We start from the raw sequence: 288,358 nt of genomic DNA on the forward strand, positions 1-288,358 counted from the left end.
GACATTTGATTATATGGTTGTATCCGTAGGAATACCCAATCACCTACATCAAAACTTCTTTCACTGCGATGTTGATATGCCTGTTGTTTCATTCTATTTTGTGCCAACACGAGGTTATCCTTTAAGAGTTGGAGGACTTGTTGTTGATGTTCGATGTGATGTTCCACTACCTGAACCTTAGAATTTTCTCTTAAATATGATGTGATGGATGGTGGTTGATACCCATAAAGTGCCATAAGTTGGGTCATTTTTGTTGTTGTATGGAAGGAAGTGTTATACCACCATTCAGCCAGAGGCAACCATTTGACCCATTGCGTCTGTTTATCAGATACAAAGCAACGAAGATATCCTTCCAAACATTTGTTTACTATCTCAGTTTTCCCATCATATTGAGGATGATAAGATGAGCTATGAGCTAACTGAGTACCAAGACAAGAAAATAATTTTGTCCACAAATTTCCAGTGAAAATGGGATCTCTGTCACTTACAATAATCTTTGGGTTTCCATGTAGCTTTTGAACTGTTTCCATAAATGCAGTAGAAACTGTATTGGCTTTAAATGGATGTGATAATGCACAAAAGTATGCATACTTGGTAAGTCTGTCAACTACCACCATGATGACACTCTTTCCCTCAGACTTGGGTAAACCTGTGATAAAATCCATTGAAACCTCCTCCCAACGTTGGCTTGGAATGGATAAAGGTTGTAATAGACCTGCTGTCTTAATTGTTTCAACTTTATTTTGCTGGCAAACCAAACATTCCGCCACAAACTTTTGAATATCTGATTTAAGGCCATCCCAAAAAAATTCCTTCTTAACCCTGTGGTAAGTTTTTAAAAATCCTGAGTGCCCTCCTAAGGGAGAAGTGTGCAATTCCATAAGAATCTTTTGTTTTAGCTGGGAATTCTTACAGAGGTATAAGCGATCTTTGTACCATAATGAATCATTTTGCCAGCTAAATGTATCAGAAGTACTGGAATCTTTTTGTAGCTTTCGAATAAGTGCCCACACTTCTTCGTCATTCTTCCATTCCTCCCTTGCTTCGTTTATCCAATCTGGTTGGATAATAGAAATGGCACACAACAATGCTTCCACATCCTCATCCTTTCTTGAGAGTGCATCTGCCACCACATTTTGCTTCCCTTTTTTGTAGATGATTTCAAAGTCATAAACCAACATCTTTGTGACCCACTTTTGTTTCTCTTTAGAGGATAATCTTTGTTCTAAAAAGTATTTAAGGCTATCATGATCCGTTTTTACCTTGAAGTGTCTTCCCATTAGGTAGGGTCGCCATTTCTTAAGTGCATGGAGTATTGCCAACATTTCCTTCTCATAAATAGCTTTGCTTAAAAACTTTCCCTTGATTGGACAACTTTCAAAAGCAATGGGTCTTTCATCTTGCATTAGAACAGCACCAATTCCATTTCCTGAAGCATCACATTCCACAATAAAGGTTTTTGTGAAGTCCAGTGTAGCTAAGACCGGTGCTTGGCACATTGCCTCTTTAAGATGTTCAAAGGCCTTTTTTGCTTCCGGAGTCCATGAAAATGAATCTTTCTTCAATAATGTTGTTAGAGGTGCTGCTATTCTCCCATAATTCTTAACAAACTTGCGATAATACCCTGTCAACCCAAGAAATCCTCGCAGATGCTTTATGGATGTGGGAATTTTCCATTCCTTAATGGCTTTAATTTTGCTAGGGTCTACCTTAACTCCTTCATGAGATACAATATGACCCAAATATTCCACCTCCTGGACTCCAAAGAAACATTTGGATCTTTTTGCATATAATTGTTTCTCCTCCAATAGTTGTAGCACCCTGTCAACATGTTCAACATGATCCTTCCAAGACTTGCTGTAGATTAGTATATCATCAAAAAATACTAACACAAATTTTCTAAGGAATGGTTTGAAAATTGAATTCATCAAACCTTGAAATGTTGAAGGTGCATTGGTAATAAATGTCGTTTTCGGAATGTCTTCAATCTTCATTCTAATTTGATGATATCCCGAACGAAGATCCAACTTGGTGAAGTAAATTGATCCATGCAATTCATCCAGTAATTCATCAATAACAGGAATGGGGAACTTATCTTTAATAGTGAGCTTGTTGAGCTCCCTATAATCCGGACACATGCGCCATGATCCATCCTTCTTGTGCACCAATACTACTGGAGCTGAGAAAGAACTTTGACTTGGTTGAATTATACCAGCCTCTAGCATTTCTGCAACCATACGTTCAATTTCACTCTTTTGGGCATAGGGATATCTGTACGGCCTGATGTTTGGAGGAACACTTCCTGGAATCAGATGAATAGCATGATCATGATCACGCATAGGTGGGAGACCTTTTGGAGTCTCAAATACCTTGGAATGATTGTCCAAGACTTTTTGGAGATCTGGAGAAATAGATGATTCCAATGTGGAAACATCTAGCGAACATAATTGTGCAATTACACCTCTTTGCTCCTTTTTTAGAAGCTTTGTCATGCCATTAGAGCTGATTATCTTTCCTGGTTTCCCTGCAATACCCCTTAATTCAACTTCCTTTCCTTCCTTAGAAAATTTGATGAAAAGTTCTTGAAAATTAAAAGCTATTGTACCCAAGGATTGTAGCCATTGGACTCCTAGTACAACATCAGCACCTCCCATTGGAATGGAAAGCATTGGGCTAGTCAATACATATTCTCCCATGGATAGCTTGATATTATGGCACTTTCCAGAGCAATTTATTGTTCCTCCATTTGCAATCATCACTTGACACTCTGGTGCTGGATATAGGAAGCAATTCAATTCTTTTGCTACCCTACAATGAATAAAATTGTGGGTGCTTCCTGAATCAATCAACACTATTACCTTTTTCTTCTTGATTTGTCCTTCTATCTTGATGGTTTGAGGAGTGGTAATTCCCGCCAATGCATTACAAGATATGGTCGGATTTATTTGTTCTTCATCTAGGCTTTGTTCCTGGAGTATATCTTCTTCTTTTGACCTTTCTTGCTCCTTTTCTTCTTCCTCTTCACAATCTATGTAGAATAATTTCTTCTCAGCACACTTATGACCTTTAGTGTATTTGCTATCACAACTGTAACAAAGCCCTTTTGCTCTTTTTTCTTCCAATTGTTGTGGTGTCAACCTTATAGGTTGTGGAAGACTAGGGGCAACAACACTTTCGTCTTTATAGTTGTGAGTGGTATGCTTCCTGGTTGCCATAATTTTGCTTTCCATTTTTCTTGCTAACCTGAATGCCTTCTCTAATGAATCAGGTTCCCAAAGGCGAACATCATGTTGGATATTATCCTTTAAAGACCCTATGAACACATCAATCTATGCTCCTCTGGAATATCTTTTACCCTTATGTTCAATTTTTGGAACTCCTCAATGTGCTCCATTACTGAACCCTTTTGTTTGAGACTTATCAATTGGCTAAAAAAAGTGTTGCTTTTTGTATCTTCATAATGTGCTATCAATTCTTCCGTAAAAATTGCCCAAGTGATAAATTGTTTACGAGAGAAAAGCCATTGATACCATACAAACTGATTTGGTTCCAAATATATAGTTGCCATACGTACCTTTTGTGTGTTTTGCACATTATTGAGATCGAAGAATTGCTCCATCTGTAATATCCATGTGGCGGGATCCTTGCCATCAAACTTCCTCATATCGATTTTTGGAATATGGTGATTCTTCGATCCAACATTAGCATCTATGGAATCATGATTAACATTTCTTTTGTTCTCATCATGAGTTTCATTTACTACCTTTTCACCATTAGTGACCCTTTCTTGTAGCAACTTCTTCAATTCTTCCATGTCTGTCTTCAAATCTGCCATGTCTCTCTTCAAATCTGTCTTCGAATCATCCATCTTAGCTTCCATGCCCTTTATCTTAGATTCCACGCCACTTATCTTAGCTTCTGTTAGCTTTTGTGAGTGTGACATTTGTTGCACTTGTTCTTGTAATTTTGATATATCATGTAGCATTTCTTCCTCTTCTTCATGAGTCATGCTAGAGCTTTCAGGTTCCTTACTAGGTGCTTGCATTTTCTTTCTTTCGGGCATCAGTTACCGATAATAATTCTTTACTATGCCCTTTGAATTCCGTTAAACCAAGCTTACACAAAAATTTAAAAAAAAACTACACAACTTTTTTCACTTTATAGAAGCCTGATATTGAATCTGATGTATCTCTATAATTTTGGATCATCCAATACTGAAATTGCTAGCTGTAGTAGCCTTCTGCGTCCTCTTTCCAATGCCACAAGTCTGGGCCAAATTGGATTCTCCAAGGAAGAGTTATGTGAAATCTCCCACAGTGACTCGCTTTTAGACTGGTTCAGTAGAGCAAACTTGTACGACGTACCACGTGTCGTTGTTTCAACCTTTGAATTTGAAACACACACACAAGAAACTACAGTCCGTCCTCTTTCTGTACCTTCTTACGAAATTTCAATCCAATCCCCAGAGAGAAAGTTATGATGATTTTCCCCAGGTCACCTGTTTTGAATGTAATTCAGGAGTTTGCAAAAAGACCAACTTCCTCAGATCATATCTCCGCAAATATCGCGCGAAAAGCTCTGAATTTGGACCCAAGGTTCAGCACAATTTCTTCTCAAATGGGTTTTTTTTGCTACTTCTGAAACGTCACAGAAAAAAATTTATAGCGAAAAATCCATGATGACCTGTTTGGAACAGCGAAACCCTACAATCCAAAGCTCTAATACCAAATGTTATGAAACCAGCTCAAGAAAAGATAGAAAAGATAGATCAACGCCTTAGAATTCAGACTCTTCGAGGGAGCAACCTCCTTTACATTACATAAATGAACAATTCTTGGATGATACAAATGACAAAACCTCCTTTCTATATATAAGAGTCTAAGGAGTCACAATATAATCCAGCCAACCTAACAATAATAATATAAAGCCACAAAAATAACAATAGAGGGATTCTATGGGGCACAGAAATAACAATATGGGGGTAATAGGGGCACAACAATATAAATAAGGGGTATAACTACAATAGTAATGGGGTAATCACTAGTATTATAGGGACCCAACATGGCGCCTCTCCTATCATCATCAACTGAATAATTCCTTCGTCTGTAGAATGTACATGTGACCAAGGATCTGAAGAGGTGCCATATTCCTTTGACCTATCTACCCAGACACTCGACGAGCGTTGATTTGGGTTTGCCGCCCAGGTTGAGAAAATTGATTGCTACAAAATCTCTATTGGGCTTGGAGGCAAAACCTGTTGATGATCCATGCTAATAAAATGTTCGGAAATCTTTTGAATGGAAGATATCATATTGCAGGTTCCTACTGTTGCCACTTCTACCAGATCACTAGGAGGTGGTAGGGAAAAATTCACCATTAAGGTAGGGTCTTTCAGTAGGCCTACTCCGGCATTTTGAAGCGAATGAGAGCTTCCATGGATCATTGGAATGCTTCCTGTAACTTGTGAACTGTTGGGGAGAAAGGTTTGTTGATCAACGATTGTAATTCCTCCTTGGAAAAGAAATGAAATCTTTCTAAAGTAGGTTGATACAATAGCAGCCATGGCATAAATCTAGGGCCTTCCTAGTAAGATATTGTAATTGAGGTTTCCATCGCTAACTCTGACGTCAATTTCTATTGTCTTGCCCCCCAGTTCAACTTGTAAGTCACTTAAAATCCCGTACAGGGTGTATGTTCATCCATCGAATGCTTTTAATGTCATTGATGATCTTGACAAGGGTGGTGATCCTAAATTTTTCCCAGCAACTCATTGAAATAATGTAGGTATATGCCCCCTCATCAATAATTGTTCGATGAACATTTTTGTTGAGGGCTTTCACTTGGATGAGGAAAGCGAGTTGATCTGGTAACTAAGGTTCAAATCCTTTATGGTTAAAGGCCGCCAGATTGGAATCCGCTAGGTCAATCCCACCTATTACTGATAATAGAGCTTTCTTTTGGGAGGAGAAATTTTGCAGTACTTCAAGTGTCGACATAGCGGACTGTGATTGGGCCAAATCCTTTACTATATTATAATTTTGTGTTGCTCTGGCATCAGGATTAAATGTCGATTTGTGTACTACTCCCTTTGGTGGCTTTATTGTTAGCTCAGGAATGATGAGTGGCACAACTTCAGTTGAAGTTGTTGTCGAACTACTAGGTTGATCTGTAGCCTTGTTGTTTGACAGCTATGGATTCCTGTAATCTTTATTCCTTGTCGATATCAAAGCATCATTTTGTTGCTTTGAAATGGACAACATAAGCACTTGGGAAGGGGAAGCATTGTCACTAGCAACCAGATCGGTTTCTGGGTTTGGAAACGGATCAGTCAATACCGCTGAGGTTTTGGAACTCTTAAAGAACTTCTTAATCTCAGCTTTATACGAACAATCTTTCATCCAATGGTCCTCATCACATATGTGACATGGCCCAGGAGGTTTCCTTTACCCAGAAGGGTTTGCAGAAGATTTTTTAGGAGATGAATCATCCTGTTTCTTCTTTTTGCTTTTCCCTTTCTTCTTGCCCCCTAGTTGCTTCGGTTCTTTGCCTTTGTCTATCGACACGGCATTAACCTCCGAGGCAAGATGTTCTTCATTTGCATTTTGACCAGAAACCGTGCGGGCTTTTTTAGATGTAGCCTTTGCGGTTTTCATGCTGGTTGTACCTATCACGCCATCGCCAACATGAGAGTCTTTGTTTGATTTAGGAGGAGGAGGAACGGAAAACTCTGGTCTAGGAGCATCAGGGATTTTGTTGTAGAGCGTGCCAGACTGAGTATAAACCAAGTCTAGATATTGCGCACGAGCAATGACTTGCTCTTTAGTGACAACCCAACCTTTAGCAACATCTTCTATAATAGAAGGTAATAATGACTTAATAAACCATTCATTTAGCAGCTGATCAGGAACATATGTTTTACCATTCGACGATGATGTCGCCACTCATGAATATGATTAGATATGTGAGTGGTTGTTGTCTACTTAAAATTGATAAGAAGTTTCGTTCCTATTTCGTACCTTATAGGTAACTGAAAATGGGTTAAAAAGGTTGTGGCAAGGGCGTTGAAGTTATCGAATGAAGCTCTAGGCAATTCGATGTACCATTTTGCTGCCAAACTAGTTAACGTTCACTAAAAAAGGCGAAGCCTAATCGAATCATCATTGAGAGTGTTGGACGAACACCACAGATGAAAGGTCTGTTAGCCTCCTAATGCAACAGGTGTTCATCTTTCATGATTGACAGTTTACATGCCAAATATGTCATACTTTGCATCCTGCAATGCTCCCTATTTCCAGAAAAAGGCCAAAGAAGAGGCCATGAAAATGTGCCAGTCTAAAGGCCACTGTTGTATTCCAATTTTGATGACTTAACCATTTTTGAAGAATGTTCTGTAAAAGGGAAGTCCAAACAGCTTAATCTTGGCTTCCTTAGGTTTCTATTTCTTGTTTTAGAATGTAGAGAATTGATATCTGTCCAAACAGTTTAATCTTGGAAGATTTAGAGATAGGTAGAGAATCAAAGGAGCCCAACTAATTAATCTGGGCCCTTGGCAGAAATAAGTGTAGATTTAGATAAGAGGGCAGTCAAAAGAAAAATTGTAAAGTAGGTTCTGCAAGTCTAAGTGCACCCAAAACAAAAATAAGAAAAAATGCTAGGTAAGTAGGCTGGGTAGGTAGTTTTTGAGGTTGCAGAATGTTGATATGTGATCAGTTTTTGTGTTTTAAAGTGATATTGTACTTCAGATCACAGGTACAAGGCAGTTTTCATTTGGAGGGGCTCAAACTGGACATCTCTAACCTCCCCTTCTTCCTCTTCCCCAAAATCACTCACTAATTTCCCTGAAGGGGTCAAGATCTGCTTCATTCCTCTTAGTTTCATCATTTTCCATATCATTTGCCTGGTGAAGATCTGCTTCACTCAAAGATTTCCATTCTTCCTCTATGAGTCACTTTTCCCCCTTTGATAGCCTAAGATCCACATACTTAGCCCTTTCTTGTCATTTCCATATTAACTACTGACTCTATTATGTAAATCCCTATCTGTGTTCCCCTTCCCCTACTAAAATTATGTTAATAGCTCCCCTATATACTTATCCCCTCCCCCTGGTTGAAACATAACCATAAGTTTATCTGAAACTCAGCAAGAACCCTCATCTCCACCCTCAAACTATCTCTTCATGCAGATTACTCCACCACACAGTATAAAATTCCTTTCATGTGTATAAAAACCATCTTATTTGACTTATTTTCACCCTCCCAAGGCATAAACCCCTCGTTTTGCCTTAAAACCCTTCTCAAACTGCACAAATCCACCGTTCTAGGCTTTCGAACCTCTTTCGATGCCTTAAAAACCTGTTAAAAACCCCCCAAACTCCGCAAACCCAAGGTTTTAGACCCTCGCGGCGCTGTATTAAGATTCGAATATTCGTGGGCCCCGTCCTTAAACCTCTGCCGCCTCATCTTTGCCGCCAACCGTTAGATATGGCGCGCCACAGATCAACGGTGGGCAGGTCCTTTCCCCAGCGAAGCCGCCGAGGGTTAACACCCGGGAGATCAGCGGTTTTACCATCGTACTCCCGCCACGCATCACCCTCTCGGCTGTGGAGGAGCCCCCTCTGCCCATACCACTTTTTCCCAAAGGCGGTGCGCCTAAAACCGAAAACCGCCTCCGCCCAGTGACGTCATCTTGCTACGTCATCAACCTGCGTCAGGCCTCCTGCCACCGTACTGCCAAGTCGTCACTGCCACATCACTGCCACTGTGTACCATCACCTCCTCGGCCGTACTGCTAACGTCATCTACTGATGTCACCCTGCCACGTCACCTCCATACTGGGACCCACATGCTGACGTCAGCATGACGTGAGGACTCAAAAAGGCGCGAAAGGCGAAAATCGTACTTAGGAAGCCCAGATTCAAAATCCGAGGCAGTTTTTCATGCGCAATTAGCGCCTAGCGTTAAACGTGCATGGCTACGGGAAATGGGCCAAAATGGAAAGCCCCTCATCACGCGGCCCCCAGCAAGCCCGAAAGGCGCAAAATGACCCGATTTTCTTCGCAAAGCATTCATAAAGGGGCAAACACAGTTTTAAAAGCAACAGAGGGCCGAAAAACTACCATGAAGGATCGATGGGGCAGTCTAAACCCTTCAGAAGATATTAAAGACTCCAGGATCAGCGCCAAAGAGTATCAGGAAGTGACAAAGAGTGTCAGTTCAGCAACATCAAATCAAGTGAAAATTAAAAACCTTCATCAAGGTCAGCAAAGCAGTTAAGGCCATTTAAAAGCCTATCTGGTCGGGATTAGTGCACATTAATGCCACCAAAACAGCAGCAAAACCAAGTTAGAGGTGGAGATAAAGGACAAATCACAGTTATTACAGGAGAACTGCACCTAGCCACCCAGGACAGACATTAACTTAGTTTTGATACAGCTGCCCTCAGCGCAGCTCAAAGATATTTTCATGCATTTATTTCTGGATAAGATTAGGTTAAAGTAATCATTTTCTTTCATACCTGTTTAGGTCAGCTGTAATAGATTAGTTTTTGGATAATTTTCCCTATATATACCGACCCTCTGTATTGTTTAAGGGGTTGGTTGGTTGATAATCCTCATTAGAGACTTGCACTGGATATCTGAGATGTTTTACTTAATCAAAGATTGCTGAAAAGCTTTGGAGGAATAATTGTCTGCTCTGTGTCTAATGGTTTGAAGAATTGAATGCGGAATTCTTGTGCTGCTATATGAATCAATAAGTTTTTCTAACCTCTGTTATTTCGATTTCACATATGCTCAACTCACAGAACAAAGGATTGGTTTAGAATTTGCTTGGTTGCACTCTATGCTCAGTTTTTGTGGCTTCTTAATGTTTTCCTCTTGAATTAGGCATAAATATGAATTCTATTATGGCTCATGTTTGACCTATTTTCATATATGAATGACTGTTATCCAGGAATTCTTAACTGCTCCTAGATAGGGCTCATTTGTCTTCTTTCTGCTAATCTGAATGAGAGATTCTTAATTGCCCCTCATTCCTCAACCTTTAATCCATCTCTTTTACCTTGAATGATTGTTTCATATGCAGCTATCTTGCTCCATATTCCTTCTTGTGACCAAGAAAACGCACCAGCAGTCCTACTCCTTGACTCCACGCCCAATGGTTCTAAAACTTTCATGCTGTCCCTGCCTCTTTACTTGAAAGCATCATCCTTCCCACCAAAAAACAAAACCCCTTGAACTCAATAACTAGCCTAAAAACATTATCAACAAAGCTAAATTCGAAAGAGAGAGCCCTCTCTGATTGCAGGTGGGCTAGAACCTGCAGTCCAAAGATTGGTCTGTGGTTACCTCGGCCGTATCCTTTTGATGTCGACCAGAAGGAAAACCTGAGTGATAACATAATGGCGACTCCATTGGGGAAATCCTTAGTTATTTTCACAAATCAAGTTGGAAAACACCTGAGGAACAAAAATCAGTGTTGTCTGTTCCTTAAAACTACAGATGAAGTCTGAATGTCGGCCAGGAAGCCTTTGAAACTGTTCTTGCTTTGCAGTTACAGGAGTAAATAAATGTTGCTTCAGTCAATCTTCATGCTAGTTTTAAACTACAAATAACTGTCCCCGAAATTTAATTAGTTCCTTGCCAATTCTAAAAAAATTCGCAGAAAATACCAAAACAAATTTAGAATCTGGCTCCCAAAAATAATTCTCGTTATACTAGGTCAAATCCAGACCCAAATCCACCAACTGCTTTTCAAAATCTGAACTTAATCCCAAAAATCCTTAGGAAGCAAGAATAAAGAGAAGATTTTGCTGTTAATAGTCCTCAAGAAGTTCGCCCAAGCAGTGTTCCAACCCCTGTCAAAGTCTTATTTCGTTCAACCCCTACTTCCCCTTGTTCATCATCTACTTCCCAAAGCACTCCTTCCACACCTCCATTCACTGCACATACTACCATTACCACTACTGTTGTTCCAATTGTCCCAGTTGTTCCACTTATCCCTGTTGTTCCGGTCGTCCTTGTAAACATGGCTAATAGATATGCACCCCTGCAATTACCTGCAAACCCTGGGGATATGCCTCAGGATTATCAAACTAAAATCACATATTTTGATGGAACTGGTACTTGCACAACGCTTCAGCATACAAAGAAGATGCAAGACTACTTTGAGAACTACGAAATAGATGATGATAGTGTGAGAATGAAAATTTTTGTTCAAAGTTTAACAAGTGATGTAAGAACTTGGTTCAGATCACTTGCTGCAAATTCCATAACCACTCCGGATGAGCTTTACCAATCCTTTACCAACAGATGGGAGAAAAAGAAAGACCCCTTGCACATACTTGTTGAATACGATACAATAAAAAGAGGCCCTAAAGAGTCCGTCCTAGATTACTGTGCAAGATTCAATCATGTCTATAATGCAATACCACAGAACCTGAGACCTCCACTTGACCTTGCCTTGTATAAATTCCCTGATGGATTCGACCCAGATATGGCCTACCAGTTAAAAGAAAGAGCCCCTCAAACCCTGGCAGACATGAAAAATGTTGTTGTCAGCATAGAGGCAAACCTAATTGCCAAAAAAAATAGAGCTAGAATGGAGAGGAGAACCACTTTCAAAGAAGAACCCACAGCCTTAGATCAGAAACTTGATGCTATTATCAATGGCATGCAAAGGCTGGGAGACAGAGTAGAAAATGTTGAGAGGAAATCATCATGGGAAGGACAACAATCCAATACTATAAGGAACCCAAATTTTAAGAAAACGCATAACACAAATGCTAGTAGGTCTAGTCCAGACCATGATATAAGACCACCTTTTCATGAAAATTATGCGGAAGCATCTACATCTAGTGAACCCCCAGAGGACACTCACATGAACCTGGTGGATTCGAGGGTTGAGCAACAAATTTTCCTAACTCAACAAGACCAAGATGAGCATGACTTTAATCAATTTGAGACTAAGTCTGGTGAATCTTTTGATTTTAAACAAGGCTATGATACTGTTGTGTATGAGGTCCACAAACAATATAAGCTGAGAACTAGGACCATTGACATTCCTGAACCTAACAAACCAAAGGATGGAAAATAGCCCAACAAGATTAAAGGCAAGACTGTCATAACATAACCAGCTAATATACTTGTCCCAAACCCGCATCAACTGACTGTAGAGGACATAACACAAATGCAGCCTTCTATTCACCAACCTCTACCACTTTCTTCCTCGAAAGAAAATTTGAACAGCATTCCAAAAAGCCCTCCTAAAACACAAAAACCGCAATCAAACACTTCCCATAACACTGATAAACAAAACCAAGTTGCTGATACTCCAATGGAAAAAGGGAAACCTGCTTCTCACATTACTAAAACCCAATCTGAAAAATCATTTGACTTAGAGGCAGAAATAGGTAAATTGAAGATATCCATCCCCTTATCCGAACTGGCCAAACATGATGTGTATAGGCAACAAATTCAAAGGTCACTTCAAATTCCGGAGGTAAAGGATGATGTGAATGTTCTTGATGATCAACCTGAGTTGTTGTTTGGTCCAGAAGTTAATGGAAAATCAACATATGGATCTGTCTTGCCCTTTTATGTCAGTTTACATATACATGACAAAGTCCTGCACAATGCCATGTTTGACTCAGGTGCCTCACACAACCTTATGCCCAAAGCTGTAATGGAAAATCTGAACCTTGATGTTACAAGACCCTACAAAGATCTATTCTCCTTTGACTCAAGTCAAGTCAAATGTTTAGGCCTCATCAAAGACCTGTGTGTCTCCTTAGTCCAATTTCCTAACAAGACAATCCTCATGGATGTGGTGGTTTCTGACATTCCACCAAAGTATGGAATGTTATTGTCAAGATCTTGGGGAGCAAAAATCCAAGGATCCCTCCAATTAGACCTCTCTTATGCCACTATATCTGTCTTTGGGCAACCAAAGAGACTGTATAGAGAAACACTGATGAAATATGTGGTAACTAGTGAGAACAAGCCTGAAAATTTTCCCATTTACTCAATCCATTCTAATATGGATTCTTTTATTTTATTTAATGATGAAATAAGTCCTCCCATTGATGACAAGTCGTTGGCTTTAGAAATGAACACACACATCAATGAAGAATTGGTTGCCCATACTGATAAAACTGTCAAAACAATCAAGGAAACCAGCTTACAAGAAGAACCTCCCCAAACAGAAAATTCAAATCTGCCCGCTGCAAGAATGACTAAAACTCTTGACATTAACCACAAGCAAGAAATCATATGGTATTTAGAGTTTTATGGCTCTGTCAACAAGTTAGGAGCAGGGGCAGGTGTCTGGATTCACAATACATATAACAATCATGCAGAAGGCCATGCCTACAGACTAAACTTCAAATGCACTAATAACATGGCAGAGTATGAGGCTCTCCTCTTAGGCCTTAAACTGCTCAAAGCTCTAGGAGCCGCAAAAGTATCCATTTTAGGTGACTCTGATTTAATCATACAACAGATGAAAGGTAATTTTGTTACCAATGACAATAGAATGAGGGCCTATAGAACTGTTGCCACTAATATACTCAATACATTTACTGAATCCAAGCTTGCCAAAATTTCAAGAGAGCATAACATTCATGCACACAGCCTAGCCACTTTTTCTAGTACATGTAAGCTTCCCTTTGAGCCAAATCATCATTTTACTGCTGAAATAAAACACAGGCCCGCTGTCCCAAATAATGTTAAAGATTGGCAAGTGTTCGAGAATGATGTCCAAATTAACAATTTCCTCACCCTTGAGCATGAGTTTTCAAATATTAACATTGACATGGATGCTATGACGGATGAACAATAGCGAACGAATGAAAATCAGCAGGCTGTAATGCCTATAACGGCCAAACAAATGCTGAACCCAACTGTTTTTTATAATACAAATATAGAAGAGTTGAAACTGATGCATTTGGAGGAAATAGCCGAAACAGAGGCCGAAATCGTTGATCTGAAAGATAACTTACTCCCTGCTGGCCTCACTCCGTTGGAAGACATGTTTGATGCTAATGATGTTCCCAAAAAACCAAAAATGCAACCCCTAAACGATGCTATAGAAGAACATAACATTGGGACAACAGAGAAGCCCAAAATGATCAAATTATCTAAAAATTTTCCACCTGATCAGAAGCCCAAATATGTTGATTTGTTCAAAGAATTCCAAGATGTATTTACTTGGAGTTATGAGGATTTGAAATCCTATGACACCTCAGTAATCCAACACACTATTCCCTTAAAACCAAACCAAAAGCCCTTCAAACAGAAACTGAGGAGAATCAATCCTATGCTTCTCCCTTTGATTGAAAAGGAAGTGAAAAGAATGTTTGAAGCAGGTATCATAGCACCCATCAGATTTTATGAATGGGTATCCAATCTTGTTCCTACAAGAAAAAAGACAGGTGAGATTAGGCTATGCGTGGACCTAAGAAATTTAAACCAAGTCTCCCTAAAAGACCACTACCCATTGCCCAAAATGGACCATATTCTGCAGAGAGTAGTGGGATCATCTAGAATTTCTTTGCTAGATGGATTTTCAGGTTTCAATCAAATACTGGTTCACCCGGATGACCAAGACAAGACAGCCTTTACCACACCGTGGGGAACATTTAAGTATGTGAAGATGCCATTCGGACTTAAAAACGTTGGTGCCACCTTTCAAAGGGAAATGGATATTGCATTTGCCAAAGAAATACATGATTTCCTAGTTGTATATCTTGATGATCTAACCCCTTTCTCTAAATCTGATCAAGAGCACCTGAAACATTTGAGGCAAATATTCATGACATGTAGGAAATATGGCATTTCCTTGAACCCCAAAAAATCCCTCTTTGGCCTTGAAGAAGGCAAACTCCTTGGCCATATCATATCAAAGGACGGGATTAGAATTGATCCTGAAAGAATCCAAGCCATCCTCCAAATCCCATATTCGAGAAACATAAAAGAGTTGCAAGCATTCCTGGGAAAGATCAACTTCCTAAGGAGATTTATTCCAAATCTAGTTGGGCTGATAAGACTGTTAAGCAACATGTTAAAAAAGGATGCCAAGGTAAGATGGTCTCTTGAAACCAAACAAGCCTTTGAGGGCATAAAATCGGCCTTAACCCAAGCCCCTGTCCTTACAAGTCCACAATTTGATCGGGACTTTATCATATTTTCTTTTGCGTCTGATCACACCATAGCTGTTGTTCTTTTGCAAAAGGATGATCAGGGAGCTGAAAAGCTAATTGCATTTTTCAGCCGAGCCTTAAGAGATGCCCCTTTGAAATACCCAATCATGGAGAAGCAGGCCTATGCCCTGGTCAAAGCAATCAAAGATTTCCGAGTGTACATTTTATATTCACATGTAATTGCCTATGTCCCAGATGCTGTTATAAAAGACATATTAACCCAAGAGGGATTAGAGGGCAAAAGAGGCAAATGGATTGCAAACATCCTTAAGTATGACATAGAAATAAAACCAACCAAGCTCATAAAGGGGCAAGGTTTAGCCAAACTGATGTCCGAAACAAACTTTCAAGCCTTAGACATTAACCAATTGGACAATGAACAGGAGCTGGCGACTCCATAGATCAGTGAAACCTTTTTGCAATCCCCATGGTACGTTGATATATGCTTTGTTTTGTTAAACCTGAAGGCTTCAAAGTTTTGTGTCATAAATGGTGCATTATTTTGGAAAAATCATGAAGGTGTATTGCTTAATTATTTAATCATGAATGAAACTAACAATGTCATGAAAGAATTCCATGCAGGTGACTGTGGATGACATCTATATTAGAAATCCACTGCTGATAAAATTCTAAGGGCTGGTTTCTATTGGCCCTCTCTTTTTTCAGATGTAAAGAAGTTTGCCATTTCATGTCACAAATGCCAAATATTTGAGGGCAAAAGAAAGTTGTTGCCCCTGCCCCTTAAACCCATCTCAGCTGAAAATCCTTTTCAACAATGGGGTCTTGACTTCATTGGAGAAATCCATCCCTCTTCCTCAGGCCAGCACAAATGGATTTTAAAAGCCACCGACTATTTCACCAAGTGGGTTGAGGCCATCCCATGCAGACAAGCCAATGACACCATCATTATCCAATTCCTTGAGTGCAACAACCTTTCTAGATTTGGCTGCCCTGAGAAAATCATTACTGATAACGCCGCTGCTTTTAAATCCAAAAAAATGATCAATTTTTGTCACAAATTTCACATCACCTTGGGGCATTCCACAGCCTATTACCCCCAAGGTAATGGCTTAGCTGAGTCATCTAATAAGAGCCTGATTAATATCATAAAGAAAGTGCTAGAAGAAAACAAGAAGAACTGGCATAGAAAGCTCACAAATGCCCTATGGGCAGACAGACTTTCAACAAAGAAATTCATTTGGATGAGCCCTTATGAGCTAGTATATGGCATGGAAGCCAGGTTTCCTTCATCTTTGGGCATCCCTACTATCAAACGGTTACAGGAGATTCAGGCTGAACCAAATGACATTCAATGAAGAATCAACCAAACCATTCATCTTCAGCAAACCAGAGAGCAAGTTTATGACAGAGCTCAGATTTTGCAAGAAAAGCTCAAAAGGATGTTTGATAAGAGAGCTAAGGCTGAGGATTTCTATATTGGTGACAAAGTTCTAAGGTGGGATTCACGGAGAGAAGATAAGGGAAAACATGCAAAATTTGAATTTTTATGGAAAGGGCCATTTGTTATTTCTGTTGTTCAGGGAAATAACACATATTTTTTCAAATCTGTAGAGGGCAGCACAGCTGAAGAAGGCCCTATAAATGGCTGAATGCTGAAACATTACCATGATCCCTTCTAAAGGGATACAATCCAGCTCTGTACATATCTCTTTGTACATTGATATTTGTATATATCAGCGCTTTGTTTTTAGTTTTTGTGTAAGCAATCTGAGTGTTAGAGGAGCAGCAGCAATGTTTGTGAAGACACAGCCAATTGCCAGTATTCCATTCTTTAAAGCTCTGTCTCTACATTAATCTCGGTAAAACAGCAATAGTAGCACTGTCATATCACAGAAATTCATGGTAAAAGCAAACAGTGGGCAGCTTGCAGTCTTCAGTCAAACAGTATCAATAAGAGAGGAGCACTTTTTAATTTCACATCAGCAATTGTTTCTAGACCAGAGCTAAAGGAAACACATCAGTTTTGATCTATGTTTTTCAAAGGCACAATGCTCAAGCAATACTGTACATAACATCAAGCACGCAGAAGAAAGCAGGCGATGCTATACAGTTCACAATAATTCAGTTGAGGAAGGAGTTGTTCATATTTCAAAGTTTCACACTATAACAGCCAGCATAAAGAAGTTTTTCAACCTACAGCAACAATAGAAGATCAAGGCAGTCTGACCCGCTGTTCTTGGCTCTTTCACAAGGAAAAGCCATCCCCAAGTAGAGCCACTGTTAGCCTCCTGTTGCAACAGGTGTTCATCTTTCATGATTGATAGTTTTACATGCCAAATATGTCATACTTTGCATCCTGCAATGCTCCATATTTCCAGAAAAAGGCCAAAGAAGAGGCCATGAAAATGTGCCAGTCTAAAGGCCACTGCTGTATTCCAATTTTGATGACTTAACCATTTTTCAAGAATGTTCTGTAAAAGGGAAGTCCAAACAGCTTAATCTTGGCTTCCTTAGGTTTCAATTTCTTGTTTTAGAATGTAGAGAATTGATATCTGTCCAAAGAGTTTAATCTTGGCAGATTTATAGATAGGTAGAGAATCAAAGGAGCCCAACTGCTTAATCTGGGCCCTTGGCAGAAATAAGTGTAGATTTAGATAAGAGAGAAGTCAAAAGAAAAATTGTAAAGCAGGGTTTGCAAGTCTAAGTGCACCCAAAACAAAAAGAAGAAAAAATGCTAGGTAAGTAGGCTGGGTAGGTAGTTTTTGAGGTTGCAGAATGATGATATGTGATCAGTTTTTGTGTTTTAAAGTGATATTGTACTTTATATCACAGGTACAAGGCAATTTTCATTTGGAGGGGCTCAAACTGGACATCTCTAACCTCCCCTTCTTCCTCTTCCCCAAAATCACTCACTAATTTCCCTGATGGGGTCAAGATCTGCTTCACTCCTCTTAGTTTCATCATTTTCCATATCATTTGCCTGGTGAAGATCTGCTTCACTCAAAGATTTCCATTCTTCCTCTATGAGTCACTTTTCCCCCTTCGATAGCCTAAGATCCACATACTTAGCCCTTTCTTGTCATTTCCATATTAACTACTGACTCTATTATGTAAATCCCTATATGTGTTCCCCTTCCCCTACTAAAATTATGTTAATAGCTCCCCTATATACTTATCCCCTCCCCCTGGTTGAAACATAACCATAAGTTCATTGGGAATTGCTAAGTTTATCTGAAACTCAGCAAGAACCCTCATCTCCACCCTCAAACTATCTCTTCATGCATATTACTCCACCACACAGCATAAAATTCCTTTCATGTGTATAAAAACCATCTTATTTGACTTATTTTCACCCTCCCAAGGCATAAACCCCTCGTTTTGCCTTAAAACCCTTCTCAAACTGCACAAATCCACCGTTCTAGGCTTTCGGACCCCTTCCGATGCCTTAAAAACCTGTTAAAAACCCCCCAAACTCCGCAAACCCAAGGTTTTGGACCCCCGCGGCGCTGTATTAAGATTCGAATATTCGCGGGCCCCGTCCCTAAACCTCCGCCGCCTCATCTTTGCCGCCAACCGTTAGATCTGGCGCGCCGCAGATCAACGGTGGGCGGGTCCTTTCCCCAGCGAAGCCGCCGAGGGTTAACGCCCGGGAGATCGGCGGTTTTACCATCGTACTCCCGCCACGCGTCACCCTCTCGGCTGTGGCGGAGCCCCCTCTGCCAATACCACTTTTTCCCAAAGGCGGTGCGCCCAAAACCGAAAACCGCCTCCGCCCAGTGACGTCATCCTGCTACGTCATCAACCTGCGTCAGGCCTCCTGCCACCGTACTGCCAAGTCGTCACTACCACATCACTGCCACTGTGTACCGTCACCTCCTCGGTCATACTGCTGATGTCATCTACCGACGTCACCCTGTCACGTCACCTCCGTACTGGGACCCACATGCTGACGTAAGCATGACGTGAGCACTCAAAAAGGCGCGAAAGGCGAAAACCGTACTTAGGAAGCCCGGATTCAAAATCTGAGGCAGTTTTTCATGCGCGATTAGCACCTAGCGCTAAACGTGCATGGCTACGGGAAATGGGCCAAAATGGAAAGCCCCTCATCGTGCGGCCCCCAGCAAGCCCGAAAGGCGCAGAATGACCCAATTTTCTTCGCGAAGCATTCAGAAAGGGGCAAACACAGTTTTAAAAGCAACAGAGGGCCGAAAAACTGCCATGAAGGATCGATGGGGCAGTCTAAACCATTCAGAAGATATTAAAGTCTCCAGGATCAGCGCCAAAGAGTATCAAGAAGTGGCAAAGAGTGTCAGTTCAGCAACATCAAATCAGGTGAAAATTAAAAACCTTCATCAAGGTCAGCAAAGCAGTTAAGGCCATTTAAAAGCCTATCTGGTCGGGATTAGTGCACATTAATGCCAGCAAAACAGCAGCAAAACCAAGTTAGAGGTGGAGATAAAGGACAAATCACAGTTATTACAGGAGAACTACACCTAGCCACCCAGGACAGACATTAACTCAGTTTTGATACAACTGCCCTCAGCGCAGCTCAAAGATATTTTCATGCATTTATTTCTGGATAAGATTAGGTTAAAGTAGTCATTTTCTTTCAAACAGAGCCCCCTCTGCCAATACCACTTTTGCCTAAAGGCGGTGCGCCCAAAACCGAAAACTGCCTCCGCCCAGTGACGTCATCCTGCTACGTCATCAACCTGCGTCAGGCCTCCTGCCACTGTACTGCCAAGTCGTCACTGCCACATCACTGCCACCGTGTACCATCACCTCCTCGGCCGTACTACTGACGTCATCTGCTGACCTCACCCTGCCACGTCACCTTCGTACTATGACCCACATGCTGACGTCATCATGACGTCATCACCCAAAAAGGCACGAAAGGCGAAAATCGTACTTAGGAAGCCCGGATTCAAAATCTGAGGTAGTTTTTCTTGCGCGATTAGCCTAGTGCTAATCGCGCATGGCTATAGGAAATGGGCCAAAATGGAAAGCCCCTCATCACGCGGCCCCCAGCAAGCCCGAAAGGCGCAGAATGACCCGATTTTCTTTGCAAAGCATTCAGAAAGGGGCAAACACAGTTTTAAAAGCAATAGAGGGCCGAACAACTGCCATGAAGGATCGATGGGACAGTCTAAACCATTCAGAAGATATTAAAGACTCCAGGATCAGCGCCAAAGAGTATCAGGAAGCGGCAAAGAGTATCAGTTCAGCAACATCAAATTTGGTGAAAATTAAAAACCTTCATCAAGGTCAGCAAAGTAGTTAAGGCCATTTAAAAGCCTATCTGGTCGGGATTAGTGCACATTAATGCCACCAAAACAGCAGCAAAACCAAGTTAGAGGTGGAGATAAAGGACAAATCACAGTTATTACAGGAGGACTGCACCTAGCCACCCAGGACAGACATTAACTCAGTTTTGATACAGCTGCCATCAGCGCAGCTCAAAGATATTTTCATGCATTTATTTCTGGATAAGATTAGGTTAAAGTAATCATTTTCTTTCAGACCTGTTTAGGTCAGCTATAATAGATTAGTTTTTGGATAATTTTCCCTATATATACCGACCCTCTGTATTGTTTAAGGGGTTGGTTGGTTGATAATCCTCATTAGAGACTCGCACTGGATATCTGAGATGTTTTACTTAATCAAAGATTGTTGAAAAGCTTTGGAGGAATGACTGTCTGCTCTGTGTCTAATGGTTTGAAGAATTGAATGCGGAATTCTTGTGCTGCTATATGAATCAATAAGTTTTTCTAACCTCTGTTATTTCGATTTCACATATGCTCAACTCACTGGTCTACCATAAAAGGTCCCTACATCTGCCTTGGGATATGGAGATTCCTTTCTCCTTCAGCTGGTAGATCCCCTTGTCCTTGGCGCCACCAACCCTAATTTGAGGCGAGCTAGGAATTGAGAAATAAGAAGTACCCGTGGTTATTTCTCCTCCTCTTACCCCAACATCCCCTACCTACGGACCCATCCCCAGACGAATGTCGGTTGAGGAAAAGTCAGTCCTAGATGCTTATTGGGTGGGGGAGCAAAGGATTGGTTTAGAATTTTCTTGGTTGCACTCTATGCTCAGTTTCTGTGGCTTCTTAATGTTTTCCTCTTGAATTAGGCATAAATATGAATTTTGTTATGGCTCATGTTTGACCTATTTTCATATATGAATGACTGTTATCTAGGAATTCTTAACTGCTCCTAGATAGGGCTCATTTGTCTTCTTTCTGCTAATCTGAATGAGAGATTCTTAATTGCCCCTCATTCCTTAGCCTTTAATCCATCTCTTTTACCTTGAATGATTGTTTCATACGCAGCTAGCTTGCTCCATATTCCTTCTTGTGACCAAGAAAATGCACCAGCAGTCCTACTCCTTGACTCCACGCCCAATGGTTCTAAAACTTTCATGCTGTCCCTGCCTCTTTACTTGAAAGCATCATCCTTCCCACCAAAAAACAAAACAAAACCCCTTGAACTCAATAACTAGCCTAAAAACATTATCAACAAAGCTAAATCTGAAAGAGAGAGCCCTCTCTGATTGCAGGTGGGCTAGAACCTGCAGTCCAAAGATTGGTCTGTGGTTACCTCGGCCGTATCCTTTTGATGCCGACCAGAAGGACAACCTGAGTGATAACAAGGTCATCGCATGATTCAACAGATCTTCACCTGGATTTCCATTGAATTTAGGAATATCTGACGGAAGTTTATGAGAAATCGTCGGCCACCAAGGGGCGTAACCAATTGGATCATTTGTTAGCCGATTCAGATATGGTAATTCCAACGTCGTGACGAAAGGCAACTGTTGATTCAGGTTTGGCAAAGCATACCCAGGATAAGATGGGATCGCCTGAGTAGTGGGTCTTTGCATACCAGCATAATGTATTTGATGTTAATAACTTTGATAAGGTTGATGGGCATAACCATTATGATATGATTGATGGTGACCGTTTTGAATATATGGCTGCCCATTACCCACAAAGCTTTGTTGCTCAAGTCCTCAGTAAGCTTGTTGGAATTGCGGTTGTTGATATTGCACCAGCCATGGTTGTGAAGCCATTTTCTGTTGTCCAATACTGGATGTTTGACCAAGATGAAGGGTGATAGTACCCGTTTGAGCCTAAGTTGCTTCAGTTAAGGAGCCACTAATCGGCGATTGTGGTTGTGTCATGGAGACAAGAGGCTGTTGTATTACGACCTGAGAGACTTGAGGTTGACATACAACAGGTAGCGCTTGTACTTGTGACACCGTTACAATAGCCGGTGTAGTGGGAATATTCGACACAGGTAGATTTGGTTGCATTGAATATACAACTCTTGGCTGTTGAGGCAGTATTGGCACCCAACCACTGGATGCAATTCCAGCTTGACCTGAATTCTATTGTGAACTCTCATATGGTTGTTCTCCTGGAGGGAACAATGAAAAGGCATACTACCCCCCATATGGCGACAATCCAGTGTTCAAAGGAAAAATTGGTCCTTGTAGACTAGACTACCCAAATTGATACTATTGTGGAGGATCAATTTGCTGAGACTCAACATAAGAAATTCCAGATATTATTCCAGATGAACAAACGGGAACAGACCATACTATCGAAACAGTCCCTAGGTGGACTCCATCTAGCGGTTGAGAGCTAGTTGGGACAGATGGTATACCAGCGAACATTGTTGGAGTAGTGGCAGGAAGTTCTGCTACTGCTGTATCGGATGACACAGTCCTAGATGTCGATGGTTGTTCAGACATATTGAGTCTATCCAAAAGACTTCCTAGCGATTCTACAGGAACTTGCGATGAAGGTTGACTATCTTCTGAATTAGAAGGATATAGGTGGATCCCAGTTCCAAAATGTAATGGGGTACTAGATGGAAGATCCTCCACAATCTCTTCTATCGCAATCAGTCCAGGTGGAAGAGGCAAACCATCAGGTCTGTAAAATATTTCTGGTGCCGAAGAAGGTACACTCTCTGCAACGACAAATGTTGGGGGGTGACACCTTCCGAATCAATCCTAGATGGAGCTAGTTTAGGAATAGATGTGTTTACCATTACACTAGGATCAATTCTAGTGTCCTCTTGTAACTGTATAACTTCTTCTATAAAGGCAGGGATACGAGAAATAGTTGGAGTAACTAGAGTCTCTAAGGATGTTGAAACACAAGTTTCAAACAAACCAGGGGACTTTGACCCAGTTAAATGAGATCCCTTGGCCCGGAACGGTTTCGTTTCTGGATTCAAAGACGGTTGACTCGTTAGTCTCCGCGAATGACGGGGTTTTGATTGAATTTCTTCCACGATTGAGGATTACTTGATCAACTCAAAATAAAAACGGGAAAATGTTATTCTGAATTAAATGAATTTTATGACACTTTGACACAACTTGCTTTTTCAATTTTTAAGAGTCAAGAAAAAGCTAAAGATGACTCTAGTCGCCTTCAATTTTTAATGAGCCTGAAGTGACAAGTGCTTAGATGGACCTTTTCTTTCAAGGACTCTAAAAAGGAACAAAAGTGGCTACTCTAGAAATCCAGATAGAGGGATTACCAAACCAATCGCAAAACTGCAAACTACCTTTTACGATATGGCAGTCAATCTTCCTGAATGTTGTGTTCAGTGCATTGCGATCGATAGGGTGGCAAACACAGTTTCCTAAGGATAAAGGATGTAGCCTATTGTGGTCTCCCAATATATACTCGACGGTATGTGGGAGCATAAGTCCGTATTGGCACTTGTCGTCTCAAAGAAGAAGAATCACCCAACCTACGATAAAAGCGATAGTTACCAGGCTTTACGACGCCGGAATACGTCTCTAGCCTAGACTTCTAAATGTTGTGCATTAGGTTCCAAAGCATTTTTATGTTCATTGAAGTTTATTATACAGTTGATCTTTCTTAAGAAGTTTGCCTTTAAGGTTCACTGCGTGATGTAGATATACAATCCCTAAATGTGCAATCTAAGATGATAAACAGTCGTTTACTTTCTTATCACAATGAAAATCCTAGCTACTAAGGAAAGAGAAATGAAATTCTTTCAACATAGAGCAGAGAGCACACACTAGATGCACTTTTCCTAAATCAACTTCAGCATGCAGTCTTAATGCAAATGCACATGCATGTATTGTTTTTCAATTTCCTTAATGTGAGAATGACCAAAAGAAAACAAAGTATAGATCTGAAAAATCTTCTTTCAAAGCGACAGTACTAACAATTTCTTTTAAAAAAACGAAAGTAAATCCAAGACGACACTTTGCGATGTCGAATTTAAAATTGCTTTCGACACTTGAAATATTAATGATCCAAATCAAATACAATGGAAAAATTATAATCAACTATCTAAAAGAGGAATGCTTTGTGACACTCTTTTTCTTGATTGAAAACGACACTTGCAACACTTTCAAATCAAAAGACGACAGTTCGATTAATCTACTATTTTCAAAGGAGAACTGTAAATGATGAAAAATACATAAAAAAAAAAACATTCACAATTCCTTCTGATGGAGGCTGAATAATGCAAAGGAAGATGGTTTCAACAGGGATATACTGATCATAGACAGCAAAACTACTAAATAAAGTTGAAGACAATGAAGAAAAACCAAAATCTGGAGGCAGAAACACTCTCATTCAATCATCGCACCTGTAACATAGGGAAACAGGGATGCATCTCACCTGCGACACACAGGAGGTGTGATGCATCCAGGTTTCCAAGAAGAGATAGTGCGATGGTCTAGGGACGATATTGTGCTTGGTTTTCACTCACAGTTTGTAGCTAAGTTTAGGGGTTTAAGCTTAGCTAATGATAATCAGTAAACACAAAGTATAGGGGCTGATCTAATGAGGTTATTTGAGCTACCACCAGGGCACTTAGGATGTTTGCAAGCTAGATGTTCAATTCATAAACCAACCCAGAGCTTGACTGAATCAGCGTTGATCTACTTTGCAGTTGCATAGAAAAAGTAGTTCGAAGGCTAGCTGGCTTAACTTCAGGCTTCGTCTGTGGTTTATAAAGAAAACAACAGTAACAAAACAAACAAACTATTCGTTCCCCAGCGGAGTCGCCATTTTGTTATCGGGAAAACTAGTGTCCATTCAAAGCTGCTAGTTCCACTAAGACAGGTAGCTATCTTAGAAACAAACAGATTAAAGTTACTTTTGTTTTCCTTTATGAGAGATAGATGAGAGAGAAGTAGAGAGCACCAACCTCAGTCTTTCACTAGTCTCCTTGCTTGTTTCCTCTCTCCTTTGATAGAGCTTTCGCCACTCCTTTCTCACTTGTCCCGCTTCAAAGAACACCTGCAGAGTCAAGGTAACAAAATACTATCAAAGAATAGAGATCTATAACCATAAATAATGTAGGATCAGATGTACATTAACCATATTTCTATGGTTCCCTTTGCATGTCCCCAATGAGGTCAGGTTATAAGGAGTTAGGGCTCGAATTGGTTGAACCTTTGCAAGACTAGCCACGCCAACCCTAAAGACTCCCTCGAGCAATGATGGACAATTTTTCCCAGATCCTTCGGTGGCTACCCATAGACGACGCATCTTCATCCAACAACCACTATGAAGGTGCCACTCCCTTTAAGTTGGAAGTCAAATTTAACATCCCCATATTTCAAGGCTAGATATATGCGGATGTTGTAGATAAATGGTTAAGTCTATTTGAAGGATATTTTATGGTTCATGATTTTTATAATCGGGAAAATATTACTTTTACACTCCTCAAAGTCGCTCCCCACATCAAGAACTAGTGGGAAACCTATTGTGATAAGAGGGACGAGAGGGAACCCTCACTATTTTTAGCCGCACCCACTCGGAAATTTTCTAAGACACCATCAAGGAGCAGTATTACCCTATCACGAGCTATGAATATAAATACATAAAGTGGACCACGTTACAGCAGGGAAGGGACCAAGACGTGTCGAAATTCACAAATATTTTTCATACCATTCGCACGAAGTTGGGTATCAAGGATTCTGAGCGGCATTTGGTACTCAAGTATTGCGGTTGTCTACATAAGTACATCCAGGATGAGATGAAGTTCGTGGACATCTCCTCGCTTGGTGCCTCCTATTGATACGCTATCAAGATCGAGCAGAAATTTAAACAGAAGAAGCGAGACTTTGGATTTGTGAATCCGAAGCAAGGGAAAGGCACCCCAAAACTGCAGAACAAAGGACAAAGCCAAGGCAGGGCGACCCAAGACAACCCGTTGAAGCCACAAGCAAAGAACGATACCAAGAAGACAAAGAAGGACATGGGAAAATGGCATAAGTTCCATAAAAGCCCCACTCACAACACGAGTGAGTGTCGAACCAAGAAGTCACTAATGGTTGAGTTGAAGGCTTCTGAATCATATGCATGTTATGGCTCTGAGTCATAACCCGACAAGGGGAATGACAAAGGAAAGCATATCACTGATGTGGAGCCCAGTGCCACCATTTCCACCACCAAGACCCAGAAGATTGAGCTTGAAGATCCAGAAAAAGGGGAGCGCCTCTTCCACTCACAGATGTGGGTGAAGGGTTCTCCGTTGCAATGCATTTGTTATGAAACCAGCTCAAGAAAAGATAGAAAAGATAGATCAACGCCTTAGAATTCAGCCTCTTCGAGGGGGCAACCTCCTTTACATTACATAAATGAACAATTCTTGGATGATTCAAATGACAAAACCTCCTTTCTATATATAGGAGTCTAAGAAGTCACAATATAATCCAGCCGACCTAACAATAATAATATAAAGCCACAAACATAACAATAGAGGGATTATATGGGGCATAGTAATAACAATATGGGGGCAATAGGGGCACAACAATATTAATAAGGGGTATAACTATAATAGTAATGGGGTAATCACTAGTATTATAGGGACCCAAGATGCCCCTCTCCTTCAAAAAAGTGTTGTCCTCAACGCTTGAGTAGTTCTGAATACTTCTACATAAAATTCTCATCCTCCCATGTGGAATCTTCAGCGGATAAGTTCTTCCACTTGATAAGATACTCTGAAATTGATCGATTTCATAGCTGTCGAGTTCTTGTTTCTGTGGCTGCTTCCGGTTCCAATATAATTTTTCCTTCCTCGTCAAGTTCTGGCAATATTGTTTGAACTGGGAGCTTGTCGCCTATAACCTTCTTTAAACATGAAACATGGAAAACTGGGTGTAATCGAGAAGCTGCAGGAAGCTCCAATTTGTATGCCATAGTACCAATCTTTTGCAACACCTTGTACGGACCATAATACTTTGGTGATAATTTATTATCCTTCTTAGCTTGCTTGAGGGACATTTGCTTATATGGTTGTAGCCGTAGGAATACCCAATCACCTACATCAAAACTTCTTTCACTGTGATGTTGATCTGCCTGTTGTTTCATTCTATTCTGTGCCAACATGAGGTTATCCTTTAAGAGTTGGAGGACTTGTTGTTGATGTTCGATGTGATGTTCCACTGCCTGAACCTTAGAATTTTCTCTTAAATATGATGTGATGGATGGTGGTTGATACCCATAAAGTGCCATAAATGGGGTCATTTTTGTTTTTGTATGGAAGGAAGTGTTATACCACCATTCAGCCAGAGGCAACCATTTGACCCATTGTGTCTGTTTATCAGATACAAAGCAACAAAGATATCCTTCCAAACATTTGTTTACTATCTCAGTTTGCCCATCAGATTGAGGATGATAAGATGAGCTATGAGCTAACTGAGTACCAAGACAAGAAAATAATTATGTCCAAAAATTTCCAGTGAAAATGGGATCTCTGTCACTTACAATAATCTTTGGGTTTCCATGTAGCTTTTGAATTGTTTCCATAAATGCAGTAGAAACTGTACTGGCTTTAAATGGATGTGATAATGCACAAAAGTGTGCATACTTGGTAAGTCTGTCAACTACCACCATGATGACACTCTTTCCCTCAGACTTGGGTAAACCTGTGATAAAATCCATTGAAACCTCCTCCCAACGTTGGCTTGGAATGGATAAAGGTTGTAATAGACCCGGTGTCTTAATTGTTTCAACTTTATTTTGTTGGCAAACCAAACATTCCGCCACAAACTTTTGAATATCTGATTTAAGGCCATCCCAAAAAAATTCCTTCTTAACCCTGTGGTAAGTTTTTAAAAATCCTGAGTGCCCTCCTAAGGGAGAAGTGTGCAATTCCATAAGAATCTTTTGTTTAAGCTGGGAATTCTTACAGAGGTATAAGCGATCTTTGTACCATAACGAATCATTTTTCCAGCTAAATGTATCAAACGTACTGGAATCTTGTTGTAACTTTCGAATAAGTGCCCACACTTCTTCGTCATTCTTCCATTCCTCCCTTGCTTCATTTATCCAATCTGGTTGGATAATAGAAATGGTGCACAACAATGCTTCCACATCCTCATCCTTTCTTGAGAGTGCATCTGCCACCACATTTTGCTTCCCTTTTTTGTAGATGATTTCAAAGTCATAACCCAACATCTTTGTGACCCACTTTTGTTGCTCTTCAGAGGATAATCTTTGTTCTAAAAAGTATTTAAGGCTATCATGATCCGTTTTTACCTTGAAGTGTCTTCCCATTAGGTAGGGTCGCCATTTCTTAAGTGCATGGAGTATTGCCAACATTTCCTTCTCATAAATAGCTTTGCTTAAAAACTTTCCCTTGATTGGTCTTTCATCTTGCATTAGAACAGCACCAATTCCATTTCCTGAAGCATCACATTCCACAATAAAGGTTTTTGTGAAGTCCGGTGTAGCTAAGACCGGTGCTTGGCACATTGCCTCTTTAAGATGTTCAAAGGCCTTTGTTGCTTCCGGAGTCCATGAAAATGCATCTTTCTTCAATAATGTTGTTAGAGGTGCTGCTATTCTCCCATAATTCTTAACAAACTTGCGATAATACCCTGTCAACCCGAGAAATCCTCGCAGATGCTTTATGGATGTGGGGATTTTCCATTCCTTAATGGCTTTAATTTTGCTAGGGTCTACCTTAACTCCTTCATGAGATACAATATGACCCAGATATTCCACCTCCTGGACTCCAAAGAAACATTTGGATCTTTTTGCATATAATTGTTTCTCCTCCAATAGTTGTAGCACCCTGTCAACATGTTCAACATGATCCTTCCAAGACTTGCTGTAGATTAGTATATCATCAAAAAATACTAACACAAATTTTCTAAGGAATGGTTTGAAAATTGAATTCATCAAACCTTGAAATGTTGAAGGTGCATTTGTAAGGCCAAAAGGCATGACCAAAAATTCATAATGACCCTCATGAGTTCTAAATGTTGTTTTTAGAATGTCTTCAATCTTCATTCTGATTTGATGATATCCTGAACGAAGATCCAACTTGGTGAAGTAAATTGATCCATGCAATTCATCCAGTAATTCATCAATGACAGGAATGGGGAACTTATCTTTAATAGTGAGCTTGTTGAGCTCCCTATAATCCGGACACATGCGCCATGATCCATCCTTCTTGTGCACCAATACTACTGGAGCAGAGAAAGAACTTTGACTCGGTTGAATTATACCAGCCTCTAGCATTTCTGCAACCATACGTTCAATTTCACTCTTTTGGACATACGGATATCTGTATGGCCTGATGTTTGGAGGAACACTTCCTGGAATCAGATGAATAGCATGATCATGATCACGCATAGGTGGGAGACCTTTGGGAGTCTCAAATACCTTGGAATGATTGTCCAGGAATTTTTGGAGATCTGGAGAAATAGATGATTCTGATGTGGAAACATCTAGCGAACATAATTGTGCAATTACACCTCTTTGCTCCTTTTTTAGAAGCTTTGTCATACCATTAGAGCTGATTATCTTTCCTGGTTTCCCTGCAATACCCCTTAATTCAACTTCCTTTCCTTCCTTAGAAAATTTGATGAAAAGTTCTTGAAAATTAAAAGCTATTGTACCCAAGGATTGTAGCCATTGGACTCCTAGTACAACATCAGCACCTCCCATTGGAATGGAAAGCATTGGGCTAGTCAATACATATTCTCCCATGGATAGCTTGATATTATGGCACTTTCCAGAGCAATTTATTGTTCCTCCATTTGCAATCATCACTTGACACTCTGGTGCTGGATATAGGAAGCAATTCAATTCTTTTGCTACCTTACAATGAATAAAATTGTGGGTGCTTCCTGAATCAATCAACACTATTACCTTTTTCTTCTTGATTTGTCCTTATATCTTGATGGTTTGAGGAGTGGTAATTCCTGCCAATGCATTACAAGATATGGTCGGATTTATTTTTTCTTCATCTAGGCTTTGTTCCTGGAGTATATCCTTTTCTTTTGACCTTTCTTGCTCCTTTTCTTCTTCCTCTTCACAATCTATGTAGAATAATTTCTTCTCAGCACACTTATGACCTTTAGTGTATTTGCTATCACAACTGTAACAAAGCCCTTTTGCTCTTTTTTCTTCCAATTGTTGTGGTGTCAACCTTATAGGTTGTGGAAGACTAGGGGCAACAACACTTCCGTCTTTATAGTTGTGAGTGGTATGCTTCCTGGTTGCCATAATTTTGCTTTCCATTTTTCTTGCTAACCTGAATGCCTTCTCTAATGAATCAGGTTCCCAAAGGCGAACATCATGTTGGATATTATCCTTTAAAGACCCTATGAACACATCAATCCTATGCTCCTCTGGAATATCTTTTACCCTTATGTTCAATTTTTGGAACTCCTCAATGTGCTCCATTATTGAACCCTTTTGTTTGAGACTTATCAATTGGCTAAAAAAAGTGTTGCTTTTTGTATCCTCATAATGTGCTATCAATTCTTCCGTAAAAATTGCCCAAGTGATAATTTTTTTACGAGAGCAAAGCCATTGATACCATACAAACTGATTTGGTTCCAAATATAAAGTTTCCATACGTACCTTTTGTGTGTTTTGCACATTATTGAGATCGAAGAATTGCTCCATCTGTAATATCCAGGTGGCGGGATCCTTGCCATCAAACTTCCTCATATTGATTTTTGGAATATGGTGATTCTTTGATCCAACATTAGAGTCTATGGAATCATGATTAACATTTATTTTTTTCTCATCATGAGTTTCCTTTAGTACCCTTTCACCCTTAGCGACCATTTCTTGTAGCAACTTATTCATATTTATCTTCATTTTGTCCATGTCTGTCTTCAGATCTATCTTCAAATCGTCCATCGTAGCTTCTATGCCTTTCTTTAGACCATCCATCTTAGCTTCTACATCTTTCTTTAAACCATCCATCTTAGGTTATGTTCCTTTTTTGTGCAAGTGACAATTGTTGCACTTGGTCTCGTAATTTTGATATATCATGTTGCATTTCTTCCTCTTCTTCATGGGTCATGCCAGAGCTTTCAATTTGCCTACTAGGTGTTTGCATTTTCTTTCCTCGCGGCATCAATTACCAATAATAATGCTTTACTATGCCCTTTGAATTCCTTCAAACTAATTTTTCAAACCAATCTTATGCAAAAATTTTAAAAAACTACACACCTTTTTTCACTTTGTAGGAGCTCGATATTGCCTCTGATGTATCTCTGTCCTTTCTGATCATCTAGTTCTGAATTTGTGACCTGCAGTATCCCTTTGTGTCCTCTTTCCAATGCCACAAGTCTGACCCAAATTGGATTCTCCAAGGAAGAGTTATGCGAAATCTCCCACAGTGACTTGATTATAGACTAGTTCAGTAGAGCGAACTTGTACGACGTGCCTCGAGTCACTGTTTCAACCTTTGGATCTGAAAAATGTATACAAGAAACTATAGTTCGTCCTCTTTCTGTACCTTCTTACAAAATTTTAATCCGATCCCCAAAGAGAAAGTTATGACGATTTTCCCCAGGTCACCTGTTTGGAATGTAATTCAGGAGTCTGCAAAAAGACCAAATTCCTCATATCATATCTCTGTAAATATAGCACGAAAAGCCCTGAAATTCAGATCCGAGGTTCAGCGCGATTTCTTCTCAAATGGGTTTTTTTTCAACTTCTGAAACGTCGCAGAAAAAAACTTATAGCGAAAATGCCACGAAGACCTGTTTGGAGCAGCGAAACCCTAGAATTCAAAGCTTTGATACCAAATGTTATGAAACCAACTCAAGAAAAGATAGAAAAGATAGATCAACGCCTTAGAATTCAGCCTCTTCGAGGGGCAACCCCCTTTACATTACATAAATGAACAATTCTTGGACGATTCAAATGACAAAACCTCCTTTCTATATATAGGAGTCTAAGGAGTCACAATATAATCCAGCCGACCTAACAATAATAATATAAAGCCACAAAAATAACAATAGAGGGATTCTATGGGGCACAGTAATAACAATATGGGGGAAATAGGGGCAAAACAATATTAATAAGGGGTATAACTATAATAGTAATGGGGTAATCACTAGTACTATAGGGACCCAACAGCATTGTCGACAATGGGAGCCAAAAGAACCTCATTTCAGCAAATTTCATGAAGTGGTTGGACCTATCGACCAAACCACACCTACAGTGATACACCATCGGGTGGCTTCACCAAGGACGAGATCTTTGCGTCAACCAGTGGTGTTGCCTTCCCTACAACATTAAGCCCTTCACAAATGAGGTGTTGTGTGATATTGCTCCTCTTGAAGTTTGTGATGTATTATTAGGCCAACCATACTTGTGGAAGCGTCATGTTGTGTATGAGTCTAGGCCTCGTACTACTATTATTAATTTGGGCAATAAGTTATACAGGATACTGAAGGTAGCACCGCTTACCGCCATCTCTTTCATTTCTGCGAAGGAATGCAGTAAGATCATTTCCCAGAACGAGAAATTTGTCTTCTTTATGATTGGCCATCGAGGCAAGAAGAAGATTGTAGCTACCTCCACAACCTCTAGACAATTCTCTTTAGCACGGCAGCAACATATGGACAAGGTCGTGGAGGAATACAGCGACATATTCATCTCACCCACAGGGGTACCTATACAATGTCAAGTCAAGCACTCCATCGATCTGACCCAGGGTGCCCCGCTACCCAATGGACCAATCTACTGATGCTCTATTCTGGAGAATGATGAGATCAGGAGGCATATTTAGGAGTTGTTGCAGAAAGGGAACATCAAGCCAAGTTCATCACCCTGTGGGAGACTGATCGTGTTGGAACAGAAGAAGGATGGAATGTGGAGGATTTGTATTGACTATCAGGCACTGAATAAGATCATTGTCCAGAATAGGTATCCAATCCCACGGATTGATGACCTTCTGGACCAACTCAAGGGTGCCAAAGATTTTAGCAAGATTGACTTTAAGTCTGGTTATCACCAGGTAGCAATTGAACCCTTAGATGTGTCGAAGACTACCTTCAAATCCAAGGAGGGCATTTTTGAATGGTTGGTCATGCTTTTCGGGTTGACGAATGCCCCCGCAACCTTCATGCAACTGATGGATGACATCTTATGGCCCTTCACCAACTCGTTCGTGGTATTGTACTTGGAAGACATCCTGATCTTCAGCTGGAGTTGAGAAGAGAACATACACCATATTCGACAGGTCCTCCAAACCCTGCGACAGTACAACTTGTGTACCAATTTGGATAAATTCACTTTTGGCGTGACCTAGGTTCAATATCAGGGTACATCATTGATGAGTGAGGTGTGCATGTGGACCCAACCAAGATACAAGTGATTCAAGATTGGCCAGCCCCAACCACTCTAACAGAGCTCTGCAACTTTCTGGGTCTTACCAATTTCTATTGCAAGATTGTGTTGGGACTCTCTCATATCACTTGGCCTTTTATTCAAGACACCAAGGGCTGAGCGAAAGAAAATTTATTTTCGTCTGAATCCCAACATAAGGCATTTGTCGAGTTGAAGCATAGTCTCTTCTCTACACCAGTGCTCACATTACCAGACCTGCAACAACCATTTGAAATTGAGACAAACGCTTCTGACTATGCTATTGGTTAGTTCTTACACAACAAGGGCATCCAGTGGCATATCACAGTGAGACACGTTCAGATACAGTCCGAAAGAATTCCACTTATGGCGAAGAGATGTTTTCCATTGTGTCGGGCTATCGACAAGGAAACGTTCATGCACACAGACCACCGATCCCTACAGTTCATACACACATAAGGAAAGTTGCAGAATGATCTCCATCAGAAATGGTCCACATACCTAAAACAGTTTCATTTGAAAATCAAGTACAAAAAGGGCAACACCAATAATGTTGCAAACTGTCTTAGCCAAACACCGATTATGGTGCTGATCACTGTGCTCGAATCTTGTGGACACGAGACTTCGGGGTGGCTGCATCTTTACAAGAGTGATCCAGAATTTGGCAACACATACCAGATACTCTTGGAAGGAAAGAAAGTTCCATATTTTCACCTCCATGGTGCAGTGCTATGCCACCTGGGACACCTTTGTGTTCCTTCAAGCGAGCGTGCAAAGATGATTTCGGAGGCACACTATAGTTGGGTCGCTGGACATTTCGGAGTAGGGAAAATAGTGGCAGTGTTACAGAAGTATTTTTATCAACCGAACCTTCGACAAGATGTTGGGAAGTACATTAGATCATGCACTGCCTGTGTCATTTCCAAATAGAAAATCAAGAAGCAAGGCATGTATACTCCTCTTCCTACTCCTAATCGACCTTGGGAATCAATCTTCATGGATTACATGTCAGGCCTTCCTTCTACTAAGCATGGCAACGACTATGTTTTCGTGGTCCTTGACAAATTCTCTAAAATGGCCATTTTGGTGGCCTGGAAGAAGAGTATCACAACAGAAGTCAGAGCTAAGCTCTTCTTTGAATGGGTGTGGGTATACTTTGGGATCTCACGGTCCATTATCTCAGATTAGGATAGCAGTTTCCTGAGTATGTTTTGGTCAAGCCTTTGGTCGATGTTGGATATCAAGCTCACTAAGTCCACGGCATTCCATCGCCAAACTGATGGCCAAACAGAGGTCATCATGCACATTTTGCACATGTACAACTCGAATCATCCACGCATATGGGACGAAAGTATCCCCTATGTCTAACACAGCTACAACAGAGCTCTCCATAGCTCAACTGGTGATAGCCCCTTTTAGGTTGCATTGGGATTCCAAGCACTATGTCTGTTAGGCCCCTATACTACTAGTGTAACCCCTTATTGTTATTAGTATAACCCACTTATTATATTGATGTACCCATGTAGTTCCCATATTGTTATTATTGTGCCCCATAGAAACCCACTATTGTTATTATTGTGCCCTTACATTATTATTGTTATGTCGGCTCTGATTATGTTATGACCCCTTAGAATCCTATATATAGAAAGGAGGTCTTTTCATTTGTATCATCCAAGAATTGTTCATTTTTGTAATGTAAAGGAGGTTTCCCCCTCGAAGAGGCTGAATTCTAAGGCGTTGATCTATCTTTTCTATCTTTTCTTGAGCTGGTTTCATAACATTTGGTATCAGAGCTTTGGATTCTAGGGTTTCGCTGCTCCAAACAGGTCATCATGGAATTTTCGCTATAACTTTTTTTCTGCGATGTTTCAGAAGTTTCAAAAAAAACCCATTTGATAAGAAACCGCGCTGAACCTCAGGTCTGAATTTTAGAGCTTTTTGTACTATATTTGCGGAGATATGATCTGAGGAAGTTGGTCTTTTTGCAAACTCTTGAATTACATTCCAAATAGGTGACCTGGGGAAAATCGTCATAACTTTCTCTCTGGGGATCGGACTGAAATTTCATAAGAAGTTATAAAAAGAGGACGGACTGTAGTTTCTTGTATGCATTTTATAGATCCAAAGGTCGAAACAGTGACACGTGGAACTTCATACAAGTTCGCTCTTCTGGAAAGGTCTATAATCAGGTCATCTTGGGAGATTGTGCATAACTCTTTCTTAGAGAATCCAATTTGGATAAGACTGGTGGCATTGGAAAGAGGACACAGAGGGCTACTATAGGTCGCAATTTCATCACTTAAAGATCCAAAAGTACAGAGTTACAGTCATTTCAAGGTCGAGCTCCTAAAATCAAGAAAAAGAAAGATGAGGAAGTTTGATGGCAAGGATCCGGTAAATTGGATACTTCAGATGGAGCAATATTTTGATCTACATGGTGTACAACTGTTACAAAAGGTATGTATTTAATCTTCATATTTAGAACCAGATCAATTTTTATGGTACATAGGGCTTTGTTCTCGTAAACAACTAGTTACGTGGTCAATTTTCACGGAGGAAATGATAGCATATTATGAGGATACAAAGAGCAACACCTTCTTTAGAGCAACACCACAACAACTGGAAAGAGTAAAAGGGCTTTATGACATAGTGGAAAGCAAAATTATGGAAACCAAGAAGTGTACCCCTCACAACTATAAATATGGAAGTGTTATTTCTCCTAGCCTTCCACAACCTACAAGGGTTACACCACAACAATTGGAAGAAAAAAGAGAAAAATGGCTTTGTTACAATTGTGATAGCAAATGCACTAAAGGTCATAAGTGTGCCGAGAAGAAATTATTTTACATAGAATATGAAGAGGAGGAAGAAAAGGATCAAGAAACATCAAAAGAAGAAGATATAAGCCAGGACCCCACCCCAAAGAAAGAAGAAATGAATCAGACCATATCTTGTAAAGCATTGGCAAGAATTACCACTCCTAAAACTCTCAAGATAGAAGGATATATCAAGAAGAAAAAGGTGCAAGAAGCAAAATATCACATCGAGAAATAAGAAATGAATCCAACCATATCTTGTAATTCATTGTTCGAAATTACCACTCCTCAAACTATCAAGATAGAAGAACATATCAAGAAGAAAAATATTCAAGAAGTGAAAGATCACATCGAGCATCAAGAAATGAATCCGACCATATCTTGTAAAGGATTGGAAGAAATTACCACTCCTCAAACTTTAGAGATAGAAGGACATATCAAGAAGAAAAAGGTTCAAGTAGTGAAAGATCACATCGAGCATCAACAAAAAGTTCTCCAACTTTTAAAGGATAACGCCACTTCAGTGCAAAATCAAACGAAACAATAGGTAGATCAACACCATAGTGAAAAATGTTTTGATGTAGGTGATTGGGTATTTTTACTGCTACATCTCAAGCAAGCCATTTATGAGAAGGAAATGTTGGCAATACTACATGCACTTAAAAAATGGCAACCTTACCGAATGGGAAGACTCTTTAAGGACAAGGATGTGGAAGCATTGTTTTGTGCTATTTATATTATTCAACTAGATTGGATAAACGAAGCAAGGGATGAATGGAAGAAGGACGAATAAGTATGGCCACTTATTCAAAAGTTGCAAAAGATCCCAATTCAAACAATATTGCCAGAAATTGAAGAGGAAGGAAAAATCATATTAGAACCTGGAGCAGTCACAGAAACAAGAACCCGACAGCTACGAAATCGATCAATTTCATAGTATCTCATCAAGTGGAAGAACTTACCTGCTGAATATTCCACATGGGAGGACAAGACTTTTATACAGAAGCATCAAGAACTACTCAAGCGTTGAGGACAACGCTTTTTGAAGGAGAGGGGCATGTTAGGCCCCTATACTACTAGTGTAACCCCTTATTGTTATTAGTATAACCCACTTATTATATTGATGTACCCATGTAGTGCCCATATTGTTACTATTGTGCCCCATAGAAACCCACTATTGTTATTATTGTGCCCTTACATTATTATTGTTATGTCGGCTCTGATTATGTTATGACCCCTTAGACTCCTATATATAGAAAGGATGTCTTTTCATTTGTATCATCCAAGAATTGTTCATTTATGTAATGTAAAGGAGGTTTCCCCTCGAAGAGGCTGAATTCTAAGGCATTGATCTATATTTTCTATCTTTTCTTGAGCTGGTTTCATAACAATGTCCCATTGATGTGGCCATACCATTTGTAGCTACTCAAGCTGATTCAACACATGTCTAGTTCGAAGTTAACAAGGCTAATAGCTTCATTGAGTGCATTCAGCACATCTTCCAGCATGTCCATGACATATTGGACAAAGCCAATGCTAAGTACAAGCAGCGTCATGATCAGCATCGAGTGCCACACAAGTTTCAGGTGGACGACAAGGTTTGGTTACATTTGTAGAAAAAGCGCCTAGCTAGGCCCCACTGTAAGCTTCGCCTGCTTTGATATGTGTCGTACACCATCACCAAAGTTGTAGGGGGCAATGCCTTCGATCTCAACATTCCACCGTTCCTTGGCCCACACCCAGTATTCAATGTTGGACACATTCGACGTTGTTGAGCAGCTGACACCAATAGAGCTCAACCCAAGTTGCATCGAACATGCCACAACTGACAGGATCATGGACAGACAGATCAAGAACACTCACAAGCAGATGATCCATCTATATCAAGTTTTCAAAGCAAGCCAACTCCTTCACCAAGGCATGTGGTTCACCAAGGACCAGGTTCTACAGAAATTTCCTCACCTCATGGAGGCTCTGCACGTAATGGGGACTATTGCTTCCTAAGGCGGGAGGACTAATCCAGGTGGATATTGGTGGCCACCCGCCTATTCTAGCTAATTACCCCCAATCGGTTCCATCAATGTCCTTGATTATAGCAGCATTTACTATTTTTAGCAGTTTTTCGGGTCCTAAACTTCTGAAGTTGTTTTGACCCCTTAAACGGTGTTCTTTTAGGTTTGTGGCAGGCTCGTAGCCATAGGCACGGTCCTACCACAAATCTTGTAGTACTAAGAGAGATTTTTCCAACAAGGTATCGTATGCACCAAACGAAGATCATATGACCAAATTACGACCCCGAGAAGTGGGTAGCCAAACTATCCCCAATGAGGCCCACAAACTCTTTTTGTTCCATATCTTAGGGTTAGGGTTTTGGTTGTTTATGGTTTCTCTTTGTTTTTCAATAATAAAAAAACCCTTGAGTCTCATTATAACATAGTTCAGAGGCATATCGATGTCACTTCTCTTCTCAAAGATAAGCTACCATCGCTCGAGCTAGTTTATTTCCATTTTGTATGTAAGCATATTTCAGTTCTTTGATATTAATAAAATGAAGTTTTATTTTTTCTACACCTATGTGTTTATGTTTATATTTGTATTATGTTGCGTTCATGTATAACTTTGGATTGGCTTGTGAAAAACTCTCAACTGCCCACTATTGCTCCTCAGCTCTTTTGGGAGTTTCTCCCACTAGTGCCTTCCTGTGTTGCCCGATGAAGACACACTTAAGGTCAAAGGGCTTCCCACTATCACTGTCAAATTTCCTTCTCCAACAATGAACTTAGGGCATGGAGGAAAACCCCTCTTCTATTGTAGATGTCCTTCTCCACAAGGCAAGTCTAGGGCTACAAACCGCTCCTGGCTGATCAGATTTGTGAGCTTTTCTTATACCACTTCCAACAATCCCTTAGTCCTTCAAAAGACTTGTTCCTTAGGGCCTGAAGCAAGCCTCTACAACCCTCCACAAGTTGTTCTTTAGGTTGATCCAACCCTGCCACTCCTAGCAGGCCTAAAGTCCTTCTTAAGTCACTGCACTTAGGGCCAACTTCCTCCACTCTCACGCTTCCCTCTAACAGTCAACAAGTGTCCAAACAAACTAGTCCAGCCAAATTTTCCAGCCTGGACACTACATCTGCTAGCAAATCAACATCAACAAGAGACCATACAGTGCGCATTGTTGTCTTCCTCTTGCCTCAGAATCTGTGCATCCAAAGCTCTGGTTAGGGCACACAAGTACCTGTAAACCCTATTCTCAAACTCTGTGGTTCCCTTCTCCAACTATGTTGCCACCTTTATTGTCCTACTAGGCATTCAAAACACCTGTTGTAGTGCCTAAGGCTCCTCCTAAATGCACCCTATTGTAACCTGTCCACCAACAGCAAGATATGTGCCCTTTATCACATGAGAATACCCTTGTTCAGGATGCGGCTTACCCATGGCTAGGTTCCATTGTTCTTCCAAGAGGCTGCAACTTCAAGGAAAGACCCTTACTAAGCCTTACGATGCTCAAAACAGCCTCTACTACATGTTCCTATAGTACGTACTTGAGGCACATAACAGAGACTAACCACACATAAAACATAGCACAAAACACCCTAACATACCTCAAACATCTGCGACTAAGACCTGCAAAAAATATGCACCCAAAATAGAGAGACACCTCCCAAAAAATTGTGCCCTAACTCCTTGCTTTTCTACCTCAGATCTGTTTTCTTATTCAAAGGTATTTTTTGATGTGGATGCCCATTAGATATCTCCTTAAGCCTCCACAAAATCCTCAATTTATATCATTCATGGGTGGCACAACTAGCCCTCTTCTAGGGTTGTCCTAAATCAAGGTCGACTTGATTTTGTGCCACTTTTTCCACACATAATCTTCAAAAATTCATAACTTCATTTCTATAAGGCCTTTTTTAGGGTTTCAAGTTTCCCCAGGCTCCTTTGGGGGTGACCTACAACCTCCAAATGCCAAGTGACCATTTCTCATCATGGTTTCACACCCACATGCTTGTGTGAAAAGCCTACAGGCTTGGGCACTTAGGCCACAAGTCACTTTTGTGTGTTAAATCCTCCAAATCCCACTATTCTACAGTTTGGAGTACCTCCCAAGCTACAAATCTCAACACTCCCTCTTAGCGAGGGAGGTACTTCCAACATTAGGAAGTCTTCATCAACATCACCAGCAACACTAGCCCAATTGGCATCCATCACTGCAACATACTTTGTAGAATGAAAGTTGTAATCTCAGTAGTGACTTTGCCTCATCTCATCTAAACCTGAAGACCCAAACACTTCCATAGGGTTTCTCCCTTTGAAGAAAGACTCCCATTAATTCTACACTATCTCCATTGGCTAAACCTGTCACTAATCTCGTGTCCTACAAGGTCAATTTGATTTATGGTCGAACACATGAAATCATCACCGCAAACTAGTCCTGCAAGCAATCGTCCTCTTGGATTAAACACCACTTGTGAAAATCCCTCCAATCTCAAATATGCAACATCACGATTCAATGAAGAAACTAGCTTGTTAATCTGCAGTCCATTACATGAAACCATCTCGATCATCTCAATCTCGTCCATGCCAAAGCAATCCTCGAATTGTCCAAACGATCCATGGAAAATCATAGGAAGTGCATGATTAACAACTTTCCCTACAACAAACTATTGTTCACCAAGCTCACCACCAATCCACCAAAAATCCCATCCAATCTCACTTCCAAGATAATCCATACCACATCTCTATGTCTTCAATTGAACCCTCTACTCTACAATCTACACAATCTTTTCTCCCTCTGAGTTTCTTCGTTGTGCACACTCTGATTCACTGGCCCTTCAAAGTAGCTCTGATACCATGTTGTTTTTCCACGATACTGGAGTTTAGGATAAAATCTTAAATCACTGACGCTACCAATCCAAGTATCACAACAAGACTAATTTTCACAGCAGAATAATATACAGTAGTAAATCTACTAGTGCACAAAATATACACAACGTTTTATAAATTTATACAACCCAACTTCGTTATATTAATCAAACTAATAATACAATAGTCTATGGCTCTCGTACCAGGGATAATGGCCCTCATACATCCACTAATGCAAGACTACAACAACTAGGGCTTGGTTTCTATCATGATGACCACAAAACTACCCTGAACAAAGTACATTGATTGTTTAGTTGATGTAGAACTCCTCACAACTACCTTCGTCATACCCTATACACATATGCCCAGTCCTTCGTCTCTCGATCTACAGCAACACAACTCTAGCTCTGTCAACAAACCAACTCCATTAGTTCACTAAACTCAGCCCCACCTGCTCTCTCATTGACCTTTAGTCCTTCAACGTATCAACACATCGAGACTCTTGTCAAGTTGTTCACAACTCCATTTGTGAACAATTCTCAACAGCCCACTGATGCTCCTCGGTTTTTTTGGGACTTTCTTCCCACTAGTGCCTTCTTGTGTTGTCTAATGAAGAAACACATAGGGTGGGAGGACTTCCCACTATCACTGTCAAATTTCCTTCTCTAACAATGAACTTAGGGCATGGAGGACTACCCCTCTCATGTTGTAGATGTCCTTCTCCATAAGGAAAGTCTAGGGCTACAAATTTCTCTTGGTTTATCACACCTATGATCTCTTCCTCTTCCACTTCTACAATCCATTAGTCCTTCAAGAGACTTGTTCCTTAGGGCTTGAAGCACGCCTCTACAATTCTCCACAAGTTTTTCTATAGGCTGCTCCAACTCTGCCACTCCTAGCACGCCTAAAGTCCTTCAATCACTACACTTAGGGCCAACTTGGTCAACTCTCACATTGCCTTCCAACAGTGCACAAGTGTCCAAACCAACTATTCCAACAAACTATCCAACCTAGACACTACATCCATTAGCAAATCAACACCAACAATAGACCATTTGCAACACACTGCTACTGTCCTCTTACCTTGGGATCTGTGCATCTAGCTTTGGTTACGGTACACTAGCACCCCTAAACCCTACTCTCAAACATTGTGGTTTCCTTCTCCAACTATGTTGCCACCTTCGTTGTCCTACTAGACATTCAAAATGCTTGTTGTAGTGCCTAAGGCTCCTTCCTAATACACCTTATAGTGACCTATCCACCAACAGAAATATATGTGTCCTTTAGCACATGAGAATACACATGTTCAGGTTGCGGCTTACCCATGCTCTCCTGCATTGTTCTTCCTAGAGGTTGTGGCTTGAAGGAAAGACCCTTACTAGGCCTTACAACCCTCAAAACAACCTCCACTACACGTTGTTCCTACAACAGGTACCTACGGCCCATAACAAAGACTAACCACACATAATCATAGCATAGAACACCCCAACATACCTTAGACATTTGCGGCTAAGACCTGCAAGAAATCCACACCCAAAAATGGAGAGACTCCTCCCATAAACTCGTGACCTAACTCCTTGGGTTGCTACCTCAAATATGTTGTCTTCTTCAGAGGTATTTCTTTGATGTGGATGCTCATTGGATATCTCCTTAAGCCTCCATGATCTCCCCAATTTAAAGCATTCATATGTGGCATAACTAGTCCTCTTCTAGGCTATCCTAAACAAAGGTCAATCTGATTTTGCGCCACTTTACCCACAACTAATCTTCAAAAATTCATAGCTTCATTTCTACAAAGCATTTTTCGGTGCTTCAAGTTGTCTTAGGTTCCTCTAGGGGTGACCTACAACCTCCAAATGCCAAGTGACCAATTTTCATAATGTTTTCACATCCACTTGCTTGGGTGCAAAGCCCACAAGATTGGGTTCTTAGGCCACAAGTCACTTTTGTGTGTCAATTCCTCCAAAAACCCACTAGCCTAGGGCTTGGAATACCTCCAAAGCTACATATCTAAACACTCCCTCTTAGTGAGGGAGGTACTTCCAACACTCGAAGTCTCCATCAACATCACTATCGACACTAGCCCATCTAGCGTCCATCACTGCAACATACTCTGTAGAATAAACCCTGCAATCTCAAAAGTGCCTCTGCCTCATCTCATCTGAACCTGAAGACCTCAACACTTTCATAGGGTTGCTCCCTCTGAAGTTAGACTCCCTTTGCGTCAACATGATCTCCACTGGCTCAACCTGCTACTGATCTCGTGTCCTACAAGGTTAGTGAGGGATGTGGTCGAACACGAGCAATCATCACCGCAACCCAGTCCTGCAAGCACTCATCCTCTTCGATCAAACACCACTAGTGCAAATCCCTCCAATCTTGGATATGCAAAATCATGATCCAATTAAGAAACTAGCCTACCAGTCAGTTTTCCATCGCATGAAACCATCTCGATCATCCCGGTCTCATCCATGCCAAAGCAATCCTCAAGTTGTCCCAACGATCCATGGAAAATCATAGGAAGTCCATGATCAACAATCTGCCCTACAACAAACTATTTTTCACCAGGCTCACCACCAATCCACTAGAACTCTCATCTAATCTCGTTGCCAAGCTAGTCAAGAACACATCTCCATGTCTTCAGTTGAACCCTCTACTACATGATCTAAACAATCTATGGTCCCTCTGAGTTGATTCGTTGTGCACACTCTGATTCACTGGCCCTCAAAGTACCTATGATACCATGTTGGTTTTACACGATACTGGAGTCTAGGATAGAATCTTAAATCATTGATGTTACCAGTCCAAGTATCACAACAAGACTACTTTGCACAGCGGAATAATATATAGGGACAAATCTACGAGTGCACAAAATATACAAAACTTTTTACAAAATTATGCAACAACCAAACTTCATTATATTAATGAAATTCATAATACAACAGTCTAGGGCTCTCATACTAGGGATAATGGACCGCATACATACATTGATACAAGACTACAACAACTAGGGCTTGGTGTTTGTCATGATTGACTGTCTAGATGTGTAGAGCTCCTCACAACTACCTTGGTCGTACCTTGTACACATTTCCCCGACCCTTCGGCTCCCGATCCTAGCAACACAACTCTGCCTCTATCAATCAACCAAATCCATTAGGTCACTGAACTTGGATCCACCTACTCTCTCATTGACCATTAGTCCTTCAACGCATCAACACATTGAGACACTTGTCAAGTTGTTCATAACTCCGTTTGTGAACAACTTTGAACTGCCCACTATTTCTCCTCAACTATTTTGGGACTTTCTTCCCACTAGTTCCTTCTTGCGTTGCCCGATGAATACCGACTTAGGGTCAAAGGGCTTCCCACTATCACTGTCGAATGTCCTTCTCCAACAATGAACTTAGCGCATGGATGACAGCCTCTCTTCTATTGTAGATTTCCTTCTCCACAAGGCAAGCCTAAGGCTACAAACTGCTCCTCGATAATTAGACCTATGAGCTCTTCTTCTACCTCTTCTAACAATCCCTTAGTCCTTCAAGAGACTTGTTCCTTAGGGCTTGAAGCAAGCCTCTACAACCCTCTACAAGTTGTTCTTTTGGCTGCTCCAACTCTGTCACTCTTAGCAGGCCTAAAGTTCACCTTAATTCACTGCAATTAGGGCCAACTTTGTCCACTCTCACGCTGCCCTCCAAAAGTCCATAAGTGTCCAAACAAACTAGTCCATCAAAATTGTCCAACCTAGACACTACATCTGCTACCAAATCAACTTCAACAAGAGACCATCTGCAATTCACTGTTGTTTTCCTCTTGCCTCAAAATATGTGCATCCAAAGCTCTGGTTAGGGCACACAAGCACCCCTAAACCATATTCTCAAACTTTGTGGTTCCCTTCTCCAACCATGTTTCCACCTTCATTTTCCTACAAGGCATCCAAAACACTTGTTGTAGTGCTTAAGGCTCCTCCTCAACGTACCCTACAACAACTTGTCCACCAACAACAAGATATCTGGACTCTAGCACATGAGAATACCCTTGTTAAGGTTGTGACTTACCCTTGTTCTCCTATGTTGTTCTTCCTCGGGGCTACATCTTGAAGGAAAGTCACTTACTAGGCCTTATGATGCTCAAAACAATCTCCACTACACATTCCTACAATAGGTACTTGTGGCCCATAACATAGACTAACCACAGATAAAACATACCACAGAACACCCTAACATACCTCAAACATCTGCGGCTAAGACTTGCAATAAATCTGCACCGAAAAATAGAGACGCCTCCCAAAAACTCATGCCCTAACTCCTTGCTTCGTTTCCTCATATTCGTTGTCTTCTTCAGAGGTATTTCTTTGATGTGGATGCTCATTGGATATCTCCTTAAGCCTGCACAAGCTCCTCAATTTATATCATTCATGGGTGGCACAACTAGCCCTCTTCTAGGGTTGTCGTAAACCAAGGTCAACCTTATTTTGTGCCACTTTGCCCACACATAATCTTCAAAATTTCATAACTTCATTTCTACAAGGCCTTTTCTAGTGCTTCAATTTGCCCCAGGTTCCTCTAGAGGTGCCCTACAACCTCCAAATTCCAAGTGACCAATTTTCATCCAGGTTTGACATCCACATGCTTGGGTGCAAAGCCCATAGGTTTGGGTTCTTAGGCCAAAAGTCACTTTTTTGTGTCAATTCTTCCAAAACCCACTAGCCTAGGGTTTGGAGTACCTCCCAAGCTACAAATCTCAACACAACAACCACAAGAAGACCAAACAACATATACATTCTAGTCCAAACACAGCAAACAAAAATTGTAGGCAAGCAAAAAAGTCGTAAGAATGACAAAGAAGGAAAGGATAAGAAAACAAAAGTCATGTTGAGTGCCATATGTTCAGGGGGAGCAGTCACAAAGACATGAGTCACCCTTTTCCATTGATTTCAAAGGGGAAGATAAAAGGAAGTGTGGCATGAAGATGAAGCAAGTGAAGCATGAAAACAGGGAAAGCATGATGACAAGGGGAGCATGAGTGTTGATAACAATGTCAAAGGGGGATATTTTTGGAAGAATTTGTCATTGTTGTCAAAGGGTGAATGAGCACAGACTTTTTTTGGTAAATTGTGTGCACATGTTAAAATTTTGGATACAAGGACCTCCTAGAGTGATAGCCCTTGTCATGCCATTTTGTTCGATATGTGGCACATTTTTTGGGTCCTCTTGGTTGGAGAGATAATATTTTTTGAAGATTAATTTGTAATTGGGCCATTGTCCCTAGTACAGGAGCCCAAGAAGATCTTAGTTTATCTTTTATTCTATAGCATGGCAGGGTGGTGCTAGGGAAAGAAGTTATAGCTTCCTCTAGAAGGTTGTCGCCTTCTTCCAGTGGGAGCTAGTAAATCTTGGAGTTGTAACCCTTCCAGTTGTAGCTACTAAACCGCAATTTGTAGCTTCCTTTGTAATATAAAAAATATATATATAGAAAATCGACCTCATTTGAAGACACACATTTTCGGACAATAAATTCGATATGAATTCGGTCTAGAAAGAAGTGTGAAGAAAGGGTAACAAGAAGTGTGAAGGAGCAACAAAGGAAGTGTGAAAGTATCATTTGGGAGACTTTCTTCTGGGCCAACAAAAAGGACTTTCTTATGGGGCAGTGAAGTTTCTTCTGGGCAGTGCGAAGTTAGGGCAATGAAGTTTCTTCTAGGGTACCAAAGTTTCTTCTAGCCAAGCGAAGAAGAGAATTCTTCTAGGGCAGCAAGAGAAGTATTCTTATGGGAAGCTGAAGCAAATACCTAGAGACCGAGATTCTCTAGGGAAGTCGGGGAGGAGCAGTGAGAAGAATAGAGACCGAGTTTCTCTAAGTAGAAGCCAAGGAGAGAAGTTCAAGATCAAGAAGAAAGGTGAGGAAAGAAAGAGGCAGAGCATCAAGGTTAGTGACAAGGTTCTTGAAAGGATACTAGAGTCAAGGGTTTGTGTCATGGTCTTGGTACTTATCAATTGAAGATCTAGAAGAAGAATTTTGATCGGGTTTTCCTCTCAAGAGGTGAGAGGTTTTGGCCCTGGCTGAGAAGCCTACATACTGTGTCACTTATCTTTTATTGTGCATGTTGGTAATTATCTTGATGAAGAGAACACATTAATAAGCTAACAAAGAAAAGATCATAAGCTAAGAAGTAAAAGTACATCACAAGCAATTATCAAGCAGAGAAATTTTTCATTGTGAATGCCTTAGATTTCTCAACATGGTATCAGAGCTTAGATATTGAAGACAAGAAGGGGCAGTCAAAATCAAGCTGACACACAAGAATCAATATTCAAGGAAGGCATCAAAGCAAGTCGAAGGTTATCAATAAGATCAAGGTCTAAATCATAAAACCCTAGATCGAAGAAGGAAGCAGGAAGAAATACTGAAACCTTAGTAACACTTCAGATATCATCACCTCATCAAAGGAAGTGGAAGTGGAAGCTCTTCAAATCTAAGGAAGCTTGAATCAAAATTCAATCCTCTCTCTATTGAAGCAGAGATCTCATAGAATACATTCCTCCCTCACCGAAAGATTTGAAGTAGGAAGCGGAAAATTCATCATCAAGTTGAAGTAGTGGTACCTCTTATTATAATACAATCTCGTAAAAATGACTTCATGTTTTAAGGAAGACCAAAAGTTGGTTGGGATATCAAACTTCCTTGTTTGGAAAAGAAGGATAGACATTGTCCTCGAAGTAAATGAAGTCATTGATCATGTCCATGGGAATGTCTCCAAGGTATCCGAAGAACAAGTATTGTCGGAATACATGGAAAGGGATCTCAAGGCTCAAAAGATTCTCAAGAAGTCCATCAAAGATTCACTCATTTCCTATGTAGCCAAGATGGAGACATCTAAACAAATATATGATAAGCTAGGAGAACTTTTCTCTAGAAGCACGATAGAAAATATCTTATCACTTAGGTTTGATCTTCATAAATTGAAGGTGTCAAAAGATGAAGGGATATCATCATGTCTCTCTAAGGCATCTCAAATAAAAGGTCAATTGAAGGACCTAGGAGAGATGGTATCTAATAACGAAATAATCTTCCTTATCCTAAATGCATTAACTAATGAACAAGGTAACCTCATTGCCACTAGGGAAGAGGAAGCTATCACGTTCATCAGGTTATGGTCTCTCTGCAAGGCAGAGGAAGACAAGGTGAAGAATGAAAGTGAAGAAAGATCAGATAGAAGGCTACAAACAGTGTCAAGATAAAAGGAAAATTTTGGAAAGTTTAGTAATCGAAAGAAGAAAAAGAAGAGAATGGCTAAACAAAGATGTTATGGTTGTAATAATTTTGGGCACTACATAAAGGACTATCCTAATCGTAAGAGGGACAAGGAAGAAGATTATTCTAGTGATGAAGTAAAAGAACCAAAGACAAATAAGCATAAGAAGGAAGAAGCGAGAAGATGACTGAGTTGATCTTCTTCATTAGAAGGTTATTTTCACTTATAAGTTATAGATAGGAAGCAATGTAAATAAGATAGGATGCATCAAGTTAGAAAGAAGCATCGTGATAGAAGCATTAGAAGAACTCATGACATGGAATGCAGAAAGTATGTCTGGTACAAATTACAAAGAATAGGAAGCTCTTAAGGAAACCTCATTAATACTTATAGAAGCAGAGGTCATCATTAACTGGGATCATCATAGAAGAAAACATCTGCAAGATGAGGATATGAAACATCCTCGAGTTTCTCTATTCACCAATGAAGAAAGGAAGCAAAGGTTTTCATCAGGAATTTCAACTCGTGGGATTCAAGGAATGATGGTATGATGACATAACAGGAAAGCAGGTATGAAGGATAAAGTCCTTTCGAATGGAGTTTCTACAGGAAGTCTGGATGACCAAAAGAAAGATGAGGTATGTATGCTTGCATAGATTATTATAAAAGTCATGTCATATGATTGCAAATAATATGGATCACAATCTCCATCTTGGGAAATATGATCAAAAGAAGAAAGGATCTCCTCCTCCAAAATATTGCAACAAAGCATAAGTCACACTAGATGAAATCAACATAATATATATTCGCATATGAATCATGAGGAAGCTTACTACAATCAAGGAACTATGATTGGAAGCTCTTAGGAATAAAACGTGCGATAAAAGAAAGGAAGAGATTGGAATGATATGCAATGAAGGAAGAAAGAATTCAATATCCAAAGTCCAAGAAGATTCGACTAGAAGATCTCCCAGAAATATGTGAAGACTCTGATAGAAGTCAGAAAAAGATAGAGACCCTTGACAATGGATATTTGTGGGAGATGTGTCAATCTGCATGCAGAATGTTGATACTTACAGGAAGATGGCATGTTGAAATATCATCATAAACGTAATTTTGAGTTGAAGTGTTCATTGATTATTTTTTAACTAACATCTAGTTGGGCTTATGTAGGATTGTCGAAGGGAAGATCTATAAATGACTTCCAAGCAGATCATATAGAAGGATGTAATGTCCTTCTGAAATATGGCATGAAAGCAAAATGACATGAAGCAAAGCTAGATGGACAATCTAATGAATCACTTTCTGATGAGTTGAGGACATGACTAACTCATGAATAAAAGTGATGTATGATATATGCCCTATATATAGAAGTTCCCAAAGGATGAAGACTCCTTAGCAAAGAAGAGATTCATGACATCAAAGGAAGGAGCTCTTCATGCAACTGGTTGTTTTAGGATCTCCAGATGAAGAGTTGTGATACGTCCCTGGTTAAGAGGGAGCCTAAGAAGAAGTTTCGCTCTTGGAAGAAACTTGGAAATTCCTAACTTGGAAGCTTAGGTACATTCCTCTGTGATAGGAATGAGTACATTCCTTTAATGGAATAAAACCTCCTGGTATAAAAAGGAGTGATAGACATGTTGTTTTGATCTTCACTTGGGAAGACAGAATGGAGGATTGTGTAATCATTTGGCATCTGATGCTCTTAGGGGATGAGATAGGACATCCCATGAAAGAGTAGTCGTGGAGGACCGATATTCTTTTGGGACTGGGGAGTCCAAGAAAATAATAGTCCTTATGGAGCATATCCTGAGTGAACCCAGGTGGGGTATGTTCCTAGAGAGACAATGATGAGTATGTCTATAAATCATTGGTCTCACCAACATTGTGCTCTAATCTTGTGGAGAGATAGAGTTGTTAATCAAGGCCTTGCTATATAACAATGTTGGTTGGTATGATGCTATACAAATGAGTTACAAATATGAATTCTTCTTATGAGATATTTTTTAGATTGAGAAAGTCCAAGTACCATTATGAATACCTCCCTAGTTAAGAGGGAGTGTTGAAAAGTGTAACTAGGTTCTGTCTTCATAATAATATGTAAATATGATTTTATGTAATGAGATGTAAATAAAAAAATGAAATTATTTTATTGACTTTTTTCATGGGTTTCATGAGCAAGGATTTTGTTTTTGAGTCAAGACTCCCATTGAGAGTCTTTAGGATCTATTTGTCATCTAGTCATAAAATGTAAGAGTCATTGTCATGTAAATGAAGTCATGTTACACTTTGTAAGAGGTCAATATTGCCTATGTAAAGTATCCTCCAAGAACTTGTCACCAAACCTCTTCAAATTTTCCTATAATCGATGAAGAAGTTGCTAGATCAGGTCAGCCTAACTCCAACTGTCAATTCAACCTATAGACCTAGTGAAGAAGTGTATATATGGAGGAACTTGGCCTCATTTGTAGACACACATTTTCAAGCAAGAAATTCAGTCTAGAAAGAAGCGCAAAGAAAGGGTAACAAGAAGTGCGAAGGAGCAGCAAAGGAAGTGAAAAAGTATCATCTGGGAAACTTTCTTTTGGGCCAGCGAAAATGACTTTCTTTTGGGGCAGTGAAGTTTCTTCTGGGCAGTGCGAAGTTAGGAAAATGAAGTTTCTTCTAGGGTAGAGAAGTTTCTTCTGGCCAAGCGAAGGAGAGGATTCTTCTAGGGCAGCAAGAGAATGATTCTTCTGGGAAGCCGAAGCAAATACCTAGAGACCGAGATTCTCTAGGGAAGTCAAGGAGGAGCAATGAAAAGAATAGAGACTGAGTTTCTCTAAGTAGAAGCCAAGGAGAGAATTTCAAGATCAAGAAGAAAGGCAAGGAAAGGAAGAGGCAGAGTATCAAGGTTAGTGACAAGGTTCTTGAGAGGATACTAGAGTCAAGGGTCTATGTCATGATCTTGGTACTTATCAATTGAAGATCTAGAAGAAGAATTTTGATCGGATTTTCCTCTCAAGAGGTGAGAGGTTTTGGCCCTGGATGAGAAGCTTACATGCTATGTCACTTGTATTTTATTATGCATGTTGGTAATTGTCTTGATGAAGAGAACACATTAATAAGCTAACAAAGAAAAGATCATAAGCTAAGAAGTAAAAGTACATCACAAGAAATTATCAAGCAGAGAAATTATTAATTGTAAGTGCCCTAGATTTCTCAACAGATATAGTGTTGGTTGTTGATAAGAGTCTCCTTCGAACTCAAAAAGTGAATTGTTCTAAATAAGAACCAGTTCATAATGATGATTCTTTTGTTGTAGTTCTTCTCACTAGAGCTGAGATCCAAGCTGTAGAAACTCAATCTTGTCTTGTGCATTTTGAAAATAGGTTTGAATATCAAAGAGAGTGGCATTGCCCATTATGACTGTGATGTCCATAGTAGATTGTATCAGTGTATTCGGTAACTCTAATACATTAGTAATTTGAACCATAGAATAATTCAAGCTCAGAAAGTTAAGGGTGTCAGCTTGAACCAAAAAAGAACTCGCTTACAATGCAAAAGTATAAGTGAACTTACAGATATTAAGACACCATACACATGCAAATAAAACCACTCTTGAAAGGTAGTAATGTACTTAAACCTGTTGAATCCAAACATTTTCAGAGGATGCAGTTTAATGATATTTATTTCATGGGCATGATATACAACATCTTTCCTTGTTTTCAAAAAATAGAATGCACCATGCAACAAAATATGACCACACCAAATGGACTATAACTGCAATACCTGATATCAAATTTGAAATCTTCCCATGAAATTATAATTGTAAAAACAATTATCCAACCACTTTATGGCTAGGATTGAATCAAAAGGCCCACTACACAACAAACATATTCATCCCACTAAATGCAAAAAGATTTGACTGGCCCCTCTAGCTTCGAGGCCATGGTTGAGGCTGAGCTTGCCATTTATTTTTTCCAAATCCATTGATCCCTCATATTTGCAATACCTGTTGGCCGTAATCCACTTCAATTATGACGTTCTTGTTACACACACCGAGAATGTCTTCCTTGAAGGTAGTAAAAGAATCTCTTTCTATAACTCACGAAACACTAGGTTAAGATGCAAACCCTACTCCATTAAATTATGCAACATCCTTTTTGTGATAGTCCTCTAAACTGAAAGAAGTCAAGGGTTCAATTGGAAATTTTGGAGATAAGTCCTCTGCCACTTGTTAGTTACAAAGGGCATCAAGAGATAGAACTTTGAGCTCGTATAATGTAGGAGCTATGAAGGATAATACACAAAGCTTTGGGAAAACCAAGTCACTGGCAATGAACCCCTTGTAATAAGTGTTCTCTTTGATTTTCATATCTTGGTGGGAGGCAACGTTGCCTCTACATTCTTGAACACACCCTCCTTCTACTGCCATTTCTTAGTCAATGAATCCCACAACTCTTATACAAGGTGAGCTTTACATCAAACACATAGAAGCAAATAGTATTCAGCAATAGACTTTCTATCTAGGCTCAGCCCAGTAAAGCTCTATATAGAGATGAAAACGGACAGACCCACCAACGTTCGGTGACGAATTAGCAGAATCGTGTGACCATAAAAATAACCTGGAAACCATCGATTTATTCACAATATCCTTTAAATTCGAAGCTCCCTATAACCCATTTCAGGCAGAGTACTACAAGAAGAGGATCCATGGCATCCTGCTCTACCGTCTCTCTAATTGGTAATGTGAACCTCTTTGATTTGCAATACGGAGAACCTCTCTCAATCACTGGATTTCCTTATGGATTAACTACATCTACATCTGCATGCCACCCCCCTTGCACAAATCCCCATTTTGGTTATGATATTTTATAATACCCACTTAAATAATTGATTCCCAATCTGCAGCGCTAGAAATGAAATGTAACACAAGAAACATCACTCTTATGGAACATCTAATATCCCCTCAAATAATGATTATGCAGCACAAGAATACAAAAATGTATGCACACAAGAAACATCACTCTGCCCTAACCAAAGCACAGAGAGAGTGGATTATCCTTCTCATCCTATTGTGGATGATACTACCCACATAACGAAAAAATATAAACCAAGGCCTGGGATGTGGATTAGAAGGGAGATATTTAATTTATCGACCTTCAACAACCACAAAAGAGATCTCGCCAGTGCAAGAGTGACTAGAAGTAAGGCAACACGATGGAGCAATAATGACGTCTCACCCCCAACCAACTCCATGCCACTTTGATGGAAGCAATTGGTGTGCCAATTGTTGGCACACACATTTCCAAAGGCTAACTTAGGGACACAAATAACGAATCATGTAGACTTTGGGTGAGGGAAAGATGTCGACGAGCCTATGCTATCGGAAATAGAGCTCAAGATGGAAAAATAAATTTTGAGTGTTTCTAAGTGGCAAAGCTAAGAGTGGTGGCTCTCATTTAGGCCATCTAAATGACACAGGAGCCCCAGATGTTGCAGGAGATTTTCATTAAATTTTGATGATTGCACAGGTTGTTGACAAAGTCAAATAAACAAATGTGGATAGTGCAAGCACATAATATCAAGCACCAAGGATTGGGATTCTAAAGAGACAACAGGATAAACGTTGGAGACAACTCAAAAGTTTATAATGGTAGAGAAAAGAAACTAGCCTCGGGGATAGAAATGATAGAGGACAGGATTGAAGAAATTCCAAGGTTGAGCAAAGCGCAAATTTGATTGGCCAGCTCAAATACCATGTTGAACACACACAAAAGTAATAGGAAATTTTGAATAATGTGTGATTGCATATTACTCAAAAGATGTAATAAATATGTTTTTCATTGACCCTTGGTTTTCATATTCCAAAGGTCTCTTGGATTTCTATGATTGTTGACTTTCACTTGAGGCTTTTCACTTTCCATTCAAGTGAATGAGCCAAGTTTACATAAACCAAGAGGACTATGTTTCCAACAATATTAAAAGATTGCAGTTACATACAATTGCAATGAGACTAATGATTATATGTGAGTTGATTAGGACACTAATTTTCTATTTATGTTTAAGGTACAATAAATAGGGTGTTAGTGTTGAATCTGTGCACAATGACCACTCGTTTTGCTAACAGGTAATTAGATTGAATATAATGAACTTGTGCAGAATATGATGAATTGTAGCTTGTGTACTAATTATTTGACTATGTGCATGAATGGTCATTAATATCATTTCCATTAGTTTACTATAGAATGAGACCAATGTACTAGGAAATATCATTTTAATGGAATAATCCTACACATAGCTCTCCTCTAGGTAAGATGCTTTAAAATGCCTCAATTATACTAAATCTAATCATTGGATTTATGGTTTTAAAGGACCTAAGAGCTAAAGGTGAGATTCAAGATCAATAGATATAATACCAAGAAGAGTATGAAACCAATAAAATGGGAGCACTTCCATCACAATACGGTAGATAAAAATATACTTCCATCATTATTAAGAAATAGACCCCAATTCGATTTGTGTGTTAACTAATCTAGGGTAATAAGTGTTGATTTTGGATAGCATCGAATGTGCTCTAGCCATGAAATTTGGTGGAGATGCTAAGGCACATGAGATCTCCAAGACCCAAAAATTGTTTAGAGAAATTCCACCTAGATGAAGAGTTATTAAAATAATTAATATTTTTAATGAGTTCCTAAGTCTAAACTTAGAAAAATAAAAATATTAATGTGTATTAATAAAATATGGTGAAAAAGTTCTAAGTGACGAGGATCAAACTAGTTCTAATCTTAACCGTTGATTAGGGACTTAATCTTGGTCGTTGATTTGTCAATAGAAAAAGTATAAGAGGAGGCTTGAGGGTCAGTTGGAGATACACCAAGTGATCAAAGAATTCGTTTTTCTGGGGCAAGGTTCGCTGAAGAAATCAAGTTAGTGATCAAAGTTGCAGTGAGGGGCAGTTCAGCAAGGGATATTCATCCAAGGCTGAAGAATACATAGCAGAGAGGCAACGCAGTGCTGGAAGAGACAGCGCATACCCTAGAAGGGTTTACGCATAGGTCGAAGAGTTGGCGCAGAGGATGCAGAAGGCTGACACAAGTGACACAGAAGCCGTAGAAGCTGACGTTACGCCTCAGAGGCAGCGTTGGGGAGATTCTGTGGGGTAGACTGGGAGAAAATCAGCAGATTTTGAGTCGGGAGAGGGTGACGCAGATCCTGAAGGAGTGACGCAGTTCCAGATCAGTGCTCAGAGCAGCTTTCGTTGTCCAGCACAGGAAACAACTGGAGTCGTTGTGGGGTTTGATCATCTGGTAGCTAATTTGTCGAACTATCTGTCTCTGGATAGAGGTACTACTGTCCAGGATATTCTCTGTTGGGTGAGCCATTTCTGGCATCCTAGTTGTATTCACAAAATCTGCTTAATAATACAAACCCTCTATATGCTGCACCGGTTTTCCCGAATTGGGTTTTTCGAGGGACAATTGTCCAAAAATAATGGTGTCCCTTGTGTTATTGTCTCAGTTTATTTCAGTGCATGATTTGTATATTTGTGAAGGTTGCAATAGTGTTTACTTCGATGTTTATGCAATTAAATAACTTGTTAATGTAAAGAACAAGTAGGAGATTGTAAACCAGTAACTGTAGTAGGAGTTTTTGATGTGTTAGATTCAGGAATTTTCACATGGTATTAGAGCAATTGCAGATCATAGGCAACTGAAATCTGAGAATTTGCAGCAGAGAAGCAATTGTCCCGAGAGACGACATTGTTCCAGAGCTGAAGAGGCAAGAGGAGGAGTGACGCAGTGTAGAGAGTGTGACACAGAGGCTCACACAATGCCTGCGCCAGCATTCTGAATCGAGAGAGGAAGATGCAATAGCTAGGAGAAGTTCACACAGTAGCTGCGTCATCCGTCAAGGACAACACAGAGGCAGAGGAGGGCAGATCAGGCTCACATAGAGCCATGTCATCCTTCTTAGCCAGGAAGGATTGACGCAGTTGGCCGAGCGAAGAAGATTCAGCCCACGCAGAGATTGCGCAGAGCCTGAAGGGACCATATTCTTCGAGTTGTCAGGGCTAAGGGAGCTGAGCATATTTTGATTTGTGAGCTAGTGGGACGTTGTTTCTGTCAGTGCAGAATAGTGTCTAAGGAGACTGAACCAAGGTAGAGGGAATCACTGCCTCAACGGATTTCTAGCCAAGAAATCTAAATCTAGGTTGCAACAGCGAAGGAGGATTGGAAAGGAGCGATTCGATTGTTGGTCGGAGGATTTCCTAGAAGGAAATCAGAATTCAGAGGGAGTCTAGAGAAGAGGAGCAGAGATGGCAGTGAACAGATTGAGGGATCAGGACAAATTAGACAAGGCTTCCAATTTTGTCATCTAGAAGGCCAGGATCCTCGCAATCTTGGATAAACATCACATCAAGGACTATGCCTTGAAAACAGTAGTTGTCCCAATTAACCCTGATGCAAATGAGAAGTATGAGAAGGCCTAGGCGAAGGCGAAATGCATGATCCTAGACGGGGTCAAGGATCATATCATACCACATATTGTTGAGAAGAAAACAGCAGAGGAAATGTGAGACACCTTGACCACCTTATACCAGGGCTCTTCTGTGCAGCGAAGGATGTTATTGGAGAATCAGCTGAGGTCATAGAATATGCAAAAATGAAAGGAGATAGATCCATTCCTTCTCAGGTTGTAAGGGATTCAAGACCAGCTTACTTTCGTGCAATGTTCCACCAAGGTTCTGGGACGAGGAGGCGAGGGAGCTAGGATACGTGGGAGCGGCCTATGCAAAATCTCCCCACCAATTTTTAGGAAACATGGGGGAACACCAAGGTCTTAAAAACTTATAAATATAAAATATAATTTATAAATCAATGAATCATATCACTAAAACAAATTTAAAACGAAAACTTAAAAGCCGCAAAGCATGATCATTGATATGAATATCATTAGCATATAAATTTAAAATTCTAATTTATAATCATACATCATACATTATGATTAATTTATTAAACCATATTGATGTTCCACTTCCTACTATGAACATTGAATACTGAATCTTGACATAAAATTATAAAAGTAAAGTCTGAAACATCAAGAGTCAAAATTTTATAGAATTATAAAAGTCAAGTCTGATACATCAAGAGTCAAAAATTTATAGAGTCAAAATAACATAAGAACATCAACATATCAAAAGATAAACGAGCATAATTTTGCTCAAGCCTCAAGGTAATGCCCCGCTAGTCTCTGCGTCTAGCTGTTGCATGAATAAATCAGGATCAACCATATCACCATCTGAATCTGAATCACTAGCATTTTCAAACATGCTAAGTGGCACACCAACCAACCCCATTTGTCTCTCATCAAGTCTCTCTTCCATATTTACATGTGCATCATCCTCTGGATCAACATCCCATCGTGTTGTTGGTCCCTTCAAATACTCAGGTGTCTTCATATGCTCAAGACGTAGGGCACTATGCACAGCAACTAACTTCTCCGCTCTTTTAGAGGTAAGCTTGTTCCTCTTGATAGAGTGGATGAAGCTATATGTGGATCAATTCCTCTCTGCTGCAGAGGAACTAGCAATCTGAGACAATAAACGCATAGCTAAATCATTGAGCTGTTAGGATATTTCGACACATAGGAAATAGTTAAGTATAATTTGGTCTAGTGTAGAGTTAGGTAAAGTGTGTTTCTTTACTATGTACTTTTGTAACTTACAACCCGACAGTCACGATATGTTCTACACATTAAGTGATCTGACGATTCATTCTCTCCTCGATATTACCGATACTTGATCCGTGGCTTAACACTCGATTGGTTCATGATCTCTATTTAAAGAACATGGAGGGTCATTTGTAGGGTAACTGTTCATGAGAGAAGCTTATGTAAATTTTATTTATTTTATTAATAAATTCCCTCAAGTGGTCACGTTGGCTCAGGGGTGGACTCTTTCCCTCTTTGAGGGTTTTAACCACGTCAAGAATATTGGTGTATTGAACTGTGATCTGTTTGTGAGCGGTGTCATTTGGTCTTCTATCTGAGGAACTTACCCTGTAAATTCCTACATGGTATCAGAGCTATTTGAGGTCGCATCCATTGGTGATCCAAATCCGAAGCCGCTACAACTGCATCCGACTGTCGTTTCCTAGATCTATTGTTTCTGATTGCTTTCGGGCCGAGAGGACTGCTCTATTGTGTTAGGTGCATCTGTTCCAGTGAGAAACCCCTTTCATTTCATGCGAAAAGGTTTCTGGTAGCCCTAGCTACGTCATTTTTAAAATTTGGAAGTATACAGTCTTTATTTGCAGTTTTAGTTATTACCGGATCTATACCTTTCATTTTTATGTATGCTCTTTGCCCCGCAACTCTTTGCGATCTGAACAAATCAGAAACAGAAAGGAAGGATTTTTCTCATGCGTATGCTCTTTTCTGCCACGCATTAGTGTGATCTCGGAGAATCAAAAACATTGAGAAAAATATTTAGTTCCCGGCGAAAGCTAACTTCAAGCCAAAAGGTTTGGTTTTTTTTGCATCTCCGTGTTGGGTTGTATGGTTTTTTGTTTTGTAGACAAAAAGAGTTTTTTCGAGTAAGCACGCGCCCCAAAGCTTCAGTGACTAAAAAAAAAAACCCTTCTTTTCCAAAAATTACAAACCTTTTAAACTAGCTCACTTGGTGCAAAGTTACTTTATGAGAATAGAGGTCTTGAGTTCAAGTCTTTTTTTTGTTAAATTACATTTTCAAAAAACACATGTAACTTATGTTTTAAAGTTACTTTACATAAAAGTGTTCTCATCCATTATAAAAATTGAGTCACTTATAATTCTAAAGTCTCTTTATTTTTTATTTAAGTTACAATTTAGTGGGTAGCTCATAAAGTACCATTGTAAAAGTGACTTTCACTTATTTATAAAAGTGGGTCACATAAGTTTTTTTAAAGTGAGCTACTTAGATTAAGTTTGGAAAGGGAGGGGATTCTTTTTTAAAATATAACATTATCATTCACTTCCGCACATTCACGCACTTCGTCGGCATCTTCAACAACTTTTGTTCAAAAAGCTATAACTTCTTCCTTTGGAACTCGTTTTCAGAGCCGTTTTTTTTAATCGGCCTAATTTTTAGATATTTTTCCATTGAAATACTTAATTTCAACATCTACAGCTTCAATGTCTATTAAAATGAAAAGTCCATGCCAAATTATTATTGACAGCACCAACTACTTCCAATGGTGGTCCTACATTGTGGATTTACTTAGAAGTAAAGCTCTTTACAGAATAGCCTCAAGCCAAGAAACTAAACCTAAAGATGAAGATAAGGCAGTCAAATGAGAAAATAGGCAAGATTAAGCACATTGGGTTGATAGGGATGTCTATTTCTCCATACCTTCAATTCATATCACAAAACTTGATACCCTTAATGAAGCAATGAAACAACGCACTAAAGTTTTTGGAATTAAAAATGGAATTAGAGCCCATCAACTCGAAAATGAGTTGCTTACGTTGGACCCCAATAATTTTTCTTCCATTGAAGATTTTTTGTCCAAGTTCAAGACCCTTAGACTTCTCTTGGAAGGTGTTAAGGGTAAGAAAGAAGATGGTAGCCTTATCTATTCCATTCTTACTAAGTTGGGACCAGCCTACTCTGTGTTTGTTTCCACCTTCCATTCTACTAGAGAAGCCTTTATTTCTCAAGGACAAGACTACAAGTCTCCCTCTTCTGATGTCTTTTGTGATTCTTTAATAAGAGAAAAAGAAAAACTCTTACATCTAGGTCTTCTTAATTTTGGAAACTCTTCTAAGAAAGCCCTAGTCACCCAGCAACAACCAAATTCAAAGAATCCTAAGAAGCAATATCCTAAAAAGAATGGTCATAAACCAAACAAGGGTCCTAAGCAATTTCAATCTCAAAACGAAAAATCATTTCAAAAAAATGATAAGGCAAATGAAAACAAAGGGAAAAATGCTGATAGACATTGCAACTTTTGTAATCGAGATGGCCACTTAGAATCCAAATGCTCTAAGAAGATGGAAGCCCTTGAAGCAACAATGAAGAAGCATAACATCCATTTGGAGCACTCTTCAACTACAACTTCATCTTCAAGAATAGCACTTTTTGCATGTGGTTGTCAAGCATCTCGGTCTGATTATGCACTAAATGTATCTTCTTCTTCTCATTGTCATGAATGGCTCATTGATTCTGGAGCTTCTTATCACATGGTCAAAAACAAAGCCATGTTTTCTTCTTTAAATGATTGTAACACCAAAAATATATATGTTGGTGATGATAGATCTCTTAGTGTTGTAGGGACTGGAACTATAAATCTAGACAATGGTCAATTTAATGATGTATTATGTGTTCCAACTTTATCCTACAACCTTCTATCTGTATATAAGATAACTCATTCAGATGAAGGTAAAATCGTTGAATTTTCACCTCATGATGTTGTAATTAAGGACCTAGGAGATCCTAGACAGATTTTAGCTACTGGCATTGCTAATGATTCTACAAGGTTGTATAAATTTAACAACTTTGGGTCATCAACTCTTGCATCAGTATTTGTTGCTCATAATAATGAAGTGAGCAAACTTTGGCATGAGCGATTTGGTCACTTAAACTATCGCTCCCATCAAACTCTATGTAAATAAAATATGGTGACAGGTCTTCCTATGGTATCTTGCAGAGATGGTGTTTGTTCTGGATGTGTACTCAAAAAACATCATCGATATAGTTTTGAAAATCGTGCCTCTTGGCATGCCTCAACCCCTTTACAGCTTGTGCATAGTGATTTATGTGGTCCACTTCTAGTTGTTTCATTCTCTAGCTACAAGTATTTCTTAACTTTCATTGATGATTTCTCCAGACGCACTTGGGTATACTTCTTAAAACTCAAGAGTGAAGTATTTAACATGTTCTTGGCCTTTAAGGCCTTTGTTGAGAAATAATCTGGACATCAAATTCTTAAGCTAAGATCAAATAATGGCGGAGAATATGTTAACAACAAATTCATCAACTTTTGCAATAAGCATGGAATTCAAATGCAACATACTGTTCCATATACTCCACAACAAAATGGTGTAGTTGAAAGGAAGAATCACACCTTAAAGGAAATGGCTAATTGTATGCTTCAATCTAAAGGACTTAGTCTTATTTTTTTGACATAAGCAATTAATTGTGCAAATTACATAGTAAATCGCACTCCTACTAAGGTTTTAAAGAATATCACTCCAGAAGAAGCATGGAACTCAATTAAACCAGATGTCATTCACTTACGTGTTTTTGGAAGTGAAGCATGGGCCCATATTCTAGATGAAAAACATAAAGCTTTAGAACCTAAGAGTGAAAAATGTATTTTTATTAGATATTCTAAAGATGTCAAAGGATATAGACTTATTCCACTTAAGTCCAAAAATGTTATCATTAGAAGAGATGTAAAGTTTGCTGAAAATATATCGGCTTATGAGCCTAGTTCGGCGGATATGCCACCTCTCTCTATCCCTTCTACTTCTGAAAATATTTCTTCTTCAGATGATAACAGCGAGGATGACAATCCTCCCCCACCTTCTCAGGATCCTCCTTCAGCGCCTCAGCTTCCAAAAAGGGTTCGTGCTACTTGGGATGCAGCGGGTGCTCTTGCAGGTGATCCTATAGATCAGCGACGTACACATTCTCAGTTCGATAGAGCCTCTTCTTTACTAGCTCAAGCTTTAGCGAATTCTGATCCTGACACCTTCGCAAAAGCTTCAGGCCATCCAGATTGGGACACACGATGAATGAAGAATATCGTTCATTATTGGAAAATGATACATCGGATCTTGTTCCTCTTCCAAAGGGATGAAAACTTGTTAGATGCAAATAGGTTTATAGAACCAAGTTTAGACCAGATGGAAAAGTTGATAAACATAAAGCTCATTTTGTTGCTAAGGGTTTTTCACAAGTTGAAGGCATTGACTATACTGAAACCTTCTCCCTTGTTGCCAAAATGAACTCTATCTGCCTTGTTCTTTCCCTTGTTGCCTCTTCCAAATGGGAAGTCAGATGGATGTTAAGTCTGCCTTCTTACATGGGGACTTGCATGAAGAAATCTATATGGAACAACAACCTGGATTTATACAAACAGACTCCAACCTTGTATGTCGGCTTAAGAAATCCCTTTAATGGTCTCAAGCAAGCCCCTCAGGTTTGGTATGCCAAAATGGATATCTTTCTTTTAGCTATTGGCTTTTCTAGGTGTCATTCTGACAATACTGTCTACACCAAGAAAGTGGGAAAGTCTCTTATCATTCTTGTTCTTTATGTTGATGATCTTATCCTTACTAGTAGTGATCCCAACCTTATAAACCATGTGAAGTCCAACCTTAAAAAGCAGTTTGAAATGATAGACTTAGGACACTTGCATTATTTTCTTAGTCTTCAAGTCTTGCAATCCAAGGAAGGTATTTCCCTTTCCCAGTCCAAGTATGCCTATGATCTTCTACGCCACTTTCACATGGAAGACTGTAAGCCAACCCCTTCTCCTTTTCAGTCTAGAGTCAAACTTTTAGTCACTTGTACATCCCCTGACGTTGATGCTACCTTGTACCGTCAACTTGTAGGAAAAAATTTTATCTGACCCATACCCATCCTGACCTTTCCTTTGTTGTTGGCCTTATTGCTCGGTTTATGCAAAACCCACATGAAAGTCATTGGAAAGCAGCTAAAAGAATACTTCGTTATGTTCGAGGTACAATTTAGTTTGGGATTCATTACAGTGTAGAAGCATCTCTCTATTGGTTGGTTTCACTGATTCCGATTGGGTTGGTGACCCTGATGATCAGAAGTCTACTGCAGGTTATGTGTTCACTCTTGGTTCTGGACCTTTTACATGGGCTTGCAAGAAATAAAGTGCCATTTCTCTTTCTTCAACAGAAGCAGAGTATCGTGGCGTCGTAGAAGCTAGTAAGGAATTCCTGTGGCTTCGTCAAATCCTGTCAGAGTTTGGCTTTCAGCAGCAACATCTGACTACACTGTAGTGTGATAATCAAAGTGTCATTCAACTATGCAAAAATCCAGTCCAACATCAGCGCAGCAAACACATTGAACTACACATGCAATTCATTAGAAAGCTCATTCATGACCATGTTCTTGAACTGCAATATTGTTCAACCGATAATCATGTTGCAGACATCTTCATAAAGGCTCTCACAGAGGCAAAGTTTACTAAACTTTGATTTATGGTTGGGGTTTAGGAAGTTGTCACTAAGGGGGGATAGGCTCTAATGCCTCCTTCCTTCTCTTATTGTGTCATATTTGTACATCCTTCAATCCTATCCCAAGTTATTCTTAAGGGGGGATGTTAGGATATTCCAACACATAGGAAATAGTTAAGTATAACTTGGTCTAGTGTAGAGTTAGGTAAAGTGTGTTTCTTTACTATGTACTTTTGTAACTTACAATCCGATGGTCACGATATGTTTTAGACATTAAGTGATCCAACAGTTCATTCTCTCCTCGGTATTACCGACACTTGATCCGTGGCTTAACACCAGATTGGTCCATGATCTCTATTTAAAAAGCATGGAGGGTCATTCTCCATTTGTAAGGTGACCGTTCATGAGAGAAGCTTATGTAAATTTTATTTCGTTTATTAATAAATTGTCTGAAGTGGCTGCGTTGGCTCAAGTTGTGCATTGTTTCCTTCTTTGAGGGTTTTAACCACGTCAAGAATATTGGTGTATTGATCTGTGATCTATTTGTGAGAGGTGTCATTTGGTCTTCTATCTGAGGAACTTACCCTGTAATTTCCTACATGAGCTCTGGAGCACCATCCCCGTGCATCCTCCACCAACTAATCGGGTCATCTTGGGCTAGATCTATACAATCTGCCCGAGCACCACGTGTGTTGAAGGGGCCATTAAGAGATGCAAACTGAACAAACTGTCTTCGAAATATTGCCCCTCATTGTACATCTTTGCAATTGCATCTAGGAAGCCATTCTTTCCCTCAGGATCATCAATAGGAGGCACCCTCCCAGGTCTCTCAACATACCATTTTGGATTTAATGCATATGTTTCCATGTGCAAAGGTGTGTTCATGCGATCCCACCTACGTTGAATGATGGGTCAAATCTGGGATGTATAGAACTCTAATGAAGGCTCCCTCCACTGAATGGCTACATTCACACGACCCAACATGCTATCAAAGGTCTCACAGATTTCCCAAGACTAGGAGCATTTGAATCAGTGTAACAAATGACCTCGCAATAGGGTCCAAGAATGACACCAAATAAGAACAATCTGTCCACCAATCATTGTCCAACCCCTGAAGCCTGGCCTTCTTCCCCATGTCTGTCTTTGATTCTAACCACTTTCCCCACTCTGAACTCACAACCAAGGATTGTAGAGGTGTTTGTACCTCTAGCATCCTCTCCAATAAGAGAAAATAGCTAGCATATCTAGTATCAGTGCGCTTGAGGAATTCCTTCCTCGTGTGAGCCCCGTACATAGCCAAGGAGGTGTGGTGGTTGTAGATAAACATATGCACATCTCTTGCAGCGGTCGCCAAGTCTGATATCCACTGAATCTTGCCAATGTCCTTCAGTGCATTATTGAGTGCATGCACACAACAAGGAGTCCAAAAAATATGTTGATACATGTTTTGAATCAATAACCCAGCTAATCTACAATTTGTTATTGCATCTGTCACAACCTGCACCACACTATCAGGCCCAACATCCTCTATAGTTTCTCGAAGAAACTCAAATTGGAAAGATGCATCATTGCGCTTTCCATAACAGTCAACAGCTTTAAGAAAGAATGGACCTTCTGAAGATGTCACTATGATGTTGATTAGTGGGCGTTTACGGATGTCAATCCATCCATCCATAACAATAGAGCAACCAAACCTCAACCATGTTTGTCTCATTCTCTCTTTTTGCACACTAATTTTAAACACTTGTCTATCTAAAATTGTTATTTGTAGCTTGTGTTCTCCGGGTGGTACATATAAAAGCCATATTCTTGCAATTGCTTGGACCATTTCCTTGTAATAAGGAGAACGAACAACATGGAAGGGAATTCCATTGGCAAAAATAAATTTGTCAATTGCATCAGTTGTGTCATCTCGATCTAGAATGTTGTACATCCCAAACACTGTACCACCCATTGCACAAGAATGAGATGCACCAATAGAAACCTTTGTCTTTTTTTATAAAGCACTGGATGGAGGAATATTTGTGGATGGATTAACATGTCTACTAGAAAACAATCCTCTTCTAGTGGTTTCCCTTTCTAGCTTCCAAAGTTGCTCTCTTTGAGTTGAATTTCGGTTCTTTGAGGGACACATATTGATTCCTTTACCTGTAATAGCCAAAATGTGTTGCTTCACCCTGGTATAGCTGCCAACAAAGTGATTCCCACAAATATTTCAGACCCAATCATGTGAGCCACCACCAACTTTTGGATTCTTTTTCAACAATCTGGTTGCATAGATTAGAAGTGGTTTTAGAGGATTAAATGTCCCCTTTGCGAATTTTTCCAACTCTCTTGGTGGGCCTCCAGAATCTACACCATACTTATTCTGGTTTCTTGCCCCCTGTCACTGCGTTCAATTTCTTCTTGTGCATCATGTGGCTTACTACCACTGTCGTTGTTGTCATTATTCCCAATGTTCCCAGAAGAAGTCTGACTTTGAATCATAGTTGTAAGTTGAATGACAAATGTAGGTTGCACCCTGTAGTGAAATAAAAAAAATTTAAAAACATTACACAAGCTAACTAATACTAATAGCACACACATTGAACACTAATTTTTTTTTAATTTACACGAACAAAAAATTAAAATTAATACACAGTCAACACTAAAAAATATTAGCCCACGGGGCTTTGGATTGACGGTGAATGGGTGCACTGTTAAGGCACTCCTTGCGATAGGTCACTGGTTCAATTCCCCGTGGGTACTTAGTTTAGTCTTAACCTAGAAAAAAAAAAAAAAACACTAAAAAATATTAAAAAAAAATTATAAAAATGAAAATGAAAAAGACACGGTCAAGCTTTAAAAAAAATACAAAAACGCAGCCTACAGGCACACAGTAAACACAAAACTCGGAAAAAAAATTTAAAAATTACAATTTACAAAAAAAATGGAAAAAAAAACAAGCAATGGGAAAAAAACAGGGTACTTAGTAACTTACACGTTACAACTTGACTGTCGATGGGGGTTGTCGTGGTGTTGGAGTTTGATGGGGGCTACGGTGGTGTAGTACTTGAGTGAGCTCCAAGTCGCGGTGGTGTTGGAGTCTGAAGCGGTCAAGCAACATGGTGCAGTAGTGACGGTGTGTGTAGCAGTGACTAGGTATGTGTAGCAACAACCAGCGTCCATGTCCACCTCTGTGATGGCGTCCAGCAACAGAGTGACAGTCGTCCAGTAGCAGAGTTCAATGCTCAAACTTCATGTGTGTCGGTGGTGTCTAGCAACGCGTTGGTATCGGTGGCGTCCAGCAATGGGTTTCGAATGGAGTGAGGGCGTCGTGCAGCAAAACACAACTAAAAAACTATGACTTAAACCCTTGCCCGAATATAAATATATATGATTAAAAAAATCATTAAAAAAAAAACAAATTTGGGCAAAGGGAAACAACCCCCGACGACCCCCTTCGACCTCCCATGACCCCCTTTTTCAGAAACAACCTCTCAACGGGAGGAAACAACCCCCTCTCATCCCAAAGTCAACGGATCGCGAGGGAGCTAGCAAACTCGACCCTAGGGGGTGGACGTGTCCCCGTGGAACACTGCTTCCTTGGGGTCTACACACAGACCCAGGGTTCATGGTCAGGACTGACCTGAATGCAATCTTCGAGGAGTGGGAGACATTTATCCAAAGCATTTTGGGCAGAGCGACTCTCCCCAGTTGGGAGGAGATGTGGGCAGCTCTTTGATAGGAAGAGCTCAGGAGATTGACCAAGGCAAGGAGTAACGGTAAAGGAGTTTGAATCAAGGAGGAGGAGGATGCAACTCTCACATCAGCAAGATAGCAGGGGTTACAAAAGAGGAAGAAGAAAGACATCTCCAAGGTCAAGTGCTTCAACTGTGGGGAGTTGGGACATTATGCCTCTTAGTGCCACAAGAAAAAGGCAAGGGAGAAGCTTCCGACTCAAAGGCTACTCCAGCGAAGGCGGAGGAGGATGTCGACACTGATGACGATTGTGCCATGAGTGCTCATGCGCCTCTAGAGAAGAGGTGGGGAGACTTGGAGTTGTAGTCGAGAGGACTACAGAAGGGGGGCAGGATCATTGAGGTGCCCAAACTCTTGGATCACATCTGGCTACGGGAGCCCTTAAAGACAGTAGCATGATGACAGGTATCGGGTGGAGCAAGGTGTGATGGAGCGGCAACGCAATGCTAGAGTGCAGAAGTCTGTAGCAGTGCAGTGGAGGTTGCAGCAGTGCGAGAGGCATAGAAGAGGTTGCAACAGCACAGTGGCAGCAGAGGGAGCATAGGATAGCAACAGAGGTAGCTTCAGCATCACGAGGCTTCCATACTAACCAAGATGTCAGTGTTTGGGTGAAGTCAGTTACTTACTTCTCGGTAACTGAGTTGCAGTGCAACAGTTAGCAATGGAGGTGGTATGGGCAGCGTGAGGCAGCATTTTGAGGAGTTGCAGTACAGATTACATCAGCACAATGGATGTAGGGCAGCAGGCCAAGCATCAACACAGAGGACCGATGCGGAAGATCAATGTGATGCTTCTATGGTGAAGCATTGTTAGAGCACATTCCTCGCTAAGAGGGAGTGTTGATTTTGGATAGCATCGGATGTGCTCTAGCCATGAAATTTGGTGGAGAGGCTAAGGCACATGAGATATCCAAGGCCCAAAAATCGTTTGGAGAAATTCCACCAAGATGAAGAGTTATTAAAATAATTAATATTTTTAATGAGTTCCTAAGTCTAAACTTAGGAAAATAAAAATATTAATGGATTAATAAAATATGGGTGAGAAAGTTCTAAGTGACGAAGATAAAGCTAGTTCTAATCTTAGTCGTTGATTAAGGACTTAATCTCGGTTATTAATTCGTCAACATGAAAAATATAAGAGGAGGCCTAAGGGTCAATTGGAGATACACCAAGTGATCAAAGAATTCGATTTTCTGGGGTGAGGTTTGCTAAGAAAATCGAGTTAGTGATCAAAGTTGTAGTGAAGGGTAGTTCAGCAAGGGATTTTCATCCAAGGCTGAAGAATACATAGCAAAGAGGCAGCGCAGTACCCGAAGAGACAGTGTAGGCACTAGAAGGGCTAACGCAAATGTCAGAGAGCTAACGCAAAGGATGCAAAAGGCTAACGCAGGTGACGCAAAAGCCGTAAACACTGACGCTGGGCCTCAAAGGCAACACTAGGGAGATTCTGTGGGGCAGACTGGCAGATCAACAGATTCTGAGCCGAGAGAGGGTGATGCAGATCTTGAAGGAGTGACGCAGTTCTAGCGCAGTGCTTGGAGCAGCTTTCGCTGTCCAACATAGGGAACAACCAGAGTCGTTGTGGGGTTTGATCATCCGGTTGTTGGTTTGCCGAAATATCTGTCTCTGGATAGACGTACTACTACCGAGGATATTCTCTGTTGGGTGAGCCATTTCTAGCACCCTAGTTGTATTCACGAAATCTGTTTAATAATACAAACTCCCTATATGTTGCACTGGTTTTCCCGAATTGGGTTTTTTCGGGGACGATTGTCCAAAAATAATAGTGTCCCTTGTGTTATTGTCTCGGTTTATTTCAATGCATGATCTGTATATTTGTGAAGTTTCAATAGTGTTTATTTCGATGTTTATGCAACTAAATAACTTGTTAATGTAAAGAATAAGTCGGAGATTGTAAACCAGTAATTGCAGTAGGGGTTTCTGATGTGTTAGATTCAGGTATTTTCACACTAAGAGGAGATCTAATATGGTTATTTAAGGATAGGGTTTGTTGGCAAGCACTATCATACTGTCACTATAACTTTTCACCACCTAATGTGCAAATATTAAGGTATATCTATGAAGAGAAATCTTGCATTTATCTCCCAAATAAAGTTGGATTAAAATTTACCAATTCTTTGATATTATGAACTATCATAAGTGGCAAGTTGTAAAAGAAACTAAAGCTTGATGAAAAAAAATACCACTTCATAGATTTTATATTAAGAAATGGTATTCAAAAATATGTTGTGATTTAGTATAGGTGGAAATAGGAATAATAATACAATCAGTAAAATGAATGGTAGCGATGGTAAATTAGGTTTCACCATGTAATTATTGTTTGATTTTTTAAGTTGTCATCATAAGCATGGTTTGAAAGTCACGAACAATATTTTACTCCTTGACAAGGTGGGGATATGTAATAGAGGACCTAGCTCCAAGTGTTAAATTTTCTAAAACATGGTACGCAGAGTTTGCACTAAAAGAATTCCTAAAAACCTAGATACTTGAATTCCTAAATAAACTAGATAGCTAAAACCTTGAAGTCACAGAAAGCTACAACACTAATACCGCTAGAATCTACAAACACACTGCAAAAAAATATATAACAAAAACTCACTAAATAGACAGTCAAAAACCTGTTATTGCTTTCTCATTAATTCTAAAATGAAATTGCTACATGGAAAACTAGAGAATAATTTGTTGCTCTCCACCAAATTGAATGAATAAAAAGCATACCTATCCTCCTTATATCACAAAAGAAGGTTCCTTAAGGGTTATAAAATTATACTTGACTCCTAGATATACTGCAATATTGGGCTCTATGCCATCTCTCTGCATGATGGTATGCTACAATCTAGTAGTGCACTCCAAAGAGATGAGATCTCCTTGGGATATGCACCCTACCACTACATTGCGTGTTGTTGGAAATAATGAGAGGGAGGTGAGTCAATGATGCTCTTCAATTAGTTATTTTTTACTTTACAGAGCATTAATTAGCATTATCATTTGGTCATAACATGAATTAACACCATTCAACATTGCATAGAATCGAAGACAGTATACACCAGAGGTTTTTAGGTGGAAACCCTTCTGGAAGAAAAACCACCAAATGCTTCTTAATATTTGTCTTCAATAAATTTACATTGATAGGAAGCTCCAACATCCAAGTTTTCAGCAAATAACTGAAAGAGGCTCCGACCCTCCGGGTTTGCAGGCTCTAACCTAAAGGATGCTCCAACAACTTGTTTACAAATTGCAACTAAAAGGACGCTCCAACGTCCCAATTAACAGACTCCAACCTAAAGGAATTTCCAACTCCCCGATTTTCCAGCTTCAACTAAAAGGATGTTGCAACACCCTGCACAGACTCCAACCTGCCCTAGTACCACCTTGCCGCCCTGAAGTGTTCTCAGAATCTGACCTAAAAGAGACTCCACTCTCCTGCCTTGCACCACCTTGCCACCCCGCTTAGCAAGTTTCCACTTGCCCTAAAGGCTTCAACCTTCAACTCACCACTGAGGACCTCATTTCACAATTTTCAGATTAGATCCATCTGTGCTTGATATTAATACAAAAGAAAATACAATACAATCTCTACTGCTTTTGTTCAGTATGTATATCAATAGAAAACCCTAGCAGCTTCACTACTCAGCATCTTTGTAACAATAATAGTCAGTAAAAAACTCAGCTCAATATCAATACCAAAAACCTAACTATCAATATACCAATTTATTGCCTCTGCTTTTAGCATCACACTTGCTCATCAGAACTGCAAGTCACTGATCAACACATCAAATCATATATTCAATAGTGACAAGATAAAAGGCTTTCTGCTCAAAAACCCTAGCCAGGTCTGGTTTGTAGCAGTAGCTCAACAGCATGTGCTCAACAATTAAACCAGAATAGTACTCTGCTAAGCATAGATTTCAAAACCATGTCACACATTGTCTGTCCACATAAGCCAAAAACACTACTTAACAACTTCATTCAAACCCAACCAACAGCTCAACAAAGTTCTGCTAACTTAACTCTGCTCAGTACAGCAACATGGCTCAAGGATACATTCAACAGATAAACCCTAGTGTTACCGTTGTTGATACCATGCACTAACTGTATTGCCACTGCTTTTGTCCAATTGTCAATTACTGATATGCTATCACAAAATTGCCTATCAATGCCACTGCTCATCACTGTACTTGATCTCTGTACTTCACACTGTACTGTTGTCACTGTCCAGTCACTGCTTTTCATGATAATACCATAGTCTCACAATCTGCCTTTTGTGCACACATCAACTGTTGTTTTACTTGTATTGTCAATTCAGTGTCACTAAACAAGTTTCTTCTGATCTCCTTTAGAAGAAAGTCAAGCTTGTTAGAGATTGCCCTGCTATATCTTTCAACATGGTTTTCAAAGGTAGAGAGTACAACATCAATCCAGACATATACATGGGTGTTGAAACTCCTATTCAACACATGCTGACATCACCTTATCTGAGTAGGCGAGCAAAGTAACCCAGAAGCATCAAAACCTATAACTGCAAACTCACATATAGGGCAAAGAATTTCTTTTATAACTGAAAAAGGCATGATGTACATCCTTCTGACCATGGTGTATAGCTGTAAAAGTTGCTTCACCAACAACAAAAGACTTTCTGGAATCAAGGTCATAATTCAGTTTTTGGCATCCTGTAGCTACCTTTCACATGCCTGCAGAACTCTAAAGTCCAGACTAGAAATCTACATCAAATAATATCTTTAACAACCTTGGATTTGTGACATATAAGTGTGAGGTTAGGGACAGATCTCGGATTATCAGTACCAGGTTAGATACATCTCTGCAATGTCAACAATAATTTCCAGATGCAAGGTACTTTTGGTGAGGTTTAGAACATATGTAATTTCTGAACTGTGCCTTCAGGATAGACCTCAGAAGTGTTTGAGTTGGATCCTTCTTTGTTGTAATTAACTATAGGATCAAATGTTCTTGAACAGTCACAAATGAACCTCAAAATGGAAATTAAGCAATCTTCAACCACAAATTTCCACAAGGATATGATTACAAGCTATCCACAAATCCTCAAAGAACATAGCGCTAACGTGATTATAATGTTAGGGCTTAAGAAGCATCAATCAATCCAGAAAACATTTAATTCACGTGTCATGAATTGCCTCAATAATATGCCTTGTCAATAATATTCAGAGTTTACCCACGCAATCATACCAAAAATAGAGCATCAAACTAAGTCTTGATGTGAGTTTCATGCAGACTGGATGTGCCCTCAGGAACCACCAAAATTAGTACAAAAGGGCCTTGGAAAACTCAGCCACAAAGTGCAGAGAAGCCAACGAATTGGTTTGATGAAAAGTGAACTTTAAAATAGTGCTCCTTCCAAAGATACAAGCTCCAGAAATGTCCGCAAATTTGCTTCAGATTGACTTTAGAAAAAAGGTTGAATGACCACAGTAGATTATCAGCCAGCGAATACCCATTAACCATAAAATAAACACAATTAATCCCAACAGAACTCCCGCAGACAGATCACTTTATTTCACGTTGCGTGTCTCAGATTTTCGTCCCAAACAAGTAGCCTCAACAAATATGAATCACCATAGAAATCCCACAAATTGTCACAAGTCTGGCTGCAGAGGAATATCAAAATGAGAACGAGTTCAGAACTTAGACATGGCTGCAGAAGATAGGGATCACAAGAAGGCCTGTGCCATAGTGAAATCCACCTGCAAAGGCAATTCATAGACCAGCGTAGCCCAATACCCAGAAGGTATACCAATTAATCCACAAAATGATAAACCCTTAAAGTTTAGATCACAAGATACCCTTCGGATCTGCTACAAGTTACAACTGATCTTTCGCTGGCCTCTCAACAGATATTCACTTGGACATCCATATGCCACAGAGAGAAATGTGTGATTCTTGGATGCCTTGGAGCGTAGACTAGCCTTCAATATATAGATTTGTGGATGCGATTTAGGGAGGCCGACATGCCATTTAGAAAAAATCATATTTTGTTTGGAGCCAAATTCCCCTCCAGCTTTTGGACTATTAATAAATTTTCTTTGAACCTCCAAAAAATAAATTTAATGAAAACATCCTTCTTGGCCCTATGGCTATCCAATTAGTTGCTAAAACATCATCCATATGTTGGGCCTTTTGACCACAAAGATTAATTCAGACTTTCTTCTAAACCCATGAACCAATGACAAGTTGCCAAGTCACCTTATTTGGGGGTTTTTACCAGATGATGGGGCAATAACTTCAAGTAGCCATATCTCCTTAACCAAGAGGACCCACATGATGGGAGACATACCATCGGAATCGGCATGATGAGGAGAATCAAATGACGACGATCCTAATGACCTTTCCATCCAAAATTCTCATCAACTGCAGGGCATCTAGAGCTTTCCAGGACTTCTTGTCCTTTGGAGCTTCCAACTGATGTTATCCAGACAAATATTGAGAGCGTTCATGGACCGATGTTGGCATCAATGAGAACACCATTCAACACATGTATCATTTTAAACTAGACTATATCCAAGTCATGATTAACAAACTGCTAGAATAAAACTGAACAAAGGCATGCCAGCTGCTGAGAATAGATTACTGAAAATAGAACAGCATTCCACTCTATAAAACTGATTACTGTCAGGCAATGCACCATACTGCTGAATCTGTAAAGAGGAAGTGCGACCTTATTGTCCTGGTCCAACTACTGCAACTGAAGTACACAGATCTGTTTACATATGTGCTCAGGACTGCCACATGTAGAGTATCTGACGTTCAATAATCTAACACCAAGAACAAGTAAAACCAATTACTGAGGGCAGTTGCCATATGAACAAGTGATTCTATCATATGGAGTTTGAGACCTCTTAGGACAAGGAAAATGACCACATGACTAGACTTAACCCACCTTGTAAGATGACAAAGAAATTTAACAAATCATAACTTTGCAATGACCCTTTCCGAGTAGTCTCATCTCGCATAGCATTACACTTCAAGAGAGTGTTTTATTATAGTATTACCAGTGCATTCTGAATTCCTTTCAAATGATAAAAAGGATTTTTGGCATGTTTATCCATACTGACAATATGACATTTATCCTCTCATTAAGGCTTGAAGAGATGCTCTAGGAGACTTCCTTTGGAAAGCATGGATATATGCTCAAAGAGAGATACTCCCGTGAGACCCTACAAGATAACTGAGTATGTTTGAACAGGAGAATCCAATGTATCGAGAACACACTCCGATAACTATTCGAAGAATTTATGGTCATTTGTGGTCCACTTATGCATTATTTTATATATATTATGTTATTCTTTGCTATTATTCAGTTCAACGTGTTAGCTTTAAATTAGATTGGAGATTAGTTATGCATTTCCAGTCGTGGTGGCCATTTTTCATCATTCAAATGCATCAACATATTTTCTCTTTCTCCTTTTCTTTCTCTCTGTTTTCTAACACAGCCTACCAACTAATTCTTGTACAAGTGCTAAAATTTGTAATGATGAATTTACAGATTTAGTTAGATTTCTTTTACAAGCTCTGAAGACTGAGTGGAAGCAAATTCAGTAATGATTGAAAGTTGAAACCATGCACCATTAAATGCACAATCCATGATAACATGTTTAATCTTGTTCAAATGAAAGTGCCCAAGTACACCAAACTACAAACAAAATGTCTTAAACAGTGAAAATCTTTATAAAGGGGCTTTGGTTGCAATGATTTACAGATCTACTTAGATTTCTTTTACAAGCTCTGAAGACTGAGTAGAAGCAAATTCAGTAGTGGTTGAAATTGAAACCATGCACAATGAAATGCTCAATCCAAGATAACATGTTTAATCTTGTTCGAATGAAAGTGGCCTCCTAAACCATGAATCCTTTTATAAAAGGGCTTTGGTTGTAATGACTAGCAATTCAAAAAAGCATGCATATCATATCATTATCAAATCAAATTGCCAGAGATAACTATTAAATTCATGAAAACATCAACGAAGAGCAAACAAATAAAAGCTCTAGCGTGAACAGGAACTCACTTACATATACACTAAATCAAAATCTACATATGGAATATGGAAAAGCAAATGTCAGTTTTAAAAAGGGCTGCATAAAACCCTAGCAACATTAATGAATTTTGTGGACTTCTTGAGACCTGTACTCTTCATTTTGGTTTAAAGGTAAACCAGTGATGTAAATAAGCTTAGGTTCTAACCTTTAAAAGATACACAAGTCAAGTACAAAAATGATTGATCTTCAGCTGTGTCTGCAGAAGGCCCCAGCAACAGAGCTTGTTTGGATCTTTCGGAGAAGAAGTATCATGAGCTAATTTACATCTTGTATAATCCATGGAACTGGATCTTATAATTTGAGAAACAGAATAACCTCATAGTATCATACTAGAGGAAGTGTCAATTTCATAAGCTAACAAGATTATGAAAAACTCCATTCACAGTACAAACACAATGTTTCTAAAGTAACTAATAGCTCTACCTCGGTATGCAAGATTAGCAAAAATAATCATGTCAAGAAGTCAACCAATACCAGCCCCCTTTTCTCTCTTCGCAGAAGCATCACTGTTAATACGTTGAGGCCGCAAAATGCGATCAATAATCCCATACTCAAGGGCTTCTTGAGCATTTAAGTACATGACCCGACTTAGATCCTTTGTAATCTGCAAAGTGATATTCAAGACAAGATCTCGTTGTCACAAGTTCATCCTTTTATAAGACATTGGAAACTAACTGCTTAATAATTGTTGCTGAAAAAGAGGCTATGAAATATTTGTTTTATCAGGGCATGTGCACTAACATAGTGATTTAAATACAAGAAATGCTGGAATGCAATAAAAACTGAAAATAAATACTATGTTGTCAATACTCAATAATATGGTGAGGCTAGTATGCATTATCTAATCTTCACAAACATGGATCTAACAATATCAGAAACAAATATTCACTTTGGTTGAATGTACAAGTCTCTGAAATGCAAAGACGGAAAAACTTCAATGTATAATAAGGGGACCAACCATAAATTAATAGGGTGTCATTATAATTGTAGGTAACACAACTACCCAATGTAAGAAATATAAAGAGATCTACCTAAGTGTATCTGTCAGGCTGTGGTTTAGTGCCTGGAACCACGCACTGCAATGCAAACAGCACAGTTTCAAACCCCGGTGGACGTAGAGCCCTTGTGTGTGTTGATTTTTCATGATCTTCTAATATGATAATTACTTCCAATGATTTCTTAAACAAGTTCACTTATGTCACATTCATCATTAAGCAAGTATTCATGGAAAATCTCAACCATAATGCAATGACAGTAGGATCATAAAGAGACAGCCAAGCGCACAAAAGAGAGACAAATTTTTCACCTGGGAAACCCAAACTCGGGAGAAAACCCAGCAATATTTTGTAGGAGAAATTTTCCAATTCAACAAAAGGTACAATCTGATTTTCCAGTCAAAACAGGTCAAACTAAGCACCGAACCAAATATGTCAAACCTGGTCAAACAGACCAATTTCAGCCTTCCTGCTGCTGCCTCAGAAATTCAGTCAATCCTGGTCAACAGGGCTGAATTTCAGCCTCTTGCAGCTCCTCTAAAACTCAGTCAATCTATGGTCAACTGCCTAGAAAATCTCAGTCCTGCAGCCACACGTGCGAGTTAACTTGCTGGTCAATGCTGAGCAAAGTTCAGTCTTCTTGCTCTCTCTATTCTTCACACGTGTGAACAGAAATCAGATGATTGTGTGATCCGAATTGGTGCCAAATGAGTGAGGATGAATGGGAATATTTAGTGGTTGAAGAAGCCTGAATTGGTGTCTTTATGGCTGGGCCGACCTAATCTTTTGCTGGGCCAGCTTGACTTTTGGAAGCAATTTAAATTCAAAATTTCTCCTTTTATATTTCTTTTACGGGCCGACTTGTAGTAGCTGAGAATACCGACCACAGCTACCCTAAAATTAAACACTCCCTCTTAGCTAGGGAGGTAATCACCTTGACTTCTTCAGATGTCCACTTTGTTGAAAAAAAATCTCCTTCTCTAGAAAAGATTGAATGAGCTTGCTATGTTAATGTATCCATCCACTTCAAGTGGAAAGCATCCTGCATCAACATCATGCAAAGGGATCTGGTTTCCTACTAGTCAACTCTCCTTTGCAAATGGATCTAGTCATCCACTAGCCAAAGGCCTTCTGGGGTCCCACTGGCCTTTTGGCCTTTTGGGGTCAAGACTAGTCCTAGGTCACCAATTATCCAAGTCGTCACCTGGAACCTAATCAGCATCTGTCACCTATGGTGAAACCCTAGGCAATTACCATTCTTGCATGCCAATTGAATGGTAATACACTTGCACGATGTTAAAGGCACCCACTCTACCCACTAGCCAAGTACGTCTTGAAAATCTGGGGGAGCACTCTGGGCCTTGATGCTCTCTAGGCCATTCTCCCTAGACACATTACATGGCCCCTGGTCAATACCTTTGACCTATCAATATCTTGACTTACGGAGAATGTCTTCCCCTTGATGCTACAACATCAACACTCCCTCTAACGGAGGGAAGCATTCTCAACTAATAATAATCTATGCTTGTCCCTTAGGACAGAGGCTTTGTGAGAATGTAAGCATCTTGCTTGATTGTAGAAAAGCATTGGAGCCTCATTGCTCCCTTCTATATCATGTCTCGGATATAGCGGTACTCAACGTGCTTCGACCTGTCATCACGGTCCTCTCCTGCACTTGATCAAACAATCCTGCGAGTAGCTTTTCAAGCCACACTGCTTCACAACTTGCCAAACTAGTTGCAATATACTTGGCCTCTACAATCATGAGTGCTATCGATGTCTGCTTCCCACTCATCTTGATGTGCTCTTCCTATCTTCTGCACTCTCTACCTAATCTACATATTCTTGCAGTTGTACTTCACCAATTGAGACTCTTAATCCATAACTAATTGTGCTATGCAAATATCTCAATACATGCTTGAGCCACGTGCCTTGGCTCAAGCATAAACAAACCGAGTTCCTTCACTGGATTCATTACCACAACTGCTTTTCGGTCACCCTGACTAGGTTCTCCCTCTACAGTAGATCTTGTTGTGACAATCCTGACTGCTCCCTCTGCCACCATTACTTCCTAGTCACTGAAGCATACCTGTTGTCTGGCATGGTCCACTCATAGAAGGCATAATTCTCTTAGAGACTTCTTATCTCTGAGCATCTACTCTGACAATCTCAATCTCAATGACCGGCCATCATCCCAAATCTCTGAAGGATCTCAATAGTATAATTCAAGGAAGTAATTCATCAAACCTAGGTCCTTCATTTCAAACTCTAAGGTCAACTCTCTTTGACACTGAAGCAGGGCTTGATTACTTCCTCTACTACGAAAGCAAATCCTCCTGCCATTGTTGCTCCCTTTGTCACGTGAGTCCTTCTGCTCTCATTAGAAACAAGTCATATAATAATAATATCAACTGAGACTCATCAATTCGAGAATACCATGTTGAAGGCCTATACAAAGCTTTCTTTAGTCTACCAACATGAGATTCCCTCTCATATGCCTAAAAGCCCTGAGGTTCTTCTAAGTACACTTCATCTTCCTCAATTACGCCATCAAGGAAAGTGGTCTTCATATCCATCTAATCATTAATGCAATTTCCAAGCAATAGAAATAATAATCATAATAGAATTGTACCTAGCAACTATCTCTTTGTAGTCCTCTCCCTCTTTCTTGGTGAACCTTCTTTTCATGAATCTCACTTTGTATTTATCTAAGCTTCCATTTGTCACATGCTTGACTTTGTAGATCCACTTGGAAGTCACCACTAACTTCCCTTCAGGTCTCAACACAATTTCTTCCATCATGGCATCCTTCCAAAATTATTTGACTACATGCTCCCTTTGAGCTAGGAGTTGGCATGGTTCTAGATGTCTGTACAATTTCTCCATCTTGAACTCGATCTTGGAAGAATCCTCTTGTCGCAAGCTTCGTTCTTCCCGATGATTCCATTTGCTACTAAAGTTTTGGCAACCTTCACGATGTACCTACAATTTGTTGAAGAATGTAACTAGGTTTGGTCTTCATATTTATATTTGAGTCAAAGAATGAAAAATATTTTTTTATTATTATTACAATGACTTATTAAAGCATGGGCTTCATCCTTGGGTCATCATGTTATAGGTCAAAGTCCCCATTGCGAACTTCTAGATTTTATACTGAGTCATTAGAGTCATTGTCCATTTAATGAGACCCTTCTTGGGCTTTTGAATCATGTAAAAAAAAAAATTATTGAGTCAAAAATGTAATTTGTCACCTCCACACCAAGTTGGCCCTAGCTTGATGAAATCGGCCTACAAGAGGACAATTCAACCCATAGAAGAGGCTATATATACAAGAGCAGTTCGATCTATCTGGACAACAACTCAACAAGTTCGATACACATCAAGGAAGCGCAGAAAAAGTATGAAGTTCAAGGAGAAGAAGGAAGAAGTGCAAGTCGAAGATTTTGGGCTATCCCTCTCTCTTTTATGTGAAGTTACTAGGCTATTTGCTAAGTTATGTTGTTGGGAGGGTCGAAATTCTAAATGTGTTGGGTCAAAGATTTTGTTGTAGGAAGGTCGAAATTCTGGATTTGTTGGGTCGAAGTGTTGTTGCTGCAAGGTCGAAGATCTAGATCGAAGTTGTTGGAAGGAAGGGTTGACTTGGTGGTTGGAGGAGGTCTATGTTTAGGTTGAAGATTCTTGGATTATCTCGTCTTAACTACTGAAGAAAGAAGTTTCACTGGGTTTTCCCATAGATAGGGGTTTTCCCCTAGCAGAGTGCCTACATCTTGTGTCTTTTGTTCTTGTGATCTTCATATACACATAATTTGGTAATTGCTTGATGAAAGATAATATAATAAAGAAATAAAAGAAGCCAACATAATTCACAAGAAATTATCAAGAAAGAGAATTCTAACCCTAATTCTACTAACATTGATTTCTCAACATGGTATCAAAGCTAAGGTCAAGGAAGATTAGAGATCACTCTATTGGCTTGAAAGAAAGGACTACTCCCTCAATGATAAGATACTTGAAAATGGGATTCAATATTGCAAGAAGTTGGATCAAAAGAATCATCTACAACTTATTCAACAAGGTCAAAAGAAAAGGGTTTTTGGTTGCACTCACAGGTTCACTCAATGATGACAATGATTGATAGTGGAGCATCAAGACACACGACAGGAGATAGCAAACAACTTCACACTCTATCAAAGGAACAATATTCTCATGTAGTGGAATTGGGAGACAACAAAAGCTATGTTGTTAAAGGCCTGGGATCAACTTCTTTGAAGTTGGACAATGGAGCAAAGCTACATCTCAACAATATACTCTATGTTCCAAGTTTGAAAAAGAATTTACTTCCAATTTCTTGCTTAGAAGATAAAGGTGATAGAGTTGCTTTTGTAGATGGAAACGTTTTGGCATTGATAAAGCTAGGGTTATTGGAATTCGTGAAGGAAATCTATATAGAGTAATCACACCATCTCCTCAAGCCCTAGTCCACATGGAAATCAATCCCATTGAACTATGGCATAGAAGATATGGACATTTACATTACAAGGTTATTCCCTCTCAATAAATTGGTAAATGGCATTTGAATATTAAAGAAGATCGTGAAGGAATATGCAAGGGGTGTGCCTTAGGAAAGAATACAAGGAAACCATTTACAAGCAGTGAAACAAGGTCTAAAGAAATATTGGACCTTATTCATTCAGATATGTGTGGGCCTATGTCTGACAACTCACTTGGAGGTCATCTTTATTATGTAACCTTCATTAATGATGACTCTAGAAAGACATGGCTCTATCTACTCAAAACAAAGGATGAAGTATTTGAAAAGTTCAAGGAACTTAGGTCTAAAGTAGAGACCTTAATCGAACGAAGAATAAAGACTTTAAGATCCAATAATGGTGGAGAATACACTTTAAAAGAAATAATTGCATATTGCAAAGAAGCAGGAATTAAGAGGGAGCTCATTGTTCCCTACAATCTCGAACAGAATGGAGTTGCAGAAAGGGAAAATAGAGCACTTGAAGAATGTATACGAACAATGATTTTTTATCAAGATATTCCTAAATTTCTATGGGGAGAAGCTGCAATGACCGTTGTATATATACAAAATATAAGTCCTCATAGAATCCTCAATAATATGACACCCGAAGAAGCATTCACAAGAAGGAAGCCATGTGTGGACCATCTCTGAATATTTGGACATCCCGCTTATATCCATGTTCCAAAGGACAAATGAAAGAAGCTAGATTCTACAAACATTAAAGGGATTTTCGTTGGCTACAGTCTTTCTTCAAAGGCATATAGAATCTACATCAAGGAAGGAAGTCGTAACGAAGTAAGAAGGGACGTTATATTTGATGAAAATCATGCCTACAAAAGATCCAAAGATATTCCTACTAATTCTAATGACGAAGACATACCACTATTCGAAGAAGAAGAGCATCACAACAATCCTACTACAAATCAAGAAGAAGAAGGACCAAGTGAGCCTATTCAACCTGTGATCATACCCAACACAAGGAAGAGACCAAATTGGCTAAAAGCTACTCTTGAAGATTCTGAAGGACATGGAGGTGCGAAAGGACCTTTTAGAAAAAGAAAAAGACCAAAAAGATATTATGGATATGCTGCATACATGACAAAACTAATAGAAGCTAAACCAACTACATTTGAGGAAGCTGCTCATCAAGAAGTATGGAAGAAGGCTATGCAGGAAGAATATCAATCCATCATGAAGAATGGGGTTTGGGAAATCATTCCTAGACCAAGTGACAAATCGGTTGTCACCTCTAAATGGATCTACAAGATCAAGCACGTTGTTGATGGAAGCATAGACAAGTACAAAGCTAGATTCGTTGCAAGGGGTTTCTCTCAAAAGGAAGGCATAGACTATGAAGAAACCTTTGCACCTACCGCAAGATATACTACTATAAGATCTTTGGTTTCGTTGGCTACAACAATGGGATGGAATATCCATCAAATGGATGTAAAAACAACATTTCTGAATGAAACCATCGATGAAGAAGTATGCATTGAACAACCTAAAGGCTTTGAAATAAATGGCAAAGACACTCATGTTTGTAGACTCAAGAAGGCCCGCTATGGTTTGAAGCAAGCTCCTAGGGCATGGTATGCAAGAATGGATGCATATCTTCTAAGAATCGTGTTCATCAAAACTCCTGTTGATCCAAATCTCTATATCAAGGTTGTGGATAATGAGCTAGTCATTATTCTACTATATGTGGATGATCTATTTATTATAGGTGTAGAGCGAAGGAAACAAGAATGCAAGAAGATGTTGGCAGCCGAGTTTGAGATGAAGGATCTGGGTTTGATGCATTATTATCTAGGATTGGAAGTATGGTAGAAACCTGGGGAATTTTATCTAGGGCAAGGAAAGTATATAATTAAGTTGTTGCAGAAATTTGGTATGATTGATTCCAAGCCCGTGACTACTCCCATGATCGCCAATCTCAAGAAGTTAAGAAGCTATGACAAGCATTACAATAATAATTTTATTTTTCTTCTTTACATCAATTACATAAAATCACAATTACACGTCATTATGAAGACCGAACCTAGTTACACTTTTCAACACTCTCTCTTAACTAGGGAAGTATTCATAATGGCACTTGGTCATTCTCAATCTGAAGAATTCTCATAAGAAGAGTCGGATTGGTAACCCATCTATTTAGCATCATTTCAACCAGCATTATCACATAGCAAGGCCTTGACTAACAGCTCTATCTCTCCACGAGATCTGAGCTCAATGCTGATGAGACTAATGATGTACGGACACTCTCATCATTGTCTCTCTCAGAACATACCCCACCCAGGTTCTCAAAGTCTGTTCCACTAGGACTATTTTTATCTTGGATTCCCAATCCTCAAAGAATATCAATCCTATACGACTACTCTTATCTTGGATGCCCTAATACATCATCAAAGAGTACCAGATGCCAGATGTTTACCAGATCCTCCATTATGTCTTCCTAAGTGAAGACAATAATGATGTGTCTATCTCTCCCTCTTAACTAGGGAGGACATATCTATTCCAATTAAGGAATATACTCATTCCTACGGAAGGAATGTACCTAAGCTCCCTCTTGGCTTAGGAATTTTGCTTCCAAGCTTCTACCAAGTAAGAAACTTGTTTCCACACTCGCTCTTAATTAGGGACCTACAGTAGCTCCTCAGGTGGAGATGATGGGACAACCATTTACTTGAAGAAATCCTCACAATGTCATGAAATTTTGTTCGTTATCTAGGAGTCTTCATGTTTGGGACTTCTTCATAGGGCACAGACCATCCATCACTTTCATCCATGAGTCAGTCATGTCTGTTAATCTAGGTTGTCATTGATGTCAATATGGCAGTGTTTGTGATGGAAAATTCTTGTGACGTGTGGTTTCCCATTGATGCCCATTGATCATAATACTGCTCATGGAGGATCCAAGGATTGAATACAGACATAATAGAAACAGTGGAACCGAGGAGGAAAGATATCGGAAGCCATCAGAAGAGAAAGAGAATGAGTAAAGAGAAGAAGCCATGAAGCCAAAGAATAAGAGGAAGAGTTCATCAGGAGGCCATCAAGGAAGCAGGTTATCACATATGCCCAAGGGTAAGTGTTATCGGAAGAACAAAGAGCAACAGCGATATCAGAGGAGTAAAGAAGAAAACATCAGAGGAGCCATATCGGAAGTATCGCATGTAATATATGCCCAAGAAGAACCAATAGGAAGAAAACAGCGGAGGAGCATACACAAAGTTATCGGAGGTCACAAGAAGATAAGCCACAAGAGCAACAACGATCGGAAGAGCGGAAGAGTGAAGAGAAGTCACAAGAGCAAGAACCCAAGAATAAAACCATGTAATAACACCGCATCAGAGAATTTATATCAGAGGAACTTTATCGGCGGTTCCATTATATTAAGTTATGTAACATTGCTCAAAACCCCCGATTGCGATATGCATTGCGGACCCGATCGCTCAAATACAACACACCTCAATACAATATCGCATCCGTTGCATCGCAAGTATTGAAGCCTTGTTACACTGAAATCCCCGATTGCGATATAAGTTGCGGACCCGATGGTCCTATTACAACACGCCCTAAAGAAATATCGCATCCGCCATACCGCAAGTTTTTAAAGCCTTGTCACGTTGAAATCTCCGATTACGATTTGAGTTGCGGACCCGATTGCTCCATTATAACACGCCCTATTGTAATATCGCATCCGCTGTATCAGAACCTTCGCATTGCAAGTCTTAAAGGAATGTCACACTAAAACTGCGATTGCAATAATAATATGCGGACCTGCTGCACCACTATAACATGACTTTATACAATATCGCATCCGCAGTATCGCTAGTTTCTAAGGAATGTCAAACCGCCGATTGCGATAAGGTTGTGGACCCGACGGGTTTATTAACAACTGCTTAAGATCATATCGCATCCGCTCCATCAACAGTAGTGGAATCACTATGTTATGTGAAAACCTCCAAAAATTGTGATTTACGGGATTAAAGGAATAACTCCAATTTTCATGAATGTTGCGATTGCGATTAATGTGATAATGTTGCGGTTGCGATTAATGTGGGACCTCCATGTGGGTATAGCCTTGGAAGAATATTTAAAAAAAAAGGGCCTCTTCGATAAAATCTTTTAATGTGCAAACTCATAAGTCGGCCTCTCCTCCCAATGAGCGTGTCTTTTGGTTATCGGCAAAACTCATATATATACAAGTTGAAACGCTTCACATCATGTAACGGATCTTGGGCATCTATCACAAAGAAGAAGGACAGTTCACAACTCGTGAACGTGAATTAGCATAAGAAAGGAAGCCAAAGGTCGAGCAAACGAAAGTGGAAGCCGAAGGTCGAGCGAGCGAAAAAAGAAGCCGAAGGTCAAGCGAGCGAAAAAAGAAGCCGAAGGTCCAACAGGACAGAAGGAAGTCAAAGGACGAAGCAATTCTGTTGATTGGGTTAATCTTTGAAAGGCTCAAACCTGTGATAAATTAATCTATGGAAGAAGTACAGAACGCAATCTGAAGAACAGTTCTGTGAAAGGAAATAAAGTTTCATCTATCATCGTTTGAAGGGAGCAATAGACAGCACTAGCATTGAAGTGTTTGTGAGTTTGTTTCTTGGAAGTAAGATATCGCGACAGTAAGAGGTAACTTTGCAGACTCTGTTTGGGCAATATGAAGAGTTGTGAAGACTCCTTCGTATGAAGACAGGTTGTCATTGATGATGTAGCATGGAGACTACAGTGAAGCTTTAGATTAACAGAACATAGTGAAGAAGATTTTGAGCGCAGTGTAATACAATCAAAACAATTCTTGACAAGATAGGGTCAGAGACCTTGGGGTTGGTGCCTCAGAATTGGAAGGATTGGTGTCCTTGGAGTTGGTGCCCCTAAATCCAAGGTTGGTGCCTTGACAAGATAGGGTCGGAGCCCTTGGGGTTTGTTCCTCAAAAAATCGGAAGGATTGGTGTCCTTGGAGTTGGTGCTCCTAAATCCAAGGTTGGTGCCTTGACAAGACGGAGTTTGTGCCCTAGAGGTTGGAGGCTCACAAATAGTCCAAGTTGGTGCTTGGCAATAGGTTGGAGCCTGTGAGATTGAAGATCAGTGTCTTCATCAAGGGTTGGAGCCCTATATATATATATATATATATATATTGTACCTGATTTATTGTAAAGATTATATTAATAAAAGCATTTATTCCTATTGTTCATTTTGTGTTCTAAATATAAATGATTTAACTAATAAAAATAACAATTGAAAAGGAATATTGATTCACCCCCCCTCTCAATATTTCCAACAATTGGTATCAGAGCCAGTACCTTCACTCAAAGCCTAACAGCTTGAAGGTTGATCATTAGAACACAAATGGCGAAGCCAAGGAAGAAAGTATCCAATCCTCCTAAAGATGTGTCTCCCTCAACCACCGAAATCGAAGTCAATCAATTTGTGAAGGCTCCATTGTTCAATGGAAACTTTGATATATGGGAGGCAAGAATGAGGAATTTCTTAAAGACTCAAGGCATTGAAGTTTGGAAATCGGTGATTGTTGATAGCATAATGGATGGAGAATCCAAGGAACATAATACAAGAGCAATGAAAGCAACCTTGAATGTGCTACCAGATTCTACGAAGGCCAATTTTGAAAAATGCTTGTCAGCAAAAGGCATATGGGATAAACTTCATGATCTTCACTCAAAAGGAGCGTTGACAATGATCTCTAGTCAAGAAAATGATGGAAAACAAGAAGAAAATCTAGAGCCCATCAAGGAAGCTAAAGATAAGATTGATGACATCAAGGCTAAAGAAGACCTCGAAAATGAAGAGAATGAAAAAGACTCTGAAGAAGATCTCCTCACTAAACTTATGGCTGCCATGGAAGAGATTATCAATTTGAAAAAGGAAAACGAGGAACTTAAGAAGAAAGCACTAGCTGGTGACCAAGACCAAACAAGGAAGGAAGTTGACCTTGTCAAGCTTCAAGTACAAGAAAGAGATGAAGAGCTCGCCAAGCTTAAGGAGGAATTTCATCAAAACAAAAGAAAGCATCATGAAGAAGTCATATCCATGACAAATCAATTGGATAAGGCAAAGAAATAGGAAGATACCTTGTCAAGTCAACTTGAACAAAGGCACAAGAGCTTGAACAAACTTGAAGAAGAGATTGGTCAGTACAAGGTAGAGGTCTCCTCTCTCAAATCTCAACTACAAGAAGCAAGAAAGTTAGCACAAGGAGCTGAGAAGACAATGGAAGCATTGGTAATCATAGGAGGATAGGTTGATGAAGCAGAAAAGGAGAGAAACACCATGATATACCAACTAAAAGCAAAGGATGAAGAGATCTTCAAACTAAAATCCGACATCAACCTTCTCAAGGTCAAAACATGTAAAGCTACAAGGATCAAGGAAGAAATGGAGAGCAATCTAGCTAAGGAAAATGAAGAAATTTTCAAAATGAAATCAGATATCATCTCCCTTAAAATAGAAGCAAATGAAGCTACTCATATCAAGGAAGAAACTAAGAAACAACTTGCTAAGAAGAATAATGATTGTGAAAGATTGGAAGAAGAGATTGTCTCCCTCAAGAAAAAGGTTGAAGGGATGGACAAAATCTTGAAGAGCTCTCAAGCCTTGGATGACATGCTTAGCCATCAAAGATCTCCATTTGATAAATCAGGTCTTGGCTATGAAGGTGAATCCTCAAGCAAGGGTGACCATACTTCAAACAACAAGGACATGAGGAAGCCTAATGGAAATAATGATGCTCCCAGTTCCAACAAAGGCAAGGAGAAGAGTCAAGGCAACAATGGAAGAAATCCCGCTCCAAGAAGACTTGCAAATGATGTCAAGAATACAAAAGGTGATGAATATTATCAAGGAATCCCAAGGCAAAAAGGCTTCAGAAGTACATCAAGGAAATCTCCATCTCCCAGGTACCAAAGTTTATTTCTTGGTTATTGTTATTCTTGTACAAACTTTGGACACATGGCAAAAGATTGTAGGGCTTATAATGATCCCCGTCAATCTCCGAGAAGCAATTTCGCAAGAAGAAGTCATGAATTCTTATTCTTTAACAACATAGAATGCTTCAAGTGTCATAACATTGGTCATATGGCATATAACTGTAACTTGATTTGGGCACCTTCTCAAGCTAGAACTATGCCAGATAAGAAAGTTACACAAGTATGGAGAACGAAGCAAATATAATCCGAAAGTCCCTTGAACTCTCCAGCCAACAACACATGTTATTGCCCTGATCTTCGACAATCTAAGCATTTAATGGGAAGACTATGCCAAAAGAGATGATGCATACAGTTAGGGGGAGCCTGCGATTCTTGATCATTATTGCAGAAGCTATTCGTGAAAGGGTCCTTATGAAATCCTTGATGAGCTATATTAACAATCATTCCTTGATAAAGATCATTTCTTAGGAGCACTCTATTGTCGCACAGAGTGTCTAGGCATTGCGACAACGCTCAGATTGAGGGTTGTCACCCTGATTCCCGATCTCTCCGTTTAAGCTGTCTCCCTACAGCAAGCTAAGGGGGGTAGACCCTATGGACAAACAGGATGAAGGAGAACCAGCAGGGAATCAATCGGCTCGAGAGACACAGCGAGGCAATCGAATACTTGATTAAGGCTCAGCAAGATTTATAATTTGATTAAAAACGATTAATACCAATGCCTTGTGGAGTTAATGAAAACCAAGTAATTGATTAGCTACTGTTGCTTAAGAAATAGAAATATGCAAAACTCTTTAACAGTTGCTTGAAAACATTTGCCAAAATGTCCAACATATAATGAGCATTAAATAATCCAAGCAAGGACGACAGATTTTCTATAGAAGCACAAAGTTCTAGCAATCAAATTTCAAAAGATTGAATACTTCAAAAGATATTTTCTCATGAGCTAGGACACCCATCTAAAACTCCTCCAAAAGTGGATCTCATGGATAAGTGCACAAGCAACAATCCATTAGTCGTTATGACAACTCCTCAAACATAGGACAAGCTTGACATGTGTGCTAATATGTGTGGGGCACTCTTCAAATCATGCTAACCAATCCCATATAAATGGATCTACATAGACATATGTGCAAAGTGGACAATGATTGTTAAAACAAACCCTTAAAACAAGGGTGCTCTAAATGAATGTGCATGAAACCTCATTCTATGCATTATTACCAAATCCAGCTCCTCATCAAGTGTGCTATAAACATGGATCCGTGTGCAAATCCACTAAAACTCCTCAAAACCCGCAAAGCATGCCCAAAATAACAATGGAAGCTACAATGCTCTAGATAAATGTGCCATGACACGTGGGTTTAATCAAATATAGCCACCAAAATGGGGCATTCTCTATAGAAGTTTCCACATGTGGAACGCTTCTTAGGAAAGCATCTCATCCATTCAAGTAAACCATCACAAATTTCCTTAAACCAAGGCAATAAGCCCAACAAACCAAGTCAAACTTTTCAAAGAGATAAAACATCCCATATGTGTGGCATATGGGAGGTCTCCAAGGTGGAGGACTCCATAGTATGCTCCAACAAACTATGAAGGCGACTCCTCCAAGGCATAACATCCTCCATTTGGCATGTTAAAGGCCTCCTCAAGGATCCAATGACATGTCACGACTCATAAATGCCCTACGTAGGCTAACAATGCACTAGGCAAAATCACAATTCCCAATGCAATTGATGCAAATCCAAATGCAATATCAAAATGACTTAGGCAAGTGTTAGAATTCCTAATGTAGTATCACAGCTTTCAATGTAATATCACAATGACCTAGGAAAACAACTCCTCAAGGTGATGATAATTTCCTCCAAATATGTGTCAATGGGGGTGAATATCATGTCACATCTTCTAATAGCTCAACAACCCTTTTAATTTTTAGCCCTCCCTAAGTTGACCTGTTACCCACCACCAGTGGGTGACCCCTACAGGAGAAATTTTCTCCTACATTTGTCTTCAGCTGGCAGCCAGCAGGCCCTTGCAACCACTTAATAGCTCGACATGCCACTATTATCTGCCATTTGAGCTAGCCACTGTGCGCCCTCGCTCATTTGGCATGATTGTATGTTGGAAGGTGGGCCTTCCAACCCTTAAAGTATGATTTTTCATTATGTGATTAGGTGTTTATGCTTGTTTTTCTTGGGTACATTTGGGCATGGATTAGTGGGGGGATTCAGCAGAAAGCACGGGCTTTGACTATACTTGTGTTCCCTTACCTCAATTTGGGGGTTAATCTTGTATCCTAGTCCCGTGGGATCACCTCTATGGGCTACTACTTAGGAGTGACACTACATGGGAAACCCTAACTTTGGTTGTGTAGTTCCGCTTCCTGATACCATATATCTCACTCGCCTCCCCTCATTACAATCCCTTTTCACATTTTCCCCATCTGGGTCCACAACGTGTTAACCTCCCCCTCCCCTTGTCCACACTTGGGTCGGACCTAGAACGATGCCCTAGAGGTTGATGCAACTAAAAAAGAAAGATAAAAGCATAATTTAGCCACTTACAACAAAAATGTACCACAAAATGCAAAAGATGGTCGAGACATAAAAATTTATCGTGTGGGAAAAAGCCAAACATGAGCTCTAGCCCTTATCAATATGGCCATCATCATGGTTCTAAGGCTCCTATGAGTGCCCCTTGCATCACTAAGGAACCCATGATTGTCCCAACCCTTGGTGGGCGATGAACTACCCAACCTTAAGGGGGTAATCATTGCTACATCATACACATCATGCTCTCATCCCTTGGAGTCCCGAGCAGTAAAAGAAGAAAAATCAATAAAAGACAAAAGGCATATGAAAAATGGTGGAAAACAAAGGTTGAGATAAATCATGTACCACAATTACTCCCTCCTACAGTCATACACCTAAGTTATGGGCCTCCTCATCATAGCTACCCTTGTACCATGGTATGTGGTTTGGAGTCTTCCCTCTTACCCCCACTTTGTTCCATCATTATTTCACATGACACCTGCCATTTGATGGATGTACCATGGACATGTCACTCCCTTAGAGGTTTAAAGCACCTAATAGGGTCTTTCATTAACCTCTCTTGTCGAGAAAGGTAACCCCTGTACATTTTCAAAGCCCATTTGGAAGGGCATGCCACTATGAAGTGTCCACTTCTGCCCTTGATTAGCAAGCTTATTTACTCAACTGCATTAATGATTAATTGTACTAGAAGGTGAGGAGACGCATTGGATCTTATATAGGATTGCAGGTGGGTCTTCATCTTGGACTTGGTCTCCCTATACGAGATCCAAGCCCTCCAGAGCGTCATAATGGCCTTGTAAGGTGAGCGTTGAGAGCCATGGGCCTCCACCATTGCAAAGCATTGATTGCCACACCATGGGCTTCTACAACACCATACACATTGCTTCTTCGTGCCCCAGCCATACAGAGATAATGATGCACTCGGACCACGTTGCCCAGCTGGTGCCACATTTGCACCCGACACTTGGCAGTTGATCTAGGGCCCAGATGAGGTTTTGTCTCTTTTGAGGAGACATGGGAGGGCAAGTGTCATTTTCTAGCCCTCACTAATGGAGTATCAACTTGTTATTGATCCACTTGGAGACCCATGAGACCATTTTTTATGCCCCGTAACCACTTGGGAGCACCACATGATGTTTTCTTTGAATCAAGGCACCACCCTCTTGATCATCATTTATGGAGCCCTCCTCTTCATCATGGCACTTTGAGGACTCATTCAGGCCTTCCAATGGCCCTATTTCCCATTATTTTATCATTTCGGCTAGCTTTGGATGGCTTATCTTTCACTTCATGAGCTATTTGGTGGGATTGTCACCAAAGACATGTTATTTTGTACATTAAAATATTATTAGGGGATATATTAGGCTAAATCAAACTTGAGGTGCCTCATATAAATAAAAGAGGCCTCATTTTATATTGGCATCATCACTTGGACTTTGATCTCTCTTCTTGAGAAACTTGGACCTGTGACTTTGGATGAAATTTTGATGTTTGGATGCATTTTGATAGTTGGAAATATTCGCTATCCTTTCTTGGAGCAGCTTCTTTTTGTAATGTTCATGGATGGATAAATTCTCATTGTCTTGTAAGTACCTTTTGATGCTATATTTTACATTGATTAATGTCTAATGTATGGAATGTCATTTCATGATCTTTAATGTGCCCTAGTTAATGTGAAGTTGTGAGAACATTAAAATTATTGGAATTATTGCATGCCTTACTCATAAATAATGATGAATGAATGTTTCTAGCGGTTAATATTGCATCTTGCATCCTTGAAACTTCATCAAATATTGTCAACTAAGTATAAAATCCTACATTAGTTGTGATATTGCCTCCTCTAGGGTTAGCGAAGCTACATTAGGTCTCCTTGAAGACTAAAATTATCAAATCAAAGTAATTCTTGACTCTGTTTCTCCCAACTGAGAGGCGCTGGTCTAAAATTCATGGTGATCACCTTCCTATTGAACAATCAATCTTTCTTCACCTCTTTCTCTCTCTTTTCTTCATCCATTTAAGGATAGGGAGGCCCATCTAGGGCTTGGTGCAAAATCCTCTAGGAGAGTGTTTTGAATTATGTCTGGATAAAATTGTTCTTTAGTCTCTCCTCTAGACATCTTCACATTTTGAACAAATTCTAGCGATGGAATCTCATTTATTTGATGCCCTAAGTATCACACCAAGTGGGAACCCTTGAAGTTCCCCTTCAACCTAAGTATTTCTTGAAGGTTAGAACTTTAGTAGCATATCATTCAAAACCTTGTCTTGACCATCTTGACCTTGGATGGACTCTTATCTCATCAAGTATCTCAACCCTAGGTCTCATATAGTATTTCTCTCAAGGGGTTTTTCGTAGAAAGTCATCCTAGCTTCTCCCAAAGCTCACACTTTAACTGAACCTTTCCATTGAATGAGCCATCTTGCCTCACTTTGGATCCCATTATAAACACATTAACCACAAGGGAGGGATATTGGGACTCCTCCAGTGGGTGAAAATCAGAGAAGAAAAGGGGACATAACTTGTGGTGACAGTGGGCCTTAGTCCCAAGAGTTGTTGTGCCCTCTAGCTTTATCCTACTTGCTAGGTTGGCTAGTTTGTGCATCAACATGACCATCGTGTGGAAATAATTAACCTAAATATAGGCGAAAACCTTTAAAACAAGCTATATTTCCTAGAACCATAAGTTAGGTATTGGTGATGTGATGAGTGTGGTACTAGGGGAAATGTGCTTTCAACCGTTAACCTCCATAGTCATCTAGAATGAGCGAATAGGTTTTCCCCCTGGCTTTCAAGAGCTCAAGGCTATTATTTCATGTTCCACATGTACGCCTTTAGAGGAAGCACTTGGCATTGAGTTACCATTCCTTGATGCCCTTTCTTTTATTATTCCCTTTTGTTTTTATCTTTTCTTTTCTTGGTTACCTTTCTTTTGATTTTCCTTTTTGAGCATGGCACTTGGGGAAATTGGACTTTATTGCAAGGTGGCATGGCCCGAGATTTATAATTTGACTTTTTCTTCAACTACTTCAACCTAAAACATTTTTTCATCTCTTTACGGCTTTAATTATGTTTTTCATACATGGGACTTTCCTTTCTTTATCTTGGACCTTGTTACAATGACATATGTTAAGTCAATCAAGAAATGGGCACATGAAAATGCATGAAAATTGTGATGAAATGATAAGGAGTGAGAAATGGCTAGGGAAAATGACATGGAACACCATACCTAGCTTGCCAATAGTACAACTCAACTTATAGCGCAACACACTTATCTAGAGGTAAATTATGAACACACCATAGTACAACCTAGAAAGAGACAACAATTTAGAAGAGTCAGCATAAAATACACCAATAACCACCATGCCCCATGACATGCATTCAAAAGGAAACACCATCATGTGTGAGAGGAAGAGCATAATAAGTAGCACTACTTGGTACAATCTCCATCAAAAACATATCAACATGAGGATCAGTTGGAGCAATGCAAGGAACATCTCTAGCATCTATCAATGGATCGCCATAGATCTCATCATGGAATTGTTGATTGTAATGAAAATTACAAGTGAAACTATCCTCTAGCTGTACCTCCGTGTTTGGGGATAACGAGCCCCACAATGAACCAAAGCTCAACATCATGAGGAAACTATAGTCTAGGCTCTTGATCTAGCTATTTCTTTATCATTGTTTGGGAAGATCCCTTTAAACCAAAAAATCAATGTGCACTTTGTTGAAAATGTAACTAGTTTCGGTCTTCATAATTGTTGTACTCATTTCAATATGTATCCTATGTAACAAACAAGAAAATAAAAGAAAACTTATGCTTCGCCCCTGTGAGCATCACCCGATGCAATGAGTGCTAAGTGAACTATTCAAAATATCATGAGAAATTAATCAGTTACGACTACCTCTCAAGGAAATGGTCATACGTGAATGACTTACTTAACGCAGTTGAATCCCAAAAATGATATCTAATATAATGCATTGCGTAAAGCCCCTAATACTTAAATTCAAAAAGATTGAAGGGATCTCTTCTTGAATGGTTCATGAGGCACAATACTTGCTAAGGTTTTGCAAATGGGGTAGCAAGCTAAGTGGGCTTGATTGTGGGGAAAACTCCACAGTTAAGCGCGCTTGAGCTAGAGGTGATTTGGGATGGGTGACCTCCAGGGAAGTCCTGGTTACTGGATTCAAGCCCCAGAAGTGATGATTGACACTATGTGATTCATTTCACTAGTGTTAAGATTAGGTATGTTCTATGTGAGAGCAATTTCTTTAAATTTTCACAGTTAGCAATCACATCAGCATTACGATAAACTGCAGATAGAACATAAATATAATATGCAGAAGACAAGCCAAGACAAGAGGACACAAGATGTGGCGCAAGCCAGGGACAAACCCCACAATGTGTGGGGAAACCCTTTGATCAAATCTTCTTTTATCTTCAAAGTTCAGCAGAGAGAGAGATAGTACATATACATCAGAAGTCAAAACTTTGACTTGACAAGATAAGAGAAGAGATCTTCATCATGAAGATGATATAATGAGGTTGCAGATCTGATGACAAGGACTGCAGATCTAAACTTAGGTGACGACATATTTCTTCAAGGTGATCCCATCACCGTACTGCATCCAACCATGCTGCATCCAATCATGCTACATCTTCCAGAATGCTGTCCTTTTCCGGCAGTACTAGCTGTCGCTGCTATATGAGCTGGTGCATCAAACTTCAGTTCTCATCCTTTATACAGTCATGATCCAAGTTGAGGTTTCAGTACTGCCATACTTGCAAGACTGATTTGCGCAACCCTTAACACAATCTATGCTGCTGGCTATGGCCTGTGGCTTAGCCCAGCAGCAAGTAAGGTCTACACACAGTACCCAGCTATCTTTATCCTTGAACAGCAATGTCTTCCAATCTTCTCCTGAGAGATCTTCTTAGACAGACTTGATTTACCTTCTCTTTGAGTCTGCACCAGACACAGTCACTTGATGTATAACGTGGTGACTGGTTAGGGTATTTCTTCATTGTAGTTCTGCCCCTCAAGAACAATGTCAACATGCCCAGAACAGATCTCAAATGAGTCACGCTGTCACCTACAACAATGTGGCATAATGACATATCCTCTAAGCTGTGATATGATTACTTTTAGCTGTCTTTCCTTACAGCGTCTTAAGGTACCCTCAATTGCTATGTATAGAAGCCTCCCCTTTGCTGCGTGTGAGTGCCTTTTCTTGCTGCATATAAACCTCTTGGATTGTGACCAGACAGCGTATAGATTAGGTGACTTTCAGACCTGTGGCAAGGGCTCTTTTAGAGCTTTCTTAGACAGCGGATGGAAGGTCCCATATGTATCTCCTTGCTGCGTAAACAGGTCTCCTCTAGGACTCTGTATAGATCCTCTTTCTGACTGCGGATAAAGAGTTTCTTTCTAGCTGCGTATAGGGTCAATAGACAGCGGCTTCAGGCCTTCATTTAGGGCCTATATTGGCCCTCCTCTCATCTGCAGATTGAGCCTTTTGAGACAACGTATAGAGGCTTATTTATGCTGCTTATAAGTCTCCTCTTTTCTGTGTGTAGGTGTCCTCATAAGCCTGCGACTAGGGCATATCTTTACTGCGGCTATGGCTGCAGCTACAGCTTCATTATGACAGCGGCTAGGTCTCCTCTCTAAGGCTGCGTTTAGATGTCTCCCTTAACTGCGTACTAGGCCCTCCTCCTTGCTGTGGATTAGGCCTCTCTCTACTGCGGTTGGGGCCTCCTTTAGTCAACGGATTAGGGCTTCTTTAGACTGCATATAAGTGCCTCCCTTTGCTACTTAGATCATCATACTGCGGCTAGGGCATCATACTAGGCCAGCGTATACTCTTGGTTCTCTCCTTCTCCAAAAACCCAGACGTGGAGAGGAGATCACCTCAAGAATACGTGTGTGCAAATGATATCAAGTCCTCATCTATTTATACCAAAATGAGGATGATGAATAGACACGTCGGTTGGGCTTCTAGAGCCTACATAAGAGCTGGTCGCCTTGACTATAATTACATAAACAAAATAAATTCATATCTCCATAAATACTTATCGGAATCGGATGATCTTTGGATCAATCCTACACCTCTCGACGAGAGGGATCCAATAAAAATATCAGCTGCCATAAATAAGTTGACCCACATGGAGTTTGGCCCTAGTTGCCAATTTAACACTCCCTCTCAACTAGGGAGAACTCCATCCTCTGATCCATGTGTACGACTGTACTATCTCTGCCATTAGTGCCTTGCACTACTCTGCCTAGCTCTGCTGGCTCTACTCAGCTCTGCTGGCTTTGCTCTGCTCTGCTCAGCTCTGCTAGCTCGGCTCTGCTCTGCTCAGCGCTGCTGGCTCTGCTAGCTCTGCTCTGCTCAGTGCTGCTGGCTCTGCTAGCTCTGCTTTGCTCAGCGCTGCTGGCTCTGCTCATCTCCGCTGAACTATGAAGAAGAAGAATTGATCGAGAATGAGTCATATCATTCTCCACTGACCTGAAGTCAGTCTCAGAGTGCATACCACTAGTCCCAGACCAGTCTCAACTGACCCGAAGTCAGCTTCATAGTAAGTACCACTCCTACCACTGGTCCCAGACCAGTATCGCAGTCTCAGAGAGTGTACCACTGGTCCCAGACCAGTCTCAACCGACCCGAAGTCAGCGTCATAGTATGTACCACTCTCACTGGTCCCAGACCAGTACTGCACTGACACGAAGTCAGTCTCGGAGTATGTACCACTGGTCCCAGACCAGTCTCAGCCGACCCGAAGTCAGCGTCATAGCATGTACAACTCCTACCACTGGTCCCAGACCAGTATCATTGATCCCAGATCAATGGAGGACATCCTAGCGTAGGGAGTACGGTAGATACAACGATGCGTCCATCGGTATTACTATGGTCCCTAACTTCATTTCCCTGCTCATTGATCATATGAGAGGTACTTCCCATGAGTCCCAGACTGCATGGGTAGGAAGCCTCGATAGGAGAACTTAATCAATCCTGTCCTCACAGGAGAACACATCAATCCTGCTACAATCGCCATGGAGAACACATCAATCCAGGCCTCACAGGAGAACACATCAATCCTGCTACAATCGCCATGGAGAACACATCAATCCAGGCCTCACAGGAGAACTAATCATCCTGCTACACAAGAGAGCGAATCATCTTGTCCCACAAGAGAGCGAATCATCTTGTTTCAGTGCGCACCACCAGGGGAGGGTGAGTCACCCTGTGGTCGTATGTTGCTCCAATAGAACTGCAAGCCCCCCAAAGCTCCTAGAGCTCAATGTATGCAGCATGCAGGACCCTTTTACAAAGGTCTCTCGACGACTCCAAGTCGTTCGGGAAAATCACAAATTTGATCTTTCCTCAGGGCTCTGTCCTGTACATCATCTCAGTGTGATGGAGCCTCCTTGATCATCGACTTACCATATCCCAGATAAGGCAGTAATTGATGTCTATCTGCTGGAGCAATTGTCAAATACGGGATTCCTCAATAATCGAATCCCATCTCTGGTTGTCACAGAGATTCACAGTGGTATTCATCATGTGTACAAACAGCTCACTGAAGAGCTTCAGCAACCAGACTGCCTCACAGAAGGCCATACTATCAGCAATGTATTCTGCCTTGGTGGTGCTCAGAGTCACCGACTTCTGCTTCCTGCTCATCCAGGATATCAAGGCAGATTCCAAACAGCACTGAGAAGTGCTCTAGTGATCCTCCATACTTCCTGCCCACTCATCATTCGAATAATCATGTGGTTTCATATTTCCGGCAGTGTATCTCAATTCATGAGAGATTGTGCCCTGAAGATATCTTAGAAGATTCTTGGCACCAATCAAGTGAGGCTCAACCAAATATGAGCTCACTATGCTAACTGCAACACAGATGTCCGGACGGAGGTTCTCCAAGAACATCAACGCGAATGAGTTTATGAAACTCAGAGGCATTTCCCAAATCTGGTCTGACATCATTACCATATAACTTCTGAAAGTTAAGATCCTCGAGGCAGTCACAAGCTTGCATCTTATCTTCCCACATTCAGAATCCAACTCCCTCTGTCTCCTATAAATGAGAGGGTCTGCACCTGTCAGACATAGGTGCCGATACGAGAGGTTTATCATCCACAACCTTCGAGTAATGGTTTGGATCGGTTTCACTCCTAGTGAATCTCAGCTGCATTAGACAGCTATCAATCCTCTCATATTATGCCTGAGGTGTTTTTCTTCAAGCCATAGAGGGCTTTCTTCCTCCTGTATACATGAGATTCCTTGATCATGATTCTCAAACTCCTCGGGTTGTTCCAAACCTGTGAACCTGCTGCATGAGGGGAATGGTACCCTTGTAATATTTTCCTTTGGTACATTTCAGACATGTACCTTCATGCTTCCTTTTGAATTCAGGCATCCTAGTCACCATCTGACTCACAGACCTCCGGTGTTGAGTCAATGGACATGGTCCCCAGTGGACTTCCTGCAACTTGATACAACCCTGAACTCAAAAACATCTTTAAAAGATCTATTTTCAAACACGTACCTTTCCATCGATAAGTGCCACCCTGTAACCTTTGACTTCCATTCCAAGATGGACATCAGGTTCGATCAGGTACATAAAAGAGATTTTGGGGTTCCTTGCTTTCATGGAAGAGTCGACCATTTCCTTGATGACCTGCATTACCAGTCATTCTTTTGATCATTGAAGATGTCCCAGGAATGATTGTTATCTTCATCAAGAGATGTGTCTCTGCCATTCGGACACTCCTTCGCATAACGACCGAACTTATTTCAACAAGGCATCCGCCTTTCCTTCCACCCTTAGATCCGAACTTCCCAATGAAGTGATCTTAAGATGGACCATCAAAATCTTCCGCTGCGCCATTCTGATAACATTCTTTGCTTTGAATTCACCCTCGGTGAATTATGAGGAACCCATTGATCCTTCTGTCTTGTCCCAACTGTCTTCGGTGATTGCTATTTCACTCTTGCTTGGGCATTGTCTTCACCTCAGCTCTGATACCATGTTAAGATTAGGTATGTTCTATGTGAGAGCAATTTCTTTAAATTTTCACAGTTAGCAATCACATCAGCATTACGATAAACTACAGATAGAACATAAATATAATATGCAGAAGACAAGCCAAGACAAGAGGACACAAGATGTGGCGCAAGCCAGGGACAAACCCCACAATGTGTGGGGAAACCCTTTGATCAAATCTTCTTTTATCTTCAAAGTTCAGCAGAGAGAGAGATAGTACATATACATCAGAAGTCAAAACTTTGACTTGACAAGATAAGATAAGAGATCTTCATCATGAAGATGATATAATGAGGTTGCAGATCTGATGACAAGGACTGCAGATCCAAACTTAGGTGACGACATATTTCTTTAAGGTGATCCCATCACCGAACTGCATCCAACTATGCTGCATCCAATCATGCTACATCTTCCAGAATGCTGTCCTTTTCCGGCAGTACTATCTGTCGCTGCTATATGAGCTGGTGCATCAAACTTCAGTTCTCATCCTTTATACAGTCATGATCCAAGTTGAGGTTTCAGTACTGCCATACTTGCAAGACTGATTTGCACAACCCTTAACACAATCTATGTTGCTGGCTATGGCCTGTGGCTTAGCCCAGCAGTAAGTAAGGTCTACACACAGTACCCAGCTATCTTTATCCTTGAACAGCAATGTCTTCCAATCTTCTACTGAGAGATCTTCTTAGACAGACTTGATTTACCTTCTCTTTGAGTCTGCACCAGACACAGTCACTTGATGTATAACGTGGTGACTGGTTAGGGTATTTCTTCATTGTAGTTCTGCCCCTCAAGAACAATGTCAACATGCCCAGAACAGATCTCAAATGAGTCACGATGTCACCTACAACAATGTGGCATAATGACATATCCTCTAAGCTGTGATATGATTACTTTTAGCTGTCTTTCCTTACAGTGTCTTAAGGTGCCCTCAATTGCTATGTATAGAAGCCTCCCCTTTGCTGCGTGTGAGTGCCTTTTCTTGCTGCATATAAACCTCTTCGATTGTGACCAGACAGCGTATAGATTAGGTGACTTTCAGACCTGTGGCAAGGGCTCTTTTAGAGCTTTCTTAGACAGCGGATGGAAGGTCCCATATGTATCTCCTTGCTGTGTAAACAGGTCTCCTCTAGGACTCTGTATAGATCCTCTTTCTGACTGCAGATAAAGAGTTTCTTTCTAGCTGCATATAGGGTCAATAGACAGCGGCTTCAGGCCTTCATTTAGGGCCTATATTGGCCCTCCTCTCATCTGCAGATTGAGCCTTTTGAGACAACGTATAGAGGCTTATTTATGCTGCTTATAAGTCTCCTCTTTTCTGTGTGTAGGTGTCCTCATAAGCCTGCGACTAGGGCATATCTTTACTGCGGCTATGGCTGCAGCTACAGCTTCATTATGACAGCGGCTAGGTCTCCTCTCTAAGGCTGCGTTTAGATGTCTCCCTTAACTGCGTACTAGGCCCTCCTCCTTGCTGTGGATTAGGCCTCTCTCTACTGCGGTTGGGGCCTCCTTTAGTCAACGGATTAGGGCTTCTTTAGACTGCGTATAAGTGCCTCCCTTTGCTACTTAGATCATCATACTGCGGCTAGGGCATCATACTAGGCCAGCGTATACTCTTGGTTCTCTCCTTCTCCAAAAACCCAGACGTGGAGAGGAGATCACCTCAAGAATACGTGTGTGCAAATGATATCAAATCCTCATCTATTTATACCAAAATGAGGATGATGAATAGACACGTCGGTTGGGCTTCTAGAGCCTACATAAGAGCTGGTCGGCTTGACTATAATTACATAAACAAAATAAATTCATATCTCCATAAATACTTATCGGAATCGGATGATCTTTGGATCAATCCTACACCTCTCGACGAGAGGGATCCAATAAAAATATCAGCTGCCATAAATAAGTTGACCCACATGGAGTTTGGCCCTAGTTGCCAATTTAACAACTAGTTTCAATCCCACTTCTTCACCCCTATGAGAATCACCTGATGCAATGAGTGCTAAGTGAACTATTCAAAAGATCTTGAGAAATTAGTTAGTTACGACTACCTCTCATGGAAATGGTCATACGTGAACGACTTACTTAACGCAGTTGAATTCCAAAAATGATATCTAATATAATGCACTGCGTAAACCCCCTAATACTTAGAAAAGTTATTATTATTAAAGCATGGGTTTCATGCTCATTATTGATGGTCTTCTAGGTAAAAGCATGTTCTTCATGCTTCTAGGGTTTGTTAGGTCTTAGAATTTATTGTCTTGAGTCAAAGGAGTCAACATCATGTTTATAAGACCCTTCCGAGCAAAAATATATTTGTAAAAAGAATTATTTTTTAGTATAGAAAGTCCTGGAAGCTCCAAAGTACAAGTCAGCCCTAGAAACATCAAGTCAGCCTAAAGGAGGGAATTTGACCCCTTGAAAAGGTTATATAAAGGAGCAGTTCGACCTCATTTGAGACACTCACTCCACAAGTTTGATATCACAAGAAGTTTGATCTATAGTTGGGAAGAGAAGGAAGGAGAGCGAAAGCCAAGGAAGAGAAGAAAGGATGAAATTTTCTTGTTTTTGGGCTCTATCTCTCTCGCACGTGCAAAGTTCATGGGTTTTTGTTGTTGCAAAAGGAGGCTGAAATTGAAGGATCGAGTTGCAGTAAGACGAAGTGCAACATCTTGTAGTTGGAGGGAAGGATACTCTATCTAGACCTTGTTGACCTTAGGAGTTGTTTTGCTCCAGGAAGGTCTTGAGAGGAGGTTGATCTAGGGTTTCCTTGGAAGCTACAAGACTGAAATTGTAGGGTCGAAGTTGTAGGTTGAGTAGCAGTATCGAAGTTGGCAGGTCGAAGTTGCAATGTGTAGCAGTTTGGTGCATAATCAAGCAAGGACTTGAGGAAGGGTTGACTTGGTACTAGGAGAAGGATTGATCTAGGATTTCGGTCTTTGTATCTCATTTGAAATAGATTCTAAGAAGAGAAGAGTTTCCAGGTTTTCCCCTTGGAGCGGTTTTTCCCTCGCTAAGAGCCCAATATCTATGTCCTCTAGTGTCGCAGTTTATGTTCTTGATATGTGTTTTATGAAAAATCCAACTTAAAGTGTTTTGAACATAAATTATGTAAAAATAAATAAAAATAGATAATAAATAATAATCATAAAAATATAAATATAATAAAAATAATAAGTAAATTAACTAATGGTTAGTTAGTTAATAATGAAAAGGCATGTCTTAGAGACATGTCTGTTTGTGAAAGGGTACTTACCTCGCTATATATATAGGACCCTCATTCTCATTTGTATTCATCTTACATCAATTCTTTATACAATATACAATTTACAATTACTATCCTACGATGGATGTTTCTATCTTCGAAGTATTTTAAATATTTTCGTTGCGTATACGACTTTTGGTCGTTACATTGGTATCAGAGCCACGTTTGATCCGGCCTTTGGCCATCTACCTATCATCCACCTTGTTGTCATCGTGAATTAGGCGTTCGTCAGTCTTGGAGATTCTCCATTCCACCGAATTTGTCGTCAGGATTCTGACCATTAAAATATATATATATATATATATATATAGAGAGAGAGAGAGAGAGAGATAAGGAGATTATTAAAATATATATATATATATATTAAAAAGGAAAAAAATTAATATTAAAAGAAAAAAAAACTCAACAAAATTTATAAAAAACAAGAAATATACATATAAAAAAATAGATTAAAAATAAAAAATTGAAAAAGAAAAGGGGGATAGACTAAACTTACCATATACACCATCGTCCATCGTTGACCCTACACCACGGAATTGTCTTGTTGCAACGGGCACTCGTAGATCTGCAGTCTGCCGCCGAACGAGCCACCGCCTACACAGGTTGCCGCCCTCGGTATTTCTAAGGTCGTCGTCCAACACTATCAGGGGTCATCGTTGCTCGTTGTCCACATCCGCTCCATAAACCATCACCTTATCCACCGACATTCCAAGCCTTCCTTGACCACTGCCACCGGCATCACCACCAACTATTGTGCTTTTCTTCTGTTTCCCTGTGACTTTCTACACTTGACTAGTCCACACCATTTGCTGCCCACACCGTCCGCACTCTGTATCACACGCACACCGTCTTCTAGAATCAACCACGGCTCGACGTTCTCATTGTCATCACGCACGTTTACCCCGACCGGCTGTCACTTCCCTCAAACGGTGTCGCGTTCACCCTTACCTTTTATGCCATCCTTCAATCGCTACACGTCCCGAGCGAAGTCTTGTCTCCATGATGTCCCTGTCCATTGCAATTCCAATTCATTAATTGACGCCTGACCCGTCAAACGCCTGACCCACCAATCACGTCCCCCGCCCTTTGTTCGAGCCGATTCGTAACAATATAGTTACATAGTAATAACCATTCGAATAATAGTTATTCCTAAACTTGTTTGTAATTATACATAGTACTACAAACCATTTGAATAATTATATATAACATATAGTTATAATATAATTAATTATTTACCCCGATCGGGATGCGGGCCGACAGTTGGGACAGGCTAGTTGTAGTAATGATCGGTACCCTAGCAATTAGTACCACCGCCCCCCACATGCTCAAGGCAGGGGGTGCAGTGACCCTTGGCATGAATGCATGTTGGGGAGGTGGGAAAGGTGGCAGGATAGGAGGTAAGGCAAGGCATATAGGCAGGCGAGTGAAGCAGATGTTCAATGTTGGAGGGTCAGCTTGTGGAGAAAGGTGGTATCGCAGTGGTGTGGGAAGACGTCGAAACCAGAGATGCCAAGCTCGACGATGAACGTCTGTTGATCCCGGGTATGTAATTCGACTCTGCTCCACCACTGTAATTATGTTATGGTTGGGGTTTTGCTGGGGGAGAGGAGGGTAAATAGAAAGAGGGCCTAGGGGATAGAAAACTGTTGGTGGCAATGGGGAAGGAAATTGCCTGGTTTTGTATCCATACCCTTTGCCAGACGGGTAATGCCTATGACCGTCAGGGGGACAATTGCATGTTGCTGGGTTTGGATGCACCGCGCTCCTTAAACAATGCTTGGGGGGAGGTTGATTGTGGCAAGAGAGTGTATGAGGGGCAGGAGATGGTAGAAGGGGGCAGGGGGAAGCAGCTAGTAGGAGGCTTGGGGCGCAGCCATTCCCGCTGCATGCAAAGCAAGTGTTGGGTTAACCAGAATTCCTATCAGACCGATGGCAAGGCCAGAGAATCCGAGTGGAAACCCAATTGGGTGGAACTGAGGGGCAATGCCATTAATCCTTGGGCAGAGGGGGGAAGGAACCTAAACTACTCCGAGCAAACTGTAAGAACAAAGAGGGGTCTGCGGGAATGGCTTAGGCAAGGGTCGGCTGACCTACATGCAAAGGCTAGTACTAGGGATTGGAAAAAGGGTGCGACAGGGGGTTTGGTCCATGGACCTCCCCATTGCAGGCTGTCTCAGGACCACCCCAGCTCAGAGACCGTGAGAGCCAGTAGAGAGGAGAAGCAGGGGATGCGCATCACAGAACAGAGCCACCAGGGGGTGGCGCATCACTGCAATGATGTGTTTCAATTTAACTAACTATTGTTGTTACCAGTGCTCTGGCAAGCAGGTCATGGCTCGTGCTGCGAGGGGACGTGGTCATGGCAGGAGAGGCCCGACACCTAGGAAAGACAAGGAGTCGAGCACGTCGGAACCGCGCAAGGGCAGGAAGTCGGTAGAACACCTTATCACTGAAGCGACGAAGGCTTACCGTGAGGGGACGAATGCAAGAATCCGGAAATTGTTAGAAGAGTGGGAGGAGGAAGTAAAACAAGGTAGCAAGATAGAGGAAGAAATGGACAATTGGAGGACCTTAGCCCGGATCCAGGCAACACCCAAGGATGAATCACGCAGTTTAAGCAAACTCTGTACCTTTACTAGTTAATGAAGAGTTTATTAGGCAAGGCAATGGAACAGATTTCCATGGGAATGGCAGTGACACTCCAGGGAATGTCGAGCTATAAGCAGGATTTGCATAAAATCCTCTTCCAGCTGCATAAACAAGATATCAAGTTGGATAGAATTGACCGCCATATCCCTTGCATACTGGAGCTGAATGACATGCCAGGGGCATCTGCCAAGGATCCGACACCTGTTGAATCTGCCTCAGAGGAACAAAAGGAATAGACTCTTACCCATGCATATTTTTGTTTTATGCGGATAGCTTTTAATTTTTGTGTTGCAAATATCAGTTTAGATAGTTATGTAGTGTATGGACACGAAACAGAGACATATCTAGCTTGGCTAGAGAGATTAAGACTTTATTGTTTTTGGATGGCTTACAATGCAGATAAGTGGCTAACAGACTTGGTTTCCCTTCGGGGCAAGTTGAGGCCACCTGGTCAATCTATGTGGTGTAAACTTGCTTATGTTTAATAGAAAATGGAATGGTCCTGCCAAGCTTAACAAAAAAAATATAATTAATTATTTAATTAATTTAAATTTATATTAAAAACAAAAAAAAGGAAAGAATGTCAAGTAGTTATAAAAAAAAAAGTTTGAAAATTATAACAATAGATTTTAAAAAAAAAATATTAGAGAAAAAAAAATTTGGAAAAAAAATATATATAATAATAGAAACTCATGCTAATTGCCCATGTTATTTTAAAAGTAAAAGAAAAACAAAAGGAATACAAATTCTCTTTATATGAATGGTAAGTTTTACATTTTACGAGGAGAACATTAACCGAGGTTTTAGAAAACCATGGTAATTGCCCATGCTATTTTAAAAGTAAATGAAAAACAAAAGGAATACAAAATCTCTTTATGTGAATGGTAAGTTTTAGTTCTTACGTGGAGAACATTACCTGAGGTTTTAAAAACCCATGGTAATTGCCCATGGTATTTTCAAAGTAAAAGAAATACAAAATCTATTTATGTGAATGGTAAGTTTTACTTTTTACGTGGAGAACATTAACTAAGTCAGAAGTACATAAGTGAACATATATTTTATATTATACCCCAAAGAGGTGAATAACCACATTTAACTAGGGTTGTAACTTTTCAAAAAGAAAAAAGAAAAAAAATATATTATAAATAAAAGATATAAAAAAAGAAGTATTATATTATAAAGGGGTATTTAAAGAAAAGTTCAAGTCATAAAATTAATGAAAATATATATAAGTACAAAGCAGGTATTATTATAAAAGGTTACATAAGGAGAAAACATCAGTTAAGAGTTTACGTTAAAGTGAAAGTGAAGCTGAATTAAAGTTTAAAGAGTTATATGAAATTTAAAAAATAAATACAAAGGACAATAAGATATTTAAAAGAAGCCAATTGAAACAATATTTAAATATTATTTTTAAAGTACAAAAGGAAAAAAAAGTGTAAGTAGGATTATATAAAAGGAATACAAAGGAGTTTTGAAATATTAAGGATAATCAGAAATTGGATTAAAAGAGTTTTGAAGAATTAAAAATAATAATAATAATAATCAAAAAATCAAAATAAAAAATAAAAAATAAAAATAAATAAATAAATATATATATATATATATATACTAAAAAGGCACTTTTAAAGAAGGCCTGAAGTACAAAGTCCAAAGGAACTTTAAATATAATACCTTAAGTCATCTCGACAAAACAAATGGGATCAATCATTGAAAAAAAATGATGGAGCCCAATTCTAAAATGACGAAGCAAGAAAGGTTTTCCTATAATGGTCTTTCAATTACAGATCACGGAATAATTACATTAAAAGGAAGCATACACTAAAAGGAAGCATCCAAGGAAGAGAAGTTAATGTCGTCATCAGCCCAAGCAATGATGAAAATTATATCAACATCAACTTGGCAAATCAACTATTAATTCCAGAGCTAAGCATTGGTGTAAAGAAAAATATTTTTGACCAAAACGAGTATAAAATTAGTGATCTTCAAGTGACAATAGGTCATTATGACTACATATCTCAATTTCATGTGTAAGGACGGTCAACCCTAGTTTAGGGATTTGGGTACATTCATGTTCAACATAAAGGAACAAGTTTTGACGTTTCCTTATGAAGGGAAGATGGTCATGTTTCGAGACATAACAAGTAAATCAAAATCAATAAAATCTTCATTAGAAGACCTTAAGGATATATTAGATTTGATGTTTCAAGATAACCAAAAAGCTATATCAAAGAAGCAAAAAGAGTTTGAAGAAGTCATCTGCAGCAAAGACAAAGAAATTTCGCGCATCAGAGATCACCAAGAAAAGCTACTCGAACAAGTCAAGAAAGTTAAAGCATCAAAGAAGGAATGCAAGGAGCGTTTATTAGAACAAGAAGAAGAAAATTTATGTTTAAAGAGCCTTAACCAAACATTAGTAGAACACATCATGTTTAAAAGACGAGAAGCGTGAAGGCCAAAATAAAGTTGACTCAGAGAATTAAGAATGTTTATGTCTCAAAAATCATAATCAAAATCTTCTCAAACAGATTAAAAAATTTAAGGACGAAAAGAAGTTATTGACGAATAGGTTCAAAGAACTTGTCACAAAGGAAGCATCAAAATCTCCAGATGTAGCAGTCCAAACTGAAGAAACAGAGATCAAGACCACTAATCTTGCAATTCAGGCAAATCCAAACCCTATTGAAGTAAAAATGTACTCGGAGGTTATTCTTCAAACAGAGAACACCCCAAATAAAGATATTGTAGTTAAGTCAACAACAATGGCTGAGGGGAATCAAGAAACTGTCATAAAAACGTTAAAGAAAGTTCAAACAAGAAAAACTCCTTATCTGCATCCGAATCACAAGAGTAGACACCTTAATCAATCTACAAATCTGTATCAATCAAGACATAAACAACAGAATTATGTTACAAAGAATACTGAAGTGAACTCAATTCAATCTACTGATAACAATTTGTTACAAAGTTCCATTGATCAGAAGATTCCACAGAAGGTTAATCTAGGATGGTCTGATCCATTCTCAATAAGACAATTTTATATCAGTCCAAGGATCATATCAACTTGTATCGACAAAGATTATTGTTCTGAGATGAGAAGGCATTCGTAGCAGAAAAAGATATCAAGCAAAAGACATTCGTAGCAGAAAAGAGTTCAAGCCCTTTCATCAACAAGATTTGAGGACAAAGCTTTTTGAAGGAGAAGCCAATGTTATGAACATAAATTATGTAAAAATAAATAAATAAAGATAATAAATAATAATCATAATAATATAAATCAATGTTGCATTAATCGTTATCGGGATAATATCGGCACGAGGGAAAAATCGGAATTATCGGGAAATTATCGGAAATTATCGGGAAATAACCATTTGGTACAAAAAAATTCATTTTTTCATTTTTTCATTTTTTCTCAATTTTTTTAATATCTAAACCATCTACAACATAAAATAAATACATTGACACATAAATATGATAAAAGAATTAATATATAAGATGTTTAATATCATTTCTAGTGCTAAAATCACGCATAACATTGAAACATGTCCTGAATAGTAAGTCCTGACTCCTGAGTCGCAACTCAGCCTCAAAGTATCAACAAAAAATATGACAATGTATCTCATCGTGTCATAATGTCATATACAATAAAATGAAGAAAATAACTAAAGTCTAATCCTATTGATTTCCTCTGCCCCTCTTGCGGGAAAATGCCACAGCTTTCCCTTTCCCTTTAGATGTAGCTCCTGGTGCCCATGCTGGTGGAGATGGCAGTGGAGTCTGATGTGCTCTAGAAGCTGAAGAACTAGAAGTAGGAGCTATAGGAGGTAGACCACGTCCTCTACTGGTGGCAGTGGTAGCTCGGGCAGGTGGTGTCACCTCCTCCTCTTGTTCCTCCTCCTCCTCCAACTCCTCCTGCTCCTCCTCCCCCTCCACTACATCCTCCACGAACCAATCATCAACAGACTCCATGAGAGGCCTCTCAGCCTCAACCCTCCATGCAGCAGTGGTGTCAATCCCATCCAATGAGATGGAATCCACATCAGGTGTCCTCTCAAGTTGCCTCACCCACAATCGAAGACTGTAGTAGACATAGACCATGTCATTAAGTCGCTGGGACTCCAACCTGTACAAAGATCATGAAATAATAATTAATAATTATAAAAAAAAATATTGTTTAATGAATTCAAAAATTTATTTGGAAATTTGCAATATTTTAAATGTTTAAGTGTTAACCTGTTGCGCTTCTCGTTATGTATTTTTTCAAATACACTCCAGTTGCGCTCACATCCTGAGGAGCTACATGTTTGGCTGAGGATGCGAATGGCAAGCTTTTGCAGAAGGGGTACCTTGCCACCATACATTTTCCACCATGCATCTACAACAAAATTACAAATAAAATTTTAAATAAACATAAGAAAAAAATGGAATTTGAAGAGACAATGAAATTTGAAACAAAGTTACAAACTAAAAAATACCTGGCATTTTAATCGTCCTATCAGTGACAGCCATCTCAAAGCCAAATGTGCCACCTACCATCCTATATGTCTCAATTTGTTTAGAGATCTATATAAGTTGTTCTAGAGATCGCACCATCTCCTGGACACAGGATAAGAATTCATCCATGATCTCAACATCAAAATCAAACCCACATGCGTAAGAAAACGCAGGGTCCAGGAAAAGCCCAGCAGCATGAATGGGACGATGGAGTGTGATGTTCCATCACTCATCAATCACTCCCCATAGGAGGAGTTGTCTCTGAAACCCATCATCTCCCCTACCATCATAGTAGGCCCGAATGGTTTCTTTGGCCCTGTCCATGGCCTCATACAAATAGCCCATTGTGGACTTCTCACCATCAACCAACCGAAGAACCTTTACCAAAGGTTCAGTAACGGCGCACACCTCCTGCACTCCCACCAAGAAGTCTTCCTGGTATGAAACTAGTCTGCATACAACCTCTCCTTCTAGTTTGCGGCTCATTGGCAAAGCACGCCACTCCTCTGAAAGAAACATTCTCTTCATATCCCACATAGATTTCAAGAGAGATTGAAGAGATATGAAACTGGTGGAAAACCGTGTAATGGCGGGGCGCACCAACTCTTTGTTGTTGGTGAATCTTCTCATCAAGCTAAGCACAGATGTATGATTATATATATAATTTTTGATGAGTCAACAATATCTTTGACAAAGGGAATTTTCCCTATGTCCTCTAACATCAAATCAATACAATGGGCAGCACAAGGTGTCCAAAATAAAGTAGGATGCCTGTCCATAAGCATCCTACCAGCAGCAACATAATTTGCAGCATTATCCGTTATGACTTGGACAACATGTTGTTCACCCACCTCCAAAATAAACACATCCAGCAAATCACATAAAATTTTTGCATCTTTGATTTGTGCAGATGCATCAACAGATTTGATAAACATAGTCCCCTTGGGACAACTAACCAAGAAGTTTATAAGGGTTCTCCCCTTTTGGTCAGTCCAACCATCTGACATAATAGTGCATCCTGTTTGTGCCCATGATGCCCTAAATTCCTCCAATCTTTGGGTACAGACACGCTTTTCATTTTGAAGAATTCAGCCTCTGAAATCATGATAAGAAGGGATTTTGTACCTTGGGCCAACACTGGCAATAGCATCACAGTAGGTTGGAAAAATGGATTATTCCTTACAATGCTGAAAGGAATATCACTCCAGAGGAGAAATTTTGCTAGCAACTTGTCAGCTTGTTCTTTCTCAGTTCTTTTTAGCATTGAACCGATAGATGGTTGTGAACCAGGTGTGGTTCGAGGAACAAAACATGATGTGGCAGCTACCGGATTGGTTGATGTTGCAGTAGAACCAGTACCACTTGGCCCACTTCCTTCAGCTGACCTTTTTAGTTGCCTTTTGAGTTCTTCTTTGGCCTCTCTAGTCTGCTCTAATTCTTCCAATGCTCTCATGGCTCTTTGTATAAGTTCAGGATTTGTATTTGTACAAGACCCCACATCTTTTCCAGGGATTTTTGCAAGGTGAAACTTCAACCTGTACACCCCCCCGGACATAGGGTGGCCACACAACTTGCAACTCAAGTTTAGTCTATCATTCAGAGAATCAGGTACACCATATTCCCAGAAAGGATCCAATTTCCTTGGCATGTTTGTTTTTGAACTTTGAAGTTGCAAACTTGAAGTCTTGACTCTTGAATGGTGTTTTGGTGCAGTTGTGAGCCTCTGGGAAAATAAGGATTACAATTTAGCATTTACAAAATTACAAGTAATAAATTTACAATTTAGTATTTTAATTTTTAATTTTTAACATTGTACATTGAAAATCCAAGTTACCCAACCTAAAACAACCATTCCGAAGTTCAAAGTTTCAAACACAAGTTACCCAACCATTCCAAACCCAAGTTACCCAACCAAATGACAAAAACAATGAAAAATACATAAACAATATTTAAAAACAATGAAAACAGAAAAGAAAAAAAAATTGGTTCCCATAGTCATACCAAGTTACCCAACCAAAAACAATGAAGAAATACAAAAAATCTTTAAAAACAATGAAAACAAAATAAAAATGGTGCCCATACCAAGTTACCCAACCAAAAACAATGAAAAACATACAAAAACAATGTTTTCAAACAATGAAAACAAAAAAAATTAATCCACATACCGTTTCTATGGAGAAATCGGTGGTCTCGTCTTGATTTTCTCCTCTAAGCGCTTAGATTCAGCTAAAAACCCTCTCCAGTTTGGTCTCCAGCTCTTCTCTGCCCTTCGCGCGTGACTGTCCAAATGAATTCATAACAAAAAACCAAAAACACGTTATAAAACCTCGCTGTCGCGAAGCCCCGCGATCTTTTCCGTTTTTATCGCGATAAAATCGAAATTATCGCGATAATTTCAATAAAAATCCGGCGATATTTTCATATAGTTATCGCGATATTATCGGAACAGCGAAAAAATCGCGATTATTTCATTTTATTGCAATTTTCACAACACTGATATAAATATAATAATAAATAATAAGTAAATTAACTAATGGTTAGTTAGTTAATAATGAAAAGGCATGTCTTAGAGACATGCCTGTTTGTGAAAGAGTACTTACCTCGCTAAATACACAGGACCCTCATTCTCATTTGTACTCATCTTACATCAATTCTTTATACAATATACAGTTTACAATTACTATCCTACGATGGATGTTTTTGTCTTCAAAGCATTTTAAATATTTCCGTTGCGTATACGACTTTTGGTCATTACATAAAGCACATAAGAAAGTTAATAAGTTCACAAGAAAATATTAAGGTTAAGGAAAATAAGAGTAATAGTTGCCACTATCGATTTTACAACATGGTATCAGAGCTAAGGTGAACAAAGAAGGCAATTTTGAAGGACACTAGAAGGAATTACTTGTCAAGTGGAAAGAAAAAGGAAACTCTCAAAGGACTGAAGAAGAAGACTTCAAGAAGGATTGAAGACTCATTGAAAAACCTAGAAGGAGGGTTTCTACAAGGAGATCAAGTCTGCATCAAGCTCGCATCTAAGAAAGGAAGACTTCAAGAAGATTGTTGATCTCCCTCGAAGAAGAAGAAGATCTATTTGGAAGGCATCAAGGATCTTGCAAGCTATTTTTGTTGAAGACTCTTCAAGAATCTTCAAGGCATCAAAGAAGGTTGAAGACATCATCAAGGAGAATCTTGATCTCAAGTAAGTAACATATCATTACATCATGCCTAAATCTTCAATTCATCTTTCTGCAAGGAGAGCAATAAGCTTGTTGGGGCATCAAACTATCTAGCATGGAAGAAAAGAATTGACTTGATACTCACAGAACAAGAAGTAATGGAGTATGTTACTAGGGAAATTATTGAACCTGAGAAAGATAAGGCATAGGAACTAACAAATTACAAGAAAGGGGAAGTAAGGGCTCAAAATATCATAGTTAAATCAATTAAGGATTATCTTGTTCCATTTGTTGCAAATTTGAAGACTTCGAAGGCCATGTATGACAAGCTACTGAATTTATACTCTATAAATACAACAGGACAAAAGATGTTGTTGAGGAACCAGCTGTATAGAATGAAGAAATCAAAGGATGAAGATGTGGCGTCATTTCTCATGAGTGTCTCTCAACTAAGAGACCATATGCAAGGACTTGGGGAACAATCACTGATTTTGAAGTAACCATCTATGTACTAAATGCATTCCCACCATAATGGAGTAGCTTTGCAACTAGCATCTACTCCAAGAAGGATTCAACTCCCCTTAATGAGTTGTGGGCGCAGTGCATATTGGAAGAATCAAGGTTCAAGGTCAAGGATGATACTGGATCAGATGAGTAATCTCAAGCCTTTCTAGCCTGAGTCAAGACTCTGAAAAAGGGAAAGTTTGGTAAGTCCAAGAAGAGAAACATGTCCAAAGTGCAATGTTTTGGATGCAATGAATTTGGACATTTAAGAGGTATTGTCCAAACAAGCAGAACAACAAGAGAAAGGAAAGGAGAGAAGCTCATGTAGCCAAGGCAGTGGGTAAACCTGAGAAGAAGGCAAAGAAGGAAGAAGTGAAGGATCTTTACTACTATAAAGAAGGTTCACTAATTGTCAGGTTCTTTATGAAGACTAATCTTTCTTTAAGGATAGTATGTTTTGCATGGCATCATAAAAAGAAGCATATGATAGTAGCATGTCTAGAATTTTACATGATTAATTTGCTTTGTAGAGATCATCTAGATAGATGGATAGATAGATCATTTTACATATTGATCATCCAGGCATTATCTAACAATATGTTAGAAGTAGTAATCTTGCTTAAGTGGATCATCATGAAGAACCATCATTATGGAAGGTTCTTGGGAAAAGCACTATGACAAGGTTAGTATGCATTCCATGTAATGTCGAGTCAATACGGGTAAAGGGATGAAGGAGTGCAATGGGTCAGGATGCAGACTCCTTATGAGATATATGAATAGCTAGATGATCAGATGTAAGCATAGGAATGCATGTTGGATATAAAAACTTTGGATAAGATTCATATAGAATCTTATGGAAAGAATGTTGATCATAAAAATATGCTTCAGTTTAAGAATAGGATTTGACTTAGTTTAAGATGATTAGAAAATTAGGACTTTCACTATAAATATGTAAATAATGATTAACATCCAGTATAGTCTTCAGAAGAAAAGTTGTAATTTGGTAATCAAGTTCAATCCTTGGGTCCTCTGATGCATTAAGGAAGTTTCAAGTGGAGGTGGTTTATGAGGATGTTGATGGAACAAGAAGGTTAGCATGATGAGGTAAAGTATATTTTGTAATTGTTGGTTATTTGGTTACCATTTTATTTTTTCTACCTAGAAGAATGTTGCAGGAATACATGATAACAGTTGAGGCAAGTTCAATTAGATGGATGAAAAGTATTAAGGGAAGCTCAATATCTGATACCTAGAAACTATGAAGTCAAGATGTGTTCCTCTTGGAAGGTAGCAGTGCAAGAAGATAATCTGAAGGTCAAAAGAGATCCCTTTCATGAGGTAGCCATGATCAAGCTCGAAGTTTGGGAAGGCCGAATGCAATGCCTTCATATCAAAGAAGAAAGTGATGAGCAAGAAGAATGCCCTGGAACCTATCACAAGATTTAAGAGTGAAGATGGGCTCCATGATACTACGAAAGCAAGCAAGCTTGAGGTGCAAAGAAGAAAGGGAGCCATGCAGTTATGAAGATCAAGTAGCTAGTACTCTTATGAAGACAAGCTATAAGGCTAGTAATGTTGACTTCCCAAATAGAAAGAAAGTCTATATCTCCTGTGGTTTTGAGAGGGAGCAAAGGAGTTTCCTTGAAGAGGAGCAAGGATCTATTCTCAAGATTAAGGGAGAATAGGGATGTCCTCCCTGGTTGAGAGGGAGTGATGTTGAACATCACATGTGCATTCTCCTCTTCAATTGATGAAGAGAGAATGGTGGAGGATTGGATAAGCATTTGTGGTTTCCTTGAAGATATAGCATCCAAGAAAGGAAAGGTATCAACATTCTTTGAGGATGGGACAGGTATCCAAGAGAAGAGTGTCGAAGAGGACCGATATTCTTTGAGGAATCAGGATTGGAGACCCAAGATAAGAATAGTCCTAAAAGGACATACCTTTAGACATTCGGACGGGGTATGTACGTTGTAGAGGTAGTGTAGTGTCACACGTAAAACTTCCTAGCATAATGCTCTTGTGGAGCTTGTCTAGTTAACACCTAAAATTTCATCTAAGGAAGAGAAGAAAGGATGAAATTTTCTTGTTTTTGGGCTCTATCTCTCTCACATGTGCGAAGTCCTAGGGTTTCTGCAGCGACAAAAGGAGGCCGAAATTGCAAGATCGCGTTGCAGTAAGACGAAGTGCAACGTCTTGTAGCTAGAGGGAAGGATACTCTGTCTAGACCTCGTTGACTTTAGGAGTTGTCTTCCTCTAGGAAGGTCGCAAGAGGAGGTTGATCTAGGGTTTCCTTGGAAGTTACAAGACTTGAAATTGTTGGGTCGAAGTTGCAGGCTGAGTAGCAGTATCGAAGTTGGAAAGTTGAAGTTGCAGTGTGTAGCAGTTTGGTGCAGAATCAAGGAAGGACTTGAGGAAGGGCTAACTTGGTACTAGGAGAAGGACTGGTCTAGGGTTTGGGTCTTTGTATCTCATTTGAAGCAGATTCTAAGAAGAGAAGAGTTTTCAGGTTTTCCCCTTGGAGGGGTTTTGCCCTGGCTGAGAGCCTAATATTTGTGTCCTCTATTGTTGCAGTTTATGTTCTTGATATTTGTTTGATGAAAGATCTAACTAAAAGAACACAAGAAATCTAATAAGTTCACAAGAAAATATTAAGGTTAAGGAAAATAAGATTAATAGCTTCCACTGTCGATTTTACAACACACTTGACCCTTATCATATACTTAAAATTTGTCGGTTGATGCCTAGCTTACCTAGGTTTTTTCCATCTAGCATGTGCTTTCTATATAAGTGAAGGAACCATCAAACACCTTCTTTGTTTCTACCAAAAGGCCAAGGAAACCTAGAACCGAGATGAGTGCTTCTATGGTCATCACTACCCAATCATTTACTTGGAAATTTGCCATCCTTGGAGAAAACCAATTAGACTGCTAATTTCAATAATGCTAGACATATGTTAAGAACCAAAAAATTGTTTTGTATTTGAAAATGTAAGAATGGCTCTTTGTTTAGCAAGGATGCCAAAACAAAACTTAGTTGAACTAAGTAACAATGACTATAAATTTGTTATTGTAGATTCACGCACAAGATGACATGGTGGGAATGGACCTTGGCCACCTTTGGCAACCTTTTTGAGGCAGCCCCATGTATTATGAGCAAGGCCCTTCCAACTATTTTCCCACCCGATCACCACAATCCCAACAAGGAATGGGACAACCACGTTGACATGAGGTAGGATGAGCAATCAAGGAGAGAAGAAGAAGTTAGACACAAGGTTGTCATGATAAGCCCTAGAACCAACCTATTAATCAATGGATTTCATGTATTTCATTAACCATTTCAACTTTAAAGTAATTGTTGCAAGACACAAATGCGAGATGTGAACCCTTGATTCCAAAATGCACCTGCTAAAGATCTTGGGCTGATCCTTAAAGCACATTGATAATGAGCATCCACCTTCTTCTACCATAATGGTGCTTCACACATGTGCTTGCAATTCATTTGCCACTATTAACCTAGTATTTATTGCTTTGGTTCGGCCTTTGGGGCCTTACATTTTGGTCATCATGTCATTTAATGGCCACGAACAGATTTTTCAAATTACGAGTTATAGATGATATAGATTTGATAGGGTTTTAATACACCCCAATATTGCCTCATGGTGGAGGCTTATCTGCCACTCTTCTTTGCAATATGATTCGTACGTTATAATTTCATTTGTAGAAAATTAAAAGCAATCTCTCTCTATACATACATGCATATGTATATAGAAAAAATCAAATCGAGTTGTTAATTTTTAGGGCTAGATTGTTCTCTGCTAAAGATAATTGCTATTTTAAATTTTTTCATCATCTACTTATTACATTCACCCCATAGCATAATTCGCAATTAGCAAATATGTAGAGAGAACAATAACATCAACAATGCAGCGAAACAGTAAAGAACAACAGAAGAAAACATACACAATAGAGACACCATGATTTAGGTCAGAGACCAAGGCAAAACCCCACAAGGGGGAAAACCCAGCCAAATTCTTCTTCTATTAGATATTCATCAAATGTTTCGCTAAGATACGAAGTACAATAAACAATCACATCAAGCCTCCTAGGGCCAATAAATCTAATCTCTATAGAGTTGTTGCCATATCAATGTCTATCGTCATTATCATCATGTATCATAAGAGCAAGGTCACTAACATCAAGTTTACTATCATCATATATCCCAGTGACATCATATAATAGCATGGTCATTGTCGCATGTATCATAAGCGCGGGGTCATTGGCGCATGTATCGTGTCTCTAATGAGCATATATCTCACTGTCATCATACAACATGTATCATCACGTATCACTGTTATCAAGGGAATAAGGTCATTTTGATCATAATTGAGCAAGATCATTATATAATGTCAAGCCTCATAGTAATGTGATGCCACAACAGAGAAGTGATTCCATTGTGTTAGTTTTCAAGCCACAATGATATAGAGTATAGCAATGATGCCCAGAACATAGCAAAGCCATTGTGAGGCATAAAGACCACAGTGAAGAATAAGTGTACCACATAATTGAGCGCAGAGATCGGCGTGTGAGTTATGAAATATGTCAACGAGCCACAAAGATTAGCAATGCAAGTTATAGCAAAAAGTGTAAGCCACAAAAAATAAATACGTGATCCATAAAGAAATTTTGTGCCACTTATAGAAAATATAGAATCAAATGTGAGACACAAAAATAATGATGCGAGCCACAAGGTTATGTGTGAAGCATAGAGACATAGAACATGCGCCACGATCCTCAGGTATCTTTATAGATCGAGCCATAGAAACAATGTGATCCACAGGGAAAAATACAATCTGACATATGAATAATTTAAGCCACAGAAATAAGTCAACAAGCCATATATGCGATGCACAAAGACGTGCGAGCTACAGAGTACAAAAAATGTTAGCCATAGGCTATGTTGCAGGAAATGTTGGGTCAAAGGACATTTCAGGCCAAAAACAGTACAGAAACATTGAAACGCATTTGTTATAGCTTGGAAATGCGTATCAGGTCGTACTGGCACGTTTCGCAATTCTGAAACGTGGCCCAGTGCAGCTTGAAACGCGTTTCCAAATCGTATGGCCACGTTTCAGTGATAAAGTGAACATTTTTTCAAAAAAAAAAATAGTTTTTATTTTTATTTTCGCTCCTTGCCAATTCAGGAGTGATAGAGGATCTATTGAAGATTGGAAACAAAATTTTTTGAGTGGGGTAGCCTAATGTTCAAGCCTATGGCCCTAGTGTGGATATGCAATTCATGGTAATGTTAAATTCTTAAAGCAAAAGGATGATATGCAATTCACTTTCATCCTTTTACTTAAATGTTTAACATTACCATGAAATGACTCGAGATGTTCAAGAGTGATTCGACCTCATTGGATTTCATATAGAGAAAGTAGAATTTTAGATCAAGATTGAGGGGATTGCAATGTTTCCATTGGATTTTGTCACATACTAGGGTATAGAACTTGTATTTAAATCAAGAGCACCAAGCCCAAAATGCAGGGGAGACTCCCAATATCAAGAGCACCTAGGGTACTAGGGTATGGAACTTGTATTTAATTAAGAGCACCAAGGTCGTTCGACTATGCAGGAGGGGATTCCCAATCAAGCACGAGAAAAGAAATTAGAAATTTCTCGTGGCAAGAGGGTCAAGCAGTAGATAATAGATTTACTTGTCTTTTCTAGTTTCTAGTACTTTTTATAACTATTGACTCTTTCATATTTATTATGGTATTTTTTGTAAACAATACCAAACTTCACCTTGCATCTCGTAGGGGTCCAGAACATACTAGTGGTCCTTCTAAAGAATGGGATGTGGATCCAGAAAGTCCTGATTCATAGCTATCTCTTGTTGCCCTGAATATTGAGGACCCGGAGCCTAGAAGTGGAATTGGCCAATCATCTTCTTCAGCCCCACCATCCACTGTTGAGCATGCTTCTGCTTCTATTTTTTATGAGGATTATGATGATGAGGATGAAGGTTGAAGGCTATTAATCTTTGGTCTTTATAGTACTTGCAGCCTCATATATATAAAATAAAGGCTGGTTTTGAAATTTGACTATATAATAAAGGCTGATTTTGGATATTTCTATTTTCATTATGTGATCATTCACGAGTAAATGTGATGTAAATTTAGAGACTTATAGTTTATGCATTGACATTGGACAATTTAATCATAATGTAATAAATTATAATTTATAATGTATCATGTATGCTTTATGATTGCACATATTTCTTAAATTTCCTTATATATATATATATATATATATCGCATTTCCCCATTTCCAAAATCTGGGGGGGTCAGATTTTGTACCCGTACCTGTTTCAGAAACATGTACCCGTTTCCCCGTATCATGCAACTTAGGCCATAGGTATATCAAATGTGACCCAATACATATGATCCATACAGAGATAAGAGTGTGGACTTCAGAGAGTGAACTACACAAAAGCGAGCTACAGGTATAGCAGACGTGAGCCAATACATATGAGTTACATAGAGATAGGTGTGCGGCTAAGTCACCTGACACGGGGATTCGGGATTCATGGTGTCGGATTCAGACACGTTGACCCCGCGGAACAGGACACGTAGGATTCGTTATATATTATTTTATTAAATATATATATATATATATATATATATATTAAAAATTAGATATTTCTTACACAAATTTTAATTAATGATACAAATTTATTGATTTCAAACATAGATCTTCATCTATAGCTATTAGCATGCATAGTACATACAAAATTCAAATACATGTCAGTGGTACTGGTCACATAAATCATGATTCATAACTGAAAGACAACTTACAACTACAAGATAGTAAGATAAACACACTGACAACTGTAGTTTTCTCATTAAGTCATCAAATCAAAATGTGTTACATAGGTAGTGCTGGTGCAATGCCAATGGCAAATAGAAATAGAAAATATAAAACAACTGCAGGTATACAAGCCTCAAGGCATCAATCAGCATCAGAATCAGCGTCAATGTCCTCATCATCATGGTCCCCACTGCTCTCCTCTGCATCCTCCTCCTCCCCTGTATCCATAGTCGCCTCTGCATCTGCTAGTGTGGAGGATGACCCCTCTAAGTCATCAAATCTAACAGGCTCTAGCACTGGATAATTGAGATCCATGTTGGCCAATGCCAACTCAACACTGGTGTCCAAACCCATATCATCAGGAACAATGTTACTTGGGAGCGGGAGCAAAAGCGAGGAGCGGGAGCGAAAAAGGGAGCGGGAGCGACATTTTCAGAAGCTCCTGGTTTGGTGCTCTTGATTAAATATGAGTTCCATACCCTAATAAATGACAAAATTCAACGGAAACATTGCAATCCCCCAATCCTAAAATCCTGAAAAACTGATAAGTCTGCTGGATTTTGAATGAAATCTAAAATTCTACTTTCTCCATATGAAATCCAATGAGGCCGGAACCACTCTCAAACATCCTGAGTCATTTCATGGTAATGTCATCCTTTTACTTTATGAACTTAACATTACCATGAATAGCATATCAATACTAGGGCCTAGACTTGATCATGAAGCTGCCAAAATGCTTGCCAAATGAAAATATGCGTGGCTGTAATGACCAAATGCGGCCTTTTCATACCCGCACAGGTCACTTTTTGAGCCTAGCGAGTCCTGGAAAACAGGACACGATTCCCAAAAACGTGACATGCTGAGAAAATCTTGACATGCAGTCGGATTCGACATGTCAAAAAAGGACACGACGTGTCATGGGTTTTGGACACGAATCTGGAGAAAATCGCATCGGACACTATGGATTCGGGATTCGTGGGGCCTATAGGACGAATCCGGTTACTTAGGTGTGCGGTCTTACACAAAAGCGAGCCACAAATGCATGATCTGAGTCACAAATCAAAGTGAGCTATAGAGGAATACGAATCACAGTAAAAGAGTGTGAGCTATTGCAAATAATAAGCGAGCCACATAAATGTTTTAAGAGTCACTAAAATATGAAGCAAGCCACAAAATAGAAGTGAGCCATAGAGGATGTCATAGGGATGTGTCCAAATCACAAAAGATAGACCCAAGTTTAGTCACTGAGATAGGCCGAATGTCCATCACAGAAGGAGGTTGAATATCCACCACACAACCGAGTTTTATCTGTGCCTTAGAAGATCATCGATGTTTTCCTTGACAAATTGTCAAACTTAGATACCAATATATAGTTGATGGTTTATGCAAAGGATCACGACTTTAGTTGAGCCAACTTCACCAAATTTGAAACTTAATGTTTCCCTCTTTGAATTGGAGCCGACTTGATGAAGACTTTAATAATTTTCTCTTAACCCCAAATGAATTTAATCATAATTAAGATTTGTTTATCTTAATCAAGTGCAGGATCTCTATAGGTGGTGCAGGAAGGGGAATTTCTCCCTGGCTGCCAATTTCAACACGAGAAACCCATACATGTCCATAGTGGAGTGATGAATGTTAAAGTAAGTAGGAAAACAAGACAAAAAAATATTTACTAGAAATTAGATTGGTAGAAAACAAATACAGCAACAAAGTTCTGTGATTGAAATCAGAAATGAAAGAGACAAACCTTTTCAAGTGGCTGCCCTGTATTCCGTGCCAGCTGCTCAAACACATAGTTTCTAGTTCTAATAAGTTCCTTTGCTTCATTTTCTATATCATCAGCCTGTTAAACAAAACTTCAGATGTAATTATATTTGATTAAATCTTCATGTAACCAAGAATTTGCAAACCCTATGACCTAATTATGGATTATAGCCAATACAAAAATCCAAAAGAATACCTGCCCACGAGCTGCTCCAGCAACAGACTGCAATACAACTCTTGAAGAAGGTGATGCTCCACGCTTGCCCTTCATATGACAAAATTCAAAACATTATTGAAGTTGAAACAGAAGAAGAAAAAAAAATCAGTGGCACCAAGCGGTCATGTTTTATTATCAGAGTAATTAGTTTCTTTCCATTAAATTGTTCCATAATAAAATCATGATTGAAACAAAAGACGAAAAAAACAGTGGCATACAAGTTGTCACATTTTATTATCAGACTACTTAGTTTCTTTCCATCAAATTGTTCCATAGTATGTTCTATTACCTTTGCTCCAGCTGCAAGGAGAAATGCCGAAAGATTGAATGCATAGCCTAGGCACAGTGTTCCAATTGGGCTTTTCAAGCTTTGCATGGTATCATACATTGCCATGCATGGTGTAACCTGCAAACATAATTCTCAGGTTTCATTAGCTTGTCAATTTTTCTCCTAATTCTCAGTGAGTTACAACTGATATTTATTTCAACAGAACCAACATCAAATGAAGGAATTCTCAATATCAGCTACAAAAGAATAATATTTGGAAGCAAAATGATAATTGTCAAAAGATTTTACTAGATTAGCAATGCACTCACATCACCACCTGGCCCATTAATATACAAATTAATATCCTTTGATGAATCAACACTATCAAGGTAAAGCATTGTTGCCAATATCTGGTTGCTGAATTCCTCATCTATGTATTGTGCTATATAAATGATGCGCTCCCTGTACTGCAAGAGAACAAATCTGAACTTTTGAAAATTGAACATACCTACGCTACACTTCAAGCAATTGTTAAACAACCATATTCAAACCAAAAAATAACTACGTAAAAATGTTGCATGGCTTCTTTACGAGTGCATTTCAAATGTTAACCCACTGACACTTCAAGCAATTGCTAAACAGCCATACTCAAACCATATAATAACTATATAAAAATATTGCATGATTCCGTACAAGTGCATTCCAAATGTCAATCCACTGATATGATCCTTCTCCAGGAGTTCTATAAGGTACTCTTGGAGTCCCTATCGGCATCATCGTCACAAGAGCCCGACAAGTTCCCTTTGTGCCAAGCCTAGATCATAAAGGAAAGCATCAAATCAGAGAGTAGTTAGCAGAAAAGAAGAAAGTTCTAAAAATAAAAATTTATTTTTTGCAGATCAATAGTGCAGTCTATAAGGCCAATAGTGTAATATACACTGCTGTAACATAACCAAATAATCATTACCTGCAATACCAGAAGAAAACAGGGATGGCCAATAATTGGATAAACGCATCAAAACATGAGGGTATTAAAAATTGAAAAATTCCATGTGTGCAAAATATCTGGCTTGTACAAAATCTCACGACATGTGCCATCTACATTGAGCCAGGCTTGATGAAATAAAGTTCAATTTTTTAGCTAGAATCTGATTCCAATATATATTCTTGTAAAATCATTCTAAATTACAATTACTGTCCACAGTTGCTGGAAAACAGTTCTGGAAAGCTCACTTATGTAATAAGGGCATAATGACTCTTATTAGTGACTTAAGCATTGAGTTAGAGCTGTTGCCATTCTATTGTTACAAATAGGGTTTTTCTCCCTCTCAATCATGTATCTCATATCAGTTTATCAAAATCATGAGAGGTTAACCAAGTCCCTATTAGTAATTAGCCCCCACCAAGGTTAAAATCTCACAAAAGTGGCATGTCTACCCCCACAAGGGTATGCCACAAAGGCAATAGAACCATCATGATCATTAAGTCCAGCAACAAGGCCTGACAACCCTCTAGACAAAAACCACAAATGGTGTCCTGACTCCTGACTCATGATTCCTTCCTTTGGGTGATTGTCCTAGGTTTCCATGATTAACAATCTTAGTTGATTCCTCTAGAAGGACTCTCAATCCATATTATTTCATCAAAACAAACATCCAACTCTTGGTGTTCGCTGGGGACATCTTCCTAACATGTATGTGCAGGTGCCTCCATTGCTTCTCTCTTACTTTCTTGTTATCATTATTGTTTTCCTATTTTTGTTGCAATCATGGGTCCATCAAGACCATTGCAGCCCATGTTACTTCCTCTTCTAGTAATCCCTTCCACTTGATCTGTTATGCAAAAATTCTTTCATGAAGATTTCTCACCCCTACCTCCAAAATACCCGCAAGGTTTTGTTGCCTCAAAATCTGACAGGTCTTCTGAGAGTAGCTCACAAGACAAGAACTCGACCGAAGAACAACAATATGAGGTGTTACCCACTATCACCGATTCACCACAGCCACTTCCTCCTGCTCTTTAGTGGACTTTCACCACAAGGGAGGTTTCCCTATATTAGGTCACCTAAAGGATATGTCTAGTCCAAGGGGAAAGGTGACAAAATAGGCGAAGGGACGATGCCCCTCTTAATAACAAGGCTCATCTAGCATAATTAGGGCAATGTGCATTCTCCAAGGACCTAGGTAGGGCACAACATGACCTAGGGTTAGAGAATAAGCAAGCTTATCTAGGATCACAAGGCCAAGAAAAGGCTTACAATAGATGTATACTCTCAATTTATGGCACAAGAAGCCTTCAATAAGCCTCAAGTTTAAGCCTTGGGAAAACTAGGGCTTTTCTAGGGCAAAGGACGTCAGCCCTAAAATGGAGAAATTAGCCACGGGAAAAGGTTGATTTTGAGGCAAATACCTCACAGCCAAGTGTTGAATCCCTTAAGAGGCTGAAGTCAGATTTTAGGGAAGAAAATAGTGTTTTGAAGTTGAATTTAAGGCTGATCAACAAAGTGACTAAGGCCAGTGCCTTGACCTTGGGTGATGGAGTCTATGGGATAATTAACTTAGGGGAAAACAACTAAACCCTACCAAGGAATAAGGGAAATATGAAACCCTAGGTTTCAAACCCTAGCTATCATTTGTGTGAGGGAGTAAAATCAATGAGGAGAGCAAGTTGAGAGATTCAGTCATGGGATTGTCATACAAATTCTATAAATGGGTAATGCATACAATAAAATTACTAAGATTCCATGGAATAATTTTCAACAATAATGAGCACATAGAAACCTAGACAATTAACCATTCCATACAATAGCAACAAAAATATGAAGATTTTATCAAATACAAGGTATAGTTACCAAATAGAATGTATGAATCTATTACGTTTGGGTTTCATAATTATTTGTCATTGTATATTTTATATAAAAAGAAAAATGAAGAAAAAGAAATTTGATTTTTCAAGCATGGGTTTCACACTCAAATCAAATTATTATTTTATTGCAGCATGTTCTTCATGCTCATTATTATTTGTATTGGTCAAAGTTGAAGGTTCATTTATAACCTGGAAAAATATTTTTCAAAAATGTAATTTGGGTCAAAATTGCCTCTAGATGCCAAGTCAGCCTTCCCTGTCAAGTCGGCCCTACCCCAAAGGTCATGTCTATTCGAACCCCTCTGGATAGTATAAATAGAAGGTGAGTTGAGCTCATTTGGACACACACAATGCGCTCAATCTGCTCTAAAATTTTACAGAAGGAAGGAGGCCGACATCTAAAATTGACAAGAAAAGAAGAGCATAGATTTGGGCAAGTTCTATGAAGTTCTACCTCATCACATCTTTTGTTGAGGATTTGTTGTTGGTCTCTTGTTGTTGATGAATTTGTTGTGAGGAAGGAGGGTTTGACTTGGCATCTAGAAGGTTGGTTATGGGTCTTGGATATCTCACTTTAATCCGATTCTATAAAGAAGAAATTTTTTCTGGGTTTTCCCCTTGCAGGGGTTTTGCCTTGGCTTGGAGCGTATATCATGTGTTCATTGTTTCCCTGTGATCTTCGTGTTTACATTTTTGCAAATTGTTTGATGAAAGAGCATAATAAAGATTATAAAAGGCCAACAAACTTCACAAGCAATTATTAAAGAAAGAGAAATCTAATCTAAATCGAAAGCCTCCCGATTTCTCAACATGGTATCAGAGCTAAGGTGGTTTGAAAAAGGAGGCCTGAAGATCACTCTGTTGGCACTTGGATCAAAGCATGAGGCATCCTGTAGCTAGACTCGGATTTGTTCTAAGGTCTTGGGCTCGCATTATAGGCACGTATTACAAGCTCAGTAGCTTGCATTAGCTTTACCCTAAAACTCGCATTTATTTGTGATTGCATTCTATGGCTCGATATTATTTAAGTCATGTATTACACTGAATGTTGACTCGTTTACAATTATGAGACTCGCAGATTTAACAGTAGCTCGTCCTCTACAGTTTGCAATTACAAAGTGGTTCAATTTGAATTCGTTGAGGATCATATTTGATGTTCTATGATATCAGTGGCTCACTTTCTTACAAATGGTCTGTATCTAATCTCTCTGAATCTCGCCTTAAATATATTTGTGTATAGTGACACTGTTCTACATAGTGTTGGCATCGTTTTATACACAGTGATCGTTGTATACATAGTATAGCGGTATCTTTCTGCATTCATCGCACAGTGCCATCAATCTACACGTTGCATTATTCTATCCACAGTGATCGTATTTTATATGGCTTGTATTCCTCTGAGATGGCATCGCATTCCAACGACGTGATTATAATGGCCTGCATCACTCTGTAGTATGACACACTCTGTCGTACGATTCAATATGTTACAGTAATATCATTTATGTACAAGGGAAGTGACATCATTTATATATAGTGACGTGGAAATATATATGACAACAACTCGGATCTATATGAAAATTACTATGACTCGAAATTTTGTGCATCGCTTAACTGTGTATTGGCAACACTTGTCTTTGTATTGACATCACACATTATACTTTGTGGCCCGTACTTCGTGATTCGCTGATGGCTCATTACATACCTTTATGGCTCGTGCTCTGACATTGTGGCATTGCTTTTATGGCTCGGATCATATTCCCGTGGCTCACATAATCCTTCCTATGGCTCGAGGCCCGCATTTGTTTCTCGGGTTCAATTTATTATATTGCATAAATCGCATAGCTTTTGCATCGATATACAATGGAACACATAACAGTAGCATCACTCACTGTCACAGTGGCATCAGCTGTGGCTTGCTCTAAGTGGCTCATTCTATGATGCGTATATGATATGGCATCGCTCTTGGCATGGCAACGCTATGTGTGGTCATGACATCAAATGCCTATACACAATAGTCTCACTTATCATAATGACTCATCCTCTGTGGTTTGCATCTCGGAGACATGCCTTTAATATCTCACACTCTATCCACACACATCTCAATGATGTTGGATATAACAGTGACTTCAATTATACTCTACAGTATACTCATTTCATAAACAGTGGTATTGCATCTATAAAAATGACATCACATCTATAACCATGGCTCTCGATCTTACATACTATTAGGTGCTCGACATTACAATAATGGCTCAGGTGTGATATACTCTCGATGGCAACCTAATGTCTAAAAGTCACCCTATCTCAAAATGATTTTATGAGAGAGAAGAAGAATAGATTTCACCATGAAGCAGACCAAAACTCTGAAAAAGAGACCAAGATTTTGAGTTTGATGAAGCTCATCTTTGCATGATGAATTTGAGAAGCAGTCAATACATGTCAATTGATGAAACCAAGACAAAGCTAGCAGCTCAAAGTTGAGGCACCTGTGTTGAAGAATGATTGGCACTCGAAAAACAATCGGATCTTTGCAAAAAAGAGATAAGGTGAAACTTGCTGAGCCATCTACAATTCTTGTGTGCATTTCATGATATGTGTCAAAGATCTCTAGCTCATAATGGTCATTTGAAGAATAAAGGGTCTAGAGCTTGATGATATACTAGGTCATGTAATCATATGAAATTCATGACAAGTATCATTAGGGTTTTGCAACACTTTGCAATGCTTGGATGATAAGTCTTGATGACTATGAAAGTTCTAGGGTTTGCATAGAGTTTGCAATTTCTAATGTAACAATATTTTGAAGAATTCATGGTTTTGCAACTAACTCTCTTGGGTGGTTGTCGAACTCTATAGTGTGTAAATGATAGGTCTTGGTTTCTAGGGTTTGTAAACCCTAGCAAAGTATGGGACAAAAGGAAGAAACCCTAGAAATAGAAACCCTAATTGATTGTTTTCGATATGAAAGGAAAAGGAACATAGAATGGCAGGTATTATATCATGATGTGAAGACAAGTGTCCAAAATTAAAAGGGAGTCAACCTTCCTCCATAAATAAGTATTGAATACCTTCTTGATTATTACTAATGCCATTGTCTTTACATTTTGTCTCCTTGTTCTTTCATAAGTCTTCTAACCAAGGTTACAGGTCAAGGCAAGTTCTATCTAAAGCTTGACTAAGCAAATGAAAGGCTTGAAGGAACATGGTATAGCATGAAGACTGTGAGGCAGAACTATGTTACGAAGAATAGAAGGCATGTGCTAGCTACTGTGAGGAAAACTTGGCTCCTTGAAGATAACAGATGAATCATTTGATTATAAAGTTGTTTGATAATTGACGAGATCTAGAAAGGTTGAAGTTTGATATGTTATGGTGACTATAAGGAGCCAGAAAAGCCCTGTCATGAAGATAGAGAATGAAAGAATTTCGCTTCATAAAATGATTTATATCTAGAAAGGTCGAAGCATAGGTATGATGTAACATGAGAAAGGAACCCTGCAACTTCAACTATATCTCCACAAAAGAAGAAGTATGAGACCATTTAAGGATTGTGATGATGTCTCCCTGATTGAAAGGGAGTAAGAAATCTACTTCATGTTTGAGGAGTAAGGATCTCCTTCTTGACTGAGAGGGAGTCATGATGGACACTTTATTCTCCATGTGTCATGCAATAGACCAGGACTAACAATCGTAGATCTAGTGAAGGCACTGGGAGGGAGAATGGAGGATTGGATAAGCATTTGGGACTAGTACTCCTTGAGGATTGGAATCCAAGATAGGTAGTACCGTGGACCGACGCTCTTTGAGGATCTCACTGGGTATCAAAGATAAGAGTGGTCAAAGAGGACCGATATTCTTTGAGGATTGGGAATCCAAGATAAGAATAGTCCTGGAAGGACATATCATGTGAACATCCAGATAGGGTATGTGCCTTAAGAGGCTATGGTGGTGTCCATATGTATGCCTCCCAACATTGTGCTCTAATCTTGTGGAGAGTTCGAGCTTGTTAGTCAAGACCTTGCTATGTTGCTATTTGACAATGTTGATTATGATGTTGATACCTAAAGATAGCTTATCAAACTGACTCTTCTTATGAGAATATTTCAATTTGAGAGTACCCTTGTACCGATTATGGAATTACGAACACCTCCCTAGTTAAGAGAGAGTGTTGAAAAATGTAACTAGGTTCGATCTTCATAATTATTTATGTCATTGTATATTTTATATAAAAAGAAAAAAGAAGAAAAGGAAGAAAAAAAAAATATTTTTCAAGCACGGGTTTCATGCTCAACTCAAATTATTATTTTATTGAAGCATGTTCTTCATGCTCATTATTATTTAAATTGGTCAAATTTAAAAGCTCATTTATAACTTGGAAAAATAGTTTTCAAATATGTAATTTGAGTCAGAATTGCCTCTAGATGCTTAATCGCCCTCCCTGTCAAGTCGGCCCTATGCCAAAGGTCATGTTTATTCGAACCCCTCTACACAGTATAAATAGAGGGTGGGCTGAGCTCATTAGGACACAAAAAAGTCACTCAGTTTGCTCTAAAATTTCGCAGAAGGAATGAGGGCCGACATCTAAAGTTGACAAGAAAAAAGGAGCTTAGATTCGTAGAAGTTCTGCCTCATCACATCTTTTGTTGAAGATTTGTTGTTGGTCTCTTGTTGTTGATGAATTTGTTGTGAGGAAGGAGGGTTTGACTTGGCATCTAGAAGGTTGGTATTGGGTCATGGATATCTCACTTTGATCTAATTCTATAAAGCAGAGAATTTTTCTGGGATTTCCCCTTGGAGTGGTTTTGCCCTGGCTTGAAGCCTATATCTTGTGTTCATTGTTTTCCTATGATCTTCATGTTTACGCTTTTGGTAAATATTTGATGAAAGAACATAATAAAGATTAATAAAAGGTCGACAAACTTCACAAGCAATTATCAAAGAAAGAGAAACCTAATCTAAATCACAAGCCTCCCAATTTCTCAACAGAATAAATCCTTTATTGCTCAAAAATGACATCTCCAATACCAAAGAATAGCTCCATAAGCAAAAATCCTCAATAGATCACATCTCCACAAGATACAAGATACAATTTAGCTAAGTTGAATTCTCTAAGAGGGCTGAATTAGATCATAACTCATGATGAAAATGAAATGAGGCTAACCTCTACTTATATGACATTTAGCTCTCCTATTTTCGCATAATGAAGCCCCTAAAATCAAGTTTGATAATAAATGACCTTGGGTTACAAGCCAAACCATTAGCTAACAACAAATTAAGCCACATTAACCCACACGTGTGAGTCGTAGCCTCTTAAATTGTTGACGTCATGCCTAATTTGGGATCAATATGCCATGCCAAAGTGTGTTGAGGTATCCAAATGTGTGTAGATGCCTATATGATCCAAAATTTGAGGCATGGCCCTCAACTTCACCTCAATATCTCCTGTGGGGTCCCAAGTTCCAGTTGGGGTGCCATGAAGTGGTCTCCATAGCCCTCCTCTCCACCATTAGGGATTCCCCTCTAGTGCAACAAGCCCTCCCTAGTCTCTCAATGGGAGACCATCCTCATTTGGGCTCTGAATCAACTCCTGCAAATTAGGTTGCATCAAGGCCATCATGGGGGCATATTGGGCCTAGTGGTGTCATCATGAAGAATCCTCAAAACCAAGTCAAAGTTGACCAATGTCCTAGGTCCCATAAGTACTCTAGGGCATATGTCATATGCTAATGTTGTCAGGAGGCTCCAGTCTCTCAACGTTGCATTTGCTTAGGTCATGTACTTCTCTGAAGGGCCTACGTACTAGTGGAGTGGGTGCCCAAGGCCTTGGCTGTAGTGACCCACTTGAGAAAAACATGGATTCTAGTGAAAGCAACCATCCATCAGTGTAGAGACCAGTAATGCATCTAGGTGAACCAAACTTGAATGTTAAGGTTATATTAATACTTCAAACAAAGATCCCTTCCAAAATCAGGACCAAGTCCTTGCAACGGCTATTAGGTGCTTTCATTCCCTAAGGGGAAGTGACATTTCACTAGTACACTCCTCAATTAATAGGTGTTAGTGTATAATAATGTGGTAATAGAGGGAAGTAGACTTCATGTTTAAGTTCCATGGTCAAAGGGACCAGTTGATGGGGGTGTAGAAATCCCAAGTGTATAGATGTGAGGAGGGAACATTCATGGATGCATGAGTTATCAGCTCGACCTAATTTTTCCACCCCTCTTGTGTGCCTTTTACTTCTTGGTTATTCCTAGTATTACCGCTTATAGCTCGAGGTTTAGATCTTGCTTTGTACGATGTAGTAGTTTTATTACCTGTCTAAGATGAGTCAGTTTATCGCTCTTTGGGGTTGGGACATGCAAGGGTTCCTTTTTGATGTAATGGAGCATCATGTGTTCATGTAATATTCCTAATTAGCCATGGCTAATTGGAATATTCGATTTTGCTCAATTTTGCCTTCTATAGTTATTTATAAATAAAAAGGTGAGGAAAGGGGGACATAACTCACTTTTTGAATAAAGTCACTCCCTAGTAGCACAATGTTATAACTTAAAAGGGGAGCCAAGGGGGCCAAAGGACCACGTAGAGAAGGGGGCCCACGTAGACACTTGGAGAGACTGCGTAGATGGAGAAGGAGCACGTGGCGAGAGAGAGGCTACGTTGGAGGAGGTGGTCCTTGGGGTTTTGAGAGAGGCCAACGCTATAAAGGAGAGAGGAGCCTCCTTATTTGGGGCATTGGATTATGTTGCACTTGAGCTAGTCACTTCGACTTAGAGCACGCTGGCTGTTTAGCCTGTCTGCAGCACTATTTCGTGCATCGAGTGTCTCCATTCGGAGATCTCACCCTTAGCCCCGGGGGCCCCGGGGGACTTCGAGTGCCTGCTCGGGCAAGGTAGTTTCATAAGTATTTTGCAAGAGGAGTAATCTCTGGAGTTGAGGAGGAACTGAACATCTTGATGACTGCGCAGTCTTGAGAGAGGAGGACGCAGTCTCTTTGGTAGGAGCTCCAGATTGGGTTTATGTGGAGGATTTGAGCTTGGAGATTGAGCAAGGGATCAGCCCTTGCATATTGGAGGATTTTGGCAGAGTCTCGGGTAGAGTTTTGGAGGATTCTCTTCAAGGGCAGCGCAGAGCCTTGAGGGATAACGTAGATCCTCAAGGGGGTGATTTTCGGGGTCAGCTATTTTAGAAAAGCTTTCTGGGCTTTTCTGGGTTTATTGAGCAGAGGTGGATTCCAGAGTTTCAGCATTTTCTGAGGAGGGGAACAGCCCCAAATCCTCACTTGATTCCAGCAGTAGCAGCAGCACAGCAGTTCTTCGACAGCTTGGACGCAGTTCAGAGAGAGGCCATTCCCTTACCATTCTGGGTGTATTTCTTCACTTGCCTTGTGCAAGTCGAGGTGCTATCTTTCTGATCACCTCTTGTACTCTTTCCATTACTCAATATAATAAAATGGCTTAGCATTTCTCTCTGCATTTCTCGAGTATCTGCTTATATTCCATGTATACATTATTGTATGTTGCACTACTGTTATTACTTTTTATCTCTTTGAGCTTCCCGGCTACTATACCACTTGTGTGTTTTTCTCCTATACTCTTAGACAGAGTCTGGAAAGGGCCAGGTAGCCTCCAGATCTCGTCCTCTTTTTAGAGGTGACATATCTGGTAAACACCCTCCCAGTCCATCTCTGGTTGGAGTTTGCTTGTGTTTGAGGGATACCCCTGATATTACAGTTCAAGAACCGAGTGATGGCCATATGAGGGATGTAGAGCTCATGCTAGGCTTTTGCCCACATGTTAATCGTTATGTCTCGACCATAATTTGCATTTTGATTTTCTTTCTTTTGTTTCATTGTGGCCATGATATGCTTTTCATTTTCTTTTAGTTGCATCAACTTCCCAGGGCAAAGTTTCCAAGCACTATTCAAGGTATGTGAACATATGAGTGTCGAATCCCTAAGAACCAATGACAAGTTGTTCCTGACGAATGCAGGTGACATATGGGGCTTGTAATATGGCAAGGAAAAGTATGGTATAGGGAAAATGGAACACGTTATCTCAATCATGGTTTTCCAAGTAGTTCCCCTCCTATAACCCAAAGGTCCTTAAGGGAGGCTCCACCGGACTAGGGTCAAAGATTAACCCCTTAGTAAGGTGAGAGAACAAGATTATGGTCAAGGTTTGTCAATCTTCCAGATCACCCTGTTATCCATACTAAATTCCCAATACAAACAGTATAAGCACTTGATTGCAAAATGGTCAAAATCCTTTTTGAATAGCAGCCCACCCTCATCCAAACGTCAATGTCAAATGGTGAGAGGCACATAGTTGATGCAAATGGCAGAGGCACATGGCATATTATTGTCTAATAGTGGTTTTTTGGGGTTGCGGGTTGGTTGTATGTCAATTTGGTTGTCAAATGTAGAAGAAAATTTTCCTCCTATGGGGTTACCCATTTTGGTGGGTAACAGGTCCAACATGAGTTGCCTTGGTCATTTATCGAGGGAATCTCTATCTGAGTGATGACTTCATTGTGGACCTTTCGCCTTGAACAAGGGACATGAAAAACATAATGGAATCACCCCTCATTAGGAATCTCTAGAGCACAAGCAACCTCCCAAACCTTTGCCCACACTCTATATGGCCCATGGAACCTAGGTTAGAGCTTGTGCTTACCCTATTGTAATAAGGAACTTTGTTTGTATGACTACAACCAATGAAAGACCATTATCTCCAACTACATATAGTTGTTCCAAGCAGTGTTGATCAAAATGTTGCTTCATACGATTAGTTGCCATAGAGATGTTATCCTTGAGAATGCTAAGGGTGTTTCGCATCTCTAATAAAGTGTCGATGTCCATAGAGACTCTAATAGTTGGAATGATCCACCCCTTAGTTGAGCTAGGCTAATAGCCATATAATTCCTTGAAGGGGGTCATTTTCGTAGAAGAATGGAAGGTAGTGCTATACCAATATTTTGAAAGATGTACGCACCTAACCAAATTCTTGTACTTATCCCTTGTGTATATCCAAAGTTATTCCTCTAGGCACTTGTTAATCACCTCAATTGGGCAATCTGATGTTGCACAAGGATCCAAAGGCATTTCTTTTATATTTTTGAGTCACTACACCACATATTTTAGACTTTTCTTAGGGAAATAACACATCATTTCAGTTTTTCCAACATTTTTATTAGCCCTTCTTCACAAAACTTCCAACTTTGAGGAAAAGCATTTTTAAGAAGGCAGGCATGTTGTGTACCTAACCACAACACATTTAAAAGATATTAAACTCTGGGCACATGAGCTATTTCATGAGTATGCTCATGGATTATTCACAATGTTATATTTGTAAAAATGCCACTTCAAGTAATAAAGTCCTAATAGCCCTTATTAGTGACTTAAATTAAGTTAGGCTTTGTTCTACTCCACTGATAAAAATTGGGGTTTTCTTCATCTCGTATGTATCTCATATCATTTTATCAATACAAAGAACTAGCACTTAGTGTTTATCAAAGACATCTTCCTCCTCTATTTTGGATTTGCAAGTGCAATTCACTGTTCAGTGTGCAGCTGCCCCATTGTTGCCTGTTTATTTTCCTATTATCATTGTTTAGGTTTTATCTCTATTGGAATATGTTAGCCTTTAGGGTTACTCAAAAAGTGTTTACACCATGGTTGGGGTGCTTCATGATATTTAAGGTACATGGTGTATGTTTAGCCCCTAGATGGTCCAAGATGGATTGGCACATGAGACATAGCCCTTGATGGTTTGCACAATCAATATAGCTTGTTCATTGGATGCTTCACCTTAGATGGATGTTGGCTTAGTGTTCTTCCCTTGGGCATTGTAGCTATCGTAATATTTTGGTGAACACCCTTCGTTGGGACCCCATCAAGGATGCACTTATTTGGAGAGCACCCTACATAGAATGAGGAGCATTTTAAGACTTGAAGAAGAGCATCAACCCCTAGCTGGCATGAGGTAACTTAGATTCATGTTTGAAGGATTGAAGATGGCTCAAGGACGCTTGGGGCTTCAACAATATTTTGGCAAAAGTATCTGACCCAATGGCGTACACTGCTTATGAGGATCAATGTAGTTAGTGGACGCTTGTGATGGCGGAATGTGAACTTGTCCTGCATCACTACATCACCTTGGAGCCATTATTATGCATGAAATCACCTTGGAGCATTATACATGTACTTTCGATTGTATTGTCTCACTTGTGTTGACCTATATGTGCTCATTGTACATTGCTCATAAGGGTTAGGGCCCACATTATATTGTTGGTCTTCCTTACCTCTCATACAAATAGAGGGAGGAGGTAGTCTTTCAATTCATATATGTTCATTAACCCATGTGTATTCACTCTTGTGATGAAATGTGATCTACAAAAGAGTGTACACTAGACTCTCTATGAGTCTTCACATGTGATCTATCTCTCTCTCAAACTACTAGGGTGTCTTACTCTTCTTGGAGTATCTTCGAGCATCTTGGAGGTCTTTGGCTAGGGTTTATCCCTTCCAGATTGGAGCCTAGGGTTTTGTTATAAAATTGTAAGGTGGAATTGTGAAAAAAAACTGGAGGGGACATCTTGCCTTGCAAGAAGTGTTGGAGTAATTCTTGCATATTGTAACACTCCCTTCTAGCCCCCTTGAACTATCTCAGGTTATGGAAGGTGTTATTTATGACTTAACCCGACCCTCAAGTTCAATTATGAAGATGAGGTTACGTAAATCGTATTTTTCCAACTTTGTCAAAAACCCAAAATAAATAGCACCATCACGTTCATCTCATCGAGAGCTTTACGATGATATAAATTTTATCTCAGTCTGACTCCTAGATTGAAAGTTGCGCCTTTTTAAAGTTTATCACGTTAAAACTTGCCACGTGGCACCCATGCGTGGCTCTGCCATGTTGCTTGTGGTCCTACGTGGCACCCACATGGCCACATCAAGCCATCATGGCGCCTGCCACCTCATTGCACACCAACGAGACCCACTAGGCCTACCCCACCATGTATTTCCACAATTCTTCATTATACATAAGCCAAGCGAGAATTTGGGTGCTAACTAAAAATCATAAATACACAACCCTCGGTCCCTGAATTACAATTCCACTTCCATGGATTATCCGGCCTCGCGCCTATAATCCTCCATGTGGGGCCCATCCCAGATACTCTACACTTCAATCTGGCCCTGCGCAAATATTTACCCCAACGGGGCCCATCTCGGATACTCTGCACTTCAATCTAGCCATGTGCAAATATTTACCTAGTGGGTCCCATCCCAGATACTCTGCACTTCAATTTGGCCTTGCACAAATATTTACCCTAGCAAGGTCTATCCTAGATACTTTGCACTTCAATCTAGCCTTGCGCAAATATTTACCCCAGCAGGGCCCGTCTTAGATACTCTGCACTTCACTTTGGCCTTGCCCAAATATTTACCCTAGCGGGGAATACTCTGCACTCTTCGTGGAAATCCAAAGAAATGTCTATCTAGCCCATTTCTAAAAATGCACAAGGAACGACTGGTCGGATTTCCGGACTCCCAGATATATTCACCAAACACAAAGTGCATCTGACCCAAATTCATGGCCCTACTAAACTCCGGCCAAATACGGACACAAAATTGATTTTCTCAAAACTTAGAGATTCTAAGAACTTCAAGGGACATTGCCAAGGTTCTCCTTGAAACATTTCAACAAGCTAACCTATAGCTAATACTACTCTGTAAATTCAGATACACAACATCGTATCTAACCACATAATGGATCCCAAACAACACTATCAGATCCACCGATATATGATTAATTGCATTATTCTTAGCCCTTTTCCAGGATATACAAACAACAATCTTAAATAGTCAAAGATTCATGATATTCACAACATTTTAGATTATAGAAATCACATATCGTTGCCAAGGTTCTCCTTGAAGCAGGGCAGTGCTCAGAATACCCATTTTACAGAATTGAAACCCTCATCTAAACACTGAACATTCCAAATATTATACATAGCCATAATACAATCAAAGGAGCCATCAACATGCCTGCTATCAAACATTTCAACAAGCTAACCTATAGCTAATACTACTCCTTAAATTTAGATACACAACATTGTATCAAACCACATAATGGATCCCAAACAACACTATCAAATCCACTAATATATGATACATTGTATTATTCTTATCCCTTTGCCATGATAGACAAACAACAATCTTAAACAGCCAACATCCATGATATTCACAGCATGTTAGATTATAGAAATCACATACCATAACATGTTAGTTGAAGCATATCAAGCAACCATGTATATTCATGTAAATAACTCAGTAAACCATTAGGATAATAGCAACACATAGATCCATAAACTTATCATGATCATGAAGGCATATAAAACAAAGCCCTCACTAAGATCAAACAAAGATCTCAACACCCTTCTAAAGGTAGAATTAATCCATACACATAGCACATAGATTGAACTACTAATGAGATCACCCACAAACATGGTCACAATAGTGAGTTGCCCAAACTTATAACGATATAAAGATAACTGAAACTTATGAAATCACAGATTAGTCCTAAGTGATTTTAGATCACCAGTTAGGGACATATCAGACAACCTGCAAATGACTAAGAAGGCTAAAACCACATAACTCAAGCAACTCATAATCACCATAGATATACAAGTTAGCTAGTCAACCATGATTAGATAATGAATCATGCATTCTTACATAAATGAAACGGGATTAATCATTAGTCATAAGCACAATAAGACATATCATAGCCTATAATCTAACATGCATAACCAAGAATACTTATCTGAATAGCTTGAAATGGTTGGCAACTGAAGGAGGGACTTCCACTCTCCACCCAACAATAGGTCAGCCACACTGTAACCTTTCTTGCAGCTAACCACCCCCAAGCTCGATCCAAAGTATGAGGAAATGCTTGCATAGGGAAAGGGTTCACACCAACGGGTTGAACACGAATTCAAGAGATGGAGTCCACTGTTCTAGTGCTTCACCAACTCAACAACCAACACTTAGTACTCTATTCACTCGCTTAAGATCACACAAACCACACAGGCCTACACAAGAACTCAATGGTTATAAAACCATTCAATGTAGTGGCCACAGAGAATAGGCCATCAATTCGATGGAAAAACATTAGAAAGCATGGGAATATGAGGCAGCTAAGACCGACCATTCCCAATCTCGAAGCATCCAATGCATGCCTCTTTTCTTTTTCCTATCTTTGTGTGTTTGCTTCCCCTTCTCTCCTCTTCCTGCAACTACTAGAGCCTGATTTGGCTCTTCGGTTCATCCTTTTCTCGATCTACGAGCGCGAGTCTAAGGAATGGACACTGCCTAAACGTTTTGTACCACCCAGTCCAATTGCGTCCCTTCATCTGTTAAGAGGTGTTTTCGCCTATTACACCACCACCTCACTCTTCAGGTGAGGGCATCATTTCCACTACTTCACTTTATAATGATCATCAATGGACTTTGCCAACTTCAATTCAAACCCCATCACATCGCATAACACCTGCCAGATAACTGACTCATAGAGTACACAAGCAACCTTGGAATTTATTCAGTGGGTATGGGTCGTCACTTCTCAAGCAAGACAAGCAAACAAGCACACCTCAAACATTATAGCGACTTCAAGTAAAAATAGGTGAGCAAGCAGGCTTCCCCCGGGCCAAGGATCTGCAAGGTTGTCTAACCCTCAGTTGTGTTAATTAATTAATTAGTTTTTAAATGAAAATTAGCATATGTTTAACCAGAGGTCCTGTTGTAACTTATTTTGACACCATTAAAAGTTACAAGAAAATTTTGAAATTTACCAATTATTCATGGCCACATTATCATACATATGTGAATTATCATGGATAAAATGGTTTAATTAGCGATGTTGGGTTATTTTGTTATGATAATAATAATTTTAATTTTAAATGATTTTAATTTTATTAAAATATATCATCGAATATATTTTTATAAAATTTTAAGTTTAAAATTAAAATTATTGTTTTAATTCAACCATTAAATTTCTCGCAGTTTTCAATGGCAGATGTTGGATCTTGGGAATCAACAGTTTATATTCCATTTCGGCACCCCCAAGGTCATCTGAGCTTTAATAGTTGGGGGCGGGCGGGGCCGAAGTCTTGTTTTGATATTACCACCTTTGATCACGTGGCATATTCTTGTGAATTTCATAACCCCCCCTCCCCGACTTGAAACCATATACCGCCAAGGGGTTCCCTAGAAATCCACTTCCCTAATGTCTGAGGTAGAGAGAACAGGGCACATGTGTTGGCCAAAGATGTCACAACCAACTTCACGTTTTAAATTTTTATAAAATGTTGACAATTGCATTGTCAGCATAAATCCACTTCCCTGATGTCTGAGGTAGAGAGAACAGCGCACAGGTGTTGGCCAAAGATGTCACAACAAACTTCATGTTTTAAATTTTTATAAAATGCTGACAGTTGCATTGTCAACATTTAAGGTTGTAATAAACAGGTTAATACTCCTAATAGCATTTTGGGACCCAATACAATGGGAAAGTGAATATCACTAACAATGAGGATAGCACTATTTTCTTAATTTTATCGACAGACCAATTGTCAATGATTAAGTCATTTTAAATATTTAGAATGTTGATTGTGCTGACCATGTTAGTGTCAGTATTTTGGGCACATGTGTCTCTGTTATGATCGAAATGGTAAAGAACAAATTTAATCATGCTTACTAATGTAATTATTGAGAATGCCATGTGATCAATTCCTCTGTATCAAACGAACTCTGATTTGTGATCATGAATAAGGGTGATGTTAAGTTTTAACATAACAAGTAATTGTGTTCAATGTATCTTACACCTCATATCATGTGAGTGGTTATATTGGTAAATTATCCGATTTTTCACTTGGCAATTCAAACTATTTCCACTGCAGAGACACAGTATCGAATCTCATGGATAGTGCTAGCTAGAATGGGAAAGGGAGGCATGCTAGACCGAACTGAGCCTAAAGCACCAGACCTTGTTAGATGTGTACCCTGATCTCCTACATTTGTTCCAGCAGGCAGGGTGGAGTCAGTTCTTCTATCAGTGTTCCGATTATCACGATTTGGTAGCCCAATCATTTGCAGTAGGGTTCGATGGTAGCCATGTAGAGGTTGGTGGTTTAGCATTTGAAGTCACAGAGCACACTGTTGTCAAAGCCACAACTTTGCCCATGGACAGAGAAAGGGTCTTTCACAGTCATATCCTAGCCGGCATAAATGTTCTGTCTTTCTTCAAAGAGGAGCACAAAGCAAAGAACTAGAAAGTTGGAGTTCAAAAGGGCTGGCTACAAGACAAATGGTGTGCCCCCCTGTCGCTTTGCCAACAATATTTTACTTGTGAGGGTCGTTATAACAGAGTCAATTTGTATCATTTCTACTTCTTGGCTCATTTAGATGGGCAGATTAGGATTAATCCCTGCTTCTACTTGTTGGAAAGCCTCAAGCACATGGCTACTAGGTATAGGGCTAGGGTTGACCCTTCATCACATTTTGTTTATCACAAGGCACTAATAAAACATTTAATAGAAAGCCAATTGATTAAACTAGGAAGGACTTGGAACCATTTCCTTTTCTGGGGAGGGTTTCAGCCTCAACCTACAAGGAGGAAAAGGGGCAGACCCCAAACTATCAGAAGGATGAAGAAAACTCAGATCAAGTTCCTATTGTTGGAATTTCTAAGTCTAATTGTTAGAAACCCTTCATGTACTTTATGATTTATTTCTGCCTACTTGTTCTGATTAATTAACAAGCTATTTACCATGTAAATACTGAAAATAAATACAAGTACATGCTCAACACATTACAGATCATCAACTGAAGGAAACAAAACAAGCACACAAGTGACACCATTGTTTTTAGAATAATGTCCCCAGAAAACCAATGCAAGAAAACCGGTGCAACTATCCGAGGGTTTTAATTATTAAGCAGCTTCAGAGTACAATCAGGGTGCCAAAACCGGCTCACCCAACAAAGAAAAATCTCAGCAATAGTACCTCTCCTTCGAAGACAGATGCTCCAGCTGAAACCCCGGATAAACACTCTGGCAGCTCCTCAACTTCAATCTGCCCCACGAAAACCCCAGTGTCAGCCTCTAGGGACTACGTTTAGCCCTTTCTGGCCTAATGTCTGCCCAACGTCACTCTGGCTTGGCCTACGTCAACCTCTGGAGGCACTACGTCAGCCCTTAGAGCCTCTATGTCACCCACGCTGGCTCTCTAACGCACTACACAGCTCCTGGCTGCCTCTGCGTGAACCTCTGGCTGGTTCTGCGTCCCTCTCTCCTGGCTACTGCGCTAATCCTCCCGGTACTATCTCTGCCTCTCTGCTTCTATATTCACTGCCCCTCAGCTGCAACTCTGATCACTCTCTCAACTTCCTCAGCAAACCCTGCCCCAAAAAGTCGAAATCTTGATCAACTCAGTGTTTCTCCAAGTGACCCTCAAGCCTACTCTTATACTTTTCTCGTTGACAAATCAATGGCCGAGATTAAGTCACATTAATATTTTATTTTCCCTAAGTTTAGACTTAGGGACTCCATTAAAAATTTTAATTATTTTAATATTTCCCAAACTGTTTAGAATCTCCCCAAACCCTTTTTGGGTATTGGAGATCTCATGTGCCTTAGCCTCTCCACCAATTTTCGTGGCTAGAGTACATCCAATGATACCTCAAATCAACACTTCCTCTTAGCGTGGACAGTGCTCTAGTAATACTCCTCACTGAGTATCAACCTGATCATCCGGCATTGGTCCCTGTGCTGATGTTAGGCCTCCTGCCCATCATCTGCACTGCTACACATGGCCCTGCCACTGCCACTGCTGCATCCGTACAGCAGCTCCCTCTCATATTGTTGCATCGTGCTACCCATAGTACTGCCACTGCTAACTGCTGCACTGCAACTCAGTTCTTGAGAAGTAACTGATCTCCCAACTCTGACATCTCTATCAGGCTAGAGACACCCACGATGTTGACACTCCCTCTGTCGCTGACAAGTGCTCCCTCTCTGACCTCTCTGCCACTGGCACTACTCCATGCATCTCGCACTGTTGCACACCTCTCTGTGCCATCCTGCATTGGTGCAACACTCCTGTGCTTATCGCACTGCTGCCTCACGCTCTCCTGGGAATCCTGCACTATAGCTCCCTCTTTCGCTCTAGCTGCATCTGTCTCTACTGACATCCACCAGTGCTGCTACTCCTCATCGAGGCTCCCGTAGCAAGGTATAATCCAAGAGGCTGGGTACCTCGAGGATCCTGCCCATCATCGCCTGTAGTTCATCTGAATATAGCTTGATGTCTCCCCACTTCCATTCAAGTGGCGTGTGAGCGCTCATGGCACAGTCCTCATCTGTCTCCACTTCCTTTTCTGCCCTTGCTGGCGCAGCCTTGGTCTCAAAGGCCTCTCCCTTGCTCTTCTTCCTCAGACACTGGGTCACATAATGACCCAGCTCCCCACAGTGGAAGCATTTGACCTTGGAGAGGTCCTTCTTCTTCCGCTTTTCTTGCTTTCCCTCAGATGTTAGGGCAGCATCCACCTCCTCCTCCTCCTTGATTATGATCCCCTTGTCGTTGCTTCCCGTCTTGGTCAGCCTCCTGATCTCTTCTTGGTGAAGAGCCGCCCATAGTTCCTCCCAATCTGGAAGGGTCACCTTGCCCAATATGTTATGGACAAACACCTCCCAGTCTTCTGAGACTGCATTCAGGGCTGTTCTCACCATCAATTCTGGATCCGGTGTGGCCCCTATGGAAGTCAGTTGATCCCGGATCTCCTTTAATCGACCGAGGAAGGTGTCGATCTGTTCTCCCTTCTACATCTGGTATGACCACAGCTGATTTTCAAGAAGCATCTTTCTCTGCACGGAAGTATGCTAATACAACTTTGTCAGGGCCTCCCACATCTCCTCTACCGTGTTCTTCTCAGCAATATGTGGTACTATATGGTCCTTGACCCTGTTAGCGCTTGAGATTTCACCCTAGGCTGAGGAAGGTAAACCTTCAAGGCAACATCAAACCATTTCACCTCGTAGCTAGCCCTACGGGGTATGAGAAGGCTCTCTCCGGTCTATCTCGGCAAATTTTCAATGGGGTGAGATGACCAACAAGTTAACACTGATATTAGGCTAGTAAACTGATTAGGAAGGTTGATTTAAAGTTTTTGGGGTTTTTGGTGGCAATTGGAGGGAGTGCAATTCAGGGTGCGGGGATTGAGCTCAGTTTTTGCAAGTGGGTCTTTGGGGCAAGGAAGGAGTTTGTGCTGATGCCTTAAGCTGAGATGGATGATCAAGGAAGAAAGAGAGGGAGCTAAAGAGGGCAAACAATGACTTTGAATCCTCTTTAGACAGTGGAAAACATAAATATTAAACAAAATTGAAAGCTGAGCATGGCATGCATGAATTCAAACTTTATCACTTCTTTTGTTTAATTAGCAGCAATAGAATAAGAGATGGAACACATAAACACACTTACAATGACAAGTAGGAAACACACCATCAACACAATAATCCACAAGAATCCACAATGATGTCTGCAAAACCCTGGCCTTCCTTTTCCTCAAATTGCAGAGATACAAGTAAAATATACAATAGAGCTTCTCCCTCAAGAGTACAACCATGAAAATGAGCAAGAGAAGGCATAATATAGATGATCTAACTCCTTTCCCCACCTCTAGGGGTCGAGCTCAGCTTCCTAGGGGTTGTTTCAACTAATTCTAAACTGAGCACTAGATAATAGGCAGTCAAAACAACTTGCCTCTAAAACTTAGGTAACCCATCCATGCATTTAATATTCACTATTTACATCAAGGAAACTTCTAGAAGTGTTAAAGGAGAGTAAATGTATCCATGTGCCATGAAAATTACCCAACAATCCATCATTTACATGCATTAAGAGTCAACCAAAGTAAAAACAGTGTTTTGCAGTTCGAAATAGTCAAAATGGTGAAATTTCCCTGAGTGGTCGTGCCCCTCCCTTGGAGTGGTCACGCACATTGGCAGCTGTGTTTGAGGGCCTTCCTGGTGTCCAAATCAGGTGCAAGATAGCTTGTTGGAAAGGTCTATGAGTCTACTTTCCAACCCCACTGGAATTTCTGAATTTGGAGTTGATTTGACCCCTCAAAAGTCATTTCTCCCAAGACAGCTTTCTGCAACTCAAAAAAGGGGCAGAAAGTCAAAATTTGCATGTATTTTGAGCTTTTGGAGGCCCAAATCTCCATAAAAATTTGACCCCATGCATAGGCAAGTGTATTTTTGTATGACAATTCCAAAAATGCAAAGCTTTTCTCATTCTGAGCTGTCCCCCCGAGTGGTCGAGCGCGGGGTGAGACCACTCCAATGGCTAAAACCTGTAAAATTCTCAAAAATGCCAAAAATGCCTCAAAACTCTCAAAATTTCTTGAGTTTGCTGCCAGGAGGAGGCTAATGAGTATCATGGTAAGTAAGAGAGGCCTCAGCCAAGATACGGAGCGGGTTGGTCTTCTTCCTCCTCTTGCGGGCCTCGGACAACTTCCTTTGGAGTACCTTCATCTTTGTTTTGCAAACATGCATTCTCGCCCAATAATGATTTTTCATGTTCCGTAGCAGCCTCTTGTCTTGGTTGGCTTTCTCCAACAGTCTCTCCAAGTGTGCATTCACACGGATAAGCATGGACTCCCGGTCAGCAGGCAATGGGTCACCGGGCCTCCTACGGTTCAAAGTTCGATCACTGCGGATCCTCCATAGCTCATCAAGTTCTTTTTCTTCTTCTAATTGTTTGGTGCGCTGTTCTAGATAAGTGATAGTCCATTGAGCCATTTGGAGCTTTTGCTGCAACACGAGGTTCTCCTCCTCTCTCTGCCTGATAATCTCATAAAAATCTGAAGAAGGAGAGCGGGCATCACGACCAATGAAATCATCATGTGTATCACCAGCTCTCTCATCCTCAATCATGGGCTGCTTGCCCTCCCGTACTGCCTCTGTTGATGAAGAATGCGAGGCCCCTTCCACCTAGTGTGGAGATAACACTCGCTGATCTGAAGAAGATGACGAGACCCCTTCCACCTGCTGTGGAGAAAATACTCGTCGAGCTGCTGCAAATAAGGTCCTAGGACCTCTCTGATAGGTGACCCGAGGTGAAGAAGCCACATGTCTCGGAACAATAATCTCGGGCTGGTGTGATGGACCTCCCGCCTCATGAATGACCTCTGGTTTTGGCTGTGGCTGTGGTGGCACTGTAAAAACCTCATGAGAAATGAAGTCTGCCCATGGAATGCCCTGCTGACTCAACTGATGGGAAACAATGAGCTGAATGAGACCATGATGGCACAAACTCCTGTATTGCTGAGTTGGGGACTGCCTCTGAAACACGGACACCATCCTCTGAATATCATGGAAGAAGTAAACCGGGATGTTCATCATCCTCACTCGGGTAAAGTGCATCAACAGGCGAATGTGACAAGCAAAGACTCGTGAAAACCTTCCCTCACATGTAAAGTAATGCATGATAAGCCGCATGATCGGAGCATACTCCTCTCGGAGGAATCTGAAAGGAAAGTTCCCTGACAAGTGATGTACGAATGCTGGCCTGACATATGGCTCAAAATAAGCAAAATCCAGCCATTTGCGCTTTGGCCACACCTCACCCACATTGGGTATCCCGGTAGCCTCTGAAATCATCTCAGGAGAAAACACAAAATTCACCCCTGCAAGAGTAACCTGCCCATCATGAAGGCGCAAAACAAATAGTCGGGCCAACTCCCTGTGGTGCTGAATCTGGGCAAGCCTCTCGCAAAACTGGAAACATGACATGTACTGGAAACAAGTCACTGCCAATGGGCAAGCCTGTAATTCTGCTAAAGATGTGGGCTCTTCTCTCCTATGATGACCACCTTTGCCACCCCTACGAGGCCTCTGTTGTGCCTCAACCTCCGTAGAAGAAGACCGGTCATCACCTTGCTCATTAGTTTCAGTGGTTGACATGGTGTTATTGAGCAAGGTGGAGAAAATAGACAAAGTTGACTGCTGCCCTGCCTGCAAAATGCTGAGAAGTATGTTGTTTTCAAGGGGAAAAAATCATGAGGGAAATGTTAGGGGAGGGACTTTTTCATAAGGAATGGGAAAATATATAAAAACAGGGAACTTTTAAGGAATAATTCACAAAATGTCAAACATGTTATCTCATCTCTCATCATCGGGAAATCATTTACAAAGAAATATCTTTATTAGGGAAGACATGTAATAAGGTCACCAAGGGAAAGGACAATACATTTTTCAACAGGGGGTAAGGGGTAGCATGTAATACAGGAGATGTATTGCATCTAGGGGAATAGAAGAAAAAAAAATACATAGGTTTGGGTCTGAAAACACAGCAATCTTCCTTTACAAACAGTATTTCAAGGCAACCTGTCCTTTAACAAATAGGTACAGCTGTATTTACTTTGTTTTTGTTATGAATAACAGCCTCCTTTTCACTGTTTTTATGAGGACTATACACAGCAATAAGTTTCTTTTGTCTTTGCAATAACTTGGCTACACATAGTAATCTTTTTCTCTGTTTTTTGTCTTTTTGTTTTATTATTGCAATTGCTCTTTCATTTTCACATCACTATTTGATCTTTGCTGTGGTTTTACATATTTTTATAATGATATTGCTGTGGGGAATGAATTAGGGTTTTGGGACAGATTTATATAGAGGGTTTAGGGTTTAGGGATGCATATGAGAGGGATTAGGGTTTTAGGTGTAGGGAATGGGGAATTGAGATTCATTCTTTGCAAATGAGATGAAATTGAGACACATGATGACAAGTGTAAATCTAATAGGAGTAATGGAGGGAATAAAAAGGAATTAAAAACCTTGAAATCAAACATAACTCTAGCAAAATTGCCTACAAGAACAAGCAATCACTTAACCTATTTCTCTTCATAATTTTGATGATAAAAATGCACAAACACAAGCTCATCATCCTTATTTTCAACATTCAAAACATTTGAGAGGCCTACCTCGAGCAATTTACAAGTCACAAGGCAATTTGAGTGAGTTTGGGCCGGTTCTGCAAGTTACAGCTCGAGTGGTCGCGCGCAGGGTTGGAGTGGTCGCGCGCAGCTCGAGTGGTCGCGCCAGTGTAAAATTTGCACTGCGGAGGAGGGCTCGAGTGGTCGCGCACCGCCCAGGTGGTCGCGCACCCTGCCCGAGTGGTCGCGCACCAGAGAAACTCTCCAATTTCACTGCAATTCGACCTCCTTCACTATTTTCGCCCTCTTGCTCCTCTTTGCTAGCTCATAGAGGCATAATGAAGATGTTTAGAGGGAAATTTACCTCTTGTAGGTTCAATTTGAAAAAATTAATTTACAAAACCCACTCTCTAATGTTCTATTTTGACATTCACTTTTAACACTGTTTTGAGTTCACTTTGTCCTGAATTTGATCTTTTGAGTGCTTTAACTCCGTTCTTTTTGCAGGTTGACCATCTGATGGACTCTGGCGAGGAGACCAGGGTTATTGCCGGCATTTTGAAGAATTTTGAAGATTTTCCTTATTTTTTGCAAATTTCACATGACCTTGGGTTTAAAAACAGGGTTTTTAAATCCAAGGTATAAATGAGCTGTACCTGATGAAAAATATCAATGGAACATATTTACATACCTCCTTCCGGCTTGCTGGGGACTATTAGACCTCTGACTCATGACCTTGCAGTGATTTTTGACCAAAACCCTAGACCTAAGACTTGGGACTTCAAGACAAAACAAAACAAGCGTAACACAAGCTCATTAAATGATATGACCTGATCCAGCAAAGCCAAGAAGGGAACAAGGACCAGCTCCTTCATCAGTTTTATGGCATGCCTAATGGAATGCAAAACTGACCTCGATGAGACACCTACTTATGCATATGCAAAGAGCTTTTTGATCACTGATGGAGGGCATCATGACCGACACTAACAGACCCCATCAAGGATGATACTCTTAGCCCTCGCCATTGCGTCCTCGTACCTGTCGTTATTAGCCAAGTCAATTGGGATTGCTATCGTCTTCAAGGCGAAGTGCTTGACACGATTTCTATCAAGGACGGATAAGATTCTGGCCTTCCAGGCTATGACGTTTGAGGCTCCGTCCAGCCTGTCTTGGTCTCTTACTCCGTGCACTGCCATTTCGCTACTCCTCTACTTCCCTCCTGGAAGTTTTCGGTGTGACTCCCTCCGAGCCTCGATTTCCCTCCTGGAAACCCTTCTGCCAATGTCAAGATGCCCCCACTCCGATCGCTAGTGCAGCTGCACCACAGATCTGGATTTCTTGGCTAGAAATCCTTGGCAGCAATTCCCTCCTCCTTGGTCTTGCCCTGTTAGGTATTGTTCTAACTATAGTACCCCACCAGCTCCACTCTGCAACTTACCCACAGCCTCCTAAACCCCAGAAAAACTAAAGGTTAGAGCTCCTAAGCTCTACGCAATCCCGGCACCAGCAAAATTAGCTTACTCAACCAACTGCGTCAACCCTCCTGGCCTCTGTGTGAGCCTGTCTTTGCCTCCCTTAGCCTCTGTGCTGCCTCTTCTTGGCTCGAACTTGATGACGCAGGCACTGCGTCACCCCTTCCTTGCTACTTTTCTGCTAGGAACAGCTTTTGTCACTCGGGACAGCTGTTTTTTGTTGTTGTTGCTCTGCTTGGCTGATGTCCTAAGTTCTCTTGTGATCTACAACCACCCTTTGATACCATGTTGGAATTTCTAAGTCTAACTGTTAAAAACCCTTCATGTACTTTATGATTTATTTCTTCCTACTTGTTCTAATTAATTAACAAGCTATTTACCATGTAAATACTAAAAATAAATACAAGTACATGCTCAACACATTACAGATCATCAACTGAAGGAAACAAAACAAGCACACAAGTGACACCGTTGTTTTTGGACTAATGTCCCCAGAAAATCCCAATGAGGGAAAATCGGTGCAGTTATTCGAGGGTTTTAATTATTAAGCAGTTTCAGAATACAATCTGGGTGCCAAAACTAGTTCACCCAACTGAGAAAAATCTCGGCAGTACCTCTCCTTCAGAGACAGATGCTCCCGCTGAAACCCCGGATAAACACTCTAGCACCTCCTCAGCTTCAATCTACCCCATGAAAACCCTAGCGTCAGCCTCTAGGGACTGCGTCAACCCTTTCTGGCCCAACGTCTACCCAGCGTCACTCTGGCTTGGCCTGTGTCAGCCTCTGGAGGCACTGCGTCAACCCTTAGAGCCTCTGCGTCACCCACACTGGCTCTCTAAGGCACTGCGCATCTCCTAGCTGCCTCTATGTGAGCCCTCGCTGGCTCTGCATGAACCTCTCGCTGGCTCTGCATCCCTCTCTCCTGGCTACTATGTTGATCCTCCCAGTACTATCTCTGCCTCTCTGCTTCTGTATTCATTGCCCCTCAGCTGCAACTCTGATCACTCTCTCAACTTCCTCAGCAAACCTTGCCCCAGAAAGTCGAAATCTTGATCAACTAGGTGTTTTCTCCAAGTGACCCTCAAGCCTCCTCTTATATTTTTATCGTTGACAAATCAACGACCAAGATTAAGTCACATATCAACGGCTAAGATTAGATCTGGCTAGATCCATAAATTTTGGACCATTCTAACACAGTTTTATATTAATTCACATTAATATTTTATTTTCCCTAAGTTTAGACTTAGGGACTCCATTAAAAATATTAATTATTGTAATATTTCCCAAATTGTTTAGAATCTGCCCAAACCCTTTCTAGGTATTGGAGGACTCATGTGCCTTAACCTCTCCACCAATTTTCGTGCCTAGAGCACATTCGATGCTACCTCAAATCAACACTAACTCTTAGCACGAACTGTGCTCTAGTAATACTCCTCACTGAGTATCACCTTGATCATCCAGCATCGATACCTGTGCTGATACTAGGCCTGCTACCCATCATTTGCACTACTGCATCTCATACTGCTACCCATGGCCCTGCCACTGTCGCTGCTGCATCTGTACGGCAACTCCCTCTCATCCCGCTGTATCCTACTGCCCATAGTACTACCACTGCTAACTGTTGCACTACAACTCAGTTACTGAGAAGGAAGTAATTGGTCTCCCAACTCTAACATCTATGTCAGGCTAGAGACGCCCACGATGTTGACACTCCCTCTGTCGCTGACAAGTGCTCCCTCTCTAACCTCTCCGCCACTACAACTACTCCATGCATCTCGCACCGTTGCACACCTCTCTGTGCCATCCTGCACTGGTGCAACACTCTCGTGTTTCTCGCACTGGTACCTCACACTCTCCTGGAATCCTGCACTATAGCTCCCTCTTTCGCTCCAGCTGCATCTATCTCTACTGACATCCGCCAGTGTTGCTACTCCTCATCGGGGCTCTCGTAGCAAGGTATCATCCAAGAGGTTGGGTACCTCGAGGATCCTGCCCCTCATCGCCTATAGTCCGTCTGACTACAGCTCGATGTCTCCCCACTTTCGCTCAAGTGGCGTGTGAGCACTCATGGCACAGTCCTCATCTGTCTCCACTTCCTTCTCCGCCCTTGCTGGCGCGGCCTTGGTCTCAGAGGCCTCTCCTTTGCACTTCTTCCTCGGACACTGGGTCGCATAATGACCCAGCTCCCCACAGTGGAAGCATTTGACCTTGGAGAGGTCATTCTTCTTCCGCTTCTCCTGCTTTCCCTTAGATGCTAGGGCAGCATCCACCTCCTCCTCCTTGATTCTGATCCCCTTGTCGTTGCTTCCCGTCTTCGTCAGCCTCCTGATCTCTTCTTGGTGAAGAGCCGCCCATAGTTCCTCCCAATTTGGAAGGGTCACAATGCCCAGTATGCTCTGGACAAACACCTCCCAGTCTTCTAAGACTGCGTTCAGGGTTGTTCTCACCATCAATTCTAGATCTGGCGTGGCCCCTGTGGAAGTCAGTTGATCTCGGATCTCCTTCAATCAACCGAGGAAGGTGTTGATATGTTCTCCCTTCTGCATCTGGTATGACCGCAGTTGATTTTCTAGGAGCATCTTCCTCTGCACGGAAGTATGTTGATACAACTTTGTCAGGGCCTCCCACATCTCCTCTACCGTGTTCTTCTCAGCAGTATGTGGTACTATATGGTCCTTGACCCCATCAAGGATGATACTCTTAGCCCTCGCCATTGCGTCCTCGTACCTGTCATTATTAGCCAAGTCAATTGGGACTGCTATTGTCTTCAAGGCGAAGTGCTTGACACGATTTCTATCAAGGACGGATAAGATTTTGGCCTTCCAGACTATGATGTTTGAGGCTCCGTCCAGCTTGTCCTGGTCTCTTACTCCGTGCACTGCCATTTCGCTACTCCTCTACTTCCCTCCTGGAATTTTTCGGTGTGACTCCCTCCGAGCCTCGATTTCCCTCCTGGAAACCCTTCTGCCAATGTCAAGATGCCCCCACTCCGATCGCTAGTGCAGTTGCACCACAGATCTGGATTTCTTGGCTAGAAATCCTTGGCAGCAATTCCCTCCTCCTTGGTCTTGCCCTGTTAGGTATTGTTCTAACTATAGTACCCCACCAGCTCCACTCTGCAACTTACCCACAGCCTCCTAAACCCCAGCAACACTGAAGGTTAGAGCTCCTAGGCTCTGCGCAATCCCAGCACCAACAAAATTAGCTTCCTCAGCCAACTGCGTCAGCCCTCCTGGCCTTTGCATGGCTTTGCATGAGCCTGTCTTTGCCTCCCTCAGCCTTTGCGCTGCCTCTTCTTGGTTCGAACTTGATGACACAGGCACTGTGTCACCCCTTCCTTGCTGCTTCTCTGTTAGGAACAGCTTCTGTCACTCAGGACTTGCCTGCGTCACCCCTTCCTTGTTGCTTCTCTGCTAGGAATAACTTTTGTCACTCGGGACAGTTGTTTTCTGCTACTGTTGCTCTGCTCGGCTGATGTCCTCAGTTCTCCTATGATCTACAACCACCCTCTGATACCATGTTGGAATTTCTAAGTCTAACTGTTAGAAACCCTTCATGTACTTTCTTATTTATTTCTGCCTACTTGTTTTGATTAATTAACAAGCTATTTACCATGTAAATAATGAAAATAAATACAAGTACATGCTCAACACATTACAGATCATCAACTGAAGGAAACAAAACAAGCACACAAGTGACACCGTTGTTTTTGGACTAATGTCCCCAGAAAAGCCCAATGCGGGAAAACCAGTGCAACTATCCGAGGGTTTTAATTATTAAGTAGTTTCAGAATACAATCTGGGTGCCAAAACCGGCTCACACAACAAAGAAAAATCTCGGCAGTAGTACCTCTCCTTCAGAGACAGATGCTCCCACTGAAACCCCGGATAAACACTCCGGCAGCTCCTCAGCTTCAATTTGCCCCATGAAAACCCTAGCGTCAGCCTCTAAGGACTGCGTCAACCCTTTCTGGCCCAATGTCTACCCAACATCACTCTGACTTGGCCTGCATCAGCCTTTGGAAGCACTGTGTCAACCCTTAGAGCCTCTGTGTCACCCACGCTGGCTCTCTAAGGCACTGCGCATCTCCTGGCTGCCTCTATGTGAGCCCTCGCTGGCTCTGCATGAACCTCTCGTTGGCTCTGCGTCCCTCTCTCCTGGCTACTGTGCTGATCCTCCCGGTAGTATCTCTGCCTCTCTGCTTATGTATTCATTGCCCCCCCCGCTGCAACTCTGATCACTCTCTCAACTTCCTCAGCAAACCCTGCCCTGGAAAGTCGAAATCTTGATCAACTTGAAGTTTTCTCCAAGTGACCCTCAAATCAACAGCCGAGATTAAGTCCCTAATCAACGGCTAAGATTAGATCTAGCTTGATCCATGACTTTTGGACCATTCTAACACAATTTTATATTAATTCACATTAATATTTTATTTTCCCTAAGTTTAGACTTAAGGACTCCATTAAAAATATTAATTATTTTATTATTTCCCAAACTGTTTAGAATCTGCCCAAACCCTTTTTGGGTATTGGAGATCTCGTGTGCCTTAGCCTCTCCACCAATTTTCGTGGCTAGAGCACATCCGATGCTACCTCAAATCAACACCTATTTTCGGACTCCTATCATATATGAAAACTCAAAAGCTCCATCCACCTCAGTTGCCCCGAAAATTTCCAATGTTTATCCAAGGAGGAGTGCTCAGCTTCATAAGCCAGAGCCTACATCGTCTGGAAGTCCATGAACAGACATTGGTTCCGCTAGTTTTTCAACTCTACCCTTAGAAACCTCTCCTGCAAACAAAGCTACACCTAGAGATTTGAAGGGCAAAAAGCCAGTGATAGAAGAAGTGGAAAATGAACCAGCACCTAATATTCTCAGACAGGGCAATAGGCACACTAGGCCAACAAACAAACGGCAGTGCAAAATCAAGCTTAGAAGCAACCCAGAGTTAGCTAAACAAGTCATTGATATAGATGATGTGCCTCTGAAAGACTTAATCATCAACAAGGAACCTACAAAATCTAAGAAAAAGCCTACAAAGTCTGAGAAGAAGCCTGCAAGCCCCAATAAGAAAAGAAATAAGCAGGTTGCCAAAGCAAAGCCCATGGAGACTAGACAGAACAAGAAACAGAGATTAGACAAGTTGAATGTGTTACTTGAGGCTGCCAGTACCCTCAACTAATGTGCCAAGGTATCAAAACCATTTTTGTCCACTTGTTTAATCCAAAACTCAGTTTTTTCGTTTCATGGACAATTGGCCTGCCAATTTTGTATGCAAATCGAGAGAGCTAACAATGCCTTTGTCAGCGGTTTTTGATAAGCTTGATAGTGTGTCTGTTAGCTATTTTGAACAAAGTTATGCATACCAATCAATAAATGAAACCTACATGAAAAAGTTGACAGCATGTCTGTCAGCGATTTTGAAACAAAACAGAGACGTTATCATCTCTGTTGTCGATGATATTCGAAAGGATTGATCTCTTGCTTGTTAGCAATATCTCTGATCGGAAAATCAGTAATGCCGACGGCCAGTCTGTGAGCAGTTTTTTCAAAAAAACGCAGAGCAACAGAAGACATCCAGGAGCAGTGTTGATAAAGTATACAGAGGGACCTGTTTTGTTGAAACAATGATGATAATCTATAGAGGGACCTGTTCTATTTTCCAGCTAGACAGTTGACCAGATCACTCTATTTTTGCCTAGATTTTAGCATATTTGCCTACAGTTTTTCTAGGGTTCATTAGATATTTTCTGAAGTTTATATTTTTCATGCATGAACTTAAAAGATATTTATAATATCTCAATATTGTAATTATGAGGATTCTATTATTTTGCAAACTGTTATGTAAGTTCTATAAAACAGTTTATGTAAAGATGTAATAGGGTTGGCTTTTGATGCCAAAACCCTGTCACTTTGTAAAGCTTTTATTACAGAAATCCTAATTGAAGTATTCTAGCTCCAGTTCTTGACAAAAATTGTGTTTCCTGTATGTTTTTCTAGTGCTTTCATACCTTATTTTCTGCACATGTTCAAAGTAACATAGGAGATCTGGGTAAGAATAGATTGAGTGTCAATCTCTCTGAAATCCCCTGCAAAGTTATAATCATTTAAAGAGATTAATTAACTAGATTGTTTGTCTTGGTTAATTCCTCTACATCTATTAATTGTTGCCTTCTATCATCTTTTGAATGTGTTTTGTTTGGCTGTAGAAATCTTCTACATGCATCCATTCTATCTGGTTGATTAAGTATTCAGTATGACTGCTTAATTATCATGAATTCCCTTATATTCTTCTGTCAAATTCTTTAAAAATCATGTTATTTTGTCAAATTGGATGCTAGCACTTTGACCAAGGACTCTGCAAGAGAGGGATTTATTCATAAACAGAGATTGGACAATCATTAGAAACCACCCAAAATAAATCATAAATCTGGCCATTGTGCTTCATAGGCTGTTGTCCAGTGACAGTGAACAGCGTTAAACAAAGCCTCATAACAATTGAGGGAGCCCCCTCTGGTTCAAGGGCCAACTTGAACCTAAAGACTGGTCGAGTTGGTTTCTCAACGTAGTTTTTGCAGCCAAGAACTACCTACGAGAAATAAGTACAACAGGTCCAACCAGTCATGCTCCTTCGGCGTTGGCATTACAATCACAATCATCATTAGAATAAGCAGGGATAGAACAAGGGGATGTTACAAATATTGGAACTTCTTGGTTGCTAGGGTTTCATTGATTTTCTCTATCTAGGGTTTGGAAAGTTGAGAGGATTTGTACTAGCCTTGAGAGAAGACCATGGTGTGTATATATGTTTCATCTTGAGCATTTCAATGAAGTTTCCAACTAACCAGAACTTGTGTAATTTTCAAATTTGATTTTCAGCTATATGTGTTATTTATGCATTGTTATTTATAGCCTATGTTGCACGGGGACATATACCCCCAAAAAAACTCATATACCCTACATTCCCACATTTCAGGAACTTATAGACCCTTAGGAAACATCCTCAAACTGTTGGGGACTTCATCATGGACTTGGGGACTTCCTGGTTGTCGCTAAGACGTTTCGAGAAAATTTAAACGACGTTCTAAACAAATTTCAATGATTAAACGACAATTCCAACATTTGACTTTGGAACAGTCCTTCTCCTTGTTTTGTTGCTTGCCTTTACCTTTGCCTTTTCCTCCACTGTTGGAGGCTTACTTCTTTGCTCTGCCCTTCTTGCCTCTTGCTAACAATGCCATATTGTCATCATCCTCCACCTGTTTGGCTGCCCCAAGATGGTTCTTTCTGATCTCATTCTGAATGCAATCATCCCATAACCTCTCCCAATCGGGAAGGTTTTCCCGTGCAACAATGCCATCCACAAAATTCTCCCAAGTCTTGGGAAGACCATTCAAAGCAATCCTCACCAACTCAGTGGCTGCAATGATCTCACCTACGGCTGCCAACTCATCTCTCACTAAAGTGATCTTTGTGAGGTATGTTGTAGCACTATCAGGTCATTTTAATGGCCTTCAATTTCTCCTTTAGGACCATTTTTCTGTTTTCATTTGAGCCCTGGAAAAGACTGGCCAAGGTTGTCCACAGAACATGTGCATAAGTCTTTCCTCTCACATGAGGAATGACATGATCTTTGATTCCTTCCAGAATCAATCTTTTTGCCTTAGCATTCTTTTTGTTAAACTCTGCCAACTGTACAGGGTCAACAGGGACAATTACTGGGTTCTGTGTGGTATTTACCATAATGCCCCAGACTTCTGCTTCCTCAAAAATACTCTGGATTCTCTCCTTCCATGCACTGTAGTTGTCCTGCCCATCCAACCTGTCTTCAACTCTCAAACCCAAAAAGACATGTTTCACTGTCCTACCAAACTGAAATTTTCAAATCTGTGGTAAAGGTTTATGTTTTCTGTGTAAAAATCAGCTTGCTATAATTTTCACTTCTAATCAATGAATGTATTGAATCGATTTACAATGAGCTATGAAGCTCAATAAATAATACAGATGTATTTACATAGATAGAAACAGCAAGTTTCTACTAAGAAATAGAAACAGCAAGTTTCTACTAAGAAATAGAAACAGCAAGTTTCGTCCAAGAAACTGCTAATAAGACAGAAAATAGAAACAGCATTAATCACTAAAGTAGAATTATTCTAATACCCTCCCTTAATGCTCAATCTATTTACAACGCCTAGAGACCCTCTGAATTTTACAAATTTATCAGAACCAAGGGGCTTGATGAGAATGTCTGCTAGCTGGTCCGTTGTGGGAACATATAACAACTGAATGGATCCGTCTTCAACAAGTTGTCGTATGTAGTGACAATGGGTTTCCACATGCTTTGTTCGTTCATGGAAGACTGGATTCTTGGCAAGTTTGAGCACTCCTTGATTATCACAGAACAAAGGAGTAGGACCGGCCTAGGAAACATGCATATCCGCAAGCATACGTCGAAGCCAAAATGCCTCACAAGATGCCTTAATTGCTCCCCGATACTCTGCTTCTGTTGAGGAAAGAACCACTTCCTACTACTTCTTACTAGTCCATGTGATAGCATCGGATCCCAGACTAAACACATAACCAGCTATAGATTTATGGTCATCAACCGAACCGACCCAGTCAAAATCCGTGTAACCACTGAGTATAGGATCGGAACTTCGAGTGTACAGAAGTCCATAATCAAGAGTGCCACGCACATAACGCAGCACACACTTTGCGGCTATCCAATGATCAGCCTTAGGAGCTGACATGAAGCGTGAAATGTAGCTCACTGCAAAATTGATGTCAAGTCTAGTGGCAGTAAGGTAGATGAGGCTGCCCACTAATTGCCTGAATAAAGTTTCATCCACAACGGGTGAGGATGATTGAGCTGAAAGTTTGAGCCCTGGTTCCATAGGAGTCGTGGCAAGTTTGCAATCCTGCATTCTGAATCTGTCCACAAGATTTCTAGCATACTTGGACTGAGAGAGAAAGATGTTGTTCTCAGTCTGCCAGACTTCAACCCCCAAACAGTAATGAAGAAGTCCTAAATCTGTCATATCAAAAGTGTTGCACAGCTCCTGTTTGATCCCATGGATCAAATGTGCTGAGCTGCCAGTAATAATAAGGTCATCCACATAGACAACCACAAACAGAATATCATCACCAATATGCTTGATATACAGGTTTGCATCAGATGGACTCTGCTGAAAACCATGATCTGTGAGGTACTGATCAATTTTCATGTATCAAGCCCGAGGAGCTTGTTTCAGACCATATAGTGCTTTGACTAATCTACAGAATTTCTGTTCTTGACCGGCAACCTTGAATCCTGGAGGTTGCGTCATGTAGACTTCTTCTTGTAAGTCACCATTCAAAAAAGCACTCTTTACATCCATCTGATGGACTTTCCAATTGCACTGAGCTGCTAAGGCAAGGACAAGCCGTATGGTACTCATCTTCGCTGTAGGAGCAAAGGTCTCCTCGTAGTCAATGCCTTCCTTCTATGAGAACCCTCGAGCAACAAGGCGAGCTTTATATACTGGTCTAGGGTTCCGTCAGCTTTGTATTTGACTTTATACACCCATTTGCAGCTAATGGGCTTTTTCCCTGTAGGAAGATCAGAAAGGGTCCAAGTGTGATTCTTTTGAAGACTCTAGAATTCAGCTTCCATAGCCTGTTCCCACTCAGGTGTACCCTTAGCCTCTGAATAGGTTTGAGGCTCAAAAATACTGTGCAAGTTCGCCATAAGAGCAAAATTTATTGTAGACTGTTGTTTGTTCTTATGTCTAGAAGTTATACCTTTAAGGAGCTCATTATCCCGGAGATCACCAATGGTTTTAGCCCACCATTTAGGCCGGAGAGTAGAGGAACCAATATCAGGAGGAGGCGGAGAAGGCTCAAGAACAATAGGAGCAGCAAGAGGAGGGTTATTTTCCGGAGGAAGCTTAGATAGTGTATCATCAAATACTGATGTTGCATCATCCCTCCCATCAGGTGGACCTACCAAAAGAAGAACATTGTGAGGCTGATCCTCAGAACATTGCTCAAAAGGAGAAGACTAAAATAATCCTCTGTCTTCATCAAATACTACGTCCCGACTGAAGCTAAGATGACCATTGGCTATATCTATTATCATGAGTTTCTGGCTTTTGGAATCCAACTTAGAGCGCTTAGCAACTGGAATCCAAACATATGCAACCGAGCCAAATACTTTGAGGTGACTGATCTTAGGCTTGTAGCCAAACCAAAACTCTTCGGGAGTCTTCCCCTTAACAGCCTGAGTAGGCGATCGGTTAAGAAGATAGACAGCAGTAAATACTGCTTAAGCCCAGAATTTGTTCGGAACACTCCTGTGTTGTAACATGGAATGAGCCATTTCAACAACCGTACGGTTGTGACGTTCGACAACACTGTTCTGCTGAGGAGTGTAAGGTGTAGTTAACTGGCGTTTGATGCCATGAGTATCACAGAAGTTGGAGAAAGCAGAAGAACAAAATCCCCCCCCCCCTTCCCCCCCCCCCCCCCCCCTTATCTGTCCTAAGAGTTATGATATTACAGCCAGACTCTGTTTCAACTAAGGATTTGAACTTCTGAAAGATACTAAATACATCAGATTTATATTTTAGAAAATACACCCACATCTTTCTACTAAAATCATCTACAATAAGCAAAAATATTTGCAACCAGTAATAGAAGGTGTATTCATAGGACCACAAATATCAGCATGAACTAACTAGAGTACCTTAGATGCACGCCAAGATTCTCCATCCTTGAATGAAGACCAATGTTGCTTGCTAGCTTGACAGGCGCCGCATACTCCCAACTACTGAGTCTGAATATCAAGTAACCCTGACACAAGTCCCTCTCGAGAGAGCTGAGAGAGATACTGCATGTTTAGATGCCCATATCGCTGATGCCACAGAGTGTTGATGGGAGAAACACGAGTTGCTAGAGCTACTTCTGGAGAATCTTTAGTGTCAAGAAGCATGTATAGACCATGATCCTCTAGGCCAACAGCAACCGTAAGACTAGTGTCCCTATCGATAATGGAGCACTTGTGCGCACTGAACACTACATCAAGCTGAGGAGAGTTCCTCATAATCTGGCTGACAGACAGCAGATTAATTTCCATACCAGGAACATAGTACACATTCAGGAAGATGAGTGTGCGCCCACCAGACTGAATCTGAACTGTACCTTTGCCAACCACTGTGTACTCTTCACCTCCGTCGAATACTACTGAATCACTGAAAGGTGAGAAGTCAATAAACCAGTCACGCCTGTGAGAGAAATGGCGTGATGCACCAGAGTCAATGTACCAGGCAGAAGACGGCACATGATCTAAAGACATTTTAGCCATAAACTTTAAAGGCATAAAAGGCAGATTCTGTCTGCTCGGAATGTTCTGCAACATTCGCTGTCTGATGGGACCCTCCCTATTTCTTCTGTTCAGAAGCAATCCTCTGTCAGCAATCTTTCTTCATGCGACCGAACTTGTGACAGTAATTACACTGCACATTTTTCTTTTTAGCGAGATCAAAAGGCTGAGAAGAACCTTTCTGCTGAAAACACTGAGAGGACTGATATTTGGCAGCGAAAGCATTTTCTGAGGACGTTGATGAAGCACCACTACCAAATTGTTGTTTCCAACGATCCTGCTACATGAGTTTGTTGCATAACTCTGGAAACTTCAGATCGACATTAGTGGAGGTAATGTAGAGTGTTTCTATGAAGTGCTCATAAGATTTTGGTAGACTTTTCAGAGTGATGACTACCATATCTTCTTCCTCCATGGTTCGACCAATGGCTTCAAGCTGATCTCAAATGTCTTTAATCTTGTTAAGATGTTCCTGTAAAGGCATATGTTCGTCCATCATGATGAAGAACAACTGATTTTTGAGAAAGAAAGCTCTACTCTTGTCAAATGTCTCGTGCAGTTCCTTCAAATGTTGCCAAATCTCGGCAGTTGTCTTGCCAGAAGGAATCTGCGGTAACTAATCATCAGTCACAGAGAGCTTGAGAAGCATAATGGCCTCTCGATTTCGATCATCAAACTTATCTTGATCGGTGCCAACTGTACCAGGGCAGAGCTCTTTGTTTAGAACGAGCTGGTCAAGACGCCTATATTCAAAAATGGTCAACATTCTTTGTTTCCAGATGTTATAATTTGTGCCATTAAAGCGCTAACCACCTTCCAACATTAGATTAGTTAGTGAGGCCATCTGCACGTTTCCCAAGAAAGCAATAAAGGAGATCCGGCTAATCCGGACAGAATCTGACAGATGTTGGTGTATGCAAAAAATCTATGTTTTCTTGAAGAATAAAAAAAACATATATTGAGAAATTGATACGGGCAGGTTACCAGCAATTCGTGGTCTCCACAATGACTGCACTATGCAAAAAACAAGTTATATAACATACCGAAATTTATGTTGACTGTCCCAAAAAATATGTGACCCACCAGAATAGTGGATATGAGCCCTCGTGTTGTTATGTCTAGTTCCAGATTTGACGAGATTTGATCTCCTTTAGATTGCTGCCATGATAGGTGACTACTTGACGCTGAGCACTCGTGTTTTTCACCAACAGCCAACGTTGTGAGGAAAGCGTCTTCCAAACGCTATTTTCGGGCAGAGCTATGCCACAACAGAAGCAGGCTCGATGTTCCGCAATGAATATAGCCTCCGCAAAGACTCTTTTCCCCGTGCTTCTGCGGAACAGTCGTCCGAAACAAAAACTGGAAAATGACAGGAACAAAAACTGGAACAGTCTTTGTCCATTTGTTCCAGAACAGAAACTGGAACAACAAAAAAAATTGGAAGTGTTCCGGACGGACTTCGTTCCAAGTTAACAGGCTTCTTGATTTGTCGAGGCTCCTGTGCTTCAGCCAAGGTCGAATACCGTTGCTTCGTCGGGAGTTTTGTTTGGGCCACCGACGATAGAAGTCAAAGATTATACGCGACCGGGAAACTGGCAGATCTCAGGGATTCAGCTCCTTGACCTTCAGCGTCGAACAGTCAATGCGACGTCGGGTATAGTTAACCAGATTCAACGTTCCTTGCCTGCACGAAATATCGTCTATATACTCATCCATCAATTGCCGATGCAGCAGTCTTTCCTGTGCCTTGTCGTCAATTGCTAAATCGACCAAGATTCGAGCCTTGGTCTCTCAGCCCGAGCAGCGGCCTCTTAGCCGATTGCAGAAGCGGGCGCCATGAAAAAACGTCAGTTTCGTGGTGATGACATTCATGGTATTGTCACCAACAGTCCACACTCGCGGCACAGATCCGATGTTGGACGCGGAGGCAGAGGGCCGCTTCGCCGATTTCAGATCTGTCACTCTGGAAGTCTCTAATCACCACGAACAGCGTAAATCCACATGGTAAAAAAAAAATCAAACAGCGTCTGGGCCAATGAAAACCTCACAAAACCACCTAAGAACAACTCAAACAGCTAGAAAGCACTCACTCAGATGAAACAATGGCATCTGCAATGATGCAACAAATTCAAAACCTAGAGCGAAAATTCGAAATGAAGCACAAAATTTTTCACACATGAAAAATTATTTCGAACAAACACCTGTGCTCTGATACCATAAATGAAAAATTATTTCGAACAAACACCCGTGCTCTAATACCATAATCAATGAATGTATTGAATTGATTTACAATGAGCTATGAAGCTCAATAAATAATACAAATGTATTTACAAAGATAGAAACAGAAAGTTTCTACTAAGAAATAGAAACAACAAGTTTTGTCTAAGAAACTGCTAATAAGACAGGAAATAGAAACAACATTAATCACTAAAGTAGCATTATTCTAATAACTCCGTTGTCCCAAACTGCACTTTTCAACCAACCAAGCTCTGATACCATGAAGAAATTTCAACCCCCACTCCGGTTATCAGTTTTCCTTATCACTCCATGCATTTTGTTTTAAATCCAAGCATGATAAAAAATCTAAAATCTGGAAATGACTATTTTTCTGAAAACACAAATTTAGAGATTTCACAACTGCTAAAATTGCAGAAATAAAACACAGCGAAATTATGACAGCCACACACAGAAAATAATATTGAGTTTTTGTCAATGTGACCTTGGAAAAACCTCCTACAACTCTTGGGGAAAACCAGTTTGAGAGCTCTTCTTTATTTCTGAACATGCTTTTACAGAGAAACTGAAATACACAGTAAAAATTCCAGCAACCACAAATTACAACTTATCTCGATTTCCATGCTTGCACTCCGGCTCGAAAATTGTGCCAACCAGCGAACAGCCAAAACAGAAATTTTCCAACAAAACAGCATTAAATGTTGTGTGCCCTGCCTCGAAAACATGTCCAGAACTTGTTGTACAAACCGTACGGATTTCAGCAGTACGGCTGCCTTGAAATCTGTGCCCCTACTGTTGTTCTTCTTCCTCGATTTTTGTGTTGTTCCTCTTCCTTGATCTCTGTGTCTTTCTCCTGCTGTACTGTTCTGCCTTGGGATGCATGCCAATAAATGTTGCTGCCCAAATTTGTTGAAATGTTTTTGCTGCTCTCCTTCACTACCTCACTGCTCAGAAATTTTCTCCTTGCTCTCTCTTCTCTTTCTCTCAAATGTTCATGAAAGAATGAATTGATATTTTCCTCTTCTCTTCTCCTTTTATTCTCTAAATAACCTTTTGGGTTACCCTAAGATCTAATGGCTGAGATTCATTTAGATCTAGGGATGAGAATAAATGTGCATTTAATCCTCACTTTCTATTTTTTAACTCACCCACTTAAATAAAGACCCACTTAGCCTTTTATTTCCACAGTCACTTTTTCACTTTCTAATTCTTCATTGACTTTAATAAAGTCACCTTTTAAATTAGAATGTAACTTTACCACTTATAAAGTCACTTTTAAATTAAACGTAACTTTACCACTTATAATGTCACTTTTAAATTAAATTGACTTTACCACTTATACAGACACTTTAGGAGAAAAGTAAAAATAAATTTTGGACACTTTTCCCTAGGCCAAAGATCAAAGCCTTAGGGAACCACTTGTCCTCTGGTACCCAGATTTTAACAAGAGGCCTCACATCACCAACCACTATATCCAATAGAAAGGTACCAACCCCCGAAATATGAAGGATGTCCCCAAAATAATGTGGAGTCCAAACCATGAAGATCATTTTCCGAATCTGGTACAGCCAGATCTACCAAAGAAACAATTCATCAAATCCAGCAAAAGAAAGCCTCCGTAAAGACATCAAGAAAACCCACTAAAAGATCCACGAAGGATTTCAACCACTAGATACAAGTTGATCCAAAAAACCAGTTTTGTAGCCCTTTGGGCAAATGCTACTAGTCAATAGTCGCATAGATCAACTAAAGACCCAGACAATGTTGCCATCAAGCAATCCTCTAGATCAAATAGGAGAGAACTTAAAAGAGATTCCCTAGAAGCCTTTAAAATTAAATTCTGAATTCCTGGCTCCCCATTAATAATGCTACTAGAAAAAGTCTCACAAGAAACCTGCAAAACAGGAGAAAACCACAGAATACCAGTATTGGTCCAAAAAATAGCAGTAAAGTTTGGCTGAAACAGAGAAAAAAATAGGGTATGCTGCTGTAGAAGAGCACCAAGCTGCAAAAAAATACCTCAAATTTGCTGGAAAAGCCAAAATACACCAAAAAGAGGACAGTGCTGATGGTGAAAAGGATAAAAGACCTTAAACTGCTGTCTTCAAACAAAACTGAAAAAAACTAGTTTCAGACCTGCATTCCCATGAAAAATACAGTATTTGTGCTGAAAAGGAGAAAAGATGCAAGCACTAAACTAAAAAGGGCACAATTTGGCAAGGAATCCCCTCAACTCCACCGAAAATATCAAAAAACTGTCGAAGGAGGGCACTAGTGAAAAAAGGCCTACAAATTTGCTAGTGTTCAAAAAAAGTGCTGAAGACCCTTGTTTCAGACCGGAAACAGACCTGAACAGTGAAAGCAGTGTTGCATAGGGAAGGAAGGGTCACATTCCCTCTGGTACAATGTTGAAGCCATATCTCTATGGTGTCAACTTCAACAATCTAGAATCCAACCACTTAAACACTTCAGACTTATAATCACTAATCAAAAGTACATCATAACAATAGGAGCACTCAAGGGAGCAAGAGAAAGAGGACCTACGAGCAAACCAAACACAAAGATTTCTCAGACAAATATGAAAGATCATAATTAACGAGCAATACATAAAGCAAAAGGACAAAAGCATCTAAAATTTAACCACCCATTAAAAGAGATGCTCCTTCAAACTTCTTTATTATGCTTTTACAGCATATATTCACCTCTCCATCCAGCCTGTCATTTATCTTAAGAAAAATGATAACCAAATTCAAGTGCTAACACATAATATAGATTGAGCAGACATGACATGGAATGGCAAGAACGCATTTCTACAAGACAATAAAGCACTAGAAGGATCAGAACAGTTCAAGTACCTAGATATGAGACTCTGCTGAACTTTCTCATGAAGAGAAATTGACAAATCAGATCTTTCATTGCGGAAGAGACCTACAAAGCGGATCCCCGTGTATTAGTGCATGTTTCTAAGATGAGTATAAACTCATAATATCATGCATCTTATATTTTTATCTGCAACCATTATAGAACAGAATCTGAAATTTATCTTCTAATGGCCTGTTACAAACTAATCATCACAATATATGCAAAGTGGAATATCAGCAACAGCAATAATCTAAGCAGACATTTAGATGTGTCAATGATTTGATACATGACTAGTATATTTCCAAGACGAGTATAAATTCACAATGCTACACATCTTATAATTTTATCTGTGGCCATTATAGAACAGAATCTGAAATTTTTTTATAATGTCCTGTTACAAGCCAATCCTCACAATAGACCAAAAATGGAATATCAGCAACATCAATCAACCAAGTAGACATTTAGATGTGTCAATCATTTAACACATGATAAGGGATACATAAGAGAAATATTTCGTTCACTGACTCTAGCCTGAGTGGTTGTGTGATGGATTGTTATCCTCCCCACCCCATTTCTATTAATGTATGAGATGACAACGCTTCCAGCTTCTACAAAATCTGGTTTACCCTAGGTAGCCTCCTGGAAATGAGGGGAAGTGCCCAGTGGGTTTCCCCAGGAAATACATTATGCAGGAAAACATATAAGAGAAATATTTAATTTTAAATTATATTTGATGATAAGGAAAGAACTGCCGATTGTTTAAGAATAACCATATATGGCATAAAGCCTATGCATATCAACTTGTAATGTAATGTATGATCTATTTTCACAAAAAGAATAAAGAAAAAAAAAACGTTGCAACATAAGAAAAGCCATTCTTCATGGTAGGTATTTACATATGACAACACTTCCTGACTCCATGCATAAGACTCACTGAAATAACTAGCCATCCACCATAAGCTTGCATTTGCTATTGTAATTATAATTTCAAGTGTGTCTTACTCATCCAATAGAGCATAAGCACTTTCCCTTTAATGGGTCAAGCCAATTTGGTAAATAACTCAGACCTCCTACAATATTTCGTAATTGAATAATTGTCAAAACACAAGCATCCTTTTGCACTTGGAACTTGCCTGAATCTTGTACTATGTCACATGTTTAGCATTCAAGTTTGGGTTTGAAAACAATTAAGTTCTATTCAAATTCAAATATTTCGATAAAGTTAGGATGAGATTCGCCATTGAATTCGACCATATATATATATATAGTCAAATTCATATTTATCCATATATATATGCTATCAGATTTATCCACATACATATTTCAAAATTTTCAAATAATTAAAAAAATTATTTATCATTAAAAATTGGTAACTCGATGCTCTCTCCATGTAATTCATGTAGACCTCAGAATAACCCATAACACTGCAAATGTGCTTCACAGGTTCTTGTTGATGTGAAGGCCCTACTAACAGAGCACAAAATCCTATAGGCCATGCAGGTTTCATGCCCATTGGATTTACAAACACATTTGTCCAATCAAAATAAAATTTGGGCCTCAGTTAGAAACTTAAGCATTAAATCCAGCAATTTGAGGTGACATTTCATACATTTTGTTCAACCACACATTTTTTGGGCGTATGGAGGTCCAAGGAGCAAATTTGAATCAAAATTTTGCCGAAGTCTGAAGAGGGAACATGAACCAAACCTAAGTCAAATTTGAATTTTGTTTTGAGGTTCACCAAACTTCGAACCTCAAGATTCAAGTTCAGCGAACCCTGAGACATTGGTGTTTATTGAAGGATATGTAAAAAAGTAGCTAGCCCAAATTAAAACGAAAAGTACACATGGACAAATTCCAGCATCAAAACACAAAGGCTCGGAGGGGAATGAACCACACGTTAGCTCTTCTAAATAAAGGAACAATCTCCCTGATCAAAAATAATGTTACCTATATTTTTTACCCATCCACCTACATTTGATGCAAATAATTCCCAAACATAGTCTTCAACAAGATAGCGCAAGCACATATGCGACAACAGTAAAAGTGTCTAGCCTCCCATTGCCTTCAAGTTATTCAACAAAGCTCAACAGGAAAAGCCCCCAAATCCAAGCATCAAATGAAAAAGAGAGCTACTCTTTAAATAGAGTGAGCTTCATCTCTCTTTCAATAAACAAGTAATTGTTTCCTAGATCCATTAGTTCTGAGGAATAACAATTAACAACTTTCTTACTAAAAGTATCAATGAGTTGTTGAGATCCATTTTATATTTTGGAGTTATATAGATACATCCTTATCCCAAAGGAAAGGTATTAAATAATTTTCTCTCACATAACCAACTCATGAGATGAGTCAAACAATAATAGAAATAATGAATGCTTAGTTACATGTAACAAACTTCAAGGCATGATAAAGAAGTGTTTTCGCAAGTGCGTCCTCCAAGAAAATAATAAAATATCCAAAATATTTGGAATATATATATATATATATATATATATATATCAGATAAATAAATAATAGATAAAATGTATGAGTAAAAATGATATGATATAATATGATTACAAACAAGGGCCCCGTTATCAAATACTAGGTGGGAGTTCCCTTTCATATGAAGTCACGTCTTTTCATTAAAACGTGTCCTTTCATGTGTCTCTTCATTAATTATAAATTATGAATTAATATTTATTATTTGTACATATTTATGTTTACAACATTGCTTTTGTTGGGTGTGTGTTATATTCTTTCCACGACTAGCCCCAGGTGTGAAGTCGGGGGGGTTAGAGGGGGGGCAGTGAGCACCCCGAGAAAAAAAATTGGACCCTATATTAGGTGAGCGGACCTGCCTATGGTTTTGTGCATGGTTTTGAGCATGATAGTTTTCTGCCCATGGTATTTTGTAGATCCGGTCAAAGGAACTACGGTTATGTTCTAATCCAGGGTTAATGGATTAGGATTTATGGATACTTTGGCATGTATATATATATATATATATATTGTAACAATGAAAGAAATATAATAAAAAAAATCAATCTGGTAGTCCCAGTTTTGGGATCAAGGGGAAAATCTCTATGTATACTTGTTTTATGTTTTATGCTCTCGCCATTGTTTATTTTCTGTTTTTAGAATTCGTATGCAAGTAATTTTTGTATAGGGTTAAACCTACATTTGGTATTAGAGTTGTTTCAGCTTCAAGGGGACGCCTTTGCAGCTGAGGGGTTTTACTCAAGCCTGTGCTAAACCCTATTCAGTGGGAAATCTGCGGGATTGATTCTTGCAGTGAAAGAAGATGGCGAGCAGTAGAAAGATAAAGATCAAGAAATTTAATGGTCAAAGTTTTGAGTTGTGGAAACTCAAGATGGAGGATCTGATGGTGGATAAAGATCTGTGAATCGCGATAGATCTAGGTACTAAACCAACGGCAATGTCCAATGAAGAGTAGAAGAAGTTGGATTGAAAAGCAAAGAGCACAATACGGTTGTGTATCTCAGATTTAGTATTGTTGAATGTATCAAGGGAAGCTTCGGCGAAGGCTTTGTAGGACAAGTTAGCGACTTTGTACCAATCTAAGTCTCTAGTGAATAAATTGTTCCTACTGAAAAAGTTGTATAACCTGAGGATGAAGAATGGAAACTCTATGACAGAGCATCTGAACGCCTTTAATACTTTGGTAAGTCAGTTGCTATCTATGCATCATTTTGTTGTGTTCTCTACCAGATTTGTGGGATAGTCTGGTTGTTGCAATAGGTAGCAATACAACTACCTTGCAATTTGATGAAATAGTCTCATCCTTGTTGTCGAAGGAGATGAGAGGGAAAAATATGGAGAGCTAGAATGGAGATGCATTGTTTATACGAGGACAGTCCTAGAACATAAACAAAAATAAGTCCTCGAGTGGGAGATCTAAATCTCCCTCTAAATCTAGAGGGAGATCTAAATCTCCAGGAAAACCTGTAAGAGTGTGCTGGAAATGCGGAAAGGAAAGGCACTTCAAAAAGGATTGTAGATCTAAAGCTCCTGAGAAAGGAAGGATCTGATGATGCTCCTTCACTAGAGGCGAAAACCACCTCAGATGAAGGTGGAGATGTGTACTTGACTTCTTCAAGTACACATGTAGATCATGAGGCATGGTTGATTGACTCAAGTGCATCCTTTCACTTCACTCCCCATAGGTAGTGGTTCTGCGAGTATGAGAAATATGATGGTTGTGATGTCTTCTTAGGGGATGACAGGAAGGCTAGAATCGTCGAACACGGAAAAGTCAAGCTAAAGTTGCAAGGTGGAAGGATTAAAACACTTCCAGGTGTTCTGCATATTCCTGCATTGGCTAAATATCTTATTTCTATGAGCATGATGGATGATGCAGGGGTTAAAACAGTGTTCGAGAAAGATACCTGCAAGATGATTCAAGGAGAATTGGTATTGATGCGGGGAGTTCGGATTGGAACTCTGTACAAGCTTCTAGGTAGCACTGTTATTGATTGGTGCAACAATTTTGTGGTTCCTGAAATTAGAGTAGAAAATCTAGTGGTCTCTGGAGAAAAGACCATGCTATGGCATCAAAGGCTTGGACATATTGGAGAGAAGGGCCTTCGAATACTTCATGGTAAAAGTACGGTAGAAGTTATCTCTAATTGCTCTCTGGATTTCGATTTTTGTGAACAATGTGTATATGGGAAGTAGAATCAGATGAGTTTCCCCTCTGCTACTAAAAGGGCAAAATGGATATTAGAGCTTGTGCACAGTGATGTGTTTAGCCCTGTGTCGGTTCCATCACTGTGTAAGTCTGTGTACTATGTATCATTTATAGATGACTTCTCAAGGAATACCTGGATATATTTCCTCAGTGAGAAATCTGAAGTCTTTGACTGGTTTAAAGAATTTAAGGCTCTGGTGGAAAACCTGACAGAGAAGAAGATAAAGGTGTTGAGGACAGATAATGATAGAGAGTTTTGCAAGAACGAATTTGAAGAGTTCTATAAAAAGTGTGTTATAGCACGGCAGAAGACTACTCCATACACACCTCAGCAAAACGAAGTTGCAAAAAGAATGAACACGACGTTGATGGAAAAGGCAAGAAGCATGCTCAATGGTGCTGGGTTAGGACAGGAACTCTGGTCAAAGGCAGTGGAGATTGCATGTTACCTAGTCAATAGATCACCTTCATTAGCGTTGGAGTATAAATCTCCACAAGAGGTATGGACTGGTAAAAAACCCTCTCTTTCACATCTGCGAGTATTTCACTTTGATGCATATGTACATGTTCCAAAGGAGAAAAAAACCAAGTTGGATAGTAAGTCTGAAAGGTGCATCTTTATTGGGTATAAGGATGGTTTGAAAGGTTATAAGCTTTGGAACCCAGAAACAAGGAAGATTCTGTATAGTCGAGATGTGGTGTTTAAAAAGGTGAAAGATGTTATTAAACATGAAGTCCTACCAAAGGAACCTGAGAAGATAGAGTTTGAACTAAAGGAGGAAGAATCAGACTCTACAGCAGAAGAGGAATCAGAAGATGAAGAGCCACAAACTCCAATTGTGAGAAGATCAGTTCGAGAAAGAAGGCAGCCAGAAAAGTATAGTCCATCTGTTTTCTGTTCAAATTTTGCCTTATCTATTACTGATGATGATCCCAGAACTGTGAGGGAGGAAGCAGATTCAGAAGATGGCAAACTCTAGAAAGAGGCCATGGTTGATGAAATGGCATCTTTGGACAAAAATGAGGCTTGGGATGTGGTGGAGTTGTCGACTGGAAAGAAACCCATTGGAAACAAATGGGTGTTTAAGAAGAAAATGAATGAAGAAGGCAAGGTGGAGAAATAAAAGCTCGATTGGTAGAAAAAGGTTATTCCCAGGTGCCGAGAATTGATTTTGGTGATAATTTTTTCTCTTGTTGCGAAGTTAGCTTCTATTAGATTATTTTTCTCTGTTGTTGCTGCTTTTGATTTTGAGGTAGAACAGATGGATGTGAAGACAACATTTCTTCACGAGGATCTCGAAGAAGAGATCTATATGAAGAAACCTGAAGGCTTTGCGGTGAAGGGTAAGAAAGAACTGGTATGCAGGTTAAAAAAGTCTCTGTATGGGTTAAAACAGTCACCAAGGATGTGGTATCAGAAATTTGATACATATATAAGGGGACTTGTCTTCACCAGAAGCAAAGTAGATCACTGTGTGTATTTTAAATTAATTGGTGACCATGTTATTTATTTGGTCTTGTCTGTAGATGATATGTTGTTGATTGGAAATAACAAAGAAATTATCCAGGAATTGAAGACCCAATTGTCCTCCAAATTCGACATGAAAGATCTTGGTGCTCCAAACTATATTTTAGGCATGGAAATTAAACGAGATCGGGCAAAGAGGATGCTCTGGTTAAACAGAGGAAGTATGTCGAGACAAAATTGCAGAGGTTTAATATGAAGGATAGTAAATTGGTGAAGGTTCCTATTCCTGTAGGTGTAAAGTTATCTATTGAACAGTGTCCCAAGACACAAGAAGAGGAAGAGGACATGTGTCGTGTTCCATACGCAAGTGAAATCAGTAGCCTGATGTATGCAATGGTCTTGCACATGCAGTGGGAGTATTGAGCAGGTTTATGTCAAAACCAAGGAAGGAGCATTGAACAACAGTGAAGCGGGTTTTCAGGTATTTGCATGGCACTAGTGATTATGGTTTGTGCTACCAAGGAAGACCAAGACTGGACAGAGTTTTGGACATCCGTGCCTTTGTTGATGCAGACTGGGTTGGAGATCTGGATCAGAGAAGATCTACAAGAAGGTATGTGTTTAACCTATTTGGAGGTGCAGTCAGTTGGATGAGTAAGAGGTAGTCTGTAGTGGCACTTTCAAATACAGAGGCAGAATACATGGCAGTCACTCATGCAAGCAAGGAAGCAGTTTGGTTGTAGAGATTGTGTTCAAGTATGGGGTTAGTACAGCGAGCTATAAGGATAGACTATGACAGCCAAAATGCAATTTTCTTGGCAAAGAACCCTGCTTATCATTCAAAGACAAAGCACATTGATGTTCAGTATCACTTTGTGAGGGATATGGTTGAGGACAAAAAGGTGTTGTTGGTAATGGTGGACACTTTGAAGAATACTGCAAATGAATTGACGAAGTTTGTGAGCACTAATAAGTTTTCTTGGTGTAGAGAAACAATGGGTGTCGCAGGGCTGGACCAATGACTAAGCTCTCATGTGGCCCCTTGTGGAAAGGAAACAACAAGTGGGAGAATGTTGGTTGTGTGTTATATTCTTTCCACAACTAGCCCCAGGCGTGAAGTCGAGGGTTTAGCGGGGGGGGCGGTCAGATACCCCTTCGTTGCGTTGGGCGCAGCAGAGGGGTCACAGGGGGGGTGGCAGCCCTTCCTGTCGGGGGGTTTGCAGGGGGGCAATAGCCCCTCTGCATGGGATCCGAGGCAACGCCCTGAGGAAAAAAATTTGGACCCTATATTAGGTGGGCGGACCTACCTATGTTTTTGTGCATGGATTTCGCACATGGTTTTGTGCATAATAGTTTTCTGCCCATGGTATTTTGTATATCTGGTCAAAGGAACTATGGTTATGTTCAAATCCAGAGTCAATGGATTGGGGTTTATGGATGCTTCGGCATGTATATATATGTATTGTAACATTGAAAGGAATATAATAAAAAAAATCAATCTGGTAGTCTCGGTTTTGGGATCTAGGGGAATATCTCTGTGTATATCTGTTTTATGTTTTATGCTCTCACCATTGTTTATTTTCTGTTTCTAGAATTCGTATACAGGTAATTTCTGTACAGGGTTAAAACCTACAGTCTTACCCTTAGGAATGCTTTGTCCTCAAAGCATATTGATGAAAAGGCTTTACATTTTTACTTTCACTTATAATATCTTCACCTAATTCTTTGTTTTTTTATTTGTCATGGTTAATGGTGTGAGAGGGTACGAACTTTTAAGCATTCAGCAGGATTGTCAAACTATAACATGATTTAATCATCCTAATTCAATCCTTTGCCACACATTACGCTTATAGGATTTTCAAGTCTTATTAGTATTGATATTCTTTACAAGATAACTTAAATGTGTCTTTTCTAAGCAATGTTGATACACTGACTAGTCAAAATATCTACTCTTATGATTAGGATGTCGATAAGGTGTCTTTGTAGCACGACTTTCCCTTATCATGCTTGTAGGATTTTCTTGGTTTATTTTTGGTATAATTTCTTCTTCGCACACTAATGTTGCTTGGTTGGTCATCGGATCTTCACTTGGAATTTCCATCATCTGTACTACAGCACTTGAGTGTCTTTACTTTAATTGGACTAGCATCTTTCTAAGTCGTGATATTAACAGTATCTGTATATGTTCCCTTCTCCTCAACTTGGACTTTTTTTTCCTAAAGACTTCAATGCTTCTTTCTAGATAAGTTGTTCTATTCAGTTTTCCAATGACTACTTATCACTCTTAAGCTTCTTAATTTGCATGAGTGGATTTTGAGAGCAGCTACTTCAAAGACTTTATACTTCGATTTGCAATAATTAAGGACTTATCGAGATGTAGCTAACACAAATTATCTCTAGGAACATTCGCCCATTCATACATGGCACATGACATGATGCAGTGCTATAAAAGATCAAAATTTCCACCAATTTGTATAAGAAAGTAGTAAATTTCGGATTTGCGTAGCGAAAATCCCAGCAACATTCATGTGACAAAGTAAATAACAAAGAGAAGCATGAAAAGAGCAATACATGTACAAAAGAGTATATCCAATCATCAAATTATGCCAATATTGAAGCTCCAAGATAAGAGAGAGAGAGAGATCCAAACATCAAAATTCATCCATATCATCCAAACTTGTCCTCCAAGAGGGATAGCGAAAATCTCACAAGCGCTAATAACCCAATCCAAGTGATGATGATCAAAATGAATCATCTCACTTCTATTTATACAATCACTAAGGAGTTCAATTTGCCTAATATGGCCTAATTGAGCCCCAAATAATAAAACAATTTGCAATAATAACAACCCTTGGTGACAAGCCCACCAAGATAGCTCAACAATCCAATAATAAGCCTCTCAAGAGGGTCGAATGATCAATAAAGTGAGTCGTTGGGCCTTTAAGGAGGCCTAATGAAGCCCAAAGGGTGCCATGATGTGAAACTGGACCCCCAACATAGTGGACAAGGGGTTGGCCCCTTGTTTTCCAAGCAAGAACCTATGGTGCTCCCAAGTGGGTGCGGGGGCACAAGGACATCCTCATGGGTGTCCAAGTGGATCGACAATGCATGTAGACCATCTGTAAGAGCTAGGATGATGATATAAGCCCTCCCTCTATAGCGGGAGACATCTTCTGGGTCTTGCAACATCCACCAAGTGTATGGTGCAAATTTGGAGTCGGTTGGGCATAGTGAACCAGGTGCATCATCCTCATCCAAAAAGGTGGAACACGAGTAATCAATGGATGGTGTTGGGGATCCATGAAATAATCTCTACTATGGTGGAGGCCCATGGCTCTCAATGCTCACCCTACAAGTGCCCATGTGACCCTCTAGAGGGCTAGGATCCTGTATAGAGAGACCAAGCCCCAAATGGAGACCCACTTACAATCCTACATAAGATCCAATGCGTCCCCTTACCCTCCAATACAACAAATCATTAAAATAATCAAATAAAAAAGTTTACAAATCATGGAAACAATGGGGCATTTCATGGTGGCATGCCCTTCCGTAGTGGACTTTGGCATGTGCAAGTGTCTCCAAGCACAATAGGGGGGTTAGCCAAGGATCTTATTAGGTGGTTTCATCCTTTAAAGGGGGTGACATGTTCATGGTACATCCTTTAAGTGGTAGGTGGCAAATGATAAAGTGGGGGAATGGAGTGGGAATTAAGGAAATCATCCAAATCACATGTTATGGTACAAGGGTAGCTATAATAAGGGGAAGCCCACATCTGGGTATATGAGTGTGGGAGGGAGCAAATCGTGGTACATGAGTTACCCCGGCCTTTGTTTTTCCACCCTTCTTCATATGCCTTTTGCCTTTGATTAATTTTTCTTCATAACTGCTTAGGGCTCCAAGGGATGAGAGCATGTTGTGTAATATATAGCAGTGGATACCCCTTTAAGGTGGGGCAGTTCATTGCCCAACAAGGATTGGGACAACCACGAGTTCCTTAATGATGGAAGGGGGTTCATCTAGAGCCCATAGGAACTAGGGTGATGGCCATGGAAAAGGGGTAGAGCTCATGTTTTGGTTTTTTCCCACTTGCAAATTTGTATGTCCCGACCATCTTTTGCATCTTGTGGTATGTTTCCTATTGAAAGTGGCCAAGCTATGCTTTTTCTTTGTTAAACACATATATGGCGGAGGCAATATGAAAGATAAACATTAGATTTTTTTTCTTATCCACAAAGATACATATTTATAATACATAGGAATGACCCTTGGTTTCACATTCCAAATGGTCCCTTGGACTCCTTTGGCTCTTCAGCTTCCACACCAACCCCTAGAGGATTAGGTGTCCAACATTCCCACCCCTTAATCTGAAAGGGTTATGTATGAGTCCAAGAAGAGAGTTGTAATACAAAATGTGCAAAAACGCATGGCAACACTAGGTTGAATGTGCTCTCTGAAATGTTGGTATCAAGGGAGGTGGTTTAAGAATGACCACCAACACTAGAACGCTTAGTGCAGTTCCCGGAACTCTTCCAAGTATGGCAAGAAGCTAAGATCTTCTACTAGAGGAAGTGCTCCTGATGTTTTGAAGAGGGAAACCTTCAACCTTAAAAGAAAGATCTCACTCCACATAAAAAGGGAGAACCTCAATCTGAAAAGGGAGGTCTCAACCTGTGATGGTTTAAGGATGACCAACAACTCTGGAACGCTTAATGCAATTCCTGGAACTCTTCCAAAACCGGCAAGAAGTTGAAGTCTTCTGCTAGAGGAAGTGTCCACAATTCTTTGAAGAGGCATCACCAACTGAAGGCATGCTCAGGGGCATCTTTGTCTTTGGCTACAACTCTGAATCTTGTATGGCAGGTTGTGGCTCAGGCTCGCTTGATGTGGCTTTGAAGCTTGTGATGACCATCACTTCCTCCACTGTCAAATATAAGGTGAGATGATGGAGAAAACTCAACTGCAAGACTGTTCAATACTCTAGAACAAGTTCTAACATGTGACTGAAATATCTTCTTGGTTGTTGAAGCCCATTGCCAAGAAGCGATCCATCCAAGATGAATCTTTGATCTTGCAAGAGACTTGTTTTTGAAGCATTTGTTTGAAGAATGATTGGTTTTATGACAGTGCTTAAATGGATGAAGATCAAAACAATGATCTTTCATATGGCCAACTCAGTCACAATGTTGGCATTTAACATTTTGTTGTTGTCATTGTGGAAAAGGAACAGAATCTGAAACAGCTGAAGATAAATTGTCATGAAGAAATCCAGCGCTCTGAAACTGGATCGGCTTTGAGTAATCTGGAATATGAAAGGACACGTCCTTGTCATATCCAAGACCAATTCTGTGATTATTGTGGACAAGCTCTTCCCAAGGTCTGATGACCGACTTGGGAAGTGCAAACTGAATTTCTGCATCTGCATGTACAACTGCTCCTAAGAGGGGCTCAATGATCTGATCAATTTTTGGTTGTTGATGGGAGTGTGTCTCAAACAAAGAATTGTCCTGAACAAAGACAAGTTCAGAATCATGACTATACTTCTGTAACTCCTCTTGTTGTAGCTGAGATTCAAGTTGCAAAAAATCAATCTATTCTTGTGCATTTTGCAGAGAGGTTTGAATATCTGTGAGAGTGCCTTTGCTGACTATAACTGTGCTTTCAACAGTTGAAAGGATTAAAGTTCTCAATAACTCTAATAAATTGTCAATTTTAGCCATTTAAAAACTTCAATTATTTTCAGTCTCCCAATAACTCAAAGCACCCAACCACCTTCAAATGTTGAATGATCTTTGATACCTAAATTCAGTTGTGAAAAGGAGGTTGTGGAAGTGATGGCTCTGATACCAAATTTCAATCTCCAAATAACTCAGTATTCCCTTCAACCTTTTATTGAGTAGACTTCAATTCAACGCAAATGAAAAATATTCAACGGAAAAAGAACAACACTGGAGCTTTGGGCAACCAATATGGCATACAAACAATGCAGAGGCATATAACCAAATTATTCACCGCTTAACGCACGTAATTCAATTGTAGCACCATATAAGTTGTTCGTAATGCAAACTTAGAAGGAGTTGAAAATCTCAAAAATACTAGAGAAGCTACACTTTACGTGTACCCTGCCACTGAATTGTGTGTGAAACGGAAAATGAGAAGCCTCTGAGAACTCTATTCTTTTATGCAGGAGAGGTAAAGTTGCTCTATCTTCAACAAAATTTCAGTTCTCCCTACTTCGCATATATTTAATCTTCCTAGAAAAAACTCACAGAAATCTAAAAGGAGAAATTCTGCATGAGAGGTAAAATTGCCCTAACTTCATTAAAATGACAGTTCTCCCTACTTTGAATAGACTTTAATTTGCATTGTCAAAAATTCATGAAAATTCTGAAAGGAGAAATTTCCTGATCAACTTGTACTCGAAGCATTAACTTTTACTTCCTTTTTCCAATGACGAATCCAGTATCCAGGTGGCATCTGAAAAGCTTTGCCACCAAAACGCTGAAAGTCAGTTTGTGGAGCAAAATTCCCTCTCGTGCCCCTCAATTCCTGAATTCAAAATCCAAGCCGAACTCAATCTCTACAGTGGCAAAGAAATAAAAGCGATGGAAAGTTGTCCAATGAATTTGAATCAACCCCTTCTCAATTTGCGGAGATGAATTTCAAAGTGGGGTGTTATCTGTAACTGAAAATGGCACTACGCGCATGAAACAGGGTCAGTTCATCGTTATTCCCTAGTTCTACGCAATCATCAAGCAAGCAGGAGACGACGGGTTGGAGTATATAACCGGTTGACTCTGGCGGGAAGGAAGTCAAGCATTCTTCTTACAAGATCAACCAAAACAAAGCCTGTCAGGTGATGAGGAACAAAGAACACGACACCGTCATTCTGCCTCCATCATCAGGCTCTGCTTCACATGGTTCACTGTTTGCCCTCCCTGCTAGCTAGCTTAATAGCTAGTTTATATGGAAAACTTTTTCACATTGAGCATGTCATCAAGACAAAATTCGTTGCGGTCAGTGCTAAAGGATGATTCTTCTTAGCACGTAGCACGGAAAGTTGAAGAGGCATGCGGAAGGGCATGCAGAAGAGTAATGGACGAGAGATGCAGTGTTGAGGAAAGCAGAGGTTTTCTGACTGCATGCAAGGTAACAGATGCAGATTTGGTAAACTGCCAGGGATTTCAAGATTTCTCAAAGTGGCAGAGTGGTAGGTCAAGGATTAAGCACAAACACGTTACTGCAACAATTGTCAAGAACGCCCTACGAAAGCTAGAGCATAGGAAGCTCATACCAGTGTTTATTTAAGGAGAAGTCATTAAATCAATCAAGAAGCACATCGGAAATAAGAACCCCAAGATCCAGATTCTTGCACTGACTCTGTTAGAGACTCTTATAAAAAATTGTGGCGATAATGTTCATCATCAAGTAGCTGAACTAGATGTAAATGATTTACTACATGCAAGAGTATAATTTTCACCATGTCTAAAGAGTTTTGCTCCAATATTCACACCTCCGCAGACACAACTGATAACTTACCCGTCTCAAACCTATGGATCTGCAGGCTATGAAAATGAAGCAGTTGGAGACATCCCTGGCATCTGATCTTCCTGGTCTCAGCTTGATGTTGCAACACGGAGGAGAGTCGTGGATGAAGCACGAGGTTTAACATGTACAGTCACGCACACGCCATTGAACTGCAATCACACCGTTCAACACCTCCAGGTAGTCATTCGACGCAAAACTCGGTCCATTCATCACACTGTCTCCAATACTTCACAGAGATGCTTCAACATTCAATACAGTGCATGCAGAAATGTTGGAGATTGTTCGACGCACAGAGAATTCAACGCTGGAGCTTGGGATGTACATCGCCCAGATTTAAAATCGATTTCAGCTCAGTCACATAGAGAGAAAACGCTTAAGTTCAGTTCTGACAGGCATAGTTGATATGCAGAGAAAAACACATGGTTAGGGGAGCGTTAGGGTCTCATTATTCATTCATTCTAGTGCATTGTCACAAGCAGCACTTTGATAGGTGCAATTTGAAAGAGTTCTAACAAGGGCAATGAATGCAATGCTGGTATAGTCAAGTAATACAAAGATGACAGCATGAAGAATAGCCTAGATAGCTCTGAGGGAGGAGTGTTTCTGTGTCAGAGGCACAACAATGAAATAAGCAGACATAGTAGGAAAAGAAAGGCCACAACACAAGATGCTAAAATTAGAGCAGGCCAGAATAGTCTCGCTTTGGTACCATGTTAAACACATATATGGCAGAGGCAATATGAAAGATAAACATTAGATGGTTTTTCTTATTCACAAAGATACATATTTATAATACATAGGAATGACCCTTGGTTTTATATTCCAAGTGGTCCCTTGGACTCCCTTTAGTTGTTCAGCTTCCAAACCAACCCTTAGAGGATTAGGTGTCCAACGTTCTTTTCTTTTTAGCTACATCAACCTCTGGGCATCGTTCCAGGCCCGACCCAAGGTGTGGACAAGGGGAGGGGGAGGCTAACCCTATGTGGACCCAATGGACACATGTGGCCCGGATGGGAAAAATGATGAATGGGGTCAAAATAAGCGGAAATGGGTGATGTATATGGTGTCAGGAAGTAGGACCACGCAACCAAAATCGAAATTTCTCATGTAGTGCCAACCCTAAAGCTAGTGGCTAGTAAAGGAGATCCCACAGGATAGGATACAAGGCTAAACACCAAATCAGGAAGGGAAGATAAAAGCACAGACCTAGCCCATTCTTTTCGCCAAATACCCTAACCAATTCATTCCCAAAAGTGTCCATGAAAAGTAAACAAAATTACTTAACTAAACCAATGAAAGGTCATACATTTGGAGTCGGGGGGCCTACCTTCAAACATACATTCATAACAAATGGGCAACAGACCACATGGCTGGCTCAGTGGACGGAGAAAATGGCACATTGAGCTATCTGGTGGCGGCAAGGGGTTGTTGGCTGCCGGCTAAGGACTATCACTGCTCAAACCAGCAAGGGTCCTAGGAGGGGATCCTATAGAGCAACTACTAGGTCGAGGGAAACGATAGAGTGATAGCCCACTGTCACCTCGGTTAAGGCTCCCTGTTCTTTACGGGCTTTCACCGATGGGAGGAGACCTAGTATATTTGGAATCACAATGATGAATATATCAATGGAAGGATGAAAGGTGATTCCCAAGGCCTATTCACAAGAGAGACTCAATTGTATGGCTTTCTTGCTTGGGAAGCAAGGTGGTAGGCTCTCTAGGAAGGGCTAAAAGGATTCTTGAGGCTAGGTTTGGGAATGTATCTTGAAGAGATGTTCTCTAAGCCTAGAAATCCTTATGGAGACTTGGTCTTTATGTGATCTTTGCAGAATTGGAGTTATAAAGTTGAGGGACCACACAGGACCAAGTGGGCCCAAAATTAGGTCAAGTGGAATTGGTCACTCAAGGAGGGGCTTGACCTAATTATGGAAGAGAAGAGGATCAATGGGAAAATCTTCTTGGAATAGAATGCAATGATGCAAATGAGGTCACTGGCCAAGGGAAACCTAGGGAAAGAAACAATCCTTGAGCTAGGGTTTGCTATATCTCAAGATCCCACAGTCGAATTTGCTTCAAATTTGGCAAGCCTCTAGAGCAAACCTCATCACAGTTGTGGACCAAAAATCGAAGTGTTTGGATGGCTAGATTGTGAGATAATTGATGCCCTAGGTGACCTATGTAGGCTAGGCCTAGAAAAAGAGGGAGGTGAAAATAATAAGCGTTGAAAATGATCACCAATGGAGGATTAGTGCCTTGTCCTTTGGGAGAGATGGAGTCAAGGAGAATTTTAATATTTGGAATGGATTCACTCAATCAAGGAGGCCCTTAAAACAACTTTGCATGGCATTAGGGCATGAGAACAGCTGCTTCAAGGTCTTTATACTTCGACTTGTAATATTTCATGACTTATCAAGATGTATTTAACCCAAATCATCTCTAGGAACATTCACTCAATCATATATGGCCAATGACATGATGCATCACTATAAAACATCACAATTTCCACAATTTCGCATAAGAAAAAGCAGTAAATTTCGGCCTAGTATAGTGAAAATCCCAGCAACATGCATGTGACAAAGTAAATAACAAGAATAGCATTAAAAGAGCACTTACATGTATTAAAGAGTATATCCAATCATCAATATATGCCAATAGAGAAGCTCCAAGACAAAGAGATAACCAAACATCAAAATTCATCCATATGATCCAAACTCGTCCTCCAAAAGGTATAGTGAAAATCTCACAAGAGAGAATAACCCAATCCAAGTGATGATGATCAAAATGAATCATCTCACTTCTATTTATACACTCTCTAAAGAATTCGATTTAGCTAAATTGACCTAATTGAGCCCCCAAAATAAAATAATGTGCATAATCACAATACTTTTGGTGACAAGCCCACAAATAGCTTAATAATACATGAATAAGCCTCTCAAGAGGGCCAAATGATCAATACAATGAGTCATTGGGTCTTTAAGGAGGCCTAATCAAGTCCAAGGGGTACCATGATGTAGAAATGGACTCCCAACATAGTGGACAAGCGGTTGGCCCATTGTTTTCCAAGCAAGAACCTGCGGTGCTCCCAAGTGATGTGGGGGCACAAGGATATCCTCATGGGTCTCCAAGTGGCTCGAAAATGCCTTTAGACCATCTGTAAGGGCTAGGATGGTGATGTACGCCCTTCCTCTGCAGCAGAACACATCCTCTAGACCCTGGAACATCTACCAAGTGTATGGTGCAAGTGTGGAGTCGATTGGGCATGGTGAACTAGGTGCATCATCCTCATCCAAAAAAGTGGAACACGAAAAATTAATGATTGGTGTTGGGGACGCATGAAGTAATATCTGCTATGGTGGAGGCCCATGGCGCTCAATGCTCACCCTACAAGTGCTAATGTGGCCCTCTGGAGGGCTAGGACACCGTATAGGGAGACCAAGCCCCAAATGAAGACCCACCTGCAATTCTGCATAAGATCCAATGCGTCCCCTTCCCCTCCAATACAAGTCATTGGAATACTCAAGTAATAAAGCTTACAAGTCATGGGAACAATGGGGCACTTCATGGTGGCATGCCCTTCCTTAGAGGGCTTTGGTATGTACAAGTGTCTCCAAGCTCAATAGGGGGTTAACCAAGGACCTTATTAAGTGGTTTCAACCTCTAAAGGGGGTGACATGTCCATGGTACATCCTTTAAGTGGTAGGTGGAAAATGATATAATAATGGAATGGAGTGGGGATCAGGGGAATCATCCAGACCACATATCAAGGTTCATGGATAGCTATAATAAGGGAAGCCCACACTTGGGTATGTGAGTGTAGGAGGGAGCAAATCATGGTACATGAGTTACCTTGACCTTTGTTTTTCCACCCTTCTTCATATGCCTTTTGCCTTTTATTGATTTTTCTTCATAATTGCTTGAGGCTCCAGGGGATGAGAGCATGATGTGTAATATGTAGCAGTGGATACCCCCTTAAGGTGGGGCAATTCATCGCCCACAAGGGGTTGGGACAATCATGGGTTCCTTAATGATAGAGGGGGCTCATCTAAGGCCCATAGGAACCAGTGTGATGGCCATGGATAAGGGATAGAGCTCATGTTTGGCTTTTGCCCACGCGCTAAACTTGTATGTCCTAGCCATCTTTTAAATTTTGTGGTACATTTCCTGTTGAGAGTGGTCAAATTATGCTTTTTCTTTTCTTTTTAGTTGCATCAACCTCCGAGGCATCATTCTAGGCCTGACCAAAGGTGTGGAAAGGGGGACGGAGAGGCTAACCCTATGTGGACCCAGTGGACACAAGTGGACCCAAATGGGAAAATAGATGAATGGGGTTAAAATGAGTGGAACGGGAGAGATGTAGGTGGTATCAAGAAGCGGGACCATGTAACCAAAATCAGGATTTCCCATGTAGTGACAACCCAAAAGCGAAATGGTCAGTAAAGGAGATCCCACGTGACTAGGATACAAGGGTAACCAAGAAATTGGGCAATGAAGACAAGAATACAAGCCTAACCCACTCTTTCCGCCGAATCCCCCCACCAATTCATGCCTAAAGTGCCCATGAAAAGTAAACAAAATTACTCAACCAAACCAATGAAAAGTCATACCTTTGGGGTCGAAAGGCCCACCTTCAAACATACATTCATAACAGATGTGAGAGGGACCACATCATTGACTCAAGTGGCGGAGGAAATGGCACATCGAGCTATCTGGGGGCTACAAGGGGTTGTTGGCTACGGAATGAGGACCATCTAGGAGAAAAAACAAATCTCTTATGATGTTACCCACAGGTGGCGACTAACAAGGACCATCTAGGAGAAAACATTTCTCATATATACACTACCCACAGGTGGTGGGTAACATCTGGCTCCAATTGGGACATGAACTCTTGGAACGGTGTGCAAAGCTACTCGAACGGGAGGTCATGAGAACACCAGCAATCTCTTGGTACCGCAGACCTGTTACCTGCACATATCAAAGACCAAGCAAACGGAGAAGCGTGTTTTTGTGGTGTCTTATAATCACCCATGCTTAATATTAGGCCATAAAATCAACAAGAAAATGAAATCATTTTTCATGCAATTTTAATCTAAATGCAACTAATCTACCATGATAATATCATATGATGTTCGTTCTAATGAGAAAATCAGCATGCAATGCATCCTACCCTAACATGCACACAGTACAATGTCAAGCGTCAAGGAAATGGGTGATACGACTCAACTTGACCGATTGCAACCAAATTTCGTCATTGAGTTTGGCAATGTAATAATAATCCTCCCCAACCTTCCCATGAATCTTAATGGCTATTGGGTTTTTATCTACCAAGACCACATCCCCAATCTTGTATTTCTTTTTAGGCTCCACTTTTTGTTTTCTTTGTGACTTGGTCGCTTGAGAATACAGACTTCTTGTGAAGGGAGAATGGGAGAAAGCTTCTCAGTCTCACGGGTCTTGTAATATGGGATTGGTCCTCGTTTGACCACATGAGTAGGGTAGGCAGGTTCTCTATAAAGAATGAAGGGGGTTCCATCAGATTGCGAAATAGTGGCATATGACAAGTCCATTTGGAGATGACCTCCAACGGTGGCTCCCCACTTCCTAGATAAAAGCATTCCCCATACATCAGGGATATCTATGACCACCACATCCATAAGCAATGATATATCGGAGTTCATAGCCAAAGAAACCTTTAGATCCTTAATAAGGCCCTCCACTTGCACGGGCGTGGAATTGAAACCACACACACTTTTGTACCTTCAAGTGATGTTAAGACCCAATTGCTCCATGACTTTTAGAGGCATGATGTTTGCGGGAGCCCCCAAGTCTAACATGCAATTATGTAATAGAAGGTTATTAATAACTAAGGTGAGAAGAAATGGCTCATGCCCTGGGTTTAGATCAGGAAGGTGAATGTTTTGCAATGCTTCGGATAATTCTTCTTCTACAAAACCTAGGGAATTCTTGACTTCCCATTCTTGTCGGGGAAGTTTCACAATCTCCTTTAATGGAACTTGTACGGTCTTTTTCCTACAACAGTCTCTAGATCGATGTCAAGTCCAACCTCTTTACCCTTGCCTTTTTTGATAGTCTCTTTCTTTTGAGTATCTTTTTTGGGATTGGCTTTCTTCGAAGGATCCTTCTTGGGGGAATCTTTTGAGGGAGGCTCTTTCTAAGAGACTTGCGTAGGGATTGACTCATCCTTGTCGATTTCCTTGGAAGTTGTGGGGTCATCATTGTTGTTCTTTCGTGAATATGGGACCCCTTTGAATCTTCCACCATTGTTGGCATTTAGGATTGGCTCGGTCCTTTCTTCTTTGAGGGTCACTTCCCTAATGGGAGGATGGGTATATGAACCTCCTAACAAGATGTTGAAGGCTTCGGATTCAACGATGTTGGCCTGCTCATCGACGTCCTCATCATCACTCTCATCCTCGTCATTTTGTTCCTCAGAGGACGAATCTTGTTCCACAACATTGGTTGGGGCCAAAGCATTGGGGACTCCAGATGAGCTTGGCTTATACTCCTCATTTTGCTTTTTATGGAAAGGTTTTCCTTTAGGGATATAGCTGACTTTTTATTCCTTTCCAAGGCAGTGAGCTTGTTCATGTAGAGCCTATCCCATGAGTTCATTTATTTAGAAAACTTTTCCATTTTCTTAAGGATCACTAGAAGGGTTTCTTTGTGTTAGTCTTTCGATTTTCCCTTTTTGACCTCAACCTTAGCTTTAGGTTGTTCATCTACACCCAGTTTTGAAATTCGGAGATTTTGTTCAACTTCCATGACTATTTCTTTAACCTTAGCTAAGGTCTCAAGTTTCTTATCTCTCAATGCATAAGTAAAATGGCCACCCACAGCCTTGATCAATTTGTCAAGCATATTGGCATCAAGGGGTCTAAAGTGATCGGGAATATCCCTAACTACCCTATCAAAATTTTGGATGCACTCTTTGATGTCTTCCCTTCCCCTACTTATTTGGTAGTCAGCAGTGAGCAGTTTTCAAACACAGCAAAAGCAACAGTGAGTTGTTTTTCAACTTCATCAATGAGTGGGCGATCATCATCAGCGAATTCACCAGTGGGCATTCTCAACATTTTGTCAGTGGACAAAGGATGTTGATTGAAAGCAAAGGACAGATGGATCCTTTTGCAGGTTGGCACATGATGGAGTTTTCAAGCAAAATTTCAAAGATGATTCAGACTTGTAGCTGACTCATGTTCTCTTCAGATTAGAGTTTTTTCAGCATCCAACTTTGGCAGTTTTTCAGGTAGCGTTTTTGAGGATCAACATGAGAACTTGGAAGATGGTTCCTCGTTCTTATTTTGGACTTATCATTGACGGGGGGAATGTTAGCCTCACTCTCATGTGATGAAAACAATTCTAAGTCCAAAATAATTAAATTAATTAAAATCATGAAAGTTAGGATTTAATCCTACCTTTCTAGATTGAGTTTGTTCCTCATGGGTAGGAGTCAGTTTAGGCCTAGTTGGTTGAGAGATTCTCTCCAACTAGTTAGGCTCCTAGATTAGTGTTTGGTTGAGAAATTTGCTCAACCATAGTGTCCAAGATAGATGTACTATCTTGAGACAAACTTCCTCATGTATTTATTTGTACTATTATCATTCTTTGTACATTGGATTGCATCATGAGAGGAATACAATGAGGCTAAGGCCTTTTCCGCCATTTCTATGTTTTTGGTATTTATTTTATGAGTGTTTTATTAGTTTATTAAATTTATACATGTGGTATCAAAGCAAACTCTGGCTTAACTCCCTCCAGGGAGGGCCACGAAAATAGGGAAGTCTTAATTTTTTAAATGCTCTGTAAATATGTTTGTGGAGTCTGAGAGTGACAGTTTATATATATTTTGTTGAGATATATCATTTTGATAGTGGTTGTCTAGTGAGCTTGAGGAGGAGAGAGTCGCTGCCTGGAGAGATTTACTAATGGAGGGAGCATCATTCTGAGGACTTGTTCCAGTGAGTTATGTCGGCGAACGAGGCCCAGGGAGTCTTGCGCATGTCCAGAGTGTTGGACTACTCACATTCAAAGTGGAGTATTTGCTCTCAGATCCGCTGCTTGATCTGGTGACGAGTATTAGAGGAATGAGCGTGAATAAGCTTCCCTACGGATCTGCGTTCGAATGCCTGGATATATTGTTGTCAAGCAGTTCTTTGAGTCAGGAGTCGCAATTAAGAGTGACGTGTTCTGTCTTAGTTAGAAGTCGGCATCATCAATTACATGTGGCCCGCAAGCATGGCTCTTGAGCAGGCACTCGAATGCAAGTTTCGTTGGATAATTTAACGTAGATATGGTGTAGGATTGAATGGCAGATGGATGCTAAACTGATAGTAGATTTCTTCAAATGTTAGGGTTTGTTTGAAGAGTTAATGGCAGAACAAAAGGATTCAATGCCTTATTGCTCCCGAAGTCTTTGAGATTATGAAGTCTTTGGAAGAAAGACCATAATAGCCTTATTTTGACTTTGGAAACGACCGGCCAAGGTTCGAAGGTCGAGCACGTCAATATGTGCCAAGAAGTGGTAGAAGAAGGCGCAGAGTGTTATTCGTCCGAAAGAAACGAAAGTATTGAAGTCTTTGCTTGGCTTCTGCAATTTTAATGCGCCAACTGTTTGATTCCTCTGGCGAGCACTGCAGTTTGAACGCTACAGGAGTCTCTCCAGGCTTGGGAGTAGTCAATTGCTGAATTTACTCAAAAGATTGTTTGTTTTCAGCAAGTTTTTCTGCCACAAGAGGCCGAGGTAACAAGCAGCCTCAACTTTTTGTCTTAGGGTCCGTGAATTTCTCCAAAATCCACTAGGCCTCTTGTTGTTCACTCTCATTAAATATATTCTGACACCTTGAGACTGCATGAAGACCAGCTCTACACCAAGAAAGACTTTCAACTTCCTCCCTCTTCTGAGATAACTGTAATCTTGAATATGTTTGCTTACGACTTCCACCACTCTCCTGAAAGATGGATGGATCAATCTTCAGCACAACCACATCATCAACCCTGAGCTCATCTAAATTTTGGGCTGCTAAATTGATTTCATCTTGAGAGAAATCTTGCATATCTATCAATGGAATTCTGCAGAACTCCAAAATCATTTCTGATTTGTCCACTGCCACAGACATTTCTGTTATTGTCTTTTCCCAAATTCTATTCAAAGCCTCCAAATTTTCCCAAAAAACTGAAATCTACGGGTTCTCGGAAGCAAACTAGAAGAGGAGTTGCTCCACTCCGGTTAAACTTGATCGCCCCTACACAAATTCTAGCAAAACTAACCACATAAAAATGGTATTTCGCTTATGATGTGATTTTCTCATAAAAAGATTTTGCATTGCTCCATTGTTTTTGATGTGATTTTCTCATAAAAAGATTTTGCATTGCCTCATTGTTTTTGGTTCGACCTTAGTATGGTAACAACGAGAGTTATGATAGACCTTGTATCGAAAATCAATGTTATATTGGGCTCACGCAATGGAGTTGTCGAGAAATCAAATGCTTTGAACGTGGATCTTCTGGAGGATCAGTATAAAGTCCATCAACATCGTTGAGAAGAATCAGAAGATCAACCTTTAATTCAAGAGCCAAGAGAGCAGCCAGACTGTCATTATCCCATAAAATTCCACAAGAATCCTGGTAAGGAGCTTTTATTCTGTTGATCGCATCATTTTCATTCAATATAGGAACTACTCGGTGTTCGAGCAATATGTTTACTATTTCGTTGAGTTGGATTATAAAGTCTCTCCAACGAATTATATTTTATGGTGCATAATTGATCTCTCAACCAATTACATGCATAAGCATATGATGGTGTGTGCTTTATAGTTTTTACATGCACATTTGAAATGTCAAGTCACTTTTTTATAAAGTGATTTTAGAAAACCCATAAAATTATTTTTTAATGGAAAGTATGTAAAAGCATGATCATAAAGGTTTTTTAAAGAGTGATCATCATTTTTTTATGGAGGGATAAGAGTGGTATGTAATAGTGAGGGTGTATTTTGTATTTAGAGTGATAAGTGTTTTGTATTTGGAGAGATAAGTGAATTTGTTTGAGAGAAAGTCATTGGAGTATCTCAAAGTAATATTTTACTTTGAGAGAAATTGAGTCAATGAACATACAGTCTTTTGAAGACAATTTACCTCCGAGGAGTTCTCAAACTTTGTGCTTGAGAAATTTCAATGAAGATGTTGGGTTGATGTACTCAAATACTTAATAAAGACATATTTTTTTGTGGTGTTGAAGTATCCTAGATCCGCTCAAAATTGAATAAGGGAATCTTAGGTACACCATGTGTATGTTTGTGATGGCGCATGCTTCTTGATGTAGCTTATTTTTTTGTGTCTAGTTTTGACACTATCCTTCTAATATGGTACACACGACGTACATAACAAATTAAGGCAACGCATGCACATAAACAATTCCATTCAAATCAAAGCACTTGAAATTAAGAAGCTTCAATGAGCATTCAATTAAGCACAAACAATCACACGCTTTTGCGCAACTACAACACATAATCAAAGTTGGCAACATCAGCATTCAACATCAACAAGCAATTCAACATCATTCACTCCAGGCATATCGAGTTAATGAAGCTACAAAATCAAGCATTTCAAGCCAAGACGACATCAACATCATCAACACTTTTTGTATCACTTGCAGATAAACATTTTTTAACTGAATTGTACTAGTGCATTCTCGGTTGTAACCGACACCCTAATTTGAATTGTTACGGTGAATACATTAAGTCAAGTAATTCTTCAACTGAGTCATCAAGATTGAACTTGTCATTTGTCTCTTGGGTGCATTTTCGACAGTGTTCGACACCCCTCCTTTTTAAAAATCAGCACATTCAGTGAGTACATTCAAGCATTCACAAAGTGTCAGTGAAGCATTCAAGCAAAGCGATCATCATCAAGCGAGCACGAAATCAAGAGTTCAAGCAACCAAATTATAAAACTCTAGCAAGTGTTTAAAGCATCAGCAATAAGCAACAGTACAAGCCAGCCTGAATTCAAAGTGAGCAAGCTAACATGGCGACACACATTCAAATGTCCCAAATTCTTAACAATTTGATTTTATCATCAGCTGGCGACATGGTGAACATCAGCAAAACAACTCTTGTTGATATTCAAGTGCATCTTCAACATTCACATGAAATGATTGAGTATCTTCAACTGGAGTCGAAACTACAAAGAACTAAGTTGCTAGAGAAGAGTAATGCTTCCAAGTCTTTGAACAATACAAATACAGCTGATGATTCCAAGTCACTGATCCAAGTCGAAGTGGTCCCTGATCCAGTTCAACTTTCTTCCAAACCAATCATCAAGCCATGGGAAGAAATCCAAATTAACAGAAATCGACGAAGCTTAGGATATGTCAAAGATGACGCCAACTTGCATATCCCGGGATTATTCAAGGCCCATTAAGTTTGTCAATGCAGGGTTTCTTGCACAAATCATATCGGCTAGTTCTGAGAAAGTTGAAGACAAACAGAAATACACACAAACTGAAGTTGCAGACAAATAGACATGCACGCAAACTGAAGTTGCAGTCAAACCAAAATGCCTTCATTGTCAAAAAACCAGTCATCTGGAAGATCGGTGTTTTGATCTCCATCCTTGTCACCATTGTGGCAAGTCAAATCATTCATTAGCGCAATGCAGCAAACAACAACAATCAACCAGATTGAAGATCAATTATTCATGGATTGATCCCTGGGAATGGTCATCCACGGTCAGAAGATTGTATAAGTTTTACAATCGAATTCACTCACACATATTGCAGCCAACAGTAAAAATGAAGATGGCACTCTCGTACAGTTGAACGGGAGAGTACACCAGTGAAACACTCCCACACCTAAGGGGGGGAGTTCAAAAATAACTTGAAGAAGATTGTCTCTCCTTTCTGCTGACAAAGGGGGAAAATGTCAATGAAATTGACAGTGGTTGTCAGACCGAAAGTCTCGACAACATCAACGAAGCAGCCAGTAGGCATTTTCATCAGCAAGTGAGCATCAATAAATTCGCCAGTGGGCAATCGACAGCAAAGTCAGCAGTGAGCAGTTTTCAAACACAGCAAAAGCAACAGTGAGTTGTTTTTCAATGTCATCAGCCAGTGGGCGATCATCATCAGTAGATTCGCCAGTAGGCGTTCTCAACATTTTATTAGTGGACAAAGGATGCTGATTGAAAGCAAAGGACAGATGGATCCTTTTGCAGCTTGGCACATGATGGAGTTGTCAAGCAAAATTTCAGAGATGACTCAGACTTGCAGCTGACTCGTGTTCTCTTCAGATTAGAGTTTTTTCAGCATCCAGCTTTGGCGGTTTTTCAGGAAGCGTTTTTGAGGATCAACATGAGAACTTGGAAGATGGTTCCTCGTTCTTATTTTGGAATTATCATTGAGAGGGGGAATGTTAGCCTCACTCTCATGTGATGAAAACAATTCTAAGTCCAAAATAATTAAATTAATTAAAATCATGAAAGTTAGGATTTAATCCTGCCTTTCTAGATTGAGTTTGTCCTCATGGGTAGGAATAAGTTTAGGCCTAGTTGTTTGAGAGATTCTCTCCAACTAGTTAGTCTCCTAGATTAGTGTTTGGTTGATAAATTTGCTCAACCATAGTGTCCAAGATAGACGTACTATCTTAAGACAAACTTCCTCATGTATTTATTTGTACTATTATCATTCTTTGTACATTGGATTGCATCAAGAGAGGAATACAGTGAGGCTAAGGCCTTTTCCGCCATTTCTATGTTTTTGGTATTTATTTTATGTGTTTTATTAGTTTATTAAATTTCTACAAAGGAGCGGGGCAGTTCTAACAAGTGATGGGATCATTCTCCCCTTTTTGCAATGGTCCTAGTTAAAGGAGGAATGTTGTCACCTTCAAGAAAACTATGGGAATGGACAATGAATGGAGTCACCAAAGGAAATATGAATTGTCATCAATGAATCAATTCCTCAATGTTTCACTAGGGAGGTAGATTTGCTTCCTCCCCGGCAACAACGCCAAAATTTACAGCTCAAACTAGCATGGGTCCTAGGAGGGGATCCTAAAGGGAAACTACATCAAGGGCAACAATGGAGCAACAGCGCGCTATCACCTCAGCTAAGGCTCCTTGCTCTTTACAGACTTTCACCGATGGGAGGAGACCCGGTATAAAGAGGAATCAATAGATGAATAGGTTAATAAGAGGATGAGGAGTGATTCCCAAGGCCTATTCACAAGAGAGACTCAATTGTATGGCTTTCTTGCTTAGGAAGCAAGGTGATAGGCTCTCTAGGAAGGGCTAGAAGGATTCTTAAAGCTATGGTTTGGGAATGTATCTTGAAAAGATGATTCCTAAGCCTAGAAACCCTTAAGGAGACTTGGTCTTTGTGTGATATTTGTGGAGTTGGAGTTATTAAGTTGTGGGACCACAAGGGACCAAGTGGACCCAAAATTAGGTCGAGGAGGTGGAATTGATCACTCAAGGAGGGGCTTGACCTAATTGTGGAAGAGGAGGATGAAGGGATAAATCTTCTTGGAATATAATGCAATGATCCAAATGAGGTCACTAACCAAGGGAAACCTAAGGGAAACCTAAGGCAAGAGACGATTCTCGGGCTAGGATTGCAATATCTCGATATCCAATCGTCGAAATTTCGTGAAATTTGGAGAGCCTCTAGAGAAAACCCTAGCGCAATAGAGGACAAGAGATCGAAGTCTTTTGATGGCTAGAACGTGAGATAATTGATGCCCTGCGTGACCTATGAAGGTTAGGCCTAGAAAGAGAAGAGGTTAGAGAAATAAGCTTTGAAATTGACCACCTATGGAGGATTAGTGCCTTGTCCTTTGGGAGAGATGGAGTCAAGGAGATTTTAATGCTCAGAAACAATTCACCCTTTCAAGTAGGCCTTCAAGCAACTTCGCATGGCATTAGGCCATGAGAGCAGCTACTTCAAGGACTTTATACATCAATTTGTATTAATTGATGACTTATCGAGATGTATTTAACACAAATTATCTCTATTAACATTCACCCATTCATATATGACCCATGACATGATGCAGCGCAATAAAAGATCAAAATTTCCACCAATTCGTATAAGAAAGCAGTAAATTTCAGATTTGTAAAGCGAAAATCCCAGCAACATTCATGTGACAGTAAATAACAAGAATAAGCATGAAAAGAGCACTTAAATGTACAAAAGAATATATTCAATCATCAAATTATGCTAATAATGAAGCTCCAAGACAAGAGAGAGATCCAAACATAAAAATTTATCCATATCATCCAAACTCGTCCTCCAAGAGGGATAGAGAAAATCTCACAAAAGTTGAAAACCCAATCCAAGTGATGATGATCAAATGAATCATCTGACTAATAACTAAGGAATTTGATTTGCCTAATATGGCCTAATTGAGCCCCAAATAATAAAACAATGTGCAATAATAAAGTCCCTTGGTGACAAGCCCACCAAGTCGAATGATCAATAAAGTGAGTCTTTGCGCCTTTGAGGAGGCCTAGTGAAGTCCAAAGGGTGCCATGATGTGAAACTAGACTCCCAACATAGTGGACAAGGGGTTGGCCCCTTGTTTTCCAAGCAAGAACCTTTGGTGCTCCCAAGTGGGTGTGGGGGCATAAGGACATCCTCATGGGTCTCCAAGTGGATCGACAATGTGTGTAGACCATCTGTAAGGGCTAGGATGATGATATAAGCACTCCTTCTGTAGCGGGAGGCATCCTCTGGGTCCTACAACATCTACCAAGTGTATGGTGCAAGTGTGGAGCTGGTTGGGCATAGTAAACCAGGTGCATCATCCTCATCCAAAAAGGTGGAACACGAGTAATAAATGGGCATTGTTGGGGATCCATGAAGTAATCTCTGCTATGTTGGAGGCCCATGGCTCTCAACGCTCACTCTACAAGTGCCCATGTGGCCCTCTAGAGGGCTAGGACCCCATATAGGAAGACCAAGCCCCAAATGGAGACCCACCTGCAATACTGCATAAGATCCAATGCATCCCCTTGGCCTCCAATACAACAAATCATTAGCATAATTAAGTAAAAGAGTTTACAAATCATGGAATTAATGGGGCATTTCGTGGTGGCATGCCCTTCCGAAGTGGGCTTTGGAATGTACAAGTGTCTCCAAGCTCAATAGGGGGGTCAGTGAAGGATCCTATTAGGTGGTTTCATCCTTTGAAGGGGGTGACATGTTCATAGTACATCCTTTAAGTGGTAGGTGGCAAATGATAAAGTGGTAGAACAGAGTGGGGATCAGGGGAATTATCTAGATCACATGTTATGGTACAAGGGTAGATATAATAAAGGGAAGCCCACACCTGGGTATATGAGTTTGGAAGGGAGCAAATTGTGGTATACGAGTTACCCAGGCCTTTTTTTCCACCCTTCTTCATATGCCTTTTGCCTTTGATTAATTTTTCTTCATAACTGCTTAGGGCTCCAGGGGATGAGAGCATGTTGTGTAACATATAGGATTCCACAAGGTGGGGCAATTCATTGTGCACCAGGTGTTGGGACAATCATGGGTTCCTTAATGATGGAGGCAAATCATCTAGGACCCATAGGAACCAAGGTGATGGCCATGGAAAAGGGGTAGAGCTCATGTTTTGGCTTTTTCCCACATGCTAAATTTGTACATCCTGGCTATCTTTTGCATTTTGTGGTACGTTTCCTGTTGAAAGTGGCCAAACTATGCTTTTTCTTTTCATTTTAGTTGTATCAACCTCATGGCATCGTTCCAGGCCCGACCCAACGTGTGGACAAGGGGAGGGGAAGGCTAACCCTATGTGGACCCGGATGGAAAAAATGATGAATGGGGTCAAAATGACCGGAAAGGGGCGATGTATATGGTGTCGGGAAGCGGGACCACGCAACCAAAATCGGGATTTCTCATGTAGTGCAAACCCTAAAGCTAGTGGCAAGTAAAGGAGATCACATGGGACTAGGATACAAGGCTAAACACCAAATCAAGCAGGGAAGACAAAAGCACAGACCTAACCTATTCTTTCCGCCGAATTCCCCCCCACCAATTCATGCCCAAAAGTGTCCATGCAAAGTAAACAAAATTACTCAACTAAACCAATGAAAAGTCATACCATTGGGGTTGGGAGGCCCACCTTCAAATATACATTCATAACAGATGGGAAAGGGACCACAAGGTTGGTTCAAGTGGCGGAGAAAATGGCACATCGAGCTATCTGGTCGCTGCAAAGGGCTGCTGACTGCCGGTTGAGGACCATCTAGGATAAAAGTTTTCTCCTATATACACTACCCATAGGTGGTCGGTAACGCAGACCACACAGTAATAATAAGCCAGACTATGATATCAGAACACTAGAAATCAATAGTCCGTATACAGATGCGATGGCAATTTACAGCGATGGTGACTTGCGTGTTGTATTGCAGTTCGAACGGTTGGAAATTGTTGTACAAATGGCTGCAAGTTGTTGTACAGATAAGGATGCAGGCTGTACGGATGCAAAATTGGCACAACAAAATTCTATACAGTGGTACAAGTGGTACAACTTCGGTTGAGGACAGCATGGGATTGTTGTATGAACTGTAATAAACTTAAAGCTATTGATTGTGTGGTGTACAGACGGGTCGACAGCACAGGGCCAATGCATAAGTGGCCGCTGTTTATTAATGGCAATGTATAGTAGCTTCAGATTAAATTGCATGGCCTATACATTTTTTCTGTATGATACTGAATTTTAATTGTATGGCACTACAATTCAATCATATGACACTGAAATTTAATTGTATTATGAAATTGCACCCAACCTATTTCAAACTTCAATTTATGAATATTGTCAAAAAATGACAACAGCTTTGACCCTTGGCTGTAGCTTCTTGTGGATTGGATGATTATAATGCAAGGGGCAATTAATATATGCATCTTAATTCCAACAATAGTAGCACTGCTTGTTCTGTGGTGGCTGGAACAAGCAATTCTACAGTTCAACAATATTTTTTTTATACATATATTTTAAAAATTCTTGAATCAGTTCAAAAAAAAATATATTCTTATTAATTTTTTTCTTGCATGGGATAATTCTTCTTTCTACAGAAATTTGAAAATGGCCCACGGCTTGAAAAGGTTCCCTCAGGTATTTGGTAATCACTCAGCCTAACATTTGTTTTGCAGTCAACACATGGTGGTTCATTGGGTTGCTACAACAGATGCTCCGGTACTTGAAGGGCATAGTGCATTTAGGACTGAGCTATGTTGGTGATGGAGGGTTGGTGCTACATGGTTTTTCATATTTTGATTGGGTAGGTAGTGCTAGTGATAGGAGGAGCACTTCAAGGTGTTGCTTCTTGAAGGGCATAGTCCATTTAGGACTGAGCTATGTTGGTGATGGAGGGTTGGTGCTACATGGTTTTTCATATTTTGATTGGGTAGGTAGTGCTAGTGATAGGAGGAGTACTTCAAGGTGTTGCTTCAGTTGACGTTCAAGTAATATGCTAGGGCAATTATTGCACTTAAGTCTTAGGGTTTAGGGTTTCAACAATTTCTTGTGCTGTTATAGACTATTCCATACAAACACAATAAACAGAACTGCTCCTTCAATAAACAATGAATCATACAGTGCAAGAATGTTGCATAATCATTCATCAATTTAATAGTACTTCAATAGCCCAGTACAATTCCCAAATAATTCAACAGGATCTCAGTACGTCAACAATCCAGTATGATTTCCAACCAGTTCCAATTTATTTCTGAATCAACAGAGTTAGTTTACTACGTATAGCCTACTTCTAATCCGAACTACACTAACTGTCCTCACACTAAATTGGCTAACCGGCTTTAGGATCAAATCGTCGTCCTGTTGTAGGGCTGTCTGAACTGCAATTAAACTCCAGGATGACCAAACTCTGTCTATCTCAATACCAACAGTGATTTACTTCAGAAACTTCTGTTGTCACAGTTTCGGCCTTAGAAATCCCTTTGGAGGGTAACATCAAACCCAGACTATTTCAGCCCACTATAAATGTAACTCTTTTGTGACAAGGCGTCAATTGCTATCTTTTTCCTCAGGGTTGAACGATCTGTCACAGGTACCCACAGCTCCAATCCCAGAGGATCTCACTCAATCTCAGGGAGCTCGGTTTACTAGCTGAAATACTTCAGAGGTTTCGACCTGTAACAGGAGCTCGATCTATCACCAAATTACTGCAGAATGATGAGAGCCCTTCACTGTAATATTTCAGGAGTTTCGGTCTGTCCCACGATTATTTCAAGGAGCTCGTTCTAGCACAGAAATTCCCTCGGGAATCTCAGAAGGATTAAACCCCTCGAATAGCCACAGAGCACTTCGCTGAACCTCAGGATATGCGGCCTGTTACAAAACAGTTTGCAGGAATCTCCTCTTCTAGGCCTCAGGGTATGCGGTCGGGTTCAGAGATAATATTCCGACTTGCCACAGAGAAGATCCGAATGGTTCCATCCTGATCTGTCCAGATTCCTCCGCGGTTTGACCACAAACAAACTCGCAGGACCTCAGTAGGAGATTCAAATTAGTTTTCTCCAGAAGAGATTTGCTAGACTTGTTAATCCTCCGCAGACCATAACTTTTTCAATAACCTGTGTCTGAACAAAGTGGAAAATAGAAAAATAGAACTTAAGTTTATCAACTAGGGTGGAAACTTTCACCACCGAAATTGATAGGAGAGAAGGGGTCTTAAAACTTTCAGAGCCTCAGGCTTAAGAAATACAGAGATGAATCATCCAATCCAATTCATGTATCAAATGAATCTATCCCTCTTGTATTTGTAGATTTCTTTGAGGGGATTTTTCTCCTTGATTGAGTGAGGTTCACACCAAACACCAACTTTGGGTTTTTTGCCCCAGCTGCCCCAAAACTTGCCCTCCGCTGCCCAAACATTGGGTATTTTGGGGTTTTCCCCTTCATCAATGACTATAGCCTACAGCAATCGATAGGTTACTTCATCTCTTGGGCAATTAATCTCTCGGAAACATTACAGTTCAAGTATGATTTTCTAATTCAGCAAAAAGTAGACTTTTGTGGCGCTCAATTCAACATAGAAAAAATATATGGCAACCAGTTCTACTAATTGCGAAGCCATCTGGCTTTATAAATTATCAGCAAAACTGACAAATCAGACATTGATGATTGGACACTGTTGTGTTTTACTGTGACAATCACAATGGTATCAAACTCTTTGAAAATTCAATATTTCATCATCAATCCAAGCATAGTAAGATTAGGTAACCCTTCATCAGAGATAGGGTTCAAAAGGGAGTTGTGGTTCTATAGTTCATTCCAATAAATAAACAAGTTGTTGATATCTTGACTAAGCCCCTTGCAAAATGGAAGTTCGAGATGTTCAAGACCAACTTGGTGTGGTAGAGGATACTTTCATCAGCAAGAGGAAGTATCAGAGTGTGTACCTCAGATAGTCTTCTCTGGGTTGAAGCATGTACAGCAGATTTGGGTACCTTTGTTACAACAGCTGCAGATCCAACATGCAACATGCAACATTGAGGGTGCAACATGCAACATTGATTCATGCATGTGCCAGCTTTAGATAGAATAAGGTTATCCTTATCCTCCATGTCCAATTAAAGTAAATAGAATGCTGAGTTTAGTTCAATCTTGTTTTTAGCAATTCATCTATTTTGGAGTGAGCACAAATCCCAAAGGAATATGAATTCTTTCCTTGGAGTGCACTACCTCATCCTTGTGCAAATCCAGATATCTAGGAATTAGATCTAATTTTGAACAATGTTAAACACCTTAATCTCTATAAAAGAAAGGCAAGGGTATGGATCTGAGATTGAATTTTTATGTTCAGCAGTTTAGCAGTTTACTATTTTCCTACAACAGATTTTCTTGTTCATATTAAGGAAAAGTAGTAACAGCTTTTCACAGTCATCTATTGAGTGTTGTTATTTGTTTTCTACAATGAGTTTATAGACTCTAGCATTTAATACAGAGTTGTTTTGAGAGATCTTATAGTTTTGGTTGTTTAATTTCTTACAAGAATTATTTTACAGTGAAAAATCTATTTACCGTAGATTAGATAACTTTACAGCAGTTGGCAGCATTGCCACTGAAGCCTGTGGTACCAGAGGCAACATTTCAACAGTGAGGTCTTGATTTTATTGGAGAGTTCAAAGGAAACTTCAGCAATGGTTTTAAATGGATAATCACTGGCATGAATCATTTCACATGAGGGGTCAAGGCAATCCCCACAAAGAGAACAATCGGTAAGAATGTGACGGAATTTTTAAAAGATAAGATAATGACAAGGTTTGGCATTCTATCTAAGATAACGACAAATTATGCCAAGGCCTTTAGTTCTAGGGAGTTGCAGACATTTTATTTTGAATCTGGCATTGTCTTGTCGCATTCATCAAACTATAACCCACGGGCCACAACATAATGGACTAGCTGAATCCAATAATAAGAACCTCTGGACAATAATTAAGAAAACTATGGGTGATTAGTGTTGGGATAGCAGGTTTAAATATGCTTTGTGAGTTAATCAGACCACAAGGAAAGAGGCATCATGAAAAATCCCATTTGAGGTGGTGTATTGAATGTGTGTCACTCATCCATTTAAAGATTCTAGTATATCAGTTCTTGCAGCACTTCATGTCAAATCAATAAGAAATTCAAGCAAAGATATATTGGTGGGTAGAGCTTGAAGAAAATCACAAGGATGCCTTTGATTACTTAGCAGAAAATCAAGAAAGGGTCAAAGGGAAGTTCAACAGAAAGACTTGTTCTAGGATATTGCAGAAAGGTGGTAAAGTGCTTATGTGAGATAGAAGACACGAGAAGCTAGGTAAGCATGGAAAGTTGGACTAGGCTCAACCCCTACAAGGTGGATGATGTCACTAATTCAAATTCTCTCTACCTCAGTCACCTAGATGGAGAAACATTGTCATTGCCAGTAATTCAGCAATATCTCAATATTTGCTATTCTGACAGCATCTAGTGCCATGGTAGTGTAGGATGAATAAGCTCTAGTGAGCAGTAGAATAGGAGGACAATCTCTTTTGGGCATTAGAGTAGAATTTGCTTTTCTGTTCCCTTTGACATTTTAGCTCATGTCTTGTTTTAGAACTATTTTTTGATGTAATGAATTATATGGACATGTTATGGTGATTTTATTGCTATACTATATGTGGGGCTACCTGATGAGAGTCTTGACTTATCTAGTACATGTTCCCACCTCTGTATTGGCAAGCTTTAGTAGGCATTGTGTTCTCATACACTCTTCATAAAGAGTACATGTAGAACCGGCCAGTCCAGCAATTTTCAGACCCTAATCGGTCCGACAGGTTGCACATAACCGGAAAAGGCTGGTTCGGTACCAAACCAGCCTTTTTTCGCTAAACCAATTGGTTCCATACAATGTAACTAAGGATCCTCACAACACGAACTTCAAAGAAAAAAAAATTTATGTGTGGCAGTCTAACATTCAACTCTAGGGCCCTACTAATGCCATGTAATTAACAGTAATGAAGATGAAAGATAAAGGAGAATGTCACTATTACTTAAATTTTTAACATTACCATTAATTGTTTCAAGATGTTTGAGATAAGATAAGATAAGATAGCCCATGGAACGTAGAACAATCGGTGAATGAGTGCACTGTTAAGGCACTCCTTGTCTAATGGTCACCGGTTCAAAACCTCGTGGGTGTCCCACCTTCCCAACCCTCAACTAGAGGTTATAGTGGTTACAGTGGGAATCAACCCTGTGTCACGCAAGTAGGAGACCTGCCTAGTTGCCAATTACTCTAGTCACAATTAAAAATAAACATTATATAAGATACATTGATTAACATCCAACAAATGACCACAAAAGTAGGTCAATGGGGCTGAAGAGTACAACCAGTATGAAAACAATGTGGGAGTGCCAAGTTAACGCAACTCCTAGAAAATGCCAAAGATAATACAAGTAAAGAAACCTATATGTATGTATAAAATTGTGATGAAGGTATGGTGATATAAAACACTAAGTGAGTTTGTCCAAGACTAGAAAGGTGGACAACCCAACACAAGAACCTGTCAAGAGAGAGAGATAGTGAGAGTGAGAGAGGGAGATCGAATGATTGGGCCAATGATGTCAAGGTCTCCTGAGTCTGATGAACGAGGGAAAAGGGGGCGAACTAAGCACTGGTTCACTGCCTACTCCTAACAACCGAGGTCAAAAAAAGGAAACTCCGAATAGATCTCCAGTTGCTCCTGAGGATTTGGGAGGTAGTCTAATGGGCAAAGTGTGCTCTACTATGGATCCATCTAGACTTGATCTCTCTAATGCTCTAAGAACATGTGGAGTAATGTACATTTAGACATCTTTGAATCAGTGTCAATAATATCGGGTGGTCTCCTAAAGGAGGAGGCTAAGGAGAAACCCAGGGTCTCATCATCTTGTTGCCGGGTGTGCTTTGGAACTCAACCTATCATTTGTTGCTCCAATATGATGGATCAACAGGGAAGTCATGAGGTAATTGGTTTGGTCATCTCAAGGGAAGGCATGGCGTGCAAGATATGAAATCAGTGGCTAAAAATCTCCTTAATGAAGAGTGTTAAGCATCTATGATCCTAGTACCAGTAGAAAGTAGAAAGGGAGTCTCTTGAGTCCTCATAAAGACAGTGATAACATCCTCTGATCTCATATTATAGGGGACTGTAAAAATCCTTTTTATTTATTTAACTAAAATTCCCAGAAAATATTTTAAGAGATCACAACATATTTTTTTGTCAAAAGATATTAAATCGAAATGCAACTCAAAACCACAAAAATTACAGATAAAATTTATTGCAAGAAACCCAATAATTTTATTAATAACTTCTAGGTTGAAATTACATCAATAATTTGAGGAAATAACCTGGAAAAATACCATTGGTCCTTGGCTCCTTGATTCTGCAATTCGGCACCTCCATAAATTGGCAAATCGAATTTTTGGGTAGTGAAATTTGACCTTCCTCGTAGTCAATTCAGCCCTTGGAATTTAAATCAATTTAGCCTCTATCCACCATTGGAATTCAGCCTCTTGAAACTAATCAATTCAGTCTCCTCTCTGGAAATGGATTCCTTGGATCAGCAGTACAACTTCCCTCTAAATCTGGAAATTCGACTTCCTCGAGTGAACAGTTTGACCTCCTCCTGGGATTGATATTTCAGCTTCTCTGCGTAGACAATTCGACTTCTTGCAACTGGAAATTCAACCTCCTTACAAGAATAATTTGGCCTCCTGAGTCTGGAAATTCAACCTCCTCAAATATTCAATTCAACCTCTTCTCCAATTGATTGATTTCTTGATTAGCTAGCGTGGTTGCGCAACCACTGAAACCAATTGCCACCAACTAGGGCGAAAAATAAAATCATTGGTATTTTAACCTCTAGAAATATATGTAGCGAAAATAAAAATAAAAAATCGGAGAGATCAGCCACACATTGCAACAAATAAATAATTCACCCATAACAATTCTTTGTCATTTATTCATTTGAGGTTTTTCAGCCCATAGAGAATTACAAGGAAAAATACAATTGTTGGAACCTGTAACTCGACCCCCACTGGATGAATTCGGCCCAAGGAATTTGGCCACTTGGAAATCGACCTCTGAAGGAATTTAGCCTGGAGAAATTCAGCCTGATCAATGTGCTGGCAAATTGACCCTGCGCTTTCCCTACGAGCTACCACTACGCCTCAGGTAATTTGGCCTCTAGCAAATCGGCTTCTCCAACTAAATCAACCTCTCTTTCTCTTATGTGACTCAACCCTATAATCTCCACAACTTGACCTCCTAGATATGCCTTCAAATCCTCCTGTACTTCTCCTACTCTGTGCTTCAATCTAGTCAGCCACTCGCACTAGAGAAAATTGCTTTCTCTTGTTGTGTCTCCTCTCTATTGTATCTTCACCAGGCTTCTTTTCTAATCTTCATTAAGCCCAAATCCCTAACCGTAATCTCCCTTCTAGAAGATCTTAGAGATCAATGGTTGAGATTCTTCCTAAGTCAATTAAATAATTAAGTTATTTATCCTTGAAAAATGACTTAATAGTCCACAATAATTAATTAAATTTAATTATTGTACTTTTCCTAAGTTAGACTTAGAAAAGAAGACATAAATCACTTACTCCACCAAGAAAGCACCTAAAGAGGCAATAAATCATCTTCTACATGCTAAGACACCAAGCCTATGCAAAAGACCTTCCGAAGCTACCACAAGCTTCAACACTCCCTCCTAACAAGGAAGGGATTCTCCACCAGCCCCAGCTTATCTCGGTACTTCACAAACTTCCCTTTCACTAGAGGCTTAGTGAGAATATTTGCCACCTGCTCCTTTGTGGAAATGTACTACAATCTCACAACACCTCTCTAGACCTTGTCTCTGATGAAGTGATATATGATCTCGATGTGCTTGGACCGATCATGAAACACGGGATTCTCAAAGAGCTTAATGCAACTTTGATTATCACAGTGAATCATTGTTGGCCCCATCTCAAGATCAAATAGTCCTGCAAGCATCTTGCGAAGCCATACTGCCTCACAACTCGCCATACTCGTTGTCATGTACTCTGCCTCTACTAAACTAAGTGCCATTGATTGTTGCTTCATGTTGTACCACGAGATCATTGTTGATTCCAAGCTAAAACAACATCCTGATGTGGATTTTTTGTCCACAACACTCCCAACCCAATCAAAATCTTTGTACCCCTGTTACCAACTCTAACATATCTCAGTACAAAGTCCACCATACCTAGCAGGTACCTCAACACATGCTTCGCTACCACCCAATGAACCTATCTCGATTCCACCATGAATTGGTTGAGTGTGTTCACAACAAAACATATATCTGGCCTAGCATTGACCAAATACATTAAGGAACCTATCAGTTGCCTGTACAAGGTGGGATTCACCAACTCACCCTCGAGAGAACTTATCTTCCTCAAGTTATTAATCATCGATGTAGACATAGGCCTACAATCTTCCATCCTGAACCTCCTCAAGATCTCAACTGCATACTTACCCTGTCCAAGAAAATCTCTACTAGTTGTTGCCACACCTCCAATCCCAAAAAGTAATGCATCAAGTTGATGTCCATCTTGAACTCCGAAGCAAGGTCCTCCTTGCACATCCCTATGAGCTTCTTCAATCCTATCAAGAAGAGATTGTCCACATAAAGTACCAAGATGAGTAGCTCACCCTCAACAAGTACATGGTAGAAGTTCGAGTCTGCCTCACTCTTAATGCAGCCCAAACCAAGAAGATATACATCAATCCTAGTGTACCATGTGTGTGAAGCCTGTTTCAGCCCATAAAGGGCCTTCTTCGACTTGCATACATGAAACTCTTGCCCATGCACCTCAAAGCCCTAAGGTTGTTCAATATATACCTCTTCCTCAATCACCCTGTTGAGAAAAAAAGTCTTCACATCCATCTAAAGTATCCTCCACCCCGTCTCTGAAGCAATGGACATAACTGCTCTTATGGATGCATGTCTAGCGACAAGTACAAATGTGATCCAGGTGGATATTAGTGGCCACCTGCCAAGTCCACCTAGACCCCTACCATTGTTTCTCTCAGCGTTTTCAGTTTCCTTAATTGTAGCACAACTTACTATTTTTAGCAGTTTTTCGGGTCCTGAACTTCCGAAACCGTTTTGAGACCCTAAACAACGTTTTTTGGGAAATTTGGGGGCAACATGGGTCCATATGTTGCCCTTCCCAAAGTGGTAGTGCTCGGATAGATCTTTCTAACGAGCTATTGTATGCGTCAAATGGAGATCGTATGCCAAAGTTACGACCCTAGGAAGTTGATGTACCAATTTACAAAAACGGGGCCCACAGTTTGGCGTTTCATCTTCTAGGGTTAGGTTTTGGAATGTTAAGGGTTTTCCATTGTTTCTCAACAATAAATAGGCCTTCGAGCCTCATTGTAACACAGTTCAGAGGCACGTAGCCACCACATCTCTTCTCAGAGATAAGCTACCATCGCCCTAGCTGGTTTATTTCCAACACTGTTTGTAAGCATATTTCAGGTTTTTACATTAATGAAATGAAGTATTATTTCCGCTGCATATTTGTGTTTATGGTTATCTCTGTAATTTGTTGCGTTCCTGTTTAAGTCTGGATCAGTGGTATCAGAGCGGTCTGCTTTTTCTCTGTTTTTCTTTGCATGTCCCCAACGAGGTCGGGATATAAGGAGTTAGGGCTTGAACTGGTCGAACCTTTGCAAGACCAGCCTCGCAAATCCCGACAGCCTCCCATGGCGGATTAGAAGAAAGACGAGGGGGCAAGAGATCCTATCAAAATCTTGCTCGAAGAAGCCCTCGAGCGACAACGAAGAGCGATGATGGACAGCTTTGCCCAGATCCTTCAACAGCTACCCAGAAGCGACGCATCGGCTTCCAGTAACTACTTTGGAAACGCCACGCCCTTTAAGGTACAAGTTAATTTTGAAATCCCCATATTCGAGGGTCAGATAGATGCAGATGTCGTAGATAAATGGTTAAATATGCTAGAGGGTTATTTTTCTTTTCATGAATTTTCGAGTCGGGAAAATATTGTTTTCGCTCTTCTCAAAGCAGCTCCCCACGTCAAGGACTGATGGGAAACCTACTGCGAGCAGAAGGATGAAAATACCGGCTCACTATTTTCAGCCGCACCAACCTGGAATTCATTCTGGGATGCAATCAAGGAGCAGTACTACCCTGTCGGGAGCTATGAGGATGAATACATAAAGTGGACCACGCTGCGGTAGGGAAGGGACCAAGACGTGCCGAAGTTCACCAATATTTTCCATACCCTTCACACAAAGTTGGGTATCAAATATTCGAAGCAGCATTTGATACTCAAATACCGCGGCTGCCTGCACAAGTACATCTAAGAAGAAATAGAATTCTTGAACATCTCCTCGCTCAGCACAGCATATCGATATGCCATAAAGGTCGAGCAGAAGTTTAAACAAAAGAAGCGAGACTTTGGATCTGCGAATCCGAAGCAAGGGAAAGGTGCCCCTAAACCACAGAACAAAGGACAAAGCCAAGGCGGGGCAACCCAAGACAACCCGCCAAAGCTGCAAGCAAAGAACAGCGTCGCGAAGCCGAAAAAGGACACGGGAAAATGGTGTGAGTTCCATAAGAGCTCTACTCACAACACAAGTGAGTGTCGGGCCAAGCAGTCACTAGTGGCTGAGCTAAAGGTTTCAGAATCAGATGCATGTTCCGACTCTGAGTCAGAACCCGACAAGGGGAATGACAAAGGGAAGCAGATCATTGATGCGGATCCCAACGCCACTGTTGCTACCGCCAAGATCCAGAAAAATGAACCCGAAGACCCAGAGGAGGAGGAGCGTCTCTTCCACTCCTATATGTGGGTAAAGGGCTCCCCGCTACAGTTCATTGTCGATAGCGGGAGCCAAAAGAACCTCATTTCGGCAAAGGTCGTGAAGCGATTGGGCTTATCGACCACAGCACATCCACAACCGTACACCATCAGGTAGCTTCACCAAGGACGGGATCTTCGCATGAGCCAGCAGTGTCGCCTTCCATACAACATCAAGCCCTTCACAGATGAGGTATTGTGTGACATTGCTCGCCTTGAAGTTTGTGATGTATTATTAGGACAACCATACTTGTGGAAGCGACATGTTGTGTATGAATCAAGGCCCCATGTTGTTATTATTACATTGGGAAATAAGTTGTACAGGATACTAGAGGTAGCACCGCCTACCGCCATCTCTTTGATTACTACAAAACAATGCAGTAAGCTCATTTCCAAAACAGGGAAATTTGTTTTCCTGATGATACGCCCCCAAGGAAAGAAGAAGACAGTGGCCACGGCCTCCAAACAGGGCCCCTCTGCACAACAACTACAGATGGACAAGGTCGTGGAGGAGTACGAGGACATCTTCACCTCCCCCGCAGGGGTTCCTCTGCACTATCAGGTCAAGCACTCCATCGATCTGACCCCAGGTGCACCGCTACCCAATGGACCAATTTATCAGCGTTCCGTTCTGGAGAACAATGAAATCAAGAGGCAGATTCAGGAGCTCCTGCAGAAAGGTCACATCCGTCCGAGTTCATCGCATTGTGGGAGCCTGATCGTGTTGGTACAAAAGAAGGATGGGACTTGGAGACTCTGTATTAACAATCGGGCACTGAACAAGATCATTGTCCGTAATAGGTACCCGATCCCGCGGATTGATGACCTCCTGGACCAACTAAAGGGGGCGAAATATTTCAGCAAGATCGATCTGAAATCAGGATATCACCAGGTACCAATCAAACCCTCTGATGTGTGGAAGATTGCCTTCAAAGCCAAGGAGGGCCTTTTCGAATGGTTGGTTATGCCTTTCGGGTTGACGAATGCTCCTGCAACCTTCATGAGGCTAATGGATGACATCTTGCGACCATTCACCAACTCATTTGTAGTGGTATACTTGGATAACATCCTGATCTTCAGCCAAACTTGGGAAGAGCACCTCCACCACATCCGACAAGTTCTCCAAACACTGTGGCAACACAAGCTATGTGCCAATTTGGAGAAATGCACTTTTGGCATGACCCAGGTTCAGTATCTAGGATACATTATTGATGAACAAGGGGTACATGTGGATCCAGCCAAGATCCAAGTCATTCGGCAATGGCCATCTCCAACCACTCTGACAGAGCTCCACAGCTTTCTAGGCCTTGCCAACTCCTACCGCAGGTTCGTGTTGAGGTTTTCTCATATCACTTGGCCCTTGAGTCAAGTCACCAAGGGAGGAGCGAAAGCAAAATTCTTTTGGTCTGAATCTCAACAGAAGGCATTCATAAAGTTGAAAGATCGCCTCTGCACGGCACCAGTGCTCGTGTTACCAGATTTACAACAACCATTTGAGGTCGAGACAGATGCCTCTGACTATGCTATTGGGGCAGTCCTTACTCAACACAGGCATCCAGTGGCATATCACAGTGAAACACTTTCAGACACAGTCCGGAAGTATCCCACTTATGATAAAGAGATGTATTCCATTGTGCAGGCCTGCCGACAATGGAAGCATTACATTTTGGGGAAGGAAACGGTCATCCACACAGACCACCGACCCCTGCAGTTCATACAGACCCAAGGGAAATTGCAGAATGATCACCATCAGAAGTGGTCTACATACCTGCAACAGTTCCATTTGAATATCAAGTATAAGAAGGGCAGCACCAATAATGTTGTAGATTGCCTCAGTCGACCACCGATCATGGCGTTAACCACCGTGCTCAACTCTTGTGGGCACGAGACTTCTGATTGGCCACTTCTCTACAAAAGCAACCCAGAATTCGGCCACACATACCAGACACTCTTGGAGGGTCGGCATGTTCCAGATTTTCACCTCCAGGATGCCCTATTATGCCACCTGGGTCACCTTTGTGTTCCTTCAAGCGAGTGTGCCAAGATGATTTGGGAAGCACACTACAGTCGGGCTGCTGGGCATTTCGGGGTTGAGAAAATGGTGGCAGTACTGCAAAAGTATTTCTATTGGCCGAATCTTCGACAGGATGTTGGGAAGTACATCAGATCATGTACTGCCTATGCCATTGCCAAACCGACCATCAAGAAGCAAGGCCTCTATGCCCCGTTGCCTACCCCTAGTCGACCTTGGGAATCCGTCGACCTTGGGAATCCATCTCCATGGATTACATGTCAGGCCTTCCTTCCATTAAGCATGGAAATGACTGTGTTTTTGTGGTCGTTGACAGGTTCTCGAAGATGGCCATTATGGCGACTTGCAAGAAGAATATCACAGTAGAAGCCACTGCTAAACTCTTCTTTGAACGAGTGTGGGTGCACTTTGGGATGCCACAATCTATCATCTCAGATCGGGACAGTCGGTTCCTCAGTACATTTTGGTCTAGTCTCTGGTCAATGCTGGACACCAAACTCACTAAGTCCACAACCTTCCATCCTCAAACTGATGGCCAGACAGAAGTTGTCAATAGGATGATTGCGCACATTCTGCGCATGTACAACTCAAAGCATCCACGCACATGAGACGAGAGCCTCCCCTATGTTCAGCACAACTACAACCGAGCTCTTCACAGCTCGACTGGACACGGCCCTTTTCAGGTGGGCTTGGGATTCCAGCCACTATGCCCAATTGATGTGGCCATGCCACTTGCAACTACTCACATAGATTCGGCTCATGTCTAGTCCAAAACAAACAAGGCAACCAGCTTCATTGAGCACATCCAACATATTCGCCAGCAGATCCATGACATTCTGGAAAAATCAAATGCCAACTACAAGCAGCGACATGATCAACATCGGGTGCCACACAAGTTTCAGGTGGGCGACAAAGTCTGGTTGCATTTGCAAAAGGAACACCTTATTGGAGCCTATCAGAAATTGAGACCACTCCGATATGGTCCTTACACCATTACTAAGGTTGTGGGAGACAATGCAATTGAGCTCAGCATTCCCCCATTCCTTGGCCTGCACCCAGTGTTCAATGTGGACCGCCTTCAGCCATACTTTCCACCATTGCTAGACACATCCGACATTGCAGAACAGCTCACACCCACAGAATTAAATCCAGATTGCTTGGAACAAGCTACAACTAATCGGATCATGGACACACAGATCAAGAACACTCGCCAACAGAATATCCAACTGTATCGAGTTGTCAAAGCAGGCCAACTCCTTCACCAGGGCAAGTGGCTCACCAGGGACCAAGTTCAGCAAAAGTTTCCTCATCTCATGAAGGAACTAAACGCAATGGGGACCATTGCTTCCTAAGGGGGGAGGAATGATCCAAGTGGATATTGGTGGCCACCTGCCAAGTCCACCTGGACCCCCACCATTGTTTCTCTCAGCATTTTCAGTTTCCTTAATTGTAGCACAACTTACTATTTTTAGCAGTTTTTCGGGTCCTGAACTTCCAGAGCCGTTTTGAGGCCCTAAACGACGTTTTTTGGGAAATTTGGGGGCAACATGCGTCCATGGACCGATGTTGTCCTTTCCAAAGTGGTAGTGCTCGGATAGATCTTTCTAATGAGCTATTGTACGTGTCAAATGGAGATCGTATGCCAAAGTTACGACCCTAGGAAGTTGATGTACCAATTTACCCAAACGGGGCCCACAGTTTGGCGTTTCATCTTCTAGGGTTAGGTTTTGGAATGTTTAAGGGTTTTCCATTGTTTCTCAACAATAAATAGGCCTTTGAGCCTCATTGTAACACAGTTCAGAGGCATGTAGCCACCACATCTCTTCTCAGAGATAAGCTACCATCGCCCTAGCTGGTTTATTTCCATTACTGTTTGTAAGCATATTTCGGTGTTTTACATTAATGAAATGAAGTATTATTTCCATTGCAATTTTGTGTTTATGGTTATCTCTGTAATTTGTTGCGTTCCTGTTTAAGTCTAGATCAAAATGTCTCCTCATAATCCACTCCCTCCTGCCGGGTGAACACTCTCACCACGAACCTCGCTTTGTACTTCTCAACATTGCCATCAACTACATGTTTGATCTTGTAGATCCATCGAGAAGTGACCAATGGCTTTCCCTCCAGTCTCGACACTATGTCCCATACATCATTCCTCATGATGGATCTATACTCCTCCACCGTGGCATCCCTCCATACTTGTTCATCTGCAACCTCCTCAAAAGTGGAAGGCCCGGATTCACTGATATAGCTCGCCAAGGCCAAATAATTGGAAAATCTCGTTGGTGGTCTACTTTTCCTGAAAGTGTTGTTAGGAGCCTCCACATGCTCCTTAGCATCTCTCAAGGTCTATTCAGCCCATCTCAGCCTCCTCCCAGTAGAGCTCAAAGGAATATCTAGCTCCTCCTCCAAATGTACTAGTTATGTCCTTGTTGCTGGTGTTATTGGTCCCTGCTCAACCTTAGGAGCCTCTCGGTCCCTATCCTCTACCCCTACTTGCTCTTTCTCATGAGACCTCCTAGAAGTCCTGCCCTCACAAATCTAACATCTCGACTAATTATCACTTTCCTTTGTCCTGGAACATAGACTCGATAAGCCTTTAAGACCTCACAGTAGCCCACAAATATGTCCTTTTTTGACAAGGGCTCCAACTTAGTCCTCTTCTCTATGGGAACATGGACATACATTGCAATACCGAAGATGTGCAAATGGATTAGATTCGTTTTCACTCTTGTAAACATCTCGTCAAGAATCGCGTCCTCCAATATCCTGTGAGGACTAATGTACTGCACATAAACAGTTGTATTGCAGGGTTCCCCCACAAAAACATAGGTAATTCTTGATCATAGATCATTTCCCTCGTTTCCTCCATTATAGTCCTATTCTTCCTCTCAACAACCACATTAACCACATTTTGTTGAGGGTTGTAGGGTACCTGCAAAAATCCTAGAACTCGTTGGAGGTATACTCGCCCCCATTATTTGATCTCAACACCTTAATCTTCTTCCCAATCTAGTTCTCCACAAGAGCTTTGAACTCTTAAAATCGATTGAAGACCTCACCCTTTGTTTTCAAGAAGTAGATCCAAGTCTTCCTAGAAAAATCATCGATGAATGTCGCAAAGTACAAGGACCCTATGATCGACTCCATAAACATAGGACCACAAACGTCTGAGTGCACCAAGTCTAGCACTCCCTTAGACCTAGTCTCGTTGTGAGGAAAAATTGCCTTGGCCTACTTGCCAAGTGCACACCCTTTACACACTCCATCCTGTTTCCACCCTTACATCCGGAAAATATGTAACCATTCTCCATAACATAGGAAGAGCCCTGTAGTGTAGGTGTCCCATCCTCCATAACAGATAGAGATTCTTCTCCCTTCTCCAAATTACTCACTTCCTATTGGGATTAGTTCCTTTTCGCCAAACAACCACTTCACCTCCAGTAAAGTTAACTTCTAGTCCTCTGTCTTCTATGGTCAAAACTGAAAGGAGATTCTTCCCCAAACCCGGTACATACAACCAATGTCACATGGTTTGAGTTCGAGTTCGGGTTCGATAATGATTAGGTTCGGTTATATATATATATATATATATATATATAGAGAGAGAGAGAGAGAGAGAGAGATATAATGAATTATAAGATGAAATAGTAAGAAGTCAATATTAGCAAACATCAAAAATGTTATCACGGACATGGAAACTATAAGGATAAATTACAAGCTTGAGTTGTGACATGAAGTTATGAGTTTTGATCTATGGACTTGGTCAATGGCTATGAGGTTCGTCGAACCTCAAAAAAATTTAAGGTTCGCCAAAATTCGAACCTCAAGGTTAAAGTTCGACGAACCTTGTGACATAACATACAACACCTTTTTCACCTCCATGATACCACCTAAGTCCGTTTGAAACTCGATGCTGCCAATGCCTTCTATTGCATACTTGGCATTATCACGAAGCTCTACATGCATATCTCTAGGCTCCCTCGTCATGTTGGTGAAAATATCTCGAGATCTCATCATGTGATGAGATGCTCCATTGTCCACAAACTAGACACCTCTTGTAACAGTTCTGGATAGGCATGACAACAAGGCAAAGTTCTTCTTGAACTTTTCAACCATCTCATTCATCTGTGCAGTTGTTGTCGTGGTTGTCTTTACCTTGCCCTTATGACATGCAAAGCACTTGACTTTGCTCATGTCCTTCTCCTTTTTACTCAGTGAGGATCCACCTCCACTCTAGTTTTGCTTGGCCTTCCCTTTGCCCTTTTTCGCTTGCGTAGCAAGAGCAAGCTCATCCTTCTCCTCACTACCCTTTCGTTTTCCTTTGGTCAATAAGTTCTCCCAGATCTCCTTTTGGATGAAGTCATCCCACAACTGGCCCCAATCAAGAAGTTGTTGCCTAGCAAGGGTCTCATCCACAAAGGTGGTCCAATGCTTAGCGCAACCTCCATCAGCTCTAAATCAATTAGTTTCCCCGACAAGTTTAAGCTCATCACGAGCTTGCTAGATCCCCGTGAGGTAATATGTTACAAACTTTTATCTGTTCATCTCGATGTTGTTTAATTTCTCCCGCAACACCATCTTCCTGTTTCGTTTGTGCTTTGATAAAGACGGGTGAGGGCTACCCACATCTAACGTCATGTGTCCTTCCTTGATATGTGAGGAGTTAAATGATCTCTCACACCATCCAAAATTATACGCCTTGTTCTCATATCCTTGTAATTATGCTTTGTTGCAAGGTTTGGATCTAATGGAACCTGAATGTCTATGTTCACAAGATCCCACAAGCCATTCATTTTTAGAATCATAATAATTCACTCCTTCCAGGGATTGATGTTAACGTCCCTATCCAACCTGTCTTCATATCGCAAACTGCTCAGTGATGCCATCTTCACAAATCGACCTTGGTCACAAAACCCCAATTGCAAAATTAAGAAAAATAATAATAATTCTATTGCGCAACGAGAGATGGAAGGAGCTCTGAAAACACTTGCAGCAGCTAGGGTGAAACCCTAGCAGCTCAATCTTTGCTCCATTTGTATGGATTTTCTGCAAATCGTTCAATGGTGAACCCTTGTGATTTGGCGAATAAATATGTTTCTTTTGCAGTTATGGTTGTCAGTCAAGCTAGCTCTTCTTCAGTTTCATACAGCTCTATGCTAAAGTTTGGTGCTAGTCTTTCGGTGGTACAAGAAATTTCTTCTCTTAATGTTTATATGGATGAAGAAGCTTTCTGCTATGAAAAAAAAATCGGAGAATGGTTTGGTTTGCAGGTTTAATGGGCACTTGCCGCGGCTGGCCAATCTGCATAAATGGATCCTTGAGACATAGAATCCCTATGGTTCGAGGTTTCTTCACTGTGGTTTTTGAGAAGATTGAGGACAAGAAGGCTATCAATGAAGTTGGGTCGTGGTTTTGGGGGAGTGTCGACCTCTTCATGCAGCCCTGGACTCCCACTTTTGACCCAATATCGGCATCAATTTATACAACCCCAATTTGGGTAAGGCTTCTGAACCTTCCCTTGCATTTTTGGAATCACACATCGCTTTCCTCCATTAGGAATGCACTAGGAAAATTCTATTGTAGTTGTCCTAATACCGAAAAAAATTCAAGGTTATTTATGCCCGCATTTGTGTATGAGAATATCTCGTTTCAATGTACAACATGCTATGAAATGGGGCACTTAATTAAAAATTGCCCCAAGCGTTCTCAGAATAGCAAAGATCGAAAAAAACCCCGAGGCCCAAATGGTGGGAAGGTGCACAAGGTGATCACTATACAGTATTCAAAGAAGAAGAGTTTCAGGACAAGAAAGAACCTAAAGACAAGCACGAAGCAGATTCGGTCAAAGATGCTGCAGTCTCGGCAATAGAATCTAAGCAGGAAAAATGATTGCCAATGTGAATCCTCAGGTTGCCAATAAGAAATCCCCGAATGCAGAGTTAGTGGAAAAGCAACAAACCCTCGTGGGATATGGATTCCCTTCAAAAACCACAAGGATTTTAGTTGAAAATGAATCTTCTTGGGTAGATCAAGTGAATGAGGAAGATCTCAAGAATAATATTGTGCTGTTGTCAAAGAACAATTCACCAGAATTTGCAGAAAATGCGGGTTGGATTCAAGTTGGGAAGAAAGGAAAAAGTTTTTCTCCAAGAAAAACAAGAAGTCAAACTAGATCAAAATAAAATTATAGTGAAAAATGGAATGTAAATGTGTCTGTATTTTGGGGGTTTTTTGGAAAATATTTAGTTGGAAAGGGACTGAAGTTTTTGTGTTATGGGGAACTCATTTGAGGTTTGGATTGAACCTTTGTGCTCAATCTCAAACTTGCAAGGAATATTGGAATATGTAAAGGTTTTGACCTTGTAATCTCGATTTTTAATAATACAAATCTCTACTTGTTTCATTTAAAAAAATAAATTGTTGCAAACCCTAGTGATCTTGGATCTCTCTCTCAGAGTTATCTAGAAAGCTCTGATACCATGTTCAATCTCCTAATACCAGCCCACATTTATTTTCTCACAGCAATTATTTATTCCCAACAATTTATTTAATTAACAAAATAAATTCTAAATTACCAAAAAATAAAATCACTAGTATTTAACCTCTAGAAATATATGCAGCAGAAATAAAAAATTCGAAGAGATCAATCATATAACGCAACAAATAAATAATTCACCCACAACAATTCTGCATCATTTATTCATCTGGAAAATCAAGGTTTTCGTCCCACAGAAAATTACAAGGAAAAATACAACTGTTGGAACTTGTAACTCGGCTCCCACTAGATGAATTCAACCCAAGGAATTCAGCCACCTGAAAATCGGCCTCTAAAGGAATTCGGCCTGGAGAAATTCGGCCCAATCAATTTGCTGGCAAATTGACCCTGCACATTCCCTATGATCTGCCACTATGCCTAAGGAAATTCGACCTCCAGCAAATAGTCTTCTCCAATTAAATCGACCTCTCTTTCTCTTTAGCAACTCGGTTGTACAATATCCACAACTCAACCTCCTAGATATGCCCTTGAATCCTCTTGTACTTCTCCTCTTATGTGCTTATGTGCTTCAGTCTACTGAGCTACTCACACTAGATAAAATCGCTCTCTTGTTGTGTCTCCTCTCTCTTGTATATTCATCTCTTCATCAGGTTTCTTTTATAATCTTCATTAAACCCAAATCCCTAACCCTAATCTCCATTCTAGAAGATCTTGGAGATCAACAGTTGAAATTATTTCCAAGTCACTTAAATAATTAAATTATTTATCCTTAGAAAATGACTTAATAGTCCACAATAATTAATTGACTTTATTTATTGTGTTTTTCCTAAGTTAGACTAAGGAAAGAAGAAATAAATCATTTACTCCACCAAGCAAGCACCTAAAGAAACAATAAATCATCTTCTACATGCTAAGACACCAAGCCTATGTAGAAGACCTTCCAAAGCTACCACAAGCTTCAACACCTGTCATGGTTGTCATGTGCTTAATTCTTCAAGCACCCTGTAGATCTGATGTTGAAAACTTGAAACCATTGGATCTTATAGATCTACACTTAAGAATTTTGGATCTACTTTTCTCTTCAAAGCCCAAGCTCCGGTACCATGTTGATTTCTGAAAACTAGTGCCTAGATAAATAGATCAGATCTAGATTTACACTACTAGAATTCTTTGACCAAACAAAGTCGTGGAAAAACTTAGAAAACCAAGAAAACGCAGGAAAAAAAGACAAATCTCATACATTGACAATTTTTCTACTCTTCAACATCAGCTCATCATTCAAAAAACTTTCAAACATACAAGAGCTCCCATACTGGGAAAATAGCTCTAAGAAAAAAATACAAACGAAACCTAACAAACCTAAATTTCCAGCTCTCATAAATCTGCCCCGAATCACCTCTATGATGGAGCATATGGTTTGTACAGCCTGCAGATTAATGGTTGTCCTCTCCTTCGTTGCTGCTGCAATTTCTCTCCTTGCCCACAAAATCAAAAGGTCCTTTTGATTTTCTCTCTCAAAATCCTTCTTGAGAAAATAACTAATGTGTCCTCTCTTTCACTTGGCTTCCTTTTATAATTTTGAGTTCGGCCAAATCTCTAATCTCAACAGTCAAGATTAAATCAAATCTTGAGTAGATCAATGGTCCATAATTCAACTTAAATCACTAGTACTCAAACTTAGGCATTCTATTAAACTAAACTCACTTTATTAAAAAAAATGCCAAATCCCTAATCTCAATAGTCAAAATTAAATCTAATCTTGAGTTGAAATCAATGGTCCAAAATTCAACTTATATCACTAGTACCCAAACTTAGGCACTTTATTAAATTAAACTCACTTTATAAAAAACATTTACTTTATTAATTAATTAGTAAAGTGAACTCCCAAGTCTAAGAGTCATTTAATAGCAATTCCCACAACTTAGACACTTTGCTTTTGCGGAAATACTTGTTAGAGCTACAATCATCAACATCTACAGCCTGGCTGGGTGGAGATGTTCATGTGTGAGTGCATAATTCTCTTACCAACATTATAAAAAAAATGGTGACATACACATACTAACATAGATTCACCCTAACCCTCGATCTATTAACTGCCAAGAGACTCAAACCTCAGATATCAGAAATTATTATCCCTATCAATGTTTCATAGATATAGGGCTAAGATGGATCTACTCTAGTGCGATAATAATGTTGTGTGTGCCCGACTGTTAGTAGAGCCTATATGAATATGAGTGTGCTGTAAACTAGGACACGCACAAAGTGTAGTCAGTCGGTTAATATGCTTATTTGATAACATCTTCTTTTCGGTATTTGGAGATATTATCTGTTTCTGTGAGTCGCTTTGCAGCTCACCCATTTGTCATCTAGAGCAGTTCTCATCAATTATTTATATTGTTCAATTATTGCCAATGTTAATGCTAGTTTTCTGTCATGTGAGCAAATTATTTCTCTCATTTCCCATAAATGACATATTTTTAAAATTCATATTCCATGACCATTGAACACTTTCTGTTTACAAGGCATCTTTTTAAAAGTCATGTTCCATGACCATTGAACACTTTCAGTTTACAAGGCATCTTTTTAAAAGTCATATTCCATGACCATTGAACATTTTCAGTTTATAAAGGTGAAAGTAGGAGCAATTACAACATGCGATATTAGAACATTCAAGACCAGGGCTACAGAAACAAATGAATTCAGCAAGAAGGGAATATTTTCCTTCGTCTTTGTATGTGTAAAACTTGTTTTTTTTTACTGAACTTATTGCCTTAAAACGTGGACTATTGACCTCACTCACCGTCTCCAGAAACAGATATGACAACAAGGTAATACGTGTAAGCATTTGCATAGAGTGGATTATATAATACACCAGAGTACCTCCTTTGATACATAACGCAAATATAAGTTCAGATAATACAGGGGAACTGAGGCAAGTCGAAGAAAATCACAACGAGTACAGTCGAACGATTTGGAAAAAGAATGTACTCTCACCTTGAGGACACTGAGGACGTAGCCCAACATAAGCGTTTATCGAGCATCTGCACGAAGATAGGAATATGGTTGATAAAAATGTGTGGAAATGATTGAAGGGAAAAACAATAAAAATAATTGAATCGTTCCGACCTGGTGGGAGAAGGTAAAGTAACCCCCCTTGCAGAAGGAGTAGGGATGTGTGAAAAGAAGGAAGAAGAAGCCATCGCCATTGGCGCTATTGCTCTTCCAGACCCTGCCAACCCTTGCCCTTTTTTCTTATCTGCTCTGCTCAAGAGCCCTCAAGGAGTCGCATACTTCTCAGATGTTTGAAAATTAAAAACAATAATTAAAACTTGAATATCTTTTAGGAATAATAGTAAAACTCTTGTCCGCATCTGCGGTCAGCAGTCGTGGTTTTTGAAGTCGGAGAAACAATTTCAAAATCACTTTTCGACGGATGGCTTGTAATTTAAGGTGTAACATGAGGCGCTGTTACCTCTTAAAGATGATTGCAAGAGGTTAAATTGTTACTTGTTTGGTCATATATATCGAATGTAGGTTAGATGGTTACTTGTTCGGACATGTTTTTTTTTTTTTTTTTTTTGTTAAAGTAAGAGTTGGTTTTTCTATTCAAATGTATTGGATAAACAAAATACATAAAATACAACAAACCCAAAGACGATGTGGGCCATAGAGTTAACTAGCCGCACCAAGTCTTGGGCACCGAGCCAAGGGCCCACAAACCTAACTACAAGACCTTCAAGATTCAATCAAGCGCCGAGACCATCCGATCCGCCTTCAGAGATCTGATGGACTAGGCCCATATCGGAACGAAAACAAGCACACTCTTTAATTCCTTAATCGACCCTGATGAGGAAATAGAGACCACTATAAAAGGATTTCGGGTCCGCCTAGGGGGATAACCCTCGAGCATGCAGTCTGCCCGAAATCCACCGATCCCAACCTTGAAGCGAAACAAGCACGGAAGATAACACCGCGCCCAGACCCGAAGTCAAAAAAAAGCCATGGTAACCTCCTTGCAAGTTGCCATGCGAAATCCCTAAGATTGCTGCCAATCTGTCTAACTGCTAGCTCGATAACCATCACCCGACAAAGCTTATTTTTCTTTAAAGAATTTAGTTTTCCTGAAAAGACTCGGCTTTTAAAGAATTTGGTTTTCTTTAGAGAAATTAGTTTTCATGAAAAGACTCGTCTTTTAAATTGACTATCACCTGATAACTTTGGGGATGAAGTGTTCTGAGAACAAAATCCCGCCCAAAGACCAGATAACCATGCACGGCTTCACCGCAAAAGATCAAAATGCCCCTGTTACCTTTAGTCAACATCCTTTTAGTTTCCCCTGCTTTGATGGAGCTCCCTATCCGCACTCGCCTGTCTGAGACACTCTTCCCTCAATCTGCCTTGGGGGGTCTCTATCCAATCATAAATTTTATTGCTTTTAGCACAACGCATGCCTTCATTAGCTAAAATGTCTGCTACTTTGTTAGTTGTTTGGCGCACATGAGTAAAACTAAGGGTTCTCATGTTCTGCAGGTGGGATTGAATCCGTTGATACACTTGCAGAAGCCGCCACTGTCTCGAGACTTTATCAGGAGCAGAGCCATAGCAAATTTTCTTGACCGAATTAATAATCAATTCGGAGTCAGCTTCAATAATGGTATTATGGAGATTTGAGTCCCTCAAAATTTCTAGACATTGCTCAAGGCCCATAAGCTCTACCATATTGTTAGTGGCTTTGCCCAAATGGCTATGAAAGATGGTTCTTATGTAACCCTTTTCATCTCTTATAACTCCTCCATACCCCGCCATATCAGGGTTTCCTTTTGAGGCCCCATCTATATTGCATTTCAAAAATCCCTGGGGGGGGTTGCCAGAAATCCTTATCAGTAATTATATGACTTACATTCATGTTTTTTCCCTATGGGACAAGTCCCTGAAGACCCAAAAGCAGTAGTATCTGCACATCCTTATCTTTAGGTTGGTCCTCAAGGGGGTTTTTAATAAGGGTCCCTACTGTCTCATTGAGCTGATTTAAAATCTGAGCCATGATGTTCTGGGGAGAACCTTTCCTGTTCTTGAATATTCTGTTATTGCGTTCTTTCCAGACATCCTAGATTAGAAAGCCTGGAACTAAAGCCCAAGCTTTGTTGATTATTTCATTGTCAAAGAAATTTTTCCTCCACTTCTTCAAAGTGCTGGTAATGCTGCCCAAGTTCCTATATGTTTGTTTGAATATTGAAGCTACCCAGTTCCACAAGGTGGAAGTGAATGGGCAGAGGTTGAGTAGGTGATCCATGGTTTCTTCTTGTAATTCACATAGCTGGCATCTAGATGGACCGGATACCCCTCTTTTCCTAAGATTTTCCCAGGTCATAATTTTTTTATGTTGAACTAACCACGTGAATAGTTTGATTTTCATCTAGCTCTAGTTCTGCCATAGTTCCTTCCAAAACCCATAAGGGTTTGGATAGTCAAGTCCAAGGGTTATGCGCTTGGCCTCTTTGAGGTTAAAGTTACCTTCATTGTTATTGCCCCATCTCAGCTGGTCTGAATCTGGGAATGTCAGAATCTTTCTCTATTCCAAGATGGTCGTTAAAGCTTCTGCCTGTGCCTTTAATGGGGAGTCATCACTATAAACCAGGTTCTTCCATATTCTCCATTTTCCCTCTCCTCGTTCCTAATCCCAGAAGTCATTTACCATGTGTAACCCTTTGTTGTCAATATCGTTCTTGAGATTGGTGAATTCTTCTCTTAACAGTTTAGGTTTCTGTTGCCAGTTATCTTCCCAAAACCAAGCAAGGTTTCCATTTTTTATTTCCCAGAAACTATGTTTCTACACAATGGATCTATTCTCCCAAGCTTTGTTCCAAATGTGGGAGCCTTTGATGAGCCCAGAAATTCTAATGTGGTCCTTGTCTTGCCAATTGTTTGCATATTTCTGTTTCCAAATTTGGGCCCAAGGGGAAGCCGAATCTTTTAGCCATCTCCACCAAAGTTTTGCCCCCAAAACTTTGTTTAGCATTTCAGGATCATCCAGTCCCAAACCTCCATGTGTCTTGGGTTTATAGATCTTTTCCCAGGCCACCAAGGCCCATTTTTTTTTCTCTTCCCCTTTGCCCCAAAGAAAATCTCTTTGGATATTTATGCATTGTTGCATGACTCCTTTAGGAGCTGGAAGGGCTGAAAACATAAAAATGGGGACAATTTGTAGGACAACTTTTGTGAGCACTAGACGACCTGCTAAATTCAAAGACCTGTTTGTCCATTTCCAGATTTTGTCCTGTAGCTTATTAGTCACAAGCTCCCAAACTATCTTGCTTAGAGGTTTGTCTGTTAGCGGTACTCCCAAATATTTGGAGGGTAACATATCTCTTTGAAAGCCTAGAATTCTAGATATATTTCTCTGAATAGCAATGTCAGTGTTAAAAAAGAAAATCTTTGATTTGGTAAGGCTTACCTCTGTGCCTGCAGCCATTGCAAAGTCTTTCAGGATTTGTTTGTAGGCTAGAGCTTCCCTGACCATGGGTATACCCTGCAGCATGGTATCGTCCACAAATTGTTGATGGGTCAAAGCATCTCCATTCATGGTGAGTTTGAGACCCTGGATTTTGCCTTCTACTTTGGCCGATTTGATAGCTTTGCCAAGCCCTTCCATCATGAGAATAAAGAGGAAGGGTGAGAGTGGATCTCCTTGTCTGAGACCTCTCGTAGGATTAAAGGGTTTGGATGGTGAGCCATTTAACAGGATTGAAAAACTAGAGGTAGTTACAAGGGTCATTACCCATCTTACCCAATTATGGTCAAAGCCATATGCTATAAGAACTCTCTGATGTAAGCCCAACTTAGTTTATCATAAGCCTTTTCTAGGTCAAGTTGCATAATCACACCTGCTTGCTTATTGCTCTTAAGTGAGTGAACCACCTCATGAGCTTGAATGATGTTGTTGAGAATTTGTCTGCCTTCCACATACCCAGTTTGTTCCTCCAAAACGAGAGTTGGAAGAAGGGGCTTAAGCCTGATGGCAATTATTTTGGAAATAATTTTGTACACCACATTGCATAATGTTATTGGTTTGAATCTGTCTGGTGTCATAGCATTATCCTGCTTTGGAATCACGGATATGAAAGAGGTATTGAGTGCCTTCAAAACAGTTCTGTTTTTCCTTGAGTCCTCCACCAACATGCTTTAAAGAAGTCAACATTAAAACCATCCGGACCTGGTGCCTTTCCATTTTGCATCTCTTTGATGACTTCGCTGACCTCCTCTTCATTCACAGGCTTGTTTAGATTATAATTGTCTTCTCTTATCACTAGCTTAGGAATGTGCTTTGTAAAGTCATTGATGAATTGTGATCTGTTTAAGAGAGGTTCCTTGGCTATGCCTTGGAAATGTTGAACCAGCGCTACTTCTATTTCTTTGTGGGTATTGAGTTGCTTTCCTTGAGAATCTTTGATGATTGAGATCCTGTTAGGAGACCTGTGGTCCATTGTTGATTTATGAAAAAACCTTGTGTTCCTTTCTCCTTCTTTTAACCATTGTACCCTTGATTTTAGTTTCCAGAATATCTCCTCTTGCTTGCATAATTCTTCCCATTCATGTTGATGATGTTCAGCTTGTTCCTTTCTTCCCTCGTTGAAGCCATCTGTAATGAGGATCTGGTTAATTTCATGTAGCTTCCGTTCAACAACTTTTTTGGCTTTGAAAATGTTGCCAAACTCATTCTTATTCTAATATTTAAGCCTGAGTTTGATACACCACATTGCATAATGCTATTGGTTTGAATCTGTCTGGTGTCATAGCATTATCCTGCTTTGGAATCATGGATATGAAAGAGGTATTGAGTGCCTTCAAAACAGTTCTGTTTTTCCTTGAGTCCTCCACCAACATGCTTTAAAGAAGTCAACATTAAAACCATCCGGACCTGGTGCCTTCCCATTTTTCATCTCTTTGATGACTTCGCTGACCTCCTCTTCATTCACAGGCTTGTTTAGATTATAATTGTCTTCTCTTGTCACTAGCTTAAGAATGTGCCTTGTAAAGTCATTGATGAATTGTGATCTGTTTAAGAGAGGTTCCTTAGCTATGCCTTGGAAATGTTGAACCAGCGCTACTTCTATTAATTTGTGGGTATTGAGTTGCTTTCCTTGAGAATCTTTGATGATTGAGATCCTGTTATGAGACCTGTGGTCCATTGTTGATTTATGAAAAAACCTTGTGTTCCTTTCTCCTTCTTTTAACCATTGTACCCTTGATTTTAGTTTCCAGAATATCTCCTCTTGCTTGCATAATTCTTCCCATTCATGTTGATGATGTTCAGCTTGTTCCTTGCTTCCCTCGTTGAAGCCATTTGTAATGAGGATCTGGTTAATTTCATGTAGCTTCCGTTCAACAACTTTTTTGGCTTTGAAAATGTTGCCAAACTCATTCTTATTCCAATATTTAAGCCTGAGTTTGATATGTTTCAATCTTTTATGCAAGAGGAACATTTTAGTGTCGTGAACATGCATATCCTTTGTCCACCATTTTTCAATATTGCTTATAAAGTCCGAATGGGTAAGCCAAATATTTTCAAACCTGAAAGGTCTGTTTCTTGGAGTTCCTATAAAGGTGCTTCAAGTTGAACAGGCCAATGATCCAATCCACCAAAAGGGAGTATCATCACCAACAGGTCAAGGCCTGTAAGGATAAGGTCCTCCCAGATGATAAATCTATCGAGTTTTGTGGCCACCTAAGACTCTCCTCCCCTTTTATTATTCCAAGTAAAGATTCCATTACTTGTCTCTGTGTCTACTAGCCTCATATCGTTTTTAAAATTCTGAAATTCTATGGAAACTCTACCTAATGATCTGGTTCCACCTTTTTTTCGAACAGGGACCTGATCATGTTAAAGTCCCCTCCCAAAATCCAGGGGATGCCCACATGTTTGTCTCTTAGATCCTCCAGAGAGGTAAGAAGCTTGAGTTTGTCTTCAGGCTTCTGTGGACCATAAACATTTGTGATCAAATAAACTTCCTTGTCCCCCAAAGGTTGAATAACCACTGATAGGTAGTTCCTGGACGCTTCAGCATCAAGTATTCCTAGTTTCAGAGGGTTCCAAAGTGTAAGAATTCCTCCTGTTGTTTTATTTGCTTTAACTTCTAGATATTCATATTTAATTAGCCATTTGCTGTGTATTTCTCTTATTTTCCAACTGAACATTTTGTTTCCTGGATGAAAATCATATCTGGTTTTTCTTCTTTCATTCTATTGCTAAGATTCATTTGTTTCCTTTTACTTCCTAGATCCTTGATATTGCATATTGTGAGCTTCATTAAGAAAGATTTGTAAACGAGTAACCAGTTAGGTCTTTCATCTTACCTGAATCAATCATGAGTTTTCCACATTCTAATAGCAGCTCATTCTGTTTTTTCCTACCTCTTTTCCTGCATGGGTTCCCAAGAGCTAGTTCTGATGCTACCTTCATTGTTTTCACCCCTTCGTTGTTCTGACTATCATGGTTTCTTTTAACTCCGAACCCTTCCTCTGGGTTCTCCATAGGAATAGTTGTTGCACTCTATTGAACTCCTCTTGTGGTAGCAAATCCATTCCCTTGGTGTTTCCCTACTCTAGAAACTTTTCCAAATCTAGATGCTCCCTTCCAAGAATATCTTTGAGTTCATGATCCTCTGTTCCCACCTCGCTAGGGGTCATCTCTTGGTCCCTATCCAGTTCCATAGTGTTCAGCAGATCCTCCTATCCTCCATGTTGTCTTCCTTTTCCTTCCATACAGGGTTGTCCTCCAGAGTCTGGTTTGCTTTATCTTGCTCCTCTTCTTCTTCTAATACCTTGTACCTATTCTGATTTGGCTACTTATCCTTGTTGCTTTTCTTTTGGTACCTTCTCCCTCCCTTACCTTTGTTCCCCACTTTGTTAAAGCTTTCAGTTTCTTTCCCTGAGGTAACTTTAGTTATGCTTTCCATTTTGTTTAAGGGGAAATCCCATGTTCATGGCATTTGCGGCATCTGAAAGGAATATACTCATAGTCCACCGCTTGCACTCATTCTTCATAAAAAACTTCTAGAATTACTTCATCCGGTAGAGCTCCAGAGAGGTCCATCTCTATGCATATACGGGCAAAGGAGGTATACTTCCCCCACATAGTGGCCTCTGATATTTTTACAAAATGCCCTAGTTTATTTCCTATTGCTTTTAATGATTCTGGCTGCCAATAATCTAGAGGTAGGGAATAGAGCCTTACCCAAACCAGGACCGATGTGAATGTCTCACACTCTGGGACAAAATTCATTATCCAAGGCCGCATATAGAGGCCTGCAGCTACATAGAAGTAGGACCCTCCTTCAAACACCCTGTCTTTGTCCTCAATGTTCGTAAAAACTACAGTGAAGAAACCCTTGGATCCAAGGTGCAGATCTATATCCCCTTAGGTTTCCAATGATTCTTTATCCATGCTTGTAAAGCCTTCTCTGTCGGCCATAAGCCCATGAATTTAAAAATGACTGCATAAGTCGCCATGTGTTCCCGATGCGCCTGTAGCACTGGATTACTTAATACCACTCGGGGTGCGATGGTTGCCCTAGGCTTACAAGGTCCAGTCCACTTCCTGGTGTCACCATTCTGATTTTCTCCTTCTATTCGCTTTTCTCTTTTGACTTCTTCCTACATATTTTCCTGCCCCTGTGTGCCTCTGTTCAACTGTTTCCCTCCTCCTGAAACCACGGTTTCAGCATCTAGAGGTTTCTTGAATCGATTAGATAATGTCTGACTGTAGGAGGGAGTGGAACTCCCCCGCTCTCTCCTCTCCATGGTGCCCAACACTGCACTTCTGCTGCAAACCCTATCTCTGCATTCGCGTCCCTAAAATTATCAGAAACCCCAAGAGACTACACCCATATATATCGAATGTTACTAAAAAGTTTATTAGTGAATAATTTATGAGTGGTGTTTACTCGATTGTAATTAAGATAATTATAATTATATAAAGTATTTAAAATATTTATTTTTGTTGGAAATAATATTGAGAGGGGGGGTGAATCAGTATTAGCAAATCAATAACTTTTCATTTCCATAATCAGATTCATATATGCTACTTCAGTTAAGGGAACTCGCGTGTACATGCAACTGTGTTTAATGCAACTAGCGTATATCCAACAAACTTATGATTCAGTTAATTCATCATATGTTGATCTTTAATCAATGCATCAGAACTTCATTAACCATATAAATAGTAACCAGGTGCAGTAAAAACAGAACAGATCATCACACATAAGAAACACACATGAACACCATGTTTGAAGGTGGAAACACAATGTGGGTGAAAACTACTTGCTGTTGTCATCTCTGTCTTCTTTTAATATTAAGAAAAACTGTTTACAACATTGTATTGACGTAGACTCATACCAGTACGCAGGCTTCTACCTGCAAAAGGCTACAACCTTCTCTCGTTCTCTAGCTTCTACTGGAAGGGAGCTACAACCCCCTAGCTCTTGTACTAGCCGATATGTTTACTAGTACGTAGGCGCTGACCTACAGAAGGCTACAACCTTCTCTCTTCCTCCAGGGACCTCGTTTCATAAATTTTTAGACTGGATACTCCTGGAACACAACATCATAATCTGAAGGTCATGTTTCATCCAATTTTCATACTGGACCCATCAACAACATTGAAGCTCAAAATCAATCACCACTGCAAAACATTCATCAACTATATCTGCATCAACCAATCACTGAAACACAATCTGAATCAACCACACTCAGTCAATCACTGACAACCTCTGAACCTCTGACTAAATTGAATCAATCATTCATTTATACTTTAACCAATCAACTGCAACAGATAGATCACTTCGATAGATCACTGTAACTAGTACACAGATCTGAGTTACATTATCATTCAGAATCAGTTTCCATCTTAAAACCATGCTTCATATTGTATACGCTATTTGGCAGAAGCCAACCTACGTGTATACGCAGCTTCCCTGAAGCAAACCAGCGTGTAGATCTGCAAACACTTTGCTGCACTTCCAGACTTCATACATAATCACACATAGAGGATAAAACATGTGTTAGTGATCAGATCTAGTCCATTCATGATAAGTCATTATGATCCTGATTCATCATTAGATTTCATCCATCAACACTGAAGCTAATCACAATCAACCAATTTGAATATGCAGAATACTGTCACCATAACACAATGTAGAACCCAGACTACTGCAACATCAACCATAACCCTTATAGGTCATACTTCATAAGATATATGCTACATCCATAAGCCGAACCAGCGTGTATACGCTCTTTTACCAAGGGAAACTAGCGTCCAGATATGCAAATTCCATTCTGTGATGTATACGCTACTTCTGTATGCTGAATCAGCGTGTATACGTTGTTTTACCAAAGCCAACCTGCGTATAAATCTAGAAATGCTAACTTAAAGCATCACAACTATTTCAGACTTCATTCATACCTAGATCATCATAAAAACATGTGTCAGCATTCAGATCTAGAATAAGCCACATAATGTTAATACAAATACGTCTTCATGATACGGATCCATCAACTTTCATCAGCCATATAGGTGCATCCTTAGTTCATATCAAGCAAAGCATCACAAACCCATAACCTGCATACTTGATCTCATACTTCATCAGTTATTCAATACTTGCTTGACTTGGCCTAATGATCTTCTCCTCCTTATATAGTTTTAGGCCTTTCTCAATACCATGGACCAAAACCACTTAGGACCAATACCACGGACCAATACCTTGGGTTAGATACCTTGAACCAAAGAAATAACTTGGACCCAAAAACTTGTTTTCCCAAGATATACATGCATTTCCTTCTGTGAAAGTGCGTGTGTACGTATACGCTCCTTTTATACAATTAACCCGCATGTATACGCGGCTTGGTCAAGGTGAACCAACGTATACCTTTCTTTTTTCATTCTGTGTGGCCCGAACTATAATTCTTTGCTGTTAGCCTGCAGTACTTAGATCTTTCATCTGAGTGAGTTGCCATTGTACATTACTTCTGAACTGATTCCTTTGAACTGCCCTGCATCACATCTGTTAGCACAACTACCATGTATTCTGTCACATCTGATATCTCTTCTATAGATTCATCTAGTTACCATATACAAGAGAGTTGTTCTACAAGTGGGTTGTCATCAAGTACAACACATGCATCGTAATGCCAACAATTTTATCATAATATATATATATATATATATATATATATAAATTAAATTATTATTTTCTATAACAACATCTTTCGAAAAAATCACATAAAAGATAATCTCGTTGATGCATTTCGAACCAGCCAATGTGGTTTGTCTTCAAGACAAGATGAGGAACCAGATCCACGCAATGCAATAAATAGATGTAGAGAGCTAACCGTTTGGAAGTAACAGCTAGTTTGACTATAGGCATAAATTTTTAATTATTATTATTATTATTTATTAAAAGAATTAATATATGAATTAAATATGTATTTATTTGAAAACATATTTTAAAAATATATAGTAAAGCAATAAGAGTTTAATTTCATAAATAAAAATCAAATTTAAAGTGACATTTATGTGGATGGGCTTTTTCGAAAAATTTCGAAAACATTGTGATTCCTAAACAAGTCTCTTTTATAATAAACAAAATAAAAAATTGAATTAAAAGGAAATTGAATCAAGCCAAAGGTAGGTGAGGTCCTTCCTACATGGGTGTCATAAGGTTGATACTAGTTTTTAGAAATGCTTCATCTGTTTGTTAAACTTATTTCAGGCATCAGAGATATCCTATGTACCCCACATATCTTTAATAAAAGTTCATAGTCAATGAAAGTACATTTGCAAATTCATTTGTCATAAAATTTTATGAGGGTGTATGTTTTGATGATGTACCAAAGCTTGGCCAACATCACTTTTTAGAGTTTTGTTTTAAAAGATATATAAAAAGGTGTAAAACAATGGTGTCTCTATGTTATAAATATATCATGGATCCTTATGGTAAAAGGGTCATATATAAAAGGTGTCGAAGTTTGAAGTGGGGTGATGCCCACCTTTAATATGCATGTATTATACTAGCAATTGCCCCAAAAGGTGCAAAGAGAGGTCAGTGGGATTATTAAATTGTGATAATTTCAATGACAAAGATACATTTAATCCAATATTTTTAAATTTCGACATCCAAATATTATCAGCCTTCCAAAGGGAATACAACACCAATTAATTAAAAAACAATTAAATTACTCAAACTTCTTACACTAGTACATAAAAACTGTGATCTCAACCCATTAATTCATTAACTTTATAGTGAAATTCTACTAGTTAATATGAAAATATCACAATCAAATTGAGATTATAGTGTAACTTCCTCAAATAAAGAAAAAACTTAACTTATTTACTTAATTGGATCAAGGGATAGCTATATAAAAATAGATGAATAGAAAGCTTAACTAACCCAATAAAGTTGTTAGTTGCTTCATTTTAAAATATATTTAATCTAGATTATTGAAATTATAAATATCAAATAATTAAAAATTGTATTAAATAAAAATTTTAAATATTTAAATTTAACATTTGTACACACTATTTGTAAAAAAAATATTAAACACTAGGATTCAATGAGTGTATAATTTAGTTATTTTGCTTTTATGCTATTCATTATATATCATAATATTTGCATCCAACCAATAAGAAAAGAAACAACAAGTGAATCATTGAATTCAATATTTGACAGATTTTTGTAGTTTAGTGTGACAAAAAGGCAAGGATGGGGCCGATTTGTCCACCTTTGTATTTATGAATGACTCGTAATTTTTCAAACGTTGCACGCAAACTTCCTTGCGCACTAGAAGTTGTGGGGTACCGAGCAAACATGTGCTCTTTGAAATCTTGCCTGCCATTTGGTCCACTAATCAAACATGTTGATTTTGACATCCTACCTGTTAAACTTAGATGTTACATTCAACATACATTGTTGATTTTGGTGCGTAATTGTTCGTGTCGAAGACGCAATGGAAATAGGAATTGCTCAAAGACTTCGTGGACTCTAGTCTTTTTTCTGCCAACAATAACTTCCAACAATATTCTTTATTAGGCAATTGTTATAGCACCGTGATGACTAAAGGCATCAAGTTGTTGTTTATAGTTCGAACTTCCTTATCAAGGAATGTTCGGTGTAGGTTAAATACTAGATAAAAGACAGACTCCAAGAAAATCATCTGGCATGATTTGTATGGAAAGTACTTTGGTCGAAAGGGTAAGTATTACTTTGGTTCATCTTCTCACCGCCATCACATAAATACTTTGAGTTGTATGAATATTACTTTGGTCTGAAGATGGATGACATGGTTACTGATAAGTAGTCTAGTCAAATACGGCCAGATTCTTGTCTCTCATGAGTCATGATTCCCATATAAATAGATAATTAGTTATGATGCTCACATAAATACTTAGATGTCTGAATTGGATGATAAATTTTATCGTCAAAGAGGGCAAGGTTACCCATTTTTATGGTCACTGACTACAACAGATTTACCCAAGACACGCTTAGCCAATTGTTCAGGATGTTGCTTGATCTAAGCAACATAACAGGCAAGATGGTGTATAATCTTCAGTGTCTAATATTAATGTTTATTGTCATTAATACTTTAAAGATGGACACAATGGACGACCATTTGAGACGAACATGGGAATCCTCGTTAATGTAGTCATTCCATTCCATCTTCACGGTCCTCTAGCGTTAGCTAATTGTATCAGTTGACTCTATTGTCCATCATCGTCGTTGGAATTAGATTAGGTCAACCCTGCAGAGCATGGTCGAATCCACCCACGTTGTTCTTTATTGTTAAGTAACTTTGTCGCTTACCCCATGTGAGACATCCATGTATCATTGTTCTCAGAATGAATCTATGCATCTAGCTATCCACCGTGCAACAACATCCATTTATCATTATTGTTGAAGCCTACAAACATAATGAACGACAATCTGAGACGAGCATGTGGATCCTCTTTAAATTAATTATGTGGATTTCCCCAACTATGACATCCTTTTATAATCTTTTTTCTGAAATAGAAAATTCATAATTTCAAAGGAGAAATTACATGTTGTAGATGCCCGAAGGCATATGCTGAAACTGTGGCACTCGTCCACTGTCAAAAAACTAGTAACAGAAAAAACCCAGAGGGTATACAAGTACTGGTACTATGACCATCAAAATAGTGTTCAGAAAGTATCTCCTGTACATAGAAGATGTCCATATTTACAAGCATTATACTGTTATATACATAGCATAAGTCAAAAGAGTTCATATTCATAAGACTGTGAAATTAGAGGCTGTTGCCTCCCTGTATTGCCCCATTGATATAAGGCCTATGAAAATACTAGTATGTCCCTGCTGGTGTAAATTCAACGATCATCCACTCTCCTAGAGGACGATGTGTTGCTTCTTTCGATAACCGGTCAACAGTTTCATTTCTTTCCCTGTAGATGTGAGAAACAGATATCTGGTCAAAGAATGTTTTGAAAAAAACAATTTCTTCCAAAATATTCTTCAATGAGTATGCAGAACAAACAACAATGTTAAACCAATCAGTCACATTCTTTGAATCGCCAAATATTTGCAAATTTCAGCAGTTTTTCTTAATGGCAAAGTATAAAAGATGTCGAAGTGATATCAATTTAGCATGGTTATTTGTTCCCGGTCCCAGTCCCATACTAATCTGAAAGTAATGAGTTTCAGATAGGTGGAAAAGAATGCCACCCCCACAGCCATGCTATTGGGCAGCCCCATCGAAATAGGCCCACGAAATTGTTTTATTAATCTGTTCCTGCCGGATGATCCTAGGTCTCCCATTGCTGTTGTCATTTGGAAGTTCATCATATGCCGCACAGATAAGAGGATGGAGAAGGTTCCAGTTAACCAGTCTATCCTCAAAAATGATGGTATTCCTCTTGATCCATATATGCCAAGAAACGAGAAGTGGAAGGTTCCTAGGTTTGTCCGCTGCCAAGGTACTCCACCAAAGCTCCCAGACTGAGCTGATATTCGCCCCCTGCTAATTTATGTTCAAATTAAGTTTTTGAATACCTATGACCAGATGCACCTGGTAGTAGGACAAGAAAGGAAGAGATGATGGGTCGATTCTTCTTCTTGAAGGCACAACACACACCGGGTAGGACCCAAGAAAGCCCTTTTTTTAGATATGATCCAGTGGGGATCTTGTTTTCCAATATGTTCCACATTAGCAATCTGGTATGTGGAGGAGCTTTTAATTTCCATAATGTATCCCACCAGCTTTTTAAGACCTCAGGTTTTCTATCTGCGATGATTTTATCATAGCCCTGTTTCGGTGTGTATTGTCCCGTTTTTTAGAGTGCCCATATAATTTCATCCTCTGCATTCCTTAATCTGACATGTGTTTCTATAAGTGCCTGTATGTAGCTTTGCCAAGATCTACTCCATTCATTTGGGATATGCCAGTGTTGTTCAGTCAACCAAGCTTGCGAATAAAAAGTAGTATTCTGCTGGTCCCCAATCTGTCCAAGAAACTTTATACCTCTGCTATTAAGATGATGTACCAATCCATCTGGTAATATATGGGAGTTTCCATAGCCCGGCCATGGGTCGATACCAATACGGACAGATGCACCATTCCCAATTTTCCATAGCAAACCTTCTTTGATAATGGGCATAGAATTGAGTATGGCCCTCCATATCACCGAGATACCCTTCCTGTTCCAAGATGGGTTTCTGATCCAGTCAGTGATGGTCGATGGCCATATGTATTTATGATGTATAACCTCCGCCCAAAGGCTATTTTGTTTAAGAAGGAGCCAGCCTTGTTTGGCAGCCAAGGCTTGTGCAAAGGCCGAGAGTAATTTAAGTCCCCATCCTCCCCACTTCTTTGGAGTAGCAATTTTGGTCCATTTTACCCAGGCAAAAGTCTTTCCCTCTTTCTTGCCATTCCAGAGGAATTTGCAGCAAATTTGTTGAATTCTGTGGAGGAGCCCTCTCGGTATCCAGGCAAGTGACATCCAGTATACCGAGGTGGCTTCAAGGACAGTTTTTATGAGGATAAGTCTGCCAGCTCTAGAAAGGAACCTATGACACCAGCAACTAATTCTCTTTTCCACTTTTGTGATGAGCTAGGTCCAATTGGCAATCTTGTACCCATTTGGTTTAAGTCTGAAGCCCAGGTATTTGAGTCCCCCCATCAGATCGATTTCTTGAAAGGAAAACTTTTGAATAGCTAGTTGAGATTCCTGTAGTGTGCAATATGATAGGGAGATGGTAGATTTTTCTCTGTTTATCTCCATTCCCCTTGCTCTGCAGAATAGGTTCAAAATCTCATTCAGTGTGGTAGTGTCCCAGACACTCCCATTCAAGAATATCAGGATGTCATCTACAAATAGTAGATGTGGTGGATAGAAATGATCCATGATTTTTAGACCACTGAATCTCCCGCTTCTTTTTTTTGACGCTATAAGTCTGCTCAGTCCTTCCATGACTAAAAGGAAAAGAAGTGGTGATAGAGGGCATCCCTGCCTTATGCCTCTATCTATATTGAAGGATGAAGTGGCCGATCCATTTACAAGAATAGCAAAAGAAACAATAGAGATGCAACCCATGATCCAGGAGGTGAGGGTGGGGGGAAAGCCCAAATGAATGAGGATCATTTTAAGATAAAGCCAATTCACTTTGTCAAAAGCCTTTGACAAATCAATTTTTAGAGAGATGCCCTTAAGGTTTTTGTGTTTTATGGAGTGTAAGGCTTCCTGGGCCGTACCAATGGCATCCTGAATATGTCGATGGTGGAGAAAAGCAAATTGCTCCTCGGAAATATGATTGGAGAGGATGGGCTTAATGCGATTTGCAATAATTTTAGAGATGATTTTGTATAGGCAGTTGCAGAGGGATATAGGCTTCGAGTCATTGAAGGAAGCAGGAGAATCAGTCTTGGGAATCAAGGCTATGAAGGTGAAGTTAATGGGAGGATGAATATGACCTTTGATTCTACTTTCTTCGATGACTGCCAACAGATCCTTCCCCAACAGCTCTAGGAAAGCCAAGTAGAACTTCACTAGCCAACCGTCTGCCCCAGACTCTTATCTTTTTTGAACCACTTTAGATTTCCTTCCAGTTTCTCCATGGTGACCAGTTGGATTATATCCTCAACTGTACGACATCCTTTTATAATCATTCTCGGAATGAGTTACAAAATCATGCACTTATTTGCAGTTGGGAAGGTGTCCAAAGCAACAGTTATGGAAGGCGAGTCACATCAACTTCTCTACCCTACAAAGAGCACTTTGCCCATCTTTCGAGTGCAATAGGCAAGATTGTTGCCCTGGAGAAGCTCAACCTTTCGGGCAATAGGTTATCGGGCATGGTTCCTAGCCAGATAGCCAACTGCACAGAGCTTCGAGAACTCAATCTCGCCAACAATTTCTTCACGGGCTTCATCCCTCCGGATATCATGAACTGTAGCCTTCTTACAGTTCTGAATATCAGTACCAACAATATATCAGGTATTATTCTGCCTGCACTAGGTAATCTCAATGGTATCATTCCTTCGTCTATTGGAAAGCTTGCCAATGTTGATACAATCACCGCATACTCCAACTATTTTAGTGGCTCTCTACCGCCCAAAATAAAAATTAAAACTGGTTGACTGCGAATTTCGTATTTAAACACTACAGGATTGCAAGGAAAGATTCCTCAGGAAATTGGGAATCTGAAAAACATTGTAGAGATGACGGACACCGTCCCCGCAGGGTTTTTCACTAGACTGCTGAAGTTGGAGGCATTTGATGCATCCACCAATAATCTGACTGGGGTTATACCATATGAAATGGGCAATCTGAAGAATTTGAGAGTCTTGCACTTAGATTCCAATAACATGTCAGGGTCGATCCCCTCATCCTTTGCCAATCTTACAAACCTGCAGGAGCTAGATCTATCTTACAATAATTTTGAAGGCACTTTTCCTGAAGGACTCGGCCTTCTTCCCAATCTGATAAGGTTGTATCTTAGTGAAAACATGTTCAAATGCCTATTGCCTATTCAACTTGGAAGCTTCGGGAACCTAGAGAAGCTTCGTTGATATTCCAATGGATTGAGCGGATTGATTCCCTTTGGGCTATGCAATGGTACCTCTTTGATCTGTCTTACCATCTTCGATAATCGATTAGAGGGGAACATCACTAACCTTCTACAAACCTGCATCTTACTTCAACGCATTCAGTTGTAGAACAACATCTTCATGGGTTTCTTACCAGGTAATATCTCTAAGCTTTCTGCACTAGATTACCTTGACATTTCTTCAAACAACATCCATGGAAGTATACCTTCTTCCCTGGGAGAGATGCAAAATCTTACCAATCTCCTCCTTGTGGACAATAATCTCATGGGTGTCATTCCTCCTGAAATAGGAGGGTTGAGAAAACTAGGAAAGCTCATTCTGAGCCGCAATAATCTCACTGGAACGATTCCTCCAGAAATAGGCAATTTAACTAATTTGCAGGTTTTAGATCTCAGCGGAAACTTGTTACAGGGAAAAATACCTGCAACTTTGGGCCATCTTGTGATGTTGTTGACATTGAATTTGAGTGTAAACACATTGACCGGAGGAATACCATGAAACTCGCTTTGAGAGTGTATGGACTTCCTAAAATGGAGCGATTTTGTAATGACCAAAAGTCGTATACGCAGCGGAAATATTAAAATACTTCGTAAACAAAGACATCCATTGTATGATAGTAATTGTAATTGTATATTGTATAAAAGAATTGATGTAGGATGATTACAAATGAGAATGAGGGTCCTGTGTATTTAGCCAAGTAAGTACCCTTTCACGAACATGCATGTCTTTAAGACATGTCTTTTCATTATTAACTAACTAATCATTAGTTAATTAATTATCATTTATTATTATTATATTTATGTTTACATTTATTATGAATTATGAATTATATTCATAACATAGCCTTCCCCTTCAAAAAGTTTTGTCCTCAAAGCTTACTGATTAAAGACTTGATCTCTTTTTCTGTTTCAAATATCTTTTTGTCTCGACATTGTCATCTTTGTTGATACTAGTTGATATGATCCTCTAAGTGACAAACAAAATTGTTGCACTGAGAAGGAATCAGACTATCCTAGATTGATCTTTTGTGGAATCAAATTTTGTAATGAATAGTTATCATAGGACTGCATTTTACAAACTTTAGTATCCTTGGGAACATAATTTTGTCGTTTATTTTCTGAGTGATACTGGTACATAGCTTGATTGGAAAGTTTTCTCTTGTGATTTGGATGTCGATACATAACTCCTTTGGTTTGGCTTTCCTCTATCATATTAGTGGTTGATTCCTAATTTTCTTCAGGCGTTGTTGCTGTTAAGTTGGCGACTGAATCATCATTTGAAATGTCCATTGTTTGGATTGCAGCTTCTGCATATGTCTTAACTTCCCTAGATTCCTCTTTTTCCTTACTTGTGATATTGACTGGATCAACATTTATTCCCTTATCTTCAACTTGGATTGAAACGACTGACAACTTCAATACTTCACCTTGAAGTTGTTCTAGCTTGTCATTCAACAATTTCTTGTCATTTTTAAGTTTTTTTACTTGCGTAAGTAGGGTTTGGTTATGATTCCTTAAACGTACAAGTTCATCCTTTTCTGAATTGTTGAATTTGTTCTTAGTAGCTTCATCATCTTTTAAACTTTTGATTTGTTCTAATAACGTCTAATTAAGGCTCTTAAAACGTAAATTTTCTTCTTGTTGTTCTAATAAACTCTTCTTGAGTTCCTTCTTTGCGGCTTTGGCTTTCTTGACTTGTTCGAGTAGTTTTTCATTGTGATCTTTGAAGCGCGAAATTTCTGTCTTTACTGCAAATGGCTTCTTCAAGCTCTTTTTGCTTCTTCTTTTTGTTATCTTGAAACATCGAGTCTAAGACATCCTTGAAGTCTTCTACTACAGATGTTATTGATTTTTATTTACTTGTTATGTCTCAAAATGTGACCATCTTCCCCTTATAAGGAAATGTCAAAACTTGTTTCTTTTTGTTTAACATGCATTTACCCAAATTCTTAAACCAAGGTTGACCGAGTATGATGTCAATATCCATATTTACAACATGAAATTGAGATATGTACTCATAATGACCTATTGTCACTTGTAAATCACTAATGTTATACTCTTTTTGGTCAAAAATATTTTTCCTTACACCAATGCTTGGCTCTAGAATTAATAGTTGATTTTCCAAGTTAACGTTGATGTAATTTTTATCGTTGCTTGTGTTGATAGCGATATTAATTTCTCTTCCTTGGATACTTCCTTTTAATGTAATTACTCTGTGATTCATAACTGGAAAACCTTTATAGGAAAATTGTCCTTCCTTCATCATTTTTTAATTAGGCTCCATTTTGTTTATCGATAATTTTTCGTCAATGACACTAATATGTTCTTCAAAAATGGACTTCTTTTGTGTTCGTCGAAGAGCTTAGGGTTTAATGATACCCCCCACTCCCCCTTTTTTATAAATATAATTTCTCTTTAATCCTCCTCATCAGACTTCACATTTTTTTAATAATATTTCAGTTAATAATTTATACTCTTTCGGGAGACCTTTTCTCTTTAATCTCTTTTTTCAGTTTTTAAATGACTTTTGATTAATTAATAATAAACTATTTAACCTTTCAATGTTCGTTTGTGAGAATTTATTACTTTACACTTCTAAATTGTAACCCCTTTTAATAATATATATATATAATATGAAAAGATGTAACCTTAGAATCGTGGACGTCTTATTAATGTGGAGCACTCTAACTCGTACGATTGCTTAATTCGTTCAAGGGTTTCAATTATACACAATTGTAGAATGTGTATAGGTGTAGAGCCTCTAACTTGCACTTGATTATCCATCATTACCTACAACTTTTCTTCACTTATCCCTCTCTTTTGCTCTATTTTCCGCCCAGATCATTACATTTGATGTCTCTAAGCATAATTAGTTAACTTTGCTTATGTTTTACTGTTGGTTTAGATTTTTGACATATAAACAGAGTTTCCGCAGCTGTTCAGCAATTCCGCAGCTGTTCAGAGATTCCGCAGCCTTTTTGTTGTTTGATATGCTCCACGTGTCCTGTTATAGACATTTTTGTGCCTCGCATCATGGAGCATGAAATGTCAATAATCACAGGGATCCTCAGTCCCTAAACATGTTGTTCTTACCCCTAAAAGAACAAGGTCATCAAACAACAGCACTTCCAATCAGTTCTCCACCTGAAAACACTTCAAAACAGGCTTATTTTGGATCATGTCAGCTGCTCCACTGAGCTTCTGCGCTGGAATGCAACTGTCCCTCCTTGTACCTGCGCTGGAAGTCAAGATTAATGAAGGCTACCTGCGCTGGGCGAGATTGTCCAAGTGGCACAGTCATTCTGCAAGGTGTCAACTGCCCAGGAAGCTTCCAAACTGACACTTGGTTCATGAGATTCGCCCTGTGATGAGTAAGAGGTACTTGATCACCATGTGTAAGCAAGGATCTCCAAGTGGACTCAAGAACTGAAGATTAACTGAAGAGGGAGAGGACACAAGGCAGCTTCATGTCAGTCTCAAGCTGACTCATCCTCTCTTCTTCTATCCTATATATAGAGCTCTTCTATGAGGTCTAAGGGGGCTGGAATTTTGTGTAAAGCAAGGAGGTGCTGTTGGTTTACAGTTAGAGCTATTGGGTGATTGTTTTACTAGAGGTGAAGAGGAGAGTTCTTGCTGCTGGGGAGGTGCTGCTGGATTGGAGCCATCATTGGTTGTAACCTTCTCAGAACCCTGTTACTTCTATCAATAAAGTTTTGCATGTTCTCCTATATACTTGTATTGCATTGATGTATTGTATTTACATGTATATTTGATTCATCCTAATCCATGCTTCAGTTATGAGTACATGTATCTTGTAGTTTGCTCTCTTGTTTTGTGCAGGATCTGTGTGTAGCTGGACCGGCAAAGAGAGCAAGGAGCTGGGAACAAGAGACAAAGAGAGAGGACAAGGATCGACTAAGCGAAAGACACCAGGTTGGTTAATCTTTCTTCATTCTCTCTGTACTTTCATAAAGGAAATCATCAAAACTTTACTTTCAGTTGTTGCTAAAGACTGTCACCTTTAGAGTAGGGATAGGGTCATCCGCATCGGATACTTTTCCCCACAACAAACTGGCGACTCCGCTGGGGAGCCTAGTATCTTGTTGGTGTTTGTAGTATTTTGCTATTCATTTCTTGAAGAAAAGAGTACCAAATCGAAAAGCTTTTGACTATATCAAAAGCGAAGTAGAGGGACTGCTACTCTTGCTCATTTGCTGAGCAAATTCAAGATTTGAAGAGCCTATCTACAAAATACTCTTTACTCTTTGTGATAGATCTTCATCCTCTTGATCATCCCTTAGCCTGTACTTGACCTATAGCTTTTTATTTCAGCAAAAACAGTGCATTTTTGAGCTTTTTATGACCCGGAATTCTTTGTAGACGAAACTCTCGTGAGTCAGTGCAGGCTGTCCACAGGCAGTCTGCATTACAGCGCAGGTACTCCCTTCGGGAACTGCGCTGAGAGTCAAACTGACAGACCCGAGCCTGCGCTGGTCTAGTTAGCCATTGTCTTGCTCAGTTTTCCCATTGTGTCTGAGCCCTGTTTTCACTGATTTTTTGCTGATTGCTTGCTGGTCATTGTACTTGCTGTAGACCACTTCTCCTTGACATTATTCCGCCTCAGTTGTGTGATGAAACTGTGAATGTTCTTTCAGTATTTCTTGCTTCAGTTACAGTTTCCCATTGTGAAAAGCGAACCAGTATAGCTGTGGCCTCTTAGATCCTGAACTGTAAAAGTGTCTTTGTGATCTTAAGAGCTAGTTTTATTACTGTTCATGGCTATTTGAGTTTGTTTGCTTTTCATTTCATGGTTTGAATCTATACATTTCCTGTGTTTTAAACAAGTCTATCATAAGGTGTCTTTTTGATTGTGGACAAGCTTGTTTATTTCTACTTGAAATTAGATTCAAAATTATACAACAGTTTCCTTTCTGTCTAGCATCAACATTAAGGATAACGAAAAGAAATACATGCATTGTGCATTTTGCATTTGACTGTATGCTTGACGATTTAGGAAGATGTGCATTTTAGTGTGTGTTCTTTGATCTGTGGAAAAAGTTGTGTCTTTCTTTTCCCTCAAGTAGATTAAGGTTTTCAAAGTTGAAAGATTGAAAAGATTTGCTTCTCATTCTTAGATTGCATATAGGAAGTTGTATATATACATCTCGTGGCGAACCTGAAAGGCAAACTGTTAAGAAAGATCAACATTAAAATAAACTCAATTTACATAACAACGCTTTGGAATTTAACGCAAACATCTAGAGGTCTAGGTAGAGACGTGTTCCGGCGTCGTTAAACATAGTGACTGTCGATCTCTACGAAGGTGGGTGATTCCTCCTGAGAGTCGGTGGCACTAACACGGACTTGAGCTCCCGCGTACCGTTGCGTATATTGGGAGACCCCTATAGGCTTTTATCCTTTATCCTTAGGAAACCGTGTCGGCCGCCCTACTGATCGCGATGCAGTGAACACAGCATTCACGAAGATCGACCACCCGTACCGTAAAACGTATTCTGTGGTTTCGCGAAAGGTTTGGCACACCCTCTGCCTAGATCTCCAGAGCAGTTTCTTTTGGCCTTTTTCAAACTCTATAACTGAAAAAGTCCAACCGAGCATTTGTCACTTCGGGCTCGTTAAAACATCGAAGGCGACTAGAGTCATCTTTAGCTTTTTCTCGACTCTTAAAACATGAAAAAGCAAGTTTGTGTCTAAAAGCGTCGTTAATAAAATTTATTTTAAGCGGAACATAATCACCTGTTATTCCCACGTTGATCTTTCAGTTGAAAAGTATGGAACCCACCAACCAAGGAAATAACCTTGGCGGAAGTCCAAATCCCTTCTCCTCTTGGGGAGATGTTGGTGCGCCTCATATGGCTACATTGTCACTTCCAGGGTTGACAATCGGCCTCCCTGTATGGCTCTTTTCAACTAATGTAGTCCAGATCGCCACTAATCCTGAGCAGTCGAATCAACAGTCAGAACAATCTAGAACTACCCACCAGCCTTCCACTTCTTATGATACTTCCTCTGATCCTTCATCTTCGCAAGGTAGAGCTGGCAAAAGCCAGCCTCCCAAGGAGAAGAAGGAAAAGAAGAAGAGAGAAAAGAAGCAGAAGGAGCCTATGGCGAAGGCGACTGGGGGCAAGCAGAAGAAAGCTGACAAAAACCCACACACTGCACCGACCGGGCCTAAATCGCCATGTGTCATTTGCAAAGGGATCCACTTCCATCGTGATTGTCCTTGTATTCCCCGGATACTAAGGGACTGGTCCCCAAGGTTGCACAATCCGGTAGCATCAACCTCTGGTTGTCATGTTGATTGCAATCCGTCAACTAACGAGAGTGAAGGACGAAGAAGGGGACCAAGATCACCCTGTCTATTGTGTGAAGGCAATCATGCCATCCACAAATGTCCATTCTTAGATGAGGCAAAGAGAGTTTTGGAAGATCGTCCGGTATCACCGTTACGACTTCCTCCTGGATACCAAAAACTCGTGCCTAATCCCTCGATAGTTGAAAATCCAGCTGGCCCGCTCAAGTGGTCAGCTGAAGTGTCGGTCATTGAGAATGAACCTACTGAATCCAGACCAGACGAAAGTCTAAAGGTCGAAACGGCAGTTGACTCGGTTCTTCCTTCAGAGGTTCTATCGTCCAATGACTCCGTCATTGAAGACCCGTCTTCAAATGACACCGTCGCCGAAGAGTCGTCTTCATGCGACACCCTCACTGAAGAGAATAAGGATGACACCATCTAGGTTCTTTTCATCAGCACCGACTCCGATGAGCGTCAGGGCAATGCGCCCATTCCTTTATCGCAGGAAGGAACATCATCAGAGTCATATCCGGCCGTATATTCGGTCCCACCACCAAGCAACCTGGTTGTATCCTTTGATTGGAATCAACTAGGCAGACCCCGGTTACCAGCCAGTGTACCATTCAGAATCATTGTCCAGATCTATAGAATGATCATGGCTGGTACTATCATTGATGAAGGGGCGTCTGTGAGTATCCTTTCCTCTGTTGCTTGGAAAGCACTGGGTTCCCCAGCGCTTTTACCTGAGTTGAGAAATCTCTCAGGTTTTGATAAAGGAACCAGTCGACCATTAGGGATCCTCCCCAATGTACCTGTTACATTGAAAGGGAAGACCGTCGAGATGAACGTGATGGTCGTCCAAGGACCTTTGGATTATAACCTACTCCTTGGGCGGGACTATATTTATTGCATGGGAGCGATAGTCTCCTCACTCTTTAGAGTAATGTGTTTTCCAAACGAAGGAAGGGTGGTCAAGCTCGTAGACCAACTTTCGTTTCCGGGATCTCGCATCGCAAATAGTCAAATACCATTCCTAAATGGTCTGTTCACTCAAGATTCGCCTCCACCCCCAGTCCTTCTTCCCGATGAGTGCGAGTGATTCGGAAAGAAAGACTGGAGCCCAGGGGGCATGCACCCTGGTCTGCTTCGGGCAGAAGAAACCCCGGGTATAAGGAAGAATTTCCGCAAAAGAATATGACTAGTCCGTACCCCGTCCGTGGAAGGAAGTGGGGTTGTTCTGGAATAATATTCTTTTGTCAAAGTTATGTGAGTGAGATAATTGGCTTCTCGCTCCCCTTGTCTAGGTAATAGGGACACCGAAGATGAAGACCGTTTGCGGTAACAAGTAGTAACCGTCTTTGAATTCAAGCCTCGCCCATTAAAACAAATGTTTTGAAGGATAAGCAGGGGCAGCCTTCAAAGAGATTCTATTGCTACAACGGATGGTCACCATTTTTAGTAACCCAACGTTAGACATCGCCGAAGAAAGAGATTGATTTGCGGCAGCAAATCGAACCGTCTTTGGAATAATAAGAAAGAGGCAAGCCTCCCTCAATAATACCAATGTTTTGTCTTTGAGTAGTGTTCTTCTATTGTCACAAATAGCTGTTTATTAAAAGTGGGCAAGACCCCTTAGAATAACGAGAAGACAAGTATCGTTAACATTAGATTGGCAAGATGACAAGTAACTGTGAACACCTAAAGAAAAGCAGAAGTAGGGGAGAGGAGGGGCAGCCTCGAAATTCTATCCTATACCTGGGGGCATGCAAACCTTCTGGAGTGCAAGCTAGGGTCGGTTATTTATCTGGTTTTAAGATTAGCCGTTTCCAAACTTGCATGAAAGAAGCCTGTGGGGCAAAAGTAAAATTTGCCAAAAGAGAGCATAGCTGTGGTAAGGCATAAGCTCTATAAAAATTGGTCCTTACGGGAGGCGTTCTTTTTATGACTGGTATATCGAGCAGTTTTAGCATATAGTTCATGCTCGTTAAAAAATAAACGCAAAATTCGAGCAGTTTTATGACTGAATCCATGCTCGTTAAAAAATAGAAAAGTGTGAGCAAAAGTTTCCCCCAGAGTTCAAGCTCATGGAAAAAATGAACCGGTAAATCACCTTTTGAGATTGTAAATTCATCAGCCATAAGAGCCTTGATCGTGTTGTCATCCATCACCTCCACCGTTCATTTGGCCGATCATTCACTTCCATTTGTGTGTTTACCTCTTTTGAGAAACAACTGCGAAGAGTGATTCCACCTAGCCATCCTCGTAACACTGCCGTGATTGGAAAATTCCAACCTGTACCTGGAATCTGTAGCTATCCCTGTTTATCACTCGTTCCTCAAAAGACGAGTCTTCTTTCAGCTCTTTTCACTGACTCGTAAAATATGAAAAGTTTGCCGAGTTTTGGCCTTCCAGCTCGTTAAATGACCGGAACGCTATCCCTCCTCTAAATTTTAATCTTTTTGGACCTGAGGGATTATTGCACAAAAGGATCGAGCGCTTGTCTTGTTCGGCTCGTTAAAAGTACCGAACAGCCATCCCTTCTGTATTGTTTTATACTTTTTCGGACTTTAGGGATTTGCTGACGAAAAAGGAATTATGGAGTTGACTTTCCGTACCTTTTCAGACTCTCTAAAAATGAAAAGGACCGAGTTTTCTTTGTCGTTAGACTCGTTAAAATGATTAAATAGCGACAAACTTGTCTTTAGACGAGAACGAGTTTCCCTATCGCTAGGCTCGTTAAATCATAGCGATGGGCTTGCCCGAAGGGCAGGTTATAGAACAAGCATATGTTATCCTCCTCAAGCTTGACAAAAATAAAGAGGTACTGGTCAGAAATGACTGGGGAAAAATTGGGAGAACATCAAAGTTTAATGGTAGCAAGTCACTCTTGAACATGACACTTTTCCTCCGTACCACATCGGGTTGGGTTGTTTCATTCACCGGTCTCATCGCCATGGTCTTCGCCAAACCATCCACATTTGGGGTAATGCTACCGATCCATCGTATCAGTGTCGTTATATGTTCAAGAGGGGTCATTCTGAAAGTGTCAACCGTGTCCCATCCACTGCCATGCATTATCCTTCATCCATTCATGATCGCCACCCTGAATCATATGTCACAGTTTGTTTTCACCTCCACTAAAATCATTAGCTCCGTTCCGTGTCATTGATGTGGGATTCATTAAGGCCCTCCTTTGACGGATCGCTTCTTGTCGACTTCAGCTCATTATCCAAGAAGTTGATCTAGGAACACCCCCATCAGTACTTTGAAGCTTGCATGCCTCAATGGCAAGTTTCTCACTTCCGGCGACAGGTATACATCAATGACCTTCGACCAGAAGATTTTGCGTGGCGTTCGACGCCAAGTCCTTTATTCACGCCACGTGAATTGTACTGCAGTACCTTGAGGGTCATCGTCATTATTGGTGATTCCTCTCGCGCTCGTTAACGGTTTTCATTATTGACCGGTAATCAAGCGATGTCTTTCCATGTTCGACTTCAGCGCAATTCTCACATGGATCGACTTGTACTTAGAGTGAAGATCGAACGAGTTTGAAGACCCCGGATCTAGTTTCATCCATCCGGGCTGCGATATATATTCAGGAAATATAAAAGCATTTGTCATGTACATCATTGCAACAGATGATCATCCTATTCAAAGGATGGTAATTTCAGCAGAAAATTATCAGTCTACCTTCAGACGATCGTCTGTCATATGTACCAAAATGTATTTATAAAAGCTGAGCATGGGAATGCCCGCCTCAGCTAGATCATGAAAATAGAATGAAAAATAATGTATTGTATTGTATTGTATTACAGGGCGCCTCCTCAGCACTGGAATGAACTTCGGACCCTCTAGATAAAGCATTTCACCCGATAAACGGCCTCATACTTTAGGGGGCAACTGTTATAGACATTTTTGTGCCTCGCATCATGGAGCATGAAATGTCAATAATCACAGGGATCCTCAGTCCCTAAACATGTTGTTCTTACCCCTAAAAGAACAAGGTCATCAAACAACAGCACTTCCAATCAGTTCTCCACCTGAAAACACTTCAAAACAGGCTTATTTTGGATCATGTCAGCTGCTCCACTGAGCTTCTGCGCTGGAATGCAACTGTCCCTCCTTGTACCTGCGCTGGAAGTCAAGATTAATGAAGGCTACCTGCGCTGGGCGAGATTGGCCAAGTGGCACAGTCATTCTGCAAGGTGTCAACTGCCGAGGAAGCTTCCAAACTGACACTTGGTTCATGAGATTCGCCCTGTGATGAGTAAGAGGTACTTGATCACCATGTGTAAGCAAGGATCTCCAAGTGGACTCAAGAACTGAAGATTAACTGAAGAGGGAGAGGACACAAGGCAGCTTCATGTTAGTCTCAAGCTGACTCATCCTCTCTTCTTCTATCCTATATATAGAGCTCTTCTATGAGGTCTAAGGGGGCTGAAATTTTGTGTAAAGCAAGGAGGTGCTGTTGGTTTACAGTTAGAGCTATTGGGTGATTGTTTTACTAGAGGTGAAGAGGAGAGTTCTTGCTGCTGGGGAGGTGCTGCTGGATTGGAGCCATCATTGGTTGTAACCTTCTCAGAACCCTGTTACTTCTATCAATAAAGTTTTGCATGTTCTCCTATATACTTGTATTGCATTGATGTATTGTATTTACATGTATATTTGATTCATCCTAATCCATGCTTCAGTTATGAGTACATGTATCTTGTAGTTTGCTCTCTTGTTTTGTGCAGGATCTGTGTGTAGCTGGACCGGCAAAGAGAGCAAGGAGCTGGGAACAAGAGACAAAGAGAGAGGACAAGGATCGACTAAGCGAAAGACACCAGGTTGGTTAATCTTTCTTCATTCTCTCTGTACTTTCATAAAGGAAATCATCAAAACTTTACTTTCAGTTGTTGCTAAAGACTGCCACCTTTAGAGTAGGGATAGGGTCATCCGCATCGGATACTTTTCCCCACAACATGTCCTCTCAAGGAACGAGCCACATGGGCATGTTGGGTTGGATGTACACATGGATCGTATGCTATTGGTTGAGCCAAACCAGTCACGTATACCCTTGGTCAACGCAGGTATTCCCTCGGTCAAACGGTCAAGTTCTAAACGGTGGCATGAGAGCCGTGAGCAGTTGGGACACGGAACTATAGCTGGCACCTCCTCCACACCACGAAGACAACTAAAGACAGGATCCAAACATAGATTTGTCTCCCATGATGACCCTTTCCCTCAAAAGTGCACGGAGTTGCCTACGTGTTTGCTGTACAAGTTAATTAGTTAAGACTGCGTGTTGCTGCGTAGTTAATAAGTTAGGCTGTAGTTGCTTAGTTCACGCAGAGAGTAGTTGCCTCTGTGCTTATAAATAAAGCGTGTGCCAACGCTTATAGATTAGCTTTTTGAATATTGTAATTGCTGCGCTGATTCTGTTATAAAAACTCTGTTTTAGAAGGCTGTTCCTACAACACTTTTCACTGTATTTTGACATGCTGGTTTTATAAAAAGAAGACTGTTCTGTTCACCTTTTCGTAGCTGATCTTTTAAGTTGGTTGCGTGGATGGAGGGCCCCCATCTATGACAGCCCGTGTACATAGTGTTTGATTTCATTTTCATGCTTTCAACAATTTCTATTTCTTTCATCATGTATAATAGTGTACCATTTGATCTTATGTCATTTCATTTCCAGCCTTTATTTTAAATTGATCAGTATTGTTCTTTTGCAGGTTTTTAACCCGGGATTGTTTTGTCTTTGTGTATTTGCTTTATATCTGATGGTATTTTCAGTTGACATATTCAAAGTTGCTGCCTTTACTCTATTTTCATAGCTGATTTCTAGTTTAGTTTCTCAAAGTTGTATGTTAACATATTGATGGTCCCTTTATCATAAATTGTTCATCTTTAAGAGATCAGATTACTAATAAATTACAGCTGGCTTTGAGTACTTTTTAGACTGATCTTTAACTACTTTCTAATCGTGCTTCACATAATTCCATATGCTGAAAGCAGAGAGTTAGGAAGAGCTGAACATTATAACTAGTCTTTAAAGTAGATTTTTCTCATTTTTGATCACTTTTTAAACTCATCTCTAACTACTTCCTAATCGTGTTTTACATAGTACCATATGTTGGAAGCAAAGAGTTAGGAAGAGATAAACATTATCATTGGTTTTTAAAGTGGTTTTTCTAACCTTTTTTTTTGCAGCAGCATGAATAGTGTCTAGTGCCATTAGAAAGTGGTTCTTTGCTTTCAGTTTCATTTCAAGTTATTTATTTCTTTCAAGCTTTTTCTTTGCAAGTTTAGAAGGTAGTTAGAAATCACCTTACACACACTCACTCATTTAGAAATCACCTTACACACACTATCACTCATCTGTTTATAAAATCTCCATTCCATCTTAGGAAGATAAATTGACCACAAACAACACCCCCAGACGACAAAAAGATCTAAGAGGTTGCTTAAGTACATATAGTACACCTTCACTTCATCAGCTTACGAGCCCCGGGTTGACAATTAATGACATCAATTTAGAAACCCTAAATTGACTAAACATTTTGGCGCCGTTGCCGGGGAAGTGAAATTAAGTAGCCATATTCTTAGAAAAAAAAAAACATAAAAATTTCAAGGAAAGAAGTTGATAACCTATCAAAGTATGCTCTCCTCTTGCACTTCAAGGTGATCTGGAGGATCAGAAAAGAGAAAGTTATTGATTTGGTAGTTTCTTGAGTATGCTCTCTTCTTGCACCTAGAGTGACCTGGAAGATCAGAAAAAGAACTATTAACTTGACTTGAAGAAAAATAATAAAAAATGACATGCATAGAGCTAGAGATTCTAGGGGAAGGTTTTTAGCTAGAGCTTGAAGTTCAATTTTTACAAGTCCATCTGCTTCAAGGGATAGACAAGAGACACCTCCCTTATCTCCAACCGACACTCCTAGTCCTAGAATTCCTGGAATTCAAGAGCCAAGAGTTGACTCTCCTACACCTTCTATTGAATTTGAACCAGGAAGAGACTCTTCTCTTTCTCCTACAGAAAGACCAATTGTAATTGAGGAAGTGGAATCATCTGAAGAAGAAGGAGAAATCTCTTCTCATTCACCTTTTGTAGAGGAACCAGAAGATTTTGAAATCCCTAGGAGAACCATCATGGCAGAGGAAGAAGGAGGTGGTAGAGGTAGAGGTAGAGGTAGAGGAGGAGGAGGAAACAACAACAACAATAATGGAGGTAGAGGTCCCCTTGGAGGAGGAAATAGAGATGAGGATAATTCATTTGGGTTTCCCATTGTTAATGAGGATTCCCGAGCCACTATGAAAAACATATCACCATCTGTCCTCCCAAATTTCCATGGGTTAAGGACTGAGGACCCCGAAACATTTTTATTTGAGTTTGAAGTGGTGTGTCGAACTTATGACTACCTGGATGACTCTCAGAAACTCAAATTGTTCCCTTCGACACTGAAGGATCAAGCCTTGAAATGGTTCATGGGGTTACTCACTCAATCCATTAGGTCTTGGGATGAAATGAAACAGACATTTTTGGATAGGTATTTGGACTATTGTATGCCTACTAATCACAAGGACGAGGTTTTTAAAATGATACAAAGAGAAGATGAGAGCTTAGAAGATTTACTTGAAAGATTTCAATATAACTTGAAAAGAGCAAAAATGAGTAGCTTGGATGAAGAGACCTTAAAAGCCCTCTTATTAAAAGCCATTAGGGATGAATGGATAGATATCTTAAACATGATGGGGAAAGGGGATATTTCTCAACTTTCACTCAATGATATAGCAGAACTTTGTATCCATCTCTCAAGAGGCAAATCAAAAACTCAAAAAGGGCCTAGAGATCCTTCTCTCCTTAGAGCAAATAAATATGCAACAGGATCAGTAAGTAGGGCTGAAATCGGCAATATGCTTGATGAATTCAAAACTGACATCTTAGGGAGTCTTAGTGAACAACTAGATACCCTTAAGATTCACAATAAACAAAAAGCAGAAGCTGAGGCTTTGGCCATTTTCTGCCCGAAATGTAGAAAGAAACATGCTTTAAGGGAATGTCCCTTGGACACACACGTTGTAGAAACATGTGTAATTTGCTCAGAAACTCATGAGACTAAGGATTGTCCTTCAATACCTGGCCTCAAAGCAGTCTTTCAAGAGGATCCAAGTACACTTGAATCTCTCTATTTTATTGCAAGGAGACCTTGGCAAGGGCAACAGAATCAAGGGTTTAACAACTCTATGAATTCTCAATCCCAACCAAATTGGAATCCTTGGCAACAACCTTGGCCTCAACCTCAAAATGCTTTTCAAGCATGGATGCAAAGCATGCAAAATCCTTATGGGAGATTTGCTCAATTCTATCAATATCCTCCATCATTTCAGAATCAGCAGGCTCCACAACTTCCAAATCAAGGTCAACAACTATCATTGCCATACCCTCAGCAACAACAACCTCCTCCACAAAATCAAGATTCTCAACTCTCGCTTTAATCCCAGCAGAAATCAAATCAACTTCCCTCTCAGCCATTACCAAATCCAAATAATAGGAACCCTCAAAATGCTTACATGATGGAAGGTCAACCATTCCCTACCTATATGGTTGTTCCTCTCAATGAAGTACAACTCAGATCAGGTAGAATCTTAGATCAACCTTCTACAAGTGTTCAACAACCAAGCATTTCTGAGGAAGAATCTCTCAAAGTCAATAAAGGTTTTGAAGTATCACTTCAAAACCAAAATATCCAAAAAGAAAAAGAAAAAGAATCAACCTCTACAACTCCCATAGTTGAGCAACCTACACCTTTAGCTACACCTCCTTTTCCTGAAACATTACAAATTGACAAAGGAGTGGAAAAGCAAATATGGGTGCCTGACTATAGTTTTCTAGATGAATTGAAGAATGTCTGTATCAAGATCCCCTTGTTACAAGCCATTAAGGAAATTCCCATTCTAGCGAAGACAATAAAGGAGTTGAGTTTGAAGGAAACAGGAAAGAGAACCAGAGATACCAAAAGGATACATCTAGTTGGAAAATTTGCAGACATTATGATGGGTAAGATTACCATGCAAAAGTATGTGGATCCCGGTAGCCCTATTGTCAAGACTCATATTAATGGGGTTGAAATCCCAAATACTTTGATTGACTTAGGAGCCGCGATCAACATCATGAGTAGACAGACCATGGATCAGTTAAAGCTTCCTAACCTTCTCTTTACACCTACTTTACTGCAACTTGCAGATAGATCAATCATTAAACCTGATGGTGTATTGGAAGACATTCCAGTCTCCCTAGACTCTTGGGAATATCCAGTTGATTTTATGATTTTAACTCCCAAGAACAATCTAGGAGGACATCCTCTTATTTTAGGAAGACCTTGGCTGGCCACAGCTGATGCTTTTATCAGTTGTAGGTCTGGGGACATGTATATATCAGATGGTAATTCCACCAAGAAATTCAACTTGTATCCTCCAGCAAAGGCAATAACAGAAATAGGAGAAGATGAGTGGGTTGATGATGAGGATACTATTCAACATGTTCTAACCATCTCTGAGATCAGTGAGGATAGTCAAATTCTAAATACATTAGAAAATTTTGAAATACCTTTAGAATATGACTCTACACAGTTTCAGTTAGATGCAAACATTGAATATCTCTCCTCTAGACAGATGTCTCTCTTCTCAATGGAAGAGTTTGGTAGTTCTACAGTTGAAATCCTTCCAGGAAAAACATTGAACATTAACAAAAACTTGGAAAGACCACAACAAGAAGAATTAACTAAACTTTTGCAAAAACATTCCACTGCATTTGCATGGGAATACACTGACATGAAAGGAATCGATCCTAAGACTTGTATTCATCACATCTATATTGAAGAAAACAGCAGACCTATTAGGCAACCACAAAGAAGGATGAATCCAAACCTTAGGGAAATCGTGAAAGAAGAACTCCAGAAATTGCTCAAGGTAAACTTCATTTACCCCATTTCAGATAGCCAATGGGTTTCTCCCTTGGTTATAGTGCCCAAAAAGAATGGTAAATGGAGAGTTTGCATTGATTATCGAGAATTGAACAAGGCAACCTTAAAGGATCATTTCCCTCTACCTTTTATTGATCAGGTACTAGACACTTTAGCAGGTAAAAAGTATTTCTCATTCTTGGATGGTTTTAGTGGGTATAATCAAATTCAGGTAGCACTTGAAGATCAAGACAAAACCACATTTACTTGTCCTTGGGGAACTTTTGCTTACCGAGTACTCCCTTTTGGATTGTGCAATGCACCCGCTACATTTCAAAGGGCTGTACTAGGAATCTTTTCAGATCTGATTCATGATTGTGTAGAGGTATACATGGACGATTTCACAGTTTATGGTAATACATTTGAAGAAGCTTTGGAAAATTTGGAAAAAGTACTGATAAGATGTAAGGAAACAAATCTTTCTTTAAGTCATGAAAAGTGTTTTATGATGTTTACTGAAGGGATTGTTTTAGGACATCATATTTCAGGAGATGGAATTAAGGTTGATAGATCCAAAGTTGAAGTCATCTCTAAGTTACCTGTTCCAAATTGCCAGAAAGATGTTAGAAGTTTTCTTGGGTTTACTGGATATTACAGAAGATTTATTGAAAACTTCACTAAGATAGCATCTCCTCTTTTCAAATTGCTTACCAAAGACTGTGAGTTCAAATGGGATCCTGAGTGTCAATCTGCCTTTGAAGCTTTAAAGACTAGAATATCTGAAGCACCCATCTTAAGGGGGCCAAATTGGAAACTCCCTTTCCACATTTCTACTGATGCTTCAGATACAGCTCTAGGAGCTGTTTTGGGACAAAAGGATTTGATCCCTTATGCCATTTATTACACAAGTAAAAATTTGACTCCCACTGAGTTAAATTATACTGTTACAGAAAAAGAGTTCTTAGCTGTGGTACATGCGATCAATAAGTTTAGACACTACATAACCGGCTATGAAACCTTTGTCCATACTGATCACTCTGCCATAAGATATTTAATGAACAAACCTGTTACTAATGGTAGAGTTACAAGATGGCTTTTACTCTTACAAGAATTCAACATTACTGTGTTAGATAGACCTGGAAAACAAAACACAGTAGCTGATTTCTTGTCTAGAATCCAAAACACTAATGAAGATTCTCCAGTAGAAGATAAGTTTCCAGATGAATACTTGTTTGCAGTAACTACCAAGACTCCTTGGTATGCAGATATGGCTAATTATCTAGTTACAGGGAAGCTACCTCTACACTTATTTCCTAATGAGAAAAGGAAAATCATTCAGGAGAGTTCACATTATTCTTGGATTTCTAATGAATTGTTCAAAACAGGGCCAGATTGTATAATCAGAAGGTGTGTTCGGGAAGATGAAATGCCTGACATCCTTAAGGCATGTCATGATGAACCATGCGGCGGGCACTTTGCTGACAAGAGGACAACCTATAAAATCCTTTCTCTAGGATATTATTGGCCTTCTCTCTTTAAAGATGCAAAGCAGTATGTTAGGAGGTGTGACAGCTGCCAAAGAGTTGGGAGACCAACTCCTTCAAATGAAATGCCACTACAGCCTCAGGTATGCATCGAACCCTTTGAGAAATGGGCTCTAGATTTCGTTGGACCAATTAATCCACCATCAAAGCAAAAGAAGTATATACTGGTTTGTACTGATTATGTTACTAAGTGGGTAGAAGCCAAGGCATTGCCTTCTGCCACTGAAAATTCAGTTGTTCAATTTCTTTTTGAGGATATTTTCACTCGTTTTGGTGTCCCAAGGGAAATTGTAACAGATCAGGGAAGCCAATTTACATCTAAATTGATGGAGAAGCTGATGAAGGAATATAAGATCAAGCACAGAACATCTACTCCATACCATCCGCAATCCAATGGCCAAGTGGAATCTACCAATAAAGTTCTTGAAGGCATTATCACTAAGACTGTTCATCTTCATAGAAGAGATTGGGCGGAAAGGCTTCCTGAAGCCTTATGGGCCTATAGAACTACATGGAGGAACACAACAGGACATTCTCCCTATGAACTTGTTTATGGGAAGGAAGTCCTGTTCCCCATTGAGTTCCAAATCAAGACCTTCAAGATGGCAGTCCAATTGGGGATGAGCCTCACAGAAGCCCAAAGACACAGAATGGACCAGCTAAATGAGCTAGATGAAATAAGACAAGATGCAATTCTAAGGACCGATCTAGTTCAGCACCAAAGATCTAAATGGCATGATCGTCATATCAAAGAAAGAAAGTTTCAGAAAGGAGATTGGGCTCTATTGTTTGATTCAAAATTTAAGGACTTCAAAGGAAAATTTCAAACTCATTGGCTTGGGCCATATGAGGTTGATGAAGTCTTTAGTAATGGAGCAGTTCGAGTGAAGACCATTGATGAGCTTCAAACACCTCTTATTGTGAATGGCCATAGATTGAAAGTCTACCAGAGGCCACTCTCAAAAGAGGAATTTGTCAAGTTGTTTAAAGAAGATTCTGCAATCAGGTTGGTGGAGAAGGATTCTTCTCCTCCATCAGCCTAATCTTTGGTTTTTGAAAAAAAAAAGAAAAAAAAAAAGAAAAAAAAAAAAAGAAAAAAAAAGAGAGAGAAAAAAAAAAAAAAGAATAAGTGTATAAGCCTGAAAACCAATCTCTGATTGGCAGTCTTATGCAGAAAACCTGAGGTGAAAATCAGGGTCACCTGACACCTCATGTTTTCCAAAAAAAAAAAAAAATCTCTCTCTCTCTTCCATCTCATTTCGCCATTTCATCCACTTCATTCACCATCTTATTCATTCAACCACTCTCACTCCACCTCATTTCTTTCCATTCATCCATCCATTACATTCCATTCCATCAATAAAGTCATTGTCAGATTTATTTTTACACAGCTAAAGTTGTTTTGTGCAGTCAGAAGGGTATTTCTGCAGTTTCTACAGCTGAGGAGCAATTCTGCAGCCAATATCCCAATTCCGCAGCCAATACACTTTCTGCACCTGCATAAAAAAAAAAACACAGTCTGTTTAAAGAAGGAATCTGCAGTCCAAAGGTCATCAGCAAAAATTGAAAGGTCATGTAGCAGCAACAAACAATGAAAGGTTAATGTCAGATCAGCAAAAGGAATCAAAACGCGGACACCTAAGGTATGATCTAATTTCTAAACCTATGGTTATAACATTTTGCATAGTTTACGGGTTGTGTTTTTTGCCATTCAATGTAATGATTGCCAATTCTCTCCATTACTCGACCAAAATCCCCGTATCTCGCAGCCTTAACAGCCACCATTCATCACGATTTAAAAGCCCACACACGGCTGCGTTTCCATTTAAATTTTTGTACCTAAGTGACGTAGACAATTGTACTACGACTCTCTGCGTTATGATTCCGCAGCCAAATGTACACTCATGACCGAAGTCTAAGGACTTAACCGTTTCTTCCCATCATTCATAACCCTCCTACGCATGTATTATCTCATTCACGCAGTTGTTTCACTTCCGCATTTTCCTTGCTTTCCACTGCTCTGCCTTATTCACCACTCTGTCATCGTAACCATACTCTGTTTCGTTTATCTCCTCTGCTAAACTTTGACCACTGTTGTGAATGTATCACGGCTGTTGTGTTGAAGCCGTAAGTCTACTGTGTGGAAACCACTGTTGAAGCCGTAAAGCTGTTGATTTAAAGCCACTGTTGAAACCGTATAACCCTTCCTCAAGAGTAGTAAAACAGAGCCAGAGAATCGATGGGTAAACTTCTGAGGGCAGAGCCAGAGGGCTCCAAATTTCTGGAAGGATATCCCCAAGTCAAAGACCCTTTGCAAAAGGCAAATTGGCTCCAGTGCATTCAAAAATTCAAGGGTTATCATAAAGAGGTCACAACGACTTTTGCACATTCTTTCAAAGAGAAAGACAACCAAGTGGAGATAGGAGATCTGAAATTCACAGTCACCGAGAGCAGTTTGGCACAGGCCACTTCACTACCACAAACTGGAGAGAGATGGTTCAAAAACCAATCAGTACAAGACCAGCAATGGAAGCAAATTCTGAAGAATCCAGGTATGGACACTAGCATCTTTACAAAAGGAATCCCTGTTAATCTTGTCAAAGAAGAATGGACAGCTCTGCTTCTACTAGTACAAAAATTCTTTACATGTGAGGGAAGGTTTGGAGTTCTATATGTTTATCATGCCAAAATTATGATGCATTTCTTAGGAGAGCATGACATTAACCTTCCATACTTTTTACTCTCAAGCCTTAGAAAAATGTGCTCAATAGTCCAAAGAAACCCAAGAAACATTGAGCCACATTTATACCATCATGGGCTTGTCAAAATACTAGTTGAAGAACAGTTAAAGGCCAAAAGGGATACCTGGGAAAGATTTCTTGTGAGAAACCACTTCAAAGAGGCAGGAGAAACCTCTGTGCCTAGAAAGAGTAGAAGAAAAAGAGAAGAGGTTACCCCTGAAACTGCTGTCCAAGAAGAAACTGTCCAAGACCTTGTTGAAGAAGAAAATGTTGCCCATCATTCTGAACATGAAATTGACCCTGAACCTGCTGTAGACATTGATCAAACAGCCCAAGGAATCATTACAGAAACCCTGCAAGAAATTGTACAAGAAGCTGCTCAAAAGAAAAAGGAGAGTAGGAAGAAACAAAAGAAAGATAAAGGAAAAGCCATAGCCCAAGAATCCTACCTTACTCCTGAGAATTCCAGTGAAGAGGACACTCAGCCATTGGCACATAGGTTGGCCCAACTTCATGAGGCTGCCCTTTCCAAGAAGATGCAAAAACAAAAACAGAAGCAACAAAAAGAAAAACAGAGCATCACCACCGTGAGAAGGAGCAGCAGGTTACAAAGCAAAATGGGGGCCACAAAGAACAAAGAGTCATTCTTTATTGACTTGAGCACACCTACAAAGGTTGCTACAAGACTTGAGCAGGTTGAGACTAGCCCTCCACGTGAGGAAAGTCCTTTTGAGCATGAGCCTGAATTTGAAAATGAACCTGAATTTGAGCATGAGCCTAGTCCAAAGAGGTCACCAGAGATTGACCCAGACCAGCAGAGAGTATATAACTACTTGGAAACATTAGAACAAGCTGTTGCTGGTCCAAGCACTGTTCTACCTCTTGAACAGCAAGTTCAATCACTGAAGCAAGAAGTATTTGAGCTAGAGGTACTAAATCGCCACATCAAACAAGAAAATGAAAAACTGAAGGAACAGAGCAAAGTGGACAAGATGGTCCAAGATAATACCATGCTTCATATGGGCCTTTGGCAAAAGGAAAAAAAAAAGCTCAAGAAGAAATGCAGGAAGTTAAGCAGAGCTTTGATCAATTTAAAATTCAGATGTTTGATGAAAAGACCAAGAGTCAATGTGGCCACACAGAGGAAGAAGAGAAGATTAGATGTCTTAGCAGAGGCATCTCAGCAGGTGGATTAAAACAATGTTTTCGTTGCATGAGGACATGCAACACCCTCGTAGTGGGGGTATGTAGAGCCTCTAACTTGCACTTGATTATCCATCATTACCTACAACTTTTCTTCACTTATCCCTCTCTTTTGCTCTATTTTCCACCCAGATCATTACATTTGATGTCTCTAAGCATAATTAGTTAACTTTTCTTATGTTTTACTGTTGGCTTAGATTTTTGACATATAAACAGAGTTTCCGCAGCTGTTCAGCAATTCCGCAGCTGTTCAGAGATTCCGCAGCCTTTTTGTTGTTTGATATGCTCCACGTGTCCTCTCAAGGAACGAGCCACATGGGCATGTTGGGTTGGATGTACACATGGATCGTATGCTATTGGTTGAGCCAAACCAGTCACGTATACCCTTGGTCAACGCAGGTATTCCCTCGGTCAAACGGTCAAGTTCTAAACGGTGGCATGAGAGCCGTGAGCAGTTGGGACACGGAACTATAGCTGGCACCTCCTCCACGCCACGAAGACAACTAAATACAGGATCCAAACATAGATTTGTCTCCCATGATGACCGTTTCCCTCAAAAGTGCACGGAGTTGCCTACGTGTTTGCTGTACAAGTTAATTAGTTAAGACTGCGTGTTGCTGCGTAGTTAATAAGTTAGGCTGTAGTTGCTTAGTTCACGCAGAGAGTAGTTGCCTCTGTGCTTATAAATAAAGCGTGTGCCAACGCTTATAGATTAGCTTTTTGAATATTGTAATTGCTGCGCTGATTCTGTTATAAAAACTCTGTTTTAGAAGGCTGTTCCTACAACACTTTTCACTGTATTTTGACATGCTGGTTTTATAAAAAGAAGACTGTTCTGTTCACCTTTTCGTAGCTGATCTTTTAAGTTGGTTGCGTGGATGGAGGGCCCCCATCTATGACAGCCCGTGTACATAGTGTTTGATTTCATTTTCATGCTTTCAGCAATTTCTATTTCTTTCATCATGTATAATAGTGTACCATTTGATCTTATGTCATTTCATTTCCAGCCTTTATTTTAAACTGATCAGTATTGTTCTTTTGCAGGTTTTTAACCCGGGATTGTTTTGTCTTTGTGTATTTGCTTTATATCTGATGGTATTTTCAGTTGACAGATTCAAAGTTGCTGCCTTTACTCTATTTTCATAGCTGATTTCTAGTTTAGTTTCTCAAAGTTGTATGTTAACATATTGATGGTCCCTTTATCATAAATTGTTCATCTTTAAGAGATCAGATTACTAATAAATTACAGCTGGCTTTGAGTATTTTTTAGACTGATCTTTAACTACTTTCTAATCGTGCTTCACATAATTCCATATGCTGAAAGCAGAGAGTTAGGAAGAGCTGAACATTATAACTAGTCTTTAAAGTAGATTTTTCTCATTTTTGATCACTTTTTAAACTCATCTCTAACTACTTCCTAATCGTGTTTTACATAGTACCATATGTTGGAAGCAGAGAGTTAGGAAGAGATAAACATTATCATTGGTTTTTAAAGTGGTTTTTCTTACCTTTTTTTTTTGCAGCAGCATGAATAGTGTCTAGTGCCATTAGAAAGTGGTTCTTTGCTTTCAGTTTCATTTCAAGTTATTTATTTCTTTCAAGCTTTTTCTTTGCAAGTTTAGAAGGTAGTTAGAAATCACCTTACACACACTCACTCATTTAGAAATCACCTTACACACACTATCACTCATCTGTTTATAAAATCTCCATTCCATCTTAGGAAGATAAATTGACCACAAACAACACCCCGAGACGACAAAAAGATCTAAGAGGTTGCTTAAGTACATATAGTACACCTTCACTTCATCAGCTTACGAGCCCCGGGTTGACAATTAATGACATCAATTTAGAAACCCTAAATTGACTAAACAATAGGTGACGACTACAAGTAGAGGTGATCGTATGGATTGATTATAGCGACGCAAGGACTTACAAACACTCACGAAAATGTGGAGTGGATGGAAAAAACAAGCAAGGAACAGGTGCGAGCAAGGTGGATGCACGACGATGGTTTGATGAATACATCGGATGTTGTGGTCAAAGGTTGGATGGTGGCTCGTCGTTTGTTAGACTAGAATGTTGATTACGCGGTGAGAGGGAGACGACAGGGGAAGATCGTGGTCGGTATAGAAGAACTCAATGAGAAGGGAGTCGTGGAGCCGAAGGTAAATGGACAGGTTTCGATTGGACAGAGACAGAGGTGACGACAGTTAATGGGGTTGGCGGAAATGGTAGGGACGTGAGGCTGGAGCAGCAGTGAAGTCTGGCGTCGTCGGAGCAGGGATTCGATGGTGTGGACAGTAAGAACAACGTGTGGTGGTGTATGGTGGCCAAGCGTGATTTGTGACTTCTTAGATGACGAGAGAATTGTGATAGAAGGGCGGTGGCTGACTGGCAGGCTGCGTGTAGCGGCAATGGAGGTGGTGGTGGAGAATGGTTGTTGTGGTAGAGTGCAACCTTTATTTTTTATTTTTATTTTATTCTCTTATGTAACCTTATAACTTTTTAATTGTTTTTGTTTGTTTGTTTGTTTTTTTTTTTTAATCTCTTTTTTTTATATATGATTTTTTTCTTCTCTCTTTTTTTCATATATATATATATATAGCCAAAGACCTAGTAGCGAAACTGGCAATATGAAGAATCTCCACTTCATAGTGAAACGCTTGAATTTTGACGGCAACAAGGTTGACGACGAGTTGAAGGCCAAAGGGTTGGATCAGACGTGGATTTGATACCAACGTAACGACCAAAAGTCGTACATGCAACGAAAATATTAAAAATACTTCCTAAACAAAGACATCCATCGTAGGATAGTAATTGTAATTGTATATTTTATAAAAGAATTGATGTAGGATGATTACAAATGAGAATGAGGGTCTTGTATATATAGCCAAGTAAGTACCCTTTCATGAACATGCATGTCTTTGAGACATGTCTTTTCATTATTAACTAACTAATCATTAGTTAATTAATTATCGTTTATTATTATTATATTTATGTTTACATTTAGTATTTTATTATGAATTATATTCATAACAGAGTTGGATAGATGTCACACGTGTAGATTGTAGAATTATTGGACAGATGTCACTAGCGCGTAGAAAGGGTAGACGAAATTGTCAGGTTCACTGATTCAAAAGGTAGGCCTATCAACCTAATTATGAGGTGTCGTGCTATTTTTATATTTGCATGTTATTTTATGAACCCCATCACCATCAAAGCCTCATTTGAAGTGTTTTGCACATGTAACAATCGTTCAACTATATGCAGTGGGGAGGTGCCATTTTTAATTCACATATCCATTAACGTTGGTTATATATATGTTTGAATTGCCATGTTGTTTTTTGGTTTTTCTTTTTTCCTTGTAATAAGAAAGAAAGAAAGAAAGAAATAAAATTATTTTAATGTCCACAAGGCTAAAGATAGCCTATGGGACAGATTGCTTGTTCATCTGGTTGATGTATTCAACCCTTTTCCTATGAAGCCTCACAATAAATGCTCCCAACTTTTCGACAAACCCCTCACTAAATAGATTATCCCAAGAGCTAGCTGCTAGAGTATCTGCATAACTTTCCTTGTTGTCTTTGAAGGCCTCATATTCTAAAATGAAATGCTTTTCTGTTTCCACTTTTCCAGAATAACAAAAAATACATGTCGTTTCCTCCCACACTTCTTTTGGGCTTTTCTAGTGCCCTGTTTCACAACGGAGTTGATGAGAATTAGTCCTCAAATGAGCAATAAGAATTTTGGCTCTCCAAGAAATATTGGCCTCTATGTATGCTTTTTTTTGATGATTATGAGTGGGATTAAACACTTCAATATAGTACTTTTTCTTTCTCCCTAGCTCCTTATCCCAAATACGCTTGTGAAGCTTATCCACAACAAAAGCTTTTATCTCTTTACTGTTTATGGGACATGTGTTCAAGAAAATACCCCATTTACTAAACCATATATTATCATTGGGAAGGAAGGTCATAAGACAAGCATCAACCCGCCCACATATTATATAACACAAAGGTAATGGAGGCCATATATGAAAGTGGGATTCAAATTGACCTCACCAACTCATCATATATCAACTTACGTGGCAATTGTTTTATCCTTGGAACAACACGGTGGCAATTGGAGGTTAATATCATTGTAACTAAACATGTAGAACTTCAACATTGATAGCATGTGTTTGGATCTCAAACATACCGATTTCTATCAACACGCAGGCATGAGTTATTGGTAATATGTCCACCTAAGTAATGTAAATTCATTCTCATCCATATAATCGTCGCCCAACCTGTGTAGTTGACAATCCCCTTGTTGTAATATGCAGTTAATTGGATTAATAATGATTATCACCCTGACGACAAGATCCACGATCTCATATATTCAATCTCCCTCATGACGATAATCTACATGGAAGTCGATCATTCATCCTTCCCCTTGCTCATTGGGTTTCTCTTGCTAGTTGGAAATGTTAAAATCACGAAGCCTCTTACATGGCCACTCACGTAATCTCTTACATGGCTTTCCATCTCAATCCATCTTGTCAGTAACCAGTTAATATCATACTTCTCCTTTAATCCTTGTCACTCTCTCAACTAAATGTAGGAGTATACCCCTAATTTTTGAGCCATTACTTCAAGATTTTTCAGAACCACCTCTTGCATTTAGCTCTTGTTTGGTCCCGCTTTGAGTTTGGGAAGCGCCTCTAGCAACTGCTAGAAGGGAGCATCCAGAAATCAAAGTGAAAAACTACTAAAATTGAACCTTGGCCACATAAAGACCCACAAAGGCAAGGTATGTAACTCTTTTTGATCATGTTATTTGGACATAAGTAGTGAACTCATTGTCTTGTTACTTCGAAAATTGCATAAGGTGAATCCCCATCCCTAGTAACTCCTCTTCCATGTGTTATTGTTGAACTCTATGTGCTTCCATTTTGAGAAAGTTAACATATAAATCCTTTCGCTCTTGCTTTTTTTGACCTCCCCTTTCTGGCAATTTTCTTCCTCTGTGTTCCATTCCTAGTCTTCCTCCTTTTTGAGACATATCAGTCGTGAACCAATCTAGCACAAGAACCAATGTTGCAGTCACTCATTGCACATGACATAATACCTAAACCCATATTAAAATTGTAAAATATTTCTAATGGCCAAAAAATGTGCATTTTACAAAGGGTCTTACCTTCTCATAATGTCTACAAAGCTGTTCAAAATAATACAATACGTGAAAATATCAGGCTCCCTTATGTCTTGGCAAAGATCTTTACTGGCCACGATACTAAGCACATACCAAGGTCCTCAAGACTTTATAGTTTCGGGCTTGGACGAGGTTCTTTAGTATCTTCTCTAGATGCTTGTCAATGTTACCCTATTAATAAAAATACTAAGAAGCTCCTTCGAACCTACAACCATACACTTCCTAGGGAGCATTATAGATTAACTTTCTTGGGGTCTTGGTTGAAACGCTAGTAAAAAGCCAAAACGAAGACCGCCTGAGTCCTCATATGGAAATAATTCACTTGTTAAAATATAAAGTCTCGCATTTATTGGTCATGCATTTACATCTCTCTCTTCTATCTATGAGAAAAAAGGAGGGATGGCTCTCCCCCTCCCTATTGCTCGACATGAATTAAACAAGATCAATCTATGGTAAAGCCACGAGAAAAAATCATGGCATTGAGTCCATGACCATAATGGCCAGTCGCTTTTGTCATTTTCATGATTGTTTCCTTGTGACACCTTTAGCTTGCATCACTCAAGTACATACACACCCCCATAGTTTGTAAAAGTCGCATGGCCAATCCCCTCGTTTCAAAATCTTAAGCCAAATATCAATAATTCACCCACCATCTAAAGGGCATATGTTGAATGTGTCACCTATGTGCAAGGTTTGGTTCTAGAATATAACAATATGTTTAAATGGCATTGGATTTGTTCGTTTTACATTCATTAATATCATATCTGTTGAAATATATATTGACCAAAGAGATGATCACATGCCACAAGTTTTAACACGTATTCCATTAGTGAAAATTGTCTATTTATTTTGAAAAATCTTTCCAAAAATTGTGATAGCCTTTTCTAATGCACATATGAGTTCTATCCCTCCCTCGCAATTATTATTTCATGTGTTGTTTTCTTCACCTTTGCATTAGTGGAAGTTTAACTTAGACAATAATTTCTTAGATTACAAAGTTGACATGAAATTTTTTATTGAACAACATGATTTTCTTTAATAAAGGTGGAGACAATAGGGGAAGGAATAATAGAGGGAGAGACACATGGAATAAAGGAAACAAAAGACTTAGATTTTCCATCCATTTTGACATTGATTTTGAAGAATCCAATCAGTTGGTTCAAATAGGATTTTTTTTTTTTAAGGCATCAAGTTATCATCCACCACCTTCTTGGTGAATCCTCCATCGAACATTGGCATATTAGTATCACCCTGGGTTTCTGTCCAAAACATTGTCCCTACCAACAATGGATGGCAAGACATTGTCTATCCTGAGCAACAACCAATACAAGGATGGTCTGATTCTTTCTTACCATCTCCACCTCCTCCTCTAGTGGCTCAACCATCACATCACCCTCGATCCATGACTTCCCGTACTCATCCTATATTGCAAAAAAAAGATCAAATCCCCCGGACTGTAGTGAGCTCAAGGAATGAGAAGGAAAAAGCTACCAAATATGATTCCTCTGATGGGTCTTCCCCTTATGTTACCTCTCATGCACAACATAGTCAACAAGAACAATCAACACAAAGTAGTAGGAAAAGAAAAAATGCTTCTCACAATAAATAGGGATTTTAATAGTTGTCTCATGGGTGATGATTAGTATTTGTCTTGTTATGTGTACTTACTTATATAGACTTCAAATTAGTTATGATTTTTATAATTATCAACACAATATTACAATTTTTTAATGCTTTTAGACATATTAGACAACATCTTTCTATAATTTTGCACAACATATTATGTCAGGGTTTTATGACATGTACGACATGTTATTTTTTTGGACACACATATTGATGGTTCTTTACTTTATTTTTGTTTTTTTTTATTCTTTTATTTTATGTAAGAGGGAGGTACAAGGGACATGCCATGACATTTTTTGTGCAGTACAAGGGGTATATTAATATTTTTTTCCCTTTATATGGTTGCATAATACATGATCTTAATTGGTAATGTAATGAAGTGAAATAGTGATAATTTCGCAATGAGGGATGTTTTATTTATAATTTAATAAATATAAATGGTCAAAAGTTGAAGTTTAGGAAAGTAGGGACCCACCTACCTAAAACATTATAATATGAGTTAAATTTAATTTATGTCACCCCTTTAGAACATTCCATCCCAGTAATTTAAATTAAACATTATTAAAAAATTAAAAGAATAACAAATTCCAAAGAGCGGTTGAACTTCCCAACTACAATAAAGACATACATAATAGGATGGAATCTATGAAGGGAAAGGAGGTCACACTATGAGGTAGCATTACTAAGTTGTCATTTTCCCCGTGATTTCATTTCTGTGAGTTATATAGGCTAATTTGTTGGTGACAACAAACTTTTTTCCATGGAGAGACAAGGGATGGAAAACAATTGTTTTTAATTATTTTGCATCTTTTTCAATTATATTTGATTTTTCTGCAATTTAACTTGCTAGTAAAAGGTTTGGTTTCTTATAGCCAATCCTAATGGCCTTTAGTTTTGCAAAGAAAAACAAGCATATTTAAATTATATAAGATTTTCATAAGGTTTTACAGGAGTTATTTCACATCCTTATGTTGTCTTGAATGTTTACATATGACATTGTAACATTGTAGACATTTAGAATTAAGTTTGGTCAAGGGTTTTCGCAGAAACCCACCATTCAGATTACAATACTCATATTCATTAATATAAATCAATCCTTTTTGCCACATTATTCCTTGCATATTTCTCAGAATCATTTACATTTACATCAATAATCATTTCTACAAAATTTATTTCCAATTTTGATTAATTTACAACATATCATATATAGTGTTTGTGGGATCTTGTGGCCACAAGAATGTTGATTACTCGATTGTCGAGTGATTTTTTTTTATTTCAGTTTTGATTATTGATATCTTTTGGACAATGTACCTTTTGATATATTATTTTATTTCCTAAATTTATTAATTTTCATAATAAGTGTTTTATATAATTAAATTGTTTATATTGTTAACTTACTTGTAAATTCCTATACCCACTCACCACTTTCCTTGGGCATAAAACTTATACTTCTCTCTCAATCAACATTCTTTTGGAAACCATAATGGGGAAATTGATTGATAATCCCTAGTTTCTTGAATCTATGTTAAATCCATGACCATCCAATTTGCAAGACAACCCAATCTTGAGAATTAAAGTGACATTGCTCACTCATTATTCAGGTTCATTATTGATAACACTAATAATTATCCAAGAATTTCAACCTAATTGAGGTACAATAGTAGAGGTATTGAGTTACAAGAGCAAAGAGAATTCTTGGAAAGACAACTCCATGAATGCCAACACAAACATGTTGATTCCCTTAATTAGATTATGATTAGTGAGATGTCATTTTCCAGAAGGATACAAGGAGAAATTTGTTAGAAATGTGTTGTCATTGATGAAAAAGGTGATGACGATGAAGGCAAAAGCAAAAATGATTGCAAGAAGTATGGAGTTTAGCTCAAGGTATGTAAAAGGCAATGATGGAGAAGGTGGAGTGAATTTAAAGCCATGTTTAGCTCAAAAGATCACTTCAAGTGCTTTTGGGACCTACTTAGTTGGGTAGATATCTTTAAGATCTTTCCATTGGTATATAGAAGTCCACAAATGGGCCTTTAGATCAAAAGTTATTTCCAGTGAAAGTTAAGGGCCCCCAAAGTCAAAATTGTAGAGCTAAGTTGTTGGAGGATCAATTGAAGCAAGTTAAGTATGGTGCTTTTTCAAAACCTAGCGGAGTTGTTAGTTGAGCAACTAAATGAAGGTTTGGGCGAACATGGCTTGATAGCAGAGCCACAAAAGCAACATTTATTGGCCAAGTGACAAACCCACTATACAACTCATCCCAACGAAGTTTCCCCGGATGAAATCAAAAGTGCATACAAAGGGAATGCTTGGGATGACGTAAGTCGAGGGGAGGTGGACAATCTACATAGCAATGGAAATGGCTCGCATTGGCAGAGTGTTTAACAACGGAGGTCCCCATGGGACAGTTCATCCCAGGAGGACTTCCCCAGAAGAGCAAAGGTGCACACAGAGTTTGAAAGCCCAGGATGATGTAATGTCATGCGGACATGGAAAAGTGATAACATAGAACTAATGATCTAGGTGCCAAGAACATGTGACAGTCGTAGTAAAGAAAATGGCCTAGTACCCTTATAAATTTTAATAAAGAAGTTTGTTGCAAAACTAAAGGCCCGAGACCCTTTCTCTCTTTGTATTGAATGACACGTGGCAGCAATATACTAGCTCATGATGATGTCAGCATGATGTAAGTATAAGGGACACGTGGCATGCATTTTTAGTGATTTTGGGTGGTTAAGTGGGCCAAATCTAAGTGACACATGTCACCACTAATCGTTGATGGCAATAACATGATTTCATCCTAGAAGGGCTTCCCTAAAAGGTTCTAAAGAGCACAAGGTGAAGAGCTCTGGGCTGACTAGGTGCTAGCCATACGTGGCAATTGTCAGAAAAAAATCACCCCGACTTGCCATTGATTAGCTCATAATTGCAAGCATTGGTACCCACTGGGACACCTCATCCCATTCACTGGACCCCGGAAGGTTTTAAGCAAGTGCAAAGGAGGACACTCCAAGTTGACAGAGCTCCGAGACACAACGATTTAAAGAGCATAGTACAAGACCAATGAAAAAGGTGTTAGGTGGACCCACGTTGATACATAACCCTGGGAGGGTGTTTATGAAATAGCGTTGGGGAAATAGAGTTGGGGTCCAGGCTAAAGTGCAAGGATGTGGTTTTGTGTGGAGGTTAAAACTGACAGCACAAAGAATTATAGTGTTAAATAAGCCATTCGGGGCTTAAAGTGAAAAAGGAGCTTGTGGATTAATATTTGGAGTGTGCTTGTTTGAAAGTGTTTTGGCCTATGTTTTATATGTTGAATGCATGAATGAGTCAATAGCTAAATAAAGCACTTCGACCCATAATTTAATGTTAAAACATGAACAAATAGACAACATGAAATTTGGTATTGGAATTTAGCGTTTAATATAAGCAAGCATGAATGAGTTGCCAACTCCAATAGTGACATGAACATATTTGGAAGAAAATTTGGCAGTTTGGTTAAATTTGGTGATGTGCCAAATTTAGAAAAAGTCCTACTAAATCATGTAACTTATTAGTATGGAGGAAAACAAAATTTTAACTCATAAGCAGTGATTGATGACTTGAGGAACAAATTCAGAGGACATGTTTGAAGTAGGACAAAGGCAAAAAATAAAGATTTATGCATGATGAATAACTAAAGATAACTAAATTTCAATAACCAAAAATATCAATCCAACTTCCTTTATAAGCAGATTTTGAACAACCAAGAAGCAGGTTGTTGGTGCAACAAGGTGCATATTGTTATTATGCATCAAGGGTGAATAAGAGATCAATTTCGGTGTTTGAAAGGTGTTTGAGAAGGCAAAAAATGAATTGGTGAATGGTTTTTTAATGTATTCCATAAAGATGTTTTATGATGAAATTTGTAATTGCTAAGGATTGATGTTGTTGACGTGTTTGGAGATTTGTTCAGTGATCAAAGATTATTGAAGGTGTTTGTATGGTGTTTGTGGTGAGTGGTTCAGGTGAGAAGTTTATTTGTTTATGAAATAAAGTGGTGAATTGATATGAGTGTGAAAATGGTTGAAAGATGGATCAACATGGCTAGAAAGTGGTAGCTTGCATTTTAGGGGCAAACCCTTTCAATGAAAAATGATGAACGAGTATGGGCCAATAGTCCCTTACAGTGGTAGCTAATAAACGAGAAGGGATAAAAGTTCCTTTCAGCAGAAACTGGTAAAACTACAATTGGAAGCTTGTGGGTCAATGATGTAATAGCAAGTTTAAGCTTGTATTAGCCAAAGAAATGAAAGGAAGATTGATGTCTTATATATGTGTTGCACATTTGTATGATAATGGTTATGATGTTATGTTTTACATGATTTAATTATGATTTTGATTACACGAGTGGTTGTTAAAGTGATTGAAAAGTAAAAATTATAAAGAGTTGTATAATTTGGTCACACTCCTGATTCAGCCCCCTCTTAGTAGTGTCTTGGTTTCCATTGTTTCTAACGAAAGCCCTAAATTCGCTCCCATAGGTGAAATTCAACGACGAAGATTAATCCTTGAAGTTGAGGCTCACTGTCATTTTCTCCAAAGTTTAGCTATTTCCTCTAGAACTACATCTCCCAGTAAAAGAATCATGTCTTGACACTCAATCTAGGACTCAACTGTCCACTGCTTTTGGTTCTTCTTCGACGACTTCTAGATCGTCATCCTCACCTATGATTTCCATTAGTTCTCTGTATTCATCTTTCACTATTTTTTCAATCAATAGTGGATCCTACGAAGGTAATCCATAAGTATCGACTTTTTTAGTTTGAATAAGACACAAATACAACTCCCTGGCATATTCAATCACCGTTGAATTTAGCGCCCGCTAACGCTCCTCTCTCGAAATTTAAATTTTACTTACCTAAGTTATCCACTAATTGCACAATCATTGCAAATGAACAGTTGGTTGATTTCTCTAATTTCTACCATAACATAGGGGAAAGTGATAATAATACATATATGCGCTTGTTTGATAATTATTTTGTAGGAAAAGTTGTTGTAGATTTTTCCGAACTTCCCCCAAAGTTTTTTCAACCTGTGAAGAACTTTGCTACTAGTTTAAGTCCACACGTGGATTGACCCAGGAGTCTAATTGACCTTTTATAAAAATACAATAATGTCTCCTTTCCTAAAGGAGAAACCACTAAATCTTTTAATTTGTGTTTTACCAAAGTAGTCCATTAGATTCCCGAAATCATTTGCCTTATAACTAGGCAACAATGATACACTATTATAGTGAGAGAAGAGCCATTGTGGTAGCATGCACGCAGCCCTAGCCAACAGTTGCAACACCCAGCGCGCAACAGTCTGCAACTGCACCTCAGCGGCCTTCTGCTGCTGAGGTCTGATCTACAAGACACAAAAGGAGAGCCTAGCTACGTAGCAGCAACACGCAACACCAGCCAGTATTTGCAGCACCCAGGGCGTAGCATTTCGTAGCTGCCCTCAATAGCCTTCTGCTGCTGAGGTTCGATCTACATGGATTCTTTACAGGACGAAGAGCCTCATCCAGATCACCAACAAGAAAATGAAGTTACAACAAAAGCCTTTGCCTCCATCATTTATGCAATGGTCCAGGCAAAGAACCGACCATCAGTCACAAAGTTTGTCAAAAGATTGGAAGATATACCTAAAATATCACTCCTTTCTGCACTCCCACGAAAAGCAGCACTCTCCCTGGCAGAACGAGGATTAGTAGGGCAGTTTACTGGGTTATGGTTGTCGCCCAAAACTATCCAAAAATAGGTAGAAAGAAACTGGTCTGCATCAACAAATGGGAAAATCTCAATCAGGTTCTGTGGTAGAGGGTACTACACCTTTCACTTCGAAACCAAGGAGGACCGAGATCTGATATTTAGGAATGGCCCGTATTTTATGGATACAAGGGGACTGTATTTAAACAGATGGACGCTGGACTTTGATCCAGAAATGGATGTTCCAAATGTTGTACCTGTATGGGTCAGATTGCCGCACCTCTCCCTCCACTGCTGGGGAGATGATTAAGTTAAAGCCATAGGAAATGCAGTCGGGAAAAACATAAACAGATGCAAGCCAAAAGAAAACATACATGCATGTGCCAGAATCTGTGTAGAAGTGGATCTAGGGAGAGGACTTCTAGAAGCTATCAGAATCAAAGTGGACCAGTGGACGCACATACAACAGTTGGACTATGAACAAATCCCCTTCAACTGAAAGGTATGTCACGAATATGGTCATTTTGCAAATAGATGTACAAAAAAAAGACGATGAAAGTGAAAAGATTGAGGATCCGGAAAATAAATGGGAACAGGTCAAAAGAAAGAAGACAGTTAATAAACAACCAATTCATTCTTCTTCGCAGCCCACAACATCCTCTGAAGCCCATCCAATCTCGCCAAAAGCAGACAATGCCAGCCTTAATCCTTTTGAGCCACTGGACCCTTCAGCCCCCTCATCCCCCGGACCCAAATCCAGATCCAAATCCAGAACCCCCCATTCTCCCAACCCCCCTCAATCCCCTCAATCCCCTCGAGTCTTAATCACCCACCTCTCTCCCCCTCCCTCAGTAGACAGAATACTAACTAGAAAGCAGTCAAAGGAAGCATTCCCAAATGCAGAAAACCAAAAAAAAGTAGGAAGAAAGACAAACAAAGAGTTGAGGGATGAAGCAACAATAAAAGAAATGGCTTTAGGAATGTAGCAACCTATGGATACTTTCTTAGGGAAAAGCATAGGAAACAATGAAAGAAGCCAACAAAAGGGGAAAGGAACCATGCACCACCCAACAAGTAAATAATGATAATAGTCTCCTGGAATTACAGAGGAATGGGGTCATCCTTCAAAGAAAATGCCACAAGAGATATTCTAACAAAAGAAAACCCATATATCATTATGATTTAGGAGACAAAAGAAAATAGCCAAGAAACTGAAAATATCAAAAAAAAAGTTCATAAATTATGAAGGGGAAGAAATCTAGGCAACAGGAGCATAAGGAGGTATCTGCACAATTTGGAAAAAAGGAATATGGGAATTAATACAAAAAAAAATAGATTAGCATTGGATACAAACAGATCTAATGCAAATCAGTACAAAAGAGAGATACAGGGTCATAAATATATATGCCCCCAATCACTACAAGGAAAAAGAACAATGCTGGGCCACAATGAAAGAAGCTTTAAAAGAAACACAAGCTGGGAAAATAATTCTAGGAGGAGATTTAAATCTGGTAAGAAGTATAGAGGAAAAGTTTGGAGGAATCTATCACACTGATCCATCCAGGAATTCTTTAGAAGAAATAATGGAATAGCACATCCTTCTGGACATCCCTCCAAACAACGGGAAATACACCTGGAATAACAAAAGAGTGGGTAAAAGCAATATAAAAGAAAGGTTGGATAGAATTCTGATACAAGAAAACATAGCAACAGTGTACACCTCTATCAAATAAAAAATTATACACACCACAACATCCGATCATAAACCGGTGGTAATAGCAATGGGAAAAATGGAAAACCAAGGCCCACTCCCTTTTAGCTATAGCTCAACTTGGGACAGTAATACAGAAATCAACGATTTAATTAAGAAAGCATGGGAACCAAGAGTATTAGGCTCACCATAGTGCATTTGGGAGACAAAATTAGAAAATGTAAGAGCCAAGCTAAAGGAATGGGCAAGATCAAATGAAATAAAAAAAGAAAAGAAAAGAAAAAAGAGCTACAACAGAAAATGGACAACATGTAGGCTGAAAAAGAAGGCAAGCAAGACTATCTAAGAGAGAAAGAAATCTTTTGGGAAATATACAAGGAAAATAGGAAACAAGAAGAAGAGGTCAGAGTTAAATCCAGAAGCCTATGGCTCAAGGCAGGGGATAAGAATACATATTTTTTTCACAACACTATGAAAATTAGAAGAGTAAGAAACCAGATAGAAAAAATACAAGTTGAAAATCAAGAAGTTAAAGGTGCGGAAGAAATAAAAAAAGCAGCTTACAAGCACTTCAAAAACTTACTTTCAGCCACATAAGAAACGACTGAACATGAAGAATTTTTGCAGCATATAAAAAGAAAAGTAAAAAAAGAACAGAATACAGAAATGTGCAAATATCTCTCAGAAGAAGAGGTAGTGGCGACCATATGGAGCCTGCATCGGGATAAAGCCCCTAGGCTAGACGGTTTTACAATAGCTTTCTTCAGATCCCATTGGTACACAATTAGAAAGGATTTCTTAAGAATGGCGAAGAATGGCTTAAAAAAAAAGTAGGAAGTCACACAAAATCCTCCTACCTTGCTCTAGTCCCAAAGGAGTCAAATCCCTCCACTTTCAACAGGTTTCCCCCCATTTCTCTTTCCAACTCCTCTTATAAGATAATAACAAAAATAGTGGCAAATAGAATCAAGAAAGTGCTACCCCTAATCATATCAGAAAACCAAGGAGGGTTTGTCCCCAATAGACAAATCATAGATAATGTAATAATAGTACAGGAAGTTGTACACTATAGTATTTTAGGGCAAGAAAAGGGCATCATAATCAAATTAGATATGGCAAATGCATTCGACAGAGTCAGCCATCCATATCTAATGGTTGTCCTCCAAAAACTTGGCTTCTCAAAAGAAATAATAGAAGTCATTTAGGAATGCATCTTTACTCCTTGGATTGCCCCCCTCATAAATGGAAGACCCAATGAATTTTTCCAAAGTAGAAGAGGCCTCAGGCAAGGCTACCCTCTCTCCCCATTTCTCTACATAATAATGGTTGAAACCTTAAGCAGAGCATTGGAAAAGTAGAGAAAGGAAAGAAACATCACAGGGCTTAGAATAACAAAAGGAGTAAAACCCATAAATCATTCACTTTTTGCGGATGACACATTGCTGCTGGGAGGAGCATCAACAATAATAGCAAGAAGATTCAAAAAAATACTTGATGAATTCCTACAGGTATCATGTGGGCTATTAAATAATACAAAATGCAGGATATATGGGTGGAATACCCCTCCTAGAATCATGCAAAGGATTTCACAAATCATGGAAATCCCAGTACAAGAAAAATGGAATCACTTCTTTTACCTGGGACTAACAATATCAAAAGAGAGCATGAAGGCATAAATATGGACAAAACAGATTGAAAAAATGCAAAGCAAAATAAAGAGCTGGGGGATGATGTGGCTAAATATGGCTGGAAGGGTGATTTTAATCAAAACACTCCTTGCTGCATTACCGATCTATCAATATGCAATAATCATGGCACCGGCAAGTGCCCACAAACAGATGGAATTAATCTTAAGAAGTTTTTTATGGCGGGGGGGAAGCAAGAAAACAAAAAGTTTAGCCTGGTTAGGTGGGAACAAGTAGTGCTACCATATGATCAAGGAGGCCTTTCCATTCGGTTACTTGGGCTCATGAACGCAGCCCTAGGAATGAAAATGGTATGGAGACTCATCACAGGTAAAGAGAGCAGGTGGAAAAAAACCCTCATCTATAAATACATGGATGGATCCAGGAAAAGACTGCTTAATGGAAATATGCCAATAAGACAATGCACTCAAGTATGAAAGCTAGTTAAAAAAATAACTCCTCTAATGAGTAGCCACATCTCTAAAATCCCAGGTAATGGAAAAACCATATCGATTTGGGAGGACAAAATCATGGGAAAAGACCCACTGCAGAATCACCCAGAAATTGAAGGCATCCAAGAATGGATGAAAGGAAAATGCTTCAATACTTTACATTCAATCTCTTTGTGGAATCAAAGGGAATGGAAGGAATGGAAAATCCTAGCAATCCCAGCAAACCTAGAAGGACAATGGAACAAAATCAGGCAGCATCTAAAAGGGGCAGCACCAATACACTATGATGAGGAAGATAATTACCTTTGGGATCCAAGTAATGGGAAATACACAGTCAAGACTAGATATAAGCCCCCTGGATATAAATATAAACTTTGAAAAACCATTGCCGGAATTTCTTCGAACTTTAGAGAAAGCCTACCCATACACAATAAAGAAGAAAGTCACAATTCAAAGAATATGGAAGTGCATTCCAACAGTTCTATGTTGGCAAATTTGGCTGACTCGAAATAAGTGCGTCTTCAAAAATCAAAATCCAAGAATCCAGAAGACCTTATCAAAAACGTGGGGATTAACTTCTGAAATCCGCAATGTCAAAGGAACTGCACCAACAGATTACAATATTCTCCAACAAGAAGAACGAGATTGGCTCAGCAAAGCCACAATTAACAATAATGGACAAAAAGGACAGAGAAAAGTAAACTCGGGAAATATTTGGAAATTAAGAATGAGTGAAGAGGAACTCGAAAATTGGAAAAAAACTTCAGAACAGACATTGTCTACACTTTGATGGAGCCTCTAAGAATAATCTGGGAAAGGCAGGAGTAGGGGGAATAATTCTCGATCCGGATGGGAAAAAAATTGTCACCTATGAATGGGGACTGGGACAAATTTCAAACAACAAGGCTGAAGCATACAACTTGTTGATGGGGACAAGAATGACTAAAAAAAGAGAAATTCAAAACCTATAATTATAGGAGATTGAGCCATAATAATTGAGGCAGAATTTTCAAAAGAGTCAGGAGAAACTTAGAAGGCTCTGGTAATGTAACTTCAAACATGTATTGAGAATATATAATCCGCAGGCGGATCATTACACAAACCAAGCAGTGGAAAAAATGAAGGGAGTGTCCGTGAGAACCATGATGAATACTACAATTTTATCCCATAATATCCAACAGCCCGGAAGTTGGGGGCTCTCAACACCCTGGCGACTCGTGCCTTAAGGATCTCTGATGAAAGGAGCTTCGAGGAGGAGAAGTCCCATCTCCTTAATGTCTTTGTTGAGAACGGTTATAGCAGACATTTGGGACAAAAGGCTTTCCTCAAAGCAACTAGAAATTCGTTATCCAGAAGAGAACCTAAGGAATGGATTCCTGGTGTCCATCTTCCATATGTTCAAGGGACCACGGATAGGATTGCGAGGATTCTTAAGAAGCATAATGTCCTCGCAACCTTTAGACCTCTTAACACCATTCGTAAGTCCCTCAGATCTGTGAAGGATCCTATTGACCCCAAGGACATGAAAGGTGCTTATATTATTCCTTGTTCTTGTGGGACCCCCTATATCGGTGAGACTGATCGCTCCATTAACCAAAGGATTAGTGAGCACGCAGCTGACCTCAAGCATATGAGAACTAAGTCTTCTGCTTTAGCAGAGCATGTGGAGAAAACCAATCACCATGTATGCATCGAAGAAGCTAGTGTGATTGCTAGAGTGTCGCAATTCCATCATTGAAAATTTAGGGAAGCCCTTGAGATTGAAAAAAGGTCGAACAATCTCAATAGAGAAGATGGCTGGAAGATCAGTAGTTGCTGGGTCCCAGCCCTCTTCTCCTAATCGTTTTCTCCCTTGAGTAATTATTTATTTTTTTATTTTTTGTTGTTGTAAGGATGGTAATTTTTTCTAATTCTTGAATTCTCTAATTTTTTTTTTTTTTTTTTAGTATGGTAATTTTTTCTAATTCTTGAATTTTCTAATATTTATTTAAACTCCTTTACTATCAAATTAAAATTAATATTTTTATTTATTTATTTGTAAATTTTTTCTAATACTTGAATTCGCTAATATTTATTTATTTAAACTCTTTGACTATTTCTATTTCTATTTTATTATATATATATATATATATATATATATATATATGTTTTTTTTTTTTAACTATTTTTTACCCTTAATAAACTATTAATTAATATTGTAATTTCTCTAATATTTTTATATAGGGTTACTCTTTGACTATGAATTTGAAACTAATCCATTTATTTTAATATATATTCATAAATATATGTCCTTTTAGCTTATATTTAAAATAGAATTAACTATTTATAGATTATTCTATTTTTAACTTATACAACTAACTAATATTTATAAACTATTTGATAACTAATTAATTTATTAATTTATTTACTTAACTTAAATTAAGAATTAAATGTCCCTTTAACTTATATTTGATTTTAAAAAAATAAAAAATTCTATATATATATATATATATATATATATAAAACTAATTTCTATTACTTGAATTATTTTATGATTATAATATATTAACTCGCTTATTCTAACATATATTTGTAATTATAAAATTGTCCATTTATGTTTATTTTAATAAAGAAATTAATAACTTATTTTACTTATTTAGATAAATTATGCCTTTCATAGTCAAGCTAACCGTTTCCTGGTCAAATCTAGCTGTTATCATTTTAGTCGTTACCTGATCTAGAAATTTGGTCATGGGATATTCTGCCCGATCTATTTATAATGCATAGCAAGATCTACTCATTCAACTTGTCTTGACGATGAACCACACTGGTTGGTTCGAAATGCATCAACTAAAATATCTCTATGTGATTTTTCGCCGAAGATTCTTCTCAAAAAAGAATGAAGCTCTCTAAAAACAAGGAACAAAGCACCCTGATTAAAGAAACAAATCAAAAATCGACAACCAAAACTCGTCAATGGACACAAAACTGCAAGGGAAGTCAGAAAATCGCAGGAAGACAGAGGAAACATCATGTCATTAGAGATTTTGGCATGAGCAAAGTCAGGGAATGCAATCTTGTTCACAAGCATCACGCGACAATTTATCATTGCAATGGAGAAACTTGCATGAGTAAAGCCAGGAAGGACGATCGCAATCCTGTTCAAGTGGCAGTCTATCCCATCGACTGCAGTTCTCGGGATGCTCACTCTGGCTATAAGAACAATGGTAAGCTGATAATTCAAAATAAGCAAATCAATGCATACAAAGAGATCCTCTCCCCTGTTAAGCACACAGTTGATTTGCCCTCCCTAAGACCCACTTCGCATCCTATCTCAGCCTCCGGTAATCACTTCTAGAGCTCAGTGTTCTCACGCTCTCTGCCCTCCACCTCACTCCACCCCGTCACCCAGCAAATTCCCACAGCAGCACGACAATCTTGCATCTCTGATCTCTATTTCTTACTAGCCCCTCCATATATTCTAGCCTTTGCTCAGTCCCATAAAGACCTAAGACTCATCCTTCACTATCCCACTCAAAAAGCACAGGACAAAAGTCAGCAATGTAGGGAAGTTCAGGACAAAAGTATTGTGGTTAGTAGCAGCAGCAGAATTACTCTAGGCAATACAAGATCCAGGAAGAACAACAACACAAGAGAAAGAACAAATCGAATGGAATTCAACCCTATCGAAAAGGTAGCAAGGAATGATGCATGCCCAGCATACAAAGGGAACAAGTTCATTATCCATCCACTGCAAGAGTCACTCAAGGATATCAGAAGCGAAATGAGAATGGAACACAACTTCTAGAGTCGAAACATGGCAGTGCAAAAAGAGGAGATAATGGCACTAAAAACCAAATGTAAGCATCTAGAAGAAGCAGTGGCATATTAAAAAATAAAACTATGAGTTGTGAAGGAGAGAACTCGGTCAACAACAACAAAACAAACCAAACAGTGATGATATGCCCTTGAGGATGAGATCAATTTACAAAGATACATTTGATTGTCCAATGATTGACAACTACCTAGAGTGTATGACATGTTTCAATTTTGAGGATACAAATACATGATATGACCCTCCAATATTCATGGAGCAAATCTGGGCCTCTTTATTGTCCAAAATGTCCACGTGGGATCTAAACATTAAAAAAATTCACAAAAATCCACTAGGATATTAGTTCCATACTATGGTCCATCATATTATAATGGTGAATGGAGAAGACTAACAGAATATAAGCCTAGCATGTCAACATATGGTTTGAATTTGAATATGTATAAACATCGTCTCTAATTAGAAAGTGGAAAAGAAATTAATAGAGGTAATATTATGTATATAGATGGAAATACATACACAAAAAAATATATTGTAAGATTTATAAAAAATAGTAAGGGAAGGGACCCTACTGCAAGACCAAATTGTCAATTTGTTGAGGTTATAAATTATAAAGATGGATATATGGAAAGAGAGGTTGATAGATTGATAATGGTTGAGGCTATTATGGACCTTACCAGTGGGGATGAGTTATTGATTAATTACCCCTTCTTAAAACACATGTTGGAAATAATACTAAGAGGGGGGGGGGGGGGTGGTGTTGAATCAGTATTAGCAAATCACTAACTTTTTCATTTCCATACTTAGATTCATATACGCTACTTCAGTTAAGGGAACCCATGTGTACACACAAATGTGTTCAATGCAACTAGCGTATATCCAGTAAACTTATGATTCAGTTAATCCATTATATGTTGATCTTTAATCATTGCATCAGAACTTCATTAACCATATGAAGAGTAACCAGGTGCAGTAAAAACATAACAGATCATCACACATAAGAAACACACATGAACACCATGATATAAGGTGGAAATCCATTGCAGGACAAAAATCACCTGCTACTGTTTTATTTAAGATAAGAAAAACCTGTTTAAAATCTTGTACTACCGCAGACTCATACCAATACGCAGGGACCCACCTACAGAAAGCTACAACCTTCTCTCATTCTCCAACTACTACTGGAAGGGAGCTGCAACCCCCTAGCTCTTGTACTAGCCAATCCATTTACTAGTACGTAGGCACTGGCCTACTGAAGGCTACAACCTTCTTGATTCATCACAACACCATAATATGAAGGCCACGTTTCATCCAATTTTCATACTGGATGCATCAACAACATTAAAGCACAAAATCAATCACCACTGCAATACAACCATCAACTACACTTGCATCATTCATTTCTGAATCACCAAACATTGAATCACTGAAATCCTGTCAACAAAACACAGTCACCAGAACACAGAGAAGAACATAGAACTCTGTAACAACAACCAAATCCAACTGCAACTTCAAAGATCATATCTCACAATGTATACGCTACTATGATGAACCAAACTAGCGTGTATACGCGCTTTTACCAAAGCCAACCCGTGTACAGATCTGCAAATATTTACTCATAACTTTGCAGCTATTCCAAACATCAATCATACCCATATCACAACATTTATATAATAAAACATGCATCAATAATTCAGATCTAGTCTATCCATGATCAAACCACATAATAATAATGCATTCCAAGCCTTATGATCCCGATCCATCATCCATCATCAACCGCATAGGTGCATCTTTAGTTCAGATCAAGCAAAGCATCACAAACCCATAACAACATACTAGATCTGACACTTCATCAGATATTCAATCCTTGCACCCTTTCACTTTGGCCTAATGATCTTCTTCTCCTTATATAGGTTTAGGCCTCTATCAATACCATGGTCCAAAACCATGTAGGATCAATACCTTGGACCCAATACCTGGGGTCAATACCTCGGGCCAAATACCATGGACCAAATACCACAGACCAAAACTTAGTTTTCCGACATGTATGCGCCTTTCCTTCTGTGAAAGTGCGTGTGTACGTTATACGCATCCTTGTATATAGTGAACCTACTTATATACGCGACTTGGTATATAGTGAACTTGCGTATACCTTTCTTTCTTCATTCTGTGAGTCTGAACTGTGATCTTTCATCTGAGTGAGTTGCCATCAAGGACAACACTGGAGTCATACCTGTATCATAATGCCAACAATCTCCCCCTTTGGACTTGATGGTAGCAACCAAACCAAGTCACTCTCCCCCTTTGACATCAAGGGCAAAGGGCGGACCAAGATATTCTCTCCCTTGATATACATTCTGCTATCCATACTCCCCCTGAGTACATGCTGAAATATTTGATTGAGCTCTTTGTACATGCTGAGATGTACCAATCCATCCATGCTCCCCCTGAGCACATGTAGAGTCTTCAAAGATATTTTTCAAAAGAATAACATGGCTCTACAAATCAACTAAGTGAGTATGACCTTCCTATCACCAATGACTCATCCACCCAACCATGTGGGGATATACCAAATGTTTATACATGACTAAAATAGACATTATTACATCATCCTTCCAATGCAAACTGGGGTTACAAATTACATCATATGACTCATGGGTCTTTAAAAGAAATACATGAAATTTTTAACAAAGACCAACGACCTAAACAAGACCATGATAGTCATCAACAACTATCATACACCATATGATCTGCACCATAAGCATCTCTCATCAACATCAACAACCTGTAACCTGCAATACCATTCTTTTGACCAACCAACAATAAGTAGCAAGATGTATCATTTAGCCACATAAGCATTATCACCAAAGACTTCTAACCATAATGCCAACAATGCATTATTCGAAGCATATGCTCCCCCTGAACCTGTGCCATCTGTTCACTGTCAGATCTGATCATGCATATATCAGCAAGAAGTATCAAGGCATCATCATCATCAAGTTAGGATGAAAAACACTTCTAAACAACATCTTATGAGTACCAACACATTTCCACACATCATCAACAGATTGTAACCATTATCAAATAGAGCAAATAATGGACTGAATCATATCAGACCCTTTTTCCTGAGTTTGTCCCACTGCTTTTCCTCAAACCAACATATACGCGATTGTGCAACTTCAAACTCGCATATACACGTGACTTGTCTTCATGAAATTTGCGTATGAGATTTAGAACACTGAGGTTCCACACTTTCATCTCCCTTTGAGTATGTCATGTCTGTATACTCTGCTATGCCACATCTTTCTGACTGTACTTCCTTTTTCTTCCATATCTTCGACTGTGATGACGTTTTCTCCTTTTGGTATGGTGCTCGTACTTTGTTCCTACATTCCTTTGCTATATGTCCAGGATTTTACATGCATAGCATATTACATGTTTCATATTCTTTCTGTAGCAATCAACAACTTTATGACCAAACATATTGCAAGAAAAACAATATCCCTTAAAGTACCTGGAACGTGATGATCTTTCTGTGTGATGGTCTTGAACCATTCTACTTCTGCATCTAGCTACAACATGTCCAAAGTTATGACATACATAACATTCAACATTATTCATCGAAGGAAATAACCGTCTATCACTTCCATATTTAGGAGCAAAAGATTTTCTTTGAATATTATCTTTCATTGGTTGTTGATGGGTTTTACCTCTCATCTCCTTGTTGAGCATTTCAGATTTTACATTAGAGTTCGTTGTCTCACCTTGTGAGCTAGATTGACCTTCAACAGATTCATAAAAACCAAGACCAGTTTTGATAGCAATTGACCTTTGACTACTAAGAATATTATCCAAAATCTTAGTACTGTCTTGAAATCGTAATAGTTTATCTTTTCCTTCTAATTTACCTTTCAAGATATTTACCTCAACCTGATGTTGTTCTTCTTTTTCCAGATATTGCTTCTTCAAGATTTCTTTAGACTTTCTTCCTTCTTCCACTTGTTTCCTTAGTTTGAGAATCTCATTTTCTTGTTCTTCATTTGACTCCTGCAACATTTGACGTACTCTGAAGGCACACTCCAGCTGAGCTTTTAAGCTGATAACTTCTTCTTTGAGGGCACTCTCCCTTTTTTTAAATAGATCTTGTTGATCTATGAGTTCATTTGATGCTTCATTTTCTTACTCATCTCCAATGTGAGGTGATTCAGAATCTGAATTCTTGCTTCCACTCAACGGTAGGCTGTCATTGTTCCTTTGAGCTGTCTTCTTCTTCTGACACGCTTTCTTTCCCATTGTTCTACGGATCTCCTTCAAGCAATCAAGCTTCTACCAAAGGACCTACTCTGATACCAATTGTTGGAAATAATACTGAGAGGGGGGGGGGTGAATTAGTATTAGCAAATTGCTAACTTTTTCATTTCCATACTTAGATTCATATACGCTACTTTAGTTAAGGGAACCTACGTGTACACACAACTGTGTTTAATGAAACTAGTGTATATCCAATAAACTTATGATTCAGTTAATCCATTATATGTTGATCTTTAATCATTGCATCAGAAATTCATTAACCATATGAACAGTAACTAGGTGCAATAAAAACAAAATAGATCATCACACATAAGAAACACACATGAACACCATGATATAAGGTGGAAACCCAATGCAGGACAAAAACCACCTACTGCATTTTTCTTTAAGATAAGAAAAACCTGTTTACAATCTTGTACTGGCGCAGATTCATACCAGTATGCAGGCACCCACCTGCAGAAGGCTACAACCTTCTCTCAGTCTCCAGCTATTACTGGAAGGGAGCTGCAACCCCCTAGCTCTTGTACAAGCCGATCCGTTTACTAGTATGTAGGCGCCGGTCTACTGAAGGCTACAACCTTCTTGATTCGTCACAACACCATAATATGAAGGCCACGTTTCATCCAATTTTCATACTGGACCCATCAACAACATTGAAGCACAAAATCAATCATCACTACAATACAACCATCAACTACACTTGCATCATTCATTTCTGAATCACCAAACACTGAATCACTGAAACCCTGTCAACAAAACACAGTCACCAGAACATAGAGCAGAACACAGAACTCTGCAACAACAACCAAATCCAACTGCAACTTCAAATATCATATCTCACAATGTATACGCTACTATGATGAACCAAACCAGCGTGTATACATGCTTTTACCAAAGCCAACCTGCGTACAGATCTACAAATATTTACTCATAACTTTGCAGCTATTCCAAACATCAGTCATACCCAGATCATAACATTTATACAATAAAACATGCGTCAATAATTCAGATCTAGTCTATCCATGATCAAACCACATAATGATAATGCATTCCAAGCCTTATGATCCCGATCCATCATCCATCATCAACCGCATAGGTGCATCCTTGGTTCAGATCAAGCAAAGCATCACAAACCCATAACCAACATACTAGATCTCACACTTCATCAGATATTCAATCCTTGCACCCTTTCACTTTGGCCTAATGATCTTCTTCTCCTTATATAGGTTTAGGCCTCTCTCAATACCATGGTCCAAAACCACGTAGGATCAATACCTTGGACCCAATACCTGGGGTCAATACCTCAGACCAAATACCATGGACCAAATACCAAAATACCATGGACCAAAACTTAGTTTTCTGACATGTACGCGCCTTTCCTTCTGTGAAAGTGTGTGTATGTTATAGTACCCTTGTATATAGTGAACCTATGTATATATACGACTTGGTATATAGTGAACCTGTGTATATATACGACTTGGTATATAGTGAACCTGTGTATACCTTTCTTTCTTTATTCTGTGAGTTTGAACTGTGATCTGTCATCTGAGTGAGTTGCCATCAAGGACAACACTTGAGTCATACCTGTATCATAATGCCAACAATCCCCCCCTTTGGACTTGATGGCAACAACCACACGAAGTCACTCCCCCCCTTTGACATCAAGGGAAAAGGGTGGATCAAGATATTCTCTCCCTTGATTACATTCTGCTGTCCATACTCCCCCTGAGTACATGATGAAATCTCTGATTGAGCTCTTTGTACATGCTGAGATGTACCAATCCGTCCATGCTCCCCCTGAGCACATGTAGAGTCTGCAAAGATATTTTTCAAAATAATAACATACTCTACAACTCAACTAAGTGAGTATGACCTTCTTATCGCCAATGACTCATACATACAACAATCTCCCAACCAAGTGGAAATACACCATTTTGACTCATCCACCCAACCAAGTGGGGATATACCAAATGTTTATACATGACTGGAATAGACATTACTACATCATCCTTCCCATGCAAATTGGGGTTACAAATTACATCATATGACTCATGGGTCTTTAAAAGAAATAAATGACATTTTTAACAAAGACCAACGACCTGAACAAGACCATGATAGTCATCAGCAACTATCATACACCATAGGATCTACACCATAAGCATCTCTCATCAACATCAACAACCTGTAACCTACAATACCATTCTTTTGACCAACCAAGAATAAGTAGTAAGATGTATCATTTAGCCACATAAGCATTATCACCAAAGAATTCTAACCATAATGCCAACAATGCATTATTCAAAACATATGCTCCCCCTGAACCTATGCCATCTGTTCACTATCAGACCTAATCATGCATATATCAACAAGAAGTATCAAGGCATCACTATCATCATCAAGTTAGGATGAAAAACACTTCTAAACAACATCTTATGAGTACCAACACATTTCCACACATCATTAGCAGATTGTAACCATTATCAAATAGAGCAAATAATGGATTGAATCATATCATACCCTTTTTCTTGAGTTTGTCCCACTGCTTTTCCTCAAATCAACATATACGCGACTGTGCAGCGTCGAACTCGCATATACATGCGACTTGTCTTCATGAAACTTGCGTATGAGATTTAGAACATTGAGGTTCCACACTTTCAACTCCCTCTGAGTCTGTCATGTATGTATACTCTGCTATGCCACATCTTTCTGACTGTACTTCCTTTTTCTTCCATATCTTTGATTATGATGATGTTTTCTCCTTTTGGTATGGTGCCCATACTTTGTTCCTACATTCCTTTGTTAAATGTCCAAGCTTGTTACATGCATAACATCTTACATGTTTCATATTCCTTTTGTAGCAATCAACAAATTTGTGACCAAACATATTGCAAGAAAAACAATATCCCTTAAAGTACCTGGAATGTGATGATCTTTCTGTGTGATGGTCTTGAACCATTCTACTTCTGCATCTGGTTGCAACATGTCCAAAATTATGACATACATAACATTCAACATTATTCATCGGAGGAAATAACCGTCTATCACTTCCATATTTAGGAGCAAAAGATTTTCTTTGAAGATTATCTTTCCTTGGTTGTTGATGGGTTTGACCTCTCATCTCCTTGTTGAGCATTTTAGATTTTGCATTAGAGTTCCTCATCTCACCTTGTGAGCTAGATTCACCTTCAATAGATTCATAAAAACTGAGACCAATTTTGATAGCAGGTGACCTTTGACTACTAAGAATATCATCCAAAATCTTAGTACTGTCTTGAAATCGTAATAGTTTATCTTTTTCTTCTAATTTACCTTTCAAGATATTTACCTCAACCTGATGTTGTTCTTCCTTTTCCAGATATTGCTTCTTCAAGATTTCTTTAGACTTTCTTCCTTCTTCCACTTGTTTCCTTAGTTTGATAATCTCATTTTCTTGTTCTTCATTCTACTCCTGCAACATTTGACATACTTTGAAGGCACACTCCAACTGAGATTTTAAGCTGATAAATTCTTCTTTGAGGCACTCTCCCTTTTGTTAAATAGATCTTGTTGATCTATAAGTTTATCTGATGCTTCATTTGTTTGCTCATCTACAATTTGAGGTGATTCAGAATCCGAATACTTGCTTCCACTCAACGACAGGCTGCAAGTGTTCCTTTGAGTTGTATTCTTCTTCTGACACACTTTCTTTCCCATTGTTCTACGGATGTCCTTCAAGTGATCAAGCTTCTACCAAAGGACCTGCTTTGATACCAATTGTTGGAAATAATACTGAGAGGGGGGGGGCTGAATCAGTATTAGCAAGTCAATAACTTTTTCATTTCCATACTGAGATTCATATACGCTACTTTAGTTAAGGGATCCCGCGTGTACACGCAACCGTGTTTAATGAAACTAGCGTATATCTAGTAAACTTATGATTCAATTAATCTATTATATGTTGATCTTTAATCATCGCATCAGTACTTCATTAACCATATGAACAATAACTAGGTGCAGTAAAAATAGAACTGATCATCACACATAAGAAACACACATGAACACCATGATATAAGGTGGAAATCCAATGCGGGACATAAACCACCTACTGCTTTTTTCTTTAAGATAAGAAAATCCTGTTTACAATCTTGTATTGGCGCAGACTCATACCAGTACATAGGCACCCACCTGCAGAAGGCTACAACCTTCTCTCATTCTCCAGCTACTACTGGAAGGGAGCTACAACCCCCTAGCTCTTGTACTAGCCGATCCGTTTACTAGTACGTAGGCGCCGACCTACTGAAGGCTACAACCTTCTTGATTCATCACAACACCATAATATGAAGGCCACGTTTCATCCAATTTTCATACTGGACCCATCAACAACATTGAAGCACAAAATCAATCACCACTACAATACAACCATCAACTACACTTGCATCATTCATTTCTGAATCACCGAACACTGAATCACTGAAACCCTGTCAACAAAACACAGTCACCAGAACACAAAGCAGAACACAGAACTCTGCAACAACAACCAGATCCAACTGCAACTTCAAATATCATATCTCACAATGTATACGCTACTATGATGAACCAAACCAGCATGTATATGCGCTTTTACCAAAGCCAACCCACGTACAGATCTGCAAATATTTACTCATAACTTTGCAGCTATTCCAAACATCAGTCATACCCAGATCATAACATTTATACAATAAAACATGTGTCAATAATTCAGATCTAGTCTATCCATGATCAAACCACATAATGGTAATGCATTCCAAGCCTTATGATCTCTATCTGTCATCCATCATCAACTGCATAGGTTCATCTTTGGTTCAGATCAAGCAAAGCATAAAAAACTCATAACCAACATACTAGATCTGACACTTCATCAGATATTCAATCCTTGCACCCTTTCACTTTGGCCTAATGATCTTCTTCTCCTTATATAGGTTTAGGCCTCTCTCAATACCATGGTCCAAAACCATGTAGGATCAATACCTTGGACCCAATACCTGGGGCCAATACCATGGACCAAATACCAAAATACCATGGACCAAAACTTAGTTTTCCGACATGTACGCGCCTTTCCTTCTGTGAAAGTGCGTGTGTACGTTACACGCGCCCTTGTATATAATGAACTTGCATATACACACGACTTGGTATATAGTGAACCTACTTATACCTTTCTTTCTTCATTCTATGAGTTTGAACTATGATATATCATCTAAGTGAGTTTCCATCAAGGACAACACTTGAGTCATACCTGTATCATAATGCCAACAACACACTCTTGTGTGAAAGAAAAGGGAAGAACAAGGTCTCCCTAAGTATTTTCTTAAGGGCAGAAAACCAAAGAACAATAAATGAGTGTGGGATGACGTTTTATAAACTATGTTGTCAAAATTGTGTTTTATTTTAAATTATTGTATAAAAAAAGTTGTTTATAAACTTCTGTTCCATAATTCAATTGATATATATGTGTGTGTGTGTGTGTGCGCGTGTGTGTGTGTGCGCACGTGTGTGTGTGTGCGCATGCGTGTGTGTGTGTGTTCATAGATTTTATATTTTAATTTGTTAAGACGTGTTTCATTGTATTTCTTTGAAATTTATACATTCATGATTTATCCAATTTTTTTCCTAACATTAAATAATGCTTGTGTTTGTTAATAGTTAGAAGATATTGATGATACAACTACTAATATCCAAGGTCAAACTAGATTATTAAGGCTTGGATGGGATGATCCAACCCATCCTTTAAACCATAGCAGGGCGAGAAGAGCAAGATTGAAGAGAACACTACCAGCTAAGAAATTTGAAGAGTTGATGAGATTAGCATACATCGATGACATGCCACCTAGCCTTAATGATGACAATAATAGTGAAAATGCAATGCATGAAGAAGGATTGAATGAAATGCTCACAATTTTCTTTAGGGATGGAAATAACGATGAAGATAATGATCATATGATTGACAGTAACCATGATAGCATGGGTAATTACAACCAACATAATCTTGATGATAACGACCTGAAATATTCAATCAAGTAAGTAACTGAGACACTTGTGTTCAGATTTGGTGCAAGTAGAACTTCAAAATTTACATTCACATTAATATTATATGAAATCAAGTCACTATTTGGTTGGTCAAACAAAGGATTCACTACCCTACTGAAGTGAGTTGAAATTTATTTCTTACTTTGCACTATCAATTGGTGTACATAATTCATAAACATTCATAAAATTAGTTTATATTTATTTAAGGAGATTTTAAAATGATATATTATATATAAAAAATCCTAATATAGATTGACATATCAAACATGTTCATCATAAGTCAAACATTCAATTGATTTAATCTCAAGCAATCTTATAGGGCACTAAGACCTAAAATATTCCTCGAAGAGAATGTGTTGCCATCAACTTGTAGAGAAGCACATCGGTTGTTGGTTGAGTTAGGAATTGAATATAAGAAAATTAATTGATGTAAAAATGATTTCATTTTATATAGAGTTGAATATCAAGA

General features: G+C 39.8%; 3 protein-coding genes across 3 annotated transcripts; all 3 read right to left on the reverse strand.

Annotated features, from left to right (window-relative positions):
- Positions 1 to 64,896: 64,896 nt before the first annotated feature.
- LOC149152905 (uncharacterized) lies at positions 64,897 to 65,853 on the reverse strand. Its single transcript, XM_089443637.1, has one exon. The coding sequence runs from the start codon at positions 65,851 to 65,853 to the stop codon at positions 64,897 to 64,899; it is 957 nt and encodes a 318-aa protein (XP_089299763.1).
- A 9,896-nt stretch (positions 65,854 to 75,749) lies between these two features.
- Positions 75,750 to 218,790, reverse strand: LOC149152906 (ATP-dependent Clp protease proteolytic subunit-related protein 2, chloroplastic-like). The gene is made up of 9 exons (XM_089440141.1): positions 218,569 to 218,790; positions 218,437 to 218,483; positions 165,804 to 165,876; positions 123,716 to 123,836; positions 123,352 to 123,489; positions 123,044 to 123,160; positions 122,734 to 122,802; positions 122,521 to 122,616; positions 75,750 to 76,333 (listed from the first exon to the last, which is right to left on the reverse strand). Exons 1-9 carry the CDS (start codon positions 218,646 to 218,648, stop codon positions 76,193 to 76,195), a joined length of 882 nt encoding a protein of 293 aa, XP_089296267.1. The 5' UTR covers positions 218,649 to 218,790; the 3' UTR covers positions 75,750 to 76,192.
- LOC149152907 (uncharacterized) lies at positions 109,279 to 110,095 on the reverse strand. Its single transcript, XM_089446016.1, has 2 exons — positions 109,958 to 110,095; positions 109,279 to 109,847 (listed from the first exon to the last, which is right to left on the reverse strand). Exons 1-2 carry the CDS (start codon positions 110,083 to 110,085, stop codon positions 109,400 to 109,402), a joined length of 576 nt encoding a protein of 191 aa, XP_089302142.1. The 5' UTR covers positions 110,086 to 110,095; the 3' UTR covers positions 109,279 to 109,399.
- Positions 218,791 to 288,358: the final 69,568 nt, after the last annotated feature.

Source organism: Pinus tabuliformis, chromosome 9 (genome assembly GCF_031772625.1).
Source record: "Pinus tabuliformis cultivar Carrire ecotype Pingquan chromosome 9, CPIR1, whole genome shotgun sequence".
Classification (NCBI taxonomy): domain Eukaryota; kingdom Viridiplantae; phylum Streptophyta; class Pinopsida; order Pinales; family Pinaceae; genus Pinus; species Pinus tabuliformis.

Bases quoted from the DNA above. Each gene is read 5' to 3' on its own strand.
- LOC149152905 (XM_089443637.1), bottom strand. From the start codon at position 65,853: ATGGGTGGTACAGTGTTTGGGATGTACAACATTCTAGATCGAGATGAC.
- LOC149152907 (XM_089446016.1), bottom strand. From the start codon at position 110,085: ATGTATGGTGGCAAGGTACCCCTTCTGCAAAAGCTTGCCATTCGCATC. The intron at 109,848-109,957 runs GTTAACACTTAA...ATCTTTGTACAG, and splicing joins CATAACGAGAAGCGCAACAG to GTTGGAGTCCCAGCGACTTA.
- LOC149152906 (XM_089440141.1), bottom strand. From the start codon at position 218,648: ATGGCGATGGCTTCTTCTTCCTTCTTTTCACACATCCCTACTCCTTCT. The intron at 123,837-165,803 runs GTACTTGAACTG...TTTATGATCTAG, and splicing joins CAGCAGAGTCTCATATCTAG to GCTTGGCACAAAGGGAACTT. The intron at 123,161-123,351 runs GTGAGTGCATTG...TTATGTTTGCAG, and splicing joins TTAATGGGCCAGGTGGTGAT to GTTACACCATGCATGGCAAT.